This window comes from Simochromis diagramma, unplaced genomic scaffold (genome assembly GCF_900408965.1).
Source record: "Simochromis diagramma unplaced genomic scaffold, fSimDia1.1 OVJJ01000344.1, whole genome shotgun sequence".
NCBI lineage: Eukaryota > Metazoa > Chordata > Actinopteri > Cichliformes > Cichlidae > Simochromis > Simochromis diagramma.
Window position 1 is genome coordinate 10,286,912 of NW_024387375.1, and position 243,303 is coordinate 10,530,214.

Consider the following 243,303-nt stretch of genomic DNA (forward strand, 5'->3'; position numbering starts at 1 on the left):
GTTTAGTCATATTACAATTACCCATGTTTTTCTAGTTTAAAGGTCAATCAAATGGCTGAATTAAATTGTAAAAGTATTGCTCATAGTGGCCCTTCAGCACTACTGAAATGTTGAGCGTCTTTAAGCTTGTTTTGGTTTATTGCCCTGACAAAGCTAGCATTAGAGAGTACATGGTCATTTTAAAAGCTTGCTTTTTAACATTTTTGTGTTCATACGAGCTGCAGTGCTGTTAAACTTGTCAACACTGAGTGCGTTTTTGTCTATCAAAACTTAAAGTTGAGTCGAAAGCACGATTTAATCTAGGGAGGAGGTTGAATTGTGCTTAATTAGCCTGGACAGTAGCTGGGATGGAAAGAGTTGGGTGAACCGATTAAGCGACAAACAGATTTCAGTGAGAAGAGAAATACACTTGACAAAGACAGACAGCGCCAGACAGGAAGATTTGAGGGGGCAAACTGATGGGAATTGACGGAGAGGAGAAGACTCATGAAGACAGAAAAAAAAGGCCTTAAGACAGAAGTGAGCGTTTGAGAAAAAGCGACACATGGGCAGATGATGAGGAGGTGGAGGATAGCTGATGAAGTCATTGAGGCGTGTAGGAAAGAATGGTGAGAATATGACCCTTAACTGAGACACGCTGTAGTGAGACAGCATTGCCCTACATCGCACACAGTGTGAACTGACATGCAGCAGAGATGAATGGGAGGAGCGCTGTCAATCTGTCCTTTCTTTAAAAAAAAGAAAAAGAAATTGTCTCCTCTTCTCCAGACAACTTCCAAGATAACAAAACAGCTTCTTTATGAGTATTTAGTCTTCAGCCACTTATATCACTCACAGAGTAACATGTGGCTGTTTTACTTTGTTGCCCACACGTGGGTGAGGATTGTCCTTTGGCCACTTTGGAAAACATTGCACAGTTTTTCTTCCCTTTGACTGATTCCTCTAATTACCCTTTTTACTTATACGCACACACATACAAACACCCGCGACCTGCTGCTCTTCCTCCTTGTCCCTTGCCCCCATCTTTCCCCTCTTTCACACTACATTATAGAACAGCTTTCATTTAGGTATGAATATTAGATATTTCCTTTGAATAATGGAGAGAGACTTTATGTGAGGAATCTGCAGACATAGAGAGAAAAAAGGACAGTCCTGCTCGCGGGTCTTCACTTGCACATTTAAAATAGTCCAATAAAAATGACATTCTCACATCCAAACTGTCCCATTAAATAAATGATTTACTTAAAGTGCAAGGCAAGAATTCAGGTCTGTGTCTTTCTGTACACTGTGTTGCTTCAAAAGGTGGGAAACTGGAGGTGTCTGCTTGCGATGCAACTGCAGCTCTTTCTGATATACTGCAAAGAAAGAGTACTGTGTATTCTGAGTGATACCATATTACAGCAGTTAGTGAAAAGACACCGATTTTTTTCTTTATTGGGACATTTTATGGTGCTTGGTGCTCTCTAGACATTATGGCGGTGGAATGCATTAAAAGTTTCACACATGGCTTCTAAAAGAATGGAGACAAAAAACAAATATCAGACTTTCTTTTTTCAGTTCTCGAGAAGTCAGGTTTGAGAAATTACGTTTATAGTTGCATGATATTGGAAGAGAACAGGGAATTACAGAGAAAAAAGGAGAGTGAGGAGGGTACAGGAAAAACAAATAACACAAGCCCCAAGGCGCAGGATACACTTAAATTTGATAAAAGTGATTCACTGCTGTGTGTGAGTGTGTGTGTGTATGTGTGTGTGTGTACAGGTGTGTGTAGGTATTACTTATAAGAGTTCATTCTGGCAGGAACCTCATGGCACACTTGATTCTCGCAGCCTATTCAATTACCTGAATTATCCGGTGCTCATACACATACACACACACACACACACACACACACACACACACACTCTGCTGTGTTTTTGGAGCTTGAGAGGACATTACTTTGACTCTCATTCATTTAGTTGGGAACTTACCCTAATCACAAGTCACCATTATGTTCACAGGATCAATCCTATCCATGCGTCTCCTCATTGTAACAAGCTATGCAATATGCTCTGGCATGGAATGTATTGCACAGCTCCTCATTTGCATAATCATTATGTCTTTATGCAAATCAGGAGAGTCAAGTGTGACTCAGCGCCTCTGGAAAATCCCAATAATCTTTTAAACTAACCTTTCCTTATCTAAAATGAACACAGAGTCAACTTTAAATGCTTTCAAAAACATGCCAGTGAACTATTTCTGTAATAGAAGCAAATTTTGCAACCGCGTTGCAAAATTTACAGTTTATTTTAAATCGGACTGTATGTAAAGGATGGACACCATCAGAATGATATTACCAATTGATTTTGGCCACCATCCTGTTGTTTTCTAAGGAGCTAAGAGTGATCTACAAGGATAGGAAGTTGCATCCATAGATTCATTAGCATTTATGCACAGTCGCACATACCTGCTAGTGAATGTTAAATAAGCTAATAACTTCTCTTATCAAAACTGGTGCTCTGACCTCTTGGCCTGTAACTCACAGCGGGCTTTGATTTTTTGTCACATAATCCCACACAGCAAACCTGGTTGTTCACTGGCTCATAACAGACATGAAACTTAGCAGACAGCTGTCAGGTACAGCTGCCAGTCACAGAGTCGTTGCAACTTTAAGTCTTAGCGGCACCTGAATGGATGAGTCATTAAAAAGTTGATAGCCTTAGTTAATGCAATCCTTTTTGTACAGACTACATGTCTTTAATGCTTGTAATGTGGGCATTGTAACACTGCAGTCTATGGGGATTGACTCGCTTTACTCACCAGCCTCAAGAGGTCACTCCAAGAACTGCAGTTTTTGGTACCTCCATGAAAACCTGCAGAAAACCTGCAATTAGTTTTTGTTCAATTAGCCACAGCTGAGTGTATATATGGTTGTAGGAGACTGCTGTACAGGGATAACACCTGCCAATTATAGCATGTTCATCTTCTTTTGAAAGCTGTGAAGTGACAACAACACACTGACGTGAACATGTACTATCACACCTATCCTTGTGCTTATTTTAAGCTGCATCTTCAGGCAAAATTTTAACCCTTTAAGACCTGTGAAATTACCAATAAGTTTGATGTGTCACATGGCCCTCTTCCTATTGAAAAAACAAAAGTTGTATCCAAGATGGCCAACTTCTAAATGGCCACCATGGTCACCACCCATCTTGAGGAGTTTGCCCCCTCACATATACTAATGTGCCACAAACAGGACTTTAATATCACCAACCATTCCCATGTTATTACAGTGTATCCATATAAATGGCCCACCCTGTACATTACATTAGCAGTGGCATGTAGAAAGGATTAAGGCTGGATGACAAGAATGTTACTTGTATGCAACAAAAAAAATAACTTTTACACATGCTCTTTAGGACATTTTCACTTGAATTCATCATAAGTTACAAACTTGTAAGCTTCAAAAACAGAAAAGCCAGAAACTCTAAAAGAAGTCATTTCTATACTCAGATAACAAGCCTCACGCGGAAAGTGGCGATAAGACGAAGCATCTCATCCCAAAGCAAACAACGTGATCTGCCAGACCTGCTGATGGTTCTGTTATTGATTTGCATGTATTGCAGCCAAACAAAAAACACAATTATTATTATTAATGATTATTTAAAAGATGTATATATGAGTATTCTGTACACTCACATTTAGCCAAAACACTGAATATTTCAATTATTAGTGAATCAATGATCTTAAATGTAGGGCTAACTGTAAAGTTGAATTCTGCAATTCTCTGCACAACGTAAAGTGCTCCCACATACTTGCTAACTGTTCAAATAATTACTCTGAATTATATATGTGAACACGGACTTTGCTTTGTTTAATGGGGACAGGATGGTGAGAGCAAAAATCCCCAGAGGGATTTGCACCCTGATCCTTCATGTTGTGAGGAAATAAGGCTAAAATAAACGTGCTTTCACCCAGGTTCAAATCTTGGCAGCGATGTATTTGGCTCGGCCTGTGCAACAAACAGAGTTGGCAGTGACTGCAGATAGGAACACTGCCAGTCATGTCCTGGTCACTGTATGGCTGCCAGCGGTTGATCAGGACCCCTGTTTTGAAGGGATGGAGCAATCTGCACGAGGCAACATGAAACTCTCGATGTGAAGCTCCACACTGTGTATCTGGTAACTGCTGATCTATGCTCTCTTCAGAGAATGACAAGGCTTGGCCTGGACACAGAATACAAACATACATGATGTGAATTTGTTAATGAACTGCTTTTTTCTTTTATACCACATGCCTGTGTTAACAGTGCTTTGTGTACTACTTTTGGATGCCTATCAAGCAACTACAGATGAAAACTACTTGCAGAGTCAAAGTAAATTTCAAGTGCACATGCACTGGTCCTGAGCCTGTGCTATAAAATAAGTTTAACATCTTTATATCTGCATGCACTTACCCCAACATCTTCAGTCAGGATAATACACAATGCTCAACTAATTTCAACTTATTTATCAACTCATATCGACTCATCAAAAGTTAGCTCAGGGTTTCCTCTACGGGTTTAGATGAAAGAGGTAGTGTTGGCAGCATCTGACCAATCACAAACATGGATAATTACTTTCGGCAGAGCTGCTGATTTCACTAATAAAGATTAAATTATAATATTAGAAAAATATGAAGCTATTAGACTCCAAGAAGGCTGCATAAGCACACAATAGTCAGAACTCATTCCCCGGCCTGATGGTGCAGGGAAATAATCCTCTCATCCAAAGTTCAGGTGGCAAGCCGAGGAGATGCAAGAATACCCATCTTCCCTGCAACCTCTCACTGAGGGAATCTGCAGACTGGCACAGAGTCCATCCCCTCTCCATGAGACTGGTTCCAGAGCCCAAGATGTGCATTGAGGTGAGCCCAGCTATATCTCAACTATATCAGTCTCCTTCCCCACCAGAGAGGTGATATTCCATGTCCCAATAGTTAGCCTCAATAACAGGAGATTGGATCACCATGCCCCCCGCTGCACAACATACATTGCACCCAACCTTTACAGCGACTCCTGGAAGTGTAGGGCCAACAGGTGGCCAGGCCTATGTTGTTATTTTGGGCTGGGGCCCATGCACAAAGGGCCGGCTCCAGGGAGGGGCCCCAGTAAATGTATCCCAGGTACATTGGTACGAGAGAGTTAATCATGAAAGCAAAGTTGGAGGAGATGGCTGGGGAGAGGAGGTCTGCACGTCCCCATGGCCTGGACCTGGACAAGTGAAAGAAAATGGATGGATGGATGGATGGATGGTTGGAGTAGTAAAACACATAATACAGACTGAAATCAACACAGCTGCTCCAGACAAAGCAGCAATATAAGAAGAAAAGCACTGTACAGTAGTTAAAAGTGCTCTATGAGCGTGTGAGTCAGTAAGACTGGAGAAAACTACTATATTAATAATATTTTTGGCCTATTTGAGGCTAGGAAAGAAAGCTAGCAAAAATGCTACCTGTATAAGTTAACCGACTTCTCAGTATCAGAACTCTATTATTAAGACACGGGAGAAACTGATGGATTATAATGAGCATCTGATTCCATTAGTGTTTAAGAGGCAGTTATATTGCTTATTCCTTCAGCTGCAGCCTCAGCGGTGTCTCCCAGTAACAGTCTGAGAGAAACTGAAGAATAAATCGAAAAACAGATTTTAAATACAGAATCAGTCTACTTGCAAATTTGATGTAAGGTCAGTTTTAGGATCATATATTTTTACCTATCAAAGAATAAAATCATAAAATTGTTTGTAGCCAACAGGGAAAAAGTTAAGAAATAAAATTCCTTGTAAGAATTTATATTTCTTACTAATTATAAGTGAGATCTGAACACATTAGACACAAAAAAGACTTTACGCCTCCCTATCATTGTTTTCATATTTCCATGCAACACTCTGGCCAAGCTCTGAAAATATTCATGTTTTCCATGATCATACTCTTGTTTATCTCTCTCTTGAGGAAAGAATATCAAATAAAACAGAATCAAACACACATTTGTCATTGTCTAAGCTAAAGGAGGATTTTGGAAAGTGGGAGTCCTTGCCTCTTTCGCTGGGTGGTAGATTAAATATCATTAAGATGACTATATTTCCTAAATTTCTATATCTTTTTCAGTGTCTTCCAATTTTTTTTAACTAAGTCATTTTTAATAATCTAAATAGTCTAATCTCCTCCTTCATTTGGAACAAAAAACCACCTAGGCTGAATCAGAGTGTATTACAAAGACCGCGGGGCGCAGGAGACTTAGCACTCCCAAATTTTTTGTTTTATTACTGGGCAGCTAATATAAGAGCATTATTGTACTGGATAAAAGACCATGATAATTTATCATCATCATGGGTAACACTGGAGCGGCTGTCGGTGAGTCAATCCTCCCTGATGTCTTTGCTGTGTGCCAGATTACCTCTGGTGGGACCGATCTCCAGCTTCACCACGAATCCTCTTGTTGTCCACTCACTGAAATTATGGTATCAGCTCAGACGGCACTTTAAACAGACTGAACTCTCTCTTAATTCACCACCGCATAGACATTGCATGTTCTCCCCATCCTTAACGGACAAGGCATTTAACATATGGACAAAGCTTGGAGTAACGTCAATGACTGCTCTTTTCACGGACAATATCTTTTCCTCATTTGAACAGCTGGTGAACAAGTTCAAGATCCCTCAGTCACACTTTTTCAGGTATCTACAACTCAGGAATTTTGTTGCTTCTAATACTGACTGCTTTCCGTCCTGTCCACCTCCATCCCTTTTGGATGATATTTTTGATTTTAAACCAAATGCTAAGCGGGTTATAAGTGATGTTTATGAGCTGTTAAGTAATTTTAGGCTGTCCACATTGCAATCACTTAGGGAACGATGGGGAAGTGATCTTGGCCAACGGATTGCAGATGAGACTTGGCATAAGATAATCAATAGAATTTCTTCGTCATCTATTTGCCTTAAACATGTGGTGATTCAGTTCAAAGTTGTTCACCGTCTCCATTGGTCTAAAACTAGACTGAGCAAAATCAAGGATGGGTTTGACCCCACATGTGACCGGTGCAAACGAGAGCCTGCTTCCCTATTTCACATGTTCTGGGTGTGTCCAAAACTGGGTAGCTTTTGGAAAAGCATATTTGAAACCATGTCCAACATATTTGGTGTTCCAATTGCACCCTGCCCGTTTATAGCTATTTTTGGGGTGACACCTTGTGATGCCAGTCTTTCCAAATCACACTCTGATCTTCTGGCCTTCTGCACTCTTTTGGCCCGTAGAATGATATTATTGAAATGGAAAGAGCCACTTCCACCTGTATATGGGCAATGGGTTAAGGATGTCATGTACTATACTCAGCTGGAAAAGATCCGCTACACTGTAAAAGGTTCGGTTCGGAGGTTTTATGACACATGGCAACCTTTTCTTACTTACTTTGAAAGATTAAGTCCGGATACTATTGCTTAATGTGCGTGTGAGTGGGGTTTTTTTGTTTTTGTTTTTTTTTTTTTTTTGTTGTTGTTGGGGTTTTTTTGGGGGGGGTTTCCCTTGCTGTTGTTCATTTATTTTATTATTTACTTTGTATCTGTAATTTTATTTTATTTTATCTCTTCTTTCCTCTCTGGCTGGGTTTTAGTTACACTGTTCTGGATGGGTGGGGGGGCACGACTGTTTGTTAATATTGCCATAATTGTTGTTGGAAGCAATTCTTTGTTCAATAAAAAGGCCTTGATCAAAAAAAAACCACACACACATTTGTCCACTTCTGCAGATAAACAAAGGGAACATTGTGAAGACTACCACAATAAAAGTATAATAGAAGGAAAGCTCTTCAAAAAGAACACTTTGATGATCTCACAATCGTGAGTGTGTGTGTGTGGTATGTGGCTTCTCTACAAATTACAAATGATTTTTGTGTGCACGTGGAAAACCCATCCTGGAGATTAGGTCAGACAAAAAAAGGCAAAAAAAGAGGTGCAAAAAAACAGGAAACACATGTTAGCAGGGGCTACATAGCTCACCTTTGAGTATCTATCGCACACAGTGTATTCTGAGAATGTTTTGATAGCCCTAGGGTTGTGTTGATAGATTCATACAATAGAAACCCAGAAGATACAGAGCAATGTCTCCTATCACATCAAAGTAAAGGTAAGGTAAATGTGAGAAGCACTGCGCCTCATCTGTTTAATACCAAAAACTGGAAAAGAAAAATGCGATTTATCAGAGACAGGACTTAGAGCAGGACTGAGATCCTACTGTCACACCAGCTGTGGGCCATTAGCAGATTAGCAGCTCTGGCTCAGTGCACCACTGTCAGTGAAAAATGCTAATATGCTAATGTTTAATAGGTATAATGTGTACAAAAACACAAAGTACAGCTGACGCTAATGGTAATGTTGTGTTACATTTGAACCAGAACTCCCAGGACACTGATGGAAGACGGGACACTGGAATTAACTTAAGAGATTTATGACAATAATTCAGACCGACTTAAATTCAGGGTGGCTGGATCGAGAGGCCAAGGATTGTGAGTGCTGCAGAGTGGGCATGCCAAACTAGAACGGAGCACTTGATGCTGAGACGCTTGCTGGCACAAAGTAAAGGTCTAGGGCACAGGAGAGCCAAGGTTATTCAGACGAAAAACAAAAAATCAATACACAAAACCGAGAAGGAGAGATTCACGAGGGAGCCTGAGCAATGCGAGTGACAGAATGATCTGGAAGCGAGTGTGAGAAAGAGCCAGGGTTTAAATGCAGCATGTGACTGATTAGCTGACTGGAGACAGATGCTAGAGCTAGAGAACCAGGTTGCCAAAACCCTGGGGAGACACAGGACCCCCCCTCCCCACTCCACACACACTCACACACACACACTCACACACAGTGGACATAGCAAAATCAGGTACGCACGGGAAGCATAAAGGACCAGATATTTTTGAAGGTATTAGATAAACTGAAGTGAGAAGACCTCCAAATTGATGAGGATTCACCTTAACAGGGAGATGAATGTGTGTGCTGGTGTCACTGCAATAACAGTAGACCAGCGGGTTAGTATTGGATTTTGTGATAGGAAAATATGTAACAGGTCCATTGGCGGGTTATTACCCGGTTAACTTTGAAGGTGAGCTCTCTAATACATGTTCAGATAAATGAATGTTTTTTAGTCCAAACTACAATCTTTTCTTAATTCTGCAAAGTAATTTAGGTGCCTAAATATTAACCATGTGAAATAGTAAATGGACTGATACTATTTATACACTATTTATACACTGAGCACCCGAATCACTTTTTTCAAGCCTCATTCACCGAATCACACACATTCACACAAGCGCCTTTTCTATGCTTTAACAAATTGTCTGCCATGTAAGCACTCCGATGAATGGATCTGAGGCAACTCAGGGTTCAGTGTCCATGTAGACTGGAGTAGTCGGGTATCGAATCTCAAACTTTTTGATTGGTAGACAACCTGCTACCAGCCAGCAGCTATGGCTCAGGAGGAACAAGCTGTGTCTTTTGCCGCCTGAAACCTAAGCATCATAAAAGTGAAAGTAAACATGGGCTGAAAGCACCAACATGTGTCCAAAAAGTGATGCCATGATCCAAAGTCATATCACTTGCCTCCACCAACCTATCTGTCTTCTTACATCCAGCGCTGCTTGTTTTTTTGTGTGGAAACACTTTACTCATTATTTCAATTTAGCAAAACAGCACAACCACCATGAAATGAGATGACACATCCATACTCAGCCTGATAATGTTTGGAGGAGGATTTCTTCTGGTGATACTTGTGGGATCAACAGCTGTAGTAACATGTGCCCAGAAATATGTCTGTGAAGGTTCTCAGTCATCCAGGTCATCGTAGTAAAAGGAGCTTGCAAAGAAAAGCGTCTGGACTTCTTTAAGTTGCTTGAAGACGTTTCACCTCTCATCCGAGAAGCTTCTTCAGTTCTAAGGTCAAATGGTGGGGAGTCCCAGATTTAAACCCAGTGGGAGTATCCCCCCCAAAGAGGGGGGAGATGGCAGACATTATAGTTGTCTGCCATCTATAATCCAGTTTTGAGTTCCCTCCCCAGACGCCTTAATGCCCACTCACATCCTGGGCCATCTAACCTCAGGAAATCACATGACAAGGTGGGGCCAGGTTTCACATTGAGCTCACCCGAAACCCTGGCTGATTAGGTCCCACACCCGCTTTCACACCTTGGCTCATGTGATTAGAGGATCATCAGGGGGTCCTTTGTCCCTCTTTGGGGGGAAACTCCCACTGGGTTTAAATCTGGGACTCCCCACCATTTGACCTTAGAACTGAAGAAGCTTCTCGGATGAGAGGTGAAACGTCTTCAAGCAACTTAAAGAAGTCCAGACGCTTTTCTTTGCAAACTCCTTTTACTATGTGCCCAGAAACAACAACAGAACAAATCTAGAGATCACCACAGTCATTTGTCTGGACACCCTGCATACATGTACCCAACAACTGACAGAAATTGGACCAATGGTGGACCAATAGTACATTTCCTGCCATTTCCTGCCTACCTACAAGGGTAGGTCTTTCCTTTTCAGGGAAAATAAACTGAATACTCCCAGTGCAGTGTAACGAATTTCATAGGTTTGCAATTACATTCCCAATTGCTCAGTTTCAAATGCTCGAGTGCTGTCTATACTCACCGATGATCTGATTATAGATTATAGTTAAAATATGCACAACTTTATCACATCAAGATACAAGATGTCATTAAATTTAACAAGGAGGCATTTCTGATCAGCTACACGCAGCAGTGTGTGTTAGTGAATGACTGAGGCATGAAATGACAGATGGGAAGCACTGATCATTCAGATTATCACATCGATGTCCTTTAAACCAGCGGTCCCCAACCCCCGGGCCACGGACTGGTACCGGTCCGTGAGTCGTTTGGTACCGGGCCACGAGAGTTGAGGCTCAGGTGTGAAATGTGTGGTTTTCAGGGTTTTTATCGGTTTTCAGCGTTATTTTGTTATCGTTTATATCGTTAACTCGGTTTTCCTGGGTCTTTTCACGTGTGTTATGAATAACTCTTCTGTTTTTTTCAGTACCGGTACTAGTTTTATTTTGTTGTATTTTTCCGCGACACCTTAAAGGCCAGTCCGTGAAAATATTGTCGGGCATAAACTGGTCCATGGCGCAAAAAAGGTTGGGGACCTTCCCGTTTGCCCCAAATTTCAACTTTGATTTTACTAAATCACATGGAAGATCTGTCGTAAGAAAATCGCTGTTTGGAGGACAACAACTCATATATTAGGAATGCATTTTAATATTGAAGAAGTCTTAAAGAATGTCCTGTCCTGAAGTCTTGAGTTTACCTTAAATACAAAGGATCTGCACCAAAAAGCCTTTTTACTCAGTGGCTCTTATGTTCTAGCATTGTACACCTCATGATGCTTGAATAAGCCTGAGACTTATTTGATAAACCTCTATAAGCAGCTAAATAAACAGTGAATAAAAACTCCATCTAAACTGCAGCTGCAGAGACATCTGTGCTCTTTGCACAAGTAAACACAACAAGCATCTCACTTTATCCTTGGCTACCTTCTAAAAACCCTTTACATTCCAAGGTTGTTTCCCTGACTTTGGGGATAAACACACAGCCACTCATGTTATGGGAAAGTTAACCGCACTACAGACCCTGTTTACTTTGGGCTTTGGTATTTCAGCAGGTGCTGTGAAAGAATGCAGTGGAGTTTAGTGGAGTTTTTCTATAATAATGGTTATATAGAGTTTAAGGGTGAAGGTGAAATGTCTCCTAAGGAGACTTGATTCAATATGACTGTTGTTCAATATATGTAGCATCAATATACAGCAAATAATCATTCTTATTCATTCTTTAATTCATTTCATTTCAATTGATTTGATTTTAAATCCTTATTCTTGACAATTAGACACTTAGGCCCCATCATATCTTAAAGATTTCATAGTGTCCTATAATCGAAGCAGAGCACTTCGCTCTCAGACTGCAGTCTCACTTCTGACTCTGAGTTCTGGGAGGCAGAGCCTTCAGCTTTCAGCTCTCCTGTGGAACCAGCTCCCACTTTGGATTCAGGAGACGGACACCCTCTCTACTTTTAAGATTAGACTCAAAGCATTCTGATAGAGCTTGTAGTTAGGGCTGGGTCAGATGACTCTGAACCCTCTATTACTTCTGCTGCTATAGGCTCAGGCTGCTCATATTATACTCTATAACCCTTATGAGCTGCTAAGGTTGGCCCAGAAGTCAACAAAAATTAAAAATTAAAAAATACAGGACAGCAGTAATCCAGGAGTTTCAGTTGTTAGCACTTTTGCCTCACATCAAGGAACTCTCGGTTTGAAACCTGAGTAGGGCCCTTTGGTGTGGAGTGTGCCGTTGAAAACCACACTAGGTTAAGGCTGCCCCTGTCAGCCCAGGACATTCCTGGAAAACACATTTTTAATCTCAAGAGTTTTCTGGTTAATAAAAGTATTCAAAAACAACAACAACAAACATCACATTATCGTTATATCAGAAGTGCAATGCTGCAAATACCCAATTGTACAAAATATGCAAACACTTACTGGCGTTGCTGTCATAATTAAAAAATGAAATTCTTTACATCAGATCCCTAACAAGATAAAATTGAAAAGCATCTTCAGAACAGCTTGGCCATAATAGACCATTCCTCCAGAACAGAAGTGTCTTCAAGGCCAAACAAATCAGACACGACTTCACCTACTGAGTAAGCAACCGGCACAAACTGAACACCTCCGAGCAACACTCCCCTCTGCACAACAAATTTATGCTTCCCCACCAGTATCGGCTTTTTGACAAGATCTCCAAAATGCAATCACTTCCTCCTTTTTATTGCTGTCAAAATCCTTTTTGTGCAAAGCAACTCCAAAAAAAAAAAAAAAAAAAGATGGAGAGGACAGACCTCAAAGCTCAAACAAATTGTGCAAAGCCATTTGGAGGGCTAGGTGACCACAACCTCCTCTAATCTATTCTCCAACTGTGTGGGCATTGCACAAAGCTGTGGGGGTGGAGCCAAAAATGCCCTTTTTATTATTGTAAGACAAGATGTTTCCCATCATCTGTATTGTTAGAACACAGTCATTTCGATGACAGCTTTACCTACTTTTCAGTAATGATAACTGTTATTACAGTTTATTATTGTATTGTTTGCTGTTATTACCTGGATGTGAGCATTTATTCTTAGTGTGATAATCAGCCTGCATGTTACAGAATAGTGTAATGGCATTTTGCTTATCTACGTGTGTGTTTGTGTGTGAATGCACGAGCCACCCCCCCGCAGACAGGTTATCTGCCCTATGAAAGGAAGTCTGCTCTCTGACACCTCAGCGTGACTGCCATAACTCATAACTTACAGCAGCCACAACACACACACAGGCACGCACACAACAGATACAGTGTGCAGATAACGATAAATGAATGCACTCAGCTCAACACACATTTAAAAAACAGAGGCAGTCAGAGAGACACACACAACTCCACTAAATAAAGTCCAGACTGGCTGCCCTGAATGCCCTTCAGCTACATAATTTACGGTGAGTGTCTGCGAGTGTCTGACCTGTTTTTGATGATGTTGGTGGAAACTTGCAGAGCATTATTCATGTCTGTACAGAATCCTGACTCAGGGACACATTTTTTTATTCGAATGTAATACAATGTGCTTGACGGGAAAAGTTTATTTGGCTTTTTTTGACTTGGCGCTTCTAATGTGAAATGTGTTTATCTAAGATAATTGCAACCACATTCTGCAATGCAGGGAGTCAATCATGTGGTGTGATAAAACGAGCTCGAGGCCCAGCTGCCGATTCTCAGTTGCGGTGGTTAGTATTAACAACCAAGTTGTTTGATCAAACCTTGACATCGGCAATATAATTTAACGACGCTTTAAGAAATGACAAGGCATGGTGTATGATTTATCTACCCCTGTGGTAATTTGCTGTCAAGATTCATCACCCTTCCATATTTTATTGAAAACTGTGATTATGGCGAACTTGATAAAACATGCAGACAGGATGTTTTTGTGCTGTACCTGTGATGTGCAAGACTTCATTCGCATCATAGCGTATCATTCAGATGTTTAATGCATACATGTACGACGTAGCAACAGATTCACGGTGTGAGGGAAATCTTGTAAAAATGACAGATTTATACTTTAATGAGGCAACTTTGAACAGACTTCAGCTTCTGGACAGATACAGTTCTTAGCCATTAATTAAATCTGCCTTTAAAGCCATAATAAGAGAAATGTATTACTCCTAGATGTTGTACAGCATACTAAACCAAAATAAGGCCCGTCAACCACACTTTCACACCGGACAGTAGTATGTTGACCAAAAATGTCCAAAAGCATGAAGAGTTTCTTTAACCAGAACTTAAAGCCTGAGCCCAACATCTGAAACACACCAACCCCACACCCTAATCCCCCCTCCACCAAACTTTACACTTGGTACAATGCAGTCGGACAAGTACTGTTCGCCCAGCAACCACCAAACCCAGAGTAGTCCATTGGATTGCCAGACAGAGCAGCGTGATTCATCACTCCAGAGAACATGTCTCCACTGCTTTAGAGTCCAGTGGTGGCGTGTCTTACACAACTGCATCTGCAGTTTGCATTGTGCTTGGTGATGTGGGGCTTGCATGCACCTGCTCGGACATGGAAATCCATTCCATGAAGTTCTCTACGCACTGTTCCTGAGTTAATCTGAAGGCCACATGAAGATTGATCTGCAGCAATCAACTCTGCAGAAAGTTCTCAACCACTGCCCATTATACACGTCAGCATTCACTGATCCTCCTCTATGATTTTACCTGACCTACCACTTTGTGGCTGAATTGCTGTCATTCCCAATCGCTTCCACTTTGTTGCAATACCACTACCAGCTGACTGTGGAATATTTAGGGTAGATTTATGACTGGGCTCATTGCACAGGTGGCATCCTGTCAGGGTACCACTATGGAACTCCTGAGAATGATCCATTCTTTCAAAAGTATATGCAGAAGCAGTTTGCATGCTTAGTAGCTTAATTTTACTTTCCTGTGACCATGAAAGTGGTTGGAACACCTGCATTCAATGAATTAGATGAATAAGTAAAAACGTTTGGCAATATAGTGTAGATTTTCAAAGGGAGTGATCCCCTACTCAGATCACAATACTCCCAGAGGAGTGTGGCATTATTTACTGGTAAGGACACAGTTGTATTTTGGTAAAAGATCTATAGTCACTTAGAAAAGCACATTACCCTTCTCTCTTTTTACTTTTACTTATACATATATTGTGCTTTTTACTCAATTTTGGCACTAGTAGTACTTTTCTTACAATGTGCATCATTCACCCCCTCACACAAGTGTTGTTTTCCTATGCCTAAGCACTTTTTACCTAACATTTCACACTCCAATAGATCCATCACAGGCAACTCAGGTTTCAGTAACTTGCCCGAGGATACTTCAACATACAGGCTGGAATAGCCAGGGATCAAATCGTTGAACTTCCGCTCTACCTCCTGAGCCGCCTCCTATATCCAGTCAACCACTTGCTGTGACACTCTCGGAATTCCTTCCACCAAGAAGGTTTCGGTATATATGCTAACTGCATGTTGTGTATGCTGGTACAGTGTGGATTGAGAGGGTACGTAGGTGGGTTTTTATATTTCACATAGTTTCTGCTTTGTTACTATGTTTGTTTGTTAAAACATGTGAAAGTGACATGTTTGCAACTGTTGTGAGATGCTTTATGAATACAGAATAAAGTCCTAATAAAACAACTTTCTTTCTTTTAAAGCCAACATTGTATCTTTAAAGAGCTCATAGCTGTAATCTTTACATGACTCAGTTGCCTTTCTTTTCAAACCAAATTTGAAATCAAGAAGATCCCTTTTGTCTTTAAAGCACTGAGTAATATGCTTTCCTTTCTTAAGCTCTCAAGCTATGAGCTCTCTATAAGAGCTCTCTTGCACTCCTGTCACCTTGTTTCGCCAAGGTCAGCTCATAGTTTGAAGTGTTTCTCCTGTCTTTTTATCATGTTTTTTTCCATAATTAATAATAAATGTTCATAATAATAAATGTTTTCCATATTATCTGTGTGATTGCTAAGTAAACAGCTGTGTAAAAGTCTAGTGTTGTCACAGGAAAAACAGAAAAGTAAATAAACATTTATTTGGTAAATATTTCATCAAATAAAAACATTTATTTGGTGAAAGGGCTGGACTGCAAACAAGCTAGTTCTCCACCTGTCTACTACGAAGTCATACTGTTGTAATAGATGCAGTATATAGTATACCATTGTCTTGTTAGAGTATGCGAGGCTTTCCATGAAAAAAAGACATTGTCTAGATGGGAGTATATGTTGCTCTAAAGCCTGTTTATACCTTTCAACACTGATGATGCAATTCTACATGTGCAATCTGCAGATAGAAGAAGTGGCTGATATTACAAAATCCTACCAGTGACTCAACAAAGATGGACTGCAGTATAGCACAGAGGCACTTGATGCATAATAGCAGGGTGCAAGATGCTAGCAGGCAGGGCATAAATACTGAGCGGAGATCTTGTGGGACTTCCAGATACAGAAAGATAAACTGGTGATGGCTAATCATACATAGTCATAGACATAGTAGCAGTGGACAAGCAGAGGAAGGTGGCTGCAGTGAAAGACTTAGCTACAACAAGTGAAGAAGGAGCATGCAAGGTCAAGCAATAGCAAGGGCTGAGAGAGGAGCTAGGGAAGGTATGGAGACCGAAAGCAACAGCGGTCCCCATGGTAACTGGAACCATGGGGGCAGTGATCCCAAAACTGGTGGCTCCAGCAAATCTAGCTGATCCAGATCTAGAAGCCAGCGTAGCCTAATTCAAGCAAGTTCATTCATCCTGAGTTCAGCTCAACCAAGTTCAGTTCAAACACCTTGTCTGAAATGAAGAGGTGGATACTGTCAATGGCTACAGGATTTACTAGGTCCAATACACAGACACACAAGTTATTTTTCAAAACTCAGAAACAGGCTGAAAGGCCGTTTCCAGCACTTTGTGGAACCACTCAGGAACATCCTAAGTTTCTGACAAGGTCCTGAGAATTGTAATAGCAAAAAGCAAGACAGGAAAGGCAGAAATCTGACTTGTGTGCGTAGGACTGTTAAAAGCATTTCAGAGCCATTAACACCATTTTCTCTCCCTGCACAGTCTTTTAAAGGCAATACAGTCTGCCACTCTTTCAGACTTGATGTGTGCTGTGACTGTGTATCTGTTTCTAACAGAAAGAGTGAGATTGTGTTGGATGACAATGAGTCAACTTCACACTCCTCCCTTAAAGAAGTTGTCATCTTCCTCAGCCTATCCCTCTCTCTTTTTCTTTCCATCTTCTCCATATTTGTCTAACTCTAGGCAGATGTGAACATTCTCCCATTTCTTTCCTCCATTAGAGGAGCCCTATTCAGGCATATTATTTTTTTCTGACTCACAGCTTCCATCAATTTCTCTCTCTCCACGTTGCTCTCCTGAAATTCTTTCTCCTTAGTGTTTTGCCCTTGTCTTCCATCATATTAATTCTTACTTTTCATCTTATCTTGTTATGCTCTTATTTCATCTTCTATCTGCACCGGTAATATTTTCCCATTTTCAATTTTATGCTAAGAAATGTGACAATGAAATGCTTAGCTGTGCTAAGACATTGACATTTAACCTTTTTTGCTTTCTCCACGCCTGATGGACTAAAAACCTACCACAAGAAGGCTATTAACAAATACTTGCACATCTACTTGATATTGCTGAAATGTATTCAAAAGATGCCAAAATATAATCCAACCCTAAATTCACTGCATGTCTATACTCACATTTCTCGGCACATTCTTCACTGGTTCAGCTGTTTTGTCAGACTGCATCTTGTCTGCCTGCTTGGCTGAGTTTATCTTTACTAATGAAGCATATTAGTGACAGAAATGCTGAGCTAATCTTTCCCTGGGTACAGCACTGAGCAGAATTGCAAAGACAACTGAAAAGACAGTTTCATGCTGGCTGTCTAAACTCTGTTGCATGATCTGATCTGAGTTATCTGAAGTTCAAATATTAGCATCCCAACAACATTCAGCAAACTGGCGAGAAGGATTTATGGTAATGATTTAAATATATCTTAATCACGAATAAAATATCAAAGTTTTCGAGGCATTTGGGGACAACCGCAACAATTTTGTGTTCCTCAAGACAGAGGATTGGGAAGAGATACTGTGGGACAAGTCTCAGTAACACTCTGCTGATGCAATCCTGATGATATAGACGAAAGTCAAAGATAGCAGTGTCTTACACTGAGATTCAGTGGAACATGCACACAAGAAAACAGTTATGAGCATCATTACTGACTCACAGTCTGACACAAAGCTACATAATTATTGTTTCATATACACAAACATATAATATATGTTAGCATGCACAGGAATTAGAATTTTGTCAGGAAATGGTTGACGACAGGCAGTGGAAAAGAAGCAAAATTCACAAAAGGGTTTGACGACAATGGACAGACACCTTCCTCACTGTATTCAGTGTTAAGTCAATCAAAATAAATGGACACGTCTTGAAAAAGAATGTGCATGATATCTGAGACTGAGAATGACTTGAGGGTGAACCTTTAAAGCATTTTGGGCATTTGGGATTCCCCAATCCTGTTTAAAGCTGGATTTCATTTAATAACCATTATTATTTTAACTTTAACCTTGTTTTCGATCGAGCTCGCTTCATAAATTAAAGGGCAACTCACCTGACATATTACAATCTAGTTATAAAACGCAATCCATTTTTTTTTGTTCCGGGAAAAAAAAAGGGATAGAGGGACAGAGAGCCTGCTGTGTTTGTTTACAAAGTAATAGGCAAATTTATCAATCTTATTTTGATATATAGCGGGTAGAGCTTCCTGAAGTGCAGTGCTATGTTGCTTTAAGTCTAATAGCTCAGTCACAGTAAAGTGAAAATAGGAGAGCAAACTTCCACCTCAGAAATCTTGACAACCACTTTGCAGTCGCAAGACAATTCCACAGGTACCTTATCAGATGGATATATTCTGGTTATATTCCTATATAAACGCAAGGTTACAGAGCACCTGCATGATTTCACTGTTAAACTACCATCCTGTGGCAATTACATCACTATTTGTGAAGGAAATTCTGAATTTCTGTATCAGATCTATGAAGTTCTGGCTGGACTCTAAATGCAAGTACCGTAGTTAACGTGCATTTCTGTTTGTAACACTGCAAACTGTTATCATACAAAAACCCACAGACGCTTAGATTAACTAGATTAAAGTAAAATATTTGCAAAGTTTTATGTTATTTCCCCTTAACACCACAAATCCCCTAGCTTCTAAAAATCTACCTATTAGCCTGAGCAATAAAAAAAAGCAAATTGTGCACAATGATCATATTTATTTAACCAACATAAGCAACACAAAAAATTGAGTTTCTGGTGTTCGTTTGAGGCATTAATTTATGCAACTTTCCCATCAATTAAACAAAACAAAAACAAACTTCCCTTGGCAAAAAGGGTAACCAAAAAAGCTTTAAAAATCACGGGTATGGTACTTGCATATTGGTAAAACCTGCAAAAAAAAACCATATTCAGCGCTGATAACACAGTTAAGTAGAAGCTATTACTAGTTTTACAAATACATTTACATTTGTGTGAAAAAGTAAAGCACCCAGTGAACACAAATAAACTCATTGCAGGCCTGAGTATGATGTACTGCATGTAAGCGAGCACACCATCCTTGCTCACTTGCAGTGCTATAACAGGGTTTCTCACCCTAGGCAATCAATGCTCCTTTATACTGTAGTTACTAAGAGTCCAACAATCCACAGTGGCAGTGAAGAAAAAACACAGCCAAACTCTGCATCCATGAAAAAGCAACGTTGGTCTGCCCAAGAGCAAGAGCCGAACTATGTTTCACTACTTCCCACTCTTCCCTGTCTCTCTCAGTTCATCCCACCATACCAACCAATCAGAGATTGTTTGGGTAAACACTGGATTATATTGCCCCTCTTCTAAATGTATCGATGTCCCAACCAGTCATTTCTTTTTCACTCTGAGGTCTAACAGGTCTTCTTCTCTCTCTCGTTGCCATTTGCAGTTGGGACAGCGAACTGTGAAACACTAGAAAGATGAAGGCGCACCGGGGATTACATCTGCTGTAACCTTGGTGATGCATACTCTCATCCCTCTGTGAATAATCACAGGAGGCTTTTCTCTCCTGGTTCCTGGTAACTCAGACAAATCACTGGGCTTACAGCTCGTTTAGCAACAGGAATACTCTTAGCATCCTCCCCATCGCTGGACTCGCAGGTCATTCGGATAGCTCCCATGTCGAGTCCTCTGACAGTTGTGTAATACCATCAATTCCCCCTCACGCAGATAAATCAAGGTTACACATCCTTCCATCGCTGCACAAAGTACCTTGGGTTATTACTTCCCTCCCCACAGACTGTATCAGGCTTAGTCTCAGCCTGGTTCAGTGGACGATATGAAGGGGCTCTAAACTGGCTATTCACAATTATTACTGACTGTTTGCAATTCCTCTGCAAGAACAGAGAAGATCCTATTTCTCGCTGTGGGAAACATAGTCCTTTTTGCTCATCAGTTACTTGTTCCCCAGTGTTTTTTCTCTTTTATAAGCTGGGGCAATTGAAGCAAACACACAGAAACACTTTACATGTAACTGCATCTACATTTACACCAACTATGAAAATGTGAAAATCTCAAAGTATCATAGCGGTTATGTCAACAACAGTTTTTCCATGTATTTGAACATTTCACCATTGGGGGGTTTACCCCACAGTTACAGCATGCTGACTGTCTTATTGCCGTTTTATCGCTGTGTTGACGCACTTTGAAGATAGCAGTTGACTGCAAGAGGTTAAAGACCGGTCCTCCTCTTTGAAGCAACCATTTCAAAGGGAACGAGAGTGCAAGTTTGTTGCACACAGTTGCAATCAAAACTGATGTTTTGAGCCAACTTTAAAAGAAGAAAGTTCAATACATGATTAAGAGAAGTTAATTTGAGCCAAAGTTGTTGCTTTATTTTAACTGGTAGGGCTAAGTTGTGATTGAGCTGAAGGCTGAGCTCTAATAGTCATGATTTACATGTGTCAACAGCACAACAATCCTTTACTGAGCAAGAAACTGAGTTTACTCTAATGTGGGAAGTGCAAAATCATCACACCTCACCTTAAATAAATGTGAGAGAACATGCTCTAGTAGAATTGGAGCAGAAACAAGACATTTGATGCTATTAAAATGTAAAAGAAGAACTTCAAGAATATCAGGGAAAAGATATTTCTAAGGAAAGCAGACTGTATTGTGGTGAGTACTGACAGTTCAAGATGATAACGTCAATAATTCTGTTCACCAAACAAAGGTGCTTTTTTACTTCTCTTCTTCTTTCAGAAATTCATGAGTCAAATTGGCCAATGTCAGCCCACAGCAGGCATTCACTGCTTGATTGTTACTGACACAGAACTTCCCCAACTGTGACTCCTCTCTGACATAACAGCAGCCAAGGTCATTTTGCGTCATAGAAAAACAAACAAACAAAGAAACAAAATGGGCACAGGTGAGGAAAAAAAGGTGATGACAACGCTTTGGTGGTGCAAACTCCCCCCACTGCGCCATGCTCTGTTACAAAGTTAGATCCCCTTTGAGCTGGCAATTTCTGATACTTTTATCGCAAAAGAAAAAAAATTATTGAGTTCCACAGTTTGCCACAAAAAATACAGAAAGAAATCATGGTTTCTGGATGTGGAAATAACAAAATAAATTGCTAAATCCTGCAAGAAGTGGGTCTGATATTGCACCTTAAAGCCTCTACTGCTACACAAGCCAGCAATGACAAACCTCAGATTCATTAGACTCAAATAACTGCATGCTCTCAACTTTTAAGTCACTTTTTTTGTGTAAATTCTATTTATCCAAAGAATTTCATCAACTGTAATACCGCAATGCTTCTCTGACACATGCAGATTGGATCTCTTTGCATGTGATGGTTGGTCACACGCGAACACAACAAAGGCCTTTTATGCTGTCTGAGCATGTGTATCATCTCCACTGTAAGACTCGTGACCGTGTGCGCTTGTTCCAGTGATCCACAGTTTGTCTAAGGGCTGGTAGACAGGCCGCGGTCATAAATATGCCAAGCCGTAACCACGGTGATTTGCAGGTTTGGAGAAGCCATAAACACGGCCACTGAGCGGCCCGCTGTCTGTAGAGGAGGCTGAATTAAGTGGTGAGTGTGTGGATCTGTGCGTGCTTGTGTCTATCCATACTAGAATGTGTGCCTGTGAGCTTCCTCAAGGGTATTCTTCATTGGAGATGGGAGCAGTTTGGTCACTGGGTGAGGGTTTGAGGAGTGGTGGGGGAGGGTCATTAATCTATGCTGGTCCATTGGCTGTAACGGCGGAGGGGAGGGGTTAGTGCAGCTGGTCAGTTAACTGCTGTCAGCTTTCTAATATGGAACATTCTTCAATATTAGATGGCGAGTGCATGATCACTGGGGCCCAACCAGATCCACTAAAACACTACATCTTCTCTGTCCTGCATCTTTTAACCTCTCACATTTTTTTTGTTGTTTATTATGCAGCACGGTCTCCGGGTAGGTTGAAGATGGAAGATCATACTTGCTCTGCATTTCAATAATGCAGCAAGAACAAACTCGTTTAAACTGGTTAGCAGAATTATTGCAGACTGTATTGCAATACAGTTTGGCTACACAACCTGAGATGCAGAGGATTAGGCTAGTGTGATCCACATGCCTCAAATATAGAACTCTATGTGACCTCTTCTCAGGTTTGACATGTCTTTATTGTGTTTTTTTACCATTTATTTAACCAAAATGTCAAATTCTTGATATTGTGCCCAGCACCGGAGCTTCCAAAGAAAATCCACGCAAGCAAGTGAAGGATATGCTCCGTCAGAAATGTTTCAAACGCACGACAATCTTGCTGTAAGCCAAGAGTACTAACCCCTGAGCCAGTTTGCTTCTTACAATTAATTTGAGCACAGAAAAGCTATTCAATGTTTCAGTAATACATGCAGTACAGTATGGACAGATGCCAATTGTGGTCACAAGATGATTTCTGATTGATTCTGACTGAAGACTGTATGTAAAATGCAGAAAACAGCTTTTAGATGGTGTGTGTGGCCTGTGATGGTGGGATCGATCATAGATGGGAAAAACACAGCAAATAGTTTGCCCAAAAGTTCAATATCGGTGATGAAAGTCTCCGTCGCCTTCAAATGGATTTCTAAACAGTGTCAGATCTTAGAAAAAGAACAACCAAGTCCAGAGAAACAGTTTGCTGGAAAAAAAACATTTAGATGATGTGACTTCACACTCCTCTGAGAGGTTATTACACCATTATATACCCTAATGGACTCCATCTCTATTATGCTGGCAACAGCACTTCAGCTGAAAGTTCTCAGCGAGTTTGTTTCATGTGATATACATCAAACACATTTACACTGAAAATGCAGCTTGTGATTAGCATGAATTAATTTCATATCAATTCTATACAACGCATAAAGAGAATTTATAGCAGAAAGTCGTGCTGGCGTCCATTAACTTTTGTTGTTTTGAATAGGTACAAAATAATACCCTGGTGCTAAGTGCTCTTAGCAACAGCCTGGGTCATCTATTGAGTACATGCATTTCATAAAAATGTCTTTACAACCACAAGAATTTTGGCCATAATGACCACTACATAGCCCACTGTAGCTGACTTTAGACGGATGCTGGGCAAAGTGCAAAAACCTCAAACCCATATTTTTAAGCTCCTGTGCAAATAGCCGTCAGAACAGAAGATAGTTGGACATTTGCTCTGAAAGCTATTTGGAAAACGAATGTGACTTTTTTCTATTTTGTAAGAGGAACTGGCTCTGGCAACATTTTAAAACACTGATCGAAGGAAACCACAAGATACTTTAAAAAAAAAATTGATAAAGGATTTTCTGGGTAAGGTAAAGTAATTTATCTTAGCAGGCTTCCTTAGATAAGACCAAACTAAGCTATGACTTATACCTATATAAGTAAGCTAAGTCTGATATAGAAGCTAAGCTTTTAAAGGACTGTCAAATAGAGCCAATAACTTATAGAAAAAAAATTATTTCTGGAGCAGAACGCCCCTCGAACTATTCTTATTTTAAATTGTTTGGATCACAGTAATATACTGCACAGTGGTGTGGTTGTTACCAGTGTTGCTAACCAAATGTTTTGGGTTTGAATCCTGGGACCCTCCTGTGTGGAATTTGCATGTTCTGCCTGCACCTGTGTGTAATCTGGCTTCTCACCACAGTGGCTAGGTAAGTAAGAAAGTAAGGTTTATTTTTAAAGTACCTTTTACAAAAAGTGGTCAAAAAGCGTTGTACACAAAATGGAGCAAAACTAAATAAGAAAACATTAAATAACATACAAACAATTGTGATTCAGAACAAATTTAATTAGAAAAAGAAACAACCTGTAGCCCTGCTACAGACTGACTACACCCCACCCCACGCCCCAGGACCTCTGGGATAGGCTCCAGCCCCTTAATTGGTGACCCTCAATTGAATTAGTAGGGAAAAATCGAGTGAATGGATGCATCAGAGTGCATCAGAGTTAAAATGTGCCATAGACACCTTGGGGTGAGGTTGGGTGAGGGCTGAGCTACCACTGCCAGAGTTTCTGAAAGTTTTCTGTGCTGCCTAGAAATCAGGATGCAGTCCACAGTGCTGCTTACTGATCACACAGCGATACTTCCCCAAATCAAATCATTTAAGTTTAAATCCCTTGAGTTATTCACAGAGAGTAAAACGAACCAAAGCGGTGGGCCTCTGAAATTTCCCCAGTATTAACAGAGGGCAGAAATCATTCATGGGTCCAAACTGCAGTCAGTGTGAGACATCACATTGTTTACACTGAAGCCAAGAGCAGAGTAAATGTTTTTCATGTCATTCTTTTTATTTTTTCACAAGTATTGAGTATTTTCTATGTACATTTTATGACAGAGCAGACTCAAAATGATGATTTTCTTCCTGAACAGTTAATCAATAATCTATGCTGCTCACATTATTAATACGAACCACAGAGTGATTGCAGGTCGCTTCTTGGTTCCCGTCCCCTCTGTGGACTTGTGCATGTAGCTCAAAACCTTTGATCACGTGGATTGTTTGCAATGCACAAACTGTACAACTGAGAAAGCAATTTTTCCTCATGTTATTTTTTCTAGCATACATGCATATATGTGCACTTCATATGTATAAAAATTAGAAACCTGACTGGTCTGAGTTCAAGTCCACAGCTGTCAGTATTTTTGCATGAGCTGGCTTTTAGTTTTGGCAAGATCCCACATAAAACATCAGAGGACAGTAGTTCATTTACGATTTACAGTTACACAAACTCATACTCACATACTTTACTTTAAAATATCTCATTTTTTCAAGCTAGTTTACAACACTAAATTTTAACCCCATCTCCCTGGCACAGGTAACAAAGTCTCATACAAAACATGACCTAAAAAAAAGAAATCTTTTGATCTGAGCCAGTTCAACCACACAGTAGGTCTCAAATATTGTATCAGAGATCGCATGAGGTCTTCAAAAGAACCTAGTTAATACAATAATCTCATTAGTTTGCACAGAGGTCATTAATTCGAGTGAGAAAGGGGCAACAACGTAAGAAGGGAGTGCAAAATTAGAAATTGTAAAGAAAAAAAACTCAGAAGGTGAGGCAAAAAAAAGGGAAAAGGTGATACCGCAGAGGGGAGAATAAGAGGTGTGAAGGAGGAAAAGATAAGTGCAAATGACAAGAGAACAAAGTAAAGTTGAGACTGAAGGCAGCAGAAGAGGAGAGGAGCGAGGAATAAAAGCGATTCAAAGCAAAAAGAGGAAAAAAAGGGGAATGAAATCCCTCTTAAGGGTGTTTGTGCCTCCTGAGAGGGTCACAGATTGAGGAGATGAGTGACCTTGTGGTCATCTGTCAGCCCCTCTGACTCTGCTGGAGGCAGGATATCTCTCCAGGGAAAGGACACACTAAAACACACACACGCATGCACACACTTGAACTCACAAACCATCGTACAGTATACTGAGGAGAACATATGCATACTCCCACATTCTCACTCACACGTTTGCACAGGAACAAAAATAAAAGGATGAAATCATTTGGAGCACAACACAAAATACGTGTTGTGAGGCAACTGAAGAGAGACTGCACTCTTTGCAATGAACAAACAAGATCGCTTCATGTCACATCCTGAAGGCTTTCACTGTAAAAAACTGCTGCCGTCAACTTTTCTGTACTAGGCTGTCTCATACTGGTTCCCAGAGGTTTGTACACAGGCACAGTTTTACATATGTGACACTCACATGAGAGGAAAACATGTTTTTCTATATATATTTTAAATGTAATATCGTGCACAGGCCAACAGACTGATTTTAAAGGACTTCAGACAGGGACAGGGATATCTGGCAGTAGTTAAAACTGCATCTCGTGCCCTTCATCAGCATGTAATCATGAAAACCATCAGCCTGCGGTCACCACTCAAAATGTATGTAGAAAACTGAACAGTGAACAATTTTCATTACTATTTTATGCACATAAAAAACAAATGTAAAAAGGAAAATGTCTCTTTGAAAACGTCTGTTTCATGTTCTGTGCAGTCGCTCCAGAAATCAAATGGCTCTGCACATTATCAAAGGAAATTACATTAGCTACAATACTGAACTTTTTTTCCCTCCTATGATTACACTGTATTTGTTCTCAAGGCACGAAGCCAGAGCTTCTTTTACACATATATATATATATATATATATATATATATATATGTATGTATATGTGTATATATATATATATACACATATACATATATATATATACATACATACATATACATATATATATATATATACACATATACATATATATACACATATATACACATATATATACACATATATACACATATATACACATATATATATATATATATATATATATATACATATATATATATATATATATATATATATATATATATATATCCAGAAATCCTACCAGTGGCTGGACAAAGCTGGACTGAAAGACAGCACAGAGGCACTAATCATGGCAGCACAAGAACAAGCTCTGAGTACAAGATCCATAGAGGCTGGGGTCTATCACACCAGGCAAGACCCCAGGTGCAGGCTGTGTAAAGATGCCCCAGAGACAATCCAGCACATAACAGCAGGGTGCAAGATGCTAGCAGGCAAGGCATACATGGAACGCCATAACCAAGTGGCCGGCATAGTGTACAGGAACATCTGTGCCGAGTATAACCTGGAAGTCCCGAGGTCAAAATGGGAGATGCCCCCAAGGGTGGTGGAGAATGACCGAGCTAAGATCCTGTGGGACTTCCAGATACAGACGGACAAAATGGTGGTGGCTAACCAACCGGACATAGTGGTGGTAGACAAACAGAAGAAGACGGCCGTAGTGATCGATGTAGCGGTTCCGAATGACAGCAATATCAGGAAGAAGGAACACGAGAAGCTGGAGAAATACCAAGGGCTCAGAGAAGAGCTCGAGAGGATGTGGAGGGTGAAGGTAACGGTGGTCCCCGTGGTAATCGGAGTACTAGGTGCGGTGACTCCCAAACTAGGCGAGTGGCTCCAGCAGATCCCGGGAATAACATCGGAGATCTCTGTCCAGAAGAGCGCAGTCCTGGGAACAGCTAAGATACTGCGCAGGACCCTCAAGCTCCCAGGCCTCTGGTAGAGGACCCGAGCTTGAAGGATAAACCGCCCGCAGGGGCGTGCTGGGTGTTTTTTATATATATGTATATATATATATATACATATATATATATATATATACTAGGGGTGCAACGATACTCGTATCGATATTGAACCGTTCGATACAGTGCTTTCGGTTCGGTATGCATATGTATCGAACAATACAAAATTTGCAATTTATTTTATCAACTTTCCTTCTGATGATGCTGTCTGTGTTGAGCGCTCAGTGAATCTGCGTTCGACTACTCCGCCTAGGCTGCACTGTCTAGCGCAGATCCACTGAGCGCTCAACACAGACAGCATCATCAGAAGGAAGAGAGCAGGGCAAGCTAGCAAGACAGAAGTTAATCTCTCCTTGCAACATGGCAAATTGAACCTCCCCCACCCTCATTCAGATCTGGCGTTTGGAATTATTTTGGTCATGGACTAAAGTAAAACAGTATGTTGGATGTGCCATGCAATGCTCAATTACATGGGTGGGAACTAGTGTGTTAGCGCGCAGTTAGCTCGTTAGCCGTCTAGCCCCATGCAGGGGTAGCTCGTTAACGGAGATTTGCCGTGTTGTGGCGTTAACGTCATTTCAACGAGATTAACGCTGACAGCACTAGTGGGAACACAACGAATATGACTGCACATTTACGCCGACATCATCCTAGTGCAAAGACAAGTGGAAGCAGACAAAAACAACAAGCATGCATGCTACAAACTTTACCCGGGTCATTTAGACAGCCGTTAGCACATGATTCTCCTTATGGGGACCTGATATGTTTAATATTGTGGCGAGCTCAGACAAGGAGGAGACAGAGGTATCGTTTGGTCTTGCTTCCCTAGCCAGGGAGCACAGCCGTTTATTGACATCTGCAGAAGAACACTGCCGCTAGCTAACTGCTCAGCGCAGCAACCGCACAGCAACAACAACACACAGAGCGCCCTCTGACCCCGGAAGGACACACCGTCGCAGCGAGAAGGCGTCACCTGTCACTATGGCAACATAAGCAAAACATAACTGTACAAACAGAACCCCGAACAGCCCTGACCCGCTACATAGCCCCCACCTAAGGGGTCAGTCGTCCCCGACGACCCCATTGCCCCACACAAAGTCCTGCAAATGTCCAGGTGCCTTCTTTTGGCGCACCGGCCGGTCACGACCGGCGGGGGAAAAGTCACTCGGGTCAGAACATGGGCTGCCACCATCATCCCACTTCTGACACCAATGTGGCGAGCTCAGACAACGAGGAGACGGAGGTGTCGTTTGGTCTTGCTTCCCGTGAGCTAGCCAGGGAGCACAGCCGTTTATTGACATCTGCAGAAGAACACTGCCACTAGCTAACTGCTCAACGCGGCAACCGCACAGCAACAACAACAACACACAGGGCGCCCTCTGACCCCGGAAGGACACACCGTCGCAGCGAGAGGGCGTCACCCGTCACTATGGCAACATAAACAAAACATAACTGTACAAACAGAACCCCGAACAGCCCTGTCCCGCTACAATATGCTGCTGAGAATATAGCCCAGAAGAAGCGTATAGTATAGCTTTTATTTTGGAAAGAGCCATTTCTCTGTAATAAACTCTCTTTTCCAAAGATGAGTGATTCCTCAATCAGATACAGGTGTTACCGCGCCAGATCCGCGGCCCCGAACCGTAGTAAGGAAACCTCTGGCAGTTAGTTGAAGGTTCCGTAACTGACTCGTAGCCGGCAACAGCTTACTATACAGGTCAACTCCGCTAGCAAAAAGATCGAAGGAGGCGTAGGAAACTGCTTCACCGAACTTTATTTCTTCTCTAAGGCACGAACACCGCGTACAGTGGGCTGAAACTGTTTACTCACAGCGAGCATCGCCGACACAACTCTGGCTGTCGAGGAAGTTATTATATTCCTTTTATTTATTTTCTTTCCGTCTCTTCTGTAGCTAACCGTTACTTTCCCCCCTTCTCCGCTCTCTCTCTTCACACACACACACACACACACACACACACACACACACACACACACACACACCAGGCAGTCCCGCTAACACACATCCCGAATACATTTCCCATCAGCCTTCATCCTTAAAGGGCCATGCCTGTAACACAGGGCTTGCAAGATTTTTCCAGTCGGGCTACCAAAATCTATCTCTGCCCTGCCCATCGGGCTATTGTAGGAAGAAAAAATATATGTCAATGCTTTTGCATTCTTTCGGAAATGTAGCTGGGTAATTATGTCATTGGCATCGGTGAGCCACTGTCAATATGTGACATATTGAAATCGCGTTTGAATTTGCGCTTGTTTTTTGCTTTCACTTTGCAAATGTCCAGGTGCCTTCTTTTGGCGCACCGGCCGGTCACGACCGGCGGGGGAAAAGTCACTCGGGTCAGAACATGGGGTGCCACCATCATCCCACTTCTGACACCAATGTGGCGAGCTCAGACAACGAGGAGACGGAGGTGTCGTTTGGTCTTGCTTCCCGTGAGCTAACCAGGGAGCACAGCCGTTTATTGACATCTGCAGAAGAACACTGCCGCTAGCTAACTGCTCAGCGTGGCAACCGCACAGCAACAACAACAACACACAGGGCGCCCTCTGACCCCGGAAGGACACACCGTCGCAGCGAGAGGGCGTCACCCGTCACTATGGCAACATAAACAAAACATAACTGTACAAACAGAACCCCGAACAGCCCTGTCCCGCTACAATATGCTGCTGAGAATATAGCCCAGAAGAAGCGTATAGTATAGCTTTTATTTTGGAAAGAGCCATTTCTCTGTAATAAACTCTCTTTTCCAAAGATGAGTGATTCCTCAATCAGATACAGGTGTTACCGCGCCAGATCCGCGGCCCCGAACCGTAGTAAGGAAACCTCTGGCAGTTAGTTGAAGGTTCCGTAACTGACTCGTAGCCGGCAACAGCTTACTATACAGGTCAACTCCGCTAGCAAAAAGATCGAAGGAGGCGTAGGAAACTGCTTCACGAACTTTATTTCTTCTCTAAGGCACGAACACCGCGCACAGTGGGCTGAAACTGTTTACTCACAGCGAGCATCGCCGACACAACTCTGGCTGTCGAGGAAGTTATTATATTCCTTTTATTTATTTTCTTTCCGTCTCTTCTGTAGCTAACCGTTACTTTTCCCCCTTCTCCGCTCTCTCTCTTCACACACACACACACACACACACCAGGCAGTCCCGCTAACACACATCCCGAATACATTTCCCATCAGCCTTCATCCTTAAAGGGCCATGCCTGTAACACAGGGCTTGCAAGATTTTTCCAGTCGGGCTACCAAAATCTATCTCTGCCCTGCCCATCGGGCTATTGTAGGAAGAAAAAATATATGTCAATGCTTTTGCATTCTTTCGGAAATGTAGCTGGGTAATTATGTCATTGGCATCGGTGAGCCACTGTCAATATGTGACATATTGAAATCGCGTTTGAATTTGCGCTTGTTTTTTGCTTTCACTTCGCAAATGTCCAGGTGCCTTCTTTTGGCGCACCGGCCGGTCACGACCGGCGGGGGAAAAGTCACTCGGGTCAGAACATGGGGTGCCACCATCATCCCACTTCTGACACCAATGTGGCGAGCTCAGACAACGAGGAGACGGAGGTGTCGTTTGGTCTTGCTTCCCGTGAGCTAACCAGGGAGCACAGCCGTTTATTGACATCTGCAGAAGAACACTGCCGCTAGCTAACTGCTCAGCGTGGCAACCGCACAGCAACAACAACAACACACAGGGCGCCCTCTGACCCCGGAAGGACACACCGTCGCAGCGAGAGGGCGTCACCCGTCACTATGGCAACATAAACAAAACATAACTATACAAACAGAACCCCGAACAGCCCTGACCCGCTACAATATGCTGCTGAGAATATAGCCCAGAAGAAGCGTATAGTATAACTTTTATTTTGGAAAGAGCCATTTCTCTGTAATAAACTCTCTTTTCCAAAGATGAGTGATTCCTCAATCACAGTGATATATTTATTTTTTAATTACTTTTGTTTCAGCAACATTAAATTTAAAAACTGTACTTTTGAGTTAAAATATATATTTATAATTTTAATAAATGACAAATTAAAAAGGCATGAACATTTTTTTTGTATCGAAAAAATATCGAACCGTGACACCAAAGTATCGAACCGAACCGAACCGTGAATTTTGTGTATCGTTGCACCCCTAATATATATATATATATATATATATATATATATATATATATATATATATATATATATATATATATATATATTTAAGATCACTTAGGCCTTAAACCTTTTCGCAGTGGGTCCCTTGCAATTATTTTAATGGGCTCTGGGGATCCTATGTTGTTATTAGGAGAGGAATGATATGATCATCTTGGCTAAAGCAGCAGCTGACCACTAATACATTGTCTCATTATATCTTGTACTCTCATCTTGGGTGGCAGCGCTGTGGCAAGGAAAGGCCCATTACAAGAGGAAGCTAGCATGAGGTAAGTAGTGCTCTTCATAATGTGTGGGACAAAGACACAACCTTTATAGTTTAGCCTCTGTAACACCACTATAGTGGATTGTAAATCAAACAATCAATATGTTACTAAAGGGCAGACTTTCCACTTTAATTCAAAGGGTTTTAGAAGTTTGTTTGCTTTGGTTTTTTTGGGGGTGTTTTTTTTTGCATGAACTGTTGAAGAATTACAGACATTTGAATCTACAGTCCCCCTTTTTTAGAAGTTCAAAATGAATGGGACAATGGATCAACAAGCTGTTTCTTGGCCAGTTAATGTCACATAGGTTTGATAACTTTTAAAGGTCTGCAGAAGGGCAGGTCTGAACACCCAACAGATGCTCAAGAAAACTTGACCTTTGACCTTCACCTTGAGGTCGAGGTCACTGAGATTCTAACTGGTCCAAGATGTTTAGCAGATGAATCCATGGTATCAATTTCAAAATCCTAATCGCCTCGTTCTCAAGTTACCACTTCCACAAACTTGACTGTCCACCCCGTCTGCCCGCCCGCCGGCATGGTGACAACACCCCAGTCGGCATGTTTATGCTGAGGGATAAAAAAGGAAGTGTCGAGCTCTCCAGGGCCAAAATAATAAAATACAACCTGACACACTATTTAATAACAAAAACTCAATATCCTACATAATCAATCAAAAACCACTATCTTTGGCTCCTCAGTCGCTAACACTGGAATTGAACAGATAACGGACAATTAACAGGTAACAACTGGCAGTATTTGTGATGAGGGGTGTGGCAGACCCAGTCTGAAACCAGTGGATCTGACACTATGATAAAATAGTACAAAGCATTAAATATGACAGTATTAAGTGGTCTTTTCATATCACCAGGAACTTTAATATTGCTTAAAGATACACAGACACTATATGTACAGCTGCAGAGCGTGCATTAAGCAGACATGTCTTGGTACAATATTTTTCAGCTGCTGTTGCCTTCGGGTCAATCGAACTTGCTCACTGCCAGGTAGATCCCACTTTTCCTCTCTTGCTTCCTTGCCAGTAGTGTTCGCATCTCTCTCCACACCTCCTCCATTTTGCTCTCCTGCAGTGTATTTTCTGCATGTTTCCATCCTGCTTGACTGTGTTGGCTTCTTCCTCTCACTTCCCACCCCAGAAGAAAACTCTCTGTTGAGTTTGGACACACTGAAGCGTTTCTGTTGTTGTTTATTGGGAAAACAGCACAGTGAGACTTCTGAATCAAATTGTGAAGCCCATGAAGGTTCCAGTCCTGTACTGCTTATTAAAATATGGCAAGTGCCCAATAAGGGAGTGTCTCTAACATTTTAAAATCTGGGAAGCAGATATTTTATCAGCCTTGTTTTATGGCGAGCCAACACATGTTGGCCTGGTTAGCATGCTGAATGCCAAAAGTTAAAATACCATTCGACACGCTGTGAAAGGAAGACTAAACGTAGACCAAACCCGACTCCAATCTGAGGAGGCCTGATTGTATATTTAACAGTATAGGAAAACAAATGACAAGGTCCTGTTCATTCCTGTTTATTTCCTCATGTTTATTTGGACAAAAAAGCCCCCCACAAGTGTTAGAGACATTATCAGACAGAAAACAAAATGTTTATGTCTCACATATGCACGGTTTACATAAGCATTATTGTATTGTTGCTTAAACAACACAGAAAATCCCCAAACACTTGTGGACGTCATGGAGGAAGCTCGGGAAGAATGGAGGGCGGGTCAAGACAAAGGCAAAGAAAAGGCCAAGATTTTTTTATTATTATTGAAAAGTGGGAGTTTTTTGAATGCTATGCGCGCACTAAACGTGGCGGTTTAGAAACGGATTACAATGCTTTGCTGAGGTAAATCAGAAATCCGTCTATCGCAGGAATCTGCAGCGTGCCGCGTTTACATCATTGCTCTGACGTTTCACCGGATTACTCATGTCGTGTGGGTTTGTGATCAGAACTCCAAACAAACAACCTGCAAAGGCAGCTGCTGAACACCGTCGCAGCAGGAGTTTTATCACAATAGTTTCTCAAACCTGGAATGCTAATTTGAGATAAAGACAAAACTCTGTAAACACATTACCTTGGAAACAAGCCCTTGGCAAAAGCCTTTTTTTTTCTCCCCCCTCTGCTGCAACGCTGATGTTAATTTTCCACCGCTGCCTACAGGATTAGAAGTCATCAAAACGCGAGGAAGAGTTGTGAAACAGCGCTCACTGTTTTGAATCCAATTTCAACAATGTCTCATTTTTGAGCAGAGAGAAAATAATCAGCCTTTAGATTCCCATTTTGACTTGTTACAGTGCAATCTAATGAAAACATTAAAGATCTTTATGTTGTTAAGGAAATACAGGACAAACTGGCAGTGTTTCCAGTACCGTAGCAGGTATAAACCTTTCTATAAGCTCCCTGTGTTTCACTCTCTCCCTCCCCTGTTGGATCACCATAACTCACTCACTACTTGTCCTCACTCCCTCCATCCATCTTTCCCTTTAACCTGTCCTCCCAAACCCTGTCACCTTTGCCACACTCATTTTCCTGTTTCTCTTCAATTTTCTCGCCCAAGTTTTACGGCCCTTTTCTCGCTCTTTCCCGTCCCTGCATCATCACCTCCCTCTCTCCTCCTCTGCCTCCATCCTTCTGTCTGTCTCTCGCTCGCTCGCTCTCCCTCTCTGACCCAGAGGGCCATGTTTCGCTGAAATCCAATCCTCTCTCTTTTTTAAACCTGCTGTTCCATTTCACTCCCATTTTGTCACACTGCAGTGCACACACAATACCCGCTCCTCCCTAATTTCAACTCTCCTCTCAGTCTCCTCACACACACACACAGATGTGATCACACTTTCATACACTGACATTAACAGACATTTGCACAAAGGCATGAGAAAAATTGAAAAAGTGAGTGGTGGAGGGGGGGGGGGGGGGGAATCTTAATTAAGCCATCAATCAAGCTTGATGCTTATGATTGGATTCATACACAAGCGCCCATACACACCTTCCAAATCGCACGCCCACACTTGCAGCTCAGCGGCCATCCATCACAGCTTCACTGACTCCGTTCAACCTCAACTCAGAACCAATCACACAGAGGTTAGGGACTAACTTGTGCATGTGTGTGTATTTGCGTTACAGAAAGAGAACTGACACTGAAGTGCATCATGTCTGTAAAGCCCCTTTCAGCAGAGCTGTGGGAGAGGCAGAACACAGTGAACTGAGATCTGTACAGTTCACTGTCAAACAGTTCTGACTACTAATAGTATGTGACGGAGGGTCAGCGCCATTCTGAAACACCACACACAAACACACACATCTCTTTTAGTACTTTAGCAATGTTATTCTATTGAAGGCAGGAAAGATGGTTTTTATTTTACCTTTATTTTGAATAAATACGTCCAAAAGTACAGCAGGGAATACAATGCCTATGCAAAAAACATTTTTTAATAAGTAATAAACACAATTTTCTTGTGAGAAAGTTTTAGTGTCGTAGCACAACCCGAGAAAGCATCAGTTATTCTTTGGTCCTGTTTTCCTTCACTCTGGTCCTTTCCCTTGTACTCTGTTATACAAATGATATGATATAAAGCAAATGTGTTTTAAAAGGTTTGGTCTATGAGCTAATGCGCTTCACTGAAAAATTACCCTGACATATCAGAGTGCTAACAATCCATCCGGTCAGATACTGAGCACAGAAAATCCCTTTTCTCTCTGAGTCTCGCCACAACCAGATCCCGTCCTCTTACTGCTGTTTGAGAAAAAGAGCAGCTCCACACTGTATCCACTGGTTGGGGTTCGCTCCACAGGGCAGAGAGATGTGCGTGACCACCTTCACCCTCTCAGAGCTGGTATAGAGAGGCAGACAGATACTCTCCTCTGCTGCAGTGCAGGCAGCAACAGAGTTCTAGGATGAAGTAGAAATTTAGTGTATGAGCGTAAGTATGCACAAATACTGTATAGTCACAGAGTTTCATGCTAAATGATTAAAAATTGACATATCTCACGTTATAACAAATAAATGACAACTTTCTGCCACTGCAATGTAACTGATTAGATAAAACATAAAACTTCAGTCATTGGTCAGTGAAGACCTGGTAAACTCTGGTCGCTAGGGAAAATGTGAATTCCTAGACCAGTTGGTGAGTGGTTGCTGGAACTTGCTGGCTGCCTCTAGGTTAAATCAGTCGCAAAGAGAGATCAAAGCAATCGCATTTCAGTGTAGCCTCTTTGCAACCAATCTCACAGCAACTACTCGCCAACCAGTCGAAAGGTCTCAAGACCAGCCTGTAGAGCCCAGTCAACCTCTTAAGTCTGACATCATTAGCCATTTCTTAGCCCAGCAAAGAAGGAGGATGAGGATTAACTTTTTTCCCCTCAATAAACGTTCATGTGCGGGTCCCCGATAGGCAGAGACAAATGCAATCACATGGTAAGAAGAAGACGCCAAAAACTGACCCATCTTCAGCAAGAGAAGACCTGAGATGATGCATCCACAACATGAGTTTAGACATTAATATGCTGCTGCATGGTTTGGATGACTCGCTATGAACAATTCCTAAACCTAAGCTTGACGTCCACACTGAAATTTTAGTCAGAGCGATTCTTTTCTGGAGCACTCATATATTTGGTGTCCGGCAAACCAAGAGTCTGTGGGCTGTAGTTACGTGGAAGGGTTTTAAAAACTGACCATAAAGACACGTTGCACGTGAATAGTACTAATAAAAAGCCAGAGAGGCCGACGATGACCACTAATTATTTTTAGGGACTGACAGAATATTTTTAAGACCAATACTAATATTCGGTCTTTTACAAATATGGCAAACAGTCAAATGTTATTTATTTCATATGTTATTTATGAATTGTTACTAAAATAATTAACAATCCAAGTTAAAAATAAACATGTCTCAATGTCAACACTGAAGCTGTATAGCACCCTCTGTTGGACAAACTATGCAACATCAACACTGAAAAATGTTCTAACGCAGTTGAAAGACGATCCTCTCGTCTCTTCATTACTTTTTAAATTAGTATTTATCAGCTGTTACATGTTAGCAAATATCAGCCATATCAGTCAGATATTTGGCTGGGCTCTACCTGTGTGACTGAAGCCTAAACAGCAAAAAACTCACATCTGCACAAATCCCCAGAGCGTCCTCCAGACTTTGTGTAATTTTGATAGAAATTCATATTTCCACCATAACGCAACATCCCAGGTCAAAGAACAAGTACTTTATTAACAGAGTAGTCAACTGACATGAGAGCACCTGGCAACTGTTTAAAAAATGATCTAGTCATTTGTGTCACTTTTCAAATAAAATTGCAAACAATGCTGCCAAAACCCTAAAATGTAAACAAAAAGAATTCTGTTTTATACAATTTATTAGCTTAAACTGTACATGTTTGGGTTTTGAAAGACGACATTGCTGTGGGCTTTGGAAATCTTGAACAAAACATTTAAGATGATTACTGTCAGGTGCTGCACAGTGTGGTTCTCTCTTTTAAGAACACATGCATACCTGTGGAACCCAGGCCATGTAGCACGTAGGGACAGCTGACACGCTGGGAGAATCATGCTGGTTCTCACAAAGATGGACACCATCAAAACTGCAACCCTCCAACTGGAGACCTCCAATCTACAAAGAAAATGCAAATGATAAGATGAACAAGAGAAACAGACACGCGAAAATGGAACAACGGGAAAACAGCTACTCTGTGACTTAAACGCTGAACGCTGGTGGGAGCCCTTCCCAGATTAACTAGCATGCTACATACTACATGAAAGAGACATCAAGTGAAGTCAGTCTAGTGACTCAGGGATTTTCCACAGTAGGACAGACAATAAAGGGAACTCTGGCGTCAAATCAGACACACACATACAAGTACTAAATCACCATAATCTGGGAAAGAAAAACCCAGAGAGTGAGAGCAAGACACAAATCCAGAAAATGTTTTTACATATTGTGTGTGTGTGTGTGTGTGTGTGTGTGTGTGTGTGTGTGTGTGTGTGTGTGTGTGTGTGTGTGTGTGTGTGTGTGTGAGAGAGCTCATTGCTTCACAACAATTATATCCTTTCACTTTCTCTGTCAGACGTCTGAGTGTTTTCCCCTTCCCTCCCTGCAGCTGCAGCCTCTTTGTCAGCACCAACACCCTTTCCTTCTCTCTTTGTGTATTTTAACTAAGCGCATGTCAAACTGTGCCAATTTTTATTGGCATGAGAGTAATAGAAGTATTGCCTCAAAGTATTATATTAAAGACAGTCATATCACCCTTAAATCAGAGCATAAAATGAATAACTGATGACTGAGAGGAGTGCTGCACAGTTCTGTTTGGTCAGAAAGGACTAGAATTACACAACATATCCAAAACGCACCAGAGACCTGAGCTGGCTGCTGTCAGCAGCGGCCTTGTCCCTAATAAAGGCTTTACTCACACCAGGGGGATCTTTGCATATTTCCAAAAGTGCAGTTTGGGTTAGCTGAGTGATCCTCATGTCCCAAAATCAGGCATAATTCTGGGTAACGTACCCTTCTTAAAGAGTTGAGTTCTGGCACAATGGCTAATTCTTTGCTTTTCTTTTACCCCCAGTCTCTCCTTTTTCTTCAGCCTTGTAACTCCTGCCTCCTTATCTGCATCTGTATCTATTCTTGCTGTCTTCTCCTCCAATAATTATCACTCAGCCAGTGTACCTTGGTTATAGCACTTGTATTCTTCTGTAGATGGAGGTGAGGATCTGATGTTTGCATGCATGAGCAGTAGATGACTGGCTTTACCTTTACTTGTAGTTTTGCTTGTGCAATTGGACTCCTCCATGACGAAACAAACACCAAACTATCCATAGAACAGGACATGGTCCTTAAAAAAAGCAAAATGAATATATGTATTTTTAACATTGATATATACACTTATTCAATCCCCTATGAAGGTGTCCAATGTGTGTGTGTGTGTATGTGTGTGTTACCTGGCAGTTTCCTGTCTCAAAGCATTAAGAAAGGTATCAGGGTGAAATAGCTCAGATAGATCTAGGATGTCTGACAGGAGTGCCTGTCTATTTGCACGTTCCACCCAACTCTGTATGAAAAGAAAGACAGAGAAACAGAAACAGAGAGACGTGTAGACGCAAAGATTAATGAGCCAAATACTTTGCAAATTACAAATAAAGACTCAAAGCTAACACATAATGCAGGCATAAAATCTGTTACACAAAGGCGTCACACAGTTTTATGTCACATGGAAATACGACACAGATTTGAATTCTAAAAAACGTGTTTACGTTACATGCTTGTGCTTCTCATAAAATAAAACATACAGTTAGATCCATATGCTTTTGGGGTTTTTTTTGTGTGTGTACCAGAGCTTATTCTAGTTTCAGTTAAATAATGACTATGGGCTTAAAGTGTAGCACAGCTTTAATTGGAGGGGTTGAACAAAAAAACCAAACACAAACAAAAAGTGCATGAACCACAGTAGGTGTCTTTATAAACAGAGGCTCAGATGTAATTGGATACATAATTATAAAGCTGCTTTATGGCCAAGTGTGGGCTACATTTTTTCATAAATTAGGTAGGTCAGAGGTCCGGATATAAGCTGAAGAGTGGAAGCTCTTTGGGTTAATCCAAAATATGCTGTCAAAGGAGCACTCACTGCAGGAGGAACAGGCCTTCCTCAGGCTACATACACTAAACAAGTCCAACAGAGAGGTAGCAGGGACTTTAGGAGTGGTCAGATCAAGAATTGAGTGCATTTGGGACACACCGGTGAGCACCGCAACATAAAAAGGTTTAGACATCCACTGAAGATAACAGTGCCAGATGACCACAGGGTCCTTTCCTATGAAAAAAACCCTTTAGAACATTCAGCCGAGTGGAAGGACAGTCTCCAGGAGGGGACATATCATTATCCAGGTCTACCATAAAGAGAAGCATATTCATTACAAGATGCAAACCAGTCACCATCCTCAAAAACAGAAAGAACATATTAGACTTTTCCATAAACACAGCGTAGGACTTTGTTCATTTAAAAACTGCATTTTATATTTGTTTGGGTCATCTTTCTCTAAAATTAAAGCTTGTTGTGATGATCTGAAACAGGTGAATGTGACAAATATGAAAAAAATAAACAAAACGAAAGAAAACGAAGAAATCAGGAAGGGGGCAAATAGTTGCAATCCATCAGGTTTTGAGAAGTAAATTAGCAGAATAGTCTGCAGAGTTAATCACCTGGTCTGAGTCGATCAACAACAACTGAATGGAGCAGCAGTAATGGCCAAAAACACACACACACAGCAGGAAAACCATTATTTGGGGAGGGCCACGAGTGCCACACTTCAGGGGATCATTTAAAGAAAAGGATTTTTACAAAGTATTTATTAATATGTTGATTTGTCCAATTACATATTGAACCTCTAAAAACACCGAACTGTTCAGAAAAACATTTCAGCTAATATTTTTATTCAAACCTTTAAATAAAAGGTGAAAGGTTGAGATTCAAACTCATATTCATCATGTAACTGTAACTTGACCACATTTTGGTGAACAGCTAAAATAATACATAATGTCACAGTCCAAAAACACATGGACCCAGCCTGTATCTTTCAGTGGAATGGTTCCTAAATTGGACAGAGTAATTTTTTTCTCAGTTATTGTGTATTTGTGAAGTGAAGCCAAAGGGTTACAAAGGAGAGAATAAAATGCACAGCCTAATGTGGCTAATAGACCATTTAATGCCTCACCTTTTTATCACCGCATCAACAAGCTGATAAAACTGGAACACCAATTATGCACTAATGGGAACATAATACGCATACAGACGCACGCCCACAAACCTTGCAAAGCCCAACGCCATTTTATGAGCGCGTGGACAGGGTTAGTGGTGTACATTTACTGAAGCACTATTCTGAGGTACAGTTTTAATGTACTTGATTAAGGTATTTCTATGTAATGCCATTTCTATTTCTATCCTTTTCTTTTAAGTAATGAGTATGTGTTTCAGCACTTTGTAAGAGAGTAATTAAATACAAAACAACGTGCAGTGTTACTTTTCCCAAACTATATCTGTACAAGGTCTGCGCATGAGACCAAAAATCATGCAGAATATTTTCTGCAGCAATTTCTTAACTGTATTTATAATCAAGTATTAAGATTTGCCACCCCAACTTTAAAAATAATCCTGGAAACACTCCCAGATTCTTGGGTTTTGTGCAAAAACAGTAAAATAAAATAAATGCTTAACCCAGACAAACAGTGATGTTAAACATAATTCTTTGTGTAACTCTGCACAGATGGACTTGGAGCTTTGTTAGCCCCGTCCAATATGTTGATGCAGTCTGCTATATTCAGCAACATCTGCTTTGATTAGATGTCGGCCATCTATTGTGCCACAACAAAAAGGGATAAAAAAAATTATTAAATTGTGTGGCAAGCAAAAATACTTTATTACTGGTAAATGTTGCAGAGCACAACTGATTTCACTGTGCTTTTAAACTTTATAAATACAAAAGATTATTTAAGCCCGATTGGCTTCAGCTCTAAGATTTAATGTCAACTGAAGAAAAATGCTGACAAATGGAGGCAGAATGAGCAAACATTTTATCTCTCCAATAGAGATCCAATCTCTTTTATTAATAGATTCACTTTTACCACAGAATCAGTCTGCACTGGCTTTAGAGATAAACTGAGATGAGCTTTATGTCAAGAAGAAATGTGCATAAATCCTAGCTTCACATACACACAAGTACACACTTGCAACCGGGCGCATGTGGGCACACATAATCAAAGCGAGGCATGCACCAAGAAAGATTTGGGTGCATTAATAATAAAGCGAACCGAGTTGTGCTGATGTTGCTCATGCTATTTGTGCGTATATACTGTATGTGTGCAAGCATTTGAGTGCTGTCAAGGTCGTCCTGTTCGTCTGGGTGCACTGCTGTGCTGTTGGCTTTTTATTCTTCAGCAGCTCCACACAGCTGCAGCTCTGGAAGAGTCCGCCTTTATTGCGCTGATTAGCTAATAGAATACAGACATGCTGCAAACAGAGATATCACTCAGTGCTGATGGGCAGAAACAGACAGTTAAGGACAGCGCAGCCTCTAGACAGACACATACTAAGACAGATGGAGTGTAGGTAGACAGGGAGGCTAGAAGACAGGGCAAAAAAAAAGAGAAAAAACAAAAATCGAGTATCAGGCAGACATACACGCAAACAGATGGGTAGACAGGCAGGCCAGCAGACAGACAGAGGCAGGGAGGCTCGCCCACGCAGATAATGAAATGCATCCACACAGAAATAATTTCTGAACGTGAGGGTGTATGTGTGCATTCTAGTCTGCCAGAACATATTGAAGTACAGTCAGACACAGTTGAGCGGAGATAGAGAGGAATTTCCGCCAGAACCCTTATTTCCTGGCACCAACCTAAGGCTGACACTTCCCAGAACCTCCTGCCTTTATAGAATAATCCCCTTTTATTTATGTACCCCTATTGAAAACAACAAGAAATTTTCTGGCAGCGTTTTAATAAACACATTGCCTAGACCACCCTGTATGTCATAACGTAAAGTACCGCAAATTCAGCTTAAAGGCCTCTTGTTGTTTTGAGATCTGTTTATAAAAAGTGGAATTCCACTTCATATTTTATGATCTCTGAAATGCGAGGTTCTCTTTAAATCCTTTGGAATTAAAATTTCTAGAAAAGAAATCTGTTAATATTCATCACTGCTGAATGACAAAGCTCTGGGTAGGATAAATGCATGATGAATTTAAATGGATCCCTCAAAGGCTGATTAGAAAACTCTTATACTTCTTAAGTCTCCTTCCGTTGAGAGCAGCACTACAGAGGATTCTCAAGGCCATCTCAATTTTTAACTTAGGCCATCAGAAAATACCAAGTGTTGTTGAGGACAAAGGTGCTCTTATAGTAGTGGGCTCTTGTGAATTTCAGCCCTTGAAGAAATAATTAAAACTAAATGATAACAACTGTTACACACTAAGGTGCAAAGCCTTTTTCTTTTGCTTCTATGGAGCCACAATTTCTTTTCATTTTTCAAAGTGATCTCAAGCAATAGTTCTTCACATTTTTTTGAAGGTCTTTCAGTGTTTTTCTTTGGGCATTGGCTGCTTTTACGCTCAGTTTCACTCCAGTCCTTGTGCCTGACCATTTTCAGGGAAATGTTTGGGTTTCTTTTTGGTTGTCAAGCCACTTAAACACTGACCTATTATTCATTCATGTGTCGAAAATTACACCTAACGTTAAGAGATAAACCTGTGCAAAGAACCAACACATTATTTACAAAAGTGGAAAAGACAACACATATATTTGCACGAACAAGGTGATTCCAAAAGAACAATTAGCCAAAAACGTGCCATATCTCGGAACGGTGTATAGAGTTTCGTTAAAAAGCCTGAGCAAACTGGGTAAGTAGAGTACAGGACTGTCACAGTCCTCTATTTCATCTGACCCTTCAGTTGATCCATCTACTGAAGCCTCATCAGAATTGCTCTCTGTGGAAGGGTAGCTATCAAGGAGCCATTCTTGAGGAAGGGAAACAGGGAGAAAATGCTTAGGTATGCTAAATTACTGGACTGAAAATCAGTGCCAATAGGTCTTTTGGAGTAATGGATCCAAATTAGAAATTTGGACAACAGCGAGTGTATATAGCCATTTATAATACATGATTGAAGCTCTGACATGTGGCTGTATTTCAGCCAGTGGGGTTTGGGATCTTGCCAAAATTTTATGTAATTATCAACACTGCAAAGTACTATCAGATAATGAACCACCATGCAATACTATCTGGAAAGCGTCTGATTGGCAACAGTTTAAATTTTCAAGCATGATAATGATCCCAAACACACTGCCAGTGTAGTAAAAACATACCTGGAGAGTAGAAACACACAGTAGAACACTATCAGTCATGGACTGGCATTCCCAGAATACCGACTTGAACATTATTGAAGCAGTGTGGAATCATCTTTATAGAGAAGAGAACAAAAGGAAGCCAACATCCAAAGAAGAGCTTTGAATATCCTTCAAGAAGCCTGGAGACCTATTCCAGAAGACTACTTAAAGAAATTACAAGAAAGCCTGCCTAAAGGTGTTCAGGCTGTGTTACAGAATAAAGGTGGCCATAACAAATACTGAGCTTTGTGCCAACTCTTTTTTTTTTTTTGCCTTATGTACTGATTTTCCATATATTTCGGCACCCATTTCCCATTGTGGCATTAAGCCTCAAAACATTTGCACTTTTCCATCCATCCATTCTCTTCCTTTTATCCTTTTCAGGGTTGTGGGGGTGCTGGAGGCTATCCCAGCTGTCTTAGGGCGAGAGGCAGGGTACATCCAGTACAGGTCGTCAGTCTGTCACAGGGCTAACATATAGACACACACAACTATTCGCACTCACATTCACATGGGGCAATTTAGGGTTTTCAATTATACTAACTCCATGTCTTTGGACTGTGGGAGGAAACCAGAGTATCTGGAGAGAACCCACGCACGAAGAATGCACTATATTTGTCATGTATTGCATAGCATGTTAATAGATGTTTGTCTGCTTTTTATAAATATTCTTTTTGTGACTATGGTGAAAAGCAGGTTCCTAAAGAAAGACAGCAGATTATGTCTTTTTGCTATACTATCCATCACGTGTTACCTGTATGGCGAGGGCCCGTGTTACTACTGCTCTGAGGTACTGCATTGGCTCCTCTGGTCCCTCCCATTTATTCTGCCATGTTAAAGGACACTGAGACAAGAGGAAACAAGCACAGAGAATAAAGGTCAATGCAAGCAATAATAAAAGCAAAAATCACAAAAATGAGTATAAGCAAAAGAGTGATGTAAACCATGTTTTTTAAAAAACAAAACAAACAAAAACAAAACAGGGGTACTCTGCAGGTTTACTCTGCCACTATGTGAACCTGCCTCTATTTCCTTCTCCTAACCATGCTGGCAGCCAAGCCACAGTTAATCTGCAGGAGGACTGCAGCAACATCAGCCCCTGTCGAGTTGTCTTGACACGATTCAAAATACAAATTTAACAATATGTGTAAGTCACTGAAGGGCACGCTGCGCCCAGCTACATCCTCACTGTGGTCCAGCTAAAATGCAATCTATATTTAAGTTTCTGTGATGTCACTGGTGACATGCCCTCCTCAATTTCTGTCATGACATGCAAAAAAGTTACAGCTGGGTGATACTGAGATAAATCTCAGGCACTATTTTATATATTGTAAAAATACTGAATATATTTGTGACTTGCTACAATGCTAACTTAAACTTTACAAGTGAAAAATACTCTTGTGTACATAAACAGTACTGTCTGTCTGTCTCCTGATGTAAGTAACTGTTGCAGATCCACAGACAGTCTTGTCTGTGCAGCAATATCTGTAATGTCTTAATTTGGAAGTCACAGACAAATGTAAAATGTTTGCAGGGTTGGGAAAGGAAAGCTTTCTCAGGAGAAGAATGTTAACTCCTGAACACGTTAGGCCGTGTATGTTACCGTTGAACAGAGATCAAAGATTTGACTCACACACACATGCACAAACATGCACAGCAGGAGGCTGAGAATTGAGAATTTGGTGGTATTTAGGCATGAAAGCCATAATGGAAATAAAAGAGACTTTGCATGTCTCTCAGCTGCAAGTCAACCATTCACTCACTCTCCTGCTGCGGGGATGGGTGTGTGTATGTATGTGTGTGTGTTGCACTGAAGTGTCTTAGGAGGAAAAACATGCTGGTTTAAGTTAAGTCACTGCCATTTGTAGGGTACAAATAAGTGTAAAATGCTGTTTTAATTATTATTTTTTAACAAGATAAGGGTGGCAGAAAACAGAGACACAAACCAAATGTATACAGGAGTGCAATCAATATACACCGATCAGACATAACATCATAACCACCTACCTAATATTGTATTGGCACCCCTTTTTACTCAATTGAATCCTGGATGCTCAATTGATTGAAATCTGGGGAATTTAGAGGCCAAGTCTGCACCTCATACTTGTTGTTGTTGTGCTCTTCAAACCATTCCTGATCCATTTTTGCTTTGTGGCATGCCACATTATCCTGCTGAAAGAGGCCACAGCCATCAGGGATTACCTGATATGTTAATGAAAGTGTGTACAAGGTCTGCAACAATGCTTAGGTAGGTGGCAGGAGCCAAGATTTCCTACCAGAACATTGCCCAAAGCAGCAAACTGCCTCTGCTGGCTTTCCTTTTTTCTGCATCCTGGTGCCTCCTCCCCAAGCGAGCAGTGAACACACACCCGGGTCATGCACATGATATGCATCAGACCAGGCCAACTTCTTCCGTTTCTCCATGGTCTAGTTCTGATACTTATGTGCCATTGCTGGGGCTTTCAGCAGTGGATATGGGTCAGCATAAGCACCCCGACTGATATATCCCGCCCACTAACAGGTGCCATAATGAAGAGAAAATCTGTCTTAATCACGTCACCTGTAAGTGGTCTTAATGTCATGCCTGATCGATGTATGTGTTGATAATATGTTGAATAACTACTTTTTGGTTACAAACCCAAGCTACTATGATGATGATTCGTATTGGCCTGCGAATTACTACAAGTGGTACTGAAAATCTAACTGATACCAGAGATTACTTCACCTTTAATCAAAAGGCCATTTCCTCATCGGTCACCATGTCCTGATAATCATGCTCTTTCTACCAAATGAAGGTAGTGGTAACACTTTTTCTGTCTTGCAGCACTGCTTATGACTCTCATACAACCCAAGCCCCCCATCAGAAAGTAGGTAGTTTGGGTTCTTTCCAATCATGTAATTATTTTTTTACTGCACAGCTGAGAGAAAGGGCAGCAGAGCTGATCCCCTCAGAACTGTGTCTGCTACACTTTTACATTATCACAACCATAAATGGAGCATTTTTCAAATGCATAAATCGCATCATCAGCTCATTCTAACCTTCTCTGATTTAAATGGGGTTAATTAGTAACAGTCGGTTATAATAGAAACCCAAATGCAAAATGGCATTAATCCATGTGATCTGCTCATTGTATGCAACAGTATTTCCTGTAAAGACTCCAATCTAATTCATGTCTGTTTGGTTATAAAAGACACTAAATGCTCACTTAACTGTGTATCTGTTGTATGTAATTAGGATTGTTTCCAGTAATATTTAAAAAATTGAATGTGTAATACAAATTCAAGGCCTTACCTTAAGAAGCACCCGCTTTTATTTTACCAGTGCTATATCTGATCTCATATTTTAATTTTCTGCTTGTGTAAAAATGCTTCTGTTTGGTTCAATTTTCAGTGACATTTGTAGTAGTAGTAGTGCCCAGTCGCAACATAAGAACTTTAACAAAAAGAAAAGAAAAACAAACCCCCCCAAAACAGTGATTTTCTCAGCACCAAACCTGGCCACAGTGAGACAGAAAAACTCCTCAGTCAGGCACATGGAGGACAGCCAACTGCCTTGAACTTTTGGTGTGAGGGAAGAATATCATTGTCTGTTTAGTTTGCCCCCCTGGAAACCTTGGCTTTATATAGTCATAAATAACTGAAGCTGTACATACGTAATTACTTACTGCTTGGACAGTGATAAAGTTTCTTTAAATTACTGAGGTTTAAAATAATGTTAGAACCAAATATTATAGTCACGTACTGTAGCATTGCAGGGAGAATCGCATTTAGGCCAATTCACTCAGGGGCTTCTTGTCAGTGATGTAAAAATACTGCCAGCTAGGGTCACAGAAGTCATCAGTTGTTTGTTAAAAAATTTAGCTGCCAGTAAATTCGATGTATGCCGAGAATTTTCTGTTTCTGCAAAATGTGCAGCAGGAAACATAACAGCTGCTGCTGCTTTTTCTATGGTTCAACAACCTTTTTATACTCTAGGCAATATCTTTTTTGGCAAAACTCTGATTTAGTTGTCAAGAAATGCTCCCTCTCTGGGAGAAGCTTCACATCAGAGAGCTTCAAACAATATTGTGGGTCAAAATTAATGATCTTTTTTTAATATAAAAAAAAAGAAAAAAGCTATGATAAAAAGTTATGACACTGAAAAAATTCTCCTGATCTATACAGCTAACAAAATGCATTTCTGTCTTTAACAAACAAGTAAAACACAGTATCTTGATTATGCACATTACAGAAATTAAATCTTTAGACAGGCCATAAAGGAAAAGGCTCAGAATAGGCTGAACAGAACTCTTATAAAACTTGTATAAAAACTGTGATTGCATCTGTTTCATATACAGCACTGAGGAGTTACATAGGTCAGTTAAAATGGACGACAAGGTATGTTCTTTTAGGAAAACAATGTACATAATGTTAAAGGTTAAACACTTAAAAGTGGAAATCAGACTTTAAAAAAAAAAATGTTTTTATTTAGACCATAGTGTGCTAAAAGCTGATGGACAGTGTTTTGGGGTTTTTTGTGATACAGAATTATAATTGAGATATAAATTAGATGTATATTAGAGATATAATTATAAATTATAAAACAAATGGCTCTGTTTTATTTTATACATTATATGTACAGTTCCCATTGATAACTGACTTAATTGTAATTACATATATTTTTAAACCACTAACATATTTTATTATTTGGAAATTCGGAATAGATTTTAAATATCAGAACATGATAAAAAGTCCAGTCTTTAGTAGGTCTTATAAGGTACACATAACCTGAGATGAACTACAAAGCATTACACATTACACAGTGACATTTATTAAAACAAACAAACTACCCAAAATGTAGAAGACGTGTGGAAAACGAAGTAGACCCTTCTTGTTTCAATAGCAATTAAGAGGGTAAGTACCAGCAAGGTGGTAATAAACCAATGCAGAGTGGTCATCAGCAAGTACGAACACCTCTATAAAAGCAAAGGTTCTGGCAGTTTGCTGGTCTGGAGCATGTTAAAAGAAGCTTTTGTTGTTGCCCATCAATCTAGGAAGAGTTATAAGGCAATTCAAAAGATTTTAAAGTCTATCTATTGATAAAGATTATTCACAAGTGGAAAACATTCAAAATTGCTGCCAATCTTCCCATCAGTGAACATCTCAGCAACTTCCCCCAAAAATCACACCGTGCAATGCTCAGAGAAACTGCAAAAGGGTTGGATCATAGATTCTATAGGTTTCAGAATATTATCGGTTGTTCTTTGAATAAATGAGACCAAAGTCGAGATGTTTGGCCATAATTTTGTTTGGAGAAAATCATACACAATATATGGGCACAAACACTAACTGTCAAAAATGGTGACAGAAGGGCGATAATTTTGGCTTGTTCTGAAGCCACAGGACCTGTGCATATTGAAGTCATTGAGTTGACAGTCAAATCCTTTATATACGAGTCAAATATGATACCGTCTGTCTGACAGCTTAAGCTTGGCCAAATTGAGTCCTGAAACAGGTCAGTGATCTCAACCGCAGCAGCAAACAGCAGCGGTCCGAGTCAAACTCCAAACCACAACAGGAAAGAAACACGTAAATCCCCGCAAATGTCAATGAACTAACGCAACATCATAAAGAAGCATGTGCCAAAATTCCTCCACAATGATGTGAAATACTGATACCGTCAGCTAAAAGTGGTTCTTTGGGCTACTGGCTCACTGGGTGTTCCTTGTCTTACACACACCGTTTCTAATTTTTGGCATAATTTTTGTTAAACAAACAATGACACAATGAAATATGTTGCGAGCTGTTGTTTATCTGAAGTTGCATTTTCCTAATTTGCCTGGTAAGAACCACATGTTTTTTTTATTATGTCCTGATAATATAAAAACCTTAGAATAGACAGAGGGTGCACTTTACTTTTACCATAACTGCATATTAAAAGAAAAAGCTAGCAAGATAGAGAAAATGTAAGGAAATCAAAGATTGGAAAATGTGACAGATAAAGACTGGAGCTGGTCGAGAGGGCAACGGAGATACGACTAAAAAAAACTGCTGATTAATACAAAAAGAGAGAGAAGGCAAGCAGCGAAACAGGAATTATGCCCAAGGCTTCTCTCTGGAGATTACACATAGAAGGAGTGAAAGGTTGGATGTGTCTCTTCTTCTCTACCTCATAATATCCCCTTTGTCCCCAACTCAGCCTGAGGACATACAAGGATACATATTGTGTTTGCTACATGTCTACATGTCAGCTCTGTATACTGTGTATGGGCCTGTCCCTGTGGCCTTCATTTCAACACAGAATAAAAAGAATTGCAGTCCCCCTCTAAAACAATATGGTAAAAAGAAAGCTTTACTTTACATTGTCACTGTCACTGAAGACAGAGCTAACTGTGTATTTTATGGTAAGAGTTAGAAACCTTCAGCAGCATTGTAGAAAGATTTAAGTTAAATGTGAGTTAAAAGATGCATTGTATACAGCATTTGGGACTCTGTGTGCATTTGTAATACTATCAGGGTAAGGCCTTCCATTTTATTTTCAGTTGTATTCCACATTTATTGCACTAAGCCCCATTTAATAAATCATCATGAGAAACATTAAAAAAAAACTCTAGATAACACATGTACTCAAAAGCATAAAATAGCACATAGTGTTAGGGTTGAGTTTCTCTGTCTTTTGCCTGTCTTACCTCTTGATTTAGTAGGGCAGTGGCCAGTTTCTGGACTTCTGGAGTTAATAGTTGAGTCCCTCGGATGACCTTGCTCAGTGCGGCCAGGGACTGGTGTATACTCTGTGATGACACTTACAGTTTACATACTGTACATACTGTGCAAAAAAATAAAATCATTAAAGTCATCAAACTCATTAAAGATATATGCTGTACACTCAAGCCCCAAAATACCATGAGATTCATTCACATGATCCTGACCACAACTTTATGTTTCATAATGACGCAAATGGCTATTGGATGCAGGTAGTGATCAAGCCTGCTTCCACTGATTGCCTTGGTTCATTTAACCCCCACCCCCCCCAACAAACAGATAACTGTGAGTGTCTAGAAATGAATAAAACTATTCCATGAGATAATTAACATACTTAAACAATCAATGAAGGGAAATTAGCTTATGCATCTCCATGGCTTTTAATCTTAATCAGTTTTTTCAGAAGAAACAAAGCAAGCTTTATTTACATACAAGTCTCAGTCTTTTACTCCATGTTGAATTAAACACGGTGAGTACCACTACCTAACCCCCCCCCCCCCAAAAAAAAAAAAAAAAAGTATTCGGATACTGTAATTATGTGGTAGCCCATTTTGAATGTAGCTATCATTTCTAATGTTTTTACCCACCTGGACCAAGCGGATGGCATTGAACTGTTCCAGAGAAATGAATGAAAGGACTGGTGATTTCTGACTCTCTGTAGGTGGGTCCACCTTCTGGTGGATTAGTGTAGAGCCCTGATAGATGAGAGACATGAGAGAAACTATGAGAGAGCTATAGCTATTTGAGTCTACTTGTTCCAATACAGAAATGATCACTGTACATCAATGTGAAGTTGTTCAACGTGATCACCTTCATCCTATGAAAAAATATTTCTTTCTGATGAGTGCTCTCTTTCAAGATTACAATGCTCTCATCTGTAGTTAACTGTATACAAATTGCACTGACGTGAAATGACAGTGCTCTGTACCACAATCATCGAAACTGAATGAGGTGATGGTTCCACCCAGTAGAGTTCATAAGACTTTCTGAGGGGCTTTTAATGTGTTCTAGTTCAGTGTATGGAACTTAATGTTGATTTCTCATTTCATTTGCAACATGTATTGTCTACATAATACTCAGAGTAAGATGTATGTTCGCTTTAGGAACTCCTGCTACATTAGCATGCTATCTTTCCCCCTTATACAGTACAATGGTAAAATATTATCTATGGATTTCCATGTGGATCTATGTATATATGCATATACTAAATTCCTACAGTAACATCATATTACTAAACAGAATTTATTTTCTTGCTCCACACAGTGCAAACACAGGGGTGGAGGTTGAGCACTTGTTTACATTAGATAAACACTTTGTGTTCTGTATACAAAGTATACCATACAAAGTATACCATACAGTATACAAATAGGTTACAAAAAAATATACAAATAAAAAATAGAAAAGCTTGGATTTTGTTGTAATCTATTAGAACCATCACACTCTATACCTGGATTCTATTTTGCTTTCCTTGCAACAACTCAGTTAGAGAAAGAGGCAAAAAAAAGAGAGGAAGAGAAGGATAGCAGGACCAAGGGATGAAGACAGACAATGAAGAAAAAAGCTGGTTGGATGGGATTCAGATTGACTAGAGCTCAGCTATTGTTTCCATTTAAAAATGTAACTAAAAAGCCAAATAAACAGTCCCTGCTGTATCATGCTCTGCCCATGTCTTTCCAGACTACATAATGATTTGCCAAAAATAAATGTGTCTGTACATTTCCACACACACACACACCTCTCACATATTTTCCACAAACCATAAAGGTTTGCACGCACAACCAATGCACACGTGCAAGTACGTGCATTTAAATGGCACACTGGGAAGTTCAGATCCACTGAGGGTCAAACAACAAGGTTGGTTGATGACAAAGGGATAGTTAATTGAAAGCAGCCAGAGGTTGATTGTGATCTATGGAAAGCTTGCTGGTGACATAATGGCAACAATTAACACAGTTAACCATTTTCCTTTCAGTAAGTACAAAACAACTCCATCTACAAGAGACTGAAAGAGCAAGAAGAGAGACAGAAAGACAGGAGACATAAGTGTAAATGAGAGAGAAGGAGACAGTAAGCATGTGTGCTTGACAGCATGAGAGGCAGAGAGAGGAGACTGATACACGGTGACTAAATTGTTAAAGGTGGAGGCAGATGTCCTTTTAATTTGAAAACGTGCCAGTCTCCAAGCAACTCCACACAGCAGTACTTCTTGGCCAAGCAAGCCACTGTGCGTGACAGCCTTTGACAGCACTAGTAATATCCGATTACTTCCCACAACTTTTAATTAGGTGTCACGACCCTTGTTGTCTGTTGGTTTTGTTAAGTCCCTTTGTGTTCCTAGTTTTTCCATTACCCCCCTGCCTTCTGTATTCCCTGTCCCCTGTCTTCATGTTTAATGTTAGTCTTCATGCTTCAGTTATTTTAATCGTCTTTGTGGTGATGCTGTTTTACTTGGAAGGTTAGTTGTCTCACCGTGGCTTTACTTCCTGCTTTTGGGTCTTTCCCTCTGCTGTGACCCTCATGTTGACCTGTGTTTGATTGTATTCAAATGTGAACAGTCTGCCCTGTCTGTGCATATAGCCTTGCCTCTCCCCTTCTCCATTTGCTTCCTGTATATCTACGTATTGTTCTTTTTTGTTGCCAACTGGACTGTGTGTTTCTCCAATTTTTGATCATTCAATAGTTTTCCTTTTTTTTAATTTAATTTGCCTCAGAGTCATGCACTTTGGACCTCCACCCATTTCTGATATTACAACTAGTTGTTGTTGATGTGCAGTGACAGTAGAAATGCTGCAGTATTAGTATGGTTTGACTTTTTAAAGTTACCTAAATCAAGGCAAATGAAGTCCTTTAAAGCTACAGATGCAGCTTTCCAATTTGGTTTGCAGGGCAACAAAAAGTAATGGGTCAATAAAAAGTCAATATGAAATGGTAAAGACAGCTAACCTGGTTGAGTTTCTTCCATAAGTTCAGGATAGGTGACAGTCCATTTGACCAGAGCTCCCTGTCAAACTTTGAACCTGTTGCGACTGAGCGACTCAGGATGCGCAGTTGAGAAATTACCTGTAAACAATTAAAACACAAAGAGTCAGTGGTATGCTGCATGTGCTCCTGTAAGAATAAACGGCCTATTTTTTTAAAACACCACTCATATAATTTGAAGTAGGCACATGAATTTTGACTCCCATATGTAAAACCCAAAACACTGTTTCAGGCCCTGTAATGTTGAAAAAAAGAAAAGAAAAGAGAACCATAAACGCGCCTCCTTACATACCTAATCAGCCAAGCTTAGCTTCAGGATTAGAATCTTGGACAGTACTTTTATCTAGACTCAGTGTGTCTGTGTGTGTGTTTTGTGATAGCGCAAGTTTCCACTTATGTCTGCGTTACAAGTAAAGCAGCTTGTCTGATAAATGACTTTCATTTGGTCCAGGAGAACTCTTTACTAACATTTGTTTTATCTTCTCTGCTCAGGAGGGAAACGGTATATATGCGCATTTGCACACATGTCTGTTCGAGTACATCAAAGAGGGAGATGAAGGTAGGATTAAAAAAATCCTAATCTAAAATTGAATTGACAGCAATATGAAGGAGGTTGATATGAAATATAAGGTGATTCAAATAGTAATTTAAATATATTAAGATAACCAAGATTTTAATAAGCTGAAATTTCTGCCATAATTGTCTGGGGATAAAAAGTTACTGGACATTATACAACTTCATGCAGTCAATTTACTCAGTTTTTCACATTATTTCAGTATAACAGTATTCTAGTTTAGGGTTGTTAATAAGTCAAGCTGATTGATAAATTGAGCATAACAGAGTGAAAATCACAGATGCCACAGAAGGCACAGATGTCATTATATCTAAATATATAATCAGAAATGAACAGAAGCAGTATACGAGAGAGCTTCTATGTGTATATGCAAGATTTGGAGAAATAAATCTCTCTGCATTTAATGTCTTTTTTTTCTGTTATTGTAGTTGTAATGGCACAATGATACATTTTCACATGCTAGTTTTATCCAAAGTGCTTATCTTTGACATTGTGCATAAAAACTATGAATGCAGGAAATCATACCTCAAGCCTTTTGTAAAGACATTTCAAACCCGTGTCAGGTAATTGGTAAGATTAGACATTTATATTTAATGGTTTCCACGAAATCTGCAGACTTTTCCCCAGGACCTCTTTAGTGTATGTGGTTAACAGCAGAACTCAAATACAGTGAGAGTAAAGAAGGGACACATTTTGGGGAAAAGGGAGAGAAAAAGAGAGAAGATGAAAGTGACAGTGACAAATGACACCAGGATGGGAGACAATGACATATGGGGGAGATAGGTAGAGAAAGAGACACAGTAACAGACTCACATAAGTGGTCTTGTGGGAGTCGTATGAATTAAACTAGGTTGGCGGTTCCAGTGATCAGCAGACCACACTATGAGTGAATTTAATTGTATTAAAACCCACATGGGGATTGTCCTTACAATCTGTAAAGGTTGCGTGTGGTTGAACTGAGGATAATTACAATCCGAAGACACAAAAAAAGGAGCAGCAGCTACTTTCAGCTGTTCACTTATTCACAAGGTTTTGCCACAGTGGGAAGTTCCACATGTTTGATTTGACAGTTGTTGTTTTTTTTCTTTTAAATGCTGGATGTCCTTACTCATCCGAGTCCAGAAGGATTTGGGTCATCTCCTGGAATGAATGGATCTTTTGCTTGTAAACTCCGACAGTGTGGAATTACTTAAAATCACAAGATATGCAAAGTGTAAAAATCTTCTGAGAAATCAGTATCTGTATCAGTAGAGATCTTCAATGCAAACCACCAGCGACCACAGAATTACGCTACCGGTCAAAGCAATTATGAGGAGATCTTTGGTGCAGCAAATCTCTCCTAGTGACAGCCAGCAACCAGTCGCCAACTGGTCAGGGAATAGACATTTGTCCCCAATGCAATGTTGACCATCTCCAGACCTGTGTGACTGAGACTCTACCTGATGTAAATGTGGCCAATCTCACATTGAAGGTCATCATCTCAGACACTGACCTAAAATCTTCAGTATTTTCAGTGGACTCTAAGGGGCACAAGATAAGATCATCTGAATGTTCTCCTTCAGACTCCTCAGGACGATACAGTAGATCTTTACACTGACAGTCTCATCCTGGGGGTCAACTGAATGCTGCCTTTGGGCTTGGAAACTGCAAAATCTTCAACAGAAAACCGCTTGGTCACAGTCAGTGACGATCCTTCACATGAAATTTGGGTCAGTTTTAACAAGAAGATGATGCTAGCTCTAAGTTTGATGTCAGTGGTAAAATCACAGAGGGCATAAAGCAGGAAGTGGCAGGAGCAATCTAAAAATAGCTGAAAGCTCTCTGGATATGTCCCAGAACATGATCTTGAATGTAGGATGAGCAAGATTTTAAAAAGATCATACCTTGTACAAACAGAAAAACGCAGCAAAACGAGCTCATTGTAATGTCATCAGCATATTTGTATTCCATTTTCATTTCATTCTTGCTTTGGTTCTATCAGCATGTTTCTTACGAAAACAATGATTTGGTTCTTTAAAATAAATGAACCCTTATATGTGCTCATGTTTTGGTTACTCATCCAATTTACACTAAAGCATCTTTATTTTCAAAAATGAATTCTCAACAACGATGCCAGGCTTGAATGGAAAACAATGGAAAAACATATACATGTTATTTTCTACACAAACGACAATGATAACAAACATGCTATTGTAAAAAAAAAAAAAACTCTTTCTCTAGTGCATGCAACAAGCAAGGTTTAATTGTGTTGTGTGTGTCACATTTATACTATTTCATCTTTCCTTTAGGGTTAAAAAGATCTTGGATTTTGCTTCCTCTTATAGATTTTGTAGCATCTGGCCAAAGTCCAGGCCAGTTCCTCAAAGACAACTGGCTCTTATGCAGCTTCCTTCACATGTATTATAGGTCAACCTTTCTACCATTTCGACATTTGCACAATATCACAAGTGGCAGAATCAAATCAAAACATATTTTTCTGCTTCACAGAAAATCTGTAAAAGAATAAAAATCAATAAGTCTCAGCCTGAAAAAAATAATTACCTGAATGTGTAAAGTAAACACCAAAGACAGGTCCTATCCAAACACTACACACAGATTCATATATTACATAGACTATATAGTTTGTATTATTAGATGTGAATATTGCAAAATTCAAATGATATGTTCACAGTCAGTGAACAATGCAGCCATGCAACCTTCAGTCTATATCCTGCTTCTGTCTTTTAAGATTTTCATCTCCCTCAAACTCACACTAACACACACACACACACACTCACACACACACTGAAATAAAACATATTGTGTGTTTATGTGAGACTGTGTTACACTGTATTACATCAGAATCTGCAGTGACCATAAACCATTAAACACATTCACACATACACACCAGGGTTTTCCATCCTCTATAAAGGAAGAAAGTACTTGGCAGATTCAACTTACTATGCAGATTTTTCTCAAAGCTCCATAGGCTGAAAAACACCAACATCCATTTTAATCAGCTACAATCATCTATACAAACTGTCAGACTCAATATCTGTGAAGTAGTGGTAAATGTATTTACGGCTGAAATGTTATTAGAAACCCTCAAGTTGCTTCGGTTTATTGTCGTAAATGAACAAAACAGATTGAGTGCAGCTTTTGCAGAGTTTGCTTATATAGCTCAACGCAAGAGCTAACACAGATACACATCAATCTTATCTGATGCAAAATATATGAAATATTGCCATACACTTGTTCGGATGATAAACGTCAACTTTCTGATGTTATCAAATGTTCCTTAAAATGATAACTACATGCAAAAATCATCATATTGTGAAAAATGTTATTTTGAGATTTTAAGGTTTTGGTTTTAATTTGCATGAGACATGATATTGAAATGAATGAAATTATGGTTTACAAAATTAGGAAAAAAATATTATCAATGTTATTATTTATGCAATTAGTTTATGTAAGAAAAATATTTTATTAATTATAAGTCATATTAATATGGTATCAAAACTAAACAGATGGTTCACAGTTGATTTTATCACTGCCATACCACCAACAAACGCATACATTCTTTAAACTGAATTATAAAGTATCATAAATACAAGTTTCAACTTTATAATACCCAGGGTTCATTTATTTTAATGTTTAATAAATACTGTGTAATGAATGTATAAACAGTTTTATAAATGTCAGCTGCAACTTATAATGACATCCTGATAGTGTTTACAAACTAACTATTAACCAAATATTAAACATTTTTAATTGTCAATGACTTGTTGCCTTGACGAGAACAAAAGTTTTTGTATTTACTGTCAATGTGAAAGTTAGCGCCGTAGTACATTGAGTCTCAAATACCCAGATCCCTCGTCTCCTAGGCCAAAAGCAGACTATGCTTGATAAGTTTTAAATGAGACATCTACGTAATTCTACATGCAACAAACTTTCAACAACCAAAATGAGTACTTACAGCTTGCAGGTAGTTACATTACGTGCGAGTACTGTATGTGCTTAAGTGTACTGGGCATTTTTTATGAGCATGCAGTACTTTTGAGTCTTTTCTGGAGAATATTCTCATTTGTTGTCATTGTTTTGGAATGTTGCAATAATAATAAACATACATGTGAATAAAGCGAGCATATTTGTCCACCCGAATACTGGTAAAATTCTGTTAAAATACATGTAGAATAGATTAAAACATCTGCTATAATTCACCAGGGCGAACGGGCAATCATATGATTCATGGTGATAAAATATTTAAATCAACTAAAAGCCCTAGCCAGTGGGCAAAGGCGGTATTTGTCATTGGATGATTGGAAAACAGACATGAAAAAAAAAAACCCAACAGTTAGCAGTAAGAGAAGGGGTATCTTTAACCAGACTGCCCTGAACTCTATTTTTCCAAACTGTGTTACACCTTCTGCTCAGCTTCTCTGTGGAGAAGGATATATACTGCAGCAGAATAAAGACCCTAACCTCAAAGCTTTGCACCTTCTGCTTGAAGATCAAAGAGGAGGACTGACTTCAATGATTGTGACTTTTTGACAGTCACCTGACCTCAACTGTACATCTATGGCGGCACTTGAAAAAGTGGAAAAAGCCAAGTATTCCTGACATCACAAGGAGCTCTTTGGAACACTGTCAAATCACGCTGAGATAACATGGCTTATCATGTGGAGCCTACGCCAGAACTGCCAGGATTGCTGCTCCATCCCTCCAGTGGAGTTCCACTGACTTATGGGATCAGTGCCAAGGCGCACTGAAGCTGCTCTAGTGACACATGTTGACCCAACACCTCGCTAAGACAATTTGAGTTGATTTTCTTTTCATTTTTCATCTGGATACATGCAAGACTGATGTGAGCTGCAGGCGATGTGAGCACATGTGCTTGTGTGAATAGACAGACTGCTGTGTGTGGGTGCACCTGGGAGCTGACGATTCTCTGGGAGGATCTCGCTATGTTGGCAGGCAGACCAAAGAATGCTGGCCTGTCATCCTCTGGGAGATTCTCTATTACTCTGCGGTAGTCCTGGGAAGACACGCAGACCCATACAGGTCACACATTGACACACACCCATACAAAGAGAGAGAAAATTAAAGCATTCTGCCAATTTATATCATGGCTTTAAGACAAAATACATTTTTCCATTTCTAAGCAACGTAAGTAAAATCTTGTGGCAGGCTTGTTAGATTTCTGTGTGGGTGTATGGGATTAATAATGCAATACTGAGCTCATTAGGGTGTGTTGTTTGTAACAGTTTGATGCAGGTTTTTTAACAACAAATATTTGCCTTGAATAGGGCTTTAAAAGCCTAAATTACTAAACTGATCTCCCTCATCACTCACTGCTAAATGCTAAATTCTAGCAAAAGACTGTCAATTCAAATGATAGATTTCTATATTGATTGTTTTTTTAAACAAATGACCTCTCAGTGATTCTGTGGAATGAACTAACTTCTGGAAAAGAAAATATAAACAGAAAGCAGAGCAGCAGAAAAACAGAACCACATAACCACTTACTTGAGAGTTATTGCTGACATTTATTTGTAGTGGCTACTTTATAAACCAAGTGAAAATGAAGCTAACACCAGACAGAAGTTAAACACAAACCCCAGTTAGTGAATCTAATCAACCGTTTTTGCTTCTTTGTCACTGGACGTGGGCTCATGAAGATGTAAACAAACTATATAAACTTTCACCTTAAGCTTAAAGATACATATATTTCTAATGCACATATATTTCTTAATAATAAGTATATGTACAACTAGGTGTTACATGGTGAGTGTTCCCAAAAACCTACCAATATGGCACAAGAGTTTGGGAGGCTGATCTGAGGTGGAAAGAATCCTCCTCTGCTTTTTCTCTGTCCAGCAGAGAGGGAGGATGAAAGGAGACGTGCGGAAAAGAACTGCTCAAGGTAGGAGCGCAAGATGCGGAGGTCAGACGGGTTGTCAATACGTCCCCCATAGATAGCATTCTCCAACAGACCATGGACAAACTCCCACTGAAATTGTTTACCACCTTAGAGATATCGAGACATATAAATACACAAATAAAAAGCGGGGTCCACACAGAAGGTAAATAACACAGAGATGCGAATTGCCCAGGGTATGCTCTTTCATAATTGGTCGTCAAAGAAACACTGTCATAAAAGGCAATCAAAGAAGCAAGAGATTACCATGTGCAGACAAAAATGCAGAGCTTTCTGCTGAATTTACACATTTCATCAGCGTCCTACCTTCAAAAAGCCTGTCGATAATCTCAAAGCCAGCACGAAGGTCTGACAAGGAAAACTCATAGAACTTTGTCCAGCCCTGCAGATAAATCAGAGATAAGCGTACAAGTCAGTACAGAAATGACAAATGAAAAGTGACAAAAAACCTCTGGACTTTATTTAGATCCAAAACTCCATCGAAATTTAAAATCCAGATGGAACCGAAAGTACAAAGTTTAATAAGTCGATAAAACACACATTTTCACAGCACTGACCATTTCTGTAAAAATAAAAACAAACAAAAAAAAGAAAAAACATTTTTATTGTTTTATTTGATTACATCACTTCACTTAATCACCTGTTGTAAACTGCCCACTGTAGGTGGATGAGGTGAGAGGTGGAGGAAAACTGTGTGGGCATCTTTCAGTGATTAAGTGTATGTTGTTTGTCCAGCAATTGTGTGCCTGAATGTGCGTTCAAAGACACGTTTCGCAGGGCCTAATAAATTCGCTTACAGTATAAGTGTCAACATTCACAAGTTTGTAGGCTTTTCTATTAAGCAAACGCTGCTTATTGAGCCACTGTTTAATTTAATGTATGTGTTATATTTGTGCTTACTGACTGTAAGCACTTCAGATGGTGTGCTATAAAATCAGTAATTTACCAGACATAGCTAACCAGTCAGCTTGTTGTCCTTTGGCCAAATGTTAATCATTCATACACACACACACACACACACACACACACACACACACACACACACACACACACACACACACACACACACACACACAGACGCAACTTTACAGATTCCCTTTCATTAGGAATATACACAACCTTGGAAATAGAAGCCTGTCCGCTTTGCTTCAGTTTAATTCTACTGCCTTTGTCTTTTTAAAAGAAATATTTTTTGCAGTGGCATGTAAAGAGGATGAAAACAAGAGAATAAATGAGATGGGGAAGAAGAACAGTAGATGAAGCAAGAAGAAAATGAGTGATGGTGGAGTGGACAAGAGGCGCTGCGACTGTTTCAGTAATTAGGTGATCATGTTCTTGGATGAGAAACAACATTACCATCTCAAATGAAAACACTTACCAGAGATTCAGTGACTGAGCAAGAAAGAGAATGAGAGAGATAAAAACAGCAAAAGAGAGACAAGAAAACTGCAGACAGGCTAAAACAAATATCGGGGGGCCGGAAAGGAAAATGGAATTTAAATAAAGGGGAATGCTGACAGACGAGGTATTCTATGATTGTTTCCTAAATTTGAGAAATGCATCAAGTACCATATATTGACACATAAATGACATCTTAAATTTGTTGAAGTCTCTTTTTATCTTTATATTTCATTAGAATGTACTCAGATCGCTTAATGTCAAACAAACCAGCACTTCTAAAGTTAAGAAGCTTTTTTTTTAGTTGATTGGTTCATAAGGACACACGAGGAAACAAGGAAAGGTAAGAATCAGCCAAGACTGATTTCCAGTGAATCTCGTTTCGTTAGGATTTGAAAGGAACAAGCATAATAATACACACCTTCGGTTTTTTCTTTTATAATGTTGTACTCAGCTGTACATGTCAAAAGGGTACAAAAGTCACAATGCTGCATTAAGAAAAGAGCAAGAACATGCTTACTTTCTCTCCCCCGCACACTTGAAGCTGTGTGAGGTAGCAGTGAATGTCAGACTGTCACTTAAAGAAAGCTACTTTTATGGGTTATTTCTGCAATCATGCAGACATTTTAAACCTTCAACTCTGATTTAATACATGAAATATAAAAACAAGAATTAAATACATTTTTGGAGTTGTTGATTAAAAAAATGTTATTGGTGTTTTTACACATGTTTTAAAGCTGTTTTGGGATTTTGGCATTTTAAAATTCTAATATCTAAAAAAAACTCCTTGAGCTAGGTCCTTCAAATATTTTAGGGCACGTGATTGTATGAATATGGACTCTCAGGAGTGTCTCAGGTTAACATATAAAGATGGATGCTTTAAGTCTACAGAATATTTCCATATCCAGTCTCTGACAGCAGATTTGAAGGCCTGTGGAAACCTGATTGTTGTGGGTAGGCTGGGTGGGCAGATTTTTTTTTTTTTTTTTTTTTACTTACAGCTTCTCATAGACAAGGTGCATAACATTAAAAAAAACACAGTCAACATCAGGTAAATTATTTAACAGATATTAAAGCTTGATTATGAGATAAAACATTCTTCCATCCATCTTCAGTGTGACATTCCCAGAATGTTTTTACAAAATGCAAGTTTCTATTAATATTACATCCAAAATTTGGCATGGCATTCTCTCTCATTTTCCTATTTTTTGGCCTGAGGCTCTGAAATTTTGTATAATTATCATTTATAAGTGTATCTTTCCTTAAGATGTTTTCAGGCAAATCAGAGATCGTCATTTGGAGGGATTTGATGAAGTGATATGGAATGACCTCAATACATCAATGCCCGAAACTGAGAACATAAACAGCCAGATTTTATCTATAGAAGTGGTGATTACAGAAATTAAACAATAAAATACTGATAAATACCTCTAAGCACTTGCTTTTAAATAACATATCAAATGCCTTTATTCTCATGCCATGGTCGTTTTTAACCTAAAAATCTCAAGTTTGGGCATTTGTGCTTTCCAGCCTTTATCTGGATTTCTTTTGGGAGCCTGGATCACCATTTCCAAGAGCACCTCAAAGGACTCAAATCCAGCACGTGTTCCTACTTCAATACTGCTTAAATGCTTTTATATACATTACACATTCTGAACTCGCATGGACTAAAAAAGCTCTACTTCCACTACGTGCCATGAGTCAAGACACAGTTGAGACAATTTAATTTCCTTTAGACTGGCCACCAACATCAAAAGTATTCCATACTTCACTGTCTTTTATATTAGAAATAGCACACACATTGACAAGCATCAGGTGCTTCACCAGTGTGGGTTTTATTGACCAAACTCAGTGTGTTGGCCAGCAGACTGGGTTACTACAAAGGCTTATATTGGCTGGATGTAAACATTTACACATGCATGGGTACATGCACACAGCCATGCACACACCCACACACACACAGAGACTCAGTTTGTGTGTTTGCCCAACAGTGCTGTCATGCTTTTTTCTGTTTATTTCTTTTGTTTTTGTAGGTTTTTATTTCACATTAATTTCAGGTTTACAATTTTTAAATGTTCATTCATGTTCAAACCTACAAATTCAGCAGGGAATCATGTAGTTATTTCTCCCACTGTATACTCTTCAATACTACAAACCCACTAAACATGCATTTTGGAATCTAATGTAAAATCCTTGTCCCACAGATGGCATCTCTGTATGTTTTACAATTGATTTCAAGATTTTACTGATTTATTGTGCCCAAAAACTACACAGCAATGATGCTGATTCAATATAAGCTGGTTTGGAGCCTTGGACCCTCAGGTGGGTACCTTCTGGCTGTCCCAAAGTCAAGGATTTAATCTAAAGGTGACCCTTCATCTTTGGAACCACCTGCCTGCAGAGATAAAGCTTGCAGAGTCAGTGACTTGCTTTAAATCCCTTCTTGAAAAACATTTCTACATAAAAATGTGTTCAAAGATTATTTTTATTGCTATGTTGCATTTCTTTTTTTCTCTTTTATAATTTGTAATTAACATATTTCGTATTTCTTGTTGTTTGAAGTCTGTCTTAAATTAACCATCATTTCATGCCTTCCTTGAATACTGGGCTTAATCTTAAACCACTATTTGAAAAAGGTATTTTCCAGATACTGATAGGTCTGGGAATGAATTTTGGTCATCCTAAGTTTTAGAAACTCATAGCAGCAACCTTTCACCACCCCTCTAATGTGACATCCTTTATCAATCGTTAATCCGGCTACAGGCCCATCTATCAGGTTAATTATATTTTATATAGTTTGGAACCATGTTGACTATTCACAACAAATATTTTTAATTGTCCAGTGTCTGAGTAGGTTCTCAGTCATCCAGGTAATGGTAGTCCTTAAAAGCTTGAAAAAAAGAAGGTAACTCAACTTCTTCAAGTTTGTTTAGATGTTTCAGTTCTTATTCAGTTCTGAACAGAAGAGCCTCTTTAAAGTTGCCTAATCATTTTGTACGCCTTGATTAAATGGGTTAGACACCCTCTCTCATCAGAGGGACAAATCATTTTCAAATGATTTGGAATTTGAAAATGTGCTGTGTGCGTAGTAACAATGACAAGGTTGGAGTACTCACTCACATGACGATTAAGCACTAAGAACTATGATTACGTTATTTGTTTAAGTATTTTACCTGTGGGATGTAGTTTCGTCTCTCTTGACAGACAGCATGGAACCAACCCAGACAGAAAAGAGACTGGGCTCTGGCCAGAATACCTCCTGCACACAATCAGTCACGACGTCACAACACAGAAGCTGTGATTCTGGTTCACATGACAAGCTGCTAAAGCTAATAGGCAGTGATATCACAAACAGTGATTATACTAGTGCAAGAACACAATATTATAATCAAAGAAAGTGAACTGTCATCTTACAAGACAGATTATTTATAATATAAGCATCAGGTCTACTTGTCAGCTATCTCAAAAGGCTGACACATGATGAGTTCAGAGATGTATATTCTACTCTGAGGTATCAATTCCAGAGACGAGAGACAACCTTTACTGATCTGCTCTGGAGTCCAGGACTCATATGTCCTCAGCAAATTCTTCTTTAATCCAGGAGGATCCTGGAATTGTGAAAGAAAGATGTTGGAGGAGGAAAAGTGAAAGTGTGAAAGGTGTTAATCCTGCACATTATTCACATGTAAATTCAAAGCTAAAATTGCAAACATAAAAAAAAACATTCTAAGCTCCAAACACATAAATATTTTGAACAAATGCATTCATACAAAAAATACTTATGACCGTAGCAAAAATCTGGCAATGTCTGACAACTGCGAGACACTGAAAAAAAAAATCATAGCAGGAAGGCTGAAAATCCTTTCTGCACTGATTAACTGTAAGGTAAGTTATTTGTAGCCCATCAACTGACTTATTAAAAAAAGGAAGAGCTAAATTAAATATAAAAATAATTCTTTAGTTCGACAGTGTTGAACATATAATTAACCACAGGAAGGACTGGAACAGAAGCTTCTTGACACAGAGTACTTTGGGACTCTTGCAAGAACAGACTAGACTATACACAGAACTACTACATGTGCACATAACTACTGAATATAAATGATATAAATGTTTTGGTATAATTTAGCTGAAGCATCTGCCACATGATCCAACACATATTGTTCCTCTAAACAGTTCTCTGAACATTTCATTCCTCTGCCAACAATATGGCCCATTTGAGTTAAAACCAATCAGTATACATTGACTTTGTTCAAACATAAACAGCTTAGCTGAAGATCTTGTACACCATCTGGGGGGTTTCACAATGCACACTGCCAGTAAGGCGTACACAAAATTTGCCAAAGTTGATCAATGTACTGGATAAGTTACCAAATCAGTAGATTAGATATATTTGTTTAGGTGTAGAACAAATCAACCAGTTCTCCTCTGCACATACCCATTTAAATAAATATTACATACATATATCAGTTTATAGCTTCAGATATTAATGTTAACACTTATCCTGGAGCTGAGACATTTTGTATTGCAGTAAGCCAGACTGTGTTATAATGTGTATAAACACATGTAAACTAACAGATTTTGCTGTGAAGAAAAAGAAAAGATGAAAATAGGGAAACAGACAGGAAGTTCATGCAGCATGCTTGGCTGCTGAAGCAGCTAACCCCATGAGCACAACTCGAATCAGAAACACACAGAGCACTAAAGCAGCGTCACTAACACACAAACTGCAGGCTTCTGTATCTCCTGGCGTATTATATGGAGTAGGGGAGATACATATAGATAAATTCTGTTTACAGACACCCACATCCGAGGATGATTTGAGATACTGTATAAAAAGTGGTAGTTAAGTATAAGGATATGTAAGCATGTGTACAGAATGCCTGCAAAAATGTGTTGGAACAGCTCTAATTTGTGCAGTGAGTTAAAACACCAAACTTATGGTATTGGATGTGTATTTGTGTGCGTGTGTGTATACCTCATAAGTGATCTTAAGGCTGGACTGCAGCAGAATGGGGGGAAATCTGGGGTGAACTTCTGCTGTCAGCCAAAGACGGAAGCCTGCTTTGGGCCGTAGCACATTTAGCTCCTATAGAGGAAAAAGAGTGTGCACATTAAATAGATTAATATATATACCAATAAATCATAGCTGAAATCTGAGTTTTATGACATGCATCCAGCACCACTGCTTCCCAACCCACATATCTGTGCAAATCTTAAATATTTCAAACTATAAACCTTACTCAGTGGTTGACATGATGAAACGAGTGCAAGAGTCTAAACAAGGCACCTAACTCAAGAAATGCACCAGTGTTGTGTCTATGCAAAAAATAACTTATCACAGAACCAATGTTAAATTGTATCTTTAGGCAAAAAACGTTGTTGAAAAAACTCATTACTTTCAATTTCTTTGGCTGAATATTTGAAAAGTGCCTAAAACACAGTTTGACAGGCATAAAATTGTATTTTTGTATAAACATTGTGATTCCAAAAGAGCTATTAGCTGAAAACTTGGCATATACCAGCCTGGTGTGCTGTGTGTCATTAAACAGTTTGGTATGGTGTGCCAAGATTAATAAATAAATAAAAAGAGAGGAGTAGAGGACCAGAGAAGTGATGGTTGGCCTAAAAGATCTACATCTACAGCACACAGATAGGATCTGAAAGTTATGTCCTTAAGAAATATGAAAAAAAATAATCAAAGATCTGACACAGGAGCTTGGAGATGCATCGTAGCTGGATAGAAAAACACACACTGGTACATTATCACACACGGATTGGCCTCCCAAGAGTTCAGAATTTAAGATTATTGAAGCAGTATGGAATGATCTTGACAGAGCAGAACAACAGGCAGCCAACATCCAAAGAAGAGCTTTGAATGTCCTTCAAGAAGCCTGGAGAACTATTCCTGAAGACTACTTAAAGAAATTACAAGAAAGCCTGCCTAAAATAGTTCAAGTTGTGTTACAAAATAAAGGTGGTCATACCAAATACTGACCTTTTATATTGTATGTTTGCAAATTTCAAGAAATCACTGCACTTATTTTCCTAGCAAAATATAAAGAAATTAGAGGTGCCTCAAGACTTTTGCAAGGTGCTGCATGTAGGGAAATTATACTAATTAAACTAGTCTTTTGAGCAGTATACTTCAAGTAAATACATTTCATCCTTTCATGTTTTCCGTCTGTCTTTTTATGTAATTGTTTCTCTTTTAGAATCATTGCACTGTGATAAATTCTCCACAATGACAAACCCATTCACTTCACTTCACATTCACTTTTCTTTTTCTTCTTTCAGCATCTTTTTTTCTCCTGACTCCATTACTCTCTCAATTTCTAGCTTTCTTTCTTTCACGTCTCCCCTTTACATTCCTTCCCCATCTCTTTCTATTTTTCTCAAAGACTCATGGTTAAAAATAGCCTGCTGGCACCTTAGGGTCTTGTGTCATCTGATCTCATACAAGCACAGACACACACACACAGTCAAACTGTAATCAATGTGTTTCTGCATCATTTAGAGCTCAAGTCATCCTCATGGCAGCTCACATGAGCCCCAAAAAAATCAAAGACCACAAGAACTGATGTCCCTTGCAGAAATACTTGATGTCTCCCATTGTATGTGGGTGTGTATTGCGTAAGTGTGTCTACGCGTATGTCTGTCTGAAGCGTCGTCAATCAGAATTCCACTGGAACAAATTATAGCGTTGCAGGATGGTGTACGACCAAGAAGAAAACAACGAGGAAAAGAAAATGTGTAGATGTGTGGATAGAAAGCAGGAGCAGGAAGACGCCAGAGAGAGCATAAATCTATTTTAGTATTCACAAATCAAAATCTCTCTTTGTTGGAATATATCCACACTGTCCAGAGCGTGAAAGCCAAACCACTCATGCACAAATAGATAAACTAAATAGGCTCTGAATCAGCACACCAGTGATAAGAATTATCCTTGTAAAGACACAGATATCATATTTCGATCAGTTACTAATTACATCACAGCAGATATTCTGAAACACATCACTGGCGGTATCTGATTTATCATAAAAAGTGTGGATCAAATTTTGTCATTGTTTCCTCATACTGGAATAATACAGACAGAAGCAAATTGATTGCAAGAGTGAGGGAAGGATCCATAAGTAGACAGATGGAGTGACTGATGTAAAAAATGAGACAGAAAATAGCACAAGTGGAAGAATATGAGTAGACAGCAATGAGAGGACATCTGCCCTGCCAACTCCGATTATGAACACTGACCACTCTTCTCTGCAGTCTCTCCACCTCTATTTCCATCTCTTTAAATGGCCAACTGCTTTAATGAAGAAAGGAAACACCAGAGAGACAGATGGGCAAGAAAAAGAAGCTGGAAAACATAGAGCGGGAGAAACAGTAAGCAAAAGGACGAAGCTACAGAAACTGAAGCATATACTAAAACACACCCCCTCTCTTGTTAGAATGTTGCGGTTCAGTTCATTTTCCCTGTTTTTTTCCATTTTCATCCTCAGTTTCTCCATTCTTTCCTACGCTCCTTGCCTCCCTCGTTCCTCACGTTGCGTCAGCTTTTCATTTCAAGCTCGAGTGCTGAGGCCCCAACTACATCGGTAGCTGCGCAAAGAGGGAAACAATGAAACAGCGAGAGAAAGGGAGAGACGGAAAGAAAGAGTTATACTTGTAAAATTTAGGGAGGGGTGTGAAAATCTGGTGAGAAGATGGCTGGGGTATAGAGTTGGAAACAAATACAGAAAAACAAGCAGATAAATGCAAAGTGAAATATTAGGAGAAGAAGTAGAGGAGAGCTGTAATAAGCCATGGTTTAAGTCACACTCAGGGAGGGGGGCGCAGAGCTGACACGTGGGATCTCTTGGCTATCTCCAAGGCACGCACACAGGCACACATATACAGGTGAGGGCTATGCACAAACAAACACAGACACGGGGGGTAATCACAGCATGAAGTGGTTCCTCTCGATATGGTACCGTTATCATCCTGCACTGTCCCCGTTGGGTTAGGCAGGAGGAGACTCGGATTCCCACTCTTCGGTTTGGTCACCTGTTGCTCGACACTGTTATCAACAACCACTACTTAAGGACAGGCTCCAGCACTCAGACTCCACCAGGTTGTGTGCCTCTTCAGAGTGGTAATCGGGCTTTTTTATGGCTCTCCTGCATTCTCGCAGATTTTCTAGTGTAATATTCTTGTTTTCCTGCTTTTCAGTACTTCCCTAGTGGCCAAAGAGTGGCTCCCCACTCAGTGCAACTCGCCTGTTTCCATCGAGCAGGTCTGTTTAACTTCACTGAAGAAGTCCATGTCTCAACTCACCTGCCTGCCTGCCCAACCTCCTATAACTAAAACCAATCATTCCCAGACTTACAAATTACTCCTCTCCCAGTGACTAACCTGCTCAGTCATTTGGATCTCTCCGCAATGACATCTTCTCTCCTTGAGTCAATAAACCAGCTAAACTTTGAAACTGTCTGCTTTGGGCTTTGCTTCCCATTATCGCCTTTTTTTGGCATCTGACAGATGCGGCCTGCTACAGCAACAAAAAAATGAAACTGAACCCCGGGAAAAAATAAAATAAAGAAACAACCAAAAATTTGCAAGACACAAAATAATCCTATTTATTGTAAGATAAAAGCCCATCTTCCCTGAAATTAAAATATACAAGACATCACAACATGATAATCCACACATACTTATAGCAAGATCCAAACACATATACACATAGACACACACACGTAAATGTCCAGAGAGACAAATGTAGAAACACAGCGGCATAAACAACACCAAAGAGTCTATTGTGGGCAGGCAGAATAGCAGAATACAAAATGTGTATGTGTAGACAAAGGACAGAAGGTAATTTTAGATATGGAAATTTGGGCAACCAGCAGAATGTGTTCTTGGCTTTGTTTTTGTATGTAGCAGTTTTGTAACATTACAGATAAACACTTACAAGCTGGAGTGAACCCCCCCCCCCCCCCCACACACACACACACACACACACACACACACACACACACACGTTGATGTAATGTAATATCATTTTACATTAATGCAGAGCTAGTTAATAAAGTCCAGCTGTTGACTGACACAAGTTCATATCCATGAATAAATAATCTATTCAGACTAACTAACTGACCCCTTTTCAGGTTCTATTGTTCAACCATTATTAACCCAAAAAATAGTTCAAAATACAAAAAAAACCTCGCTCAGACACATGAACACAGATAAAAGCTAACGGCTGATCCTCTGGCACTAACACAGACAAAAACTCACTGAGACAGAGTACTCACTTTTTCCAGGAGGGGAAGCCATGCGGTGACAAGGTGAAGGTTTTTCAGGCAAAGCCAGTCTCCATTTCGGGAGCATTCTCTGAGTGTAGCTAAGGCTACATCAGCCTGCCCCTGACCCATGGAGATCTACACAGAGAGGGAGAGCAGGAGAAGTGGGGGGAGAGATGGAGGGGTGAGAGAGAAACAGAGAAATTGGTATGAAACTTGATTACTACACTGTAATAACTCACAAGTTAGGCACATATCTGATTCAAGTGAGATTATCACTGAGTTTCAGCTTTTAAATTGTGATAATAACCACATTGTATTACTTCAGCTGTGTAAGAGCATCTTTTCTCAGACTTATATGCCAAATAAACATATGTCAACAACTATTAAGCAACAGGACATTTTGTAGCACCTTCTGTTTTCCCCTTTAAGGTGTGTAGTATATTACTAGATTCCAGGCTAGACTAAATTGAATGGGCTAGATTCTATAGTTGTGATCTTGCTGTTATGTTAAGAAAAAAATCCACCTGCACTTGATAATCTGCTGCGACTTCTACCATTTTATGCTGTTATTCGCTACCTCATGATAATTGTCCCTGCCAACAGTTTCGGCTGCTAGTTCTGCGAGCTCCTGGGAAGGGTCTGCCCCTGGAGAGATGATGATCAACACTGGCTCCCATTCCATTGTCTCGGTGTAGAGACGCCGCAGATTCAGAGGAGGGGGTGAGAGCTCTTTCATAGCTGCACAGAGGAGGAAAAAGGGAGTAGGAAGATGACAAAAAGAGTCAGAAAAAGGATCTGTAAAATGTGTGTCAACATTACGTTCAAATTTGATACGGTACTCAGAGTCAGAGTAAGTGGATATATTGTGCAGGGAGGATACTAGCAATGCATAGAGCAAGGGCTGAACACAGCAGGAAAGAAGAAATAGAGGGAAATGCTAGTACATAGCAGCAAAGCGGTATTTGGTGAGGGCAGATGGGTTAGAAGGAGACATAGATGAGATAGACAGGGAGACAGAGAGAAGGAGGGGAAGACAGCACCTAAAGGGGTGGTGATGTGAAGAGAAGTCTGGGGTAAAAAAGAAAAAAGGGAAGGATGAGGGAAAGTGGAAAGAAGGAGGTAATGGAGAAAGGGAGATGGGGAATAAGAGGAAGACACTATGAAAGACAGAGAGAGAAAGTTTAGGAGGGTGATGTGCTATGCATATTGAGTACTAGGTATGCAGCAGAATTCACCACACAGAGAAGAACACCTTGTCAGCCCTCTGGTGTTGAGAAGCCAAGCTCTTACTATATCAGTGTGTGCGTGTGCGTGTGGTGTGCAACCCCTTATTGAGAATACTTAAGCTCTAATCCCGCTGTAATATATTGAATCACATATCAGATATGGGTTAATAGTGACACACATGCAACGATCCAGGCACGCCGAGCACGAGTGGCTGTGTTAGAAATTCCTCTGTGATGTTTTTTTGTGCAAGTATCAGCAGATATTGCTTTCAGACACGAGCGTGCGCACACAAACAGACACACACACGCACAGTGCTGTCTTCTCTGGTTGGCGCAGCTGCCCCATCCTGAACATTCTTTTGGTGTCTGCTGCCAAATGCAATCTGCTGCACTGAAGTACACATGCATGCACATACACAAGGTCTTAGTGGAGAACATCGCCGAGTGACCTTTTGCCGCATCGCTATGGCAACACTAAGAAAAACAGTTCTCCGACCACATGGCTTGTGATGTCTCTCTGCAAAGTAAGGGAGAATTGGCAGAACGTGGGCCTGCACAATTACATACACAACTACCTTTGACGTGCGCAGGTAATCAGTATTCATGCTGCAGACCAGCATCCTCCGTCTGAATAGCAAAGTTCACCTTGGCCTTTACAACATGCTATCAAAAAACAGGGCTAAGATGAGCCTGGAAAAGGACAGTACTGGTCTCTCTGTGGTTCAAACAGTGCTGTTGAGGAAACACTGAGTGACTGTGAAAGAACGGTGCTCACATACAATCCTTGGCATTATGAGCATTCAAGTCTTTCTATAAAAATTTTATTATCTTTCTGTCAAAGTCACTAAATTGTGAAAGAGGTTTTGTGTGTTTTGAGAAGTTGTATGAGCAAGCACCGAGTCTCTATGTGTGTGTGTCTGTTGTATTCACTCAGGCATGCCTGGGTGTGTGAGAGCAGTGCCCAGGCCTGGACTGGAGGGATTGAGTGAGATTAGCTGTAAGAGGATTACAGACCATGCCTCATTAGCATACTGATTTACTGCCAAAAACACATACACATAGACACAAAATCTTCTTCTCTTCTGTTTCTTTTTCATCTGTCTGTCGCTCAAGCTCTTTCAAATATATATGCACTATTATCCACCTCATCCATTGTACACGCAGTACACTGTTATCAGTGGGGTACTGCGCGTGTAAGGATTGTGCAGATGATCTCTGTATAGTGATTTTTTTTAAAAGTCTACCTATGTATAAAAATAGATACACAGATGTGATACTTGTGTTTGAGAAATAAGCTCAGTCCACAACAGAAAATAACACCACTAAGACAGAGAGATGGAAAATACATACACTCACCGGACCGTTTATTAGGTACACTTTGCAAGTATTGCCTTCAGAACTGCCTTCATTATTAATGGCAAAGATTTAACAACATTCTTTTGAGAATTTGGTCACATAGTTGCTGCAGATTTGCCAGCTGCTCATCCATGATGAGAATCTGCCGTTCCACTACATTTCAAAGAAAGCAGCTTGAGATTATTTGAGCTGTTGAAAGAAACCATGAGAAGATGGGAACAATGTGGTCATAAAGGGATGGCTGTGGTCAGCAACAATACTCAATTAGTCAATTAGTAAGAGGCCCAAAGTTTGCCAAGAAAATATTTCCCACACCATTACACCACCAGCCTGCCGATTTAAGGCAGGATGCATCCATGCTTTCATGTTGATTACTGGTCCTACATCCGAATAACGCAGCAGAAATCAAATCTGCTCAGACCAGCAGGGCTTTCCAATCTTCTTCTGTCCAATTTAAGGGATCCTGTGCAAATTGCAGCCTCAGTTTGCAGTTCTTAGCTGACAGGAGTGGTACGCAGTGTGGTCTTCTGTTATTCTAGTCCATCTGCATCAAGGACTGATGTGTTATGCATTCAGTGATGTTCTACTGCATAACCTGGTTGCAGCAAGTGGTCATCTGAATTACTGTTGGTTTCCTTTAGCTTGTAGCAGTCTTGCCATTCAAGTCTGACCTCTACCTTCAAGGCCTGGATCTCACAATTTTGATGACCAGTTTAAACTTCAGCAGGTCGTCGTGATCATACAGCAATTTGCCTAAATGCAAATTGCTGCCATATGATTGACTGATTAGAGCTTAATACATGTACCTAACAAAGTGGCAAATGAGTATACATTTCAGTTAGGAAATTATTTTGGAAATGTTTGACATTCACTGCATTCTGATCATATGGAACTGACAACGAAATGAAATGAATTCAAATGATTTTATTGTCAGTGTAAAATTTTTATCTGCAACTAACAACAATGCCAGAAAATGGAAAACCCACAGGGGTCCACATCTATTCCTTGATAGTTTAATGCACCGGTGCAAAGGTGACTTGGAAATATTTGCACAACCAAGCAGCCATTCTGTTATGATACTGTAGATATGTGGTTAAGAAAGCAAACTACAGGGACGAGTGCTTCAGACTTGACACGGGGGTCATCAATGGAAACTTTGACAGATAACAAGGACAGTGCATAACTCTGACCTTAAATTCAACAATCTAGTAAATTCCTCAAAGAGCGAGCAAAGCTGTACCCAGAGATCACACTGCTTAAGTGCAATATTTTCACTGCGTGGTTTCACAAACAGAGAATTCAAGTATAGTTTTGGTTGTTTTGGCTGACTCTTTGGTCTGAAACTAATGTATTGGTTATCCTTGTGTTAGAAAACATGGCGCAAAACAAGAGCTAAAGTTATTTTGGATGCGTCTGTGTCAGTAGGAGAGAGAGAGATGGAAAAAAGAGCACAGACAGCGATTTGTGTGCGAGCGTGTGTGCGTGTGTGTGGCATTTACTTAAGGACAGTGACATTCTTGCAATGATGAAAGACAAATAAAGAGAGGATGCGAAGGACTATTGTGAAAAAATATAAAAATCACACCATTGATGACAAGTGGGAAAATACGGCTTAGAAGTCCTGAATAAAAGCCTTGTCTGAGAATATTTTGTTTGAGTAGAGTGTGAAAGCAGAAGGTGCACTTGAAAAACAAAGCACCTTTCTATATAGTGGAGTGAAAGCAGAAAAATACTTTACTGAAAGGAATAAAAGAGGACATCTTCATATGCTTATATCTCATTATTCATAGAAATCGCAATAAATTTCAATTTGCTTCAGTTTATCATTTCAGTCACATTTTGGTTTGTTTACTTTCAACATCTGCATTATATTTTGCATAAGAAGAGAATAAAGAGTGTTGGTGTATTTATTTTAATGATCTTGGTCTGACTAATTAGGGCAAAAAAGAAATCTTGTAAGCATCACTAAAGATGAAAGACACTGTGAATTTGTTGTTTTTAACTGGGAATCTATTTTTTATGTATATTCAGGTGCACAGCAAATATGAAAAGAACACACAGTAGTAATATGAAACACTTACCCAGGGTTTGAGAGGCAAAACAAGTCATGGCACTCTGCAGCCGGTCTGGTCTGACAGCCTGAACCAATAACAGCTGGAAAAAAACAAAAAAATCCCCACAAACCGATAAAACAAAAACCTTATGTCAAAGCAGTATGCGACATATTCCAAAGAGTCGGGTATTAAGAAGTAATTCCCTAAATTATTCATAGATCCACAGTCTGACTCACAGGGTGAGGGTTTGAGATCTTCTTTTTAATATATTTTAGAATGAAATATATATGCAAACGAGTATGTCACCTGCATGTAATGCATGTATTTGACTTTACAGATAAGTGGCTTCCAGTGTCTTTCTTTGTCTTGAGAATGGGTAATTTTTTATTGAGTCTGGAACCAGGTGGGGAATGGTGTTTTTTTTTCTTTCTATTTGACCATGGACTAAAAAAAGAAAGATTGAAGAATTTTTTTATTATACTAAAAGAAATTAGAGGGCGAGGTCCTCATCTGAAGCTGCCCAATCACTTTGACTACAGTCACACAGGCTCAGAGAGGGTTGGCAACCTGATGGCAGCCGCTGGTTGCAAGGAGAAATTTGTATTCCCCAACTGGTTGGTGAGCGGTTGTCTGAGGTTTTGGGTAGTTGCAAAGGGAAATTGGTCATAAAAAGGTATAAAGGTGCTGCACTGAACATCTCCCTGTGATTGGTGCTGGAAGTTGCCTGTAGTTTGCATGCAAGATCGCAACTTGTCTGCAAGTGCTCAGCAACTATATTCAAGTAACAGTTAAATTGTGAAAAGTGTGTCGCAAGCTTGAAATGGAAACTATTTGCCTTCACAGTAATAGCTGTATCTGTTAAAACATGTTGGTTTTAGCAGTGAATCACACCTTTTACTTTGAAGTTCCCACTGGCCTTTTTTAGTTTTCTGGTGATCAACTGGCATTTGGCAAGTGTTTACAGACAAGTCAGCATTTTTCATGCAAACTATGGGAGAGCTCGGCAATCTGCTAGTGACCAAAGCAATCACAAGGCAGCTTTTGGTGTAACAATCACTTTGTGACATTTGTTGACAGTCAGCAACCTTCAGTAAAAACCTGCCAACCTAATACACATTTTTCTGGGGTCCTAGGTTTATGTAACCTAGATCTTAAATGTACTGTATGTATGCAAAAGCAAAAATCGATTACACAAACAATTACATCTATAGCCAAGTTAATATACATATACATAACTTCTGTACCGTAATATTATGTATTTGTACATATTATCCTTTTAAGTAATTATGATAATAACTATCAAAATAAGAAGAATTAGATAAAAATTATATCTGGAGGGTAAATAAAAATGTTTAAAATAGCAGGTTGTCTGTTGTTGTAACAGCAATCAGTTTCTAAGCAGAAACAGGAGCGACCTATGCTGAAAGGTTCATCTTGAACCAACAAATGCGGGTGTTCAATGTTTGTATGGCTCACAGCTAAAGAAGTTGATTGAAAGCTGACCTGTTGGGAGGGAGTAATCTTCTTGGCAATGGAAGATGGGATTTCTTGTTCACAGTGCGAGCTCTGCAAGAAGGACAGCCAAAGGTCTGAGTCGCTTAAACAGAGGGTCTGGTAGAGAGCCGGGAACGTAGCCTGCAAAAGAGAGGGGGAAAAAGTTAAAAGGGTGAGAGATGTAAGATGAATAGATCCAATCTTTAGCTTGGTAAGGACTGGTTCACTGGCAATCTATTTAAACACCTTTAAAAATGCATTTTTCATGTCAGGAGGCAATATTCTACTGTTATGCCTGTGCTGCATATTGCGGCAGACGGTAGATGATGTTAATATGGAACTTTTAAAAGAAAATCCATTTCTATCCGAGCTGAGCATGTATGCTTTGTTTGCTATTTTCTATATCAGTGTATTTACTTTTAAAATGGCCACTGCTCCGTGCCTCTCCTGATCAATCCAAGAAGGGAACTCCTACCAAGACAGGGGAGACGTTAGAGAGACAGAAAAGACAAAGTATGGTGTCTTCTTGTTGTTACAAGAAAAAGTTGAATTCTTACCTCTTTCTTAAACATTTCTCCTACGATGGACCCAGTAAAGACATCCCATTCCTACAACAAGCAGAAGAGTTCAGATTAACACATTGAAAGCTAAAAAGCATAGCGATCGATTGTCATTGGAATAGGTAATAAAATCCTAAAAATGAACAAACAAAATGACTCACGTTCTCGAGGAAGAGTTCGGGGTACATGCCTTTCACAAAGTGTATAGCAAACATCAACTGGTCAGCCTGCCACAAATGTAATGAAAGGAAGTGATAGAAAAGGAGAGAAAGAGAGAGAGAGAGAGAAAGAGTGGGACAAACGGGTTATTTATGGTACACTAGTGATAAAAGTAGCAGGATGAGTTCTGACATGTGCAGGGCTATACTTTTTGCTCAGATTCAGCCAAATGCTTCAAAACCGACGCAATGAGCCTTCAAAGTACAAATTGTTATTTTTCAGGTTTCAAGTTTCAAGTTCCCCCGTGTGTTATTTTTGTTTAATATTTAAATTTTAAATATGTAATCAGGAAGGGGGCGAATGCTTTTTCATGCCACTGTAGTACACACTAGATGAAGGATGCACAATCACCTTCTGTTAAAGTAAAATAGTGCTATTTTTTAACAAGTTTAAAGCCCCCTATGATAAAAGTGAAAAAATAACACTGAAATATATTCTGTACGTACATAAAGGCAAATAGTAAAAATACATGTAAAATAAAAAAATTCACCTGTTTGAAACAAAGTAATTATAGTAACTTAGTTGCAGCAGTAACTCTCAAGAAGTTCTTTAATTTCGAACATGCTTGATGTAAGACTTCAATGAGTCACGACTTTCTAATATAGCTCACATCTTACGTCTGTGGTGGTATAAATGGCCCATAACTGGCATTATATAAATCTATTGATTCTACTGAATTCTCATCATTTGCATGTAACAGTACAACAGTACTCAATAAATAAACACACAATGCACCTAATAACATTCACAGTGGAATACACCCACATTGCTTCTGTGACCGCCACACATATTTATGTTAATCTAATTTCATGCACTTAACAGCTGGCAAGGGCAACCACATTAGAATTAGCATGCTTGTCCGTAATAAGTCTCAATGCTCTATAAAGTGGGAAAAAAGAGGTTAAATGTGTTAATCAATTCAGCCGGGTTATTCATAGAAGCTGATGTCACTGCTATCAGATGCAAAGATTGTAGTCTGTCAGAGAACAGCTATTCATCATTTGGGTGTGTTTATTGGATGATTATCTAACGCATGGTAGCAAAAGCGGAGGTGCACACAGGGCTCCAGAATCTATTTATAAATTAATTTGGGTGCATTTTAAACTAAATGGTAAATGGCCTGTATTTGTATAGCACTTTATTAGTCCAAGGACCCCAAAGCGCTTTACACATCCAGTCATCCACCCATTCACACACTGGTGCTGGCAAGCTACATTGCAGCCACAGCCACCCTGGGGCGCACTGACAGAGGCGAGGCTGCCGGACGCTGGCGCCACCGGGCCCTCTGACCACCACCAGTAGGCAACAGGTGAAGTGTCTTGCCCAAGGACACAACGACCGAGACTGTCCGAGCCGGGGCTCGAACCGGCAACCTTTCGATTACAAGACGAACTCCCAATTCTTCAGCCACGATCGCCCCATAAACTAAGCACCACTGGCAACAAAACCAGAGTTATAGTGAAGAAATTATATTATACAGCGCTTTGTTTTGTCAGGACCAAGTAGTTGTTATTTATTCAAAGGGGCATCCACACAGGAAGTGGCTGGCAGTGGCAACCAGAGACAATAGAAATGCATTGTGACCTATGGACAGCACTGAGCAACACAAAGTAAACTTTTCTTAACTTTGAGGTGAGAGATTGAAGCGACTACCAGTAAGAGAGCAGCATGAAGGTTGTAAATAAATGAGAATGTTACCTAGATAACCAGAGCCTGGTGTGTGTGTGTGTGTGTGTGTGTGTGTGTGTGTGTGTGTGTGTGTGTGTGTGTGTGTGTGTGTGTGTGTGTGTACCATGTTTACATATCTTTGTGGGGACCAAAAATTGGAATGTTACTATTTTTATCGGGACCAACAGCCCTTATAGGGACAAAAAGCAATTAGGTTATGGTTAAGGGCCAAGGGTTAGGGGAAGCGGCTAGGGAAAGCATTATGTCAATTACATGTCCCCACCAAGATATGACAGGATATCACAGGTTTACTTTCCTGAGAGCTTCCTGGTAATTACAGGACTATTGTGACTGAGTTTCACTTTGTTTTGTATCAGATGCAAGTGTTTTGTTAGACACAACACATCCACACGCCCCACCTGTAAATAACCTAAATAAATCAAAACACATCTCTGCTTGTGACCTACTATATTCTGTACTTTTACCAACCAGATGAAGACCCAGCTTGACGTGCAGCAAAGTTAATTTTTCAGGTTTAGACCAGACATCTAAACAACCATGACCTCTGTCCAACCCTCTCCATGCTTCATCTCTTCATCCATGTCTAAGTGATTTACCCCAAGCTGCAAAGTTCAAGCCCGTCTACTGAAGTGCTGCAGCAGTGGATACTGTACAGCTGCGCACACACAAAGTTGAAGAGTAAAATGACTGATTACACAAAGCACAAAAATGTGCCACATTTCTGTGTGCATGTGTCAATCTGTGTGTATACATGTTTTTGTAGTGTGTGCTCTGAGTCAGAAAAGAAATGAAGCTGAAAGAGTCCAAAACCATAAAAGTCTCTTACTAGTATAGTATATACTAGAATAGTAGCAGGTAAAGACCCCGGGTAGACTGTAAAACCTTGACTATATGTCATATATGCTACTACAAGTGAAACTAGTGCCTTGTCCAAGTCAAGAGATGTATCTAAATTCTCACATTCAGAATAATAGAACTAGAATACGAACCCACATTCATAACCTGTTCATAAAGTCAATTCATTCTACAGTGGAATTTAACTAGATATCAGTAAGTAAAAAAACTAAGCAAGTCATCACACAATATATATTAAATAATTGATGACCACCTGTTAGCTGTCTATCTATCCATCCATCTTCTTTGAGCATATTTTGTAAAAACCATGAAAATATTAAATAGCTAAAGGAGGTCAAATGGCATCATAATATATTAATTAATTAATTTTAGTATTTTAACACCTTAGTACCAACAGAGCATCATTTAAATGCCACAGCCCACATGACCATGTCCATTTGTTTTATATATTACCCACTGATAACATACAAATCACCAAAATTACCCAAATAAATTATCCAAACAACGTTTGCTTTGTAGTTCTGTATAAATATGTGCTTTACCTTGAAAAGAGACCGACAGACATACTCATAAACCATATTCTTCAAGTTGGCTCCTAATGCCACAATCCTGGCATCAGTATTCTCTTCTTCCTAAAATGTAAAACAAACAAACACACAGACATAAATGAGCTGAAGAAGAAGACACTGGACATTAAATAGGACAAACTCATGTTACAAAAGGATGTCGTGTCACAAAGTAAGTTTTTATTAATACCAAGCAGGAAAAGTGTCTGTAACTGTATTTTATAATAAATAACTGTGTCCTAGATGTACTACCAAAAGTAGAATAATTGAAAACAGCATTTTTATTTTAGTGTGTTCTTTTTTTCTGTCATATCAGAGGAACCCAATTGTCTCAAGGCTATTCTGGAGTGCATGCACAGCAATTACACCATGATAATAACACATATAGAGAAAGACACAAAAGAAACAAATGGAAATAGTACAAATAAATAAATAATTTTTAAAAAATCCAGATGGACTTATTGTCTGCCCCATCTGTTTTTCTTTCCATGTATGTGTCCTTCTGCCTCTCCTATCTGAATCTCTGCTGTTTTAAACCTTTGCAAAAGCTAATCTAGGCTTCGTAACCTGCTTCCATTCAAGGTGTGTGTGACGTTTTTTTTTCCTGTCATATAGTTATATTTGAAAAAAACCTCTTTTTTTCAAATATAACACAAGTCTTTTCTGTTTCTTTTCCACATGGGTATGCTTGTTAAAGTGTGACTGTGTGAATCTATGTATGTAGGCAAACAGAGAAGTGTGTATGTCAGCCATGAGAGGGCAAAATTCTCTTGTTAGATTTCAGAAGCCATCTGCACTTTGTGGCAAATTAAACTTGCTTATTCAACACACAAACCGATGGATGCAAAGAGAGAGTCCATGAATCAGTGCACTATTCTGACTATACTGCTGACTGTAAGACAACATACACACTCATACGTAGAAACATGTAAGAGTAGTGACCAGCCGCTGCCTGGTGACATTCTTGGATGGCAGCACTGGCTCTAACAACCCACACAGGATTTGGGAGAATTAGTGTTCAGTCTCTCAACCCACTCTATGTGTGCCGGTGTGTATGTGTGTGCACATGCATGTGTGCACTCTGGTTATCAGACAGTGCTTAGGGCTCAGATGGGAAACAGCAGTGTGATACATGCACGATGTGCTCCAGCTGTACAGGTCAGACTGAAATACTCAGTTGCAGAAGAACACAAAAATGATCCTTCAAAAAATGTAACAAAGTAAATTAAGCTGAATTTATCAAAACTAAACGGAGCTAGAGAAAATATCCTTAAACAATTACAGACACCATATATCTTTTGCAGTCTGCTTCAGTGTAAACATATTGTCTTGCACTCATGCTTGTACTGATGAGCAATAAATGTATTAAAAAAATAAGCAGTAGCAAAACTGCTTTACTCTGGACATGCCAAAAACAGCAGTTTATATTATTGTGAATAAGTTTGCAAAGCAGTTTTTTTTTAATGTATGAAACACTGGGGGGTCTACCTATCAGATGAACAGTGGATGGATCCCAGAGTCCTCCAGTCTGATTGGTGCCTTTGGGCAAATTACTGAACCCCAAGTTGCCCTCTGATGTGTGTAAATACTACAAAGCGTAGATAAAAGCGCTGTATGAATGTGTGTGTGATTGGGTCAATGAGACTTGCAGTAAGAAAGTGCTTTGAGTGCTCAACTGAGTAGAAATGCATTACATAAGTACCACTTTTTTTTACCATCAATGTAAATTGAGCTGTGATGGAAATTAAGAAAATTAGACCTTCCCATATAGTCTCTTTCCCGATAACAGTTTGTAAATGAATTTCTATGTCACAGAACCAGCCTTTCCCAGAAGATCTGTAATGATGCGACGCTTTTTTTTTTTTTTTTTTTTCATCTTTGAGGGTGTATGCCTAATCAGAACAATCGAGGAGTTGCTCTGCTCTTAGTGGTTGTTACGTCATTAGACTTGCCCAACAACCGCCTGGGCAACTTATGAGGCTGACTAGTCGAAAGGTACAAGGCCAACTGAAGAAAGAAGCAGAACTATCTGGTCAGAGCACACAATGCACTGAGCAGAACTGTTATTATATATTGGAAAAAAGTGAACAGGCTTTTATGAAATTTGCTTCTACGTTTTTTTCCCAGGCCACTTTGCTAATTTAGAGGTTTAGGCTATCGCTTGAACAGAGCTAGCATTGTGCATAGCTCTGCCCAATAGCTGTGTGCATATATATCTATCGTGTATGAGCAGTTGCCAGGCAACCACAGAGACCCTCTGTTAAAAAAAACTTGTTAATTAGCAAGCAGTTTAGAGGGGGTTTTTTGTTTGTTTTTTTTACTGCTGGACAGAGTCGGGCTAGGACAGTTTCCAGTCTCTATGTTAAGCTAAGCTGACGAGCTGTTGGTGATAGTTTCATATTTAGTTGACAGAAAAGAGGAGGTGTCAACTTTCTCACTCAACTCTTTGCCAGAAATTAAATAAATGCATTATCCAAAATGTCCAAAGCTATTCTTTGAAGCTGAACTTATACTATTTCATCCATACACACATGGTCCATCTCCACTGAAACATCAACTACACTAAACTGCCTAAGCATCAATTAGCTGGTATATTAATAAAAAGCCACAGATTGTCCATATATCCAATAATACACAATGCCACGACTGAAAACACATGAACACACACTGAAAACAGTCAACTGTTATTTTAAACAGTTTAATTTTATGCCCTGATTGTGAGACTATTTGGAAGTGTGCGTATTAACCTTTTTTTAATCCGTTGAACAAATTTTTGTTTAGTCACAAGGAGATGTTTTGTTGATGCTGATTTCACCTCAAGAGTTTATTAAACACAATTATTAAAAGTGTCTTAAAACATGAGTGAGTACTGTAAGAGCTGTGAGGAATTTCTTGCTGCATTGTATACATTTCTGTATACATATTTTTTATTTGTTGTATTGTATGTATGTATTATTTATGTATGGTGATCTGCTTGTATTTCTTTTACCGCCAGTGTGGGACAGTACTCCAATTCCATTGTACTATTGTACAAAGTATGACTGTGCAGTAACAATAAAGGGTTAGAGCTAAAGTTAGCTAAAGTTAGAGCTAAAAGTATTTAGTTACCTTCTTGGCCTGAAGAGCTCTTTGGAAGAGGCGCAGAAAAGAGGCGAGGCTGAAGCGGTACATGTTGTTGATCTTTGACAGGTCTGTGATAACAAAATACATCTTGCTAGCACTCTCTGCAAGAGGCAGGTAGGCATCCCGTTCCTAAAGTAAAAGCAAAGAAAAACAGAAAGAGAGAGAGAGAGAGAGAGAGAGAGAGAGAGAGAGAGAGAGAGAGAGAGAACAATGTCAAAAAGAAATAAGGGACAAAACAAGGAAACAGTGAAAGAAGGACCACATATGTTGTGGAGTTACAACAGATGGATGGATGAAGACAGAAAATTGCACTGATATGCAGAAAACATAACATGCGCGAAAAAGCAATTACAAGTGTTTATTTCAATCAAAATGGAAGAATAGAGGGATAAATTAGGATGGACTCAATGACTTGTAATGAGAAAGGAGCTGTGAGAGAAAACAGAGGTGCATGGGACCCGGGGAGAAATAATAAAATACACAAACACATAAAAAAAATTAAAAAAAAAAGAGTAAAGTGCAAAATCAGTTCTGGTATAACACTGCACCCTAGAGGATGAGTATATAATGCATTTACAATGTGCCTACACTTTTACATATGTGCAGTCCGATGCCTGCAGCATTATATTGCTCATTTTATTACATTTAATATACATTTGGCTTACTTGTTTAGGTACACATTCTGTGAAATTGACAGCATGTTACATCTACCTAAATATCTTGTTTTAATAATTAATTAGCAACTGTTTTACAGGGTCTCAAATCATTTATTGGAAAGTAGAACATATCTCAGCTAGCGAAGCTTTCAGGAGTCATCTGTCAAAGATTAGAAGTTACAGTCTTTTCGATTTTCACTTACAGCCATTTGAACTATGAAGAACAAACATCAAGGTATGACATCCGTGTAGAAGGCCAACATAACTCATACTGTTGATTCCCAAAGTGTTACTCCTTTTAAAACTGAACCCCAAAAATGTATTTAGTATATAGGATTTTCATGGGTTGTGTGTGTGTGTGGTTGAAATACCTGGTCCAAGGAAGCCTGCAGCCTATGTGATTCCAGTAGTGACTCCTGGATTAGGGCGCTGCTTGCTTTGGTCTGGTTTAGGCTGTCTATTAGCTCCCTGTTCTCCAGAATATTCCCCTGAGCTGTAGCCAAGGTCTGACAACCAAAAAAGGACAAGTTGCAAAAGATCAGCAGGAAATAAGGAGAAATTTAAATTACGTAGAGAGAGTTCAATTGGATAAAATCTTTGATCTGATAAAAGTTGCAAGGAAAAGACAAGTTGTTTGCATCATGTGGGGTTTTTATTTATTTTGTTGTATTTAAGCATTCATTGGGTGCCAAGAGTCTTCCACTAAATCCTGTGGAATCTATTCTCTGAAACCAAGTGATAAAATGTATTCAAATAAATTCAAATACAATAGATGAGAAAGCAGCAGAGCATGGAAATGTCAAGTCAAATATGCTCCTACAATTCAAGAATAATTATATGTCTAGTACCACTGAAGCACTGACATCTTGGTATCCGTGTGTGTGTGTGTGTGTGTGTGTGTGTGTGTGTGTGTGTGTGTGTGTGTGTGTGTGTGTGTGTGTGTGAACAGATTTCCCTTAGACAAAAAAAAATGATCATTAGGGTGAATTCCACAATGTCCATCGCTGATGTGTGCACGTTTCTCTGACTGTATACTGTATGCATGAAGTTTTCGTTCAGCTGTTGTGTGAAAGTAAAGAAATGAAGGAATCTTCATTGGAATAAAGCACTTGGCCAGGAAGAATTTGATGTTTTGCTCTATACTGTCATTACAATATGTGTAAAATGACATGTCCACACAATGCTCACCCCTTCTTATGGCTACATCTTCTTAAACCAGCAGTCTTTATGGACACACTCTAGCCACTTTATTAGGTACACCACATGGGACAGATTCAACAAGGTGCTGAAACCATTCATCTGAGATTTTGATCCATGTGACGTGACAGCATCAAACAGTTGCTGTAGATTTGATGGTTGCTCATTGAATCTCCTGTTCCACCACATCAACGTGCTCTCTTGTAATGTGATCTGGTGACTGTGGAGGCCATTTCAGTACACTGTCATGTTCTAGAAACCAGGATTAGGTGATTTGAGCTTTGTGGTACCACCGTCTCTTTGGACCTGTTTCAATGGAACCTTTCTCCAGAACTGCCGTGTTTCCTGTCTCAGAACAAAAGCCTTCAGGGCATCTGTGACAAAGGTCATCTGCACCCCACTCCAAACCTGGAGGCTGAATTGAATTGAATTGGAAACTGTATCCTCTGCTGAGGGTGGTTTGCACCCAAGGGTCGAAGACCTCCCAGACGTTGAAGTGTTGTGGAAGAAACATCAGGCACCAAAACATTGGCAGTCAGGCAGTTACAATGCCATGGATTAATTGAAGGCACGCACCGCAAATTGGCAAACTGTTGCCTGACTTTGTTCACCTGTGCACTATGCTCTAGTCTGCTGAGCATAGTGGGTCTGCTGGGCTGCAGGGTTGAACATCTGACCCTGAATTACAGGCAACATCCTAAGCATTTTCCTATGAGCCTCAGAGAAGATGTACTAAGTAAGCTACACCTGTTGCCAAGCCAAAGTAAAGGTAGACATCAGTCTGCCAAGCTCTTTGGTTATGAAAACAAAAGCTTGAAGCAAAGGTCACTCAAGCTCTGTGTCAAGACATCAGCCACAGCAGCGTGGAGAATCTGGGACAGAGCTGAAACCACATGGGAAGAAGAGTTCCCAATATGCCCCATGTAAGTTGCTATAGTATAACTCGTGGTAAGGAGATCATCAGGGATTCTAACCTGTGGCCGTAAGTAATGCTTATTGGGAATGAGGGCTTCATCTCGAGATATTATCAGTAGCAGCATGGCCTTGAGCAAGCTTGTGGTGTTGAGTAGGTAAAGGAGAGCTACATGCAGACACCCCTGAAAAAGGCAAGTCAGCCTCAGTAAAGTATTGTCAAACCAGGCCAGCCTCGTGGTCCTCTCAGTTAATGGCATACAGCTGGAGTTGATGCAAACATCATCTGTCAGAGCCTGCCTGAGATATTCAATGCCAAGACACAGTGGACATCTGTCATGGCCATCCTCCTGGCTTAGAGGGACCAAACATGCCTGCAGGATAGAGTACCTGTGCCAATTTCAATAAATGGTGTAGCAGTGAGGCACAAATCTAACACAAGCAGCAGGTATAATGCTGCCAAATTAGCAATGTTGAAGAAGAGCGATGAGCATTCAGCCTCTAGTTCAGATGTACCAGTAGTAGTTATTTGAGTTACTGTTGCTTTTATGTCAACTCAAAGCAGACTGCCCATTCTCCTCAGTGGATATTTTCAGTTTTTTAAACTATGATAGGATGATGATGATGATGATGATGATGATAGAAGGTTTGTTTTCTGTTTTTAGTCTTTATGCAGTTCAAGTAGTTGGACAGAAGAAGGTTTGAATGGGCTTTGGCTGTAGCTATTTAAATTATCTGTGTTGAGAACAAAATGAACACACTGTGTTGTCAGTAATTGTTGTGTTCATATTTGTCTGCAATGACCAGAATACAGAATAACTGGCCCAGTTATACTACTACTGATGATTAAGATCATACTACTGATGATTAAGATCATACTACTGATGATTAAGATATCACTAGTTACAGAGGCCAAATCATCAGAAAGCAGCCCCTCCAGTGGATACATTGTATCCAAAGTTTTCCATTTGGTCAGTCAATTTTCACAGATTCATTGAACTAAACTTCAGTACTCAGCAATAACAGCTTCTGGTTATGATGAAGTGCTCCATCAGACATATGCGTCAGCGTTCAAGGGAGGGAAACTGATCGCGACAGCAGCAACTCCTCCTGCTCAGTCTGTACACACCGTTCTATTTTGTCTACCATACCCTCCTCAGGCTTAGTCCTCATCAGTGGGTGGGAGCAAAAACAAGATCTGCAGTGCAGAGAAAACTGAGCATTCACACGGGAAGAAAATGAGGTTTCACCAACATGAAATCATCATCTCCACATTCAGGTCCGCAGGTATTTGGGCTCTGACATAATTCTGAATTTGCTTCTGCACACCACCAAAGCAGATTTGGTGCGAAGCAATCAACACATGATTTGAATGTAGACTTTTATCTTCTATTCAGGTGATTTTTTTTCAAATATTACTTCTTTTATTGGGCAATATTAAATGGCCAAACTAAAATAAATTATAAATATCAGAACAGCTAGGAGGATGTTTTTGCCAACATCCAAATACTATGAACTCAACAACGTATAGCTTTGTACTCCATTATGTACAGGGTGGACCATTTATATGGATACACCGTAATAACATGGGAATGGTTGGTGATATTAAAGTCCTGTTTGCGGCATATTAGTATATGTGAGGGGGCAAACTCCTCAAGATGGGTGGTGACCATGGTGGCCATTTAGAAGTCGGCCATCTTGGATACAACTTTTGTTTTTTCAATAGGAAGAGGGCCATGTGACACATCAAACTTATTGGTAATGTCACAAGAAAAACAATGGTGTGCTTGGTTTCAACGTAACTTTATTCTTTCATGAGTTATTGACAAGTTTCTCTTTGTTCACAGCCATTGACATGTCGAAGGGGTTAACACGTGAGGAGCGGAGCCCACAGCGTGGCACTCGCCGCATGTCACTGGAGAGTGAAATTAGTCAAACCTTCGGCAGATATTAGCTACTCACAAATGGCACCCTTACAAACTCCAGCTACTGCAGCATCTCAACGAGGATGACCCAGATCGACGCACAGAATTTGCAAAATGGGCAAAACAAAAATTGGAACAGGAACCTCAGTTCACGCAGAAGATTTTGTTCAGTGATGAGGCAAACTTGAATGTGAATGGTGAAGTTAACAAACAAAACCACCGCTATTGGTCTGACACTAACCCACATTGGATGGATCCCTCCAAGACTGTTGAAACAACAAAAGTGATGGTTTGGTGTGGTATATGGGGTACAACGATAGTGGGTCTATTCTTCATCAATGGAAACCTCAAGGCCACTGGATATTTGAAATTTCTACATGATGATGTGTTTCCCTCTTTGTGCACTGAAGCTGGCACGTTCCCTGAGTTTTTCCAGCAAGATGGTGCACCACCACATTATGGGTGCCAGGTCCGAGCATTCCTAGATGAACAGTTTCCTGGAAAGTCGATTGGTCGTCGTGGGCCAGTTGAATGAGTCTCTTGGCGAAAAGGCAACACAGAGGTATCGAAACACGGGGGCAAAAATGCTCTGGCCACCGTCACCGCTGTCGTGGACGCCAGGGGTACCGCCTCCGGCCACTTGGTCGTGCGGTCCACCACAGTCAAAAGGTGCGTGAAACCCTGTGACTGCGGCAAGGGACCAACCAGGTCCACATGAACGTGATCGAAATGCCTATCGGGGAAACGGAAAGGTTCGAGGGGTGCCTGCGTGTGCCGGTGGATTTTCAAGCGTTGGCATGGGATACAAGCCGCCGCCCATTCTTTCACCGTTTTGCGAAGGTCTGGCCAAACAAACCTGGCGCTGACCAGCTTGACCGAGGCCCGGATGCCAGGATGAGAGAGGGCATGCACCGAGTCAAAAACACGACGACGCCATGAAAGCGGAACCATCGGTCGGGGGTGGCCGGTGGAAACGTTGCAAAGCAGGTGCGGACCGCTGTCCCACACAGGGGTGTCCTCCAGCACATGGCCAGTTTTTGTTGATTGAAGGGCAAGGACGTCCAGGTCAGCACGTTGCTCAGCGGCCATGGCAGCGTAGTCCACGCCGACATACACCGGAGAAACCAACACGCGTGAGAGACAGTCAGCGACGTGATTGGACTTACCAGCCACATGCTGAATGTCTGTGGTAAACTCTGAAATGGCCGCCAACTGCCGCTGCTGGCGTGCACTCCATGGGTCAAAGACCTTGGACATGGCAAACGTCAAAGGTTTGTGGTCAACGTATGCAGTAAAGTTGCGACCCTCGAGGAAAAAACGAAAATGTCGTGTCGCGAGGTGCAGGGCCAGCAACTCCCTGTCGAAAACACTGTACTTGCGTTCGGCATTCCGGAGCGTACGACTGAAAAAGGCGAGCGGTTGCCAGAGACCTGAAACCCGCTGTTCCAACACGGCACCTACTGCCACGTCGGACGCGTCGGTGGTCAACGCGATCTCCGCCGACGGAAACGGGTGGGCCAGCAGGGCGGCGTCAGCCAGCGCAGACTTGGCTGCGGAAAACGCCTGGACGCGTACGGCAGCCAGTCAACGGGATCTTTGTCTGTTTTACCTTTTAAGGCAGCATAGAGCAGGTGGGCAGCTCTGGGGAGAAAGCGGTTGTAAAAATGTATCATCTCCAAGAACTCCTGCAACGCTTTAACCGACGTGGGACGCGGAAAAGCCGAAACGGCCCGGACTCTGTCGGGCAACGGAACCACACCTTCAGCGGAAATGCGGTGCCCGAGGAAATCCAGAACAGGCAACCCAAACTGGCACTTGGAAGGGTTGATGATCAGGCCGTGCGCTGCCAAACGCTGGAAAACCTGGCACAGATGGGACTCGTGCTGGCTCACTGAGCAGCTGGCCACCAATATATCATTCAGGTAAACAAAAACGAACGGCAGCCCACGCAAAACGGAGTCCATCAGCCGCTGAAAGTGGGCGGCACCTTTCAGGCCAAACGGCATGCGCAAAAACTCGAACAAGCCGAAGGGGGTAATGACAGCGGTTTTAGGAACGTCTTCGGCGCGCACGGGAACCTGGTGATACCCCCGCACCAAGTCAATTTTAGAAAAAATCCAGGTTCCGGCGAGATTGGCCGAAAAATCCTGAATGTGGGGGATGGAGTAACGGTCATTCTCCGTGGCATTATTTAAACGGCGGAAATCTCCGCATGGCCGCCACCGACCGTCCGATTTGGGCACCATGTGAAGCGGAGAGGCCAATGCACTGTTCGAACGCTGTACAATGCCAAGGCGCTCCATGGCTACAAACTCTTCCCGAGCGATGGACAGTTTCGCAGGGTCGAGGCGGCGCGCGCGCGTGAACACCGTGGGACCGTGGGAATATAATGCTCCACCCCGTGCTTTGTTACTGTGCTAGAGAAATTAGGGACAGACAGCTATGGAAACTCTAAAAGCAAACGCTGAAAAGCATCCCCGGAGGTCACTACATTAGCCCAAATCAGGGGCTCGGCGGCCCGAGTAAAACAGGGTAGCGAAGAAAACGAGAGAGCATCAATTAAACGTCTGTTAGCAACATCGACAAGCAGTCCATGAGCACACAGAAAATCAGCACCTAAAATAGGTACAGAGCTAGCGGCAACAACAAAGTTCCACTGGAAATCCCGACCATGAAAATAAACAGTCACCAACTTTTCCCCAAACGTTGTGATGGGAGAGCCATTAGCTGCAATGAGCTGCGGCCCACAGTTCGCTGCTAGTCTGTCGGCAGCGGTAGGGGGAAGGAGGCTTTTCTGGGAGCCGGAGTACACGAGAAAACATCTCTCGGAGTGCAAGTCCTCTATGAAGAGCAGCTTTTCTGTATTGCCAGCGGTCCCGGCTGCTACGGCGCGCTGGCGACCCGCCAGGTATGAAAACATACCTGTAAAAATGGCGCCAGAGCGCAAGGCGGCAGGCAGCGACGCGCTCTGGCGCCAAAACGCTGATGGTAGAAACAGATACTCTTTCCGCGGTGCCGGTGTGTAGCAATCCCTGCCGTCAGCAAAGGGGCAGATGCTCCGGGGGAGGCAGGTGGAGGCGTGGAAGGTGACTGAGCCTCCACGTGCACGAGCCACGACGGGGGATCGTGGAGCCAAAAGTACGGCAGTTTCAGCACCACAGCTGCAACCGGAGGCGGAGGACCGGCGGCCGCTGATGCATCCAAAGCGGAGTCTGTGTTATCTTCGGCCCGTAGCATGCTCGAGTCAGGGGTCACCAATGTGGAGGTAAGTATGGATAACACAGAGCTCTCAGTTCTCAGTCCTTCTTTATTCCTCTCCAACATCAACTGAACACATCGTGCCACAAAACACAGCAACACACTTCCTCAACACTGGGTGTGAGTGGAGCCCTCTAGTGGTCCACCACAACATTACCAATAAGTTTGATGTGTCACATGGCCCTCTTCCTATTGAAAAAACAAAAGTTGTATCCAAGATGGCCGACTTCTAAATGGCCACCATGGTCACCACCCATCTTGAGGAGTTTGCCCCCTCACATATACTAATATGCCACAAACAGGACTTTAATATCACCAACCATTCCCATGTTATTACGGTGTATCCATATAAATGGCCCACCCTGTAGAATCCTTGTCTATATTTCCCTCACAGTATATGTTAGCATGAGTACCTCCAATAATGATTCTTCCAGCTGAGCCAGCTGTATCTTCTTGTCTTCCTCTTGTTGTAGTAGCCTTGTTTTCTCAGTCTCCAGCTCTGGCTTTTCTTGCTGGATGGTCAAGGCTAGCAACTAACATACAGACACACAAATAAAGAGCCAGTGGGCACACTGTGTGGCCACATCAAGTATATATCCCATGTATTTGTGTTATTAACTTTAAAGTTATTATTGGACATGATTATGCTCAATAGGTACATTTTAAATTACTGGCATTGTACATTTTATATGCATTTGTATTTGTGTGCTGGTTGAATGGGTTACCTGTCCCCGCAAGCCTGCCCTAGTTGTTGTGAAGTTGACCTCAGTAACCACTGAGACGGCATCAGGAGGGATGAAGGGACTGGGATTCCGTGTTGCCAGGAAGAGACGGAAGTCCTCATTGTAATCAATAACCTTGTCTCCTATCTGGACCACATATCTAGGACCTGCACATGTGTAAATGTGTCTCTTAACAAGGTACCTTGTATCACATCAACTTTTAACTTTATCCTACCTTCCGTCCTTTTACTTTTCTCCCTCTACTTTCTTCCCCTTCTGTCGTCTAGATGTCCGCAGTGCAGAACTGTCAATTTTTTTGTCTCAGCACTTTTTTCTTTCTTGTTCAACACTACTTTTAAGTGGATAACTTGCCCTTTCGCATACTGTCTCTGCCCCCGCTCTTTCCAATTCTGCTTCAAATAGCGAACCGCCTCTCCCTGGATGATTCAGAGCCTTATGAATCACACATCATTTTTACAGGTATGTTTTCAACCTCTGTTTTTTATATATGTGATTGGAATGCAATTACCTAAAAGGAGAAACTAAAGTATTACTGGCTATAGAAGACGCTTCAAAACCAGTCGTCTATGAATACACGCTGTATTTGGGGGCTTTTTTTTGTCCAATTTTGTAAGACAATTTCAAAGAGTATTCATCCATAAAATGGAATGACCAAAGGACTGCACTGCATGTTTTTTTCTATTGACAATTTTAATATCCAACAGCTGCAAAGTATTTGAGAAAATTAAGTGGATAAAATAACTACCATTTTGAGATTTTGAGACTATTAATTGGTGATATTTTTACTACATAGAATTCATTAGGCTTAAACTGAAGAAAATGGGTGGATGGATGGATTTTAATATCATATTATGTACATACAGGCTAGTCCTTGTGTAAAATAAGAGATATTTATGTCTAGTGCATGCATGTTTCTCATGTGTGAGATTTGCATAAACCTATGGACACTAAATGAGACAACACCAGGGTTCTACAGCATCTTATTCTCATGCATACAGAAAAAACCCTCAAAACTGAAAAGTCTAATGTGCTCTTTCTCTTTGCTGTTTCTCTTGCCTTTCTAAAAAGGCAAGGAACAAAGACTAGGTAATTCAAGGAAAATCAATAAGTGAGCTCCTACTGAGAAACTACCACACTTTACCTGAAAGGTCCATTTCTGTGATTGTACAAATAATGAGAAGTGACACACGGAAAGCAATTACTTCTTATGTACCACAGTGTGATAATGCAGCAAACCTGTTTTCTTTTTTCACTTATTGTTATTTATCCACCGTCTCCTTCGTTCACACTTTTCTTTTTCATTTGTAATGCTCGCCCACAGTATGCTCATTAATTCTTTCAAATATAACTAACACTGAAAATAATGGACATGGTACAAAGTTTCACAGGCGTTTGTTGAAAAAAAAAAAAAAAGTAAGTCAGGAGCAAGTTATTGATAAGTTATTAATATCACTAACATCAAGACTCACTATCAAAATGTAAGGCTTGAGACACTAATTTGAATCTATTGGCTTTCAATCATTATCTACAGTTTGGTAAAAAAAAATTAAGTACACACTCTTTAAATTCTAAGGTTTTATGTATTGGGACATAGTAAAAACAATCTGATCCTTAGCAGGTTTTACAGCTGGCAGCATACAAATTTAAACAAACTACAACTGCTTCCACAGGAATTGAGAGCGTGAGTACCGACCACTTTAATCAAATTCACTTGATTAGCTGATCATCAGCAAGTGTGAGCATCTCTATAAAAGCTGAAGCTCTGGCACTTTGCAGGTCTGGTGGATTCAGGTGTGTTAACACAATGCCAGGAGTAAATCTTCAGCAATGGTCTTAGAGAAGCAACAGCTGCTGTGCAATAATGTGGGAAGGGTTATTCTTGTGATTTCTTTAAGTTTTCAACATGATCCCACACTGCTTCAACAATGTTGAGGTTTGGGCCCTGGTGAAGCTAGTCCATGACTGGTAGTGATCCACTCTGTGTTTTTGTATCCAGGGGGATCAAGATCTGACGGTACTTTTCTATGTTTGTAAATCCATCCGCTTTGATAAGATCCACAACACCACTGGCTGAAATTCAGCCCCAAACCATGACAGAGCCTCCACTGTGTTTTATAGAGCTGTTACCACTGATTTCTGTCCAGCTCTTGAGTAATTCATCATAGATCAGCCTTTTCTCCCCTTTTGCCTTCCTTGAGAATGGCTTCTTAATTGCCACCGTTCCAATGAGACCATTTCTGCTGATGCTTCAGTGAACAGTAGATGAATTGACTGAAGGGCCAGATGCATCTCTGAGGTCCTGTGTCAGGTCTTTGCTGGATACTTTTTTCTATTTCTTGATGACATGACTTTATGATACTGCTCATCTGCTGTAGGCTGTTTTTTTTTTTAAAGCCTGCCACTTCATCTTTTGTGACCAGCTTTGTAGTTTCCTCAAATTGTTTAAGGACAAAGTCTACACCATATTGATATATGCCAAGTTTTCAGCAAATGGCTCTTCAATAATCACCTTTTTAGCAGAAAAATATTATTTTTTATGCCTGTAAAACTATTTTAGCTTTTCCATTTTTCATAGATTAATTTCATAAAGACAGATATAGACATTTCATAAAGAAATGTAAACAAATGATGTGTTTTTGCATCAGGCTTCTAATTGGTTCTTTATCAAGTCATCTGTAAACAATTCAGAGGACAGTGTTAAGCAACCGAACAAACAAAAAACAATGGTAAGATAGAAGGCCTGAAAGTGGTGGAAAAAAAACATGTCCAAAACTAAAACACTGAAGACCAATTAAAACATATTAGAAGTCTGGCAACTTTGAAGTAAATTGTAGAGAAATGAGGGGTGCTTCTGCATTTTGGCTGAGTTCTTTTAACTTTCCTTTTACTGTGACTGTATTGTGGAAAGGTCTTGTCTGAATATATAATAAAACATGAATAGTCAATGTTTAACCATTTGATTTACTTAATATTTTACAGAGTAAGGCTTTTGAGAGTGAGAAGAAGTACTGTGATGGCCCAATGCACTAGTCAGGATTGGTTAATTAAACTTTGAGGCAATATCCCTCAGAATGGGATTTCACTACGCTGCAGAAAAGTAGCCCCTGGATAGAGGTGAGTAGTCAGCAACCTGAGGTTGCTTAAGCCTCTGAATTATGCCCAAAAGAGTTCTTCAGCCCAACTTTGTATGAAATTGGTGTTTGTGCTTGTGAGAATGTGTGAGTACCCTGTGCTATTAGGTCTCTCCTCAGCAGCGGATAGAGCACAGGTTCAACTCCATCCATCTCTTGGATGATAAGGGTTTTTCCAAATCTGACTGCCAGCTCTAGGGATGTCATGAAGTTATTATCCTATAGAGAGAAGGCACACAGACACCCAGTACTAAGAGATTACATTAAATTCTAGAGGTGGATGGTAACACAGTTCTCTCGTGTATCTGGTGGATGGAAGTGTAATTATAGTTGTAGTACGATTGCGATTAAAAAAAGAAAAAAAAGAAAAAAATTTACAGTTGGAAGATGAATAAATCTTATATTTTCTTTCTAAACAAAGCATTTACATCTAGAGCGTCTAGAGAGTTTTAACAAGTTATTAAGCAAAAACCAAACAATTTAAATACATATACAAAAAATAAACAATCAAATGAGTGTTTTCAGTGTACCTGATGACACTAATGCAGTAATTAATATGTAACAGTTAAGTGATAAGTAATGGACACCAGTGTTAATTAATGTAACCATCAGAATTTTGCTAAAATCATTACCTGGACCGATTAAAGTATGGTTAAGGCTTGCTTCTAAATGATTAAGATATTCTAGTAAAGTAGAGAAACTTGGATTCATTAGACAAGAAGAAACTGATCAGTCAAGAATGTCTAACGGAAAACTTAGAAAAAGAAGAAAGAACAGGTTAGAATGAGGGTTAACTGAATTAAACAAAGCACATCACCAGTGTGTGCACAGGATTTTGCAAAATCTAACAGATTAATGACCCTCCATTCCACGACACATGTTACTGATTGTGTGTTGTTACCTGCTGGTTGATAACCTCTAGTCTGTGCTGTTTGAGATGTGTACATAGCCACTCTGTAGCTCGGGACGATGGGTCGATCAGGAATGGACACGCAACACTCTGAGTCAGAAATGAAGAGAAAGCAGGACATTTCAGCTGAAGTTGTTTTAGGATAGTTTTACTTATAAAGCACGCAACTCACCTAGAAGAATGATGTGCACTGCATGTGTGTATGCATATGGTTTAGCCCCGTCACAGTGCTATCATACTTACCATTCAATACCACCTTCCTATATCAGGCACAGGAGTCTTTCTCTCGCCGTCTTTCTTACTCTCTCTCACATACACACCAATGATTACAGTTTGTTTATACAGTGAAAGCTGAAACCAGTGTTTTTGAAACCTTTAACAGGATAGGGTCCACTGTTCTTGTACCAGCTGAAGTGTGCAGCAATATAAAAAGATCTCTAATGCCTTTAGAAAGAAAATGGTTGTCAATGCTCATGAGCCTGACAAATCAGTTCTGAGGCAAATCATCTACAAGTCTTGTACATGGAACCACTGACAATTTGCCCACAAGTAGTTACGGCACATTCAGCGAGAGAGCGGACCATTTGATGTCTCCAAGAACCCCCAAAATTTTATATGATCTATGTCATTTTTGCGAGAGTGTATGCGTACACATACTCCCTAGACACTTTATTGGGTACACCTGTCCATCTGCTCCTTAATGCAAATTTCTAACCACATGGCACGAACTCAATGTGCCATGTCAGAAAGGTCAAATAATCTCAAACTGTCTCATTGTTATGTTTCTTGAACATAACAATGAGTTCACATGACTGAAATGGACTCCACAGTCACCATCCCAGTCCAATAGTGCACGTCTGGGATGTGCGAGATCTATGCCACGAAGAATTAAGACAGTTCTGAAGGCAAAAGGTGTCCAACCTGGTACTCTCTAGGTGTACCTAATAAAGTGACAGCACATCTCTTTCTCACTAGTTTCAAGGCAAACACAAAAGCAAAAGAGAAGCAGAGAAACAAAGAAACACTAAATAAATAAACTAGCTATGTAGGAAACAGCTACGAGGATGAATGATGGACTTCTTACCTTCAACTTGAGTGCATTGATCTGGTGGTGGCGATGATAAAAAACAACACACAAACACGATACAACCAAATGGAGCACAGACGTATGGCAACAAGGACACAACTTTCGGTACAGCTAGACTTGTTTTATCATGTTAATGCTGGGTTTGTATTGTACTTTGATGTATTTTTAAATATTTTATACAGTGATGTGAAATAAGCAAGCCAATGCATAAATAGTATTAATAACATATTTATATAAAGTAGGCAAAAAGAGACTGAAATTAGTGTTTATATTTAGTAAATCCCTGTGTCATGTTGTAGATGCAGATTTGAAATATTAGTCTAACCTGCAGTATAACCAGTGCATTCTCCATTGAGAGATCATCTGATGGCAGCCCTTGACTCTTCCAGATCAACTGTTCACTCTCCGAGCACAGGAATGATCGCAAGTCAAACTCTGAAACAAGCAACAAAAAGGCTTGTGTCTTTATTTGTATTTATTGTCACCATACCTCAGTTTAAATATCACTGAGATAATAATTAGTGCTTTTCGTGTACAATTTCAATACATGCATATTAACGTAAGAGGAGATCAGTTACTGGGGTATTGATTATTGATGTAGTATCATATCATTAAAAAACACAAAGTCACAAAACAGGATTATCAAGTACTGTGATGCTTTCTGAGCCTGGGATTAAAACATAACATCATTATAAATTAAAATTAAAATTACCATTTATTTAGTTAAATGGCAAACAAGCTCTTCGAGAAGACCCTGAAGCTGTAACGTCTGTATGTTCCATGTTGTAACAGTAGAGTCCGCTATGTTGTGTGTGGGCAGCGGTGTCTGAGTAGGCTGCTTGGGACAGGACTTGCCATATGCTGTTGGTAGTGTGGTAAAAGAACTAGTGATATATTTACTCTGTAGTCCAGAGTGAGCCATCCACGAGTCCAGACACTGTCGTCTACGGTCTTCCGAAGCTGCAGACAGGTAGGTGATGAAGGCTGCCGCAAGCAAGGCTCTAATAGGGAGCGTATCCAACTCATGCTTTATCTCGGACATCTAGGACAAAATACAGGTAGGTGAACAAAGTATAAAAACGAATCACATTAGAGTGACGGGCAGTATCGGGAGAAAAGGCGTGGATGTGAGAAAAGAAGGTGGAGCAAGGAGAGAACTGAAGTTGGTACATTGCTCATATGATGCTAATATGGCCCAGTGCAAAACATGTTTGGTTTTTGTTTGTTTTTTTTCCTAATGACTCTTTAATACTAAACACAGTCATAAATACCAAATGACCACATAAAATGTTTAACTAGACGAAAAAATGCTAACCCACAAGTGCAGGACCTGGAACACACTTGCTGTTCTGCACCGATTTTACTGACACAGCTGTAAAGACTTCCAGGTTCATCAGGATTCCTTTGAGGTATTTTAATAGCATGCCAGGGGAGCACGGGCGCACCCGCACATCTCTGTAAAATACTTAAACATCAGGCTTAATTGCTAACCCTTTTCCCCACTTATATCCACATCTGAGGTTGCAAGTTTTCATGACCTTGAGATCTCTAGTCTACTGCATTAATACATCCTACTTAAAAACTTGCATCTGTTTCACTTACACTGTAGCTGTGTACACCTGACTCATTGGTTTTCCCTTCCTGAGAAACACTAAAACAGCTTAGAAGTATTGATGTATAGTGACCTACAGCTACTGTACAGCGTTGAAGTGAGTGTATGTGTGTACACGTGAGAGTATATGGTAATACGTGAGTGGAGAGCAAACTGGCTCTCTGGTGTAGTCCTTGAGGGAGGCGGTGGGACTGAGGGTGTGTGTACGAGCGAGCGTGTCAGGAAGAGATTGAGTGTTTTAATTAAGGTGCAGACAGATGCTGTGGAGAGGAGTAAAAACAGCCAGAAGGGACCCAAGACAGCGGGATCCATCCCCCCTGTCATACACACACACACACACCCACGAGCTCTTAGACACTCACGGCTCCTGTTGCTCTTACATGGCAAATGAGCCTCTTTTGAGTAAATGTGTATAACCTCCCCCACCAATACATATATCATCACAGCCATACATCAAACTACCTGTGCATTCCAGCGTGTGTGTTCTCCGTCCAGTTGTGATATAAGCTGCTGGGCAGCAGTGATCGTGTCCTGAGCTTTTGACACATCGGCCTCCAACTTAGCTGCCTCTGCAGTGTGACACTGAAACCTGCAGAGAAAGTAAGAAAAGCCAACCGAAAGCAGATGTATTGTAATATTTACCCAAGACGATAAGATGCATTGTAAATACAACAGGTGAGGCTTCCTCTATGACATTTACAGCAGGTAGAGTCATATAGAAAATGAGTGTAGTGAAAGTAGGACATCTTTCAGTTATAAGATGATTGTATTGTATGATTGAACATGGATGAGGAGGAGGAAAACTGAAGACTAAAGAGGACAGAGCGCAGGGAGCTCAGTGACACTAATGTAAAGTGTGAAGTTCGACCCTTTGTTGTGCTCTGATGTCGTAAACACTGAGGCTGGTAAATGTCTGCCCATGTTTGTTGCTGTTGTTGTTAATTTTTAGGTGGCTCATCATCGCATCAACAAATCAACAGTTCAAGATTAAAAGAAACTACAACCCTAATCTCAATTTAAGACAACGGCACGCAAAACCCACAAGCAAAACACAAACTACACAGTATAGAAGGATTAATTGGTGAAGGAAGGATGCATACTTCTCTTTCAATTCATTGACTTTGGCTCCAACAGTGCTGAGCTGGTCTTCTAGTTTATTCTTCCTACTCTCAGTCTTCCTCAGGTTTCTGGACACATACAACACACGCATTGATTTATTGACTTACTTTATGTATCATTTATTGCATGTGTAGCATCGAGAAACTGAGCGTGAGTTAGAGTTGAGTAGAATTAGATGAAGTCAGTGATCACAAGTTTGTTTACAAGAATACAATCTAGATCAAAATTACTTCACAAAACTTAGCAACTTTTTAATTTTTTTAATCAAGAACTTCAACTTTGTTGTTTTTTGTTTTGTTTAAACATACAGTGTTTTACAGGTTGAAAGCATTTTCGGTCTTTTATAGAGTTGTGTTTGTGTGTTTTCCTACTCCAAAAGTCCAGCCTGTTCTCTTTCCAGTGGCTCTATCCTCTCTAGGACGCGGGAGTATTGGACATTGGCTTTGACCCAGGCAGCCAGAGGAGCAGCTGCTGCACTTGCACGCTTTGCATTCTGAATGAAACAACAGTAGCATTACAAATCAGTGAAACAGCCATAATAATTTCTTTAGAAGACAAACACACTAACAAACCAACAACAACAACAACAAAAAAACAATCAAGCTGTAATAACAACCTCCAACAGTACATCTAATTCTGATTCTGCTACTATTGTAGGCAGACCTTAGGGTCAAAAGAAGCCCTGTTCCTGTTGAGTAGCTCTTCCACACTCTGGCGAATCTCAGGAGTGATGTTCCTGGCTTCAAATGTAGCTATGTCCTCCCTCACACCACGTTTAGCTAGAAAGCTAGAGAAGAGAGAAGTTTTCATGTGTGAGTTCAACATTAAAGCCAAACACAGATGAAATCATCAGAAAGAGATCAAATTAACCCATAAAGCAGATAGTTTAATGTTAATTCAAGCCTAAAATATGAGCCTTTTTTTCCTTAATTAAGCATGAACAGTTGCCCCCCCACCCCCAGCACCACCCCTGCCCAAATATACGCACACAACCTACACTCGCTCATTAGCAGTGCAGAAAGGCTTTGTTTATCCTTCCCTTTTCTTCCTTGTTTCCCACCCATTCTCTAACACCTCATCACCTCCTAATGCCTCTTTTTGCTAACCCGAGAGGTGTCGAAGATCCTCATCAATTTAATTACTCCCAACAGGGTAACTCTTCATCTTCCTATCCATCCCTTTACACGTTCTTCCTATCTCTTTTCTCTCACCTCTTCATGCTGACCCAGGAGGTGTCAAAGATGCCCATCAGCCTCAGTACCCCCTCCAGGATGTCTCTGATGACATCGGGAGGCATGCGGAGGGAGCGGATCTCAGACAGCGCTTCAGGCTTGATGTTTCCAACTGCACGCTTTGCTTCATCTACCAAAGGCTAGAGGGCAGCAGGGGAAAAGGCAGCGAGAGATGCACAAGTACGTGAAGGATAAGCACAATGGGGATTGCAAGCCTTGAAAAGGGGGGATGTTTTCTCGTAACTTACAGAAATCGGCATGCTCACAAAAACAGGCAACAGACCACTTACCTGTACTTCTTTCAGCTCATCGTCGATTTTGGCTTTTCTCTCTTCAATCTTGGACACTTCTTGAGCCATTTTCCCTTTCAATTTTTCCATCTCTGCCTTCTGGTCACTGGCATTCTGGAAAATCCAAAAAATAAGGAAAATGTTCAGTACACTAGATTAAAAAACAGGCTTTTAGCATGTACTGAAGTTAGGGGGAAAAGGCTTAATCAGGATTGAAAGTAAGCATTTCACATTCACATATAATCATCTGTATTTTATTTTACATCTATAGGATTTTTTTAGGAATATTGTGACACTGATGATGAAAAAGCAGTGAGGACAAATGTTTGGCCGCATCATTTTCCAACAGGTCCTCTCTCTGACCTCTTCAAACCTGAAAGTTTTATCACATCACATTTTCATCTAAAGCTAATCCCAACATTGACTTTTTTTCCATCCCTATAATTCTTCCATAGTCAAGGCTCCAGGTCTTGCTATATGCCACATATATTCCCCTTTTCTGCTCCAAATCTTATTTTCCTTCTTCCTTAATGGCTCTCTTAATATTTCCATCTTTGCCAAGCCTCAGTCAGTCTTCCATCTATTTTGTTTACACTCTTCCCATCGTTGTTCCAGTGTTCCTCGCTTCTCTCCCTGCTGTCTCCATCCCCACAGGCGACATAGCTACTACAGACCAAAGGGATGAGTCTAGTTCTTAATTATCACTCTGCAAAACTGACTCCTCTGACAGTTGTTTCTTTTTCTTTCTTATTTTTGTTTCTCATCTCCTTTCTTCCTCCCTCCCTCTAACTCAACAAACCCAATCCCCACAGAGTGAAAGATAGAAGGATATCATAACTAATGAACAAGGTTCATCTCCTTTTCCCCCTCCACACATCTATCCATCCAACCATCCATCCTCGAGACAGACCCAGCAGGAGGAAATGGAAATGGGGGTATCAGGAGATGAGAATGAAAGGAAAGTCACAAAGCAAACAAATACACATACGTACACAAACTAAATAAATAGTGTCTTCACAGTAGGGAGGATATTGCCATGGGAAAGGCAGAAAGTTTTTTGTATAATGCAATGCAGATGAAAAAGAAAGCCAGAGAAGAGAAGAGAAGAGGAGAGGAGAGGAGAGAAGTTGGATAGATAGACATAGAATAGATATAAGTTAGAAAAGACATGAAACCCTGCAGGACTACTGTCCTGAGCCACACACGTATACCCACATGCACCCATCCACACAAGCCAATACACAGTCACTAGCGGACAATGCACCAGCAGCACAGACATACACACCTGCATGGAGGTTGTGATTTCCTGCAGGGCAGAATCTGCCTCCTGTTGTTTAGTCCTCAGCAGTTCGCTCTGCTCTGCAGCCCGCCTCTTTAGTTCATCAACCAATGTTTTAGCTTCATTCAGCTTAGAAACGCCTGCCTGTAGACATAACATGTATTACTTTACAAGTAATATCAAACTTGTTTCCTCTTAAAGATTCAATGGAATTTGTGTGTGCAATGTTTACCAACAACATTTACGGTTGCTTTGTAATTGTACTTTCTCATATCAGTGTGTAAAACTGCAGTAAAACTTTAAATAAAATACTACACAGGATGAATGCTGGGCCCAAGCTCATCTATCAGGGCTGGATACAGTTCCAAAAACCAAATAACTTCTCTAATCTATGTCTTTTATTTGCTGTGTGTCGTTTTCACCGCAAGGCTCTTTTAAAACTCTTATTGTCACTAAAAGTCAAATCAAATAGATCTATTTTATGTGTAGATCTATCGATTTTCAAGTCTAGGATAAACAATTCTCATCAGTTGTTCCGAAAATAAGTTGCTTCTTACGGAAGTAGTAAAAGTCATACTACTTATAATTCTGTATCACAGGGTAGATTTGCAATTTTACCTGCAGATGCTGCTGTCTTGTAGTAAGCTGCTTTTGCTTCCGACTGTATAATGCGGCGTAAACGTGCAGAAAGGCCATGTACTTGCTCGGTGTTGCACCGTGTTCGCGGCATGACTCATGGACCATCAAGAACAATCGGCACAGATCCCCCTGCCCAGACCCTCCTGAGAGTCACAGGTGAAAAAAAAGATGTACAAAGAGAAAAAGTTGATATAAAGTCATTCTGATTACACTAAAAATATAGAGCCATTAAATATGTCTAAGTATTATAAGCTTATGATACTACTACTGTTAATAAAATAAGATAATTCATCTTAATTTATCGCATGGTAGTGACTAAATGGAAATATGAGTAAAATAAAATAAACAAACAAATAAATAAAAAAAATAAAATAATAATAATAATAATAATAATAATAACAATAATAATAATACTAATAATAACAATAAAAGCCTTTATGGTAGACTGTTCAGATGGAAGCCCCTCCTCAGTAAGAGGATAGCCCACCTGGAGTTTGCCTGAAAGACTCTCAGACCATAGAAACAAAACTCTCTGGTCTGACGAAACAAACATTGAACTCTTTGGCCTGAATGCAGAGTCTCATGTCTGAAGGGAATCAGACACCGAAACCCGACTGAACATCTCTGGAGAGATCTGAAAATGGCTGTGCATCGACACACCCTCCCTATCCACCTGATGGAGCTTGAGAGGTTTTACAACAAAGAATGGGAAAAACTGCCCAAAAATAGATGCGCCAGCTTATAGCATCACACTCAAAAAGACTTGATTGCTGCCAAAGGTGCTTCAACAAAGTGTTGCGCAGTCTGTGAGTACTATTACACTGTAGATAAATAGATAATCAGTCCCGTATTTATTTTCTATTTATTAGTTTAAACAACATTGACCAGTTCTATTTTTTACGTTTTTCAATGTGATTAATCATGCCAACAGCATGAACAACTATAAAATGGCTCAAATGCACTTTGTCATCACTCCTATTTCAAAGTCACTCACATTGTGAAGGTGATAGCTTCGCATGTACAGAATTCTGCATCGGCATATTTATCAGCTATCTGACAACATTTTAAGTCCAGAGATCATCAATCATTCATGAACTGTGACTTAATGTTCATGTGCTTACCTGAGCTTTTCCTCTTGCTGCCCTTTTCTCTTTCGGTCTCCTCCCCTCCCTGCTCAGTTTTTGCCAACAACAGCTCGGGTATCTGACAAGCAACATGTTTAGGTTTACCAGATTTGCAAATGTGACTATAAAAGAACTGATGTGTGCACAAATATGACCGCAACACCTTGATTTTTAAAAATAACCTGTAAAGTAAAAAAAAAAAAAAGTTTTCAATTTTAAAATTCCAACAATGAGAGAAAACCAATTCATTATTTAGGGCTGCTGTATTAGGTCAACAGACATTAGTAGAGCAGAATTACACAGGTCTGTCTTTAAAGGTTGGAAGGAATGTGCATTGCTAATCTCATAAGCAACACTTAGCGTGAGCTTTATTAACAACTGATAATTTAATGTCTATTTTGATCTTGCTGTTCTGATATTAACCTTTTTCATGCTGCTTTCAGACCATCCTTCCATCCACTGGACAGAGCACTTGCGGTAAAAAGCTGGGTTGCTCTCACAGTTAATGGTGAAGTTAGAGTTGGAGGAGTCCATGATCAGAACAATGTGGAGGTTCTGCTGGATTCCTGAGTGGGATGTGAGACAGTGGTGAAGGGAATTCATCAGGAAACTTTGATGAAAGACAGACACGGTGTGGGACAATGACAGGCATTGGTATTATCACTAATAGCATCTTTATTAACTCGTATCTGGCAGAGTTGGAAAGAAAAGGTGAGGAGTAAGCTCTTTAGTGGTTTTACTTTGCCAATAATGGTTATTGATTTGATTCACAAGCAGTAACCTCTGTGACATTGCAGCATTTATACAGTACCAACAACAGTGCGCAGCAATGAAGCAGAAGAACACAGTCGGATATAATCAAGGAGAAAAACAGGAAAAACAATCTCTGTAACAAAATGTCACATATAATAGAGGTTTACAGTGAGAAGAGGCCCTAATGAAGGAACAATGAACAACAGAAAGACAGAGGGACCATGCTGTCAATAAAACCCACAATACTGACTGTGAGAGAAATAGTTGTAGAGAGGTCCGGTGAATCCATCCTGGGAAGCACCATCTTTCAGTGACGAGAGGAGTGGCTCCAGTTCCTCAGGGGTATATAGACCTGGAACTTCACCTGAAAAATGTCCCCAGGATACATTAGAACTACAACTTAACTACAACAGAGAAAATTCTTGAGTGTATGATCCATATTCAAATGCACATCTCATATATAGTTTATAATTTTAGGAGACACACATTTCTTTCTTCCTTCTTCTTGTTCAATGATTACCTGATCTCAACCCAGCAAAGTACACTTTTTCCAGATGAAACTGAACATTAAAAACAATGCTCATATTTAAAATTTTGGTAGTTTGTCCAGTTACTTTTGAGACTCTGAAAATGATTCCTGAACAGTAAATGAAATACTTTTGGTAAACCCCTTGAATTAGAGCTGAAAGTCATTTGACAAGACTTTGTACGCAAGATGAACAATATCACCCAATAACCACTCAGATCTGTCTGCTCAGAGTGAAGCTGGAGTGGGGGATGGTTGGATGGTTAGCCTAGCATGAAGTCTGTGAGCAGGAAGAAAATTCTGGTCTGACTAAACCCAAAGGTCAAAAAATTTCTTCTATCAGAACATAAACCCATCTAAAACCATAGTCCAGCTATATATTGCAAATACTGTTTAAGGTTTGCAGTGTGACAATCGCAGTTTAAACATTAACTCTTAAATGAAGCTACAATTTCTTGAGTCCCAATAACTCACGTTTCTATAAATAAAAAAAATAAGGCAAAAGCATAAATAAACACAACACATACCTGATGATAGCAGGCTGTTCACCATCTCTAAGAAAGCTGGGTGGACAAACTGATAGTCCTCTAATAGTAAAACCACCTGTTGGCCCTCCAGACCTGCCAGCTGCATCACCTAATCACACAGTATCCACACAAATATATTATATAGTGCCATCAGCTGAGATTACATAGTTTATGCTTAAACCTCTGCAAAGTGAGACAACTGTCAACATATGATAATGGGTACTGATTTAATGCATAAAAATCAACTAAAACGACAGAAAATTCTTTTTTCAGTAACTATTCACTTTTAATGGTAATTATAGGTGTCACTCAATCTGAAAAAACACACAAATGCTCGACAGGCAGTTCTTCAGAATAGGAACCGTATAGCCTGCAGGATTAGTGTGTAACGTGTGATTATCTCTAAGAGCATTTTGCAAATGCAATTTATTAAAGTATAATGTGAACCAGATAAAGAGATAAAATCTAATAAAGGAAATCCACTTACCGTCTTGAGATCACTGTTGAAATGCTTCAGGGTGTAACCACGGGAGATTTTTGGAGTAAACAACGTGTATCCGTGCATGTGTGACACCAGGCACGTGGCTGTGTGCCGACCCACTCCGCTGCGCCCTGCCAAAAGCAGAGACCCACCAGGTCTGCTTAGGACCCGATCTACCCTGGACACAAAGTCGCACACTTCCCAGAACAGGAGAAGATCCAGCTCTCTGTTATCTCGACTGTACAGCACGACTCCCTAGAGGAAAACGAGGAACAGACACACAGGTGAAGGAGGTACACAGCAGCAAACACAATGAAGTGAAAATAAGAAAACAAAGACAAAGAAATGCAAACACAGAGTGAGACATGACGATGAAAACAGAAGCACAAAAACAGGAGTTTATAAATTTACTAAAGCAAAGTGGCAGTACCATTTTTTTTTTTTTACTTTAAATTAGGTAAAAAGTTTAAGCTTTTTTAGCAAAATATGACACTAGTGCAGATTATCCTGTCTAAAATGCTATTGATATACTGATGATTTATTGTATTAGCGCATTTGCACATAAGGACCATATCAGTGTTTTAGCTAAGAAGAATAAAGAGTAAATCCCTATAGTTGCTGTATCACTGTGTAGACACATCTTTCTGTCCACAGTTAATCCAACAAGTCTAACAACAGTCCCTTACTGCGTACCTTCTGTATAACTTGTTTTAAATCAGTAGAGTCCAGGCGTCCCAGTTGTTTGCCATGAGGAGGCAGAGACTGGCCAGGAGTGATCACAGCCCCCTCAGACGCTCCCCATGTCACATAGAAACCATCTGCAAACAGACAAAATAACAGACTATTAGTGGACATGTTAAATTACATGGAGGTTGTCTATGAAAAAATAAAAGTGCTGCATAGACAGTGTTGTACTAGCAATCAACTGTGTATGAAACACAGAAGTGCAGAGAGTGCATCCACCATCAGGGCTAAATGGCCCATTTTGTCAGTTCAAAGAAAGTGATCCAGATCTGCAATCAGCTTTGATGGGTTTTTACTTTGCCCATGATTCACATCTTCACCAGATTTCCTAAAATGAGGGTGGGTAATTGTTGCACAATGTTGTTGACAAACAAACAGACATCAAATTGTATTCTCAAATGTAGTTTGTGCCTTTATAAGCAACTTGTGCACGAGAAATTTTTGTTTTTGCAATCCCTGTTTTCCAGGTGGCCACAGTCTGGGAGAGGCATTCCTCACTGGGGATACAAGGCAATCTACAAGCTGATTAGATTAAAATGTAGACTGGATTTAAAAGCTTTCTACACATTATTGGCTGAACTTTTACTTAGTTAGTTCTTGACATGACACCCTAGCCTCATGAGCCGATGTGATAAAAAGATCAATTATCTTTTAAGTTTCTGTCTGTGCTTCATAGTTGCCAGAACTGGACACCTTTGTTAAGCACATTCAAGGGCCTTGGGTACAAATATGTTATTATATTATATTTATTAAGCAGCCAAGACCTGTTCTTGATTTGTCTGCCTCTTTGTAACCGAGCCAGTTTTCTCTATAAGGGTTTTCAGTGCTATTTTTATGACAAAAGCTAGCAAAAGCTAGATCTTTTCACAGATTTCCAGACTGCTGTAAAGCACATTATTAAACACAATACATAGTATTATTGCTAACACAGTGAGCTGGTTCCCTTTCAGTCAATTCACTCGGTACAACACATAAGTATGGGATATCACGCTCTCGCGTGTCCTGGCTGAAGAAACCTTTATTCACACCTTCAGGGCAGATGACGTGTGATGACATGTGCATGGCCCTTCCTCAGGGATGCGGTTTCTCTTTGCACGACAGCAAACAGCACAATGCCTACCCTGTCTGCCTGGGGGTCGTCCACACTAGGAGAGCGTTGACGGAGCCCAAAGCCTGTGCGTTTTGTCGCCAGCTCTGGCGCTCGACCCTGGAAAGATGGGTGACGTTTGTGGAAAAAGTGCTGGGGACGCTTGGCTGTCGCACGGCATGACCCTCTCCTTTCTGAGTCTGAAGACGAGAATTATCCAGTCGATGTCCTAACACTCTGACTCTCCCAAGCACAAACCCCCTGCACACAAAATGCCTCAGGTTGTAACTCCCTGTTCAGGTGTGTTAAATGTTCAGGTGACCACATCAAGTGTTCCTGCTGTTTTTCCATTGTTGTGCCCCAGAAAAGGTGCATCCAACAAAATGTGTGAATGTACATGTTTCCATGTTACAGTCAATAAAGAGTGTTGTTTATTCTCAAACAATCACAAATGCTCAGCCTGCAGGCAGAATGAGCCAGGTCAGGCAGGTGGTGCAGTCCCCTGCAGACACACTGGGGGGCGACAACGCCCCGCCGTCGGTGCTGCAGGTCAGCCGGCTGGCTGCTCACTTCCCTCAGTGGCGCGCTTGCGCCCCCTCTCTGTGGGTGCTGCGAACCTTTGCCATGGGTTACCGGTTCTGGGTAAAACTGTCTCGTTTCCGGAGACTCGTAAACACGACTGTCGGCATCGAGGCAGCCATGATACTCAGAGACGAAATAAAGGCGCTATTGCAGAAAAGAGCAATACGAGTGGTCCCCACTTCGGAGACAGACAAAATCTGGTACAGCCGTTATTTTGTTGTTCCAAAAAAAGGGGGAGGGCTTCGTCCCATCCTCGACCTGCGAGTCTTGAACACATATCTACGAACGTACAGGTTCAAGATGCTAACACTCAGACAACTCTTGAATGCAGTCGGCCCGGGAGATTGGTTTGCAACAATTGATCTAACAGACGCTTATTTTATTGTGGCTATACACCCGAAACACAGGCAGTTTCTGAGGTTTGCATTCGAGGGCATAGCCTACGAATACCTAGTGCTGCCGTTCGGGCTGTCGCTTGCTCCTCGCACCTTTGCGAAATGTGCCGAAGCAGCGCTACCGCCCCTCAGAGAGAGAGGCATCCGCATCTTAGCCTACCTAGACGACTGGGCTCTCATAGCTTGCTCCAGAGAGCAGGCGGAGACACAGCTGTCGCTGGTTCTGTCACACATTCAGACACTGGGGTTCTCTGTGAACTTTCAAAAGAGCTCGCTAATCCCGAGTCAGCTGATTTCTTTCCTCGGTTTGGAAATATGCTCGCTTTCCAGCACGTTTGTCTGAGAACAGAGTGGCTGGTTTAATCGCTGCCTCGCTCAGTTTCAGCTGGGACGCAGACTGCGTTTCCAGACGATATTACATTTGTTGGGCATGATGTCATCTATGATCGCCATAGTGCCACTTGGACAGTTAAAGATGAGAGCGTTTCAACGCTGGACTCTCTCTCACCGCCTGTTTGCATTGCGTCACCTCCGGAGGAGGCTGACGGTAACCGCATCTTGCATGCTAGCTCTCCGTCGTTGGAGGGAGCCCGGGCTGCTGCATCAGGGCTCTTCGATTGGGAGGGTGTTGTTTTGCAAAATGGTGTCCTCAGATGCTTCCCTAAGAGGGTGTGGAGAGCTGTGTGAGGGTGCATCAGTGAGAGGGATATGGTCAGCAGCCCAGCATGAGCTGCACATCAACCACTTAGAGCTGTGTCTCTAAGGGCCACCTGAACCTGGGGCCAGACCTTCTCTCCATGGGGGGGGGGGTCCTCCATTCTCTCTGGTGATAGAATGGAGGTTACACCCTTTAATAGTGGCTCAGATTTGGGATCTATTTGGCAAGGCGCAAATAGATCTTTTTACCTCCAGGGTAAATACTCACTGCCCCCTGTTCTTCTCCATAATCGACCACGATGCACCCTTGGGCATGGACGCACTAGCGCACCAATGGCCAGATGTGCTCCTGTATGCATTTCCCCCAGTGGAAATGATATCGCCAGTTCTAGAGAGAGTGCGTCGGCAGTCTCTCTCTCTGATTCTAGTGGCCCCTTGGTGGCTCACAAGGTCGTGGTATGCAGAGATAATCAGCCTGCTAGCAGCAGGTCCTTGGCAGTTTCCTCTCTGCAGGGACCTCCTCTCTCAGCGGTAGGAGAAGTGGTTCATCCGCGGCCAGATCTGTGGCGCCTTCATGCTTACCTGCTGAGAGGTTAAATTTGATTGCTAAGGGTTTGCCACCTAGTGTGATAGCGACAATTCAGAGCGCTAAGGCCTCATCTACTAGAGGCTTGTACGCTTACAAATGGCGAGCCTTCGAGCAATGGTGCCAGGTCCGCCACACTCTCCCATTTCAGTGCTCTATTGTGGATGTTTTGACATTTCTGCAGGAGCTGCTGGATAAGGGCCTTTCATTTTTGACAATTAAGGTTTATTTAGCAGCTATATCTGCTTGTCATATTGGTTTTGACGGGGTGACACCAGGTGCACATCCCCTCGCCATACATTTTCTGAAACAGGTTCGCCGGCTGAGACCCGTGCTTAAGTCCAGTGTCCCTGCTTCGGACTTGTCTTTGGTGCTGGAGGCCCTTTGTAGCCCCCCGTTTGAACCCATTGAGTCTATGGATCATATAAGACTGCATTACTTCTCGCTTTGGCTTTGGCAAAGCGAGTGGGTGACCTTCATTCGCTGTCTGTGCATCCCTCCTGCACACAGTTCTCTCCTGATGACCACAAGGTCGTATTGCGTCCAAATGCTGCCTATTTTCCCAAGATCATGCCTGCATCTTATAGCTCAATGGAGTTTGAGTTGCTGAGCTTTTGCTCCCCTCCTTTTGCATCTGAGGAGCAGAGGAGGATGCTTTGGATCTCTTTGTCCAGTGCGTGTGCTACGCATGTGCATTTATGTGACCAGCTGTTTGTCTGCTTCACTAATCCAACTAGAGGTAGAGCTCTGTCTAAACAGAGGCTGTCCCACTGGAGTATAGAAGCTATCTCGCTGGCGTACAGCACCAAAGGTCTTGCTTTGGTGCTGTACCCAGGGGGTGAGAGCTCATTCCACCAGGGGGATAGCGACCTCATGGGCTCTTTTTAAAGGGGTGCCTGTAGCTGATATTTGTGCGGCAGCTAGTTGGGCATCACCGCACACGTTTGTCCAGTTTTATCGGTTGGTCGTTATAGGCGGGGCCTTGCGCACGTCATCTGCTTTAAAGGCGTGAACAAAGGTTTCTTCAGCCAGGACACGCAAGGGGGTGATATCCCATACTTACGTGTTGTACCTCGTTCCTCTCCTTCAGGGAACAGAAGTGTCGGGGTTTATCTTTTACTCTAATCTTTTTGACATCACAGCGTCCAAAGTAAAGCTTGTGTACAACATGGACAACACTAGATGACCTTCTGGTATTATCCAGAAGAAATCTCAGAACTTTATCAATCAGTGAATAAGACATATTACTAGGCACAGAGTTGGCTCTGTTGACACACTGAAAGCAAGCAAAGCAAATGGGAAAAAAATCAATAATTAAAATCATTACTAGTTTAGTATTCAAAACAGACCATTAACAGAGATATTGCCACGTGTAAATATTAGGGGTGCAACGATATTCGTATCGATATTGAACCGTTCGATACAGTGCTTTCGGTTCGGTACGCATATGTATCGAACAATACAACATTTGTAATTTATTTTATCAACTTTCCTTCTGACGATGCTGTCTGTGTTGAGCGCTCAGTGAATCTGCGTTCGACTACTCCGCCTAGGCTGCACTGTCGAGCGCAGATCCACTGAGCGCTCAACACAGACAGCATAGTCAGAAGGAAGAGCGCAGGGCAAGCTAGCAAGACAGAAGTTAAGCTCTCCTTGCAACATTCAGATCTGGCGTTTGGAATTATTTTGGTTTCCATGTGACGTATGACCCTGAAGGTAAGCGAGTCATGGACTAAAGTAAAACAGTATGTTGGATGTGCCATGCAATGCTCAATTACATGGGTGGGAACTAGTGTGTTAGCGCAGTTAGCTCGTTAACGTGTTGGCCGTCTAGCCCCATGCACGGGGCGATCGGCAGTAGCTTGTTAACGGAGATTTGCTGTGTTGTGGCGTTAAGGTCATTTCAACGAGATCAACCTGAAGGCACTAGTGGGAACACAACGAATATGACTGCACATTTACGCCGACATCATCCTAGTGCAAAGACAAAAACAACAAGCATGCTAATAACTTTAGCCGAGTCATTTAGACAGCTGTTAGCACATGATTCTCCTTATGCTGCTGAGAATATAGCCCAGAAGAAGCGGATAGTATAGCTTTTATTTTGGAAAGAGCCATTTCTCTGTAATAAACTCTCTTTTCCAAAGATGAGTGATTCCTCAATCAGATACAGGGCTTGCAATATCGCTAGCCCGACGTCCTGGAGCTAGCAATTTTTTCAGTCGGGCTACCAAAATCTATCTCTGCCCTGCCCGTCGGGCTATTGTAGGAAGGAAAAATATATGTCAATGCTTTTGCATTCTTTCAGAAATGTAGCTGGGTAATTATGTCATTGGCATTGGTGAGCCACTGTCAATATGTGACATATTGTAATCGCGTTTGAATTTGCGCTTGTTTTTTGCTTTCACTTTGCAATCGTGCGAACTGTGTATAGAGAGCGACAGCACTGATCTGTGAGTGATGATAATTTGTGCACCAATTCCTCTGACATCGTCTTATTAATCGTTAGCTTACTATGCAAACATGACAAGTGAAATCTCCCGCAGCAAGCTTAAACATGTGAGAGGTTGATCGCGCAGAGAATCGCTGAGCTTATGTGAGTGCGTGTGTAAAAGCAGCACGATATATATTTTAGTTCTGCTGAGCCAAATAAGACAGGTCAGGGTGAAGAAGTGACAGCCAAAGAAAAGCTTACCACAAAACGGAGAAGTTATGACAAATCAGACTATAAGGCAAAAAGAAAGTGCAGCTTTATGGTTTCATGGACAAAAGAATTTCTGTGGCTGCAATATGACGAGCTATATAACCGGGGCTGCACATAAGTGGTCCGCAGGTGCGCATTCGCTGTCAAAATAAAAAAACACGCACAAGGGTTAGGGTTAAATTTAAAAACTGTACTTTTGAGTTAAAATATATATTTATAATTTTAATAAATGACAAATTAAAAAGGCATGAACATTTTTTTGTATCGAAAAAATATCGAACCGTGACACCAAAGTATCGAACCGAACCGAACCGTGAATTTTGTGTATCGTTGCACCCCTAGTAAATATATATGCAGAGCTGTCAAAAAGTGCTCTAATCATATACTGCTTTCATTCAGACATGCCCAGCCAGTAATATTGACATTAACTTTGTGTGATTAATGACAAACTGGTATTTCACTTAAAGTTTTTCTGACAACAGGAGGGAATGTCAATGGAAAATTGTATTTAGTAGTCAGTATAATCTTTTAGTGATATAAGTTTGCATATGGTAGAGTACTGCATGTAGTTATTTGTATTAGGAAATATTCAACCATGTATACTTAGAGGCATATAATTAATTGTGTGTGATCTCTAACAGGCTGCAAAGGCTTGGTGTGTATTCCACACTAGAATGCACACCCACATCCTGGGAGCACGAGAGAGGTCATACTTTCTCTTATTGTTTTACGGCAGGATTAACGTAGCTACGTTTGTTTTAGTTTAAGTGCTTCTTTACATATAGATGAACTGCTGGACTTCCTCACCATGTTATTTAGGGTGAGGGGGAGACTACCCTTTCCTGACCAAGGATGTACCTTTTGTGCTTTTATGACCCTTTGATCAGCAGGACACACACACACACACACACACACACACACACACACACACACACACACACACACACACACACACACACACACACACACACACACCACTGAAGTATAAATAAAGACCAGGGCAAAGCTCAGGGCGAGTCTCTGAGACTGCCCTTGCTAGCAAGAACTCTGTGTGTTTCTCTTCTCTGAGTCTTTACTGAAGAAGTGTTTTAGAATATTTTCCCTAACACACTTTGCAATCGTGCGAACTGTGTATAGAGAGCGACAGCACTGATCTGTGAGTGATGATAATTTGCGCACCAATTCCTCTGACATCGTCTTATTAATCGTTAGCTTACTATGCAAACATGACAAGTGAAATCTCCCGCAGCAAGCTTAAACATGTGAGAGGTTGATCGCGCAGAGAATCGCTGAGCTTATGTGAGTGCGTGTGTAAAAGCAGCACGATATATATTTCAGTTCTGCTGAGCCAAATAAGACAGGTCAGGGTGAAGAAGTGACAGCCAAAGAAAAGCTTACCACAAAACGGAGAAGTTATGACAAATCAGACTATAAGGCAAAAAGAAAGTGCAGCTTTATGGTTTCATGGACAAAAGAATTTCTGTGGCTGCAATATGATGAGCTATATAACCGGGGCTGCACATAAGTGGTCCGCAGGTGCGCATTCGCTGTCAAAATAAAAAAAACACGCACAAGGGTTAGGGTTAAATTTAAAAACTGTACTTTTGAGTTAAAATATATATTTATAATTTTAATAAATGACAAATTAAAAAGGCATGAACATTTTTTTGTATCGAAAAAATATCGAACCGTGACACCAAAGTATCGAACCGAACCGAACCGTGAATTTTGTGTATCGTTGCACCCCTAGTAAATATATATGCAGAGCTGTCAAAAAGCGCTCTAATCATATACTGCTTTCATTCAGACATGCCCAGCCAGTAATACTGACATTAACTGCTTAAAAGCCTCGTTCAGTAATAGTCTTTCATGGTCAGACCTAATATTTGGCTTATGACTTAGAAGCAAGAGCACAGCCATCCCATACCAGTCATGTTATCTAGAGCATCAGAGCTCCAGTCCCCTCGTATGATGGAGGAGAGGATGTTATCAAAGGTGTGAAGGTCTTTGGAGGAAACTAGTCGGTCTCTGAAGAGCCTCCTGGCCTCGTATGCTACCACCTCCAACACGCTGTCTGTCACATTAGATTGAGCTAAAGGGAACAAGTGAGATACACACACACACACATATATGAATTAAGACTTAACAGAATATAGTTAAAAAAAGACCTTTACACATTTACACAAAAATTTGTTAGACCCCCCCCCCCGATAATTTAAATATTTAGGTGATCTCATACCAGGTGTTAGTTAAATGTATACGTTAAATATACAATCCGAATTTTAGTCTGCCTAAACCTGGCATTTAGTTTCATAATAATCACACTATTACTCAGGATTTAATATGAGTCAAAGGGCTGTTTTTGACAATGCTCAGTATGACAAAACCACCTCCCTGGATCACACATATGTAATAAATTTCCCCACGAAACAGCAGAGTGCTACTTGCTGAAAACTGGAGGGACAAGCCAGATTTGTGATACTATAGAACACTGGTTTCGACGGTGCCTGAAAATACTGAAAAGTGACAAACACAGACACAGTTCTGTCTCTGGGGTTTTCCTAGCAAATTAAATTCTAAAAACCATTACAGGAAAAAATAAATAAATGTAAATTTTTCCTGCATTTTTTTTTTTATTCCCATGACTTTTGATTTCCAAAATCCACTTTATAATGATTCCGCCACCAGCAGTAAGGCAAATAAATCCTCGCTTATTTTGGAGTTTTAAGGCAAACACTAATATTGATATTTGTTAATATGAATAATTAACAATATTGGTTGTTTAATAAAAAAGCAATGACCACAAAAACAAACAAAAAGCAATTCTAATTTATAATTTGTACATTTCTGAGTATATACAGAATGGGCTCCACGAGCTGCATCCATCTAAAACTTGTCAGTGCTCTCTTGTGGATACTCTACATAACGGCAACAGATGTTCTTAAATGGCCTCAAAGATATGTTATTTTTTGGCATTTTTACACTGATGTTTTAGTGAAATTGTAAAAGTGGTATGTCAGCATCTGTGACAGTATCCAGTCTCAGTATCAACCCATCACCTCTAAAACACATCAAATAAAACTAGGAAGCACAGATAACACTGCCTAAAGGACTTTATTCAAGCTCAAATTCACCGCAGCCACAGAAGAAATATAAAGAATAAGGATTTTTTTTACATACCAAAAAGAAGGTAAGCAGCAAACCGGGCAGAGAATTCAGAAAGAAAAAAAGAAAGTAAAAACTGATGAGGACAGGAAAAGGGAAGTTTCTCTGCTGACGTGTTTAATTAAAATAAATGATTGGACTCACTATCACAGCAGGAACACATTGCAGAAGGAGAGAAAGAGTGACAGAAGGAGAGATGAAAGGACAGCAAAGGGAGAGGATGATGAAAGAGTGAGAGACAGACGAGTGGCAGAAAGGGACTGGGGAAAGAGAAGAGAGGAATCAGAGAGAGGCCGACAGAAAGAAGGAAAAAGGTGAGAGACAGAAACGGTGGCTCTGAGCTGAAAGAACACAGACGAGTAACTAACTCTGTGGGGCTGTATTTTTTTGTATTATTCTGGCATTAAAATGGAATTATTAATGTTACTCAGCAATATGAATAAACTAAGAAATTAGTAGTGAATCAGTGGGTCATTAAATTCAACCTTCTGCTTTTGTATGTGTAGTGACTAGTGCTTCAAAATAGTCCCCTAAGTTTTTAACTTAGAGAAGGCTGGGCCGTGTTATTTGAAAAATCTTAACCTCATAAATCTTACTCTGTTTGCTAAAACACATACATATTTATATCGATCTATTTTTGGTTTGATTTTAGTTACCTGCAGTGAGGTCATACCGCAGCAGGCTGAGAACCCATTCTGTGAGAATACAAGGTGTAAACACATAATGGCTGTGGTCATCCACTGTGAACTTGGCTTTTACCTAACAGGAAAGAAGAAAATACAGAAAGGGGTTATTATATTATATTATTATACACTCAGCAGACAGTTTATTAATCAATTTAATTAACTGATTGTTAACACAAAAAACCACATGGCAGCATTTAGGCATATACTGAACTTCAAACCGAGCATCAGAACAGGGAGAAAAATGACTTAATTTATTTTGAACATAGAACAGATCCATCGTTTTTTTCTATTAATGGTAGTGGTGTAACGATGTGGGGGATATTTTCTTTGTTGACCTTGTACACATGCTTTATTACCACAATGTATGTGTCTTCTGATGGCTGCTTCCAGCAGGATAAAGCACCATGCCACAAAGCTCAAATCATCTCAAACTGGTTTCTTGAACATCACAATCACTTGATAAAACTGTGTTCCTAATAAGGTTCTTTGTTCTGCCCGCATTGCGGTTTTATTGTGAAGCACTTTGATGTACACTAGTCTTTTAATTGTGCTATATAAACAAACTTTGACTTAATAAAGTGGCTGTGAGTAAATATCTATAGGATACAGATAAAACCTCTTTTCATTACACATTTCTATCTACCGCAAACTAGATATGCAAAAAGATGACACGATTAAAAATAAGCACCTGAATTTCCACATTTATCACTACGCTGCATTTATAATCCTAATAATCCAATGGCGTGAAGAGCAATATCAAAATAGCAACAGAACAAACATTCCCCCCTAAGTGCGTACACAAATGCATAATTACTTGAAAATGTCACAATTGCTGAGAATATCTGACATTTGTGGCTGCAATAAAACAGTAAGAAGCTCCTATGAAGGCGAATAACAACACAACAGATTTCTTTAACTGATATTTTCTAACATCATGAAAGCAAAATCTCAGCATTCATCTGGACACATTTCTGAGTGTCAAGTTATCTTATGCACAAGTCTCTACAATGTAATGCCTGTACCTGTAATAAAACCAGCACGAATTATGTGAAAACCTAATGTGCTTTTGAAAAGACTGGAGAGAACTTGGCTAATACCCATTAGTTAAAAATGGATATCTGTGAAAATACAAGGACTTGGACAGTGTGATTTTGCATCACATAGAGACTGTTTTAATCTGGAATTACTCAGATTTCTTTGTGCCTTTTTTAATGCTCTTTGCATCTCAGGAAAACTGTGTTTTTACAAACCTGGTTATAAACTTGAATGAACACCCTGTGAAATGCAATACCTGTTCATAGAGCTGCACAAGAGACCCAGCCAGCTGGTGTGTTTTCCCTGTGCTGGCCCAGGCTGCCTGGCTGCCCAGGCTGTGCTGGAGAACTGGCTGCAGGTAAGCTGAGTAGATAGTCTGCAGCTGCTCCCTGTCTGGATAACTAAAGTCAGGTAAAGTAAACAGCAGGATAACAAGAATGAATCACTGTCAAGTTTGAAGGAGCCCAAGCAGAGAAACGAAGAGAGATGGGAACAATGACAAAGTGCTGTTTTACTGGTATTTACTTATATGTTGCTTGTTTTGTACTTACTCTATTGTGCAGATGCGTACTATAGAAGAGAAGCGGGTTGTGAGTGAATGTGTCCCAACAGCACCCCCTGTGGACATGGAAGCCACCACTTGTATGTTCTCAAGACTGACCCACTCCAGATTTTCATCATAGAACCCCTTATAGGTCAACACCTGAAAGAAAGGTTAATATATATTGTGATGCTTGGTGGTGGACATGAAACAGTCTTAAAGTCTAAGTTTCTGAGAGTGGGCACTTGTATCAAAACTGTTTCCGACACATCCAGCCATTGACTTGACTTTTTAATTTATCTGTCTTTTTACCTGCTGGAGGAAGGCAGTGAGGTTGCTGGTCCCCCACTTGTCCGGTTTGGGTAGGTTGATGTCTTTTAAATAAAGGACCAAGTTCTCGCAGTCCTTGGGTCTGAAAACTCGACCAGTGTTAGAGCTGAGCAACAGGCACGTCTGGCTCAGTTTCTGTAGGACGTGGCGTGATGATGTCTGGGCGCTGCAGTGAACCACAGCAACTTGGGTGGAACGCAGCCGAGAGAAGGCGTAGCGCAGGAGCATGCTGAACAGGACGAACAGAATAAGGTCAGGAAACACACAAGAACTCAAAGTACGTGAGGTGAGACATGAGCGCAGAGGATGGCAACAGTTCATCCATATGCTTAAATGTTTTAAACAGTTCAGCTTCACCCATTTTTAAGCTGATCTAAGGACAGCAAGAAAGGATAAGAGGATGAAATCTGTGTTACTGCCACATTAAACAAAAAATAAACTTTTGGGACGTCAAGAAAATTGTTTACCTTTGACTCAAAGGCAAATTAAAGAAAGTAAATATGACGTGTTCATGGGCATGCACAGTCATTATCAGAAAATCTGTACTTTTATCAGAAGACTAAGTTGACAAATCCCGTGCCTTACTGGCACCGTAATGTTTCAGACAAAGTGAGGCAGGGCATGAGGATGAGAAAAGAAAAGACTGAGAGATACAAAAGTGGAGTGTAAAAGGCAAACTGAGGGACCCTTGCTCTTTTATACCCAGGGGAGGGACACAATTACTTGTGGGGCAGTTCAGAACTTGATGTGTACACGTACACAATCCCAAGCACAAACAGCGCGCACACACACACCCAAAGATTTGATCTTTATTCTGAGCTTTCAGTGCCTTTACAAGAAAGGTCAAGTCTTGAATAAAAGCAGCTTTGATTTCACTGTTGATTATGTGATTGTGTCATTCTGAGTATTCCTATTTGAGTGCCTCTGTCTCACAAACCACACTGCACACTCTGACCTCACCAGTGATTTTTGTACTAAAGGCTAACATGAGGATAGAATAAAAAAAATACCCTTTGTGAATTGCTTCCACAAAATGCCATTTAATCTTAAGTCAGGATAATGGAAGGTAATGTAACAGTTGTTCAGCAATCATGGCTTTGTGAAGGGCTAAATGGTTTTTAATGTGTTTTTGTATATGGATCCAGAAGTAATTACCCCTTTCCACAACCCTCTGGCCCTACGACCATGAAGGGCTGCCTGTGCTGTGTGGTGAGCCAAGGAGAGAAACCCTGCAGACCTCTCTGCATGCCTGGAGTCTCAATCACAGGTAGCATGTGTGTGTGAGAGAACTGCTCCAGCGTGAGACCCTCAGGACGCTGGAACATGTAACTTGCTAGATGACCACTGTCAGTGTTATAGTAAGTATCCAATGGTTTTCTGGGGTCTGGTGGGCTTTCCCTGGCCCAGCTCAGCAACTACAGGAGTGAAAAGACATAAAGACAAACATTAGCAAGTTATCCATCCTTATAATTTTCAGCAGTTATAATTAAGACATGAATACAATTTAAATCCAAACATAAAACTGTTCTTGAACTCAACCTCTATTGATACCAAACGAGAACAAAATGAGGTCCTCACCTCTTTGGCAAACTCCTGTCGTGTTTTGAGGTTGAGGTTTCCTCCCATACCTCTCAGTAGACCAACGATGAACTGGCCCCTCTCCTTCACAGCATTGAGGTGAGACAGGCAATTGAACACTGTGCCCACTAAACTAGTTTCCACCACAAAGTCATTCTGATGAGGAGAGAGAAAGAACAGCATACAGATGTAAGGATCAAAGATCTTTTAAGATTTTCAAATAAACCTGTTGAGCAAAAGAAAAATCCAGTCTGTAAGAATTATGTAAATTAGAAGGAAATAATAAATGGATCTGTTCATTGAGCTGAAAGGTCACAAGTCATTTCAGTTACTTGATTGCACTTTCATAATGTTACCAATTAAATATATCATAATAAATACTGGTAATTATAAATGAAGTTAAATGATCAAGGTTCTAAGTTGCTCAGTGCATACGCACTGATGACACCACTGTGTCAGGTTCCAAACAAAAGATGTGTTTAACATTTATAACAATGAAAAGATGTGACTGCTTTTCATGCACTGTGTAGCAGTGGGACGCTGACCTGCTTGAGGACCCAGTCCAGAGATCTTTGGAAGTAATCGCCCAGCCAGTTTTCAAGATTATTGTGACACTCTTCTGGCTGACCCTTTAACCACGACTTCACCAAGGCACCCACATCAATGTCCTCATCACTTTAAATATGAGGAAGTAAAATGCCAGTGAGACAAGTACTGAAAAGGTGGAATTTGGTAGAAATAAATGCTTAAAACTCTTTCTGCATAGGCTGACTGACCTGAGAAAGATCATGCCCATGCGGGATATGGTAGCTGGTGAGGCACAGCTGAGGTCATGAGTCTCAAACAGGAAGTTAACATTAGGTCCAAACTGGATGCGTTCGCCACTGGGCATGGTTAACAGTCGATTATCATCAAGGACAGAATTCAGACTCTCAATCCACTCAGGATCAATGTCGCCATCACATACGATCCAAGAGTTCACCTCTAGAAAACACAAATATACATGCGTATGTTTACAACGCATGCATACAGGATATTAATGACGATACGGGGTGTGTCTGAAAGAATCATCTGATTTCAAAAGTTTTACATACAAAACTTGTTCACAAGTGCTTAACATTGCAGAATTAAAGGACTTTGAAATTGGATGATTCTGGTGATGGCCAAACGCTTTTCCAGTTTCAGTGGGCAATAATGTCAAACGCCTGGTTAATCACAAACCAGCAGCGTCCCTCTCTTATTACCCTGAGATTCTTTGACCACGTTCCTGGCACTGTGGGTGAGGACGCCATCAGACCACTCTCTGGTGTCCATGTCTATATGTCCCAACAACTGTTGTCTGGGCATGGCCTTAGGATTCATTGTGTACTGCTTCACCTACCAAACAAAAAAAAAAGTGAATTGGCAAGGAACTCAAGGCAGAATTTCTTTAATTTTGAAAATGTCGCTTTTTAGATTCTTTTATATGCTAAATAACACTGGAACTCAGACAGTGCATAATGTAATTTTAGAGGACTTGTATTACATCACTTTTTCCAGTTACAGCATTAAATTCAAGAGGGGAGGTTCCCCCTGTACTCACCACTTTTCCTGTCTTGCCGAGAGCCGCCCTGAGCATCCTCCACAGTGTGGACTTGCCTGCTCCGCTTGGCCCGACAACAACTACGCCCATACGTTGTCTTAGTTGTTCATTTAGCTCCAATGCCTTCTTTAGCTATAAATGACAACAATTACTCCATTTAACTATCTCTGATTTTCTTATACCATCTTTCTAACAAACAACGTCAGTTCACATAGTGTTTATTAGAATTCTTCATATACACACCTGGCTGGGGATAAGTTCAAGCTGTGCCTCCTTATAAACTTGTTCCAGTGCATGTGTTAGTATCTGGTCCTCCACGTCAGTGAAATCAACGCCAGAGAAGACATCTCTCACCAGAGCATCAAACCGAGAGCTATCGGCAAAGGTCAGCTTGGACATTGTGTTCAGTCTTAAGGCCTGCACTACCAGACTACTCTCTTCAACTGCAAGTAGATGGACAGAGAGAGAAAATGAGTTAGAGAAAGAAAAGAAATTAATATAAATTTAATTTCAATACAAAACAGGGATAAGCATAAAAAAAATACTTGAATAAGAGTATGGTTAACACTATAAAACAGCTATAAACTATGAAAAAGGCAATATGCTGAATGAAAAGAAAAAAAATAGAAAATTATATAAAAACAAGGTGAGGAAAGTTTAGTATTGGTTTGCTCTTGCAAATGTCCCCAGTGAAAAATGTGCTAATTACCAAAACTTATCACGATTTAAGACACTGTCAATACTTTTGATCTCTTGTCTTTCTGCAGAGAAGCGCATTTGGCCAGACTACATACAGAGACAAACACAAGGAAAAACCTCAGGGACTCATCGACAGACAAGAGGTTCACACAATGTGTCTGTGAATCTGTGTGTGTGTGTGTTTGTGTGTTGGACAGATAAAAGGTGGGTGGTGGAGGAAGAGAAAGATTTAAAGGAAAGAATGATAGAATCAGGGAAAGGGTGAGTAAAACCAAGGTAGAAGTGGGGGAGGTTATTGAAAACAAGAGGCATGAAGGGGACCTTTGGGGTGAGAAAAAGAGGGCACCGATTGCGAACGAGCGGGACGAGAGCAACATCGACAGCCAGGTATCAGAGAAAGAGAGCGCTAACAAGAGGTTAGAGGAGGGAGCAGGAACTGAGGAAGAAATGCTGAAGAGGTAAACAACAACGCTCTGGCAAAGTGTTTTGAGGACGAGAGAATGCAGAAGGACAAAAGTACAGACAAGTGAAAAACCCGAGGGAAGAAAAGTTTTTAGGGAAAGTGCTTGAGCTAAATGTCAATTCATGGCATGTCCGTACTAGAATATTTAGAGGGCAAGCGCAGCATGTGCACAGAAAAAGAGCTGGACACTAAAGCCTTCTGTTTAAGTATACTCGTGGTGTTTATCCGGCTGCATTCAATAGATATCCACACAAAGAGGCACAGATAAGCCAAACACTTTTATTGTAATCTCTGTTGAGCAAAGGATAAGCATCTCCAGACCAGTCAAATTTTTAACTGTAACCTTATCTTCCGATGCTTTACGTCAACTCGAAAACTTTCTATCCCTCAGGTCCAAAGGTTGCTATCAGTATAGCAGTTTCAGCACTTCCAAAAAGTAGATTTTCAACTAGACTTAGAAAAGTTGCCACTTTTTTTTTTTATTATCAGAGACTGCGTCGAGATTTCTGTTACAGCTTCATCTACTTCTGAGGTGGTTGAAGAAGTTAAAAAGTCTGAAGAGGCTAAAACTTTGACAAGTTTACTTGTGGATTCTTTTTCAATAACCCCAATGAGCCAAATATGTCAGTCTGACAAAGGGTGTTATTATTATTAAAAGTGTCAATAGTCTTTTGGGCTCCTTTAACTTTAGTCGATTAAAACAATCAGATGATATTAAAAGCGTGGTTTGGATGTTACATGACAGCACAGTTACGCTTACTTTGCCTTTGAGATATATTTATTTATGATGTGTTGAATGATCCTTCACCAGGACAAGAGTCCGGTCTCCAATAAACACAATGGATTGAACTATATATTTTTTAACATCCATCCATCCTCTTTTGCTTATATGAAGTCATGTTACAGTGGCAGCAGGCTAACCAGACATCCTCTCACTCAGTGAGACTCGACACTTTGGGATCCTTCAGTTACTCCTGAGGGATCCCGTACCCCAAAGTATTCCCATATGGAAAATATAATTTCTCCTATAGGTTCTGGGTGTACCCCAGGGTTAGGGTGAACAACCGATATTAAAAAATAATAATAATAATAATCTGAGGACCTGCACTCTGTTCTTGACATATACCATGAGGGGATATGATATCCCATACTATATGTGTTCTCCATCAAGGAGCAGAAGTTTTACACATAGCTGCTTTTTATGTTAATTAAATGGCCCAACTTTACCCAATCACAATTACCCCCAAATCACTGCTAATCCCTTGGATCCAGCTGAGTGACACACCAGTGGATGAAATGTTGACTTTAATTTCTCATTGGAAATCTTGTCAGGAGTGTGAAAACCACACATCATAATGTTTCCCTCTGCCAACAACAGACCAGTGGTCCCAGTATGAGGCATCGAGGTAACTTAAGGCCTTTTGTTTAGCTCTCAAGGTCATCATTAGCCAGGGCAGCTTTGAAGCATCTGTGCAGCAGCTGCCCACAGGGGAAGTGAGAGGAGCCCATAGCAAAAAGTTCTTTAGCTGGAGAAACAGTAACAGCCAAGAACCCCTAAAAAAGTGTGTCTGTTTGTTTAAATTCAGCCTCCAGATGAGAAATGTCTTGAATACAACAGTAGACTTTCAAAACTCTACCCAGAGGGGTGTTCTTTCTAATTATGCCTATTTTTGTTAAGTACAATACATCACTGTAACTCATCTGTAGGACTAGAATAAAGAATGTGTAAATTGACTAAACAAATATTCAGCCCATAACTTTCAGACTTGTAGTCTCAATCAGTGTTGACTAAAGTGGCTTAAGGAAATTTATCAGATTATGTGCAGCTCCCTCTTAAGTATAGATTTCATTCTCACCCCACCAAATGATTTCACAAATTAGCACAACCTCTGCTTCAGACAGAAATAAATCATTAATCAAGTCATCAGGTGCTGCTTGAATATAATGAAAGTCTGCCATTAATGTTATGTAATTATAAACCCGAATAAAACACAGTGTATTTTTTTAAAAATCCTAGTACTTTGCATTGTTAAAGTTTTGACCCTTTGTACTTGGCAAAGAGTTTGATTTTGAGTCAAAAAAGAACCCATTTCCTCCTAACTTTCTTTTAAAATACATTTTTGGCCTTTTTAGCCGTTATAATGATGTGACAGGCTGAAGGTGGACAAGAAAGGTTGGGGAGAGCAGGGGGAAGGGATGTAACAATTGGCCCGGTACAAAATCAAACCTTGGTCTCTGGAATAACCTTGTGGCATATGAGTTGCCTGCTCAACCCAGTGAGCTATACTGGCACCCCCTCAAAACTTTCTTGACACAATATTGGAGAAGAAAAAATAAAAATGCCTCACAGAAATAATCTATATTAAAAAAAAAAGGAAAAACACCCAGAGGGGGTCTTACTCTTTTCTTTGTTGCGATTCCTTCTGTGTTGCTGCAGGAGACCGCCGCAGGCCTTCAGCACTGTCTTTAGAGCTCGCAAACCCCAGTCATAGTGTTGCTGAGGAGTCAACAACTCTCTGGAGAAAGAAATAAAGGCACATTTTTACACATCACACACTCGCAGTTGGCGGTAGCATTGTCTGTAACAGTCAGTGGTGGGAAGCAGAAAGGGTAATTTATCCACAAAAATTCAAGCAACTGCATACTAATAATGCTAAAACGGAAAGTCCGTCTAATAATAACACGTGAAACACAAAAATCACACACAACACAGATATCAAACTACACAGGTGAAGCACATTGCATGTCAATTTGACCCTAATCCAAACCAAAAATGACTTAATTCTACCTTGCCAGGTTGAAGATTGCTACCAGTTTGCATCCCAGTATTTCTCCATTTTTGAAGCCCTCGGAGTAGAGGATGACTTCAGCAATGAGCTCATTGTCTGGCCTGCTCATGGCCACAGGCCTGAACAGTTGCTTTAGGTTGTCTGGAAGTTTCTGTCTGCCTCCATAGCCTTTTCCTGCCGGGTTTAATGTGATAAAGACTCCAGAATTAGGGTCCAATTCCACCTAGAGGATGAAGAAAGGAAGAACATGTTCTTCTCAATATTATGATTTTTTTAAAACTGGCATTAGAAAAGTTTAAGCAGTTCCTTCTTGAATTATGACAAATCCAGTTTTTACGCCATATATGAAAACATAAATAATTTACTGTGGGACTGATTTGACTGAAAGACAGTTAAAAAAATAGAAAAAAATAATTGTATATCATGAGAAAGCGTCATAAATTACTGAGGTGGGCTTGAGAAATCAGAATGACCTGGTGTTCAGCATTATTGTTTTTGTCTGCATTTGTTTATTTTCTGACCTCCTTCCCTAGCAGATCGCATGTGTTCTTATGATGTTTGAGAGAGTCTTGAATGGCCTGAATCTGCATGGAAACTGCAGACAGTACTGCTTCCTCTAAACGGTTAAACTCGTCAAAGCAGCCCCATGCTCCACACTTCACCAACCCCACAAAGATCCGTCCCATTGACTTCACATCGATACCCTGGAAAACAGACCAAAAAAAAAACAGTCGTTGTCATTTGTACTCAATTTGCAATCCTACTTTGTTTGCACATGTGTGTGGACTAATCAAAAGGTTAGTGTATGTGTGTGTCTACTACTGCACATATGTGATTCATGGATATATTGTATCCACGTCTTTAGTTGTAGCTTTCGCTTTGTATATATTTTTTGCTTTTCACAGAAGCATCTATACACCTCGTCACAGTTGAACACCAGCACTTGACGTCCAAACAGCCCTCCTAAGGCTTTGACGGACTCAGTCTTGCCTGTGCCGGCTGGCCCATAAGGGTTCCCCCCGAGCCCCATCTTCATTGCCTGGGTCAGAGTCAGGTAGCATTTATCAGTCAGTGGAGTGTGCACCAGCTTAGCCACATTCCCCTGGGAGGCAGTAAGAGATAAGATTAAAGATTAAAATTAGGAATAAAGACAGCAAAGGAAAGTGATGGTGGCCAGACAGCATCGGAGATATGGGTGAAGGGACACGATGGAGACTGAAACAAACTCGTCAAAAAATAAAGGAAATGAATGGAAAAGGAAAGACGTGACAAATGAATGATGGACGGGCAAAGAAAAGAAAAGTAAACGGGAGTCTGGATGTGGTTGTAGAAAACTGCAGAGTGGAAATGCAAGAAGGCACTGTATTACACGTGCTCCTTATCCCTGCATAAACAGTGCCCCCCAAAGGTTAAAAAAAATAGGTTCAAATACACTGATCAACACCTACACAACAGCTCCCATAAGCAGGATACTGCAGCCTGCCACACTGCAAAAACTGTTTAACGATAGCTTGTGATAAAGCTGATCCAGCCCCCAAACTCCTGCCTATAGTGTAATTATTACTGATATAAACTGGGATTAAGAAAATGCATGTTCTCCTAATACTACCTTACCTGGGTCATACTGAAAGTAGCTACAGAATGAACAAAATGTTATAGGGCTTCACCTGAATATTAAACCCTCGGCTAGATTTAGATATTTGGTTTCCTTTTTTTGCTTGTTACACATGAATATAATAATTTTTGTTATGGTTATAAAATTAGACATGATGTCAGTCATTTATCATCTGTAAAAATAGACTAATAACAGATGGCACAACTTGCTGTTGAAAATGTCTGCTGCTTTCCTCCCTTGCAAGTCAATGTGCTGTAAAATGAATGCTAAGAAAGCAGATTTAATTTCCTGTGGTTTAATATTCTTAATTAGCAAAACAAAATGTCAAGTAAAGATTGACTGGAGTGCAGGAAACATCACTGAATGTTTTGGTTTGTTCCATTTGTGTAATTGAAAAGAGGAACGCATATACAACACGTTTGCACTATATCACACCTGGTATTCATAGGTGTAGCTGAATTGTGCATCCACCATATGTATGTGGCAGCATTGGTCCGGCCCCATATAGAACCGAAGCTGCTTCTTCCAGGCCCAGGCGTCAGTAGTGGTAACTCCTGCCTGGTTAAGTTGCTTCACCACACTGATGTTGTGGATAATATCCAGGATCAAGGCCTTCAGCTTCAATTGCAGGACACTAGACTCTGTACAAGGAGACATGCATAAATTTTAGGGTGTCAGAACCTGTAAAAGTACATAAATAACACATTTCTGACATAAAAGAGCATTGTATCTGTAAATGCAGGGTGCTGGATTTAACCAGGCCAGGAAATAGTTAATATTTGTTACAATAGTGTATTGAATTTGAATAAACCACAGTGTAGAACTGAGAAATTCTGAAATGAACAATATGATTTTTTTCAGTATGACTCAGGCAACACATTTAAACATTAAAAACAGTGCTGCATTACCTCTTTAGTTCATCACTGTTCAAGTTTTATGGAACTGATTAGACCAGCAGCTGTATTTTACATTCTTGCTTGATATGGGATTTCTCTCTCTTTCTCTTGGTAAAGTGGTGATCATTCCAAACAGGTGTCAGTTCTTGACTTCAGGGGATTGTAATTTGTATTAAAAAATAGCATTTGAGCTTATATAACAGAAATAAGCAAGGCCTTCTCCCCAAAAGACATTGCTGGAAAGCAGTAAATGTTCTTTTAAAGGCCAAAGAAACCACATACATATCATTCAGTATTAAAAGGGCTTCTCAGTATGGGCAAGTTGCCCGTGCCCTGTGCACTAATGCGCATTGATACCATCGAGGATGCTGGCTTTTGTACTGTGTGCTTACAACAAGTGAGTGATGGCCCTTCTGTTTAGCCTGGAGGATTTCTAAGAGTTTTAAATTTTGACCTGTCAGACCACAGGAATATTTTCTGCTTTCCCTCAGTCCGAACAAAGGCCCAGAGAGAGCACTGGTGCTTCTGGGTCTGTTTATATGTGTATTTTCTTTTGCCTAGCAACTGCCCAAAATCAATTATGGCTACACTCCTTTTTACATTTATCTCTGAAGCTGAGAATGACCACTTCAAGCCACCTTTTATGCATCTTTTATAGTCTTGTTGACATGTATGCATCAGTAGTGTCAGCCTAGCTAGAGATGCATACAAATTACTTCAGCAAACGTATGCCAAATGTATCCTGCCAAATGTATCCTGTCTTGCCTCACCAACAAATGGCTCCTCACTTCCTGTGGAGTTTATGGACATTTTAGGCAGACTGGGTAATTAGATTGTCTTTCTTGCCATTACTTTTGCTGCTTTAATCAGTCCCAGCACTTTATAGCCACTTGAGACAAACTGGTGTTAAAAGAAAGCACATCACATAGGGATTTTACCCTTTTTAACCCCTTTTCACAACGGTGTCCTGCATCCATCATTTCCTCTCAAAATGAATCATAAACGAGCAAAAGTAAGACATTATTAGTTAAGTTAAAACTAATAAGCGACACGACCACTCAAAATAGTCCAAAATGAGCCTTTGCAGCCTTTACACTGGTTTAGTCATAATAACCTTTTCAGCTATCAAAAGCCCCCAATTTGATACAGCTTGTCATTTTCAGTAGAAAACAAAATGAAAACTTCCCCCGGCACCATCCTGACACAAGAAGTGAATTACTCCAAAGCCTTTATTTTTTTTCTTTAACAGCTAAAAGAAACAGCACTTGCAATATTACAGTACATCACCACCTAGGCGTGTCAGTCCTATCTAATGAAATCTCCAAGAAACATTGCCATATATTTTGGTTTTTTACACAGAAGCCAGTAATTTAATAATGTATTATCATGGAAATAACTGCTACAGGCATAAATGGAAAAGGTGTGCATGTAAGAATATAATATCTCCATATAATATAATCCAGTGCTGCACTAAAATAAAAGGTATTCTACAACTGTGTGAAAAAGTCTAAAAGCAAATTTAGCCCACACGCTGAAGTTAAGCATGAAGAAAATGACAGAAGAGATTTGGAATTTGACCATTTCCCAGAACGCCAATGTCCTGTGAAATGTCGGTACTGCTGGCGCTTTCATCTCATGAATGAGTAATTTGTTTAAATCTAAAAGTAAAGCAGATTTGAGTTCTGAGGCAAAAGTCGGCTGTTATGCTTTATGCAGCCATATATTCATCCCCGGGTCATTAAATTCGCCTGTCAGATATGTTGCCTACAGATTTAAAGCGTACTACTGCCCCTTTGCAGCTTCCTAGGAGACTATGAGTGATACACTCATTTGGAATTAATTTCCCACTCATCTCATAATCCCAACAGATTCAACCAAGCCTGAGATTTGGATCAGTATCTGATGTAGATTAAGTACACATATTAAGTAGCAATTGTTTATCTGGACTCTCACAGAAAGGTCAAAAACTAAAATAAGGGTTGTGAAATTTGCTGTAGAAATAACCACAGAGAGAGAAAGAAAAATCACACATCAAGTGTGGGGCAAAGACGTGAATATTTTAAGACCTCTTGGGGAAAAAACATTGCGTAGTTCCTGTTTATCACAACTTCTTCTGTCTTTCTGTGTATTACCCTTATGTCAGAGATCGTAACCAGTCAATATTGGCAATGCCCACTAGGGGTCATAGGACTCCACTCAAGTAGCCCTGCTATTATATATCAATTTATATATAATGTTAAAGCTAGCGTCTACGTTTAGCTGAATACTTGGATTAGAGGAAGAAAAACTGTAGAAACACTGGTGAACACAGTGACATGGTGATTACTGTTGCCTCAAAGCCTAACAGTAAGATGGTCCTGGATCTGGCCAGGGCCTTTCTGTGTGGAGTTTGCTTGTTCTCCTCGTGTCTGTGTGGGTTCTGTCCAGATACTACGGCTTCCTCAAGCACTCCAAAGACAGGCATGTTAGTAGGGTTAGGTTAGTTGGTGATTGGCTTTAATATGCTTCAGATGTGAATGACAGTGTGAATGGTTCTCGGTCTCTCTGTGTTAGCCCTGTGACAGACTGGCAACCTGTCCAGCATGTACCCAACCTCTCGCCCTATGGCAGCTGGGATAGGAGATGAAGTCAGAGATGCAAGGCTGAGACTGTTTTGGACATGAGCAAAAGAGAGGTAGTGGATATGTTGGGCAAAGGACGTTGAAGACAGCTACCAGGCAAAAAGAAAAGAGGAAGTCCACATAAAAGGTTCAGGCATGAAGTAAAGGAGGGCCTGCAGAGGGTTTGTGTGACAGAAGAAGATGCTAGGGATAGAGTGAGAGTAAGATGACTTGTTATGGCCATCCCTAAAGGGAGGAGTGGAAATAAGAAGAAGAAGAAAGAAACTGGCTGGTTGTAATAATCACAGATTTGATGTTTATTCATTAATGTTGGTTATAAATTGCTTTTAACTGTAAGTTTTTTTAATCCTTGTATGCACACACTAAGCTAAACGTATATGTTAAATAAAATCCATATCATGTGTGCAGAATTTCATGTAGTTCAGGGAAACGTTACACCTGTCTGAATGGGCACACATACTTTATCTTCCCCGATGCTTAAACACAAACGTGTTCCCTACCTGTGTTATCAGAGCTGGTGTCCACTGTGGTATAGACTTCTAATTTGCTGTTAAGCTCCAACTCCAACTGATGCAAATTTTGTTCTTTTATAGCTCTTTCCACATCTTCAGTAAATTGGATTTGCTCAGCCAGACACAGGATCTACACGAAAAAATGCAACATTGTTTAATGCTGGGGAGAAAAAAAACTTATTTTCTTTTACATCACAAGCTTTAAAGAATATTTTTAAAAAGCAGTTGTATAATTGAGTGTGTGCACCTGTGATGGATAACGAGAGGGGTCCACTTCCCCTTTCTTTGCTGCCGACACACATTCATACAGCAAGTGCTTTAGGGTCTCCTTCATTTCCACAGACAGCTCACTTAACCACACCTAGAAACGAAGGAAAACTGTTTATGCAGAACCACAAAGGAAGGTTCAGAGAAAAAGCGTATAAAACGTTTAAAATGAATACACATTTGTGTTGCTTTGAATACATTTTTAAAAAGGATAAACATACTACAAGTACCTCCTTAGACCTCCAACAATGATAATACTATTTATCCATTTATATACATTCATAGCTTTACCTCCACAAGGCTGGAAATGTGTACAATATTTCTGAGTGGCACAATTTCTCCCTCCAAAGAACACATGGCGACAATGTGCTGGCATTGCTCATCAAACACAACACTGTGGATGCCTGCAAAGGGAATATATATGCAGACTACCTTCACTATCCAATACAACCGCTATGATTCAAACAATATGAACAAATATAACAAAAGGGGGAAAACAGGCAGAAGACAGAGCGACAGCAGATAAATGCAAACGATCATCAGCAACAACAGAATGTAAGAACACACATGTCTCTGACCTGCAAAGAGTTTTTTTAGGTGTGACTGGATGACACTAGGGTTGGTTGCCTGCCCAAGAATTTCTAACAGATCATCATCCCCAATGAAATAGAACCGTGGGAAGGCAGACCGTTTCTCCTGTGATGCAGACACAAAACCACATTTAGGTAGTGGTGATATTTGAAACCCATGTGAAAGAAAGCAAATGTCTTTTCACACGTGCGTATTCACCTCCAGGAACTCATTGAGTGACTTTTGGCAGCGCTGTAGTTGGTCCAGTATGGTGACGAGGGAGTTTCTGATGCCAGCCCTCGAACTCAGAGAAACAACTCTGTTGTCTCTCTGGATGTCTGACATTATAGACCTAAGACATGGAGCGAGAAAATGTTCAGTTATGCCAGTTTCTATTTGTCAGCAAAAGAGAAGCCACGTGTAGTTTATGGTATATTATCACACGTAGTATATAGTGGTTTTCTAATCTTACTGAACACTCAAAGTGCTTCAGACTACAAGCCACATTTAACCACACAGTCAAATAGTGTTTTATTCTATACATTGCAAACATGGAGGTCTTTCAACTGTCAGAGGAAGCTAGACTACCCAAAGAAAACTCATGCACTCGTAGTGAGTGCGCACATTCAAACACCAGAAGGAAAGGTCCAAATCAGGAACGTTCTTGCTGTGAAGTATCAGTGTTAGCCACCATTGTGCCTAAATGGGCAAACGCTTCATTTGTGTTATTACACAGAGCTGCACACACTGTACCTGAAGTCTTCATCAACTCGTTTGAAGCGAGCTTCCTCTCGGGGCAATGCTCCTCGTCCAAAAATGGGCTCCAAATAAACCCAGCGCCTCTGGATGGCATTCAGACTGAGCAGATACTCATCCAAGTCGGACAGACGAACTTCCCACAGACTGACCTGGATATACGTGGAGTAAATACTCAAACCTTTGTCACAGTTTCTTCATCAGGGATTAAATGTTAATATATAAATGAACCAAATTTGTTTTTTAAAAACTGCATGTACCAATACAAGCTGAGAAAGGTATGTGAAAAGTACTTTTTCCATACATAAAAAAAAATTAAGCACTTAAAGTTTATTCATAGATTTAAAGACCTTGACCTGACCTTGTCCTGGAAGCTGTGGTAATAAGGGGAATCTTTCAGCGACTGCAGCAGACAGCGATTATCTCCCACCTAGATAGACAGAGAAATGGTGAAAACGTAATACCTAATACATAAGATGTCATTTAGGCATTTAGTGTCGACTATGTCTCTCTAACAATTGAGTCAAGTAAGCTCTTTTATTTGAACTGCCTGACATAACATTTCACTGATGTACTGAAACCAGGGCAACATTTACATGTAAATATGGACAGCAACATTTAAAGAAGCAAGTACTAATTATATAATGTTTTTAAAAAGAAAAAAAAAAACAATAACACTGTTTCACAATCAGACACAATGGGTTCTATCTTGGTAAGCCTCTACAAACCTTATGTATGGGTCATTCTAAAGCAGGGGTCTCAAACTTTCGGCCCGGGGGCCACTTGTGGCCCACGTCACTCCTACTTGACGTGAAGAAATGTAATGCAATTACATATTGAACTTTTTTTGTTAGGCATGATTTGTTTGTTGCTGAATGCAATGTTAAAATAAGTTCTTTAAAAAGCAAAAATTGATTTAACATGAAAACAATATGAGCAGAGAGTACAAACATGTTGAGGGATTGGCTGTGTTGGTTCAGTGAGAGAGTTCTTTGTAAAGAAAACAATTTTCACTAGAAGTCAAAAACTAATGTGTACACATATGTCTGCATTTTTATTTTGTTAAAATACAAACAAAATTAGAGTAGAAGTGCTGCCACGCGTTTGATCAGAAAGACAGTAACAATTTGTTTATTTGGTAGTTCAAAGTAGTAGCAGTTGAAAGGCCTCAGTTAAGAGTGAGGGAAAAAAAATTGCGTTCACATTTGCAGATTTGTCTTGTTATACAATATTTGACATTTAAAGAAAACTAGCAAAACACTATATTTCTGGAAATATTTGTGGGTGTTTTTGTGTTTGTTTGTTTGTTTTTGTATTACTTGAACACTAAAGTGGACCTCCAATGAGATGACAGTGCCAGCAGTGGCCCACAGCCCATTTTGGTTTGAGACCCCTGTTCTAAAGAGTTCATTGGATTCAAGTGTGGCACTGATGCAACAAGTCAGCTTGTGAAATTTCTTCCCTTCTAAATATTTCACAATAAGTGGCATTACTACAAAGTGGAAGTTTTCCAGAAACCACTGAAACTCAGCCACAAAGTGTCAGAGCGCCAAGTGCTGAGTTGCATAGTTCGTAAAAGTCGCCCTCACACTGTTGACTCAGTAAGTCGACCAGACCGCCTCTGGCATTAAGATCAGCACAAAAACTGAGTTTGCTGAGATGAGGTTTCCATAGCTGAGAAGCTCCTGTACTGTATGTGTAGGCAGTCTTGTACTTTTGTCCATATGTGGTATATTCAGGGCTCATGTTCAGATACATTTGTGTTCAAGAAGTATCTTAAACCACGTTAGCCTAAATCACTAAAAGCAATACTTTAGTACAAAAAAAGTGTATAATTGCAGCAAATCCCTTTGTGGCTCTTTTTCTTATTCAATTTCCTCTGATAAATTAAACTAGAGGAAAGAAGCAGCAATCTTGTGCCACCCTATCCAAGGATATAATGAAGCTCAATTATATCTAGAGGCCATCGCAGATTCAATAGTCAACAATATAGAAAATTTAAAACAATCCAATCTAGACAGGCAAAAGATTAACTACAGCAGGACAAATGTAAAGCAAGATGAGGATGAATGAGCGCAGCAGATAACTGAAGCTGTTTTTCAAAAAGGGATGCAAGTGCCAAGATTTGCCTGTTTGTCCCTCTGGAGTCATTAAACAGAAAAATCTCATCAGCCACTTGAATGTTCAAAATGTCTAAAGTTTCCTATTTGGCCATCATTTGAATCTTAGCAAACAAGTGCTTCTCTAGTGAATTTCAACAAGTGGATACATTTCAGGGGTTTTAATCTCGATTTGTATTCTTTTTACTATAAGTAAGTAGCTAATTTCCAGCTTATTTCTCTGAGCTATCTCAAGCACTGTGCTGCCCAGCAATTTCTTATAGGCTAACTGCACCTGATCTAACTACATTAGATCTCTGTGTTCAACCTTCTCCTAGTTTAGTCCACAATAAATGAACTGCAATTTATACAGTACCTTTTTACACTCGCATTTTTAATGTAACACCTGCAAACCTAGATGGAGGCATCAAATGGTACTGATGATTCAGGATCTTGCCTAAAGGCACTTAAATTTAGCGTTGCAGGAACTGAGGATCGAAACATGGATCTTCTGAATAGCAGACAACCTGCTTTCAATTCTGGGTCACCATATATAACATGATTTTTGAGGGCCATAAAAGAGAACCAGACAACCAGGGAGGGGTGCAAGGTCCATCCAGGAGATGTGACTATTGTTCATAAAATGATTTATGGTCAACTCTAACCAATTAAAAAAGATCTCAATTTACTTTCCTAGTCAAACTTCAGAGATTCAGTGTGGCATTGTGAACCAAATCTGCATTTTATTTTTGTACACAACAGCTGAGTTGATGTCTTTTTTTTTTTTTTTATGTGTGCTCCATATATCTACCTGGTTGACAATATCCTTCCAGTCCTTGATGAGGGTGAGAGTGCGCCCACTGCTGTCTGTGTACTCAGTGAGGGTGAAGGTAGCTGCAGCTCCCCACAAATCCAGCTCCCTCAGAGCTTCTCTGATCGTCACCTCTGCCTGAGCACGACTGTTCAGATCCTATATCAATGTGCACCACATGCACACACAAAAAACACACGCCTCTGCATCAGTCATATTGGGTTATGCGTCTGGACCACCCGTTTGCCTCATTACATTTCCAACACATCACTGAAATCTGCCAACATGTCCAAACTTTTTCCAAAAAACCTGGAAGACTAACATTTCTCAGCTTCGAGTCGTGATGTACTGACTTTTTCACTTCCATTTCTGTGTTTGTGCGTGCACCGTGTGAGAGGTTGCTTTAATACCCTCAGGATTTCAAACAGGTTTGATTTTCTTGCGATTTTCTTGATCGGGAGCTGGTCGTGAGGTGTTAATCGCTTCTCGTTACCCCATGTATACTACATGTTGCACGACACATGATTAAGGCGAAACTCGGGCCAATCCAAATATACAAATGCAGGCCAAAGCAGCTTTATAGATATCAGTTACGATCTTTATCATGCCATTACTGAAAATTACTGAGTTCTGATTCCCTAAAGATTAGGGCGCTAAAAAAGACATTTATATACAATTTCAAAAGTGTGTTTGTACAGACCTTGAGCTCCATTGCTTTCTCTATGATGGTATTTGCCACAGCAAGAAGATCACTAAAGGTAAGTCTCTCTAAAGTCATCCCTCTTGGGAGGCCTAGTAAACGGAACATGTCCAACCAGTGGTCCTGAGACAGGTGGTCCCCACGTACATACTTCAGCACTGGAATCATGTTCTAGATATTGAGTCGAAAAAGAAAAGGAAACAAAAACAAAAAAAAAACCAAAACAAGATTTGTAATTAGATCACTTATAAAGTCAGATTAAAGATTTCCCTCACAGCCGTGTAGATTCAAATGAGACGTCACAGCCCCCGAGGGAACATCCCACCTTTGCTGGGATTCCCGCTCGGGGGTGGCATGGTGGTACGACAGGGCAGCACTTACTGTTCCCTGATTTCAATTCCACCATCAGGCCGGGGGCTTTCTGTTTGGAGTTTGCATGTTCACCCCTCATTTGCGTGGGTTCTCTCCGGGTACTCCGGCTTTCTCCCACAGTCCAAAGACATGCAGTTAGTGGGGATAGGTTAAATGGAAACTCTAAACTGCCCATAGGTGTGAATGTGAGTGGGAATGGTTGTCTGTGTCTATGTGTTAGTCCTGCAACAGACTGGCGACCTGTCCAGGGTGTACCCTGCCTCAAAAAGGAGAAACCAGGAGAAAGGATGGAACTGTGTACATTTTTAAGTCATGTTTCCACTTAAACAAACTGTATATCAAAATGTAGCAGCTAAATGCTGTGACATTTTCTGAGTAAACTCCAACAAGAACCAGAATAAGTTTTCTGGATATCTGACTCAGCCAAAGCATACACACATATTTCAGATAAGAAGACTTGAATTGAATACGAAAAGAAGACAGCGACATATTATTACTTGAACTGTACTAGTATATACCTTGTATTTGTCAACTTCCCCTTGTAGTTTAACAGACATCACAGTGGGTTGCTCTAGTTTTCTTAGTCTGTCTTGCCAAGTAAACAAAAACTCCTCAAATACATATGTTTTACTCCTGTAAATTAAAAGAAAAAACACACACAATTACATGACTAAACACATAGTACTGATTAAAAAATACTCTACGTAAAAGTTAAGATATGAGCCCTAAACATGACCCCCCTCTACCTGAATGATATCCAGTCTTCCTGGGCCTTCTCTGAGAACCCTTGGTGCCACTCCTCATACAGACCCCACATTTGGCTGCATTCCTCCATGTCTCTTTTTGTCTCTTCGGCCACAGAGAAAGACGGAGTCTCCAGATTGAAATAGGCACAGTCTTCACTGAGGAGAGCACAGGAGAGTCAGACTTTTGGCCGTAATTGAACTAAATGCGATCTCTTCACACCAGAGTCATAACTGAAAATGACCTTGTACAAGTTTTTTCATGTGGCACATGATAAAGGAAATAAAAATCCCAAATACTTTAAACATTCTAAATCTCTTAGTGAATAAACCTGAATGAAAATAAACGTACAGCAGCTTAGTGCGCACAAGCTCTAGCTCCTCAAACTCTTGCTGTTTGTCCCTGATTGTCTGAAGACATACAAGCAGGGCAGCATGATCACCAGTCTCAAGCATCTCATCTTTAGGTTTTAGCTGGTCCCAGCGTGCCTTAAACCGCTCCAGATCTGCCCTGTAAACATCGATACGACTGGCCGCATAACTTCGCATCACCTCCACCTAAGAGAGTACCATGCATGAAAAAGAAGGAGTCATTCTGAGGAAAATAGGGTCTGAAAAACCAATTGGAGCAATAAGCTGATCTAAGTGTGTCTGTATGAGTATATGTCACCTGGTCTTTGACCATTAGCTGGTGGCTCTCCATGACAAGCTCCAGCTTGTCCCACTTGGCCCTGAGTGAAGAGAGAGAGTCCAGCCCAGCTCCAGCCACCGCACGTAGCAAGCGGTTCTTCTCCTCAGCAAATTGGAACTGAGGTAGAATCTGTGTATAGACATGAAGCACAGTTTGTTTCAAATGACATGGTTAAATTTTAGACCGTTCCTTGTGGACTTATAGGACCAATGCTATAAATCAATCAGAAATATGACGAGACATACTGTAAAATGCATTAATGAAGACAAAGCATTTATTTCTTTGACAGGGAGCAAAATGTTTTGCTAGGTGTATGAAAGTTAACCTTGAATTCTAAAATTACCCACAAACAAGGAAGGAAGAAATTTACAAAAAACCCTAACGAACTGAGTTTAGGAGTGTTTGTGTCTTACTTCAGGTTTGCGGGCAAGTATCTGGTTATATTTGGCACTAGCTGCACCAATTTCCTCCATACTCTCTGGTCGAGTGGACAAGGCCTCCATTGATTCTGTCACAAAAGTTTCTATTGCTTGTGTGTGGCCTGCAAGCAAGAAGGAAGAGAATATGCTTTCAAAAAAGGAAAACAGAAAAGGAAAGGGAAAGTGAGAGCAAAGGGGATATCTTAGAGCTGAAGAAATGAAAAACAAATTTTCAAGACACAGACACAAAATTGAGAAAGAGAAATAAAACACTGGTTTTTCATTGGTGAGATACACTTAATGTCTCTTATATAAAAGCATTTATTGATGCAAAGAGAGAAACAAAGTGGGGGCTTGGCTAGAGTGTTTTCGTTCTGCCACAAACATTACATACTGGAAAAAACAAGGAAAATCAAGGTGTCTGTGTTTACCTTGTATAGATTTCCTAAGTGAGAGGAGCAGCATGTCAAACAGCCTCTGAATCAGGTCATCTATGGCGGCTTTTACAGGCTCACAGTTGACGGTGATACAGTCCACTTTCTCCTGACTGACAAAGAAAGGAGGCCAGTGACAGAAATGCAGTTGTTAAGTGTTACATTTGTGGTGTAAGTTCACTTTTAACTGCACAAACTGTACCCAATAAAGAAATATAATAAGTAAAACTATAAATGGATAAAGCAGGTCACTGACTCAGACAGTGAGACAAATTCTTAGTAGAGAACAGAACATAATGCCATGGGCTTTTCTGGAGTGCATCATTTTCTAAAAGTTATGAATCTGATGTGTGATCTTTGCTGGTATGATTAAACAAACCTTCCCAAGCTGTTACAGAGAAAAACACTTCAGAGGACTCGATTAACAATTAACTTGTAACAAACAAAATCACTTAAGATATCAAAACAATCTGTGAATGACCTAGTTATATAAACAGTATATAACAATACAGTCTATACACTTTTTGCAATGTTTACTATCCTTATGTGTAAGCATAAATATCATTTTCATTTCACCAGGTTTAATTACATTAGTTAATACGTGATGTGTACCTGGGTAAACGTTCTGACTCTTTTCCCTTGGCTTTCAGGGCTTTGAAATTTCTTTCCCAGTCCTGCACAGAACTCAAATGCTTCTCGATCAACTTCTCTAAATCAGTCTGTCCCAACACCACCCACTCCTGCACTCACACACACACACACACACACGCATACAGGATTACAGTGAGGCGGGGTGCAGTGCATATTTCCTATTTTTAAAGGTGTCTGTGTTAAAGGTGACAGTAACGATATCATCCATCAAGACACAGATGACTAAATAAAAAGAGAAGTAAAGAGAAGATGAGATAAAAGAGAAGTCTGGTGCGGGCGGAGGGCTTCCCCCTGCAATTTATACATGCATGATCGCAGACTAAAGGGAAAAGACAATAAACTGTTCTGTCATGGTAGTATGCAGGGGAACACAGCAGTGAAACAACAGAGCTTCAGTACAAAAAAAAAAAAAAAAAAAAAAAAAAGAGAACCATGACTGATCCAGGTTTCATTCTTTCAAAGACAGCAATACAGTTATTCCTCAGTGCAGTGCTTCAGTGAGAAACTTGTGACAAGTGTTTCATTATTTTAAATATACGTACATATATAAAATGGTACGCTGAAAAAAAACTGAAAGAAACTAAAATCAAGTCAGAACCATGATGATGATAATACTAAAGATTTAAGTGCTGAGCCAAATAACTGATCGGAAGTTATTAAATCTCGAGTCCGAATTTGACCAGCCTCAAATCCGGTCCAGGTGTCAAAGAGTTACACAACATGCAAATTTTCTTTTTTGTACATAAAACACTACACAGAGGCTCTCTTAAAGGAAAGTTAATAACAAATCACTCTCAGAGTAATTATAAAAGTCAAAACACCTTGAACTTGTGTTGTATAGCTTCCAGGCGACTAAAGAGGTCCTCAGCCTTGCTGAAAATTGTGAGGAACCCAGACGCATTCCTGTCAATCATGATGTTGAAGATGAGCTCCTCCCCCTGGGTGCTGACCCCTCGGAACTGGTTTGGGATCGAGATGAAACGCTTCATTTCTCTAAAATAGCGTGCACGCACCTCCTCAAATGGTGGCGAGAACTGTAAGCGGCCCTGCCTGTTAACAAGAACAGGATTAAAACGATTCCACGGTTTACTCTTAAATCCACATTAATCGATGATACCCTTTTAGAAGAAAGAGGAAGTGATAGAGAGGTAGAGAAAACTGTTGATATGACCAAGGGTGAGAAGTGAGAGGTGTGGGGAAAAGTCAGTAGTTGCTGTTATTGACAAGAGAAGTTGAAAATGCAGATGCAGAGAAAATGCAGAGAAGGGAAAAATAGATGACAAGAGTTAGAGGGCAGAGAGAGAAAGCGAAACCTGGACAAGTGAAATTTTGGGCACTGACTTGAAAGTGAGATCAATGTGTATTTCTGGCAAGTTCTTGTTCAGTGCTTCCAGCCCAGTCTGATACTGGTGTTCAAGAGCTTTGTACAGCTGATGGTTCCAGTGCTGACGCCATGCCCGCATGTCATCAGACCTGAAGCCCTACAGACACAAACGCACACACACACACACACACACACTTTTTATTTCCTAAACAAAAAATATTTTAACTATTTATCCAGAATGATTTATCCTGAAATAAGAATGTTTTCATGCTGAAAACATGGAGACATATTTACTTCCGTATTTTTAATTTTTTTATTTTATTTACTATTATAGCCAAATCAACGCAACTATTTGTAAAAAAATATTTTATGCACAAAATAAAAATCCTATTAGGCAAAACATCTGCGACACATTCCATCCAAGACATCTCCAGTCAATACCTGAGCCTCCAGAGTGGCAAAACCAGCACGAAGCTCCTGAAGACCATCCTTCCATCGCTGCTGATGTCTCAGTAGGTCAACATTCATCAGTGTCACGACCTAAAAAATGTACCCACAGATACGGAGAAGAACAAAGAGAATAGTAAGACTTTTGCTACTTATTCCAATTTGAGTGGGGAAGTGTTGTTGCAAAGAACTGTACTAAAGGCCAAAAATTTAAATACTGTGTCTCTGCTAGCACCTTCTCAATGAAGTCAGTGTGCCATTTTCGTAACTTCCTGTTTTCGGTGGAGAGTTTTTCAGCAGCAGCCTGCAGCTTGCCAATGTAGACTTCTAACTCTTTGGGGTTGTCCCAGGTGATCTGCAGCTTGCTTCCTGTTTTCTTTGACTGAGAACGAGGATTCTTACAAAGACAAGCAGACCGATTATCTCCACGTCAAGACACAAAATCGATGGCAGGCAAATTTTCAAGGTGAACAAAGTTCCAAGGATCATGCATTTTCCTTTATATATATATATATATATATATATGTATTAGGTACTGGCAACTCATCAACTTTGACTCTTATAACATTACACATAGAAAAAAAAAAAATACAATTAGTATTATAAAACAATACTTTCAAACGTGTGCTGTACCTTAATGACATGCTCAAAGGCCAGGGCAAGATTTAGCATCATAGGTCTCTGAGAGGGAATCATCTGCTGGTCAATGGTGTTGTAGAAATGAGCAACCTATGAAAATGGTAATATGTAACAATACGATCATAAAAAAAGCAATAGATATACATAAAGATATACACAGATATACCCTGGCTACTACGTTAGGAATACATGCTCAACTGCTCTTTAACAAAAATATCTAATCAGCCAATCACATGGCACCAACTCAATGAATTTAGTCTAAGTCTGAATCTGAGCGTTTCAGAAACTGCTGATCTGCTGTTGTAAACAACATGAAAACATGGCTCTATCCTGCTTTATATCAGTGGTTCAGGCCGGTGGCGCTGGTGTAGTGGTGTGATGGTCTGAAGGATATGTTCTTGCCACACTTAGGCTCCATATTAAATACTGATCATCATTTAAATGCCATAGCCGGTTCTGCCGGAGGTTTTTTCCTATTAAAAGGGAATTCTTCCTTCCCACTGTCACCAAAGTGCTTGCTCATTTGGGGTCACCTGACCTGATTGTTGTGGGGGGTTTTTACCTTACAACATAAAGTGCCTTGAGGCAACTGCTGTTGTGATTTGGCACTTTATAAACTGTACTCAAATGGCCTCCACGATTACCAGATCTCAATCCAACAGAGCACCTTTTTTGGGCAATGGGCAAACTCAGGATGTAACTCAGGACTTCCTGCGCGTAACAACTGAAGTGGCAACTGAATGTATATAAATAAATTAGGAAAGAAAAAATATTGCATGTCTTAGCTTCCGCTCTCACCTGTTTTAGGACAATGGCTTGTCTGTAGAATTTATCTGCAGTATTAGCAGCCAGTTGTATCTTAGCTGGGATGGAAAAGCCCAGGGCAGAGAGCTGCCTGACCTCCCTGAGCAGACTGACTAGTCTGTCTGAGTACTGAATCTTGAGTCTGCCATCATCATGGTCCAGCTCCATCACACGGTTACTGGCCTGAAGACTATACAGGGTGTGAGAATAGAGAAGTGCAAAATGTAACATCCATTCAAGCCAATATTCGTTCCACTCTGGGTATTTTAAATGATTAAATAAAAAATACAAAAAAACAGCATACAATTGCAAAAGGATTTAATAACATTGTAGAATTGCATGCCTCTTTCAAACTTGTATATTAATGACCAACATACTCTTCTGTGATGCTTCAACTGAAGTTCTTCTTTACACTGTCATTTCTAGGATTTTGTAACCTAAGGTCGAAATATTACAGACCTGATCCCTGACTTTGGGTCAGTCAGCTCAGAAAGTATATCTCTTGACCAGTCCTCAAACTGCTCTTGTTCATAGGCCCTCAGAATCTCCAGCAGGTCATCACAGAAATGCAGGAACCCTTTGAACCCAGAGAGATCTGAAAGCAGAGCCTCAGCTAGGCGGACAGAGTCTTCCACCTATTGTAAGAATGAAAGACATGAAAATAAAATACATTTTCTTTTGACTGTCACAGAAATTATTTTGTATTTGACATATTAGAAACAAAAAAAAAACTGCAAATGTAACAGTTGTTTTATAGCACTGTACAAAAGTCTTGAGCACTCTACATTTATTTATATCTTGCTTTCAAGAATGAGACTGTCTCAAAATGTTTTAAAGTGGTCTTGAGCAATTGTTCTTCAGACTTTCTGAAGTTTTTCCAAAGTTTTTCTTTAAACATTAGCTGCTTTTTCACTCATTTTCAGTCCACTCCTTGTACCTGACCATTTTCAACGTTTTTTTTTATGTTTTTAAGCTCCTAACACTGACCTATGACTTATTCCAGCATAAAAAAGGCACCTAACTAAATATATAAGCCAGCATTGTGTCTACATATGGGAGAAAACTTTATTTGCTATCTTTGGGCATTTTGAGGAAACTGGGCAATTTGAGGACTTGAATATTTTAGGAAATTCAAGAAGTTGAGGCCTAAAATTATCTACAGCACATCAACAGTCTCTGAAAGTCCTGTCTTTAACAAATACGAAAAAATCCAGCAAAGAGCTGACACAGGAACTGAGATATGCATCTGGACTATCAAATGACCCAAATGACTTCTGAAGGCTCATCAGAAACGGTTTCAGTGAAAGGGTGGCTGTCAAAAGGGGAACAGGAAGAAACAGCCGAAATATGCCTCATTACACAAAATTAGACTGAAAATCAGTGGCAGGTCTTATGGAGCAATTAATCCAAATTTGAAAATGCTGCTTCACATTGCTTGTCATTGTCATCAGTATGTAAGGAGGAGGCCAGGAGGTAGATACAGCAGTAAGTGTCTACAGTAATCTGTAAAAAAACAGTGGAGGCAGCATTTCATCCAGCGAGGTTGAAAATTTTGATTGAACTATGAATGCAGAAAAGTAAATGAACAAGAAATTGTTCATCATTAAAGCAAAAGTAAGTGGTACATCACCAGCTTAAACACAGTACCTCATGTAAATCTTACATTTTGTTGGCATTTACAGTGTAGGGCCATAAAAGTTCCAGTAGCAATAATTTTTGACATTAATGTCGTGTCATAACAATAAAGTTGACTGAGAGTTTTTTTTTAATGTCAGGTAAATCTATGAGCTGCCACTGACAGTCTGGGTTGCTGTGGAGAAGCCTGGGTTTGGTGCTATTTGGCCAGTAAGGTAGGGTTAGGAGAGGTGTGCTCACATGTTGGTGTCATACTCTACATCGCCATTCTGGCAGCTGTAAATAAACCAGTCACCTTGTGTAGGAGCTGCCGCACCCAAACTATTTTGTTGACCACCTCAGGGAGGTTTCGGCCAATAAGGGGGCCAGACTTGTCACCAGGACTTCCATGGCAGCGTGTCTCAAAGTCAGTTTTCAGACCTGAGAAAACCAACAGAGAAGAGGGGGGGTCAGAAATCAGAAGTGACAATTTATTACCACCTAGTTTCCCAAAAGAGAGAAGACATATTAGACATATTATTTAACATATAACACTGAACTATTACCAGCATTCCTAGACACTCACCATACTGCTCTCAGGACATTCACTCTAACATCTATAGAATTTTATTGCTCTATTCAAACAAAATCATTTCTAAATTTCTTTCTCCCAGCCTTACACAATAAAATCAGCTGTTATGGACAATAACAATGTTAAAACAACATTAATTCAGCATTCACTGTCACATAAATATACAGCATGCATAAACAGGATTTATTCAAGGTGTTTGTATTATCCTCCAGTGTTTAGACAAATCACTGTAAAGTCAAAAACTGAGAAAAATATGTATGTATGTATGTATGTATGTATGTATGTATGTATGTATGTATGTATGTATGTATGTATGTATGTATGTGTGTGTGTGTGTGTGTGTGTGTACTATGTACCCTTGTTGTCGTCTAGTAATCTCGCCAGTAGGGTCTCTCTCTCTGACTGCAGTTCTTTGCTGATGGTGGGACGTCTTATAAGCTCCTTATGTTTCAGAAATACCTGTAATAGCTGGGAAATAAATACACACTCAGGCAAATCCAGTAAGTTAACTCATCAGCACACACCCACACAATATTTCACAATCTGAGCTGAAGTGTGATGTTTCACTACCTGTTGTGGGTTGTCCTGTACATCAGCTATATAGCTCTTCAGTCTGCCAGCAACCTCCTGCTCTGATGGAGCCATTAGACGCTCAAACTGAGCCACTGCTGCTCTCCAAAGAGGCTATAAAAACACAAAAAAATCAGAGTAAGCACTGATTGCTATTATTAATCCTCTGCACTTCATGATCACTGATGATGATCATTCCTTCTCTATCTATTCCTGTCACTGTAATTTCCTTCATTGATCAGCTTCTCAAAGTACTCTTTTCATCTTCTTAACACACTCCTGTCACTTTTAAATACATTCACAGCTCTATCTTTAACCATCCTAACCTGCTGCACATCCTTTCAAGCCAATCTAATCTTCCTTAGCACCCAGCCTTACATACAATTCACTATAAGCTTTTTCATTTACCTGTCTACTATTCTTCTTCTTCTTGACAATCCCAATTTTTCTAGGATCTCTACTTCCTGTGGAAGCTGAGAAAAGCCCATCTCCCACCATCCATTCTCACCACCTTCTACAGAGGGACTATTGAGAGCGTCCTGAGCAGCTGCATCACTGTCTAGTATGATAACTGCACAAAATTGGAACGCAATACCCTACAACGGATAGTGAGAACAGCTGAAAAGATCATTGGAGCCTCTCTTCCCTCCATCACAGACACTTATCGTAACCGCTGCATCTGCAAAGCCACCGGCATTGTGGAGGACCCCACACACCCGTCACATACACTTTTCACCCTGCTGCCTTTTGGCAACAGGTACCGTAGCATTCAGGCCCTCACTGCCAGACTGCGAAACAGTTTCTTCCCCCAGGTCGTCAGACTCCTGAACACTCAGTGACTGGACTGACACACACACACACACACACACCTTCATACACATCACTACCAATCACTTATCTGCAGAATCCCATACACACACGCACACCTTCATACACCAACTGACTTTTTGCACAATACTTAATCTTTTGCACTGTTGTGTCTGCACTGTTTTGTGTCTGAATCATCCTGTTCTGTTGGGTGTTGGACTGTCTTTGTTTTTTGTTTTTTTTTTTCAATTTATGCACATTGCACTTTATGTAATCCTCTGTTGATTGTCTGTTATATGTCATATGTAGCACCATGGTCTTGGAGGAACGTTGTCTCGTTTCACTGTGTATTGTACCACTGCACATGGCTGGAATGACAATAAAGCCACTTTACTTGACTTTTGTTGGACAACCTCTTTCTTTGAATACTTTCCTGTGCTTCCTCATTCCACCACCTAGTGTCTTTATCTTCCTTCATTGGTTCTGAACACATTAAATATCTTCCTGGAATTTGGTTTCTATCACCAGTTCAGCTGTACTTTCCCAGCCATCTGGTAGCACGTCTCTGCCACACAGAGCCTATTCAGTGGTAAATGTGGTTTAAACTGTGATTCTTCAGAAGTGATAAATACCAATGATTCACTTAAACTGCTACCACTCGGTCTACCACAATCAACAACAGTTGCATACAGATGACAGAAACAAGATACACAGCCACGTGAAGTTCTTTATATCGAACCTCTGTATAAGGGTTGTAATGCAGAGGGTTGAGCCCAGAGAATGGTTCGAAAACACGCTCTACAGTCAGAGCCTGTTGCTTCGCTCCTGGTAGCAAACACAGCAGCTTCTCATGAACCACACGTAGAGTCACAACCTGGAAAACATAAACGGAAAAGTGTACAGTGTGCACATCAGTGTCCAATATCCATTCTCACAAGAGTCAACAATATGACTTGTGACTTCTTAGTGTAGAGTAACAAACATCCATGTTCCATCCATGGAAAACAGGGCAGATAAAATATAGTTGTCAGAAAAAAAGAAGAGGAAATAGTGGCTACATGTGTTTCAATTAATAAAACCTTTCTGAAATTAAAAACAAAAATAATCAAATACTCTATTTAATAACAGGTCTTCTTTATAAGAGACTGACAACTTATGAAATGACAAAACTTAGGCCTGAATGTATTTTAACAAGAGCTCCAAAACAATTTTTTTCTATTTATCAATTTATTTTAAGGGCCAATCTCTTTTACTGGTCTTATATTACACTTTTTTGTGTTCTGTTCTTCAGTAGAAAACATGCGAGGGAAAATTCCACTTAAATGTGACGTCTAAAAAAAGTAGCAAGAAGGAAACTGATTATTAAAAGTGTGTCTGTAAGTTTCATTTAATCGCTGTATTCAAAGCAAACAACAAAGAGGTTGTGCAAGAACAGGCAAAACAAAACAAAAATTCTGCCTGTTCTCGTTAAAGTAAACAAGAAGTGTTCTGGAACAGAGCCACAGTTTACTTCATTCAATCTGTTTGCGAGGCATTGCAGGGTTTCCGGGGAGTGTTTGTTTCCCTTCCAGGGGTGGGGGGCATGTCTCTTCCACACCTGAGGAAAAAATAACAAAAATGATTTAACAGGTTTCCGGGACTGAACACAAATCATCTTCATCTGGCTTTTAATTCACAAAATGAAGAAACAGTATCTGTCAAATTTTACACACTATTTCCAGCTTGAAGAAAATATATTTCTTACACCATACAGTACATTTGGAGAGTATTCACAGCGCTTCACTTGTTCCATTTTTTGTCACGTTACATCATTATTTTAAACTTGATTAAGTTCAGTTTTCACCTGAAGATTTCACAGACAACACCCCATAATGACAAAGTGAAAAAAAGTTTCTGTGAAATTTTAGCTGATTTATTAAAAATGTGTAACGTGACAAAATGTAGAACAAGTGAAGCCCTGTGAATATTTTCCAAATGCACTGTTATTTTTTCTCATTTTCTGAAGCTTCCCATACCTGTCCAGTTAAATGCTCACAGGCTACAACCCACTGTTCACAGATGGCAAAACCCGTTCTCAGGTTCTCTCTCACTAATACAAATGGTTCCTCAAAGATTTTAAGACCACTCAGCTTCCTCTGGACAAATCTCCCCAGGGCCCCGCCTTGTACAGGTAGATATAAAGAAATGCAAAAAGAAGATTAAGAATACAGTTGCTACATGCATATGCATATTAAAAAAAACCCAACAATTTAAAAAAGATTTCACAGGCACATAACAGGTATATTTGGCAACATATTATCCAAAACCCAGAGGCCTCGATAGTACGTCACTGCAATCTAAAGCATGTAAGCATTTTATTTTTAGCATAAAGTACGTAATTGCAGTGCGTAGCAAGTACAAAAAAGGACATTTGTTTCAGTTCCCAAAATATGGCCAATTATTACTTTGTAATATAAGGAGTAAGTAAGTACTGTCATTGGCAAATATTTTCTCTCATTTCCCCTTTTTTGGTTTGTGTGTGTCTGAGAGTCCTACCGATGACATCCATGAGGCGGACCATGCGTGTCTCTGGGTAAGGGTCGTAATCAGTCTGCCTCCAAATGTCATCCAGAGCGTCCCTGCTCTGTTCCACCAGATCCATAACATCAGACATAGACAGGCTATCGAGACCATCGTATTCCTGGTGGCAACACAAAGAGATCAGTGATCATTTTTAGTTTCCTCCCGGTGTGTTAACAGCTATGTAATAGTAACAAATTACTGTTGAAAACAGCACTTATACAGTGCTAAGCTTTAAAGATTTTAAATGTCTAAATTTGTCATATTGTAAATAACATTGCTTTACCAGCTTATTTATAGAATTATTGCTTAGTACAGTAACAGAATACAGTTCTCATCTCATAGTTTAATTACCTTCCCCCCTTTGTACAAAAACTATATTTAGCATCATATAAATGTATTCATTTTTATTTGTATTCATTTTTTAAATGAGTAAGTCTTGATACATGCATTCATACCTTTTGTATTGGTTTGAAGTGCTCAGTGAAATGTTGAGATCTTTCTCTCAAACTACTCTTCTCTGCAGACTCTGAGAGATCTGCCCAGTACTGGAACTCATCGCTGGGAGTCAGGATGCCTGCAGAGTGTAAGAAATATGATGTACAATGTCTAAAAGTCATAACGTAATCAGTGATATACAAAATGATATACACATACTCGCAAGACGTTTTACCACTCATTATGCATATGATTACATCGCTCCAAAATCCAACAATTTAAAAAACTACCATAACCATTCATTAACACCCTTTCTGCTAAAATATACTCTACAAACAATATGTGCGCATACCCAAGACATCTTCCTCTGTGCGACCCTTCTTGGCAGAAGGTTGTGTCCCAGACTGGCGAACTACTGAACCCAGACCCAGCTCCAGCTCACTCAGGAGGCCAGCCAGTTTAGGGTCAAATGCAGAACGCCAACGCTCATCCTTGAGAGAACAAAAGGAAAGTTAAAAAAAAAACAAAAAGAAAAAAAAAAAAACTTTCTTTCTTAGTCTAACTACAGATAATGATTTTTCATGTAACATATCTGGAACCTCTCAATGCACAGGGACAGACTCACCTTTAGCAGTACAGGTGCGAAAACCTGTCTGACAGCCTGATAGAGGGTGTTAATGGGAGACTCCAGCATGGATGAAACCAGAAGGCTGTGATGAAGGTTATCTTCTGTGATCACTGTGGGACGCAGCTTGAAGAACACCAGCACATTCTCTCTAGTCTCCCCCACAGCTTCAATCTGTGTCAAAGGATGGAGTTGTTGTTTTTTTTTATTAAAAAGGCACTAAACCGTCAAGTCAACACATGGAAGGTAACTGTACAGAACGTCAAATAACATTTTGTTATTCGCCCCTCCAATTAGCACCTCTGTGTCAGAGACCACAGTTCAGAGCCAGAAAAAGGTGCCCACCCTAGGTTGGAAATTAGTTTCTGCCTCAAGTGGAGAAGTTCAAGTATATCGGATGTTGTTCACAAGTGAGGGGAGAGTGGAGCAGGACACTGACAGGCAGACTAATCAAACCATCTAGAGAGGGATGTCTAACATCTCTACTTCTGCTGCCTCTTTGATGAACACCCAGATAAGTTGGAGAAAGTGAATCATGTATAAAAAAAAAACCAAACCAAATCAATTTCTTTAAGTTGATATTTAGAGATATAAATATTAATTGCATTAATATATTTATTGATAATTCATTTTTAAATATGGATTAGATTGAAAGATGTTATAGATTTAAACACTGCATCAGTTCAACAACTATCGATGTGTAATGTGACCCTTTTAATAACTTTTTTTTTAAAGAAAACTTACCTTATTTGATAAGCGAAGGTCATTGTCATGTCTGCTGACAGATAAGACAAATTCATTTCCATCATCTAAGAAATTATTGAGCTCTGGGCTGTCATTCAGTGATGATGATGGCTTTAATCCATAGAAGTTTCCAGTTGTGGTCAGAATAAACTTCTTGCGGACATCATCTGAACCATGTGGCATCTTTCTGCTGGAGCTAAAATACTGGCAGTGAGAAAGCAAAGACATCCAAATATAGGGATAAATAATTGTAAAGGAATGCGTCTTTAAAGAGTAAACACAATTGTATTGCTTATCAAGCATAGATCTTGAGACTAAATAAAAAAATAACAATAATTAAAAGTAACCATAACGAGCGGCTTTGATATACATGGTTATTCAGGATAATCTCGCCTTTTTGCTGTTTTATCCAGCAAGAAATATGCCTTAATATCAAATACTATCAAACTAAATTTCTATTTGAACAGCCTACCGTTGGTAAACCCACGAAACCTTTTACATTCACTGGTTCAGTGTCCAGCTAGAGGTTATTGGGTAGTATTTAGAGTCGCTGAACTGGCCCAGTGCTGACATCCCTGCTAAATTAGTAGCTGTTATCTCTGTGTTTGTGCTGAAACATCGTTAGCACATCAAACCACTAGCTTTTTTCGTTGTGTTTAAAATCAGACTTATGCCTGGAAAGCAGCAGTACCAGGTTGTGGCAAAGGAATGGCCACGGGCAGAGTAAACCATCAGCTAATAGCTAACACTAGCCTTGCCTGTGTACATTAAAGTGCAGTGCATCAGTTCGCTGGCTCACTTTCGGCGCACAGTCAAGCTACAGAATATCTGGTTTCATACCGTTATGTCTCCAAAAGAAACCAAACTCCGAAAGCTTCTGAATGCTTAATCCATGGTTTGAAGTTTTAGCAAAATTGCCCGTCTCAGTTTGTAAGGGAGTTCGCCAATGCTAGTGTCGTTGCCAGGTAACAACGACGAGATTTTGTTTCACGTGACACAGCTATTCCTACGTAGTTTTTATGCGGCATTTACGTATGCGGCCACATTAAATTAAATGTTTGTTTTGCTTTGTTTTAGCACATAGAAATGTTAGAATGCAATAGTATTTATTGCCTTGTTACTTTAATAGTAGAGTAGTATATGCTTGCGATTCGGCTACTGTTTCAACGGCGACATTCCGGAAGCTACGCAAGCAGATTTAGATTTTCAAACTAAAAGATCTTATCAATCCGTGAAGCGAACTGGGCGAAACCGCGAGGGCAGCTTCAAAGACAACAAAGCAGTGTAGTCCAGGAGTTAGCTGGAGATTGCAAAGCTCTTGTTATAGCGGACGTCGTCACAGTAGAAAAAGTGTAGGTTTTATATTAGCATTAGGAAATGGTCAGGTAGCCTATTGTGAGCCAGTGTGAGTTGCAGAGGTAAGAAACCTTAAATAAGCATGCTTCTGTGTAAGAATAATGTTGCAAAGGATTCAAAACAATAATGACGCGTTTATTAATCTTATTTAGTAAAGAAAGTGGGACATTGTAGACGTTAGGTGTATGCTGCCCCCCCCCCCCCCCTCCACGTTTGCTGTGTGCTTTCATTTTCACACAATTTAATTTAAGAACAATGTAAGTAAGCTGTGTTAACTGAATCAGTATTGTTTTATCTAATGTGGTTAGCTTCTTCTTTAAGACAAAGGTTCCCTGCCAGACATAAATTACTCATCCTAGACTGACCATTTTCGGTCTTGGATAAGGAATTCATACTTGTAAACATGGCAAAAACCACTTCACAAATAGGGATTCCCTTCTGTAAGTAGTTTCGTTTCTTTCACTGACTCTGTGTTGATTCATTTGGCACACACTGTGCTCATATCGCGTTGCGCATTTACATCATGAATGAAGATATTGTTATATATGAAAGTAAGTATGTTACAAAATTGCAACTTATCTTTAATGCTGAGAAGCTAGTAACACTGAAACACTGACAATCAAATCTGTGGTCACACATTTCTCAAATCACTGTCTAAAGCAATCTTTTCCGTTATACGAGTTCAAGTCAATTTTGTGTTCAGTCTTCAATCACTCAGTTACTAATACAGCACGTGCAGAGACCCTAAAGTGGGACTGATGAATAAGGGTGGCAAGAGAGGAACTGTGGTACTATATGAGGATGTCAAGAATGACAAAGAAATATGTGAGTGTGGTACAGGACATATATGAGGACAGAGAGATAGTGGTGAGTGCCACAATATAAGTGACACATTGGTTTAAAGTGGGGATGGGACTACATCAAGGGCAGCTCTGAGCCCTTTCTTGTTTGTAGTAATGATGGACAGGTTGACATACACTACCAGTCAAAAGTTTGGACACACCTTCTAATTTAATGTTTTTTCTTTATTTTCATGGCTATTTACATTATAGATTCTCACTAAAGGCATCAAAACTATGAATGAATGAATACTGAATTTTGTAGTAAACAAAAAAAGTGTGAAATAACTCAAAACATGTTTTATATTTTAGATTCTTCAAAACCGCCACCCTTTGCTTTGATTACAGCTTTGAGTACTGGCATTCTCTCGATGAGCTTCATGGGGTAGTCACCTGAAATGGTTTTCCAACAGTTTTGAGGGAGTTCCCAGAGATGCTGAGCACTTGTTGACCCTTTTGCCTTCACTCTGTGGTCCATCTCATCCCAAACCATCTCGATCAGGTTTAGGTCAGGTGACTGTGGAGGTCAGACTATCTGGCGCAGCACTCCATCACTCTCCTTCTTGTTCAAATAGCCCTTACACAGCCTGGTGTGTTTGGGGACATTGTCCTGTTGAAAAATAAATGATGGTCCAACTAAACACAAAGCAGATGGGATGGCATGTTACTGCAGGATGCTGTGGTAGCCATGCTGGTTCAGTGTTCCTCAATTTTGAATAAATCTCCAACAGTGCTACCAGCAAAGAACCCCCACCCCTGCTCCTCCATGCTTCATGGTGGGAACCATGCATATAGAGATCATCTGTTCATCTTTTCTGCGTTGCACAAAGACACGGTGGATGGAACCAAAGATCTCAAATTTGGACTCATTAGATCACTTCTGCACAACACAAATGATGGTCCCAAGCCCATTAAGAAGGCAAGAAATTCCACAAATGAACCCTGACAAGGCCCACCTGTGAAGTGAAAACCATTTTAGATGACTACATCATGAAGCTCATTGAGAGAAGGGCAAGGGTTTGCAGTATCGTCAACAAAGCAAAGGGTGGTTACTGTCAAGAATCTAAAATATAAGACATTTTTAGAGTTATCTTTTTTTTCTTTGCTGCATAATTCCATATATCTTGCTTCATATATTATCTTCATTATCTGATATCATCAGTATGCATCTACAATGTAGAAAGTAGTAAAAATAAAGAAAAAAACATTAAATGAGAAGGTGTGTCCAAACATTTGATTAGTAGTGTATGAGGTCAGATGAGATCAAGCAGGGGTCTTTGTGAACTATGATGTTTGCAGATGACATTGTTATACGTAGTGAGAATAGGGAGCAGGTGGAAGAGAACCTGGAGAGGGGGAGGCATGTGCTGGAGAGAAGACAAATGAAAGTCAGTAGAAGCAAGGCTGATTACATGTATGTGAATGAGAGAGAGACAGGTGGAAAGGTGGATCAAAATAGCAAAAGTAGATGAGTTTAAATACCTGGGGTCAGCCATCCAGTGCACAAGAGGGCAGTGAGACCTGCTGTGACGTTTGGTTTGGAGAGGTGGCACTTACAAAAAGACAAGAGGCAGAGCTGAAGGTGGCAGAATTGAAATTGTTTTTCATTTTCATTGTGAATGAACTGAATGTACAGGATTAGAAATGAGTATATCAGTGGGACAGCTCGGGCTGAGCGGTCCGGTTAGAGAGGCAAGGCTGAGATGGTTTGGACAGGTGCAGAGGAGGGAAAGTCGATATATTGGATAAAGGATGCTGAATATTGAGCTGCCAGGCAGGAGAAGAAAAAAAGAATGCCACATAAAAGATTAATGGATTTAGTAAAGGAGGTTGGTGTGACAGACGAGGATGCTAGAGATGGGGTGAGATGGAATTAGATGATCTGACTTGGACTGGTAGACATGTGTAAATCGTGGTCATCATTTTTTAAGGCAGTATAAGCACATTTAAATGGCTTATACTGTTGCCGTAAACATGCAGCTTTATGCAGGGACGCCTGTAAAATTATTTTAACAGAGATATTCAGCCTTTGCTTGGTGTGAGGGGAGTTTCACACATGGTACGAGCTGATTTGTTTAATGTCTTGTTTCAAATCTTAGAGCCTTTCCTCCCACATAGTGCTCATTGCCAGCATGTTTCTTTTTCACCAAGCAAGTAAGACAAAGTTTCAAGGTAGTATGTAGAAGATCTTGATATGAAAGTTGTAAGAAAAATGTATTTTGTATTTTATGTGCATTAAATAATATTCCTTTTCATTAAAGGTTTGTCATCTAAATGTTAAATGAAAAGCATAAGGATGAGTCATTTACAAACAATACTGCAGTTTCTTAAATTTTCCCTGGATACATTAAAAAATTCCCACATTATCTGATAAATCTTTTCCACATTGTTTCGTTATTAAATCCGAGTATATTTGCCAGGTGCTGTGGAGAATTCTTTTCTCTAAATGGGTGTGTCAGTGACCTCATGGCCTCGTGAGAAATTGCCAGCCCATCTTGGGTATTCCCCCTATTCCTCGCAGCTAGACACTCCCCCTTTTAACCGAGGCCACTCTAACCAACGTGTTTTGAAAAGGTCAATGCAAAGGAAAACAGAACTTTTACAAGAAACATCCCAAATAATTTCGTATGAACAAAATTTTTATTGAGCTAAAGGTCACTTGAAGGGAAATGCTTTGTGTGTAAATATTTATCATTTACATGTTAAATTAAACAATAACCTTTCTAATACACTAGAAATGAGAAAATTGTCCACCTGGAAATGTCATATATGGGGAAATAATCAACTAATAATTGTGTCATCAGACACATTGTAATTATTTAACAAGAAAAACAAAAGAAGTTCTAGAAAAGTTGGCAAGAATTCAAAAAACATAATGTCAATGTGAAACACTTTGTGGTTAGTCAAAGAGATGATATGAAAAATCAGAGGTGGGTGTGTACTGTACACTCACAGGTCACTGCCTGTAATAAAACGTCAAAAGCCACAGAGAAAGTCCATAACTTGGCCACACAGAAAGCCACAGTCTTTGTGTTTGTGTGCGTTAACCAGTTTTAGCGAACGTCAAGTACATAGGTCTCCAAGTACATAGTCACATAGGTGGCACAATGAAACATTCACTGTAGTCTGTCAAACAAAGTTACACATGTTAGCTAAGATTCAAAATGAAAACCATAATGAATAATGAATATCGCATGGTGTTTCATCTAAAGCCTTTTTTAAAAATGTGAATTTTTATTGTGTTACAACAATAAAACTGGGGTGCTTGCTTATGTCTGTGTTACTGTGCAACCTGAAAGAAAATATCCTTTTCCTACATTTGGTGAAATTTGACTGAAGTGCACTGATGTTCCTGGCATGTAGTGGAGCAGATAAAGTCGATGCCAGAACAATACCTTAAAAGGGCTAATAAACTAAGGTTAACTTTGCTCTTTAGTTTCTTTATTTCTCATTTATACAGTCTGTTACCAGGAGAACTATTTGGGATTTCTTCAGAAGAATTTCTGTCACATGTTCAGATGAGCCAGAAATTGATGCATACGGAAGTGTTTTAGGCTGATTGTATTACCACATAAAAAAAAGCAGGCACGCACAGACACACACACACCCACACACACACAATCAAAATCTTCACAGCTGTGTAATTCTTTATAAGGCTTGTTGATTTTGCCAAGTGAAAGAGGCAACGATTTGATTTAGATTTTCTAGTTATCGTTAACTACATTTTCAAAACAGTCAGTGATCATGCCTTTAGCCTTTATGCTAGTAACAACTGATAGCAGTTGTTACTAGCATATGAAAAAGGAACTGAGATGTGGCTCCTCCTCCCCCCGCCCCCTCAGCATACCAGAATAGTTGAAGAATTTACATTGATTTAGCGACTCATTTTAACACAGAGAGCACGGCAGCATGATGGTGAGTGTTTGCGTCATTTGAAGTTTGATAATGTCACATACTTAAACAGTGTTTGAATTGATTCGGGCTACCATCATCGTTCATGCTTATGCTAGATGATAATAATAATGTGAGTCACTCAATAATGTAAGCTGCTGTGTAAACAATCGAGGCTATGTGAAAGTGACAGAGAAGCGGAGTGTGCAGGCATGTGTGTCAGGGTCTCGGTGTTTACATTGCTTTATTCTAGCTTGCCTCAGGAGCAGTGAACAAATTAACAGTTCGGTTGTAGCTTGAGCTGAATCCTTATACAAGTTAAAACTTTAAGTGTTCAACTGAAACTAATACTGAGGTCACGGATACAATGGCAGAAATAGGCTTTCTTCGAAAGGAGGATGGCTTCTCCCTTAGAGATACGGTGAGGAGTTCAGCCGTCCGAGAGGGGCTCAAGGGTAGACCCAGGACAGAAACTCTCGGCTGGCCTGGGAACGCCCCGGTGTTCCCCCGGATAAACTGGAGGAGGTGGCTGGGGAAAGAGGGAGGTCTCGGCGTCCTTCTTAGGGGTGCTGCCCCCGCGACCTGTCTCCCGGAAAAGCGAAAGATAGGTGGATAGCTGGATGGATGGAAAAGAACAAAATGGCATGGTAAAGTGGAAACTGCATCAAGGACAGAAAAAATATACTGCTAATACAACTCTTTGTAACCAGCTGCACAGACAGCATGCTTATTGCAAAACTAGCAAAGAACCGAGAAGGGTTTTATAGTTAAATGAATGCGGATAACCGGAAGAAAATGGATGGCTGTATAGAGGGATGAATGCTTCTCAGGAAATGTGTTTAAGCTCTGGAGTATAAAATGTGACGGTAATGGTAACGACTAGTATAGATGTGCTCTCAAAGAGAAAGCAGAGAAAAAAATCCTGAGCGTTTAACACAGATAAACAGATAGACATTCATATACATATATCGAAATTGTTATATGTAGATATTTTTTCAGCACGACTGAATGTCTGTGTGACTGTACAACCTTTCTAGGAAAACGACTTTAGTATGAAACAGTGTGTCCACCATGCATGAACCCAAATAATTAAGAGAATGAGAAAGGAAAGAGAAAGTAACTTTTGTGTTTTGGCTGTCTCTGGGAAAAACAAAGGTCAAATGCAGAAAGTGTCAGCATTAGAAGACAAACAGAGGCACTCCACAGAATCCTTTACAGTCTGGCTTGTTGTTTAGTATCATTTAGATTAAAAAATCTAAAAAGAAGATGAGTCGTGAAACTCCATTTGGATGAATTCAGCTGATTATGTGAACCAGGTGTGAGGTTTTTCATTTGTAAGACAAAAGGGGTTTAGAGGAGAGTATGTGTGTATGAGAATAGCTCAGCAGAATGAGTGTTCTCTCCAATCATTACGTCAGGGGAATTCCCATGTACTGCAAAGCCTTGCTGATTAATGCTGTTCAGTTTGCACAGCAGTGTAGTGATAAAGCAGAAGTTGCAAATACAATAATGAAAAAAGGAAAACAAAATACATTCACAGATTGATTTGCAAAACAGAATCAGAAATTCTATTTTTAAATATACTTGTAAGTACTGTAATTTGCATTAGAGTTTGGAGGTGTGCCCTGTTGTTTTAACATCAAAGATCTGTAAATTATTTTATGTAACATTATATCAAACAAAATGCTATTCACAGCTTACTCTCACATGTCTCATTAGGGAAATGTAACCACCCTCCCCCAATGGCCACATCAGAGTTGGATAAAATTGTCACTTAATTTGAGTCCTTGATTTAAAAAAAGAAATCCATCTGCATTAGTATCACTTCCACAGTTCATTTTGTATCAGTATTCCTGAAACTAAATACACCATGCAGTTACTTGACCTTTGGGATTTCCCTCTGTTTTTGTTTCAACTTATGACAGTCACTGCTGCTAAATGGCCACTCGTGAAGGGTAGGGGTGTTTCCACGGGTCAGCCTCTTTAAAACACCTTCACTTTAGATATTTACTGACAATGTGGAGAGAAGCATATGTGATTTTTTTTTTTGTGCTTTATCCTATTACACCATATCCTACAACTGAAACAATCCCGATTTGATTTTCCAAGTGGGAATTTCCTGAGATTTCTGATCACTGCCAGCAAAGTCACATAAAAAAAAAAAAGATCACTTCCTCATGAATAGTTTTAGAAACAATGTCAAGTGAAACTAGTTCATCAAAAACAAATAAAGTCTGTGCTTCTTGTTGGACGAAACAAACTGATCTATTTGTTTATTATATTTCATTTTTTATTTTTCCAAATTTATATAAGACAGGGGAGGATATGTAATAAGCTATGTGCTTATGTGGTTAGCATTTGGTTCCTATGATACCAAATGCGTAGTAAAAGAAAACTAGAATGTTGTTTTCTCCTAGCAGGTACAGGAATACACCCTTTTAGAACAAGCCCTCTCTTATACTGACTGGGACTTTCCTTTTGCTTCTTGTATACTGAAAACCATTTGGGTGTGTTCTTTCAGGATGAGACAGCCTGTTTTCCCCCCAAACATGACTGTAAAGAGCCAGTCAAATGTTTCAAATAAGATTCTAGTTCACTGAAAGGGTAGGATTGGGTGGGTTTCGGGGCTGGGTGTTTGATATCGCCCTTGTGTAGCATTAATGATATTTTAAGACAAAACTATCATTCTCCTGACAAATGTAAATGGTGAGAAATCACTGCATGCAAGTTATTTTTGAGTGTTCAGGTGTACATGTGCCACTTGATGGCATCTCACACTACATTTCATTTCAGTGATTAACCAGTTTGTCTTTCTAACAGGCGTCCACCTGGAGCCGGTATCATTTCCTGTAAGTAATGCTCCGATTTCCTATTCCTATCCTATCATGATTTCAGCACAAGGCAGCGTGTGGTTAGGGCACTTTTGATATTTTAACACCCAGTCACATGTTCCTGTTATTAACTGTTGCTCTGATACATATCCATGTGCCACTGTTGTGACTGGACTTGTAAGACTTACAATAAGTAAGGCCTAAAAGGATTACTAGGAAGTAACTACAAACATGCTTTAATTTTGGAATGTAATTTTCTGGTGTTCTAATTTTAAAAGCAGTTTCCTCCTATATATCTCCTGTTACTTAAATATTATATTATTAATTATTTATATTAGCTAGTTATGGACATCAACGTAAGGTTAATGTGAAAGCTTATGGATCCAGACATGAGTTTGTAGCCTTCCCACTGATCTCATGTGTGCGCTTGTGTTGTTACTTGAACTGAAAAGAGAAGTGATCATTTTAGCTTTAAGAAGTTGGTGACAGAAGAGAGCAAATCTGGCCCAAGTTCATTATCTGTGTTTTACGATCATTGCTTGGCCACAGATGTTGTTTACTGAACTGTCTCAGTTATTTCCTGGTTGTTGTTACTGTCAGCTATCTCAGCCATCTTTAGGCACTGATGCAAAAAAAGTGTGCGTGATTCTTTATCTCTGCGTGCCACTTTAATGATTTACCATTTTCTGTGTTCCCAGAACTCAAAGGTTTTCCCTTGATCTGCTGCTATCTCTTGTTCTGACGCTGACTTGGCCCTTCACTGTCACAGGTGAGCAGTTCTGCCAGCAGCACTCGTTCATTGTGGTTAAACATAGAAACCAGTTGTTTATTACATGAATAAGAATGTGTGATATGACAGTATTATGCTTGGTTGCACATCACCAGCTAAGGAAAGAAAGCAAAACGTGTGCTCCCCCAACTCAGATTTACATAACTTTAATTTTTTCTTAGTTTGATGGAGTGGTCTTATGAAGAAGTTAAACTTTTTAGGAGATTTCCTTTCTTTGTAAAAGGTGAATATGTAGATCAATGCTATTCGCACATCTTTGTAATGAATAGGAAGCTGCCATCCACATGACTGGACCAGCCATTACAGCAGCACCCTATGCTAACACAAGCTAAGCTAATGGGTTTTTGGTTTTAGCTTCAAATTTAGTGTATAAACACGAGTGTTGACTGTTTCTTCTCATCTGACTCTCACCAAGAAAGCAAGTAACCCCGTTTTCCAAACTATTTTCTATGTCTTCCTTCAGAATATTATAGCTTTCCTGTCTTAGTCCCTTTAATGCCCCCAGTTCAGTTTCCAGCTACCAGTCCAGCCCAGAACTGCTGGAAAATGCAATTAGTAGAAAAATCTGAATATCTGGAAGCTAAAGCCAGAGATGTTTTCTTACGAGTTGGTAGATAATCAGTCAAAAACACTCACACTTCAAAACAGGAAAAACAAAATAGTTCTCTCTGTGTATTCTGCACAAAAAGGAAAGAGAAAAGAGCTTATGAAGAACTGAAATTAGCCTACCGCGTCATGCAGCGGAACTCTGCAGGAGCTTAAACAAAACCGCATGGAAACACATGTCTGCCCTAAAATAGAAACTGTTTGCATTCATTTCTCCCTTTAGATATTTTCTTTAATAAAAGATATATGCCCTAAAACTTCATCCCTGTTCCTTTTTTGTTTTTGTGTTTTTGTTTTTTTTAACAGGAGGTGCTGCTATTCTTAAAGGGGAGGTCGGTGGAAATGTGACTTTTCACTGCTCTGATAAATCAGTAAAGAACATTGACTTACTTTACCTCCAAAGAGACAACGTCTTTGTTAATGGTTATTATGAATCTAAAAAAGTACCAGCAACGTGGAACAACACAAAGTTTGATCGCAACACTTCATCTGTGTTCATGGATAACCTAAAGGTCTCACACAGTGGGGAATACAAATGTCACATTCGGTACAAAGACGAGCAGCATATTAATGAAGACTCAATAACCCTCAGTGTCACAGGTATTTATGTCTTCAATTCATCTCATGAAGTTCATTTTTATATGACTGTCAGTGTGAATAGACCTTTAAGATGAAGCGTTACAATAGTGTAAAGTATGTGCATATAATATAAATATAAACAAAGAAAACAGCTGTTTTCTTTGTTTATATTCATATATACGCCAGTCCCTTTGTACATGTTGGAAACACCAGGCTGATATCACTTTCCTTGTGTCTTTCTTCTAGCAAAGTACAGCAGGCCTTTATTCAGTCCTCCAGTCTGCAGCGAGGAAACCCAGAATTGCCAGACAACGTGTACATCAAATAATGGATACCCAGAATCCAGCATGATAGTTCAGGCTATAGTTACCAGCACTAATGAGACCATCAGGCAGATATGGCAACATGTGAAGTCTGTCCCTTCCCCAAATCCAAGTACATTGCTGTTTAACATTACCACCACTGTGAGTTATAACTGCTCGAACGGGGAGATAAAGTTCAGCTGCTCCGTGGGTGACGTCACTTCGGATGAGTTCTCAGTCTGTGAGTAGCCTGTTCATCTTAGAAAAGACAATTATTTCTTTATCAAAGTAGTTCCCACAATTAGCTACTGGACAAGTTTTGGGAAGTTTGAAAGCCAGTGGAAATCTCTTGGCATATTGTTTATTGTTTTATTTCATAGCAACATCCTCTTATTCTGTCAGCATTTGTGTGGCTGACACAGAACAGTTTAGGTTGAGTTTTTGTGATTTTTGAGATTTTTAAAACTTATGTGAGGCTACTAGATTACATTTTTCAGCAAGACGAATGAAAGTGACTGAATAGCAAAGCATTTCCTGCAGAATCAAACTCAAATTACTGCTGAGACTGACGTGATAAAAATTATGTGCTGTATTTATTCTTAAACTGAGGTATTATGGAAATGTAAAATTTGTTTGAGCCTACTATATGTTTATTAATACAACAACAGAGTGGGTGCGTGGGGGAAGTTCCAGGTTTTTTAGAGCTTTGCAGTTTTACTATATGTCATGTTTTGACATATTAAATTATAATGATTGTTCCCTTTTCTTTTCTGATCAGTTGTTTGGTGGTTTTTAATTTACCTTCATGTTAAAATAGTGAAGCTGTGACACTGTGAATACATTGTGGTTGCTGGGTTGATAACATCACAATATCAGCACTGACAGCAGTAGTAGTGTAGTATTACTGCTGTGCCCAATGTAAAAAGAAAGATTAACGAGTCTTTTCTGCATATGCTAAGAGTGTGCTATAAACGTTTTCCAGAATCAAGAATCATACAGTTTAATCATACAGTGGGGTTTGTACTTATGTTAGTTCTGTGAAATGAATTCAGTTTAATTCAGATTTAAGGAAAACGATTAAGTTAAAACATTCGGCAGTTCATTTTCATGAAATAGTTTAAGTTGACCTTTAAGTTCCCCAGCATGGAAAAGAAAAGGCAGACATGCCTTGTTTTTAGTTCAGTTCACTTTTTTGTTTTAGTTCTTCAGGGTAATTAAATATAATAACTCTTTTTTTCTGTATTTCATAATACTTGTCATGTGGGGTTCTTTGTAATAATCTTGATTCTGATACATTTGTTCTCATTGATAGGTGCTCATCAGGAACAACAGAGCACTGATATAGTAATTATGACAGCCATTTGTATACTGGTGGTGGTGGTGGTCATGATTGCAGGTGTTTTGTGCTGGAGAAGATGGACAGGTGAGCACAGAGATTGCACACATGTGTAAAACTGCAGGGACATGAAAATAAGAGAATGAATAACTCAAAATGTGCAGAAACTCATGGCAGGCTCTGTGTTGTTTTTCAGGAGGCAGTATGAGGCTAGAGAGAGTAAATACAAATGAGGCGTAAGTAAGTGTTTAATTGTCTATAATAGTGTAGTCATAATACTTTGATTACACAGTAATCTGTGTAACTTTTCATAGAAATCAAAATTGTACTTTTGATTTCTGCTTGTAGATTAGAACAGATAGTGCTTTCGCTTTCCTTGTTCTTTCCTTCTGCCTAATTATTTCCTTCTGTGTCTTATTTAATCCAGGGTGGAAATATCACTTTGTGAAAAAAATGGAGAAAAAGAAGCTGCTTGAGGGGTGAACCAGTGAAGGACAACATTAAACCCACGTTCAAGGATCTAGAGCGACAGATATCGTCTCCTCTGTGTCAATTACACACTGTGATCAGCTGGTTCCACGCAAAATAGGAATAACCTCACCAGGCCTCGCCAAGAGTGAGTGACCCATCACCAGGAACTACATGCTGTTAACATTTCACACTCAACACTTGTGACTTTTAGCGTTTGAGGAAGTATCATATCTTGTTCTTTTACTGGTGAAGCAAAGTGCGTCACTAAAGTGAGAATGGCTGACTTCACTATGTAAAAGCAAAAAAACAGACTTTATCAGCGGTGTGCGGTTAGGTTGTTGTTGAATACTGGAAAACTGTGACAGAAATACCTCCTGACGCCGTGTGACGATAGACGAAAAACAAGAAGTTAGAAGAATTATACATATGTATGTTTGTATTTGTATACTATGTATATGTGTACTTTGTTGTTACACCAACCACTGCGGGAAGAACCTGGCACACTCGCTACAATGGACACTTGTGGACTATGAGTCATTTAAAAAAAAGAAAATACTGTCATTGCTGCACTTTAAAATCCCCTCCTGTACATTTCTTCTGTAGCCAATTTTTAATGTTTTTTTCCCTAGATTTTTAAACAACAGTGTAAATACTATATATATATTTTTTATTTTAATAAACAAAAAAGAAAAGTTCAGTCATCTTAGTGTTGATTTTTTTTGGTTTTGTTTATTTTTTAATAGAATAGTACTACATTGGGGTCAGAAATAATAACTGACATGTACTGGAAAAAATGTGGATGAAGAAAAGCTGGAATTCAGAACATTTTGTGCAGATTAACTTGTAATTTTAAGCAAATTTTGTGTATTGTGCAGTAAGTTCCAGTATTTCCAGATTTCCTTGTAAGGTGCAATGTTGAATACAAGGGAAATGTGTTTTTTCTGTATTTTATTTAAATGGCCGTTAAACGTTCCCTAATGGGGGATATTGCGGTCTTCTCCACAATTCTGACGTTTTCTCAGGTGACTGTTCTCAGGTTATCACATGTAACCTTTTGTATGCTATTAAGCATAATATTTATTTCAGTCTAACTTTTACTTCCTTGAAGATATTTATCGGTAAAATGTTTGTGCTATTTACAGTTTTTGGTAAGAGGAGCCTGTCTGTTATTCCCCATTCCCTGGAATTACCAAAAATTCTCTAAAGGGTGTTTTCATTTCCTAAATTTGCTTGAAACACTCTTGTTCGGTGCCTAATTTATCTTTTCTTTTTGTTTTTAGAGTTTCAAATTCTGTCTGTGTCCCTTTTCAACCAATAAAAGTTATGTAATTTAACTGAAGTTGTGGGAAGAGTTACACTCGCGCTTCACTACACCACACGCAGCTTTAAACCTCCAAGTTCACCTTCAGCTGCAATGTAGTCAAACTGCCACTAGATGTAGTACGAGCACCACAAAATTGAGCTGACTCTTGCTCACGTATATGATTGTTTTTTCAGGTTTATGTGTACAAGTGCATTTGGATGTTACTGAAATACCTCATGATCCCAAGCACACTTGTCTTAAGATAGCCTGTGAAACAAAGTTAACTTCCTTCTGCCTAAGAAGGAAACAGTGTTTAACGTGTAATTATATCAGTGTCTGCATTTTCCTTCCCAGTACAAGAAAGGTGTTGTAGAGTAGACTGGACATGCCATAAATAGGGTAATTCCCTCACTATTAAGTCTTTGAGAGAGGAGATGCAAGTGAATATGGTGTACACGTCACACTGAACTGTCTTTTTGTATATACACCAAGTTTGTACCTACAGCGCTGTGCAAAAGTTTTAGGCAGGTGCGGGAGGGAGAAAATGTTGCAAACAAAGAACACTTTCAGAAATATAAATGATTGTTTATTGGCCCCAAATTTATTCTGCAGCAGGACGACAACCCCAATCATACAGCCAAAGTCATTAAGAACTATCTTCAGCGTGAAGAAAAACAGGAAGTACTGGAAGTGATCGTGTGCCCCCCACATCATCGAGTGTGTCTGGGATTACATGAAGAGACAGAAGGATGTGAGGAAGCCTACATCCACAGAAGATCAGTGGTTAGTTCTCCAAGATGCTTGAAACAACCACCAGCCGAGTTTCTTCAAAAACTGTGTGCAAGTGTACCTAGAAGAATGGATGCTGGTCATACCAAATACTGATTTAATTTAGATTTCACTTTGGTTCATTCACTTCATTTTGTTGATTGATGAAAATAAATGATTAATACTGCCGTTTTAAAAGCATTCTTTGTTTGCATCATTTTTTCTCACCTGCCTAAAACCTTTACACAGTACTATATACTTAGTGGCCATTTTATAAGTTACACCTTGCTAGTACCACATTGGACCCCCTTGAGCCCTCAGGAATTCCTTAATTTTTGATGGCAAAGTTTCAGCAAAGTGCTCCAAACATTCCTCTGAGATTTTTGGTCTATTATGACATGGTAGCATCACACAGCTTCTGTAGCTTTATCAGATGCTATCTATGATGTGAATCTATCATCACACTGCCTGGAAGATGCTCTATTTGATTGTGATCTATTGACTATTGAAGTCATTTGAGTAGAGTGAACTCACTGTCATCTTAAAGAAACCAGTTTGAGATGATTCAACTTTGTGAGTGCATTTTCTCCTGCTGGAGCAGACGTCAGGAGATGGGTACGCTGTGGTCGCACATATATACAGAAGGTCAGCAGTGATTCTCAGTTGGTACTAACAGGCCCAAAGTGTGCCAAGAAATTATCCTTCACAACATTACAGCACTTTGTTTGCACACGGCAGGATGGATCCATGCTTTCATTTTGTTTATAACAGTTTCAGACTCTGCCATCCAACGGTTGCAGCAGAAATTGAGACTCATCATACCAGCCAACATTTTTGACCAATCTTCTGTTGTCCAATTTTGCTGAGCCACAGTTTGTTGTTATCGGTTGATAGGAGTGGCATTTGGTGTGGTCTTCTGCTGCTACAGCACCAGGTGCTTTATTCCTTTTTTCACTGAATTTGTCCCACCTAAAGATACTACTGCCAGGAGGCTGGGGGGTAGTACTAGTGGCAGGCAGTATTTTTTACATTTTATTGCTCCCATTATCGTTCTCATTTCTCCAGAAGCAGATTTTCTCTCACTTTCTCTCATCATGAGTCACTGTGACAGGCTGTCAGTCCACGTCTCTGCCCTGTGTTTACATTGCGCAGCAGAGCAGCACCAGGCTCGTTGCACTTCAGGAATGTAACCCCAAGGTCCGTGCCTTCCTCCTCCTGTTTTCCATTTTCTCCCCACTAACTTTCCCAATTTTTTCTTTCCATTCCTTCATTTTTTATTCACTCTTTGCAAAGACTCAACCCTTCCCTTTCTCCAGTCTTTCCTCTTCTACTCCCATCCTCCCAGAAACATCCTTTCCTCTGCCATCTCACCCCCTCCCACTTGTCCCATTCTCTCCTACTACCACCTTTCTCTTCTCTTTCCTTTACCAACCCTTTCTCCTTTCTCTTCGCCAAGCCTCCACTCCCTTTCTCACCCATGTTTTTCTTTTCCCCTTTTTAAAATTCAGAGCATTGTCCCCGCTCACTCACACCCCCTTTCCCCTGTCATCATCCCCTCACCTCCCACTCCGCCCCATCTCTGTCCTCCCTCCTCTCATTCCTCTGCTGCCTAACCCAAACAAACCAGGGAGGACCTTCCTCTCTGGTGATTGTAAGAGAAACACACCACATGTCAGAGTTGGTTTAAACATAAACATTAGTCAATCTGAAGTACTGAAAAAGAATATGAGGTACTTAAGTTCAGCATGAAGTGAAATTACTATTTTATGGTAAAACTAACCACCGAATAGACAACAATTAGAAAACAAAATGTCTTGGTGTATACAGGAAAAAGTTTATTCCCTTCTCCATTGTTCTGTTTAATGAACAAAAACCACTTAATAGTACTACACGCTAGCCTACAAGGAAAGCAAAAATATCCAGTTTTCCCTTTGTTTATATAGCACAAGTCTTTATAGACACATTAGGAGTCAGGGCAAAGAGAGGAGTTATGATCATCATAAAGAATCTAAGCAGACTTTTGTGTTTTTCCAGTGACGCAGCAGAGCGTGTAATCTACTGCTTAATGGAGAATGCTCTCAGTCAGAACACAGGCCTGTGGCATTTCTCAGCAAGTGGTTTGTGACCTCTGCCACACTGTTCTGTGTGGGACTTATAATCAGATTATACTAGTTATGAAAGTCAACTAGATTAGTTTTAGTGGAGGGAGCTGGAGCACAAAGGCATCAATTCACAGCAGGAGAGGGGAGCTGATCAGCTTGAGGAGGATTGGTAATGTTTGCTAAATACACAGAGAGTGCAGTGTAGCAAGGCAAACAACGTAGAATAATGTAGACAGCTTAACTCAGCTCAAAACTGTACTTTTAAAATGTACTTTAGAATTGCATTGGAGTATCAGTAATCGTAATGTGCTCATAAATGTGCCCAAAATACTACAGCAATTTGTAGGTATTGTCAGGTATTCTCCAATCAGAAATTGTAGGTCCAATCAGAAATTGAGTATTCTGATTGGACAAGAGAATGTTTGTATGTTTGCAGATATTGCTGATGTAAATAAACTGTGACTTAATGTCTGTCCCTTTACTAAAAGACCAGCTGTTTCATTCTAGCCTTGCACTTTTTTTGGTGTCGGCTTTTTAAATAAACAAGCCGACATACATTTGAGGCTGTAGGCTGTACCAATGTCTCTCATTTCCCATCATGCCTATAAAGGACCTACTAGTTAGTCACTCAGTCTGTGGTCTGTTTAGGTCTTCTGTCTTATGTTTACAAGTGTTACTTTTAGTTTATATTTTTACTTGCCAATTTAAACCCCAGTTCCAATAGAAGATGGAAAACATTTCAAAGGTTTAAAATGACACTTCACGTTCATAAAAATATGAGCTCATTTTGAATTTGATGCCAATAACAAACCTCAACAAAAATAGTTGGAACTGGAGTAACACAAGGCTGGAAAGGTAAGTGGTACTAAAAAGAAACAGCTGGAGGAACATCTCACAACTGATCGGGTTAATGGTCAACAAGTCATTAACATGATTGGGTATAAAAAGAGCATCTTAGAGAGGCAGGTTTTCTCAGAAGTCAACATGGGTAGAGGTTCGGCAATCTGTTCATTTCTTGAGGTTAGGCTGTCAGTCCACGTCTCTGCTAATTTCAAATGGACTAAGGCAAAGTAGAAAACTGTTCTGTGGTCAGATGAATGAAATCTGAAATTCTTTTTGGAACACATGGAAACTAAAGGGATGAGGCACCATCCAGTTTGTTAACAGTGCTCAGTCCAAACGCCTGCACCTCTGATGGTACAGTGGTGCATTAGTGCCTATGGAATTAGCAGCTGGCATATCTGGAAAGGCACCATCAATGCGGAAAGGTATATACAGGTTTAAGAGCAACATATACTGACATCCACACAACATCCTTTTGAGGGAAGGCCTTGCATATTTCAACAAGCCACACGAAACTGAAATCACCAACTAAAAACACCTGGCGCATCATGAAGCAAACATGAGATAAGTAGACCCAGGACTGTTGAGCTGCTAGAATCCTAAGTCAGACAGGAGTGGGACAACAGGGAAATGGGCTCCACATCGAGAACCCTAAGTTAGATATGTTTTGTAGATGGTGCTCAGAGAAGAAACATAATGAGGCTGTTGGAGCGGTCGCAGTGAGGGACCAAGCAGGTCAGGAGGTTCAGCTCTGGTGCTGAGGCTGACTGATCATGTTGTTGCTGTCACTGCAGAAACCCTCTCTCTCTGACCTCCAGAGACAGGAGAGGTGACCTGGAAGCATTTATCACCTCTGTGCTTTGTGACCCATGGCCTGGTGCCTGAGAGAGGGAAAATAACACTAACACAAAAGGAGAAAGCAAGGAGGAGATAGAGAAATAGATGAGGAAAATTGTGACCCGGACAACAATCTGTCACTTTTAAGCCAAATTCGTAAACTGAAAAACTTTTTTTAGTGTTTCATTAAATGAGAATGTCCATATTTTTTTTGTCCATATTTGTGAGTAAAGAATCTCATTCTGCATTTAGAAAATTCTAGTGGCAGGTTTCTGAAACTGCTGGAATCCAGTACGGGCTATTTGAGTGTGCATTAATGAAGATATTTCTTAGTCGGAGGATAAAAGCATTGCTGGTGCAAATGTGTGGGCCTGGTTTGGTTGAGCCATTAGTTATCATCAAAGATTTGAAAGAACGTGAAGTATTGTGAGAGATAGTTGGCTTCTAGCTCAATAGAACTATTAACACCCCTCTGTAATGATGATCCACCAATGGAGCTCTTGGCGAGGGCTTTTTTAACTAGGCAATAACCCAATATCTAAAGCAGCGTGCATGTGTGTGTATATGTATGAGCGTGTGTGTATGTGTGAGTGTGTGTGCATAAGCGAAATTTGAGCAGACATTGACTAGAGTCACATCTCCTTTGAATATTTATAGTACTGCTTAAGATTTGACCTTTACATTCGCACACTCATGCATGCAAACATATAGAGAGAAGACTATATTACCTATCTATCTATGTAGCCATCTATCTGTCTAGGGTAGGTGTGGAGTAGACACTGGTTTGCGGCCTGAAACACTCAGACAGGTGATCACACTTGTGGGAAGACTCTATGAGGGGAGATAGTGTGAGAGACCAGTGAGCAACTAGTATCAAGGAATGGCTGGTGGGATGCCCAGTTGGCTGCAGATACTTGGCAGCTTCATGTTTCTGCAAAAGCTGAACATCAAAGACTACCAGAAGTATTAGTAATGTGTGTTGTGGATTGCTCTGTAGTGCATACAACAACTGCGCAGCCATAAGCTGTGTATTGAGTATTGGCTTGTGCTTGCCTTTATTAATATGAGTAAAATGAAAACTAGCACAACCTGAAAAATGTGTGTTATTGTTTTGTTCTTGGTACCTTATCAAGCTGAAATGAACTAGCTACATAGCCAAGATGGCAGCCAATGAGGGTAGGAAATGTACCGCATTCCATACTCAACTTTTTAACCAGTCTTTAATTATGAAAAATTTGACCCCCCCCCCCCCAAAAAAAAAGACCCAAACAAAAACAAAAACAAAAAAACAGAGCTAGTATTTTGTTATCAAATCAGTTGACCAGAAGCTAGTAGATTAGCCGAATTTACTTATAGGGAAATCCTAATATGTCGGTTATAGTTTTACATAGATGATTGCTGTTTGGTGTGTGTTTTTGTGCGTGTGAAGTGCATGGATGTATGCCATCACTTCATCATGGCATCATGGCAGTAGCTGTTGCTGCATAATATTGACTAAGCTGTGCTCTGCCAACAACATATTTTCTTCAGTCATACCCCCCTTCACCCTCTTTTCACAGCAAGTGTTTTCCCCTTTCTGTTGCTGGGTGAAGTTTCATCTCTTCTGGGAGCAAGAATCTATATGAAGGCAACACAGTTGATGCCAGTGTTCTATAGCTACTATGCAATTAACTTTTACTGCTTAGTGATAAGTTAAGGAAGGAGAAAGCTGTCTTTTACCGCTTTAAAAAAAGTATGCTTTTGTGTTACATGGGCTAAAGGGGACATAATTAGCAACTGAAAGTGAAGAAAGATGTGAAGAAAAATGGTTTACATGCTCTGCAAGCAGGGGATACTTGACACCAAAGGGTCCCTGCAGCAACCTCATCTTAAATTTATCTCTACATCCCAGACATGTTGAGGGATTTGAGGAGGGACATGGTGTACAGACACTAATGTGGAAAAAAAACCCAAAAAACGCACCCACCAGAGAATTTTGTTTCCATATGTTAGAAGAGTTTATCAGATTGAAGCCCTGTGCATGAGCTTGCATCTGTCTTGCACGTACGTTTGTCTTAGTGAACGAAGGTGTGCGTGCAGTATGTGTGCAATAATTGACACCTGAGACAGTTAGAAGGTCATTCCTGGAGTCTGGTCACATAGCTTTGATCATTTTCTCATCGCCTCAGAAATAGACCAGAGAGGACAGAGTTTGCACAAACACTCCCTTGCTGTGTGTGTACTTATGTCCAAGGGGGAGGCCAAGGGAGAGCGTTCGTCTAACAGACTGACAGGGAATGTGCACTTGTTTGCAGTGCACAAGCCTTTGTTTGCATGACTGCACTAATGCATTTGCACCCATACTTTTGTTTGCCACTGCTTGCATTTATCGTGTGAAAAGGCTCATGCGCATGTATGCAAATACCCAAGGGGGAAGTCTGTGTGCACTCATGTGAGTGTTGAGAGGGGTGATTGTGGTTTCTCAAGCTCAAAAAGAACTTTGAGCTCTAATTTGTGCGTGTATGGATTTCTTTTATGAACAATGAACATGCTAAAATTGTATTTTGAGGAGTTTGAATTGGTTAGATTTGAGCTAATAACATATAGTAAAGGACGTAAATAGTATAAAATATTTATCTGCAGATTCGTTGTTTTAATCTTCCTCATCAAACGTTTTTAATGGAGTGTGGTGTTTCTTTACTTTGAGAACAAGTTTTACAAGAAGGTGCAGTGATTGTAGAAAGAGATACTCGACTCTTTATGTGGTTTGTGGAATTGTGGATGCGGGAAACCTTGTAAGGCAAGGACATCGTCTGGGGGAGATGACTCTGAGAATCCCACCATACAAGTGTCCTTGTAACAAAAACAACTTGCTCTAATCTTCAGAAAATAAGTCCTATTTCTTGTTTGGTTTTTCACATTGAATAAACACATATAGACATATATTGGTGCAATTGGAGACATTGTCATGGCATAATTAAGTCCAAACATTGCTCATCAAAGTGTCTTTTTGCCACTTTTTGTGGTAGTAAAAATTGCGCTTTCTCACACAAAAGCACAGAATTATGTACCTAAATATACTTGACAATTACATAGATTTTTTGCTATTAGTTATACAACATTTAAGCCATGCTATGCAGCATGAGAGTTTGTCAGATTGGCACAGCTAGTGTTTTAAATAGTCACGTTTCCTGAAGATTTCATCCATAAAAGACCAGAACCTAATTTAAACAGCTTGGTCTATAAACAGTCTGGTGCTTATCCTTCTAAACACACACACACACCTGCACTATATCTGTGCTTGTCCTAAAATAGCCACCAGGAGGAACTCTTTTCTCTCAGTTTTAGGACATACTTGTAAAAATGTTATTTTTTTTTATCTCCTTTATTGGATTTACACATTTACTAGATGCTCTGATAGGTTTAGTCTTGGTGGTCTGATGATATCTTCAAGAGAGTGAGAGAGCAGAGGAAGAGGAAGCATGCATGGCTGGAGGCAGCTTCTTTAAAACACCCATGCTCTTGTTATATTTAGTGCTTGCAAAGTTCAGCCCCGATCCTTTCTTTTTTCTCTTTCTCTCAATTCTCCATGTCACGATTGTACTTGACATAATGAATAAAGTCGCCAACATTTGCAGTTAAGTACAAAACACTTTTAATGTTGCAGAGTAGCACAGTAAAATTTAATTCTCAGCTCTAGTCTTTTTACTCAGCCGTTCCTTCCTGCTGCAAGGAACAGTAAACATGCAACATTAAAGCGAATGCTTCTAAGTTTTTTTTAAAACTATGGTTTACTATCAATTTTTGGTTCAGAACAAGCTCTATAAAGACTTCCGAGAAGGGCAAGCCAATTCTCTTGTTTGAATAATACTCAAACTCTTTCCTCGAGACATAAAAATGAACACAAATATAATAAATAAGCAAAAGCATCACTCTCAGCCATTCTTAAGTCTGAGTGGACCATGTTTTTGATATCAAACATAAGAAGACAGCTGAAAATACTAAAACGCTTTTGAAGTGTGATCGTAAAAATCCCGCTTTTTCGTGTAAGTGTGTGTGCCCTGGCAATCCGCGCTTAAAAAGATGAAGCTCAGCGGGATCCAAATCTGTGAAAAACAACAATAAATTTTGTGAACCAACAAGTCACCAGGTGTTAAACTTGATAAGAGTTTTGGGGCAAAGGGAAAGATTGCTCTCCCTAGATTCTCTGTAGATTAATACTCCTTCTGTGGATTCTTCAGCGCTGAGTTTTAACCACACATGGTCTTTGTCAGAGCTAACCTTTGCTTGATGAGGACTTCGGTCTGCTTCATAGCCTTACATAGAAAAATCAATGCTCGTTTGAATAAATGCCCAGAAAAAAAAGGAGTATCTTCATTTGAAAGTCTGCACAGAGACCATGTTTGGTTGTAGTTCAAATCACTGAAAGACCCGCAGGCACCATCAATCCATTATAAAGGTATTGCAGCATCTCATCTTTCTCACAGCAGAGCAGAGCATCGGGGGAGGATGCACTGCATGTTCAGCCAACTCTCCCAACTGCTCCAATGAGACAAATTTCTGGAAGCAGAATACACATTGTTAAAGCATGTCACCATGGGACGTGGTCAGGCTCACCTTCCTGTTTCACAACCCAGAGAATAGCTGAGAAATGTACATTCATAGAGATAAATGCACCCAAACATGCAAGCATTCACTTCGAGGCCGGAGGAAAAACAAACATCGAGCACACAGGCCCGCACTCACATTCACAGGGGACTGGGTGTAAATCAAAAGCATGTTATATGCAAACAGACCAGGGGAAATCAGGAGCCCTGAGGATGAGGAGGAAGATTGTGAGAGAATTTATAACGAGAGAGCGGGGAACGTTGGTAATTTGTATCTCCTTTAAATCAATTTTTTTTTCTTTTAACTGTTCCTGTGAGAATTTTCCACCCACATCTGTGAACATTAACAAGTCTCCAAAAGTAAAGGTAGAAACTGAATAGCCCAAAGTGTTCTCAGCTCTCAGTACATGTATTTAGGATGGCTGTGGCTCACGAGGGAGAACGGGTCATACGCAGATTCGATATCGCTCATGTCGATGCACCCTGGTCTTGCCCAAGGATGTGTCTGAACCCTAAATTCCCCCTGATGCATCCATGCAAGTTAGTAAGTTATTAAAGGTATAGAATAACATGCTGTATTTGCATGAAAGAGCAGAAAAGCACAATTTTTTTTTTTTTAGGAAGGACACAGCATTTTTTTATTTGCAGCATTATGGTACCATTAACGTTCTGGCTAGGATGCTGACAAGTTGAAATTCTGTTGTTGGCTCTTTTATTCTGTTGATTGAGTGTTCACAAGCTGAAAAAATCAAATGTGAAGAACACAATGTAAAAAAAGAACCCTGGGAGTAAGATGAATTTGTAGGCAGACATTACGCTCAGATGAGTGTGCCAAAGGGCTCTGATAAAGTAGCTGGGCTGTGCAAATCCAAAGTTTTTCCTAGTTGAGTATTTGTTATTCCAAGTTGATTACTCAATCAGTCATTGTATGTTTATGATATGAATTTAAATATACTGTTTTTACAGAATGGAATGGCCTGGCATTTATATAGAGGTGTTCTATTCATACTGGCCACTCAAAAGACACTACACTGTAAGACACAGTCAGCCTTTTTCTCAAATAAATTCACAAAGGACTTTCGTCTGAATATTTAAGCACTATTCTCATTTTGCATCCCACCTAATATCCATGTTCATGCTCTACATATGCCAGAGGAAACCCACACAGACACATGGAGAACATGTAAGTACTGTGTTAAAGCCTTTGACTGACTGCGTGAATGTCGTCCCTTCCTGTGTTGACCAACAACCAACCGAAACAACAAAAGTTAATCAACTAAAGCCTCCGGGACACAGACCTAAAGAGCACTTATTGACCATCTGGCAACCACCAGTCGTGACGGAAAATGAGTGTTTCCCGATCCCAACTTTGACTGGTTGCTCACTGGCACTGGGTGAAATCAGTTGGAAAGAGGGTGCTACACTAAAACTCTTGTGATTGCTTTGATTACAAGCAGGTTGCTGCAGGCACCCCTTTGTTTGCATGAAAGATCCCAATTTATCTGCAAACTCTTACCATTTCACTCTGTTGGAGCAAAACTTAAAAAGTGAAAAGTAAATTGGAAACAGAAAACGTTGGTGCAAATTTTACTTTAAAGGTCTCCATTAGCTTCTATTGTTTTTAGCCGAGTTGCTATCTTCTGTGCAAACTATGGGTGACTGAGGCAACCTGCTAGCGGTTGAAGCAATCAAAATGAAATTTTTGGTGCAGCACCGTATATGGATTTAATGCAAATTGACTTTCAGGAACCTCCAGAAACCATCCAGATGCAAAATAAACACTTTTTCTCTTATCTCACACTTTAATAGCCCCTTTAGATCTTTTGTGTTATTGACACGACCTCACCTAAAGCCCTTTACAGTATGTCACCCTTTTTATAAACAATCTTTTTCATGTTCCCTTTATGCTTTATACAGCTAAACCTGTATGTCAAAACACTCATGCACGTCATACTGTATTGGGGAGACTAAAAAGAACTGAGATATCTTGATTTTTGCAATATTGAGATACATCAAATATAAATCAAAGAACCCCTGTGATTCATGATTTTAAAAGAAGGAAAAAAAACACAAGCAAGTAATATCAAAGGTGAAAAGAGTAGAACTCCATACAAAGTCTAGCAAAAGCAGAACCAATAATTAAATAAATAAATAAAATTAAAATATAGAAAAAATAAAAAATGCACAACTGACACCAGGAAAAATATATCTTTTTGTAGCGCCATATTGTCTTTGGTTTCTGGGTAGCATTTGAAAACACCTGGAAGACAATAGAGACCAATTTCTTATGACCACATGATCTTTCTGTGGACGGGGGGATTTATTTTTGGCTAACAGAAGTTCCCAAATAGCCAAAATGTCAAATAACAGGCAGTGTTACAATAGATAAGGACACCCTGCAGAAAATCAATGGAAATGTACGCATAATAGATAATAAAGAAGGTGGGGTAGAGGGTTTGTCTCGTATATGCAGACATTCAGTTGCTACAGATGGACCAAATTTTATCTTGTTTTGTGCATTCAAAGCCTATCTTACCCAGAACGTTTATAAATCCTTTAAAAATGATTCGCTCCAAGAAAGTCTGCTGACTATCTGCAACAGTCAAAACACATTTTTAGATTAAAATATTGAAAAATTATTCAAGCTGTATTCATAAGAACAAAGTGTAGAATTCTGATAGAAACCAAAGACTGTCTCTGTGTTTTGTAAAAACCTTGTGCCTCTAATGTAGTGAGAGTGCTGCGTGACAAATGTCTGAGCCAAACTCGAGAAAAATACTTTATCAAAAATTCATAATCGTCGATCAGAAAAAAAGGAAATAAAATAGCCTGATACATTTTTTTCCACAAAACCAAAGCTGGAAAGCAAAACTGATGAAAACCTAATCTCAGAATCAGAATGATTATCGTCTTTCATGTTGTTTTTGGCTGCGCTCCTTAATAGCGAATAAATTGACTTTGAAGCATTCCCAATGCATCAGTCTGTCCGCCCCCTGTCTATCCAGACTACCCTCCTCTCTTGGCCTCCTACAATTACCCCTCCTTCCCAACTCTCCCCCATTCAGGCAACCCCTGTGCCCTCTTGTATCCGGCTATTTAGCGTGACAATCCATTATTTTGATGGCTTCAGAGGAAAAATAAGAGGGGGAAAGAAATGGATGAACAGGCAGCACTTTGACTTTCAAAAAAGGGACACAATTTCTTTTATTTCTAACCTTTCTTCTTTTTTTTTTTTTTAGCTCTCTGCCTTCTTCAACCTATTTCTACCTTTCATTTGTCGATTCCTTATTCTAGTTTAACTTTACGCGCTGTTAGGATTTTACACATCCTCACTTTTTTTTTTCAAATATGTTCCCGCCTCCTACTGCGCCCCATTTCTGCTTGTTTTCTCCCCCCCTTCTCCTCTTCTCTCTCCCTCCAGACCTACTTTACCCCCCTTTATGCTGACCCCTGCAACCACTCTACACCCCTCTGACTTGTGAACCATCTCTTTTCTGGCTCTCTATTGCTTTGTTGCTGGCAGCCTTTTTGGAAACCTGATAGGGCCCATAGAAAGAGAGGAGCCAGGGTTTAAAATGTCTGAAGTCGACCCCCTCCAATCAGCCTCCACTTATATCTACTGTACAACCACCGTACCCCACCCAAACACACACACAAGCCTTTAAGCAACACGGGGTGTGTTTTCAACTTCAGAGCCTTGTGGCTGGAGTGTGGAGGTGGGAACAGTTATTGCATATGCATCCCAAAATGCTATGAAAGAAACACTGCTCCATACTCAGCATAGCCTTAAACCAATCTTCCTTTTAATCCACATTACATTCATCTATATCTACATTCAAGCATTTATAGTACATATCCATGCCCATGTCCTGCTCTGCTTCATAAATGTCACTTTGGTCTCCGGGCTATGCTGGGCAATGTGATGACATCATAATATTTTATATAGATAATGTTAGATTTTAATGTTGTTAAATTAAGGCGATATGATGCTTTTATAAGGTGTTGAACTGCTAACAAAATGCCATTTGTTGGTAGGGGTTTGCTAGGTAACACGATGAAATCATATGTGACACAGATAAAACCTTCAGAGGCCTAAGATGTACCTGTGCGCCAAGTTTGGTTATTCACTTCCTGATTGAGTGAGAGCAGTTTTCAGACAGACAGATGCATTCACAGCAAATTCACGTTTTGTTCTTTAACATGTTCTGTATTGAGAATTGAACTAAGACAATAATTTGCTTGTGATCATAAGTATAATAAATATTGTCCTGTAAATGCGTTATTTTGCTTGTGTTAAGTAAGCATAACATAACTGGACAAACTGGGTGATGGATGCAGTGTTCTCTGATTACTTCTTTCTGGATTCTCTGCGCATCACAAAGAAGACAAGTCAGCTACAGGTAGTGGTTTAATGATATCATGTATGTGGTTATAAGTAAAATGGTCTATATTTTACACAATGTATGTGAAAGGGCCAATTCAGTCAAACATTAGTATTATGCTTTCTTATTTTCTGCCAGCTTGGGGTCAATTTTTATGGTGACTATTTATTTAGAAGCAATTTTTTGCAGTAAAAGTTGTTCAAAGAAAGCTCTATTATTTTTTTTTATTAGTTACTGACAAACTGTTTCTTGGTAAGATATTTTGCTGCTGAACATAATGTGACCATAAAAAGCAATTTGTTGCACTTCATTTGCACTGCAGACAGAAATTGCAGTACTATCATAAAATAACACATACACAATCAAAGCTAATGACAGGCCCACTGGTGTGAGCACAAGTAAGCACAAACATGGCTTGAATAGACTTAATTAAGTCTAATAATAATTTCTTTCATATGCAAACATTACATACATGGTTAATAGCACACCATAATTTAGCTGTATGCAGATTTTTGTGGTTAGTAATGCATTTGCCAAGTATAACTTTTATGGGCTCTGAGAAATGAATTTTTACATTATTAGTGCTTCAGTCTTGACTTGTTCACGTTTGGAGAAGCAGCTAGGTCATCAGCTAACATTAGCAATGTTAGATAACTGTTATCTGACACATAACAATTCCTGCTATGTACATAATAGCATTAGTACTATATTAGTGGTGCTATAATAATTCATGTTAGCAATGTCAGCTAGCTATTATCTGACAAATAACATGGCTTGTTATACAGACAACAGCACAACCAATAGCAAAAAAAGCATCAGGACTAGCAAACAGGCTACTAGCTATCAAGCAGCTACCAAACTGTAACTTTTAACTTTGATAATATATAAACATATGAGTACAGCTATGAAAAGGGGGACATTAGATAAAAAAAACCAAAATTGTGTTGTACTTGGTTCTAAATATGTTTTTAGCCTGAATTTGGGAATTTTACCATGAATATCTTGCTTGTTCCAAGTGGCCATTCTAGGAGTTGCCTCTTTTTTTTGTTGTTGTTGTTTTTGTTTTTAGCATTTTCACATTGTGTCTGCTGCTCCTATCCTCGTCTCATTGTGCAATATGTCCTGTTCAGAGACTTCTCATGGAAAAAAATCCGCCTTAAACTGAATGCAAGAGGATTACCAAATCTTGCAGATAAATAATTGAAAGTGAAAGGAAAAGACATTTACAATAGTTCTCCAAAAGTTGATTCTGTTCATCTGGACGTAGCGTTTTGTGGGAGATTAAGGAACTGACCTCCCAGCCCATTGTTCCTCAGTGGGCTGGTTTCAGTCATTATGCAAATGTACTATTTATAAGATTTGGGGAAACCTGCAGTCAGCTGAGACTGAAGAAGTCACTTGGATGAGTGACGAAACGTTTCTCCCACAAAACGCTACGTCCAGATGAACAGAATCAACTTTTGGAGATTTACTTTCCTGGATGATTGAGAATGCATCAAGACATTTACAATAGTTCCACGACCTAAGTATAATCATTAGGGATGGGTATTGATAAGATTTTCACGATTCCGATTCCATTTTCGATTCTGTTTAACGATTTGATTCTTTATCGATTCTCTTATCGATTCTTTTTAAAAAAGGAGAACACTAAGTTCGATTAGCTTAGAACTTCGTTTTATATCTTCTCTTTGAACAAGATAGAAATTTAGGAGTAACATGGCCTTACAAACCCAGCAGTGAAATCTTAAGAGATCCAGCCTATGGCTCTTCAATGTCACAGGGTCCCCAGGAAAAAAAATTGTAAATGTAAAATAATAAAATAAATATTCTTCTGTAGCAATAACAAAGTATAACATAAATTATTCAGTAGCAATTACACAAGAATATCCAGTAATGTCCCTGCCTACAATTAAACACATTCACTTACCTAAAATTGGGGGCATCTGCTGTGGCAAATGGGTTCAAGCCTTTTACCACAAACTTAGTCTCTGCTCGGTGACATTCGTCTATCCTGGCCTGAAAGGAGACGCTACTGGTAGACTGCAGCGAGAACTGCCAGCATCTGAGCCAGCCAGACTCTGTCTGTCTCTCTCATCACGGTCACCTAAATGCACAGTAATGGTTTTGTAATAAGGCAGATCGCGCTAACATAATATGCACTGTTAGTTGATTATTTACCTGCCGCATTAAAGGGAGAGGACGTGCAAACGTTACCGCTGCTGCTGGGTTGAGATTCACCAGTCCGGAGCGGAATTAAAAACATGACATTCATTTAAGGTTATCACGCGTTTTGTGAGCAAATGCTTTTGCATATTCGTAGTGTTTCCTCGCTTAAATGAAGTATCTACTTTGCAAGTATTGCAAGTTGCCCTGCTGTCATCCGTTCTCGTAAAGTATAACCAAACTTTTGAGCGTTTGAGCCGCTTACGCGCCGTGTTTCCTGCCAGGTAAATGACGCTCCGCAACGTGGTGACGTCATTCGGGGCGACTGGAATCGATAAGGGAATCGTTTGCAAAAATGGCAAACAATTCCAAGGAATTGAAACAGTGGGAACCGGTTCTCAACAAGAACCGGTTTTCGATACCCACCCCTAATAATCATGTGAGTTAAATCAGTGGAAAGGGAAAATAATTCATTCCTTTCCTTTAAACTGTGCTCATTCTGCATACAAAACCAACAGCCCCCCAAAGCCTTACAACATTCCCCCCGTGGACTATGTAAAATGTGTGTCAGGGCCTTAGAAGTGTGGCCAAGGCAAACACCTGGCACAGTTCAGTGATCTGTTGCATTTCACCATCTACCACAGAAATATACACACGGGGAGTTCATACACAGACATAAACTCAGTCTGTGTGCAGTCATAGTTTCTGCCAGCATGTGTGCGCATTAACACACGGAGCAGATGCTGCTAAATGCAGAAACATTTAAACGCACACGCGTGTTTAGTTGCATACACGCGCTCAAGCAAGCAGTCGCTATAACACAAGTGAAATGTGGGCTCAAGCGCCTTTTCTGTTTTTGTCTCTCTCCCTGGTGGTGTGTCATGTTTCGGGGGATAATAGGTGTCACAGTGAGACCCCTTTGGTCTCAGCGCTCTGGGGGGACTCTAATGGCACACACACATTCAACCATGTGAGCACAAGCAGCTCATTCTCTGGACCATGGGAACCACAGATGACTTGCCACTGCTCTCATCTTTCTCTACCTCTACCAGTTTCTTTCTTTATTCACTCCCCTCACTTTCTCTTTTTTCTTTTTGCTTTTATCCTGCACACAGTCATCGGCCCCATTTATAAACCACATTTGTGTTATTAGCTGTAAGAGCTCGCAGTCTACTTCTTTTGATAAGTTTTTGTTTTTAATCTTAAGTTTCTTTCAACACTGTTAAATATAGAAACTATCGGGTCACAGCAGGATGAATGTGAATAATCCCTGAGCTATTTGCTTAGGTCCGGAAATCCTACAGCAACAGAAAAGATCATAAAACTAAAAATGTAAGAGGAAATGAAAATGAATGATAAAGTACTTACTGTTGTAACAGATTACATATAAACGTCCTGGATCAACTTAAGAACAATGATTTGAAATTGAAGCATTATTGCAGATAAGTGTGAGCAGTCTACAACAAAATATCAAAATATCAAATCGCTTTGCTGAATGAAACCAGTCTGTGCAGTTCACTTCAAAGATTTCTAGTGATGAACTATATGCAGTCGGGTTCAATTAATCACTTTTTATTATTTATTTGAAGCAAAACAGCTGAAACACCAACAGCACGTTTAATCTAGCTCAAACTTTACAATTACACTATACATCAAAATTAAAATGACCTAAAGCACGATTTCTCATTAGAGCTCTAGGCTGGTGGAGAGTTGTTACTTTTAGGCTGATTTTGAGTGATCAGTGCTGCTTGTTGCTAAGCAAAGCTAATTAGCACTTTCCTTTAACTTATGGTAGTTGTTTGCAGACACTGTTTTGCTGTGCAGTAGCATTGCTGTGTATTAAAAAGGGGTTTCATGCTTTGCTAAAGTGCTGGGTATAGTCAGCCTGTGTTATTTTAGCATCAAATGTCCCTAGATTTAGCAATGACACCACATCCATGATTAGTTACCACAATTAATTAATTTTAAAAAAATAGCAGACTTTGACACCACATCTTACCTACTTTGTAAACTGGAATTATCTTTGATTGCTATTCCAGTAATATACATATTATAACATTTTGTGATGCATCTCCTGTGAAATTTTGAAATATCTGTCAGTGAGACTGGAGTGAGGTAAGCTGTTTTATATTTAAGTAATAGTATATACAGGGATGGGGAGCAATAGCATGCATATTTCTCTAATGTGAAGGATTTTCCCTTCAACACCATAAAGAGCTTTAATCACAGGATTTTTTCTTTAGCAGCTGCCGTTCAGGATGACAGACACTTGATAAACTGCTATGACCTACACCAGTATTAGCTTTCATGTATTATATTACTTATCCTCCCTCTTGTCCTTTCTAATGTGACAGGCAAAGTGACAACTACTCAAAGCCACAAGGCAGGGAGAGAGGGTGGATGACAGAATGAATTAAAGGGAGGAGGGTGAATATGCCTCCAGGTAATGTGTGGGAGGCTCCTGTCTTTTCTCCTCCATCTCCTTTATCTACTCACTCTCACCCAGGCTTGAATAGTGTGCTTCGTGTGAACATTTTAAGCTTGTTTTTATATAAATTTGTTTATGTATAAAGGTATTAGTCATTACTTACATTTTCCTGTATCTAAGTGAAATATTAGCCAATAAAAGCATCTGATCTTTCACACCTCCCAGGCACTTTGGTTAGGTGAGCACTGGGCTTCAGCCAAAAGTTGGATTACAACACCCAAAACAACCTCATCTTACTTCTGCTGTCACTTAGCTGAATCCAAGGCCAGACAAGATTCCTCCTGTCTTTCTTGACAATACTTGCATTTTGTTAAGACATAATTAAAAAGTCTGTCTGTCATACTTGGAATATTTGATTTTATTTTGGAGGCAGAGGAAAAGCAATCATGTTAAAAAAAGAGAGACACTTTTTAAATAAATAACCAAATTTCATTTTTGTTTTGCATGTGATTCTGGATTCAAACATGATATCAAACTTTTTTCTTACTTTGAAGAGACAAATATTATTCAGAAACAAAAAATGGCAGTAGAGTGATGGAGGGACAAAGATATATCAAAAATATGATTCAAGCAAGAAAATGTTAAAATTACCTAGAGGTAATGAATTTCTATGAAAATGATCTATGCGAAGCATTAAGCATTTATATGAACATATCTTTAAATAAGGGTTTAAATATTACACAGCTAATTTGTTTATTGGTTGAATTTGATCCTTTTTCTTTTATATAGGTATAAAAAATGGCTGTAATTCCTAAAAAGTTAGTGCAAAGTTTTTGTTAACTCCCTTCAATTAAAGCTTACAGTTGATACTTTAATCACATTTTGATTCCTGATTTAAAACCTACTGTTGTGGTGTAGTATCATTATATAAATACTCATGGACCTAACTATACAACTTGGATTGGACTGACCTAGTACCACATATCAAACTGCACTGTTTTTATTGTGTGAGCGTGTGTGTGAGTTTAAGTGTGTGTTCTTCCTGGCAACAGTTGTTGCATGCGCTAAACAGACGAGGTTGTAATTTTATAACCCCGTGTCTTTGAATCTAACCACTGGTGTGTGGCGAGACGTGTTCACACTTCTACCCTTAAATGCTCTCACTCCACGGCCAGATCATTATGACTTCATGCTGGAAACTCATCCAAAGGTTGCATAGAAATACAAGATGCTAAACATTTGATATGGCAATGTTCCTCGGCTTTAAAAATCAAGTATGTGTATATATATATACAGCAAAGCTGAGTTAATGACCATTTTCTGTTACTAAAAGCCTGATTTTTTTTTTTACATGTTTTTAAAACACCCCTGCAGTGCAATTTAAAGTAAACAGGCAGCGAACAAGTCATTGTTGTCTCATGCCTTTAAAAAAAAGACAGCTGTACATCATCAACACCTGGTGGAAGCAAACAGACATGAGATACGTGAGTAGACGATCTTTTCAAAGTGGAGGCTATAATTTATAACTTGACACATTGTGTTTGAACACAGAACAAGAATGATGATTTTATGCCTCGCTTCTTAGCCAACACTGATTTTATTTTTAACTCGTCTCTATGGAAGCTAAGGTAATATTTTTTTTAACATTTGTTGCTCTGAATTGCTCCAGATAGCCCAGAGATTAGAGGACAAAACTCTTTTAAAGTCAGCAGGCACCACTCCCACTGCAACCATGACATCAGTCAAGGCAACCATGACTTTACTTGTTTTTGGCTTCCACAGACACGAATATATGTGTGCACTCAGCAATGTTCCAAGGACAATTGTGTAGTCATAAGAACCTCGATTTTCAATCGCTGTCTCATCACACCGCTACTTTTAAGAGGCTCCCAGGCTTTAGTGCATGTGTATATATACCGTTTTTTTCTCCATTTCACTTAGCTGAACAGTACTAATTCTTACCACAACACCATCAATACTCGAAATTATAAAGAAACAAACCAATAACATAACTTTAAGTTGATAGAGGTCTTAACCCTGCTGTATTAAATGTACATTTTTGTTGCAGTTGTACTTTGTCATGCACATGTACAGGCCCTGCCTTAAGTTTGTCAGTAAACATCTAAATGATTCAGAGAATGTTTGGGAGAAAGTGCTGTGGGTCAGAGTGTGACCCAAAGAACCCGTCCTCACAGTCAAGCAAGGCAGTGGAAACATTATGCTTCGAGACTGTTTTTCTACTAAGGGTACTGGATGACTTCACCACAAAGTCCAATTATGGGGGTCGTGTGCCATAAAATCTTGGACGCGAACTTTGTTCAGCCAGAACACTGAAGATGGGACGTGGATGGGTCTTCCAGCATGACAACGGCCCAAAATACAAAGAAAAGTCACACAATGAAGTCATGGAGTGGCTTAGCCAGTCACCAAAACACAATGTTATGAAAAATTTGTGGAAGGAGCTAAAGCTGCAAGCCAAGAAACTAAAGGATTTAAAGAGTTTCGGTAAAGAGGAGTGGGCCAAAATCCCTCCTGAGGTGTATGAGAACCTTGTGACATCTACAAGAAATGTCTTATGGCTGTGCTTGGCAACAAAGGTTTTTCTTGCTTTAGGATCAAATGCTTATTTCATTCACTAACATGCAAATTAATTCATAACTTTTATGTGTAGCGTTTTTTTTAAATTCTTGGTTGATACATCTCTCTCTCTCTCAATTAAAATGAAACTACTATAAAAACTAGAGTCATTTCTTTGTAAGTGAGCAAACTTACGATTTCAACAGGAGATCAAATCATTTTTCCCCACTGTATCTTCACCACACATAAATGCAGAGCATGCTGTCATCTCAGTCAGCTGCTGCACAACCTGTCCTCCTTCACGTGAACACACAGGTACCTGAAAGCAAGTCAGTTTGAGTGCATAAGGAGAAAGAAACACAAGAAAGAAGATAGAAGAAATCTAAGAATCAAAAGGTGCTGGCACGTAAGTAGGGTCAGAGTGGCAGTTAAAGTTGTAATCTCAGGTTTTGGTCACTCTGATCTTCTTAAAAGCACCACAGTGTAATCGAAAGGTCAGCCATTCTGTTCTTCTTTTATTTGTCCTTATACACTGTCACATCCTTCTCACTCCTGTCATCCATTTGAATCTCTCGTTGTGTCTTTCTTTACCCCCTCCCCGTGCCCTGTCTCCACCTAACTTATTTCAAAGTAAGTAGTTTGTCTTCTCTCCAGGAGGTACAGTGAGGAACATTAAATTGTAAGGGTTACCCCACGCTTTTTTCTTCTGTTAAGAAAAAAAAGAGCCCCCACCCACCCCCACTCTCCCTTTGCTGTATATTTAAGTCCCTTCATGTCAGTGCTTCAATCATCCTCTCCCATAGCTTCACCTCAAACAGGACCATGACCTGCTGACCTGCCCACTGACCCCTCAACAGACCACCTCCCCCGAATGTTGCCACAGTGTGGGCTGAGGATTAGCTGCTAGGGAAACAGTAGCCACTCTAATCCTCGTGCTTTTGTTTTTCTTAGATCTTGAGAGTTGCAGTGACTATTTGAAAATGCAGTTTGAAAGGTAAAACTTTGAGTTATGGGGAAAGGAATGTTTGTATAAGCGTGTGTGTGTGTGTGCGTATTTGTGCGTGGGATAGGGGAGTATGGAGTGGTAACCTATATGACCCCTGGATTCCTGTAGACTCGAAGCCTAATCACTCCCAGCAGAAATAATTGGAACACTAATACACCCCGTGTGCTCACACACAGTGAGCTATTTCGACTCTGTGATAAAGTGTTTCTCATTTGGGCATGCACACAAACTCACACACATAGAGGATGAATTAGATAAAGACAGACTGACCCTGGACTCTTCTGTATTAACTATCTAAGTTTTAGCTTTTATCCACTGAGAGAAAGGCAGTGAGAGCAGAAACATCCATATTTTCCATCATATTTCTCTGATAAACTTAGATGAATGTTGTTTTGTATATAAGAATGATTTGCTTATCTGTGCTGCAGACTGGTTGGAAACATTTTTCTTCTAAAATTATATTTCCAAAATATTATTTTTAGCCAGGATTACTGTATTTTTGTTTCCACTGACAGTAAGTCATATTTAGTTATATGGCTGTTCTTCCACAAACAGTACAGATCAGGCATCAGTGACACTGATTAAGTTAAACACAGCTTGAAAACACTTGAAAACACCCTGACTCTAAAATCCTGGATGGGTACTGGCGGGTAGCAAACATGCATACCAACTTTAGGCAGGCCAAAACAGTGTTAATAGTCAGTCAGATATATGGAAGGGCCATCATCTCATGATAGGTCAAGCAATCAAGCTCACCCCACAATCCTATCTGCACTAACGTTATGTCCATTTTCTGGGAGGAAAAGGTTTCCATGCAGATGGTGTGTGGATGTGGGGGCGGAGTTACTAGACAGAAGCTAGCAGAACAGTCTCAACAGAGACGGAGCACTTCTTGGATTTAAATTGTTTTGGTTTCAGGTGCTCTTTGGATGGATATAGATTTAATAATCAAAGAACTCCAAAGCGCTCTCATTTTGAATATGATTCAAAATGCCTTTGGACTCCTTCACCTGTCAAGGTTTCAAAGTTTCCTCCTTTGGTGGGCACCACTGGTGGAATATTCCACTGTTAGCTAGAGGATTGTTATTATTGGAACACCACTAGAAAACATCTAGAGTTTTCAGAAACTGTGTTTAACTCCTGGATGAAAACTTGTACATCGAAATGCATCGGAGTTTTCGAGGTCAAACATGACCATCAAGGCATTTTGAATAATATTTGAAAAGAGAGCGCCTTGGAGTTCTGAACAGTCCGTCATATAAATTAAGATGTCAAAATAGGAGTCAAACATCATCCCTGCACATCATCGTAAACACACATATATTTACATTTATTTAAATTGTGTTTTTGGAAATGTCTTGTATTTAGTACATTGCATGAAAATACCAGGCAGATCAGTGCAGGCTCATCTGGTTAGTTTGCAGTCTTGTGGTAAAGTTTACAGTGATGCACTATAATAGACTGGTTGCATGTAGGGTGCTGTTGATAGATTATATTAAGAGTAGCAGACATACATTTTTTTTAAAGTATTTATAATGATAAGGTTATTTCACCCATTTTACCTTTTACACTAGCTTTATACTCTCTAAAGATTAGAAATCATCCATATATTTTGTGTAACATCAGCTCATTCCTTCTTTTAAAGAGCAGTGAATATTTGAGTAGCAGCACAAGTCAACTGATAACAGTCTGTACACAAAGAAAAATCTGCTGGAGCTTACCAAATAAATTATTATGTGACTTAACTTCTAAGTGAGTCTTTTCCACGTGCTGCGCTGTTACACCTGATTTTAGCATCTCCTCGTCTCTGACCCAAATCCCTCTTAAACCCCCTATTAAGTGCTGTCAGAGTTTTTGACAACACACACCAAGAAACTCACAAATAACTGACTACCCACAAATCATCCAAGCTTCTTGCTTCCAGTTATGAGTGTATGCAAACAACAAACTATACTCACACATGAAGGGCACACACTGTTTAAACAAAGCTCTGTTTTATGTTTTATGGCAGTTGACACCATTGCCAGACATGTGTGTAAAGCAGCTATCAGTCTGTCTAGATAGAGAGAAATAATTATTAACTGATGAGGAATATGGTATAAATTTAATGTTTTAGAAGAAAAAACAAAACACAAATACATTCTTCTCTCACCAGCTGGGAAATTTTCTTTCACATTGTCTATTTTGTGGCAGAACAAATGGAAAGAGGAAGAAGAAAGTGCGAGGGGTCAAAAGATTATATCTGGTCAGTGGCAGGAGTGAAAGGTTAAAGCTAGAATGCTTCCTGTCAACAAAGAGTCAGTGGGGCGATGTTATCAGCCAGCATAAAACCATGTATATTTATTTATGCATAACTTGCTTTCCCTTATGTTTAAAAGTATGACACTTAAAAGTAATAGACATACCAAAAGAAAAACCTGCAGTGTCAAAAACAACAAACCGTTGTCGTCTTTGTTCCTGATTTGGGTAAAATAAAAAGATATACTGTAATCAATACCCTTACCCAACCTCTCTCTGTAAATCTGTTCTCTCCTCGGGGTTTACCACAGGCCTGGCACTACTTAGCTGTGGTATGAGGGAGTATACGGGCAGTAACAATGGAAACTAGCGTTGGTAACCTAATAGGGTAGTTTTAATATTCTGCATTAGAGCTAAAATCTGCTAGGAGATCCTAAAGTCTCAAAATAAGAAATCATAATGTTACAGCCGATTTGTTATGAAAATAATATTGTAGTTTAACCCACATATAGATTTAATAGAGATTTGGTAACATATAGTGGTTTAGGAGTGATTACAAAGTGAGCACACTTCTGGACCGGGATTCTCTGTGAATAACAATGACATGATATCTGTCCAGGAGCTCAAACCCCCCCCCCCAAACCATGTGGATTAAGCATGTGATAATCATCCCATGTTTTAAAAAGTGAACAAAAACTCAAATGTCCTACGTTCCATGTACTGTGTGTGGGGCTTTTTTAAATAGTTTGTAACTGGATCTGCCTTTTTTTCCACTCACCCATGAGAAAACAAACCGATTCCCCTGAAATAAAGTGGCAGACAACCAGTGAGGCCTTACAAGGAAGAGTTCGGTTCAACAGAAACACTAAAGAAACTGAGAAAATGCCTCACTGACAAGCGGTTAAAGAAAAAGAAAAGAGGAAGGTGTGGAGAAGACAAGGAACAGAAAAAAAGAGATGATGATGAAAAAAAAGTTTCTTTTTCCTTGAACAAATTCACTTCTCTCATCCTCTTTGGGATCAGTCAACTATTTGATAGATCAGTTTGTTTTTAAAGCAGAGCAGTGTGCGCTCATCAGAGCTAAGTAATCTGTACAAAAGATAGAGGGAATGAGCAGGTCAATAAGAAAAAGGTAAGGTAGCAGTGAAATCTCTTAATTCCTCATACATTGTGCTATGACTAATTTGCCAGTGATTTTCGACACTCATGCTGTATATTAAAGTGGAGTCATGCATGACATAATAAACTCACATAATTAGGTTAGACGGGTTTCCCCTCTGAAGCTTAATGTGAATATCAATCTTAATTTCCTCTGATAGAAAGCATCAGAAGTTCAATATGAAAACACATTTAGAAAGCATTATGTAACACATTGTGACATATTAGCGCTTTTGTTTGTCTTGTGTCCCTGAGGAAGATTCTTCGAAATCTTAACAGGTTTTCAGAAGAATGACTCTAACTATTGAGTGAAGAAGCCTGATTATCAATCGCACGCGACACGATGAAGGGAAAAAGTGAGAGATGACTGGGGAGGTACACATGAACCAGTTAAAGCCTCTCTGGGATGTGGGTCCCTTTGTCGTCAAACACGTGTAATGTCAGCTGAACAAGAGGCCTAAGTAATCAACTCGGAGGTAGGTGTCCCCATCTGTACCCTCTGATCTAGCCCCAGTAAGCGAGTGCAGGGAATTACTGGATTAACATGACAAAGAAATGCTGTGATCCTCAAAGAAAGACCAGATAGGAGAGTAGTAATCCTCAAACAGCTCACATTAAACCAGCCTGTGCTTCTTAAGTGATGCCATGTTTGTGTTATCATCACATCTGTGGCATTTTGAGTTTAAATGTGGGCATCTGAGCAGTCAATGACTACAACAAAACTGTGTACCACCACCTTTTATTCTTTATCTTTTCCACAGTATTTATAGGGCCGGTGCAAACTGATGATAACATCACCGCAAATACAGCAGTGTTATCTAAGTGGCTAATGTTCAGCTCTTGTTCCTTTGCCAGGTAATAAAATATCCAATAAAAAGCAGTGAAGCTGAGGACTTGTCTTCACATGGCCTCAAACAGGGCAAGTGAAGCATCAAGCAGCATGACAGAAGTATGAATAGTCAGGAATAATAGTAAGGACACTTATTTGTAAATATGCTGTTGTTCACGTTCATGTTGCCTTGACAACAGAGACTGTAACAGGAGTTACTACATGATGACTGGGTGCCAGCATGTGATTTAGGGCTGCACAGGGAAAACCAGTTTAATGTTTTTCAAACCATCATTGAGGGGATGGTTATATATTTCTCACATTAACTGCATTTGTCTGCGATCACATGCTTACAAAGCATATAGCTAACCAGGTGGACTTGTCACACTTGTTGTAGGCTGCATCTGTGTAATGCACAGTTACTTTTCTGGAAAGGTGCACATCAGGCGCTGATGTAGACTGCAGTTTAAGGTTTATGGTTCTGGCATGGCAGCAGTGTAGATTTAACCTAGCACTACAAATCAAGCTTTAAGGCCACTGGAAATGTGTGGGCCAAGGTCCCACATTCTTTTTCATTTTCATTGTATTTGTAACTCCCTTTATGAGGTATCTTTATTTGGTGAATAAACACCAGGCATGAGAACACACTAGCGGTCGTACAACTTCTTGACATTGGAGCAGCGTGATCCTGTTTCAACATAATAAGAGAGGCTGGAATGGTATGATCTTTTTTTTTTTTGAAGGGATGACAAGTTGCGATAGAAATATGGGGCTGAAAGAAAATAGAAAGAGAGAGAGAGTGAAAATGAGCAAGGGAGCAAGAGATGACAGAAAGTGAGGCAGAGGTCTGTTTTTACTGGACTGTTTCTGGAAGCTACAAATGTTCCCTCAACTTTACAGGGGAAAAAATCTCCCACAAAGATTTTTTTTAGTGTGAGAAGAGAAGAGAAGAGAAGAGAAGAGAAGAGGCCAGTTTGCCATTATACTTCCGAAAGCTGAGACAGAATGTTTGTTATGTCATGGAAATTAGCAGTAGTCCAGCACATGTCTCTCCAAGCACCGATTTGTTACCATAACAATAGATCCATTTGGTTAAACATTTCATTATTTAACTTTTTCCATGTTACGGTGCTGGGTGGCCAATGAATATAGATGCCATCTTGGAACCAGATGGTAGAAGTAAACAACAGGGAGAACCATCAGGATGGTCTGTGGACCAAGGCAGAGAAATAAAATGTGTGTGAAGAGCTACCAGTGACTAATTTTGTTGTCCAGCATCTATGCTCTTCTGTTTTTTATCTCCTTTGTTGCAAATAGCATACACACAGCTTTTCTCATCCCCCATCAAAAGTCAGGGGACGAGTGTGTTTTTCTACATTTTCCCTTTCTTCTCTTTTCAGCTCTTTCAGTCATTTCTCCAAAAGGTGAGCTCCTCATGGGACAGGTGTGTCCCCCTCCATCTCCCCAATCTTCCTATTTGCCCCTCCCTGGCACCAAGGGACAGGTGTGGGATGTACTGGCCTTGCAGCGACCTCCTTTCCTGTGCTGTAGTCCGGGGTCTCCTCCCCCCACCATTCCTCATTCTTTTCTTCCTGTGCCTACCTATAGTCCTGCCTTCCACCTGCTCTGACCCCACCTGCCTCTGAGGAGAACGTTTATATCTCGGAGGGGGTAAACAAAGTGAGACAGCAGGAGAGATGATTAGGCTAAAAGAAGAAGAATTGTGGAGGGGGAGGTTGGAAGACAGGACAAATGCAGAGAAGTCACACATCTCCTGGAGTGAATACTGCGAGTGCGAGTGAATAACAGAGCAAAGAGTCAGAAAGAGTGAGGCAGACATGTGATACGCCACAGCCGACCAGTTTTCTTTGTTCTTTCCCTCCAGCGACTGACAGACAGGACAATAGCACTGGGCACTGCTCCTTCTCGAGCTCTCTTTTGCTCTTCCACGCTCTTTCTCTGCATTCTCCTCACCCATCTCTCTGCTCCATTCATCCGTGGCTCGTACTGTCGCGCATAGCGTTAGGTCTGAAAAAAAAAAAAAGCCAACAAAACCTAATAATCATGTGTTTTAGTAGCATGTGCTTAGATGACTCTCACACTAAGTTTCCACCATTATCTCAGTGCCCCGGGAAAACATAAAGACAAATTTGGGAAACGTGGTGAAAAAAAAAAGGAACCGCATCTGTGGAGCGCTGTGAGAGTAAAAATACATTTTAGGGAAGAAAAAATAGGAAAAATGTCCCTGAAATTTCCCACACTTTCCCCAACCAGTAATGCCCACATGATATTTAATGTGCATTCTTGAGCCATATTAAAAGAACATTTTTTGTGGGGTATTGAAGGAAAATGGTTTTTTTTTTCCAAATATAACAAACACTGAAAATTACAACCAAGATCAACCGGTAAAAATAGGCATGTCTCTTGTTGTTAATAAAAATGTTCTATTCTGCATATAGTGTTAATATCAAGGAACAAAAAGTTACATTCAATTCAATTAAATGTTATTTACAAATCACAACATCAGTCGCCTCAAGGTGCTTTATATTGTAAGGTAAAGACCCTGCAGTTATACGGCACCAGGCTCATCTCCAACGACTGGTTGGGGGTGAGAACAAATACAGTGTTTCGTTAAACTATAGTGAGACAGTCAGTCACTGAAAGGAACGTTTCAATACGCAACTTCACACAGACATGTGAAGTTATGTATTGATGTACAGATTCACTTTTCCCTGATTTACAATCTGTCAGTAAATTTTCATGCGATTGAATTTCATCTGCAGCAAAGTCAGTCAGAAACTCGGTGAGGATTCTTTGTAATTAGGAAGAGCAAATTCATTTTAAAAATGTACAAAAAGACACTGAGCAGCAGCAGCAGTTGTTTTGATTTTCACGTCTTGAGTAAACATCCTCTCGTTCCACTTCTGAATGTTATGAAAGTCCAGACCGATGTCTTTCACATGGTCTGACAAACACGTTCATTCGAACCTTTCAGAAACATTTCTACTGTTTTTGTATTTTTCCTCTTTTTTCTGTCCCTTTGCTTTTTTACTTACTCTCTGTCTGAACTCTTCACCCCATGGCTGCACTTCTGACTCTGTCTCAGCTTTACTTGCCTACCTGGCTCGCACAAAGACTCATTCACACACTCGTACACCTGCCCTGTATTCAAACACACACCCGCACATATGAGCATGTAGCAGAAATCTGCTTCTTTGTTGCTTTTATTGATGGTAGACAGACAATAAGGGATGTAAAAGTCATTTAAATATGGCGTTGAAGATATAGAGAATATGTATGCTTTAAAATGGAATATGGTGGAAAAAGATCTTTAAACACAGAGCAGGGAATAAGGAGTGGAAAGTATGGTAAGGCCTCCGTTCCACACTAAGACTCCTGAGACCTATCCATTGTCCGGCCGACATCCTCTTTGTGTGTGTGTGTGTGTGTGTGCGTAACAGGATGTCCCTGACATCTCTGAAAAGCAACTTTACCCCCCCCCCCCCCCCTCCACACTCTGCACGCCCATTCCTGTGCATTGTTTCCTACAGAGGAGCAAGAGGCAGAGAGAGGGATATCATACGTCTAAGTGTGTCTGTGTGAGCGGGAGGAAGAAACAAAGCAAGGTAGTAAAAAGGTGGATGCAAAAAGGAGATGGAGCAACTGTGCACATGGGAGATGCTGTTGCGCTGCAGAATGTGAGAGAGTTTCTCTGAGACAGAGAGTCGGACAGAAAGGGGGAGTCGGGCACACATGACAAAGGGACTGAAAAGAGCGGAGGAGAGATGGATAATGGATGATAATGTGAGAAACAGGAGAAGAGCCAGTGAAAGAGATGATCTGATCTGACTGCTCCCCACACAGCAAAGACACGGTGGAAACACGACAAAGGGCAAACATGAGAGGAGAGAGGAAACACTCAGGACACATCCACACATATACAATTTACTTTTAAAATGTTTCTTTGTTTGCACCTAGCATCTGCACCCATCCAGCATTTAATGACCATTTAAAGTTTTAAATTGCTGAGTTATACCCACATTTACTTTTTGGCTCTTATTAGTTATAAAGATTAAGCCAAAAGCTAGCTGTGCTTGCATACCATGTTCCTTCTCTGAAACATTTTAATTCAAAACACTTTTTAAACATAATATCAGTTATTTGCAGCACTGCTTCACTTTTTGTGCCACTAAACCTGAGTTGGTAAGATGCCAACTTCTTGCCACCACACTGTCAGGAACATCAGTGCATGTACAGGCATTAAAAGTAAGACTGGATTTAAAAAAGAAAGCATAATAATCTGGGTTATATTTATATATTTGTTCATTTAGAGCAGGGACTTTACATTGAATCTTAATTGTGTCAGATAAGTGAAACTCCACTTAAAAAACGTTTAACTACACATTTAATTCCTGAGATATCTTAACATAAGATAGAGAAGTTCAAGTTCAACAGCATACGTGTTAAATGTTTTAAATGACAGTAAAAACCTCTGGTACATCACTGCCCTGACCATCGTTCATTTATAAAACAAAGTTATTGTTGGTTGATGAAAATTGTCTTTTTTTCAACTAAAATGTCCATACCAGGCAATGAAAAACAGGAACTTTTCTGTCATTTAACTGTTTATCTGTTTCTTAACTACACTGGTGTATTTAAATGACTATGGAGGAGGTCTTTATCTTTATTCACCAGCAGGACAAGCTGTAAAACTTATAAAAATACAGCAAAAAGATCAGAAATTTATGCAATTCTTCATATTTCCCAAAGCTGTCCAGTGGGCCAAAGTGGCGTCGTTGCCGGGCCGATTCTGGCCCCAGGGCCTTATGTTTGACACCCCTGATTTAGAGAGCTGCAAACTCAAAAATCTAAACCTGATTTGACTATAAATGTTCCTTTCTTTCCCCTATTTCTTCTCCACTTGATCACCGTTTTCAAGGAACTTGGCAGACAGGTGGTTCCAAACATCTTGAAGAACTTTTTCTGTGGATTCAGGCAGACTCAGTTATTTCTGTGTTGTCATGTTTTTACTGAAAAACAGACCTGTGATGTTTTTCTTGTTGCTGAAAATAGTTCTTTACTTCAGTTACACAATCCTATATTTTTGGCACGGGCGATGTTCCTCAAAATTAGGACCGATTTTTGGACCCTGTTTTGGGATATAATGTCCACAAATCTTAAATACTGCAATAAAAACATGAATCAATGTTTTCTTAGGCCCTAGATTTAAACTATTCACCTTTCTTTAAGTCAAATATAAAACCACAGCCAGTGCAGTTTGCTTAGCAGCTGAAAGGCTGACAACAGGACAGCTAAACTTGTTCTGCCAAAAGGTAACAAAATCCATCTATAAGGATCTCCAGAGCTCACTCATCATGGGGTTATGTGGATAACTAATTTTTAGCTTGGACTGGGCAGACTACCAGTGTTACCCTGGCACGGCAGCACAGGAGTCCAACTCAGCCCACACTTTGAAATAGTAAGATCAGCCTGCCTGCAAGTCTATATACATGATGTCCATAAAAGATGGACAGAGCTTCCATGAAAGACTTGAGCATTTTTCACCGTCACTATTTTGGTTTGGCTGTGAAACCACTTGCTTATTGGCTAAAGACTTGTCACTCATACGTCATTATCCAATGAGCATATCAGGAATAATCCTCCATTTTAAACCACAATATGACCAAGATTTACAAAATCTTGTAAATCTAATTCAATATACCTTGATTTAAACTACTGAGCTCATAAGTTTAGCAGAAAAGTGTTTACAGAGGTCAAGTTGTAGGACTGGAAGTCTTTTTGCAATCACAACTATCACCATCTATGTTCTTTGAGGAGAATCAAAGAACCAAAGCGCTTCTGCATTGTTTTTGTTTTTTTTGGACCTGGAAGCTACATCCATGTTTTATCTTGTCTGTGGCAATATCGTCTTCTATCGTCTGCCCCCGGTTTACCCTATCCCTCTGTCACACTAGCCTCTGCATGTCATCCTTCACTACATCCAAGAATCTTCTCTGTAAGCTTCCTCTTTTCCTCCTGCCTGTGAGCTCCATGTTCTGTATTCTTTGTCCAGTATATCCACTATCCCTCCTCCACACATGTCCAAACCATCTCAGCCCACCCTCTCTAACTTTGCCTCCAAACTGCTCAGCCTGAGCTGTTCCTCTGATGTCCATCCTGGTTACTCCTGATGAAACTCTTGGTATCATCAGATTTGCCATTTTTAGCTTGGCGTCCTGTCTTTTTGTCCGTCTGTCTGTTGACCTCATACATTTAAAGTCACTCACTACCTCTACTCTTTGCAACTTCACTGTTACACGTATGCCTGCTGGACACTGGGGAGGACTTTCTGCCTTCAAAGGGCCTGTGAGGAATCAACCATTAATGTCTGTTCGTTAGTATTTTTGACACCAGACATGAGAGAGAAAGAGAGAAAGATGAGTTTCGGTTTTTGATTTAACCCATACCATTAAACCCACTAATTTTTTTTTTTAATGAGTAACTGATCCCATTTTTACAAATAACGCTCCAGTGTCCAACAACCAGCACCAAAAACCCAACTTCAGACCAAAGAAGATACTCAAATGAAAAATAAGTTACGTGACACACTTCCTAGCCTATACTGTTATGCATGTCTGGTATGAATAGCTCACTGCGGGGATTTTGTCGGCTGTCGGCTCTCTGGTTCTTTGGGATGCTGGGTGCTTGCCAGACTATTTGTCTGCCTGACTTTGTTTTGACTGTCTGTACATGCATTCTTCGGTTTCATGTACTCGGCAACCAATGAGTCACGACTTTGTATGTTTGAATCTGAAAGCTCTACGAAGTGCTTCTTTCTGCATGAGGCAAAGTTAAAATAATAAGACCATCACTTAGCCTAGGCCCTTAAAGGGTCTTGAACAAACACAGATAAGGAATGATGAGATTTCCAAGTGCTGATTTTTTTTCCATACAGGAGGGTAACTCCATAGGCTCAGTTGACCAGGGAACATTTTAGGAAACATGCCTCAGAGGCAGAGAGGGTAGAGGTTAACAAAATCGGGACAGTCTATCACAATTTGACCATGAGAACATTTCCATGTGTGTGCTTGACTTTTTGAGCACATTTTTGTGTGCAGCTATAAGCGGCGTATGTGTGGGCACTGTGTGTGTGTGTCCATGTGTCTGTCTTTGCGTAATCCATATATAATGAGGGATGTGTATAATATCTCTTGGGCTTTAGCCTTGATGACAGCAGTGTGTTTCCATTAAATCACCCTGTCTATTTCTCTCGTCTTTCCTTTCTCCTTTCTCTCTCTCTTCATCCCCCTTTCTTCTTTTTTATGTTTCCATGCTGTCTGTCGCTTGTCCATCTCACCTCTCCATCTTTCTCCGTCTTTTCCTTGACCTTTTTCCTTTTGTACTGCTCTCCTGCCACTGTACCCATCTAATTTTGTTGTCCTCTCCTTCCTCCCTCATCCTTACTCATTCTTGCTGTATGTTTTCATGCCTTGTATGTGCTGACAGCCCCAATGAGGTGGTCTACTGGCAGACATCTGAAAAATGTACCTGTGCAATTACTACCACTCCTATGTAGACACAGACAAAGAAAAGAGCCCCAGAAAAAAAAACATCAAATTCCACAATGGAGAAACGTGTAGTTAGAGTTTCAACACTTAACACTCAGGTGTCCTAAAAGTTAGACAGTAGGTGTTGTGTGAGTTGCCAAAAAGAGGCAGAACTGTACCTGTCGGTTTGAGATGATCCTCTGTGTGAAAGTTAAAACATGCACGTATCTCTCCACATGGGGGGTTACATACATACGTAAAGAGATGGTGAGTGAGTGCTTTGCTTTTTTTGAAGCAGCTGTGGCTCAGGGGGTAGAGTGGGTTGCTTAACAATCGGACAGTTGGAGGTTTGATTCCTGGCTCCTCTAGGCTGCATGTCAAAGTGTCCTTTGGCACGATACTAAACCCTGAATCCGTGAGAGTGTGTGTCAATGTTAGACAAGGTGCTTACAAAAACCTACTTGTGTGAAACACACTTGTAGTGAAAATTGCTCTGAGTGGTCAGTCATAGCAGAAAAGCATGTAAGTATCAGTCCATTTATCTTTTTTCTGCAGTGATTGAGTTGTTTTCTTGGTATCTCACCGGAAAAATGCACACACTCATTCGCAGTCTCCTAATCAACCACGTCAGCAGTCCACTTTCGATGATGACAGTGTGGAGACATAATTTTTTGGCAGGCACTTTTGTGGTCCACAAGACCCACAGATCAATAGTATCTTCCACAGCGGTTGCGTCTATGTGCTGATTTTGCTGGTAGGAAGTGCTTTGACATTCTCTGTATGTGGCTTTTCTTCGGTTGCCTGAATTGACCATTTATTTCAGTCTAAGGCATCCTCCTCACAGGTGTCGTCATTTATCGCAGCATTCTTCACATGATGGAAATCTTTATGGTGGAGTTTCTGTTACTCTGGTTTCCTTTTTCCATCGCTGAACTCTCTGTAGAGAACAGGCCTGACATAGCCAGTCCATCGCAGCTGAGAAGCTGTGTTAAGGGATAACACACTGACTGTCCCGGCTCATTTAAGCACTTCAACATGTGGCATTTTCTTTTCCCGCTTTATTTGCTGTACATGCTGCAGGTGTCTGAGTTGAGTTCTGGCTAGCTTACTGGTTGACAGTGGAAGAACAAACACGCTATACACTTTGATTTTTCTTTCCATTCTGATGTCATGAGTCATTTATGTAATGTACTAAAGCTTTTTGCTGCTGAAAGGATTCTCCTCTCACCTTCAATGTTTGATGAGTTGGTGTAGGTGACTGCACTGCCCCAGTGAGCAGTATGTCAGGTGGATGGTTCTTCTCAGGGTTGGGTGCAAGTTCTGTTTTTGAGACATTCACAAACAGAGTTGCAGTAGATGAGAAATGATCTACAATTTCTTGAATGCCATCAACATCAGTAGAAACTAGAGTAAAACAGAGTGCATCTGTTACTTATCTGTGGCCCCCACAATGAGAAGACTCAGATAAAATAAAGGCTAACATCTATGCTCTACCAAAAGTAAATTGTACAATGTTACTCTTTAAAGGGAGGATCAAACATGGGGTCAGATCCTGTGTAGCAACAAGAGGTGATGCAGAATCAGTTGTGATATACATTGTGTCTTTGCAGTACTGATTTTTACTGTATCACATTCTATCTTTATAGTGAAAAATGCCTGAAATATGTTTGTGACTGCAACAGATTTTTGGGTATTTTTTAAATTTTAAAATGCTTTTTAAAAATTATAAACAGCAAATCTTTTCTTTAAGAGATGGCTGAGTGTCAGAAAGCCTCAGAAATATTTATTTTTTAATTTCATCTGTATGTTTGTATGATCTGAAAACCACGTCCATGAATAAAACAAATTTGAAGAGATTGGTTGGGCCAGTTTCACGTCGTGTTTTCTGTTTACACTTATGAGAAAATATGAAAGGTTTCAGGAAATGTATCACGTCATTTGTGCAGTATTAAAACAAAGTGACAGAGAGTTTGAACATCACACACTGCGAGCTGGTCGTGTGGGTGCATTAGTACAGTATAATGTTGCTGTATGTGTTAGTGTGTCATGATGTAATGTCCAGCCTTAAAGCAACTGTCTCTTGGGAAGTTTGGCAGTGTCAACTGTCGCAAAACAAAGAAGAAGACGACATCCCAGCGGAAATCTATGCCTCCGTCCATTTATGCTGTTGTGTGTGTGTGTGAGAGTGCATGTGAGTAAAACAGAGATAGAGGATATCATATACAGCCTTTCAGGAAGAGCCTTTGTCTGTTAGGAAGGTTTATATTGTCAACTGTGCCAAAATAACAGAATAGGGGACATCCCAACGGAAGTGTTTGTGTGTCTGTGTCTGTGTGCATGGGAGTATGAGTGTGACTATTTGTCGGTAGCTTATTGTGACAGTCAAGCATTTGTGAAGTTTTATTTGAACCTTGCAATATGGCTATAAATTAAAAACATAACTTGTGTAATTGTGGATTTTCTTTTGTGATGTTGACATGTTGACATGTGGTTTGTTTCCAGCTACAATCACATGCTGGCTACACGTTACTTTCCAGTTACATTTTTTTTTATGAAGAAAACGACCATAGCTGCCTGGATGTGTCCCACCTCTCCATGGCTCCATGGCTCCACATAAGATGAAGACACAGTTATGAGACATCTGCTGATGATTCATTTACTGGACAACTGGAAAGGTTATTTAGATGTTAAATTACACTGCACATGTTTCTCATTTCATCAGTTATGTGATAACAGAGTTAGAAGTTTTATATTTACACATCCAGCATTATCACTAACTAATACGCCATTAGTTTTTGCTTTTTTTTTTTCTCTTACTTGCTGTCTCTGATGCTTTTCAGCTTCAAAATGCCCCAGAAATCCTTTGGTGCTGGAAAGGTACTGGTAATTTTAACATTTCCAGAATGTACTCTTCCTGTGCAGTTCCTTGTTTCTTCATATTTTGCTTCTAAGGAGACTTTGTAATTTTTATAGTGGTCTTGAACAATAGTTCTTCCGGCTTTCTGATGGTCTATGAGACATTTTCTTATTTTCAGTTTAGTCCTGTCCTCGCCATTTTCAAAGGAATATTTTTGTTTTGTTTGTTTGCAACTTAACACTGATCTATGAATCATTTAAACATAAAAAGGCAACTAAATCAGGAGAAGAAATTATTTTAAAATGCTTCTTCGCAAAGTGGTATCGGGGATCTTGTTAAAATTGATGTAAATATGACTGAAGAAAAGTACTGTCAGATAATTATCCACCATGCAATCCCATCTGAAAAGCATCTGACTGGCAGCAGCTTCATTGTTTTTGCATGACAATGATCCCAAACAGGCTGGCAAGTAAGTAAAAGTATACCTGAATAGAAAAACACACAGTGGAACAGTATCAGTCAAGGACTGGCCTCCCCAGAGCCCGGCCTTCAACATTATTGAAGCAGTGTGGGATCATCTTGACAGAACACTGAACGAAAGGCAGCCAACACCCAAAGAAAAGCTTTGAGTGTCCTTCAGGAAACCTGAATAACTATTCCTGAAGACTGCTGAGAGAAATAATTAGAAAGTTTTTCTAAAAGAGTTCAAGGACTGTGCCAAAAAAATAAAAGTGAAATAGTGACTTTCAATTCATTAGAATTGTACAGACGCTGCTTTATACTGTATTTCCATGTACATTTGCACTCGTTTCAATAGATCTTTTTCTCACCCACCTTTTTCCTAGTTTCCTAGCATCGTATAAATAAGGAGTAACTCAAGATTTTTGCACAATACTGTAACTTTCTGTTTAAGCCATCTAGCTTTGACATAATGCTACAGTTAAGAAAAAAAGTCCCACCAACAGTCGTTCAAGAGTTTAGATAAAATCATTTGTTTTCAGAGACCTTGGAGCCATAGTTTGAGCACTGAGGTTTACAAAGGACCCTCCACCCATGACAACAGGACCAGAGGTGCAGCGAGCCGTTTTAATTGCCCGAAGCACTCTGTCTCTGCTCTAATTCTTTGGAGTGCTATATACACCATTTAAATCAGCACTCTCATTCACCCTTTTCACTTTTCCTCTAGTTCACTCGATGTCTCTCTCATTCCCCAACTCCCCTCTCCTTTCTGTCCTACCCCCTCTCTCTTAACTAGCTCTCTAATTCTTTGCCTTTTAGGAATTTATTCCATTCAGCCTCTCCTGTGAAACCAGCAAACTGATTCATCTCCAGACAAATTGCCAATCAGCTGAGGACAAAGAGAAGAGGAGAAAAGAGACTGGTCCTCAATAGAGCCAATCGCTGTTTTACTAAATACTCCTTCAGAGGAAGGGAGGAGGATGAACGGGGGAGGGAGAGGGGAAAGTGCTTTTAAATGTGTGTGTGTTTGTTTGGGTTTCCTTGGGGTGTGTATAATTTTGGTGTGTGGGGGTATTTGTGCATGTCAGTGGGATTGTCTGCATATACGTGTTTGTGTTTATTATGGCAGTGTGTGTCCTCGTCACCCCCTCCTGCCAGGGTTCACCACAGAGGTTAACGACCTCGCCGTCCAATCACATTCTCCTGTCAGGGCCCCGTCGCCAACAGCAACAGGTGGTCTGACCAATTGATATCCTGCAGAGCGGAAAAGTAGGGGGAGAAAGAGATCGGAGGATGAAGGATGGAGAAAGGGTGAATGGAGCAGACTGGATCATGAGATCATAGTTTACCCAAAATGATTTACTCTTTTATCCATTTCTATTGGCTCTCACCATTGAAAAGATCACTTTTTCCTTCTTGTTAAACACTTACTGGACCCAACTGCACTAGCGAAATCAGTGCCTTTAAGATAATTCCCCTCAATGAACAAAAAAGACAATTTTTGTCATTTTACAGCAGATATTTCTATAACAAAAGTGTTTTTCAACCTAAGCCAGGATTGCCTTTCAGTTAGAACTACCATGGAGTCACCACTGTGTACAGTGATTTCTTAAAATGCCCAGACTGCACCCAAATCCAGACAATTCTCCACCTAGATTGTTGCAATCCCACATCCTCAAACCCTACCCCAGGTACATCCAAGTCAAAGCTGACTCGCATTTTATCCTCCTGCTCCACCACTCACAACATAATCGACCCGACTCAGATGACTTGCTGTGGAGTAATTTTAGCCCAATTATCATCAAGCCAAGCTCTCCAAGTCCTCTCGAGCAGAAAAGGGAATTGATTTTTTATTGATATCAAAGGGATTATCGATTCTGCTCATCAATTTCCTAATGATTCCCGCTCAAATTTCTTTGTGGGAAACAATCACATCCCCACAGGTTTTCACCGTCAGTGCTTCCAGCTGTTTTGCTATCGCTACGTCCTGCTGAACACAATGTGGAAATGGTTGAAAACAAGTGATTTGAATGTCCAATAATTCCATAGTTCACCTGCTATTTAACTGAAATGGCTAATCATATCTGCTTCCTTTGCAGTAAGCAAGACAAGGTTTTTGTCACTCGGAGCTGATGGGTGAGTGGAGTTGTGTACAGACTGAACTATACCAGCAGTCTGAGGCATTTAACAGCATCCTTCTTTTAACAAAAGAGAACGCTCATCTGTAATTGACACAACGTCACACATGATTTGAATGAGTGCATACGTAAATAAGAAATGCCATTGTCAGAGCAAACGTATTCATGTATGTCTATTTTACTTTAAAACTGTGTATTGGCCAAGCCCTATTCATGGTGCTGTGTGTGAAAGCAGACTTTTTCCTGGTTACAAGAAACTATCTCATTGTTTTTTCCCACCTAAACTTCTGGTTCCTGCAGAGGAAGAGAGTGAAAGTTGTGGTCGTGTACAGGAAAACAAGATGTGAGAATTGATGGACAGGGCCAAAGAAATGGTGGAGCCGTGACAAGTTAGGTTATCGCTCTCTTAATCTCTTTCTCTATTCTTTCTTCATTCAGTCCACCCCCACTCTCTCTCTCTTTGGCCACTAATTAAGCAACAGACTGAGGAAGAGGAAGAAGAAAAGCTGCATTAGTCTGGGCTGAGTGCCCCCGTCTCGTTAGACAGAGGGGGAGACTTAAAGTGAGACTCAGCTCCAGTATCTGTTTGATCATTAACTCAGTTAGACAGATGGGACTATAAAACCCACCTCCCCTCCTCTATTTTGGTGTACTCATTTACAATTATTGAGCTCTGTCATATCCATCAGCCACTTCCTTCAGTTTGTTTTTCTCATGAGCTTGTCGATCTTGTTCTACTTCTGCTTCTACAAATGTGACCATAAGGTATACAATTCAGTCTCCGCTTTCTGTTCACACACACCCGTCCACCTGCTATAAGAAGGCTATAAGAGAAGCAGGGTAAAGTGTCATTGTTGCGAGTTTAGCATTGTATTTAGTACAAGAGACTGCCCGAAGGGGAGGGGGCGTAGACTTATGTGTGCTCAAACATTACACGCAAACACACGCTTACAAACATGAAGGCCTGGGATACGGAAAAACTGGACGAGGCAGTAGAGGCTGATAGTGAAGCGTTTCAGACAAGAGAAGACAAAACCAGAAGAGGAAGACAAGCAACAGATAAAGAAGGAGACCAAAACAATAGAAGAGGAAGGAAAGAGGATTTGGGCACGTTTCCCAAATGTGATTAATACCCCTTTTGAACCAATACAGTGACGAGGCTTAGACCTGCGTCAGGGGACTATCAAAGATTAGGAAAACAGGCAGACTGACTATATAAGCCAGCGCCCCTGCTCCCACCATAAAGCCCCTGCTAAGTGTGTGCACGTGTGTATTTGCATGTGTGCATTTGTGTTTTGTCAAACTGCTCACATGCATTTCCCGTCACTGGTCAAATGATTAATTCTACCTTTTTTGATTTGTAAAGTCAACTCTGAGAAGGAAAACTGGGAGGTTTTCCAGAGTAAAGGTCAACCTTGTAGACAATATCTGCAAAACACATCTGCAGAGGATGGTGCTGCAATGGAGGACTTTGCATTTGATTGTACTTTACGGTTTCTTTCATAAGCAGACACTATAAGAAGCTCCAGTGAAATAATGCTAGGTCAGTATCCTCTCTTGTAGTTGCATGTACCGATCAAAGAAATGAATCATATTTGTATTTTGGATAATGGAACCAGTGCTGTCTTCTTGTTGACATGAACTCCACAACTCCCATTTGCAGCATAGGTTTTCTATTAAACTGCCTCCAAGCCCGAATGACATCAGCGGGATCCTTCGATCAGACTTGGAAAAAGTGAGAGCCACAGCAGGTATTGCGCAACTGTTTTCCCTGGCTTAGTATCAACATCTTGACTTGTGAACAAACCTGAAATAATTTTATTGCCCCAGTAAGTACAAAATAATTGGATGAAAGATGGCTGTGACATTTTGTATTTTCTTCTAATTTAAGCTTCTGTTAAGCCCTGAACACCTCATTTTTTTCATGCTGGTCCACAGGCAATTAAACATGGAGAAAAAAAAGTGCAGCAAACAACAGCCTCAGGATTTATACACCAGCGAAAAAGTTTTACTTCATCAGTACACGGCAGAAACACCACAGCAAAAAAACTGAATCGTACACAATGTAGAATGAAGACAGCCAAAGAGAGAAATATCAGATTGAAAGAATTAAATGCAGCTGTTTTTTTGTTTTTTAAAAAAAATAGGGCTAATTTGGTCACTACATGGCTGTGAATAGAGCATCAAATACATAGATTAGTATTTAAAGCTGCAAATGTTTCTGTATGTTTAAATTCTCTCTCGTTTGTTGCACGCCAAACTTAGCATGTTGGAAAGCCACCATACAGCTCATCGTGATGTCATCATTTTATACCCTGAGTGTTGAGGGGCCGAGGGTTTGGGGTTAGCTTAGTTGGTCCCATTTGCTGTGTTGAGTTTAACAAGAACATCATAACGTTGGCATGGCGGTCACTTTCAAACTATTTTTAGCTATTACTAGATGCTATGAAAAGGCACCTAGCTGGGTAACATTTGGCCATTTTAAACTTTCTCTCTATATTCACTTTTCTTTCACACTCTCATCTTTCTCAGAGTCCGTCTGCAGCAGGTTCAACCTGTTTCCTCCCCAAGTTTCACTGAGCAACTACAATGGCATTATAATGAGCGCTCAGATAACTTTCAAAATTACTGCAGAGTTTTCTTGTTTGTCTCGGTTTTTTTGATCCTGTATTTACATTCATATGTATACAAATTTCAGTGTAAGAGTTCTGCAGTGCTGTCTGAATAAACAAAATTCACGGTCTTCCCTTCGAGGAAGGAGTCCATTGGAGAGGCTAAGTGGGAGTGCTCTTAATGAATCTTCCAAGTGGTAATATATTTTTGCAGCAGTGCTAAGGCCGATCTGGACGTACCCTAGAAGATGACCTCTAACGGGAAAGTTTGTCTCTGTTGTTGATCTTTACAGGCAGGCTCCTTAAGCCTTTTGATCACACTGTACCAGTCGGTATTTCTATGTGATTTGTAGCCTTACTTTCATTCTTAGGATGCTGTGATTGTGAAATACTTTCAGAAACCTCTTTTTCCCCCCACACATATCTGACAACATCCAACATCCAATCCTCTGACATTCACATATGCTTTATGGAACAATTGAGCTTAACAAATTCATAAAACCACCTCTAAATGTAAAGTTTTACACCCTGATTTAGCATTTTTTGAAATGACCAAAATCATTTTTTTTATGTTGCCCTGATAATCCACCAGTATGTGCAAGCTTTTTGTTAACCGTACACACTCCATACTATTCTACAAAAAATGCTGAAATTTACAGGCATTCCTAAAAAGAAAAATGAATTTTTAGTGGTTTTATGTTCCATGTGTCGGATCAAATTTGGGTATAAAAATGAGAATTCATTCCATTCTTCTTGAATGTCTCCCAGGAAAGACAATATGAAAAAATGAATCAATTCGCAGGTCTGCCTATTTTCTTTTTCCCCCTCTAAGATTTCAAAAGTCTCACTACCTAAAATGGACATTTAGTCGGTCATTAATCTTTTTTGTCTTTCTGTTTTCGCAGCTCTGGCCAAGATTTCATCTCAGCAAGAGTACAAATGTACTTCCAAAAAAATACCACGCCAGACATACTTACAGTGTCCGCCCAAGCTTTCGTCTCTCGCTATTATTCAGAGGATATCCAAACATCCCTCACCCAGAGCAGGACCAGGATCAACAATGACTCTGACAGGGCCCACAGTGAGTGAGTGAGTGAGCCAAGTTCAATTATAGATAAACACATATATGGTATATGTCTGATTATTTCACCAAATGTATCAACATATACATATTTTATGTGAAAACCATAAAATGTTACTATACTGAGATTCCAGGTTTTAAGAACAGGTAATAAAAGTTATGAATCTAAACACACCCTCCCTCTCTCTCTCTCTCTCGCTCACCCACACACACACACACACACGCACACACACACACACACACACACACACACACACACACACACACACACACACTGCACTTTCTGTCCACGTACAAGTATAAATCATGTAATATTTATAGCCACTTTTATGGAGGAAAAGTGTGACAACAGTGAATGAGACTGAGACCAGGGGGGGCTTTCCTCAGACTTTGTCCAATCAGAACACAGGAAGCCAATCCCTTCCGTTTAAATGCAACACACACATACTGTAGATTCATCCACACACCCAATGGGGAAATAAGCGGAGCTGAAACAGTCTGATTTTCATAATCTTTCTCATACCAAGCTTGCTATGCCTGGTTCTACATGACCCCACTAACAGACACACGTAGACAAACAGCACATAATTAAGCACATTCCTACACTTTTTCAGCAGCCTGGCTTAATTAGTTTGTCTTCTACAAGGAAACACAGAACACTAAGCAACACACAGCTAAAGTCATTATGTTGCTTTTTTGCTGAGTGCTTATTAGGCAGGCATGTGCTCATAAAAAAAGTGTATGTGCTTGCATGTGTTTAGGTGTCAATGCATGGGTGCATGTGCTGTTGTGTGTGTGCTGTGTGTGTGTTTAGGCATGCATGTGCATGTTGGGGGAAATGGGCTAATTTGTCTGTGTATCCTGACCATGTTCATACGCGCTGCTGATGCTGCTTTAATGAGAAACACATTTGTGCTGATATTACTTCCACATGTTGTGGAGATAGGAGGCGGGGCTCTTAGAATACAAACAGAGCTTGTTCAGCACACACTCACGCTGGTCCCTTTGACCCTTTACTAATTGTGCTCATTTTTAAAAAATAAATGTTCCCATTGTTACAGAGATAATTGGATGTCTCCTTCAAAGTACAAAATGCTAAATATGTTTTAGCATTTTGTAACGTCTAGACCGCCTCACTCAGTACTGAAGGTGAGAAACTTGGATTGGAGTTGTTGAAATTGAGCTGAAAAGTGCAGTTTTCAAGCAGGCGTTTCTCCTGGCTTCTTTGAGGATCCCGTCAACTTCTCCAACAGCTCTGATTCTGCCTTTAATAAAAATCTTTCAACTAGTCGAGCTCATTTGGGGTAAACTAAAGCTACAGTTCATGGAGGAAGAGATCGGTGTAAAATCTGATTGCAAATCAGATTTGAGAGATCATTATCATACTTTTCCAGCAAGCCCTGACATCCGATACGAGTGTTGATAATAGATGGTTGTGGAAAAACCCCAGATTATGGTCAAAGTTTTTTTTTTTAACGTTCAGAGCTCTATAATATTTGCAGAAAATACAGTGCGGTTAGGGTTAGGAAAAGACTGTAGGTACAGCAAGTAAACTATAGCCATACACTGTCAGGGCTAGTCAGGAAACACTTGAGATGAGGATATCCCTGGTAATACTCCCAGTGCATGTCCATGACGCCGAGACTCAAATGCAGTTGTGTTTCTTCGTTTGCTCGGTTTCTTACCAGGTGCAGAAGTGGAGCTCTTGTTGCGTACGTGGTGTTTTCCTGGGATAATTGACTGTATTACCTGCCCTCCTCATCTGCTCTGAGAAGCTTGACTTCCATAAAATATAAACCTAGTTTTAGGGATTTGGAGCAGGAAGCTGCCTCTGGGATGCTTCTGAAACAAACTATGGCGTATTTGGTAGAATCACAACCCTTGTCTTGAGTGGGTGAGATCTTCTGAATGCAACCAATGAACTGCACAATCAGTTACAATGAATACCATTCTTAAGGGTTTGATACTTTCAGGTGAAAGTTGGAAAAGATAGTTTAAAAAAACCTAAAACAAATGTAGCATCTGGAAAGCCAGACAAATATCAAATACACAGATCAAAAACAGTCTAAAGAACACATTTTCCAGGCACTACAGTCCTCAGCCTCCATCCAAAATCAATTAATTAAAAAAAAAAACAAACACAAAAAGCCAAACACAGTTTTTGTTTGTGCACATTTTTTTGTTTTTTGTTTTTTTGAGTGTCAGTTGCTGGGTGATGTCATTTGACAAATGATAAAGCGCCCTTAGGCTGACACACAGTTAATAGATAGATGCTGCCGAATTATTCACTGTCAAAGAGACATAAGAGTGAGGCATGCAGGAATGTAAAGAAAGACAACAGAGTGGGTTCAAAAAGTGAGCAGGGAGAAGGGAATGAGCGAGGAAGACAAATCAGGGAATGACAAATAAAAAAGAAGAAAAACAGACTCGGACTGTTTTGTTATCTGAGGGAATGCAAGGAATCGACCCCAAGACATGTGAAATAGTGCAGGCCTGCACCATGTCAGCCAGTTCACTTGCCCCTGGAGGAGATATCAAAATAAGAAGAGGAGGAAAAGAAGTAGTGAATGAAACAGAGAGGCAAAGGTAAAGCGTTAGAAAATAATCTGCTGGATTTCTAAAAAGAGACAGAGAATCAAGAGTGAGGTAAATCAAACATGGCACAAGAGGATATAGGAAAGAGAAGAAATAAACAAGAAGCATTAGAATATAGTGCAGTTAGGGGACAGGGATGAAGGGGTAGGAGGGACAGAGACGAAGGGAGAGCAGTAAATGGAGCAGTAGAAGGAGGAGGAAGAGAAGAAGAAGGAGGGGGTCATTAAAGAGCTCTAATGACCTGCTGATTGACGAGAGGCCCAAACTCTGACCCCAAATTACTGCAGAGCCTGAGAACCAGTCCTGTGCTCTGCAAGCATCTGTGCTGGTGGGCATCTGTGTAGAGGAGATTGCACAGTTTATACCCATGCTCAAACCTCTGAGAGACCTCAAAATATTCAGTGACATACATTTTAGAATACTTCTCTATAAGAATCTAAAAAGGAAAATGAATATAAGCAGGCACCATTTAAATATTTACCTGGGTTATTCAGTGCTGTTACATTCTTCGGTATATCACATAACAAGCTGTTTTAGTGTCTTGAAGCAACTTTTTCAAAAGAGAAAGCCCCACAAAACAAACCACTGGTGTCCTTCCAACTTCCTTATGCAGATGTTTGACACTCTATAAAACAGCACCACTGGTTATTGATGTCCAATATTGCCATAGCTTATGCATAAAGGCACTGATGCGAAAAACCCCCCACCTCATTTATAACTTTGTGACAGTATTTGATGCTCTAGGGTGGAAAAACTCCTGTAATTTTAAAATCTGAATGTTGAGCCAGTATACTGATGCACTGATGCTGGTATAACTAATCCACTGGTTCGTCAGCTTCTCAGCTGGCAGAAATAAATAAAGAATCGTGTCTTTGCTCGCATCCTGCAACAAAACATTTGGCATGCTTTGCTCATTGATGGGGGATTTTAGAGTTCCAGTTGGGGGAAGCAACTGTACAGAGTAAATAAAAAGCTTCTCATTCTAACTAGCTTTATTTACGATCACGTAACGAAAGAAAAAGCCAGACAGCAATGTGGGAAGTAGACAAATCTTCACACCTTGTGACACATCTGACACATCAGAATCCAATACAGACATTTCTTATGGTTTCTCTGTGACAAACACTCTCACACAAACACACATGTGCAAGCAGTACAGAAGCAGCCAAACATTTATTACCAAATGAAGACCAGATGAAGCAGCTATTAGATACTGCTGAAACACATGTTCGCACATATAAACACACACACACGTTCACAATTCTTTCGTTTCATATCCATACTTCATCCACAGCTGCAATCACAGCTCCGGGTCTTTTATTTATTTCTTTTTTATATTCTCTCAAACCCTCGTCTTTTCCTGAAAACAGTCACTCGAGGAGACACAGCAGGAGCAGCAGCACCGCTCCTTCATTAAAGAGTCGTAAACTACGCAGATCTGTTTGTTAACATGCAATAAAACTGAAGTTTTTCCATTCCCTCCTCCACCTTTTCCTCCTCCTTCTTTCTTTTTGTGAGTAAACAAACAAAGTTGCAAGACAAAATCACCCACACACCACAATAAAAAGCCACACACCGTCTCTAAAAAGAGGCATAAAATAAGCAAATTAGGACTTGTTATTTGTGTAATATTTTTTGTATTTTTTAAAAAGTCATCTGAGAAGAAAGAAAAGGAGGGAGTAAAAAGAGACGACTGTAAACTGGCCACAGCAGTGGGATTGGGTTTACTGTAAACTACTGATAATGGTGCATTTATGCAAAGAGTAAGGATTAGATTTAAAACTAAAATGTCTGAGGATCAAAGGTAAAGCAAAAAGGTAGAGAAACAAAGAGAGAGCTCAGGTAAAGGAGTCTGCGTGTGTGTGTGTGTGTGAGTGTGTGTGTGTGTGGGTTTGTTACTGATAGGAGAAATTGGCCAAAAACACAATATGACCTCAGCGCTTGCCTGATTTCTCAGCATTCACAGTTTTACACGAGCTCAGATCAGGCTTACACATAGAGCCAACAGAGAGGCGCACACCACACACACGTACACACACAGTGACACACACAAACACACATCTTTCAGCTGCCTGAAAAAAAAAGCTGTTTTCTGAAGCTTTGACAAACCACAGACTAATTTGGGAATACAGTTCTGTGGCTGTTGACACATAAACACACACACACTTCCACAGCAGAAAAAACATACATGCATGAACATTCTCGCTGCAGAAATACACAAGCCTAAGTGCCCCCAGATTACATCTTAAAACAACTATTACTTGTGGTGTGTGGTGTGGTGCTGAGAAGCGATGACTTTTTACCTAAAACAAATTCCAGGCACTGAAACAACACGCAGCCGAGGAGAACAGGCAAGAGCAGAAGTGGAGCGGACTGTAGCACAAAAGTGGGAAGATGATTATAAAGAATGGAGTATATTAGGTGTAATGATGCTAATTGTTAAAAAGCGTGGGAAAAAAGGCACCAAATGCATGTAACAGCCAACAGGAAACTTACTTAAATACATTTTGAACAGTAAATATTTTATTTTCCAAGGGCAGAAATGTAGAAAGACAACAACAGTGACAATAGACATAAAACAGATTGAGATTAATTTTACTAATCCCCCTAAAAGGGGAATTTGTTCACAACTTACCCACACATCCTAATCTCACAGTCAAACTCACACAACCACTAATCAAAAACTGTTACATGTCAAGGCAGAGATCAACAACAATGAGGTAATAAATGAATAAATACATTAAAAGTAAAATAAGAAATAGAATAACAAGGTGAAATGTCTAAAAATGTACAACCACATAAGGATTTGTCTAAGTGGTGTTAAGCGATCCAATAGCTGAGTGAATGAAGGTAACAGTGACCTGGGAGCAACAAAGAAAAAAATCATACTAAGTTTAAATCGATATTGGAAACAGGAATAAAGGAATTAAGCAGGGATTTAAAATATATATATATATATATATATATATATATATATATATAGGCAAACACCTGTGGGGCTCTACAAAACCCTGTTTGGAGGTGAGATATGGTCCAACTATATTCATTCATTTATCATTTGCTATTTCTGCCATCCAAATGTCACAGCAAAAGTTAAGACTCATCAGACCAGGCAGCATTTTTCAATCTTCCATTGTCCAGTTTTGATAAACCTGAGTGAACTACAGCCTCAGTTTCCCAACCTTAGCTGACAGAAGTGTCACCTTCTGTGTGCTCTCCTGCCGCTGTTGCCCATCTGCTTCATGTAAAGATTCTCTTCTGCATACGTCAGTTGTACCAAATGGTTATTTGTGTTACTGTTGACTTTCTATCAGCTCAAAAGAGTCTGGCCATACTCCTCTGACTTCTGGCCTAGAAAACTGCTGTTCACTGGAAATTTTCTCTTTTTGGGCCATTCTCTGTAAACCCTAGAGACTGTTGAGCAAGAAAATCCCAGTAGATCAGCATTTCTGAAATACTCAGACCAGCTTGTCTGGTATTAACGACCATGTCCCATTCAAAGTTACTCAAATCACCTTTCTTCCTCATTCTGATGCTCAGTTTGAACTTTAACTGTTGGTCTTGACCACGTCCACATGCCTAAAAGCAATGAGTTACTGCTGTATGATTTGTGGCAACAAGCCATTATACAGAAGCACCTATGTGCATAAATGTAAATGTACCTACACAGCAGAACAGCAGTCATGTTTACTTTATTATCATCGTGTTTTTCTTTTTTTTCCCTTAGGACGGGATGCTGTGGTTAGTCTATGTGGGTGTACAGTGCACGGCAAAGTTCACACATGTGTGTGTTGTCCCTTGTGTGTTCGGATTTGAATGCAAAAATCTGCAGAAAGGCACAGCCAGGATCTTCTGTCATCACCAAACAGCTGGCCAATCACAGCAAATGGGCAGATGAGCATTCGAGTTGAAGTTTTGAAAGGGGTGTAGCGGGTTCTCAACATTGTCTGACATGCAGCTTTGAGAGGCTCCTACCAAATCCCCCCAGAAGTGTGTGACACTTACACCAAAAATAAAAGAGACAGAGAAGAAAGCCTGACACTAACCTCCATCAAAACAAGAAAAAGGAGAGCAAGCTGGACAGGTTCCCAGCCTGTTGATTTACAGCAGTGTACTGATGTGGATTGAGAGCAGAAAGTCCTTATAACTTCAACAAATAAATCATCCACCCTGGATGTCTCCCTTCCATCACAGAAGCTTATAGGTAAGTTTCAGATTGTCGATCGCACAGAGAAAATACCAGAATATTCTGGAGACAGCTGAAGATTGCTGGGGAAAATAAGAAGAATCCAGATGTAGATACCCTTTTTCACTTCAGAGTGTATCAGATGACACTGTAAACGCATATGTTATTCTTCCACTTCCTCTTCCTCTGCCAACCAGACTGTACGACATCAAATAAGTTGAACTTGGCAGTAGACTAATGATTTTAAAGAATCGTTAATATGCAAAAGGCTAACTTTCTACCTTACCTTAAAACTAACTCTTTCTATGTATATAACTGGTCCTAATGCAATGGTTTGGGCATATAATGTGTCCATATTTCTGCAAGTATAAATTACTCATGTGATTGGAGCTCTTAGCGCTCAGGGCCTGGGGATTAACCTTGTAAGCCTTGGTTAGTAGCCTTTATGACCCTTAATCAAATCTGTGTGTTATGCACACATACCACTTTATAGAAATTTAAGTAGACTGTAGATGGAAAAAAGGTTGAAGTGTGCATACGAAAATATCAAGTGTACCAGCTTTAGCTGACATATTTCAAATAAGTGGCGAGAAAATGAAAAACAAAGTGAGGTAAGAAAGAGGAAAACATTAGACATAAAACAGGAGAGCGAGAAGGAGAAAGAGAAAGAGAGAGAGTTGTTTTCATTTTTTTGGCACAAGCACAGCTGGTAGTACAGTGTAGTACATTTTCTCTCTGTGGGTAAAGAGCAAGTAGGAGGCCTCCTTCCCTCTCCACTAATCATACTTAATGATTCAAATGGGCCTAAGACATACCTTTGAAATCAAATCCACTTACAGCTACACAAAAACACACACACACATCAACAGCTATACACACAGTTTTACCTGAACTGAGGCATACACACGCACACAAACTTGTCTGAGAGCACAGCAAGTGATTGTTGTGTGGACTGTGTGAGAGAGGAGAGCGGAGAAGAGAGGATGTAACTGAAGAAGTGTGAGTTTGCTTTGTGGATGTTTCCAATCCATCAGCAAGCTCCTAACTAGCCCTGCAGTGCCACAGCTAATTGCTTCTAATGACCTCATAGCCACACATGTGCACACACCCACGCACACACACTCACAACTTGTACACGGACCTCTGTTAGAGGGAATCGTTGCACACACACACGTTCACAAGTGGCACATGTAAAGGAAAGTTAAGTTGAGCCAACTGGTGACCATAAAACACCGGCCTGTCAAACTCTGTGTGTGTGTGTGTGTGTCTGTAGGTGTGCGTGTGAGAACACCAAGTTATACAGTCCAGCTACATCGGGCTCCTATAGCGGCATTTCCTGAAACCTCTATTCAGCAAAAGATATCCTCTTTCACTCCCATTCCCAAACACACACACACACACACACACACACACACACACACACACACACACACATTCAGAAATACAAAATGAGTGGGTCCGTAGACTGCAGGCTTAGCACGGGCTTTGAAGTAATTTGCTGTAGGATAAAATTAAACTTGATTCTTCATATTTCAAAGAATTATACACACAGTACAAAAGTGTGTCATTGTGCTTTGTGGGGGTTTCCACGAGTAGAAAAAGGACCTTTTCCCTAAAGACTTTCACATAAAGAAAGTGGGGAGGAAAATAAAAATTGTTCTAAAATCTTGATGATCTTCTTTCTTCTACTTTGACATGAACCAGGTGAGGTGTTTTGGACATGTCCTACAGGAACAATTTGGTGTGGCAGAAAAAGGATGGACAGACAAATGTATATATGTATATATGGATGTATGGATGGATGTATGGATGGATGGATGGATGGATGGATGAATGGATGAATCATGATGAAACTGTAAAACTGGCATTGAGGGAAAACAAAGACACAGTGATCAGGGTCAAGCATGAATCTGTTTACATACCTGAACTGAATGAGATAAAAAAAAAAAGTGCATTTAAAGCTGGACACCATTAACATACAAACATGGTACATATAGCAAATGAAGCCCCAATCTGCACACTTTCAAACAGGAATCTGCCTTCATTAACACGCACAGACACATTCAGGCACTGCATTTCTTTGGTCCAGCATTATACACTCAGTAATACACGAGCCTGAAAACCACAGCATTATAAAGTCCCTTGTAACTTAGCTGTTAGCTAATCAGGAAAACCAAGGACAAAATACTGCAAATGTAACTGCATGTGCTTGTTTATATAGTTAGAAACAAGGAATTCAATTTATACTGAACCAAACTCCTACCCACCCAAACACACGCTCACACACGCATATTGAGAACAGCACTCATGCTTCTGGGTGGCAGCATAAGTGGGCACATGCAGAGAAGCAGTACAGCTTTCTTTCTCTTGCTCACTAATCACTTCAGCATGCAATTTTATTGTTACCAATACTACAAGGTACACAGAGCTGTGTTTCTTCCAAACAGGCCTCCAGGTAAATATAAACACCCTCAGAAAGTCATATAATGGTTGGGTGGTATTATTTTCATATCTGATCCAATAACTAATATACTGAAACCCATTTCCCAATTTTTTAAGCAAATTCTTTTGACTACAGAACAATAAACTATGAGATTCTTACAGAATACTTAAATGTTCACAACAATAAACATTTTTAAAGCACTTCATCATTTTATAGCAGTCAACAAGAGCTGCTTTGGCAATGCCCTTTAATTAGGTAACGGCAAAACTATAAAACATGGTAAAGGATGTCTGCTCGATTCCATAGACGATATAAAACATGGACTCAGAAACAGTGACGTCATCCATTCGTTTTGGACTCGCGTTGTGAGTTATCAGTTATCTATAAGCTATGTGATCTCAGGACATGTCAGCATTACACTGTACAGGCTCATTGCACAGAGCACCACACAGACGGCTGTAATATTTCTCAGGCAGTTCCATTCAAATGCATTCAAATCCAATTCAGTGGATCCAATTAGCAGAGATGAAGCCTTGCAGATAGAACGCCTATCAATCAGTGCTCCCTAAGTCCAGTATGAAAGTTGATGAGTTATAAAAAATAAGTCTTGATGATCTCCCCCTGCATGCCTAGGAGAGTTTTTATAGGGGTGGGGATTCAAACAGGACCAAACAAATTTTTGTTCCATGATGTAGACATGTTTTTTCAATGTTGTAAAGTTGGGCACTTCAAAGTTATAGTCTGCAGGGACTGACGCACTTTTGGAGCCAGGTTCAGTACAGGAAATTTAAACTTTGGCACTTACAAGTCAGCTTTTTTTTTTTCTGGCGCTGGAGGTTGTCGCTTGGTTGAGGCAAGTGAAACTCTCTGGCTCTTCGACCAACTGTAACTCACAAAAAACATAAAAGTAATATTTTTTTTGCACGAAAGTGAATGAAATGAGTATTTGTTCCTCAAGCAAAGCATTACTAGTAGACTTGGTATCTGGCCACCAGGTTTGCACACATCTCAGGAGGGATTTTGGCCCACTCATCTCCCATATCCAACGGTAAATCACAGTTTCAGCTCCCTCCACAGATTTTCTATAGTGCTGAGATCGTGTTAGGCCACTCCATGACCTCAATGTCCTTCTTCTTTAGGCACCCCTCTGTTACCTCAGCAGTATACAGTATTTTGGGTCATTCTCCTGGAAAACCCATTCATGATCCATCTTCAGTGTTCTGGCTGAGGGAACGAGGCTCATGTCCAAGATTATATGGTATATGGCCCCGTCCATCGGGCCCTCAATGTGGTGAAGTCATCTTGTACTGATAGTGGTTCCACTTCCACGCTTTGCTTCGAGGATGGTGTTCTTTTAGTCATATTTAGTATTTCTCTTCCTCCAAAGATGGTGGGAGTTTGTTTATGATTGCACTTTGTCCCAAACCTTCTCTGAAACATTTAGATGTTCACTGGCAAACTTGAGACAGGCCTGTAGATGTTCATTATTGAGCAAGGGGACCCTCGCAAGATTTCTGTTCAGTATAGTGTAGTGTGTTATCAATGGTGTGCATGGGGACTGTGGTCCTAATGGCCTTCAGTTCTTTAACAATCCACATGATTAGTTTGGGAATCATCTGCAACCTTTCACATGACCAGTCTCACACCAGGTGCAGGTCTACAACCTTGTCCTTGCCATCCCTTAACAGCTCTTTGGTCTTTCCCATGGAGAGGTTGGATAAAAGACACTGATTCTGTGGGCAGGTGTGCTTTACACACATAACCATCTGAGATCTGGAGATTTCACTATTATAATGAAACTGCCTTAAAAAATTAGAGACTGTTTGTTTCTTCAGCAGTGGCTCAAGTAATTATTTCCCCTATTTTATGGACAAATGTACCAGGATGTACTCCTGTCCATTATACTTACAGGAGCTGCTCATTCATGAAAGTTCAAACCAAGAAGTTCCCGGTGAACAGTTTTTGTGCAGATGTTAATGCCAGAGGAGGTTTTTAACCCTGCAATTACTGAGTCAGCACAGCGATGGTGACTATTCACACACTTTGTGCCTCGGCACTTGGCGACGCTGCTATGTAACTTAATGTGGTCTGACACTTCATGGCTGAGCTGCTGTGGTTTCTAAACGCTTCCACTTTGCAATAACACCCCTTACACTTGATGGTGGAATATCTGGAAGGGAAGAAATTTCTCAAACTGATTCGTTGGAATGATGGCGTCTTATTACAGTACCATGCTTGAATTCAGTGAGCTCTTCTTAACGACTCCTTTGACAGATGTTTGTAAAGGCACACAGCATGGATGGTTGCTTGATGTTATTCACCTATAGCAATGGGACTGGAAAGAACTGAATTTAAAGATTAAGAGCTGTGGCCAAATACTTTTATCCACATCTACAAGCTGAAAAACACAAGTCAACATAACAACCAATAACAAAAATGACAGAATTTACTGTTTCAGCACAAAGACAACAGATGTTTTGTTTGAGTCCTCCTCAGGCCAGAAAAGTCATGACTCTTGGCCAGTGGGCTGAGGCTGTGTAATGTTATAGTTTAACATCTTAACTAAGGGGATCGAACATGAATCATGATGACAAAATCTTCAAGCATCTAAATCAAATTTTCCCCCAAAAACCCACCCAGTGCAGGATTGTGCAGCTGATCTGCATTGCAGGGAGATACTGTGCAGTTATTTAGTGACGGCAGGAACTTTTTACCCATCGTGCTACCTTTGGTTAATCCAAACACTGAAAGTTTCTTAATTAAGTTGTCATTTTAGCACATTTCCCCCATTGTTTCACACAAACATGTAATGAGGTAATGCGGGCTATGTTTACAGAATATTATAAGTCAATCAGAACAATGTGGGCTTTCAGGGAGGCGTGCCATGGAGGAAATGGAGCTCAAACTGTTTCAGACATTGGTTGAACTTACGAGCTGCCCCAAGGCCAAGTGTAAGATAAGTGTGACATTTTTTAAACTGTGAGCCATGGAGAGCCAGTCCAGTGGAAAAATATAGAGCTGGAAACGTGCATAGTAGTTCCCCTTTAACTTCCATATATATCAAGATATTGCGTATCTGATGTATTGTCGCAACTAATAATGGCTTTCTTTAGTTCTTTAGCTGGTTCAGTGGGTGTGGGTTTCCTTTGGAAGCTTAGCTTATGGCTGGGCTAAGTTATGGGAACCAGACTAAGGGAATACACACATAAACACACATATTCACACACATCTGTGTGCATTGAGCTGACAATTGCAGGCTGTCTGCCAAATTGCAGTGAGACAAAATGGCTTGCCCTCACAAAATACACTGTGGTCTGTGGTAGCGGTAGCACTCAGTAAGACAAACAAACACATCATCCCCAAACCACACCAAAGAGTCTGTGCATGTGTGTGTGTGGTTATCTTAATGTATAATCAAATCTTTGTATTTCTTCGTGTTCCCAGACACCTTTTGATTGTACAGTATTAGTTCACAAGCATGTCTCAGTGTTTCATTGTGTGCGCAGAAGCGAGAGCGAGCGAGCGAGAGCGAAAACTACGCTCCGCTGCCAGGATGGAAAGAAAAGGGAAAGAGGAGAAGGAAAATAATAGCTGTTCACAGTTTAAAAAAACAAACTGTTCCAATAAATTTGCCCCCAATCCCCGTTTGCCGCCCCTTTTTTCTTGTTCCGAGCTGCTTTTATGGGTGAAATTAGTCCTCCCCAGCCCCCTGACAGTGCAATAAAACACTCTGCCAGATATATACACTTATACTAGGCCTTGGAGAGGGAGAGTAGAGTAGAGGAGGGGGAAAAAGAAGAAAAAACAGAGATGAGGGGGGTTAGTCGGCCATTAAAAGAACGAAGGGAAAAAGGGAAAGTAAGCCAATAATAATTAAATGAGGATTTATGAAAAGAGAGAAAGTAAGTTAGGTGGAGATGCTAATGAAAATATGAGTGACAAACAGGGACAAATTGACACAGAACAAAATGAGAGCAAACTTGGTAGGAAAGGAATAAAAGTCTGAAAGTGATGGAGGAAAGACAAAGAATCCAGAGAGAAATAGCCCAGAAATGACTTTTACATCTGCGGCCAAAAATCCCCCTGGACTTTTGCACACGCAGCAACACACACTGCATGCACACACGCGTACAGATTCACCCTTTCATCCTCAACTGTCGACTGACAGTTTCAAAAGTAAAGACTTCACATCCTGAAATGTATATAGTTGTTTTTTTTTAAAAAACCTTGAAGGGGGGGAAGTGGAAAAAATAAATTCATGGGAGATGCTGACAGCAGCCAGGAAAACAATCTGATGATTTGCCATGAGTGACCTCACGAGGGTCAGGGGTCGGAAACCCCGAGGAAAAAAAACAGGAAAACGGAGAGAAGAGAAGGAAAGGAGTTTTTGGGGAAAGAAAGCTTTATGACTGATATTTAAAACACATGACATTAACATATGAAACTAAGGAAGTGTCTGGCAGTGAGCTGACATGCCTTGCTATGCTGTTATGAAACTTCATTATAATTTATCCCCAAAAAACGGTGGTTGATATTTCAGAGCTTTAACGGTCATGTAAAGCCAGTGGATTTGAGCTCTTTCTAAATCCTGCATGAATTATTGCGCACCATTTGCTCACATAGTTTGTTTTACTCCACTTGTAATTCCGTCAATTTATTCTGACAAATTTTTACCAGTTCAGCCAAAATTCCTCTGCACCTGCGTTATGCTCCTCTAAAAACGTTGCCAATTAATTCCAGGAAACGCTGCTCTATAAAGCATATACAACACATTCCACAGAGCCTCCTCACTGTGACACATAGATTTATGCTGAGAGAGTGAAAAAAAGGGGAGAAGACCAAGTTTTTGTGTTTACTCTGGTCAAAAAAAAAAAATGCATATATTGTTGAGAATTAGTTTTGTAGTACTGTAAATGATCTTTTTTACCATTACAATTAGTTTTAAAGAAGACCATGACATCTCCGTTGTCTGTCATCATCTTCTGCCACAGAGTGAATACACAAGCACGCTATCTCTGCCGCAGTCAAACAGACAGGGACAAGTGTAATTGTGGCTTGCGGTTTGGCTGAGCATTCAAACGGAAAAGCAGCTTGTCTACATCTCTGTCTGTGTGTCAGCAAGGATCATTTGTCTTCCAGTCCGTGCACGCGTGTGTGTCTCTCTGTGTGTGTGTCTTCAGAGAAAGGTTCAGTGTGCATGCAAGATTATGTCTGTCAGCCACTGTCTGCAGTAAAGCTAGCAGTCGTGAGACAAAGAGGGGACACATAAACACACAACTGGACTGAGCGGACGTGGTATGGTGAGAATGCTATGGCGGGCACCCACTATTGCAACAAAGATGAATAAGCCGTTTGTATAAAGCATTTTGCAAGCACACACTCACTCTCACACTCACCATATGCTGGATGACGTATGACCACAAACCCACATCAGGTATCAAAACTGACGTTCGCTTACACTGTACACAGAGGCATTACACACTCAGGTACTGACTAAAAACGAACAACAAGAGCCGCAGATGCATTTTTTATACGGTTGTGATCTCTTGAATGCTTTAGACGGTTTCTGTGGTGGAGAATTTGAAACGCAGGTATGAGTGTAAAAGCATCAAAAGAAAATATCATCAGTACCGAGACTGGGCGTGCCAGAATGTGAATTCTTTTCAGGTTATTCTTGTCCAGAGTCTCTGAATGAGCGGCACGAAAACAGGAATCTGACTGTTGAATGAAAAGTGTTTGTGTTTATGTGAGAGCAACACTGTGAGGGAGGGGACTGTGTCTAGCAGGCACTCCACATATCAAACAGTCTGGCTGTGTGCTGCTTCTTTAACTCTTGTCAGACATGTAAAAGAGAAACACTCTAACCACAACCCGTGTGTGTACATAATAAGGTGGAACCGTTATGGAACCAGTGTATGCACACAGATATAGACGCACACATTTGGTTTTAAAAAGATGCACCAATATTGTCTAGTGAACATCAACAGTCAGCATTCACAGTGTTTCCAGTGATTACACCACAGTTCTGCAGGCTAGGACCAGTTCATCTCTCTGTATCACTGAACAGTTCGTACTTAAGTCTGGGGCGGCACGACCTGGTGGGCAGAACAAACAGCCCACCGGGTTAATATGTAACGTTTTACAAATCATTATTTTCGAAACACTCCTTGCTATTTTTTTTTCCTAAACCAATTTTTTCCTTGTAGTTTGGAACAACAATGACTCATCACCATTCCTAACACTAAACATTTTTGGTGTTGCTGTAAAATGACCTAGAAAAGCTCAGGAAAGTGTGGAACTTAAACATGCCTGAAGCTGCAGATTGTTTATGAATGTTTTCATATTATCACAAAGGCACACATGCAGGGGAGTGCCTCAGCCTACACAAGCGTAATGGCCTTTTCCTCCTACATACCCAGAGGCAGTGCATCTTTGCTTTGGGTCCAAAACACTGAGGCCAGATCAAACTAAACGCTGACATATAAATATCCAACAGAGGTATTTTGCATCATAAAATACACATTTTATCTTACATTGTTGTTTTTCTTGCACTTTCCACTTCTAAACAATTGATCTTGTGATTTACTCACCCCATGTGTGCTCAGATATAAACAATGAGTACATTGCTATATGCTTGTGTGTGTATTTGTGCTTGTCTGTATTCCCACGACAGTGCTAGTGTTTACTCTTCCTCTGGAGACACGAGTTCTATTTAAGGGAGCGGAGCAACAAGATGGGGAAGAGACAGGTGCCAAGGAAGTCAGCGCAGAGGTCTATGAATAACAAACTAAGGGAGAAGCAGATGATGGTGTGTTTGCTGTAGAAACCAGAACACTGAGCACTCAACAACTAAAACAACGATTCCTTTTATGACTGTGTTACAGTTATTCTTTCAGTTGGTTATAGAAATAAATACAGATTCGTCTTCTCTTTGCTTTCTCTTTTTGTCTCTCTGTGAGTGCACACCGCAGTTGTATCCGCTTCCAGCTCTCTGAAGTCGCTCCTGCTTTCCTCTCTGCATATCGCCCACTGTATTGGAAAAACAGGGTGTCCACCTTCCTCCTCTAAGCATAATAAATCAGTCTCTCCTTTGCTCTCTCCCGCTCCCCCCCTCTGTTCCGATGCACAGCTGCACGTTGGATGTCAGCCCTTCGACACAACAATTGACAGAACATTTCCACTTCATAGTCAGAACGAGCACACGCCTGCTCTTATCACATATTTTTCTTCCAAACTCGTGTGCTTATGCGTGTTTGTGAGTTACTGTGTGTGCTCTGAGTGTTTAAACCACTCATCACTCTGCCTGCTCTTCCTTGACTCACAAATGTCAATAGTCGGAGGGAACATGCACAAACTACCCAAAAGGTATTATTGGACGTGCACATGGTGTATACATGCAGTCATCTTATGGTGTCATGGTGGTTCTACAGTTCATGGATGAATAGTGTGCGAAGAACACACACACACACACACACACACACAGAGACATACAGTCGTGCTTGGTTTTTGCACTCGCCAAAAATCGCCATACCACAAAAATGATTGCTTTACTTGCAAGAAGTGGACAAATTGCAGCAATACTCAAATATATATTAGAATACAGTTAGTTAATAAATGCTGAAGTTACTCATCTCTGGCCACATTATCCAGCTCATCAAAAAGGCATGTCGCTCTTCATACATGAAATACTGTAAAGTCAGACCCACCCACTCCCAGCAAGCAGGGAGATAAATCAGTCACTGAGCAGGGCCACAGAGATCCATATTATGTAGTTACTTAGTTACAGGACATTAATAAAACTCATCCCAGTCACCAGCCAGAGGAGAGGAGAAACAGCTGTGTCTGCAAAAGGTCAGGAGGAGGAGGTGAACTACTCCCTAATTCTCTGTGAGCACGAATGTGTTCACAGTTCATCAGAATTAAGCGTTTGCACAATATATCTCCCTTCTAATTAATAATGACCATAAAGGCACAGTCATAACACAAAGAAACACATTCAGCAGCAACAGCTACCTAATTGGTTTGCCCGGCCTACTTAGCTGACCTCTCCTGACATGCTCTGCACAGACACATGTTTTTTCATCCATTATTACGGCACTGCTGTAATCACAGGGAGCTGCATTCATTTGCTTGCGCAGATGTTCCGAAGATAGGAGCTGATTTTTTTTTACTCTTTTTTTTTCTCCCTCTCTTTCTCTTCTGAGCCAAATACTCACCCACGCAGTCATATACAGAAATGGGGACATTTTTAAGAAGAGAGCACATCCGTCCGCATCCCAACTGGACCGCTACCACCTGCTCATCGGACTTCTGGGAAAAGCTCATCAGCTGCCCTGGGCTGTGAGAGAGGACTCTGCTGTTACAGACAAGCAGGGTTACAGGGGTTAACTTTCCAACAAGAGGCCGATTTACAGCCACGGACAGGAACCATCTATCAGCACTCTGTTGCTTGTCACCAAACAAGCCAAACAGGGCCGCCTTGGGCTAAAGTCACCACTCAGAAAAGTGGCTTTAAGAATTTAAGATGAATAGACAAGACACTTCCCGGTGTGCAGTGGTATCCTGCCAGTGAGGGTCAAGTCTTTATGCAGAAGTTAGTGACAATATTTTATGTAGGGTATTATTATATACACGTCCCTTGCTCAGATAAGAAGAAAAACAGATTTTTTAAGGAAAAACTGCCATAAATGTTGTTGCCTATAAGAGGCTTTACAGCTGAGCTGTTTTTATAATATGTATAAAATAAAAAAAAATGTAAATAAATCTCGTATTTTATCATTTTGATTGTATTTCTTTTCCCTATTTAGGTCACATGCGCCACTGTTTACAGTGCAAATAAGTCAAGCACACAGCATATATGCCAATATCCTGCCAAGAAGACATGAGCAAAACCTCAGTGTCAAATGACAAATCACATTAAATTCATGGCCATGTCATTTTAAACTGAGATAATGAGAGTATTTTACATGAATAGTGGAATTGTAAAGTGCTTTGAGGGTCTCGAAAAGCACTACATAAATGCAATCCATTATGTGAAGGAGCCATATAGTTGCCCTGGCTGACATATTACTTTGTTGCAATGAACTTTAATATTGGCAACACTGTAACTGACTGTAAACTTTTTTAGTTTGTTGTAAAGCTCAGGATTTTAACATTAGAAGGGTCCCTTTCTGATCATGTTGATTTACTGAACATTTTCTCTTCCACACATACACAACCCAAAAGACCGAGAACATGATTCTCCAAACGTTTTACTGAACATTTCAACATATAAACTGTTCATATCAGACCTAAAATTATGAGTATTATTATTTTTTTTCATCTAAATTTTGATGTCATTTGCAAGCTTTGTGACTTCAGTCCTAAAAAGAGGAGGAGGAGAAGACTGACAGCTTGAAAGGAGGCTGGGAGTGGCAGTAAAGAGCTGGAGTCAGGGGCCAGATTACGATGGAGGAGAGTTGATGAAAGAGAATGTGTGGTATATAGCATTATACAATGGAGTAATGTGAACCTACTATCCTACGGGGGACAGATCACTTGTAAGGAAAAAGAAAAAAATTGGTAAAAAAAACATTCTTGTGTCAAACGCCCCGAACCCCGTACTGACATAACCACTCACTTCAGCATCATCAACACGTAGCACCAGTCCTACACAAACTTTCGCATGCAAAGGAGTTTAAAATGCTAAATTCATGGAAGCAAAGCCGCACATCATTAGCAGCACACTAGTCTATGTCGAACATTTTCAGTTATGCACACTCACACCATTCCAAGGAGTTGGCAGGCCTATTAATACCACACTTCAAGGACTAAGGGATCGGGCATGGAGCCATAAGATGCTATCTGGTGACAGATACACACTTGTGTCTCTCTTTCTGTCCTCAGGGTAGTGCTTTTCACTCCGCCTGCCAAGCTGAAAGGTTAGAATGGTTACATTCCCACAGTAAGACCCAGTTGGCCTTCACAGGGTTGTGACAAATCTCAGATGTCTTTAGTATGTGAATATATTTTTTTAGGGAAAAGAATTTTGTATTTAGTGCTGTTTTAAAGGTTTCATGTGGTATAATGGTGCGTCTTTTGGACAAAACTGAAAGGAGAGTGTAGCTGCTATAATGTGCTTTCCCCCCCAGAAAATAAACAGAGCAACCATGGAGGAAGTAAGTAACAAAATCTAATTCACTCCGAACATCTGCTATTAAATCATTAGGACAGATGCAGGTGCCCTGCCCACTCACAGACTGTATCTGATTTTAGCAGCTGTCATCTCAAGTGAAGCTTCATTACCAGTAATCATAAATCAGCTCAGCATTGGCACAACCATTTTAAAACCAGCAGTCACCTCAACAAAAGATGCAGAGACTCGACTCTGTCAAGACATTTCTTTAATTTGTCGCTTCTCCCTCACGTCTCCCTTTATTAACCAAAGACTAAAGCTGAATTAAACTGGTAGGAGTGGGAATGGGTGAGGCATTTCAGTTATTATATTTGCCCAACCAGCTTACCTCCTGTGGTGTCTATAATTCTGCACATGTACTTTTTTGTTATTGTGGAAGTAACAAAGGTGGCAGTGGTGCAGAGTAGGGATTAGGGGAAGTTAAGACCTCAGGGAAGTTTGAACTCGGGCCAACCAGGGCACATGTCCTTCCAAAGGCAGGGCTCTTTAAGCATTAAACCATCAAAATGTTAGCAGGGGTGGGTAATTTGGGGATGAGAACCACACCACCGAGTCCTTTCTGTTGGCATCAGCATGCAAAAAGAGTCACATGAACGCTGTCTTGGAGAAAACTGTGTGGCATTGATAATTAGAAAGCCCTGACTATTTTTGCTTGGCCTTCAGCAGTGGAAATCAGCATTACTGGATTGCAAAACAAACCGCACACAGACCTTATGCGGTATGTTTGAGAAAGTCATTTTAAAGGTTTATTCCTTCTTGTTACAAAATCAGTAAAAACACACCAAACGGAACTGCGCTGTTATGCTGCTGTTGAAGCGACTTCTGCCACTGGTGACCTGAATGGCTGAAATTCTTCACCTTCCCACATCCACACAAGCATTTAATAGATTCTGATTACATATTTACTCGACCAGGTCCCACCTCTGCAGCCTTCAAATCCTGCGTTCTGTACAGTCACTATAAATTAACTACTCAGTGTAAATGTTGATGTTATGCTTAGCCTGACCAAAGTATTGGCAGACCTGTTTCCTTTCAAAGCTGATTGCTGGTTTGGTTAGAACGTGGTTTGCGCTAAGACGCAGGATGGCTCAAAAAATACCCTCCATGTGGATTCATAAAAACTACTATCAAAGTACTAAAATAATTTATTATGAACAGCCAGAACATCTGTGTCCCGTGCAATCAGTCAGCTGTATTAATATTTATAATGCACATCTGTTTCTTTTAAATACAAGTTACATGTATAAACTTATTTAAATGGGACTACTTTTTTTTTTTTTGCTGAGCAGCTGAATGTCAGTTCAGGAATGTGTAAGTGTGTAATGTCTGATGTGTTAGTTTTACGGCTTAAAGGGTAACTGTGGTCATTATCTACCCAGTCATTAGTTCATCCATTCAAACATGTTACATGCTCACTTCTGCTATTCACACTCTGTTGGGAAGGTGAGGGAGGTGGTGTGTGTGTGTGTGTGTGTGTGTGTGTGTGTGTGTGTGTGTGCTGATGCCACTTTTCTCTGCTTTCACGGATACTTACTTTTTCCAGCAATCTCATTTTGAACTATCACAATTTCCTAAATTAAGCTTTGCTCGAGAACTTTGGTACCAAGTTTGCTTCGTTTTAAGTTCCCATGCATTCACTTCATTCTTTTGAATCCATGCACACAAGCCACTCCCCTGATAGCCATCAGCTCCAAGGCACACGCTATTGTTTCAGCTCGGTGCTAATTACTTCAGGTCTTGACCTCGGGTTCAGACGAAGAGCAATAGAGGGGGAAGGTGCATATGCGAATATGTGCCCCTCTGAATGTGTGAGTGTTTCTGCGTTGGGGGTTGGGGTGGTTAGTTGGGGAGGTCATTGGTGCTGCCAATCAGTTTTCACACTGGATTTGCAAAACTATCATAGGGTGATCTAAGAGGGAGCCAGAATAGCAGCACAATGACACCAGTCAACTTGACTGCTGCTGATTTGAACATGTTTTCAGCATTTGTGCAACTCTCTGATATAGACAGGAAATCTCATAAAATATGATAGAAACGGTCTGATGTGCAAAAGTGTTTCTAGTTCAAGTTTCAAGTCAAATTATATCACAATTAGCTATCTGTGCAATGTTACTGTTCCTTTCTCGTCCTGTGTGTTCCAGTTTTTGTTGATAATGTTTACTTTGTGTGCGTAGATAGTAGAGCTTAAACAGACACATATTTGGGGTCAGGGCAAACTTTTTTGTTTGTGTCCATGAAAGGGTGTGTATTCAGTTGTTTCAATAGGTTAACTCCTGAACCTTGATAAATAATGCTTGGACGTGGTACATATTTAAATGACAGAACTACAGCAGTCCTTGCACATAGATGGAATTTAACTAGAGAATCATAACTTTGCAGAAAAGCCTGAGTACTGCATATCTGCTAGTCTGCAATTGCATCTGAATTTTCTGAGTTGGATTACATCTGGGATATTCTTTAAGCTGTCATAACTTTGCACGTTACTTTGAAGAACACACACATCAAGCATCTTTTCTCCCAAAATATTTGCAAGCATATCCAAGCCCTTTCTCACCCAAGGCCACTTAACAACACAGAAAATCCAAAGCAACACTCTTCACCGCTAGTATCATGCTGTAAAAAAAAAAAGAAAAAGAAACCTTATCCCTGGGTGCCACTTGCAAACAAAACCTGTCCAGTATGTGCATTCACTGCAATGCAAAACAGATTTCCAATGCTTTAGCATCACTTAAGGCCCTATTTTCAATTACAATGTCATGAGCACTTAGAGCTGACAAGCCTTTAGAGAAGGGGAGTGGAACCTGTGGTGGCGCGCCAGATGCCCTTAAAAGACAATTAAGGACTTTAAATATAAACACACACACACACACACACACACACACACACACTAAATCTACTTTTCAGATGCATATTTTCTAAAAATACAGCCAATAAAATTATATGTAGACCACATCAGCCGGTCAAAATACACGTTCTGGATATTGTCAGAATTAGCTGGGGAATGCTTCTCATTTTCTTTTTAGGGGGAACGGAGAGGAAACACAGTGAGAAGAATGAGAAAAGAAAAGAAAAGCATGAAAAAGGAAATGAGTCGGGAGAAGGCAAAATGCTGAAGGAAAGGAAAGAGCGAGAGGGGGTAGAGAGTATAAAGGGGAGTGGATGAAGCTCGCTCTTCTATTTTTCTCTTGGATCCCGCCCACCTGGCCAGGGGTTGGTCAGGGAAACCCAACTCCCGTGCTTGGATTGGTCGGCTTTTCTCTGGACGAGGAAAATAGTCTCCCTTCACAGACACAATAAAGTTTAATGCTGGACGCTTGGAAGCAGTAGGCATAAAATCAGTCCCGCTGTATGTTTTGTCGGTCCGCTGCGCTTTCCCACACGGAGTTACTGACGGGAGACGTCATAAGAAGGACTTGAGGATTTATCAAGATGCAGTTTTGTTTGTTTGTTTCTCAAACTGCAAGTGCGCACGTTATTTTAATTGAAAACACGCGCTTTTGATATCGCAATGATCCACTGCTGCGTTCAGGATATTTGAATCTATTGAATGGCTCAGAGTGGGATTGTGTAGCTCCCAGAGCGCACGGACGAACACGCACTCCGCTCCAGCTGGACTACAAACGCCGCTCTAGGTTCCAGGGCGACTTAACCCGACTGTGTTTGACGAGATAATAACTGTGGCAACATTTACAGAGGGGCAGCCGCTCAATATCAGGGTGACCATGCCCGGGATGATGGTGTCGCTCACGGGGTCAGCAGTGCTTCTCTTATCCGGATTGGTCGCTCCGCTCTGCTTGGTCAGGGCTTTTGGCGATGAGGTGGAGGAGATGACCTGCGACCCGATCCGGATCAGCATGTGCCAGGGTCTCGGTTACAACGTCACCAAGATGCCCAACCTGGTCGGCAACGTTCTGCAGTCGGACGCAGAGCTGCAACTGACCACGTTCACGCCGCTCATTCAGTACGGCTGCTCAAGTCAACTCAAGGTAGTGGACCCATGCGAATCGTAGCGACTGATGTCAAGCCACCACAACAAAGTAGAATAACCAGCATGCAAATATAATAATAATAATGATGATAATAATACACCATTAACGTGCACAAATTTAGGAACAAGCCTGGTCTAAAAAAAGCATGGCTCAGTCTGGAATCTCTGCTATATTTATTTGCGTGCGTCAAAGAGAGAAAGCAGTGTGTTTGTCTCAAAGCGCATGACAGAGCTGCAGCACCGCGAACTGATCAGACTGATGGCCCCGGTGATAATGAGGGCCATAACATGGGTTGATTCCCACGAAGTCAAGAGGATCGGGCGGGAGTGGGGGGCTCCGCGCCTTCCTTCCTTTCCTGTTGTGCCAGGCTGTCATGCTAAATTCATTGAAAATGCCCCCTCTGTCTGTTGACATTCTGAGTTCATGCCCCTCACAGCAACAGCTGAGTCTTTAGTGCTATATACTGCACTGTCTTGTTAACAATGATGCCCTCAGTGTCATAAAACAAATGCTGCTTGTTTGACTCCTGCACCATGTAAGGAAAAAAGAAAAAGATTGGACCAATTATGTGTCATTTCATTTTCAATTATTGGAGCAGCTGGTGGCACATCAGATATTTCTTTTAGAGATGGCAAGTTTCAGTGTGGACAAGTGGTGTTTACATTTTTCTATAATTTGCTTTTATTCCTTTTATTTAGAGACGCCCAGTTTCAAAGGCATGCAAGCATGTCCAGATCGTCTAGACATCCCCGTACACTGACATGAAATCAAGCCCACACCTTTCCAAGTGCTTTTTTCCTCCCTCGGTCCTTATTTTAAGTCCACTGCCCTGTCTGGAGTGGCATGTGATTTTATTACAGCGTTAGAGTGACTTATTACTGTGTGCAGCTGTTGGGAAATAGGGGTAAAAAAATATTTTGGCATGTTAAATTAATACACTGCTTAAGAAGCATACAGTGTGTACTAGACAACCACACAGAACAAGAAGCAACTGCAGTATGAAGCCAAACTGTCCTCCTCCAGTTGTAAATTGTCCAGTGAGTTTAGCTGACAACCCAGTTTCTCTCTCACACACACACACACACACAGATGCTAAAGAGGGAGAAAGGAGAAAGAGGAACCGTATCATTTAACATTTGCTCTAATGGGAGGCTTCCTGAGTAGTAACCAGAGTAGCTTTTCACAGTGAAGTGACAGGACTCAGGTTACCAACAGTCAGGGAAAACACCCAGAATATGTGAGGTTACTGTCACCGCTTGAGTATGCAGAGCTCACCGTGAGAATTATTTGAAGTATAACATGTGTTGTATGTCTCATGAACTTCTTTGAATGCTTTAGTCAAACCAAGACAATATTACAACATTTGGGTTACCTGCATTTTATCAAGTCACAATTATTCAGGATGGCGGGTCTTCAATAAATTTCAGGAACAGACATTCTCTGTTTTTGGTGAGAAACTCTATAACAGGGATGTCAAACTCATTTTACATTGTTGGCCACATAAAGGCCACTTTGGGCCAGACCAGTGAAACTACATGACAACCCAGATGCTGAGCAGGGAACAGTGTAATAAGCTGAGAGTTTAAAGGACGTTTTCTTAGACTCGGATTAGTGATATTGATATTGCCGTGGTAACGAGTCGCTGATTCATTATCAGAAGACAAGTCAACACTGTCTGCTTGTAGATATGTAGCAGAACAGTAGCTCAATCATTCAATGTATATTACATTTGTTTATATCTCAAACATGCTTCAGTGCACAGAGGCAACAATTTTAACTTTTCCCCGCCAGTAAATTCTCACAGACACTAAGAGTTGTATAACATTTCCCTGATTATTTATTTCCCAACCTTGACACCCTTGTTGGATTCATGTTTCATTTGGGCTCCGTTCAAGGGCCAATTTCAAGCTGCGATTTGTTTATAACTGGATCAAGGCTGCAGTTCTGTAACATGTAGTTCCTGCTGTGGCCCAATACATATTTTGATATTTTTCAAATGGAAAAACAGCATCAAACCTTTTACTCCAGCACATTTTTTTTAACCACTCCAAGTGCCTAGAGCTTGTTTCCGTTATCTCATGGTAGCTGAGTGAAATGCACTTTCTGCTTCTGTGTGTTTTCATATCATGAGCCTGGTACAATTTTACACTCTGGCTTCAAACAGATTTCACTATAAATGCATGAAATCACTTAAAATTGCTACCCTCTGTAACCCCAGAGTACTTCTTCCCTCACTGCTGCTAGAATGTCTGCACACAGTCAAATGTGACTCCAGACTGTTCACTATCTTTATAACACTGACTTAGATATCTATTTCAAAACTATTGCCATGGGACAGAATAAAACTCAGGCTTAGATCAGGGGGATCATGCAGCATTACACGGCACATGCCCTCGCTGCTGTAATCACCACAGATTGTTTTTGATGGTACGGATTTGTATGCGTAACCTTGGAGCAGGTTAGTGTTGACTCTCTCTGTCTTGACTCAAGATGTGGCATTCCTTATTAGAGGTGAAAATAGAGAGCCACTAATAGAAGAGGTGATGCAATGTAATGAAAGTCGGAGCAGAAAAAGCAGCAGGATAGCGAGACGTATATGCAAGTAGCTGGAGGAGCCACATGTGGGAGTACTGTACAGTTAGCAGCTGTAATCCAGTTGTAATATACAGAAAGCCTGCAGGGCCACAGCACTGTTTTCACTCCTCTAAAATACACCACACAAATTACACAATTTACCTTGTGTTTCACAGTTTGATTGAAGTGGATCAAAGTCTTAAAAATTATGACATAAGATTGGATAACTGTTGCTCTCCTATTGCAATTTCAGTGTTTAATTGAAACTGGCTTAAGTATACTGTTGCTTTCACTTTCTCTAGATCATAGGTGTCAAACTCTGGCCTGCGGGCCAAATTTGGCGAAGCCATACAAATTACTATTAGAGCTGGCCTACTGGTATTATACAGCTAATATATATATTGTTTAGTATTAAGCTTTGCTTGTTCCATATTCAGTTTTTCAGCAAAACGTGTTTGAGTCCATAAGAAAAGATTCATTCTTATATCTGGAGGAATAAATCTATTTCAATAAATATTAACGTTAGCCCGCGACTTTGTTTCGGTTTTGAATTTTGGCCCACTGTGTATTTGAGTTTGACACCCCTGCTCTAGATGAATTGGAATTGGAGCCTGCTAGTGTGGTTTGGGGCCAATACTAGTGCCAGTTTTTAATGGGCAAAAACTTCTGATATTCATATATACATATTCATATATATTCCTTATACTTCACAGAGGATGAAAAAGCCCTCTAGAGTTCACTGCTTTGAGAATTCTATGGGAGGAGTGCTGCTGGCATCATTAGCGTCCACTTGTCCCCTTTTGAGCCGTGGTTCTCGAACTGTCGGGCGGACCCCAAAGAGGCCCACTTGAGCTGGACCATAAAAGGGCCAAGTTGAATGATAATGATTATTGTGGTTGAAAATAAACAAGCATTTACAGATGATATCATGCTGGCTCTTATTTCACTACAGTTCAACTTGTATTCATTTTATAAATTATTAACTGTTGTTGGGTGTGGAGCATTAGCTTTTGTCCTGCTTCTGAAGAGGCCTTGGAGGGAAGGGTCACTCCAACTCAGAGTTGTTCCGAGGGATCCCCTTTATATTATGATGAAACACTTCTATCTTGATAGTATTGGCCTTTTCAAGTGAAGAAAGGGTATCTGAATAATTTGATTAGAGTGAAAATGATTTGAATAATATACTGGGGGTTTAGAGTCACTTGGTGCCAACCCAGGTGAACATCTGTGGAGATTCTGGACAGATGTTTTAGACACTGCATCATTAGCATCATTAAAAACAGCCAATGAGTGAAAATCCTTTAGAAGAGTAGTTTCCATGCCTCCACTTGTAGAATCAGTGCCAAGGCTTATTGAAGCACTTCTGACAGCCATGTAATGGACCAACACCTTAAGTAAGAAGCTTTATGTTGGTTGTCCTTCATTTTTCTGCCCATACCTTATGTTTGAGTTATGCTGAACAGGAAAATGATGAGTGGCCATTGTTCCTGAACTTCCGGCAATGTGTTTGACAAATTAGACACAACTTGATCCTGCACCTACTTGGCTGTGGTTCCCTAACACAACTGCAGACATCGATGAGAGTATTGTGAACAATCTCCCCAAAGAGAAGCGCATATGTGCCAGTATATTAGTATTAGACTAATATATTGTCCGTGTGACATTGCTTTTTCTATCAAAAGTTCTATCAAGTTTGGCAAACTATGCATTTTGTGATGATATTTAAAATCATGGAGCAGAGAGTGACTGCAAACTTGATTACATTCACAAAGGATCAAATGTTAAACATGTATTTCTTTATCTCCACTTTCCAACAGTTCTTCTTGTGCTCAGTTTATGTGCCAATGTGCACAGACAAGGTTCCCATCCCTATTGGTCCATGTGGCAGCATGTGTCTGTCGGTCAAGAAAAAATGCCTCCCCGTGCTCCACGAGTTTGGCTTCATATGGCCTGAGGTGAGTCGTATCATCATCAAAGACATCATGCATGTCTTAAAAAAATACGAGTTCAGGATATAGTTTAGCAATGTGGAAAACCAAGAAACGTTTAAATCCATTACTGACATTACCCATTATGTTTTCTGCCCAGGAGCTCAATTGCAGCCTCTTCCCACCTCAAAACGACCACAACCACATGTGTATGGAGGGTCCAGGGGATGAAGACCCTCCATACCAGCCCGTCCGCCATCCTCCCCACCAAGAGGAGTGTCACGCCCTGGGATCTGCACCTGACCAATATACTTGGCTTAAACAGACTGAAAGCTGTACGCTGCAGTGCGGCTACGACAGCGGGCTCTACAGGCGAGGGGCCAAAGTGTTCACGGATGCGTGGATGGCAGTGTGGGCTGTGCTGTGCTTCCTCTCAACCACTCTGACAGTCCTGACCTTTCTCTTGGATTCTCAGCGTTTCTCCTACCCAGAAAGGCCCATCATCTTTCTCTCCATGTGCTGTAACCTGTACAGCGTAGCCTACCTGGTAAGCAGGAGGTTTAGTAATAATTTTGATCTATTTAATTTCACTTGTTGTGAGCAAATCAATAAAGCTATTTCATCAAAAATAATCAGATGAGCACCTTATGGACCAGTTTTTGCATATTGTTTATTTTTTATATTTTATAAAAATGTTGTAGAGTACCAGGGCCAGCAGTTGAACATAATCCAACAAGAGTACAGTTTGTTTTTGAGTTTTCAAAATGTTACATCAGTGATTAAATACTAAAAGCCCTTTTTGATTCATTACTGCGTTGAGATAATTCAGTAATCTCCAGCTCTGCCTCTCTGCATTTAGAAAGAAAGACGATTCGTTCTCTTTTTACTTTATTCTGGGATTAATTCAGCCTCACCTCTTTTCCCTTTCTGTTCTATGTCATTTAACAGGTACGACTGACTCTTGGGAGGGAACGTGTTTCCTGCGATCTGGATGCTGCAGCAGTGCCAATTCTGGTACAAGAAGGATTAAAGAGCACCGGCTGTTCCATAGTCTTCCTCCTCCTTTATTTCTTTGGCATGGCGTCCTCTCTCTGGTTAGTGCAAATAAACACTGAGTTTTTATAAATCCTTCATCTCTTTTCCCCAGTTTAATCATTGTCATCAGCAGCTGGGAATGCCTTTTGCTAGAACAATTGGAATATGAGACTTGCATCCTGTTTTCCTTAAAGTCTTACTGCCCTGTCTCATAACCCATGTACCATTTGGGTTCATTTCCGACACATGCAAAGGTAAAAGTGACACTTCTTAAATCTGTCCTGCACTGGAAACACTGCTGTTACAGCTGTTTTTCTTCCTTTTTGCTTGGGCCCTGCTTTCCTGTTTGCCTACACTCTTCCCTATTTGGAAAAGCAAGAGACCAATGACTTCACTCTCTCCTAAAATATGATCATAACCCTGTATTATGCAACTCATGGCTAGCCGGTGTCAGGATAACTTAATTATAATTGAGGACTGGCCATGTCCATCTGATTGGTTATGAAAAAGTTACATAAACGAAAAATTATGTGTCGTTCCAACAGTAATCAGGAGCCTATGGTTTTTTCTAAGTATCTTAGTTTCTAGAAACAGATGATTTCTATTCACTATAAAAAGAAAAAGGTAATCTGATAAGTGTACCCATGAGGAAAATGTGTTGCTTATATCGCTCCTTTGTCTGTTCTCTCTTCCAGGTGGGTGATCCTGACCCTCACCTGGTTCTTGGCTGCAGGACTAAAGTGGGGCCATGAGGCTATAGAAATGCACAGCTCCTACTTCCACATAGCTGCATGGGCCATTCCAGCAGTTAAAACCATTGTCATCCTCATCATGAGACTGGTGGATGCAGATGACTTGACTGGGCTCTGCTATGTTGGCAACCAGCAGCAGGAAGCACTCACAGGCTTTGTGGTTGCACCACTGGCCACGTACCTGCTTATAGGTAATTAAAGCATAATATTGGTATTCATTCATCTGCTTATATTGGGTTTCCTTATTTTCTACTTTGTTCTTCTTCCTCAGCGTTTCTTTAACATACTCAGTTTCTCATTACAGTTTTCAATCTGGTGGTCCTCACATGTCCTCCTCCCTCCTCCTCAGGCACTCTGTTCATCTGTGCTGGCCTTGTGGCTCTTTTCAAGATTCGCTCCAATCTGCAGAAGGACGGTGCCAAAACAGACAAGCTGGAGCGTTTAATGGTGAAGATTGGAGTGTTTTCTGTTCTTTACACCGTTCCAGCATCCACCGTTATTGGCTGTTATCTTTACCAACTCTCTAACTGGGGGGAGTTCAGGGCCAGCACCCAGGACTCATATGTGGCATCAGAGATGCTTCGAATCTTCATGTCACTGCTTGTGGGCATCACGTCGGGCATGTGGATCTGGTCAGCAAAAACCCTCCACACCTGGCAGCGCTGCTCTGCGCGCCTGCTCAGGGACAGCAGAGCGAGCCGAGGTGGCAAGAGGGCACCGGGCGAGAGCTGGATCAAACCAGGGAAAGGCAATGAGACGGTGGTCTGAGGAGAAAGAAGGAGAGAATGGACAGGAATGGAGTTCTGCTTGTTTCTCTCTCATGTACAGAAACTCACTCTGACGAATGAAGGAGGTCAGATAATCAATAGATGAGACGGAGATTGCAAATGTGGCACAGGAACGTTGCAGGAATATCACCAAAACAGCCTCTGGATGTAATTGCATCATCAAAGTAAAGACAGTCCTTGACCATGTGCCTCTATGAAGGAGACAAGATGAGAGTCATACATTAGTAGCAACAATAGCCTCTCTACCTTGATAGACTTCTTTTGCTCAGAGAGCTGGAGAAAGCAAAACAAATTAAGGAAAAAGAGAGATGGAAAAGGCAGAACTAAAGCATCATCATGCAGACCGGACACCAATAAGCTGTACAGCACCACGTCTACCTCTCTGTCTCTCTTTTCTCCAGAGCCTCAGCAGAAGGCCTCCTTCAAGTTTAAAATTTTACACTGGAGCAGGTATCATATAGGTGTGGGCTGAAGTTTCCAAGAAGCACCCGATACCTTTAAAACCCCCTCCACATTGAGCGTATCAGACAAAGTGTACTGAGAATCTGATACACTGCCTTATAGCCACAGTTTGGTTATATTTTTCTGCTTTTTTGGGGAACTATGCTTTTTTCAGTTCAAGAGAACAGTTAATTTTATTCTCAGAATTTTTTGGGAAACCAGCTCTAAGCTGTTTTATGCACTATAGAGATATAATATGTGAAGGGTTGGGAAAGCATTGGTAAGACTGAAAGTGAATCATTATACAACACATTTATATGCACAGCCTCATTGATGGGGAGAGTTTGGTCAGATGTAGGTGCAAAGAAAAAAAACATTTTGAGGTAGTCACCACACCACAATGAATCCTGGTAATACCAGCTGTGACTTTTATTGCCCCATAAATTTGTAATTGCTAAGATGTCCTGGGAAATGAAGGAATTTGTGCTTTTCTACGAGGAGCTCGGTTAACTTCCAGTGATGTGTATAGTTTTCCTGGAAATCCGTATATGCTCTTAAGTCGCCATGAAATTCAGGAAATTAAATTATTCCCTCTGTTCTTACCCAAATATTGTCTCTATGGCAGGGTAACGGTTAGAGAATTTGAGGTTATTAGACAATCACTTGCCATAATACACATTACGCAACAGCAAAGGGCCTTCACAGAGACATGCATGTGCTCACACAGATATCACTGTCAAAATGTTTGGCAATAAAAGTAAAGTGAAGACAAGCGGTCTGTATTAGGTGTGGACCCACAGTGGGTGAATTGTGGACTGTAGCTGTGGGTAAACTGTGTGGGCAGAGCAGCCACGGTTATTCCACGGGCCCCATGTGGGTGTGCCCACGCAGGGCCCACAGCAGTTTTACGCGCTGTGGCCCACAAACACCCCCCCCCCCCCCAATGTGAGGTAAATGTAAGTAAGCCCATGTGGGGCCAATAGGACATTTGCCCCTTTGGGTCCCAAAAAAGGGAATTCTGTGGGTATCCCAGTGATGGCTGACCAGAAAATAACCCAGGTGTAGCCCATGATGGCTAGCTTATATTGGGCCCATAGCAGATTTGCCCTTTTGAATCCCCATGTGTTTTTTTTGTGGGCAAGCTATAGTTGGTGTACCTACAAAAAACCTGCACTGACCTCTTTGTGGGTTCTACGGGTCCGCAGTGACCCCACATGGGCCCCAAAGGGGCATATTTGTGGGCTAAAACAGCACCAGTTGTCATAAGTATAGTTACGCCCAGTACATGCTGCATGAAGATACGTGTCATACCTGAGTCCTTAGATGGATTTTAATTTTTTTATTCCTCCTGTTTAATCACATTATCCCTGAATGGCACAGATATGTGGAGGTTAGAGCAATTCTTTTAGCCACTGATGAGAGTCCTTCCTGATTCTCGTTGTGCTGCTGCAGATTGAATGTAGGACCAGTAAATGCCTGACATGATATTTTGACATTACTCTTCATCTGAACATCTAAACTGTCCAAAACCTTTGTACATAAAAGTGTACTCGTGGTTCTCAGTCCACAAATCTTGTTCATCAGCTCACTTATGACTATATTTTGGTCAGTATCAGGAATCAAACATCTTCTTTTGTGTGCTTTTCTTTTCTGGTCTGTTGGTGTGTATATTTTCTTTCTCTATAAATGTCACATCATGTCTCTCTCTCGCTCTCTCTGCCTAGACTGTGTTTTTTATAAGGCTAATTTCCCAGACAATCAAACCCTCATAGGGAGAGATTATTGCTCATTGTATTTCACATTTTCATGGATGACTAAAACAAGTTATTGTCTCTCAAATTGGATTGGAGCTGTATTTACCAAATTCTGATATTTTCTCCTGTGTCTCGTATATTTGCATGACAATCTTCCCAGCAACATTCTTGCAGTTCTGCAAGCCTTTATATCTGTAGTATATGTGATATCTGTCACATTTTGCCTTCCATATTTGAGAAGAATAAGGAAATGTCTGTTTCAAACAGTTGAAATATATAAGACCTGGAGCTTTGTCTTCCTGTGTGTCCTCTGTAACTGTAGTGCCTCACACGTACCCCTGTTTTTGGCTTAATGTTTAGAATTGGACAGAAAATCATTGTGGGGATTCAATTGCCCCAAAATATGTTAAATATGAGCCATTTTTTAACATTGAGACAACTTTTAATGGTTGTGGTGAAACCTAGAACCCCCTCAAGAAAGTGTTTCTTAAACCAGCGTAGCCTGGCACATTTATTACATTTCCAAAGTCAAACAAACATTACATTCACTCAAAGTGAATTAAATTAACCTCTGACCACCTCCCCTCTGAGCTAATGTAGTTTCCCTGCGAATGTTTTGGCGGTCTACCCTATGACCACACTGAGCTTCAGGTAACATTTCCAAACAATCACAGAATGTGCCTTGAAACCCAGTGCGTATGTGTCAAGCTTAATAAAGATTGAGAACCACTGATTATACCGATTTGTTAAATGTTTGCCAGAAACCCCAATATGAATGACTGCCGAAGTCAGTTCACCAGCACTGATCGCAGCCTTTAAGGTCTGGACTGACCCCTGTGTAGAAAAGTCAGTATCGTCAATGTTTTATAATGAAATTGCTAATTTATCCTTGTAAAAAAAAATGACAACAAATTTTAAAATGTGTTTGTTATTTAAAACAGTTTTGTATCAGAAGAATAAAAAAAATTGTTTTCTGACATGCTGGCGGGGTTATATGTGTGCCTCTGACTTTGATGAGTGTTGATTTCATTGTAGCGACATTTTTCGTTGCACATCGGGAGAAAAAATGAAAATTGCCCTCCAGTTTCTTTAAAGCTTAAAGGTAAACCTTTACCTGAACACAAAGATACTCAAATTACAGACAAATATTCCAAAAGAAGTAAAACGGTAAATATTTCCTATTTTCAAATCGTCATCACTCGAATAGCCAAAGCAGAATTTTATATTTGAGGTGACTGAAAAATGCTTTC

At 40.2% G+C, this 243,303-nt stretch overlaps 3 protein-coding genes and 1 long non-coding RNA gene across 8 annotated transcripts; 3 read left to right on the top strand and 1 right to left on the bottom strand.

Moving 5' to 3' along the window:
* Nucleotides 1-35,575: 35,575 nt before the first annotated feature.
* Nucleotides 35,576-153,597, bottom strand: LOC120719480 (cytoplasmic dynein 2 heavy chain 1). Of its 3 annotated transcripts, none has more exons than XM_040008669.1 (97): nt 153,320-153,597; nt 152,480-152,683; nt 151,736-151,909; nt 151,463-151,601; nt 151,131-151,249; nt 150,649-150,793; nt 150,129-150,274; nt 149,624-149,710; nt 148,853-148,987; nt 147,307-147,420; nt 147,093-147,204; nt 146,461-146,585; nt 144,990-145,165; nt 144,525-144,720; nt 143,721-143,816; nt 143,323-143,484; nt 143,082-143,180; nt 142,658-142,797; nt 142,138-142,366; nt 141,278-141,405; nt 140,663-140,778; nt 140,226-140,353; nt 139,792-139,941; nt 139,474-139,679; nt 139,125-139,280; nt 138,897-139,011; nt 138,007-138,177; nt 137,307-137,465; nt 134,758-134,826; nt 134,394-134,548; nt 133,860-133,992; nt 133,649-133,766; nt 133,362-133,474; nt 133,051-133,164; nt 132,792-132,933; nt 129,210-129,415; nt 128,079-128,261; nt 127,681-127,863; nt 127,159-127,382; nt 126,771-126,886; nt 123,452-123,651; nt 123,209-123,340; nt 122,871-123,003; nt 122,403-122,610; nt 122,172-122,301; nt 121,627-121,782; nt 121,204-121,463; nt 120,031-120,277; nt 119,729-119,880; nt 119,434-119,578; nt 118,113-118,215; nt 116,219-116,365; nt 108,230-108,354; nt 107,543-107,791; nt 107,056-107,164; nt 106,253-106,366; nt 105,673-105,815; nt 105,247-105,328; nt 104,105-104,268; nt 103,493-103,630; nt 102,208-102,321; nt 101,897-102,057; nt 101,349-101,472; nt 101,057-101,178; nt 100,667-100,753; nt 100,029-100,155; nt 98,855-98,996; nt 98,280-98,389; nt 97,952-97,972; nt 96,859-96,957; nt 96,053-96,176; nt 92,809-92,972; nt 92,497-92,616; nt 85,163-85,297; nt 84,121-84,264; nt 80,989-81,078; nt 77,845-77,910; nt 77,681-77,731; nt 77,541-77,594; nt 77,133-77,264; nt 75,657-75,729; nt 71,571-71,731; nt 71,003-71,128; nt 66,694-66,804; nt 65,254-65,323; nt 64,889-64,974; nt 60,624-60,699; nt 60,186-60,406; nt 59,310-59,414; nt 53,791-53,907; nt 51,435-51,542; nt 50,775-50,876; nt 44,861-44,950; nt 39,174-39,283; nt 38,986-39,067; nt 37,732-37,848; nt 35,576-36,119 (listed from the first exon to the last, which is right to left on the bottom strand). In XM_040008669.1, the coding sequence occupies exons 2-97, from the start codon at nt 152,660-152,662 to the stop codon at nt 35,958-35,960; spliced, it is 12,903 nt and encodes a 4,300-aa protein (XP_039864603.1). In that variant the 5' UTR covers nt 152,663-152,683; nt 153,320-153,597; the 3' UTR covers nt 35,576-35,957. The 3 variants fall into 3 exon arrangements, with proteins under 3 accessions (XP_039864603.1, XP_039864602.1, XP_039864604.1); XM_040008668.1 differs by having other exon boundaries at nt 116,219-116,383; XM_040008670.1 differs by lacking the exon at nt 97,952-97,972 and having other exon boundaries at nt 116,219-116,383; nt 153,320-153,596.
* On the top strand, nt 62,461-62,736 carry LOC120719482. Its single transcript, XR_005692703.1, has 2 exons — nt 62,461-62,571; nt 62,607-62,736. It is a non-coding gene; the product is annotated as an uncharacterized LOC120719482 (long non-coding RNA).
* Nucleotides 153,598-156,949: 3,352 nt separating the features above from the next.
* On the top strand, nt 156,950-166,814 carry LOC120719481 (ICOS ligand). Of its 3 annotated transcripts, none has more exons than XM_040008673.1 (8): nt 156,950-158,589; nt 161,386-161,414; nt 162,095-162,165; nt 163,099-163,392; nt 163,618-163,914; nt 164,986-165,096; nt 165,206-165,245; nt 165,437-166,814. In XM_040008673.1, exons 1-8 carry the CDS (start codon nt 158,584-158,586, stop codon nt 165,483-165,485), a joined length of 897 nt encoding a protein of 298 aa, XP_039864607.1. In that variant the 5' UTR covers nt 156,950-158,583; the 3' UTR covers nt 165,486-166,814. The 3 variants fall into 3 exon arrangements, with proteins under 3 accessions (XP_039864607.1, XP_039864608.1, XP_039864605.1); XM_040008674.1 differs by lacking the exon at nt 156,950-158,589 and adding an exon at nt 158,596-159,212 and having other exon boundaries at nt 165,206-165,249; XM_040008671.1 differs by lacking the exon at nt 156,950-158,589 and adding an exon at nt 158,596-159,212.
* Nucleotides 166,815-231,858: 65,044 nt separating this feature from the next.
* Nucleotides 231,859-243,037, top strand: fzd4 (frizzled class receptor 4). The gene is made up of 6 exons (XM_040009133.1): nt 231,859-232,778; nt 237,173-237,310; nt 237,444-237,830; nt 238,232-238,377; nt 239,014-239,261; nt 239,420-243,037. Exons 1-6 carry the CDS (start codon nt 232,515-232,517, stop codon nt 239,836-239,838), a joined length of 1,602 nt encoding a protein of 533 aa, XP_039865067.1. The 5' UTR covers nt 231,859-232,514; the 3' UTR covers nt 239,839-243,037.
* Nucleotides 243,038-243,303: the final 266 nt, after the last annotated feature.

What these genes read in the sequence shown, in the direction of transcription:
- LOC120719480 (XM_040008668.1), bottom strand. Translation starts at nt 152,662, where the DNA reads ATGCCACATGGTTCAGATGATGTCCGCAAGAAGTTTATTCTGACCACA. An exon ending in CCTTTGAGCATGTCATTAAG is followed by an intron (nt 143,485 to 143,720) that starts GTACAGCACACG and finishes TGTCTTTGTAAG; the next exon opens with AATCCTCGTTCTCAGTCAAA. An exon ending in GCGATCTGCTAGGGAAGGAG is followed by an intron (nt 127,383 to 127,680) that starts GTCAGAAAATAA and finishes TTCATCCTCTAG; the next exon opens with GTGGAATTGGACCCTAATTC.
- LOC120719481 (XM_040008671.1), top strand. Translation starts at nt 159,186, where the DNA reads ATGGATGGAAAAGAACAAAATGGCATG. An exon ending in TGGAGCCGGTATCATTTCCT is followed by an intron (nt 161,415 to 162,094) that starts GTAAGTAATGCT and finishes CTGTGTTCCCAG; the next exon opens with AACTCAAAGGTTTTCCCTTG. An exon ending in AGAGTAAATACAAATGAGGC is followed by an intron (nt 165,246 to 165,436) that starts GTAAGTAAGTGT and finishes TATTTAATCCAG; the next exon opens with GGTGGAAATATCACTTTGTG.
- fzd4 (XM_040009133.1), top strand. Translation starts at nt 232,515, where the DNA reads ATGCCCGGGATGATGGTGTCGCTCACGGGGTCAGCAGTGCTTCTCTTA. An exon ending in GCTGCTCAAGTCAACTCAAG is followed by an intron (nt 232,779 to 237,172) that starts GTAGTGGACCCA and finishes ACTTTCCAACAG; the next exon opens with TTCTTCTTGTGCTCAGTTTA. An exon ending in GGCCACGTACCTGCTTATAG is followed by an intron (nt 239,262 to 239,419) that starts GTAATTAAAGCA and finishes CCTCCTCCTCAG; the next exon opens with GCACTCTGTTCATCTGTGCT.